Source organism: Crotalus tigris, unplaced genomic scaffold (assembly GCF_016545835.1).
Source record: "Crotalus tigris isolate CLP2741 ecotype Arizona unplaced genomic scaffold, ASM1654583v1 scf7180000018585.330925593:3314079, whole genome shotgun sequence".
Classification (NCBI taxonomy): domain Eukaryota; kingdom Metazoa; phylum Chordata; class Lepidosauria; order Squamata; family Viperidae; genus Crotalus; species Crotalus tigris.
The window spans coordinates 17,406-302,645 of NW_024097088.1; the positions used below are offsets into that span (position 1 = coordinate 17,406).

At 43.0% G+C, this 285,240-nt stretch overlaps 8 protein-coding genes across 17 annotated transcripts; 6 read left to right on the forward strand and 2 right to left on the reverse strand.

Moving 5' to 3' along the window:
- Nucleotides 1–11,035: 11,035 nt before the first annotated feature.
- Nucleotides 11,036–22,437, forward strand: IL1RAPL2 (interleukin 1 receptor accessory protein like 2). Its single transcript, XM_039354661.1, has 5 exons — nucleotides 11,036–11,408; nucleotides 12,591–12,736; nucleotides 15,924–16,067; nucleotides 17,198–17,368; nucleotides 21,467–22,437. The coding sequence occupies exons 1-5, from the start codon at nucleotides 11,143–11,145 to the stop codon at nucleotides 22,165–22,167; spliced, it is 1,428 nt and encodes a 475-aa protein (XP_039210595.1). The 5' UTR covers nucleotides 11,036–11,142; the 3' UTR covers nucleotides 22,168–22,437.
- Nucleotides 22,438–37,710: 15,273 nt separating this feature from the next.
- LOC120313125 (mitogen-activated protein kinase kinase kinase kinase 4-like) lies at nucleotides 37,711–110,122 on the forward strand. Of its 5 annotated transcripts, none has more exons than XM_039354666.1 (31): nucleotides 37,711–38,464; nucleotides 45,335–45,400; nucleotides 54,937–54,993; nucleotides 57,667–57,792; nucleotides 58,499–58,609; nucleotides 59,512–59,602; nucleotides 60,353–60,483; nucleotides 63,213–63,267; nucleotides 65,569–65,647; nucleotides 66,536–66,711; nucleotides 67,546–67,618; nucleotides 68,803–69,010; nucleotides 70,340–70,501; nucleotides 71,747–71,911; nucleotides 74,626–74,778; nucleotides 80,130–80,261; nucleotides 80,898–80,965; nucleotides 81,905–82,020; nucleotides 83,163–83,239; nucleotides 85,282–85,406; nucleotides 86,047–86,140; nucleotides 89,548–89,709; nucleotides 90,350–90,482; nucleotides 91,450–91,608; nucleotides 93,446–93,589; nucleotides 94,877–95,011; nucleotides 96,161–96,261; nucleotides 96,958–97,107; nucleotides 100,866–101,025; nucleotides 104,568–104,707; nucleotides 109,878–110,122. In XM_039354666.1, exons 1-31 carry the CDS (start codon nucleotides 38,408–38,410, stop codon nucleotides 109,902–109,904), a joined length of 3,633 nt encoding a protein of 1,210 aa, XP_039210600.1. In that variant the 5' UTR covers nucleotides 37,711–38,407; the 3' UTR covers nucleotides 109,905–110,122. The 5 variants fall into 5 exon arrangements, with proteins under 5 accessions (XP_039210600.1, XP_039210598.1, XP_039210599.1 ...); XM_039354664.1 differs by lacking the exon at nucleotides 109,878–110,122 and adding an exon at nucleotides 105,164–106,443; XM_039354665.1 differs by lacking the exon at nucleotides 109,878–110,122 and adding an exon at nucleotides 105,164–106,443 and having other exon boundaries at nucleotides 90,353–90,482.
- Nucleotides 110,123–114,786: 4,664 nt separating this feature from the next.
- On the forward strand, nucleotides 114,787–132,385 carry RADX (RPA1 related single stranded DNA binding protein, X-linked). 2 transcript variants are annotated; one of them, XM_039354669.1, is made up of 15 exons: nucleotides 114,787–115,680; nucleotides 116,658–116,800; nucleotides 117,920–118,112; nucleotides 119,956–120,064; nucleotides 120,950–121,041; nucleotides 121,118–121,240; nucleotides 122,825–122,932; nucleotides 124,385–124,552; nucleotides 125,514–125,674; nucleotides 126,130–126,269; nucleotides 126,442–126,510; nucleotides 127,417–127,496; nucleotides 128,706–129,005; nucleotides 129,799–129,963; nucleotides 130,962–132,385. In XM_039354669.1, exons 1-15 carry the CDS (start codon nucleotides 114,978–114,980, stop codon nucleotides 131,099–131,101), a joined length of 2,694 nt encoding a protein of 897 aa, XP_039210603.1. In that variant the 5' UTR covers nucleotides 114,787–114,977; the 3' UTR covers nucleotides 131,102–132,385. The 2 variants fall into 2 exon arrangements, with proteins under 2 accessions (XP_039210603.1, XP_039210604.1); XM_039354670.1 differs by having other exon boundaries at nucleotides 128,709–129,005.
- A 792-nt stretch (nucleotides 132,386–133,177) lies between these two features.
- Nucleotides 133,178–135,792, forward strand: LOC120313129 (E3 ubiquitin-protein ligase RNF149-like). Its single transcript, XM_039354673.1, has 2 exons — nucleotides 133,178–133,936; nucleotides 135,641–135,792. The coding sequence occupies exons 1-2, from the start codon at nucleotides 133,405–133,407 to the stop codon at nucleotides 135,694–135,696; spliced, it is 588 nt and encodes a 195-aa protein (XP_039210607.1). The 5' UTR covers nucleotides 133,178–133,404; the 3' UTR covers nucleotides 135,697–135,792.
- An 8,615-nt stretch (nucleotides 135,793–144,407) lies between these two features.
- On the forward strand, nucleotides 144,408–167,984 carry LOC120313128 (E3 ubiquitin-protein ligase RNF128-like). Its single transcript, XM_039354672.1, has 7 exons — nucleotides 144,408–144,906; nucleotides 159,092–159,339; nucleotides 161,111–161,182; nucleotides 162,153–162,235; nucleotides 163,016–163,112; nucleotides 163,477–163,648; nucleotides 166,428–167,984. Exons 1-7 carry the CDS (start codon nucleotides 144,459–144,461, stop codon nucleotides 166,541–166,543), a joined length of 1,236 nt encoding a protein of 411 aa, XP_039210606.1. The 5' UTR covers nucleotides 144,408–144,458; the 3' UTR covers nucleotides 166,544–167,984.
- A 2,654-nt stretch (nucleotides 167,985–170,638) lies between these two features.
- Nucleotides 170,639–199,113, forward strand: TBC1D8B (TBC1 domain family member 8B). 2 transcript variants are annotated; one of them, XM_039354674.1, is made up of 21 exons: nucleotides 170,639–170,842; nucleotides 177,329–177,439; nucleotides 178,179–178,297; nucleotides 179,703–179,928; nucleotides 180,469–180,709; nucleotides 181,582–181,789; nucleotides 182,782–182,949; nucleotides 183,165–183,314; nucleotides 184,254–184,404; nucleotides 184,961–185,175; nucleotides 186,038–186,155; nucleotides 187,610–187,895; nucleotides 188,555–188,684; nucleotides 189,218–189,316; nucleotides 189,647–189,715; nucleotides 190,148–190,388; nucleotides 191,729–191,794; nucleotides 192,752–192,835; nucleotides 193,766–193,816; nucleotides 194,534–194,631; nucleotides 195,891–199,113. In XM_039354674.1, the coding sequence occupies exons 1-21, from the start codon at nucleotides 170,701–170,703 to the stop codon at nucleotides 196,278–196,280; spliced, it is 3,363 nt and encodes a 1,120-aa protein (XP_039210608.1). In that variant the 5' UTR covers nucleotides 170,639–170,700; the 3' UTR covers nucleotides 196,281–199,113. The 2 variants fall into 2 exon arrangements, with proteins under 2 accessions (XP_039210608.1, XP_039210609.1); XM_039354675.1 differs by lacking the exon at nucleotides 170,639–170,842 and adding an exon at nucleotides 171,721–171,896.
- On the reverse strand, nucleotides 198,656–250,412 carry PASD1 (PAS domain containing repressor 1). 4 transcript variants are annotated; one of them, XM_039354679.1, is made up of 22 exons: nucleotides 249,848–250,412; nucleotides 228,851–228,933; nucleotides 226,873–226,929; nucleotides 225,446–225,600; nucleotides 224,993–225,084; nucleotides 221,505–221,594; nucleotides 221,293–221,413; nucleotides 220,591–220,704; nucleotides 218,545–218,615; nucleotides 217,678–217,760; nucleotides 214,255–214,361; nucleotides 213,126–213,273; nucleotides 211,937–212,018; nucleotides 209,492–209,618; nucleotides 209,092–209,201; nucleotides 208,797–208,874; nucleotides 207,631–207,789; nucleotides 206,145–206,360; nucleotides 205,124–205,329; nucleotides 204,372–204,458; nucleotides 202,655–202,862; nucleotides 198,656–201,484 (listed from the first exon to the last, which is right to left on the reverse strand). In XM_039354679.1, exons 3-22 carry the CDS (start codon nucleotides 226,902–226,904, stop codon nucleotides 201,317–201,319), a joined length of 2,454 nt encoding a protein of 817 aa, XP_039210613.1. In that variant the 5' UTR covers nucleotides 226,905–226,929; nucleotides 228,851–228,933; nucleotides 249,848–250,412; the 3' UTR covers nucleotides 198,656–201,316. The 4 variants fall into 4 exon arrangements, with proteins under 4 accessions (XP_039210613.1, XP_039210610.1, XP_039210611.1 ...); XM_039354676.1 differs by having other exon boundaries at nucleotides 218,497–218,615; nucleotides 249,848–250,411; XM_039354677.1 differs by having other exon boundaries at nucleotides 218,497–218,615; nucleotides 249,839–250,411.
- A 21,979-nt stretch (nucleotides 250,413–272,391) lies between these two features.
- On the reverse strand, nucleotides 272,392–275,355 carry VMA21 (vacuolar ATPase assembly factor VMA21). The gene is made up of 3 exons (XM_039354681.1): nucleotides 275,197–275,355; nucleotides 274,807–274,916; nucleotides 272,392–274,404 (listed from the first exon to the last, which is right to left on the reverse strand). The coding sequence occupies exons 1-3, from the start codon at nucleotides 275,247–275,249 to the stop codon at nucleotides 274,262–274,264; spliced, it is 306 nt and encodes a 101-aa protein (XP_039210615.1). The 5' UTR covers nucleotides 275,250–275,355; the 3' UTR covers nucleotides 272,392–274,261.
- Between the last annotated feature and the right edge of the window lie 9,885 nt (nucleotides 275,356–285,240).

The window sequence follows — 285,240 nt, forward strand, 5'->3', positions numbered from 1 at the left end:
ACATACAAAGAAGGCTGCAGGAATTGAATATGTCTAGGTTAATTAAAAGAAGGACATGATAGCAGTGGTCCAATATCAAAGAAGAGGGGTCAACCTATTCTCCAAAGCACCAGAAGGGAGGAGAAGAAGCAACGGATGGAAACTAATCAAGGAGAGAAGCAACCTAGAAATTTCCTGACAGTGAGAACAATCAATCAGTGGAACCGCTTGCCTCCAGAAGTTGTGAGTGCTCCAATACTGGAGGCTTTTTAAAAAAAGATTGGGCAACCATTTGTCTGAAATGGTATGGGGTTTTCTCTTGGAAGAGGGTTGGACTAGAAGACCTCCAAGGTCCCTTCCAACTCTGTTATCCTTTTATTATGATTCAGATAAGCAGTTCTACCCTCTCCTGTTGCCGTTTCTTCCAAAATGACTTTCCATATTGTTCCTACGGAGAACAGGGAAGCCCACCTGTCCTTCGTGAATCAACACAAGGCCCAGGCGTCTTCTTACAATGAGGAGAAATTGAATATCGCCCACACTGTCTGGGACAATTTCCAACAGGCTTTTGTTAAGCATGCAGATGTCTCTCCTCAGACAGTGACAGTTCCTGATTCAGAAACTAATAGAAATAAGCAGGGCGAGAGAAAAGCTCCCGCAATCTGGTGTTAACCTTAAGCCAGGGGAAGAATTGCAGAGGTTTGCTATCTCTACAGGCTTGATCATTAGGACAGTCATCTCTGAAATTACTTGGCATTTTCCATCCAGGAGCCACCAATAAGCGCCTGGGGAAAGCCGGATGATGGTTAGTTGGTAAGAGTTGCTCTTCGAGAGAGAGATTTAGTGGTAGGGAAACTAGCGTCAGCTCCGTCCTCTTTGGGGCAATTTCCCATCCAAACAAACCCTTTTGCAATTTTAATCATGCATGTCTCTGAGGTTACAAATATCCCCAGTCAAAATAGGATATTATAATCCTGGCCCTACGTGGTGCTTATGTTCATTTTCATTTATTTATTTGTAAAAAAAAAAAACACCTTTATTATTTTTGAGAAATAACTCAAGGCAGCGAACATATCCAACACATCTTCTTCCTCCTATTTTTCCCCACAACAACCTTATGAGGCGGACTGGGCTGAGAGAGACTGAATGGTCCAAAGTCACCCAACTGGCTTTTGTGCCTAAGGTAGAACTACAACTCCCTATCGCCTGGTGATTGGCCCAAAGTCACCCAGCTAGCTTTCATATTAAAGTGGGACTAGAACTCACCGTCTCCTGGTGATTGGCTCAAAGTCTCCACCCAGCTGGCTTTCATACTAAGGTGGGACTAGAACTCACCGTCTCCTGGTGATTGGCTCAAAGTCACCCAGCCGACTTTCATACTAAGGTGGGACTAGAACTCACCATCTCCTGGCGATTGGCCCAAAGTCTCCCAGCTGGTTTTCATGCCTAAGGTGGGACTAGAACTCATCGTCTCCTGATGATTGGCCCAAAGTCACCCAGCCAGCTTTCACAGTCTTTCTAGCCTGGTGCCTTAAGCACTAGACCAAATTGTATCTCTATCTTTTCTTGAGTAAGAAAGAAGATTTATTTGCTCATTTTAAAAAAAGCTTTCACTAACGGCAGCTTCTGGAGCAGCGTACGGTCAGTTGCCGAGTCCCAAATTCATATGAATAACTATGAAGACAAACACTGAGATAATATTGATAATATTGAATTAGAAAAGAAACATCCACGCAGAGTGTCTACAATGCAATTCATCACCCCGAGCCAAAGAAGTCTAATAAAGTTCAAAACAATCTTTTATATGAGGCCAATTGGGGTTTGGGTTTTTTTTGTTTCATGTAATATGTTAATTTAATTATTTCTGCCATGTCTCATATTTTCCTGAGCCATTCATCCATCGAGAAAATCAATGAACTTCATCACTGCCAGGCAATAATTAATTTTTGCTGTAAGAATTAAATTCATCAGTGGTATCATGTAGCAATAAGGACTCCAGAGTTAGAATACACGTGCTTAGTTATTACATTATCTGTAAGTACAGATAATCCTTCCAATTCGGTTCCTGGAATTTTGGTGAACTATTATTAGCCGGGTTAGGAAAAAATTGATTTAATAACAAAACTATAATCTCCTAACTGCTATTTGGAAGCCCTGAAGCCCTTCAAAATTTTTGAGAAATGGTTTGCCATTGCTTCCTTCCTAGGGCCGAGAGAAAGTAACTGGCCCAAGGTCACCCAGCTGGGTCTATGCCTAAGGCAAGACTTGAACTCAAAATTTTCTAGTGATTGGCCCAAATTCACCCAGCCAGCTTTCATACTAAGGTGGGACTAGAACTCACCATCTCCTTGTGATTGGCCCAAAGTCCCCCAGCCAGTTTCATGCTTAAGACCAGACTAGAACTCACTGTCTCCCAGTTTCTAGCCTGATGCCTTAACCACAATACCAAACTGGTTCTAGACCTAGGGGGATTGGTGGTTTAAAGAAACTGTGATAGTTAAACGGCAGATCTGTTGCTTGCATGCATAAATTCCCAAGTTCAAACCTGAACAATTCCAGATTGGTGTGAGAAAGCCCTGAGTAAAATTGTGGCAAGCTATTGCTTGAGAATTTGGTTAAATTTTGCAAGGTGCACACTCCTTTTATATCCCCAGAGCATTAAAGAGAGCCAGTTCATGTGCAAGAAGGCAATTCATTATAATCAGATTCCTGTACAGATGCAGCAGTTTTCAAGGAGAAAAAGACTAGTAACGTGGTATTAGGACTCAAATGTTTCTTATTTGAGCTTAAAAAAATGAACACTTTAAAAAAATCTTGCAGCTAGTGACAAAACAATTGAAAAGTAAGGTTATTCCTTATTCCTCAATTTAACCACACTCACAGTTGTCTAGTCTCAGTCTCTCTTTTGAAAAATGCAAGCTACTAGGACTAATAAAAACAGAGTTATAACAGGAGCAAAATTATATGTTGATATTTTTCTGCTTTATTTGGAGAGAATAAGACATCTCGCCCTTCTTCTTTCTCCTCCCCCTTCCTTCCTTCCTTCCCTCCCTCCCTCCCTCCCTCCCTCCCTCCCTCCTTCCTTCCTTCCTTCCTTCCTTCCTTCCTTCCTTCCTTCCTTCCTTCCTTCCTTCCTTCTCTTTCTCCTCCTCCTTTTCTTTCTCCTCCCTCCCTTCTTCCTGCTTCTCTTTCTCCTCCGTCCCTCCCTCTCTCCTCTTGTGGCTTCTAAAGCCATCAGTTTTGCAGAAAAGAGGTTATAAATGTGTATCTTAGCCTCTGAACATGGGAAAGGTGCAGGCAACTCAACTTGGAGCAGACAGTAGAAGAGAACGTAGGATGGTGTCTTGGTACATTTAAATAATTCTCAGACTGGGGGTGTAATGCTTCACAAAAGCAACTCAGAACGTATCCATGCAGTGCAAAAGCCCAACTCTGTCTATTTACCAATAAAATCAGGAGATGTCGCGACAGATTGAAGATGGTCAAAAGATGACAGATGAAGACGTACATCTTGCGGATCCATCTTTTTGATACTTCTCCAAAACAAGCTTTGTCTCTGAGCACTAAAAGAAGCAAGGCGTCGCCTTCAAAGCAGGAGAAGAAACTGGACTTAAAAGCAGTTGAAAATAACCCAATTTTCCATTTGAATCATATTGACCAATGGGGGGGGGGAGAGAGGACTCTACCTGTGATGTCATTACCTGCAGTTTTATGCATTTTTAAAATCTCTGGTTCCAAACTGGCTTCTAGATTGATTCTGACATGCATTAATCCTTTCCTGCAGTAAGCCCTTTCGATAGTCCTCATCTAAATATGGAGAAGGAAGATGAATGAACCTCTTTCTGCCACGCCATTCACATGTACGTTGGGCCCATCACTCTTGTTCATCAGGACCCAGCCTAAGTTCTCTGGATTATGGACAGAAAACATCCTACACATTTGATGACCTATAAAAAAGAGATGCAAGTATGAATAACAGAATTTGTCCAATTTGTCTGAAATTGGATAGGGTCTCCTGCTTGAGCAAGGGGTTAGACTAGAAGACCTCCAAGGTTCCTTCCAGCTCTATTCTAACTCTGGTTCAGAGGTGTAAAACTACAGTCCCTTTGTGACTTGTGGACTTCATCTGCCAGAATTTCTGAGCCAGTCCTTCTGGGAGTTGTTGTCCACAAGTCATAAAAGGGCCGTAGTTCTCCACCCCCTGCTTTAAGCAAAAAGGAACAAAAATGCACACAGTCCCTTTCAGCCCTATGTTGTTACCAAATGGTAGAGGTTAAAAGAGGACAGCCTCATCCTAGTTGTCCTGCATTTCCTTTCCTTTGCCGAATGCTTCTGCACACATCCTCTTCTTACCATTAAAAAAATTATATATAACGGCTTTGTGGGGAATGATAATCGTAGGCAAGCCAATGTACAGCTTTGCAAATTAATCCCCTTTATACCCTGACAGTTTCGCCTTTTGTCATTCAAGCAGCCAAAAGCTCGCTTTGCAGGTACGCCGGCTCATGAGATGTTTGAAATGCAAACTCATTTTTAGTGGCTTGCTTTGCAACAATAGTGTGTGCTTGAGCTTAAGGGAGAAATAAGAGCCGTTGAGTAGAAATATTCTGAAGTGCAGTTAAACTGATTCAATAAGGCCGGAAGGCAGAGGGATAAGTCCCTTTCATATTAAGCTGGCTTTATTAGCACATGGCAGTTGTGAATCTAGCCCCTTTGTTTTGTTCATTTGCATTTGGAAATACAATATTTTCAGTGGAATGTTCCAGGGCAGGGAATTTTTTTGGGAGCAGAGGAAAGTTAGACCATGGTGTCGGTTGATTGCACAGTCAGCCAGATGTTCAGGCTGGGTTTGGCATTTTTGTCCACCTCTCAGTCCTTCCCAACGAACTGGGGGGGGGGCAGATGTGGATGTTTTAGGCATCTTGAATAAATCAAGAAATGAAGGCAGCAACTCTCAGAGTCTGAAGCAAACACCTGGCGGGGGTGGTGGTGAAGAGAGCCCCATCCTTCCTTCCCCCCAAAAAAGAAGGGCTGCAATCCCTTTGCATTGCACAGGCAGGAGAAAAAAGGTTTCCCGGTTTTGTTAAAAAATAGGCCTTGCCTTTAAGAGCAAGCAGAATTCCTTTATCATGGTCTCCTTGCAAAAAGAAAAAGAAATTCCCACTTCTTGGAGACTTGCATTTTCAAAGGCCTGTTTGCCCTTGCTTCCAATTTTAGTGTTGTTAACTAAGTGTCATGGTTCCGACAGACGAAACGCTTCAAAATAACTTCGAGGCATTGTTTACCTTAAAGAATCTTTTATTTGAGTAGCATAATATCGGCACTACATAATCAAAGCCAAAAACTGAATTCCCCTCCCCTGGGCACCTAGTAACAAAGCACAGTTCCCTCCTCCAATTAACTGTCATAAATCACATTCCCCAATTAGCTTGAAGCAGTGGGCTTCCTCTCCAGTTCTCCAGCCGGGGAATTCCTTATCAGCTCTGGGCTCAATAACCTTGATTCTCACGCTAAGCTTAGTGTTGTTATGTCTAGCTAGACTCTCATCCACATTCCCCCTCCCAGCATCATCTAACTCTAAAAGCGAAAGGAGAAAAGATGGCTACAATTCCATCTGTTGTCAGTGCAAAACATCTGATGTTAGCAGCGCTGACACTAAGTGTGATAACAATACTAGCATGCTTGTTTTCTTTGTGCATGAAGGATACCCATAAAAAAGGATACCTTTAGTTGAGGCCTCTTTTGGCCACCCCATTCTGGATCTGCTATGCTACTGGGCCAGGTTTTTTTTTTTTGGCCTGGGCAGCATTGTGAAAACTTCAGATAGGAGCTTGGAAGGCTCAGAATCTCGCAGTGTTATTTTGTTCTGCCTTTTGCTTTCATAGAATCTCCTCTGGGTTATTTACGTCCAATTCTGCTGGCACTTCTCCAGAATTGGAGACTTTCCCCAGCCCTGCACATGAACAGAGACGTTTTATACCCCAGACATGTGTCTTATCCTAAAGACTGCAATAATCAGAGCTACAAAATTTGGCTGATGCTTCGGGTAGATTAATCAATGGGGAATAAATGTTTGCTTGATTAACAGGTGCTCTCCACTTAACAGATTTTTAATGCAGCTATTAAAAAACACGGGAAGCTGCTGGCACGATTGCATAGATACTTTGCTTGCAAGAATGGATATGTTGGGAAGCGTCCAGTCTGGCTTGGAGGAGGACTCAAGCATAGAGTTAGCCTGGAGCCACTATGCAACTGACAGAAAGACTGACCCTCCCTAGGAGCCTTGGAGTCTTATCTGTTTGTTCCCAAGGGAAGGCTGCTGATCTGGGAAGATTCCTGTATTATAGGCAGAATGAAATAAAGTAGTTAGCTTCAACTTTGCAGATGTGGGTCTAGATGTTTATGCCTAAGCTGGTATTACATAAACCCTCTGCAGTCATTCTTTCTGTGTGAATCTTATCAAGGGGAACCAGAAGCTGGTTGCAAGCTCAACTTCAACTGCTGTTCCATGGCAATGTTCTCATGATATGCCAACCCACGGGTGGTCTAATCTTGAATAAGCCGTCTTTGGTTTGATTGACTTGGCCCAGTGTCTCAAACAAGCAAGCCAGACAGTTTCCTTAAGGCATTATGTGAACCTGATCAACATGTAGATTGTGGTCACCCATCTAGATAGACAGATCCAGGATGTTCACCAAGGCCTTCTAACCCTTCCTGTCACCCACACCACGTAGTTACAATGGAGAAGAAAAGAGATTGTAGAAAGGCACTGAGTCGAGACGCAATCCATAGGAGCTCGGTGCTTTGCTTTCAGACTTTGGAGTCAAAAGGTTTTTTCTGAGATTGCAAGGGCACCCTCTGCTGTTAGGTATCTGCCCCTGCTTCGTACACAGAGAGGATTTGTTTAGCAGAAGGTGTAGAAGCATCAGCAACACACAATGAGAAGCCACTGCAAAACTAACAATGAGACTAGTTCTAGTTCTGGAAATTGGACAGGAAAGGGATGGGAGAAGAATAGAATAGAATAGAATAGAATAGAATAGAATAGAATAGAATAGAATAGAATAGAATAGAATAGAATAGAATAGAATAGAAAATATGGGATGGGACAGAACGGAACAGAACAGAACAGAATAACAGAGTTGGAAGGGACCTTGGAGGTCTTCTAGTCCAACCCCCTGCTCAGGCAGGAAACCCTACACCATTTCAAACAAATTGACTGAAGGATTCACTGAAGTCAACCCTATATTGATTGGATATAGGATGACTTTGCAGGATAGAGACAAACCTTTGGGACAACCATCACCTGGATGACTGAGAATCTCCCGTAGGCATGCAACTGGACTTTTTTTTTGGGGGGGGGGGATGGATTCCCCTCCTTTGAAAATGATTTGCTTCAGTTCTGTTGTTATTTGAACCTTAGCGATAACCGAGCTACAGATAATTTCAAACAGAGTCTTTGGCCTGTTGAAGGAAAAGTTTTCATCATGGTTCAGTCCAAGCTGGGAATAAACAACATGGTGACTGCTTTAGAAAGAAGGTTGCAGTTTATTGAAGAGGAGAGCCAGACAGTAAGATGTCTCTGGAAGAAAAGAGAGAGAGCACATGTAGGGAGTGGGTTTTTATACCCTCTGAAGCCTTTTGTTTGGAGTTGTTCCTGTGGCATGAACTTTGACCTGAGTCTGAGTGTGCCCTTTGGCATCTGTGGGTTAATCCTATTATGTCCTGTCTTAGAGTTTGGGTGGGGTATGTAGATTTTAGGAGTCTGTATTCCTAGACTTCTAGCTGGGGGCCTCCAACCTTCCTGAATGGATTATTTACATCTGCATTTCTGCAGAACTGCTTTCTGCTTGGGGGAGGGAGACTTGGGGCTATTAAGAAAACTGAGCATGCTTTTCTGCCTCTTTAAAGATCCTTTGAGGAAATATATTTTTCTGCCCTTTTAATATTTCCTTCTCTGGGGGGGGGGGGGGCTGACTTCCCACAAGCCTTTACAAAGACGCCAATGGAAACTAGGAGAGATATGCTCCATCTAGAATTTTGCTGTTAAATTGGGAGGGGAGGAATGGAGACCATCTGAATATTGCCTCCTTTTCACCACTTTTCCCACTTGTCTTGCAAGACATGTTGACCTGCACCATTGCAAAACTGGCTCCAAGTCACCTCTGAAGCCCACATAGTCGTTCCAGCTAGTTTGTGGGCGACTTGTGATTTTTATCAGTTGTGCAATAAATAGCTCTGATCAACAGAATGAAAGCAAAGGGTGCAGGTCTGTGCTAAAGAAGTCATCTGGAGTTTCAACCAGCAGAAAGATTAACTTTCATGTCCCAAGGTGACCCCTTTTTAAAGGGGATAATGCATAATATCCCAACGTTCAGTTCAGCCCTGCTTTGCTTCCAACTCCTGGGAATATCTTTTAAATGTTCATTCTTTCTGGTCCTTCTCAAAGGCTGTTGGGCTAACTTTGTAAGGGCCAAAGGCGAGGCTGATCTGCGATGGAGTTGCCGTCCACATCCCATAGGCCTTTGATGCTTAATTAAATCAGCCAGGAGAGGCTGAAGAGATTGAAAGCAAAGTAATTAAAAACGAGAGTTTTTACACAATGCAGTTAAACTGCATCGGAAGCCTTGGACAGTTTGACACTCCAGAAGCATGGATGGAGAACTTAAGGAGAGGTGGTATGTTCAGTTTTCAAATTATCCTAATGGGATGCAGTGGTGTGCTATGTATATGTTTGACTTCTTCATCATGGTGGGATTCTAAGTAAAACAATTCTTTTGGAGGTCCTCTTCTTTCCATGCGTGAATGGCCAACGCCATGTCTGGTCCATCTCATCTGAAGCCCAAGGCATTCTTCAACAGATGGGAAGGTGATTCCATGCCACCCATCTGAAGCAGTCAAATGGATGACAGGGATGACAAGGACATTCCCAGCTGTGGCAGAAAAAGACGGGACAGTTGTAGGCAGAAATTAACGTTGGGGTTTCCTGGTTCTCCCTTTTCACATAATTCTCTGTTGGATTGATCCCACCGGTGCGAGTTTCAGCAGGGGGCAACCTTGTCTGGATTCAAAAGCTCAACAGGATTGACTCTATTTGGGTAGTCCTCAGCTTACAATCTTTCTCTTAGCAACCATTCAAAGTTAAAACAGCACTGGAAAAAAAGTGATTTAAGACCGATCCTTGTACTTATGATTATTGCAATTTCCCCGCGGTCACGTGTTGTCTGTCTGAAATGCTCGCACCCACCATGGCTATCCTTCTGGGGATGGATAAATACTGTAGTTCCATGATGTTAGGCATTTCACCAGGATTTCAAAGTCCCAAAGATATGCCCTGGGCCAAGAAGTGAAGTGACTTTAGCTCCCATCAATCTTAGCTCCAAAATGATGTGTTACACAATGATCGAGAGAGAGAGAGAGAGAGAGAGAGAGAGGAAAGAAGGAGGGAGGGAGGGAGGAAAGAAGGAAGGAAGGAAGGAAGGAAGGAAGGAAGGAAGGAAGGAAGGAAGGAAGGAAGGAAGGAAGGAAGGAAGGGGAATTAAGACAGAAGGGAGGGAGGGAGGAAGGAAATAAATATGGATAAGATGAAACTATTTTCCCCTTAAATTCAGTTTCAAATTCAGTTTAAGGAAAGGAAGTTTGAGCTGCATGGTGCAAGTTTGCCTTCTTAATGTACAGACCGAAGTGTGCCTACTGTGCTTTGGCTTTTTGTTTTGCTTTTTTATATACATACATGCAACATCTCCGTCTCTCTCTCTCTCTGTGTGTGTTTATTATTCCTTCTAACCACATGAATCTCTTCGGGAAATTTGCTTAGCATTTATAGAAATTAGATGTCTCTCTGGAGTATTTTTCATTTCCTCTCGGTTATTTATTTATGTCGTTTCAAACAGAAATCTTGCTGGGTCATTGAATAGAAAACACAGCCCCAGCTGTTCAGCCAGGACCGGCAGCCCAGCAGGGCTGGCCACGGATAGGGCAGATGCTGTTTTGTTCTGATTGATTCAGACTCTTTAAACAAGTTTTAAAAACCCTTTCTCACACCTTGGTAAGTGCCGTCTCCTATTCAGGTCAAAAGAAGCGTCACACGCTTAGCCGCCCTTAGGCAATTCTTTCCGGAAATATGAAATGTAAGTCCCCGACTTACAACAGTTCAAAGCTACAACGGCACTAGAAGAAGTGACTTAGGACTCTTGCAGCATCCCCACGGTCAGGCGATCAAAATTCAGGTGCTCGGCAACTGACTTATGTTTGTGACAGTCGCACCGTCCCAGTTGCACGGGATTTCCCTTTTGCGACCTTCTGACAAGCGAAGCCAATGGGGAATCCAAGTTCAATTAACATCAGGGTTACTAATTTAACAGCTCCAGTGACTGACTTAGCAACTGTGGGTCGGTGCTGTCTCTGGTTGGCTGTGCGACTGATTGGGATCCGGAGGGGTTCGTAGGCTGATTGTAAGTCGATGTGTCTGTGGATGGAATTGCAGTTGATACTCTATTGCACCAAAGGAAGTGGGAAGTCCAGTGCCTCCCCCCCCCCTTTTTTGTCTCTTGCCTCACTTCTCTACTCCCTTTTCCCTTCCCCATCTTTTCCGTTATTTACTTTGTGTTTCGATTGCATCGTATATTATAAACTAATAACACTTTGAAGAAGAAAAAAAGGAATTGGTCGTGGAATGCCAGGCTTCGGTGAACTCACGAGTGTGGCAGGTGGGGGTGTGGCCGATGATTTTAGTGTTGCTCCAATTGATTAGTACCAGAAGGCAGGACAAGAAACAGTGGATAGAAAGTCATCAAGGAGAGAAGCCACCTGGAATTGAAGAGAAACTTCCTAACAGGGAAGACAATTAACCAGTGGAAAAACTTGTCTTCAGAAGTTTTTGGGTGCTCCATCACTATTCTATTCTATTCTATTCTATTCTATTCTATTCTATTCTATTCTATTCTATTCTATTCTATTCTATTCTATTCGATTTGTTTTTTGCACCGACAGAGTGCCCCAATCAGGGCTGGGAGAAACTGCTAGCCAAAACTTTGGAGATTTCTTATTTGTCAAAGCTGGCCTAGTTGACATGAAGAGATCAAGACCTTTTCAACTGTGGAGCATGTCCCACTATTTCCACATCACGAATTCACTTGCTACAGCTCACTCTGTTTATTCCCGATGAGACGGTCCTCCGGGGCTCTCTCTCTTAGTGAAAAATACATCCAGACTATAAATTTTAAGAAGCAGACTGACGACTGCTGTGCTCTCTTGCCACAAAGCATCACTGTCATTTTTGTCCTGTGTTGCTTTCCAGGTCAGCCCCTCAACGTTGTTTGCAAAGCTTTTTTCGGCTTCAGCGGTGAGTCAGGCCCGATGATCTACTGGACACGAGGGGAGAAATTTATCGAAGAGCTGGAAAATCACATTAAAGAAGGTGAAATCAGGTACAGAACTCCCCACCTCATAATTTAGAAAAGCAACTTTTCTTTCCAAAAGTTGGACTGAGCAAGCCTGTTCGTTCTGAATTGCAAATTATTTCCTTGTTTCGAAGCTGATTTGCTTCGAGCGTGCTTTGAACAGTTAATTCTGGTGGCTTTTGAAAGGGGGGGGAGCCACCTAGGCAGAAAGGCGGAACCTATTTGTGTTCCCAAATTATATTCATTTAACTAACAGAGGAAAATATTTACTTGCTCTCCAAAGAAGAAAGTCATAGCTGACTCAGGAATTCTGGGAGTTGAAGTCCATGAGTCATAAAAGAGCCGAGGTTGCCTACCCCTTGTCTAAACTATGTTATCTCTTGATCCTGCGGAATGCAGCCCCTCCCTCCAGGGAATCCAGACGACATTCCATCACACCCTAGACAACTGTCATGTTGGAGGCATCTCAACTCATAGAAGGAAAAGGGGGTATGGGAAGCATGTCAGGAGGGACCCTCCCTAGTTTTCAGGAAAGTCAAAGTAAAGGAGGTGGGAAGTGTTTTCAGACATGCACGTTCTGCTAACTATCATCTTACAATGAAGATCGCGGTTGGTGCTTCTTGTCTGGATTACCTCGAAGGACTGAAAACCATTTTGTAAGTCTCAAAGTGTCCCATAGGTGCTTTTTTCCAAAAGGCAACTGGATTTTCTTGGGGATATTTTTTGGGGGGTGGGGGGGATGTTTCGCTGCTCATCCAAGAAGCTTCTTCAATTCTAACTCAGTGAAACATTTTCAAAGAAAAACAAGGAAGTCCAATTGTCTTTTGGAAAAGCGTGACCTGGGTGATTGAAAATCTCCATAGACAAGTCTCAAAGTCCTTCTCTCGAAGTGCTTTCCTCACGGGAGTGGTTGATGGATATCTTTTGTTCAACGGGAATCCCTGTGATGAATCTTTACTGCTGTGTTCCGAGAGCTTTAGCACTCATCTAATTTGGGCAGTGGGAACGCAAGACGGTGGTAGAAGGCGGCCGTTTCCTTTGGGGTGCACCAACGTTCCACATCTATAGATACATAACTGGAGCCTGGAACATCACGTTGAGGAAGGTTGTTAGAACCAGATCCCTGGAGATGACTGCATCTTTGTGGAGGGATCCCATCTATCTTTGGCCTGCTGAAAAATCCACCAATGTTTTTCTGTTTTCTTTCAGACTCCTCAAAGAGCACCTTGGAGAAAAAATTGTGGAGTTAACCTTAATCTTTGACATTGTGAAAGAAGCAGACCTGGCCAATTACACATGCCATGTCGAAAACAGAAATGGGAAGAAACAGGCGAGCATCATTCTGAGAAAGCGAGGTATATTTTTTTTTTCCTTTTTCCCATTCTCATCTCTGTCAGCGCAGCTATGAGTTCTGAAGAAATGATGGGGGCTATTTTCCCGTCCTGAAAATATAGATGTATTATAGGCCTTCCAGAATGGAATGGGCTAAGAAAGGAAACCGCTCTTGTATATCGGTGAGATGTAGTGATTCTGTTAGTGTCCTATACCCAGTTTTCAAGAATTTGGAGCTACAGTTTCTGTTCTTGCTGATCATTTGCAATGGTAGTTGAGGGTGCCGTGAGAAATTTTTCAAGCAAGATATGAAAATGGTGCCGAAGGTTCCTCTGCAGGCCCATAAAGACACAGGGACAAAAAAAATGTGGGCCCTTGTTTGTTTCTATTGAAAGGACAAAGTGGGCACCCGAAGTCTTGCATGTGCCTAAGGCACTCCTTGGTTGATGTCGGACAAGAGGCAGACCCTGGAGACAGAGTCAAGAGAGGACTAAGCCTAGAATCATTACATCCTCACCTGAGGGTAGGACAAGAAGCAATGGATGGAAACTAATCAAAGAGAGAGGCAACCTAGAACTAAGGAGAAACTTCCTGACAGTGAATGGTTCATCCACTTACACATGCATTTTGAAAAGACTAAGAATTTTATTTTTTTTTTATTTTAATTGGATGATGTTGATTGATTAATGTTGACTAGCTGGACCAAATAGTTGCTTCTGAAGGCTTACTCGGGACAGGAGCTTCCTCATCCTTTTTTGCTACTTTAGTTGTCAAGTTCAGTCAATTTTGAATGAATTCACACAATATCCTAAGCCATAAAGTAGTTTGTTTTAGCATAATGGACGGGTTGCTGTTTGCCCACAATCAAGTATTGGAAGCTGGAGGTTGGTTATAAGATGGGTGGCTTTATAAATGTATCAATAAATAAAATAAATTAGAGAGTCTTTTACAACCTACTGTTAAACCATGGCTGAATGCAATATGCAAAGCGGATCACCAAAGAGAAATGGGGGGGGGGTTGTTCCCAATGTTTCCAAATTAATCCTTTCTGTTAAACTCAAGGGTTGGATATGTTACTTCCCACCACAGATTTTTTTTTTCTTAGTATCTTTTACAGGCTTTTGTTACTGTTTTTTTTTTTCCCTTCAACCAGCCTGGTCAATTTATAAAAATGATTTTTCTGCCTCTTCCATGCTGTCTGAACATGCTTTCTTTCTCGGGGAACACGCTGAGTGCCAAATCACAGTCTCCTTTTTAGGTTTTTAGGTTTTGTTCAATCCATACGAGGAAATTGGTTTGGCTGTTGGTAGACGGGAAAGTAAGAAGGAGTGCTTGGAATTAACGACACCTTAGCATGCAAACACATGTCCTGGATTGAGCCCAGGAATTGCACGAAAAGTAATTTATGAAGGGAAAATTTACACAGAGAAACTGTGGCAGGGTGCAAAGGGATATTTAACTCTTTCCCTCGTCAACTCTTCACCAAGCTAATTCTCTTCCATCCTCTGCACGTTCCAGACTTAGATGTATAGCAAACCTCTTAAGGACGCTTTGCCTCTAATGCAGAACAGAGGGGAGAGAAAGGCAGTGTGGTGAAAAGCAACAAAAGATTAATCAACAGAACCTCTTAGAAGAAGAATTATTGACATTCGTTTCAAGAATTTTCTGCTCCTGACCAACCAGACCTTGCAGCTTGAAAAGACCGATGACCTGAGGGATCCTTCAACACTTTTGGTGGAGAATTCAGGGTTTGTTTCATGAAAACAAATGGGTGGGAAAGGAGGCACCACCTTACAAATCCTAAACATTGGAGGCTCAACACAATGTCTGTTGTGCACTGTAAAATATCGGAAGTATTGGTGGCTTACAAATCTTGTTTGCCTACGCCTGCGGTAGATGCAGGGACTTCAGCCAATTCCTAGGCAGTGATTAGAGAGAACCACTGGGCTGGACAAAGAGACACACATTCTGAATCAGTGGTCAATTTGTCAGCAAAGATGGCTGATACACCTCCAAAGAGCAGGAGGTTAAAGTCATATCTGCTGGAAGCACATTCCATATCTTAACCATGGCTTGTCTGACATCATCCAGGGATTCCAAGGAGCTTTAGATCAGAAAAATAGGCACCAGGTTGAATCTCGTTCTAGCTGAATCTCTTTCTTCTAAACACCCCCTTGGTTGACCTGAAGGTGCACCTTATTCCATGACATTTGGAAGGAAATAAGCCAGTGAATTCCAGCCATAAGTTGTAGGACCCCAAAAGCTTTCAAGAAGAAAAGTTGACTGTGAACCTCAACAGCTGCCTGCCTGTGTAAAGTTCAAAGTGATGCTGATGATATATAAACCCATCATGCCATCCAAGTTTGAGAAGCGTTATATTTCCCTTTTTATTCTTGATAGTGCCTGAGTTTTATGCCTTTCACATTGCTTATTTATCATGGCAATAAATATCTGTGCTGGGATGGAGTATAAATTAAGGCATTTTTTCGATGTCTCGTAGTTTTCTTGTGATTTTTTTAATGGGGAGGGGGATGAATTGGGAAGCAAGGTTAAGAGCACCCTGGTTATGATACTGGCTCTCAAACAATATGTTAATGAGTGTGTCCCATTGGCATCGGTTATGGTTATCATGAATCATATTGGCAATTGGGTGCTGGAAGCAAGAAATCGGCTAAATTGGGAGAATGGGATTGAGAACATTTTCATAATCCCCTTTTCTGCTCCCCTGGGGAGTTTTGAAAAGCATTTCATGACACCATTCCCATTGGTTCCACTCTACTATTGGCAATTTTTCAAAGGAACTCAAAAGAGCGTGAAAATAATTTGGGTGGGGTGGCGAGAGAGACTCCAGAAGACCTGAAGAAGCTTCTTGGATAAGATGGGAAATATTCTGAAAGGGAAAAACCAAGAAAGTTCAGTTGCTCCATGGAAAAAAACGCACCTTTGGGACAACCATGATTTGGATGATTGAGAATCTCCGTAGATTTTCTTTTGAGTCAAGTTTGACTCTTGGTAACTTTGTGGATATATTCATGGACTTCGTGTTGGAACAGTTGGCTACTGTCTTCTTCTGAGGTTTTCTTTTCAGTTTCTCAAATTTGGAATTCCCTGGTACTCTGATCCAAATCTCAACCATGCCTAATCTTAACTTCTGAGTCCAGAAAAGATCAGTTAAGTCTATTTTCTAACTTATTTCTTGTTTTATTCTAGATCTGATCTCCAGAATTGAACTTGCTGGAGGTTTGGGAGCTATATTTCTCTTATTGGTTATACTTGTAACCATCTATAAGTGCTACAATATAGAGCTGATGCTATGCTACAGACAGATGTTTGGAGGCGATGAAACCATGGATGGTGAGTAGATTTCTAAATAGCTAATACAAATACATCAAATGTCCATAATATGGATCAGCTGCTGAAAGCATAATCTGAAATAAGAGAAACTGCTAGCCCAGTTCTCCCAAGGAGAAAAGAAACGTTGCACCTTTCCCAAATCTCATCATTCACAGCCAGATGTCCCTCACGCAAATTAAGGGAATTGCCATAATTCAAAGAGCGTGAAAGAACAAGCCAGATACCAATTGGCTCTTTAATCTTTCTGAAGTCTTTGGTGCTGTCTGAGCTTGGTGGTTTTCTTGCAGATATTTTGTTGCCCATCTAGGTAACATCTGTGCTACTGAATATGGACTTTGTTCCCTATTTAAGTTCAAGACATATCACCTCCAGCAGCCAATATCCAGGGAAGCAAGGATTAACACAAGACAAACTATCAAGCTGAGAACAATAGCCTAATCGAGTAACTACTAAGAAGGAAATCATACCACCAGTAATATTGGTATAGCCAGCTACTGTATATAAACAGGGAGCAAATCCCATACTCCATTCTACACTGCTGATGTTACCTAGTTGGATAATGAAATGTCTGGAAGGGGTATATTAGGTTAGACGTTTATAGCTTTAGTCTGGCAAGATTCTGTCCATTAGGCATAAGCAAATAAAGAACTGGACTTGAGTGGATTTCATTGTGTAGTTCTTTGGGCTTGGGCCTGACTTCTTGAGCCACCCAAGCAAAAGAAAAAAAGGGAGGGGGGATTTTAATGTTCTAGTGAACATTTTGCAGACAGAATTCTACTTCATCGTTCCTAAATTTTATTTATATCCACCCTTTTTTTAATGGTGCAGTTCAAGAATAATACATATTGGGATTCTTGAGTGGGTTGTCCGCCAATTACTAGTGTATACCAACCCCCCCCTTTTTTTTTAGCAAAGTGGCTGAATTATATACCTAGACTACTCAGGTGTATCCCTGGTTTTGCCTCCCAGATATTCTATAAATCAGTGTTTAAGAAACACGGCTTCTACCCAGAATTATCAATTACACTTGTTGGGCCATGAAGCCATTCGGGAATGCACACATGCATAAAGTGCTTTAATTGTGGAGAGATCCTCTCTTCTCTTCCCAAGAACTGTGGTTTTATTTGCAGACAACAAAGAATATGATGCCTATCTATCATATACAAAAGTTGATCCCGAGACATTAGATCGTGACAACCGGGAAGAAGAACAATTTGTCCTTGAAATCTTGCCAGATGTTCTGGAGAAGCAATATGGATATAAGCTCTTCATTCCAGACCGGGACCTGATCCCTACTGGGAGTAAGTACTGATCCACTTAAAGTTGGAGGAAACTTCCTGATGCTGCTAAGAAAATGCATCCTTCTTAAGTGTCTCCCATCCTTTCCTCCCCCTCCCCCATTTATACTTCACAAAACCAATAAGGAACTGAGAACACTAAACAGTCCGTTTAAACTCAGAGACCCAGAAGAGCCATTTTGTGAAGAAGGGCATTCAGGAAAAGACAGGGATTGGATTCACACAGCATCCTGAACTCTGTTTGTTTGGGGTTCAGGTGGAACTCTGTCACCGTAGGATGTCGATTGTAATTTGTGTCTCCTTTGGCTGTCAGGCCAGTCACCATCAGCAATGCAATGTAGGAATGACCTTGGGGAAAGGAGAGAAGAGATGCTGCTTAGGAAACCATTAGAGAAGAGAGGCAGGAACCCTCAATGGCTAAACAGGAAGAAACTTAGGAAGGACCAGCCTTAATTGATCAGATGGTTAAAAATGGTGATGGGAAGTTTGTACTTTAAGGATGGTTAAGATCACTGCCAACTCTCCCAAGTGAACCAGACAGGAAGGACAACCAGATGAGCTAGATCTACTTTACTGTAAGTCTACATTAACAGAATCTTGCAAGTTTTAAAGAACAAATCCCTGGTCAGTTAGGGTGGGTCCTTCCTAAGTTTCTGCAGGCGATGAGCAAGTTGAGCTGGAAGGCGGGGTTAAATGTGTCATCAGTTTGGAATCATTGTGCAGTCACAAGAGATCCAAGTCCAGATGCCCTGCCCCTTGAATTCTATTAACCCAGAGGTCCCCAGCCTTTTGGGCATCAGAGACCAGTTACATGGAGAGAGGTTTTTCTGCAGACCGAGGGGGCTTGGTTTTGTGTGCTGCCTGCATCCTGCAGATGGGGCTTTGCTTGTTTGTGCGGACCAGTTGCTGGCATGCCCTGGCCTAGTACTGGTCCATAGACCGGGGGTTGGGGACCCCTGTGTTAACCCTTATCTAGTGCCTATTTAGCTTTGACCATTTGTTGACCAGATTCTTGCCTATCGGAGCAATAATAAACCCTTTTCTGTTTTGAACTTAGTATGTGCTCCTGGTTATTTGCACCCGACAGTTTGTTCCTCTCACCATTTAGTCACTGGAGGCAACCGGCCTCTCTTCTCTGATTGTTTCCTAGGTAGCATCTTTTCCCTTCATTTCCCAAGGTCATTCCTACATTGCAATAAATACCCTGTCGCTCAGGCCAACCCACTTCATGGGATTGTTGTCATGGACAAAATAGGAGGCCCTGAGTAGCCCAAATGGGCAGAAGTCTCCTGCTCAAGGCTCCAAATAAGCAGACATAAGAAAGTCACTTTCTATTAAGTCTTGAAAAATATACATACAGTAGGATACAATTTTGGGTATATTTTTTGCCTTTTTAATTTTTTCAAAAATCATATTGTTGGTTCATCTATACTAGGACTCGTCTTCCTGCTTGCAAATACTCAGATGTTCCAACAAATTGATATAAAGAAATGTTGAGAATGTGGATAGTAAAATATCTCTGTTGCAAAAAAAAAAAAAATGAAGTTTCCTCTTAGCATCTTAAGGATGCAAGCACATGACTCTAACCATAGCATCACTAGGTTCATGGCTTGCTTAAGCCTGTTTTATTAATTGGCTAGATTCACACATTGAACCAACCCCTAGAGCACATTTACAACCCCTACTAGGGCAAAAGACTAAGCCAAACCCAGCAAGTCACATTCTGGATTTGCCCGACATGTGAAACACACACTGCTTGATTGCAAACACACAGGGCCAGATCCGTCTGTTAATATTTTCACTGGGAAGATTGTGCTGTAGTTCCACATGTAGTCATCATCAAATCAAAATGAAAGCAAATAATCAGGTACAACTACACACCACATACAGCTGTTAGGAGCTGTGTGGGGAGGGTGGTTTAATTTCGTGCACAGCTGCTGTTGCTCCGAGCTTGGTTTCAAAAGAAGGGAGCAGAATCAAAGTCTTTTAAAGTCCATACAGGAAGAGGGAAGAGAACAAATGGCTTTAGATGAATCAGCTTCCTCACAGGTGCTTCCAAAGTCAGGATTGTGTTTTCTTTCTCTGCCCATCTGCCACTCAGACATGCCAGCAAAAACCTTCATCATCGTAATTTCAGAGAGTCATTAAGATTATCAAAATAATGTGCAGTGCTACCTGGCACATTGGCTTTTATATATATATTTTTTCTGAGGTTTTCGTGGGTGTTTGTATGAAGGTCTTTGGTTATTCGAGTTTTCTCCTGCGTCCAATTTTACGCGGAAGAAAACTCGAATAACCAAAGACATACATACATACATACATACATACATACATACATACATACATACATATCGCAGCACAGCATAATGCTGTCTCCATTCTTCCTTCCTTCCTTTCTTTCCTGCCTTGCAAAACTGAAATGATTCAGATCTTTTGAACAGATTTGATGCTTTCATGCAGAAGATTAAGGAATGCTTAATCACCCACTAACGATGATGGTGCAGAATATAAATGGGAACTGGTTTCGTTCAAAGTCGGCTTGGGCTTTGCAACCCTCAGAAGCCTAAGGACCTGGCATGGACAACCAACCTGGAATGCTTCTGAGATGCTCACTCCATTGTTCCACATTAAAGGCATCTTTGATCGGCTGTAACCTGGAGCAATTAAACAAAATATTTTGCTATGCTTACTAGGCTGTTCTTAGCGGCCCCAGGAGATTGTTATTACCAGAGGAGAAGAGTGAAGAACTTAGGAACTGCCTAGACCTAGGATGAGAGTATTAGGCTAGTATTTTGCATGGTTTATTGGCAGGGTGATGTCTTGGGCTCACAAACTTAAGGCAAAAATTTCACATGGGTAGGCTGTAGAATTGGTTATTTTTTGAGATATTCTGGATGGCAGGTTTCTCGGCCGTTTTGGAACCAGGCGATGTGACTCTAGGGAACAAGATGTCTGTACTCCAGTTAGGAGTCTTCTCCATCTGTAACCTCCACAACAGAACTGTGTGTCTTCTCTGTGTGTCTGTGTGTGTCTATGTGTATGTGTGTTTATCGAAGTTTCAAGTTCTGGTCCATGATTTTCTTTTTTGGGCCAACCCACACAACCAAAATGTACATGGGATGAGTTCCATCTGGAACAACCCCTACAATATGCTCTTTCTTCTGCAGGCTCTTCTTCCAACTGGTGCCCCTATCTTCCAATGGAAGGAGAGTTGAAAGAAGTAAGTAGAGTAGGACTTTGGCTAGGTTATCCCACCTGGCGTTCCACAGCGCTCAGCTGTCGAGCAAAATCTGTGCCTCCAAATCATGTTGTTGTGTGTCTACAGTGATGTGTGTTCCTGGGAATCACAAGACCATTCAACCAAAACTCTGCAGTCAATAAAATAGCAGAAACCAAGACATGTCTGCCATTTGCATAATTTATGTGGGGAGAAACACTCATTTGGCAATATATAAACCCCTAAACTAGGCTTTCCCCAAATTGGTGGACCTCCAGATATGTTGGACTGCAAATTCCAGCAGCTTCCATCTGACCGTAACACGGTTCACACAACACGCTGAGCCAAACTTCACAATATGACTGTGAATGGCATGTGAGGTTAAGTCAACGTCTTCTACAGGGGAGGGGGAAGAATAAGTTAATTTTTGCAGGGGACCCATTTGGAAAGGGGAATATGATCAAGGGATGGTAGACCTGTTCATAGCTGATGTGGAAACATCTAGAGTCCTAACCAGGTCAAGATGATCCAATCTGCTGGCCATGCAGATGACTTTGTGATGATGGAAAGGCCACGATTAGACCCAGGGTTCCTCCAACTCTTAGGAGCTCCTGTCAAGAAAAAGCTGTTCCCAAGTTCTCCACTTATAGGCTTGATGGCTCCTGAAATTAGAATTAGCCATTAGAGCTCCTTCAAAGGAGTGATCAAGCACAGTATAAACAAGGGAGCTGGAGTTATCTTGACCATTCAAACTGTTGGCGGCACAGTTTAAGAAGGATTAATCCATTCCCTTCTCTGCCCCCATTTTGATTGCAAAGTTTTACCTTTCTTTTTTCTCTCCTGTGTGTACTTCTCTATTTTACTCTCCCTCTTATGATTTGCAGCCTATCTAGACGATCTCGCCCGATGTGTAGAACAAAGCCGCCGGCTCCTGATTGTCCTGACGCCGGATTATGTACTCAGACGAGGGTGGAGTATTTTTGAAATGGAAAACAGACTCCATAACATGCTCCTGAGCGGAGAAATCAAAGTCATCTTCATCGAATGCCCCCAGCTGAAAGGGAAAGTCAACTACCAAGAAGTGGAATCTTTAAAGCACAGCATCAAACTCTTCTCGGTCATCCCATGGAAAGGACCCCAGTGTAACAAACTGAATTCTAAATTCTGGAAACATTTGCTCTACGAGATGCCGGTAAAGAAGAAAGAAGTTCTCTCACGGCGCCAAGTCCTGGATTCTGCAGAACAGGGTCTCTTTGGGGATTTGCAAACAGTGCCTTCCATTGCAGTGACGGATACTTCTGCTACTTTAGTTTCCTCTCAGGCAGATTTGGGAGACTACCAGCTCACCAATACAGCACAGATGAGACATTACTGTAGAGGTTACGAATACAACATGCAGTCCGCCACCTTGCCACTCACTGCCCTAAGCAGCAACCACCACACTTACTGTAATCTACCGCTGACGCTTCTCAACGGGCAGTTACCACTGAACAGCAGCGTGAAGGATGTCCAAGATTTCCATAGAAACCCTTCTTTACTCCCCTTGTCAACGAGGGAACTCAGTTTCACCAGCGACATATGGTAGCAAAGATCTAGACTGCTTTAGGCCAGCTTTGCAATGAGCCAGAATTCCTTAAAAACAAAACAAAACAAAACAAAAAAACTTTAAAACCCACGTCATCAGGTGCCAAACACTTTTTGCCAAGTCACAAAGTAACTCGCTTTTTATACTTGAACCTCTCTTTGTTTACATTTACAAAATTATTAACAAGGGGGAAGCCTACTTTTTTAGCCAGCTTCTAAGTTTCCTGTCTTTTAATGTACAGAGTTATTTGTTCTTTATTAGAAAGAAAGAGAGAAAGAAAGAAAGAAAGAAAGAAAGAAAGAAAGAAAGAGAAAGAAGGAAAGAGAAAGAAAGAAAGAAAGAAAGAAAGAAAGAAAAAAAGAAAGAGAGAGAGAGAGAGAGAGAGAAAGAAAGAAAGAAAGAAAGAAAAAGAAGGAAAGAGAAAGAAAGAAAGAAAGAAAGAAAGAAAGAAAGAAAGAAAGAAAGAAAGAAAGAAAAAAGAAAGAGAGAGAGAGAGAGAGAAAGAAAGAAAGAAAGAAAGAAAGAAAGAAAGAAAGAAAGAAAGAAAGAAAGAAAGAAAGAAAGAAAGAAAGAAAGAAAGAGAATATGGGATTGAATAGTATTTTGAAGTAGGGTTTAAAGGTTGACGATGAGTTGACTTCCAATGCTATATACAATAGAGTAAGACTCCATATTTATATATATATATATACACATATATATTAGTACTTCAGAAGTTTAAATGGATTTTTTTAAAATAGAAAGAACTTAGGAAACATACCCATCATACATGTGAAACATAAGTAGTGACAACAATAAGTCTCGCATTTCTGTGCTAAAGGACCATCCCCATCAAGGATGCACTGTAGAAGATCTTTCCTACAAGATTAACCAACACCCTGTTGTTATGGAAAATGGACCGCACAAAGGCGAGATGGTAACCTGAGGTTTTCCTTCTGCAATTCCAGTGGCTGGAAAACATGTCATCCAAATCAACATGATTTGCTGTTTTGTTCTCAAACTTAATTCTTAACAGTGCGTGACGGTTGCCATTATGTTTTCTTCAGTTCGTAGAAAGTTGAGCGCCCTTTACTTTTCTGTAAATTTTTGGAAAACATGAATTAATTTTGGCTTTTCAGGTGTCTTAAGAACTTCTTCCCTGTTACATTTGACGTGCTGAGGATCGCGGTGTGGTGCACGGTTTGCAGATCTGAACACTTCCTAAACATCTCGACCTATGTACTAAAGAGTCATATAGAATCTGCACAAGGGTTGTTATTATTTGGTTAGTTTTTTTTCCCCTCCAGGTAAAAGGGTGTTACAGTTTACGAGATTGACATCTGATAGAAAAATGTCAGCCTAGAAAAGAGAAAAAAGAACAACAACAACAAAAAGCACAGCAATATTCACAAACAAAAGGGATAAATTGTTTTGGTTACCAGTCATGGTAACATTTGCACTGATAATCACCTAAAACAGCAGTGAGCATTTACACTAATAAAAAGGTTACTCCAGAGTGTATCCCAATGTGTTCTTTACAAGTGAACAACTTCAGTCAGTTCTTAACATTCCTGGGAAATCAAAACTGCTCTTCAATTATCATTCCAACCCATAATACTTTTATTATCTTAGAAACAGGTCCTTGAAAAACCACCCGGTTGCTCAACATCTGTATTACTTCTTTAATGTAAGATATTAGAACTTTAAGATGTGTGGACTTCAATTCCCAGAACTCCACAGCCAGCCTAGCTGGAAATTGAAGTCCACACATCTTAAAGTTGTCGAGCTTGAAAAACCCTGACTTAGACAAAAAATGGCCTCTGCAACACAACATTTTTCAGAATATATTTTTCTGGAGATATTTGTGAGTGGTGATATTTGCCTTTTGGGAGCCCCTCCCCTCACAGTGGGTCCCTGTTGCAAGATTTTCTTTGAACATGCCTCTTAAATGGTTGGGGCTGAAGGGTGCCAAACAACAGCTGGCCAGGAGACTTGTATTCCCAACTGCCAAAACATAGCAAAGGAGAGAAAAGCAAATTAAGAAATGATAATCTGATTTATGCGTGTAATATCACAGCCACAAGGGTCTCTTCCTCTCTTCTCCCACCCCCAATGACTGATTTTGGGGATCTGTAGTAACTCCAGATGTTGCTAAACACCCTTCTCCATTTCCATTCTGTCTGAAAACTTAAGTCTAGCAATGCTCAGATAATCACAGGTTCTCCTTCTCTATTATAAGGTATTTCCTTCTGCTTGTGGGACTCTGTAGGGAAGGTTAGGCCATCCGCTGATTGGGTTCTACCAGGGTCTATTCCATTTGTGAGGTTTGATGTTGTTGTTTTTTAAATTGACTTTAACCTTCTTCCTCTTAAATTTATTCCTGTTAATCAGCCACCTACTATATTTTAATTGCCTGGTGCCTCTAGGTATCAGAGAAACAGAGTGTGGGGGTCCAAGATAAACTATAAAGAAGAACTCTTAGAAAAATGGATTGTGTGTTGGGGCAGATGCAACCAGAAGAAAGAAATTCAAAAACTCCCAAACAGCCTCATTACATCGGTTCCTTTGCTAAACCATTATGTTCTCCTTAGCAATGTTATAGCTTCTACAGCAATTGAAAGAGGCCATGGCCAAGCCATATATGTTGTATTCTTGCTGTTGGAAAAAAAATAAATATTGAACGCGTAGGGCTTTTGAATCTTTTATAAAATGATAAAGAAAACATGATGAAAGGCAGTTGGGTAAAACATGAATGGGAAGACAGAGAAGCTGACTTTCAGTTGTTGCGTTCCCGCCAGTGAATGAAAAATGTTGATTTAATCCTCCCTCTCCTTTGAGTTGGTAGATAAGCTGACTATTAACCTAAAGCTAACATTTGAGGGTTTATGTGTATAGAGGTGTGTACGGGTAATTCTTGACTTACAACAGTTTGTTTAGGGACCATTTGAAGTTACAACGGCACAGAAAATAGTGGCTTATGGCCGTCGTTCACACTTACGACAGTTGCAGCACCTCCCCCCCAAGGTCACGTGATCAAAATTTAGATGCTTGGCAACTGGCATGTACTTAGGACGGTTTTAGTGTCCTCGGGCCTTGTTATCCCTTTTTGTGACCTTCTGACAAGCAAAATCAATGGGGGAAACCAGATTTGTTTAGCAACCGTGTTACTCAATAATTGCAGCAATTCACTTAACAACTGTGGCAAGAAAGATAAAGTGGGCAAAGCTCGCTTAACAAATGTCTCCCTCAACATCAGCAATTTTGGGCTCCCTTGCGGTCGTAAGCCAAGGACTATCTATTCAGAATGATTTCGATGAATGGAAAATTCAGTTTTCACCAAAGTCAAGGATTTGACCCGGAAAGAAAAAGTCAAAAATTCTTCCTGGTGAGCACGTCCGAATGGGGTCGAGAGGTTTTTGTTTTGTTTTGTTCAAGCCACGTGTCTAAAGATGGAGGAAACCTGGGCAGGTCTGGCCACAGGTGTCTACGGTCTACCTGGAAGGGGGAAAACAATCTACTTGCAAGGAAGGAAACTTCCCATTTTTGGATGGTGAAACTAGCTAGGAAGAAGCCAGGTGGGACTTGAAATGTGACTTAAAGTTCCTTCATCTCTTTGACTCCATTGTTGTCTTAACGGTTTGTTTGCTCCTTTCCTTAAATCCTCCTGTGTTCCAGGTAAGAAACTCTTCAGTGTAACACTAACTTCATGATTTTATTGGAGGTTCAAGATTTCGTGCTATGGGTGAGTCACAGAAAAGGACTGGCTAAGGGTGATCCAGCAGAAGAGAAGAGGGGGAATGTGTCATGGGCAACCTATAAGATGAGTTTGGGAAAGAGGGTTGTGTTGTAGCATTCTTAACCATTTTTTTTTTCTTCTCGCTCTTGGGAAGATGGAGAAAACTATATCCACTCTATGATTGACGGTGTTTTTCATGAGACAATGAGATGCTTAACAGAATAACAGAATTGGAAGGGACCTGGGAGGTCTTGTTGTTCCTGAGGTTGGAAAAACGGCTTTCATTGTTCTGGTGTACATTGAACATCTTCTTACAATGATCCAGAAGAATCTGCTGGAACAGATCTTTTTTATTTATTGTCTGTCTCTCTCTCTGTCTCTCTCTCTGTCTCTCTCTCTCTCTCTCTCTCTCTCTCTCTCTCTCTCTCTCTCTCTCTCTCTCTCTCTCTCTCACACACACACACACACACACACACACACACATTTTCCTGGAAGTTGCACAATGTCTGATGCCTGCTAGATGTCCTCCTGGGAACATTGCTGCAATTGGACAAGATTTTAAGATGAAGAGTTTAAAACCTCTTTGACCAGCTGAAACGATTACATGCAGTAGGGTACTTGGCTGGCTGCATTGATGTAACATGGGGCCTCCTGGGTCTTCAAGAGCCCCGGTGGCTGAGTGATTAAAGTGCAGCATTGAAAGCAAACTCTGCCCAGAGCCTGCAGTTCAATCCTGACAGGACTCAAGGTTGATGCAGCCTTCCGTTCTTCTAAGATGGATAAAATGAAGAGCCAAATCGTTGGGCCCAATCTGCAAAGAATGCTTCGGCCTTGTTAAACCACCCAGAGAATGCTATAAAGTGGTATACAAGCCTAAAGGTGGGGTGGTATATAAGCCTAGATTATAATGAATTAATTAATCCAAATAGAATAGAGCTGGAAGGGACTTTGGAGGTCTTCTAATCCAGCCCCCTGCTTGAGCAGGAGACCATTTCAGACAAGTGGATGTCCAGTCTCTTCTTTAAAATGTTAAATGTTACTGCTATGAAATTGCATCCTCTTCTATCCTTCGGTTTGGCTTGGCCATGCTTTCTGGGGCTACTTCTCTGATGCTCTTGAGTCCACCGTCTAACATTGTTAGGGAACAAGACTGGGAGTTGAACCTTTGCTTCACTGAGCTAGCCTGAGCAGCTGCGTTTCTCCCCAAGGCCGTGTCCTTGCCTGTCCTTCTGGCTTTCTGGTAGCTGTGCAGGCGTGGAAACCTTGCCCAGCTAGAAGAGTTGCCAGGCAAGAGCCTTCGAGCAATGCTCAAACTATGGAGATTCTCTGCCTTTGGAGCAGGGGGAATCCAGGTTGCTTGGCAAATAAACCCAGGGATTATCAAAAACATCGGCCCGAGTTCTCGCTCCAGGAACAAAGGAGCAGAGAGAGAACTCTTCGTTGTTCTCACGGTCAGGAGAAACTTCCTGACCATGAGAGCAATTACAGGCAGGAACTCCTTGACGTACGACCAAAATGGAGCCCAGTCTTGTTGCTAAGGCTGTTGTTGAACTTTGCCCCACTTTACAACTTTTCTCACCGCAGCTGTTAAGTGGATCACGGCAGTTGTGAAGTGGGACCACTTAGAGAGGACTGTAAAGCATTGTTAAGTGGTATATAAGTGCTATTCCTATTGTCCGTCCTTCCTTCCTTCCAACTCTGCCCACTGCCAGAAGTTTGATCCTGACAGGCTGAAGGCTGACTCCGTCTTCCATCCTTCCAAGGCCGATAAAATGAAGATCCAGATTGTTGGTGGGGGGGGGCAACATGCTGACTCTGTAAACCGCTTAGAGAAGGCTGTAAAGCACCGTGAAGCGGTTTACAAGTGCTACTGCTATTGCTTTGATATGCAGAAAAAAGGATGCTGTTTCTCCACCAGAGACACTCAAGAATGTTTATTTTGGGGCTTCCGTGCCACGTGCCCGGTTGGCTGTGAAATACTAGGCAGGCGGGCAACGTGGGAATAGAAACCAAGCTTGACAACAACAATTGCAACACTGTCTCTTGACGCACAGGCCTGGCCCAGGGTAGAGTCAGATGGTGCAACTGAGCATCTGGGAACATTGCTCAAATCTGCAAGGATCAGCCAGTTCAGCTGCCAAAAACCGGAGGGCAGCAAATGTGCGTTTTCTGTGGCCTCTTCCGTATCCTCCTACTGCTAAGTTTTAAAATCTCATCTCCTGTTTTTTATTATTATTATTATTTATTTTTTGTCCACCGTGGATGTATTTCGTTTGTTTGTTTGTTCGTTCGTTCGTTTCCTTGTAGGCCACTAAACCAATGCTTGTAAGTCGAGGACATTAGCCGTAAAGCAGCTTTGCACAGGTAGTTTTCGAGTTACGACCACAATTCTGGAGCCCCAAATGTATGTTGCTGAGTGAAACATTTGCTAAGTGAGTTTTGCCCCATTTTATGACTTTTCTTGCTACAGTTGTTCAGTGAATCACTGCAGTTGTGAAGTTAGTAACGGAAGGTTGCACATGGTTGACCCCGGGGACACAGCGACCATCCTAAATATGAGTCAGTTACCGAGTGTCTGAATTTTGATCACGGTCAGGTGAAAATGGTTGTAAGTCACTTTTTTTTTGGGTGCCGTGGTAACTTTCAACGGTCACTAAATGAACGGGTTGTAAGGGGAGAACTACTTGTACTTTTGCCTCCAATTGTAAGCAAAAGTTGAGTTTTGGGGATTTTTTTCGTTTTTTTTCCCCCACTTAATCAAATAGTCTGAAATAAGCTATTGATTCACAGCTGAATTTGAGTTTGTTTTTCAGTTGGGCTTCAAGTCTAAAGGAAGGGGAAGTGATTTTATAATGGAGTTTAATTTTTTAAATAAATAAATAAATAAACAAACAAACCACAAAGACTTCCCAGAAAGAGGCCAGGAGGATGAAACTAGACTGAGCTGTTGCAGAATTCTTCACAAACTGCCAGCTTCTTTTCCATTAAGCTGATCTAGTTGGAGAACGTGGTCTCAATTTACCCTTAAAAAAAACAAAAAACACACAGATCCAGCCTTTTTTTTTTCTTTTTTTTTTCGGGTTTCCAAATCAGAAATTTCCATTATCCTTGCTGAGTTGCACAGTGGGACAAGAGCCCAGAACAATTACGATATAATCATTTGGGGAGAAAAAAAGCGTGGATTCCAATTTGGGCGTTTAGAGCAAAACAGCCAGAATTGGCGTTCGAGAAAAGAGGAATTGGGTTTGGCCAGCGGCTCCTTTGGATGCATCTTAGAAGGCAATTGAAAAGATTTCTGATTTTCAGGGACATTTGAGGAGAATCGGAAGGCCCGTGGAGTCTTTCAGTGGGGATTGATCAGCCGGCCACGCAGAGTAACTGTGGAAGTCTCTACAAATCTTCAGGTTTAATCAGCAATCTTTAAAAGTTCTGACTTTGGTTACGTGGAAGGTAAGGCAATTCTTCCCCTGAACAAATCATTATTGTCCAAATGCCGTAAGCCAGGGATTCCCAAACCCTGGTCTGGGCTGTGGCGTGCCAGAAACCTGGTCATGCAAATAAGCAAAGCCCCATCCATGGGATGTCTGTGGAGATTCCCAGTCATCCAGGTCAAGGTTGTCCCAAAGGTGTTTTTTCAGGAGGCAACTGGACTTTGTTTTTCTTTGAAGACGTTTCCCTTCTCATCCCCAACAGCCTATGCCTGTCTTCAACAGTGAAGGGAGCCAGGGCAGAAAACATCCTGCAGCCAAGAAGGTCCACAAGCCCACTTGCACCACTCAGGTGACCCTGAGGACACAGGTAAACCTCCAAGGGGCCTCAACCACTCTCCAAAAGGATGCAAATGACCGGCTTGTCTGCAAGGAGTATAAATCCTCCCATTTCCCCACCATCCAGTCAAAGCTGAAGAAGCTTCTTGGATGAGAAGCGAAACGTCTTCAAAGGAAAACAAAGTCCAGTTGCCTCTTGAAAATGCACCTTTGGGGCATCCGTGGGATGCAAGCATCACGGGAAACCACGCCCCTTCGGTCCACGGAAAAACCTCTCTCCAGAGTACCGCTCCCTAGTGCCCAAAAGTTTTGGGGGGGCTGCTGTTGTAAGCAATAATTGCAGTAGATTTTTCTCAGGATCCTTTTTAAAAGTTCTGCTTGGGCTTTGCTGGTTCAGAATCGCCAGATTTACACAAGGATCAGTTCTGCATCAGAGGAATACCTTTAAAATGGTCTTCTAGTTCCATTCCCCCCCCCCCAAGCTACTGTATAAGAAGGCCTTGCCTTACAACCATTTGCTTACCAACAGAAGTTAACAACAGCGCCGAAAACAGTTACGTAAGACCAGTCCTCGCAATTTCTTGGTGAAATTGGGCACGGCTCGCTTAACAACTGCCTTGCTTAGCGACATAAATTCTGGTCCCAATTCGTGTCGGACGTCGAGTACCACCTGTATACGCTTATTTGTATGTCTTCTTTTAAAGAAAGGAATAACTAGTCCAGGAGGAATTAATGCAGCAAATTGTTAGAATAATATGTTTTTTTTTTACACATAAAAACAGTATTCTTTTGTTTTTGCTTGTCTGGCTAGTTAGGAACTGGTTTAAAAGGAAGTTCCTTTTTCAACATCTCCTTTTGGATATCCTGTGTACTCTTACAGCCAGGATCTGCCAGAGGAAATATACAAACACACACAAAGAGAGAGGATTTAAAAGAAGCTAGCTTGGATGGTTCGTAACTAAAACCTTTTGAGAGTGCGGAGAAGAGCAACAAAAATGACTGAGGGGGTGGAGGCTAAAGCATATGAAGAACAGTTGCAAGATTTAGGTTTGTCTAGTCTAATGAAAAGAAGAAATAGGGGTGACATGATAGCAGTCTTCCAATATCTGAGGGGCTGCCCCCAAAGAAGAGGGAGTCAAGCTATTCTCCAAAGCACCCAAAGCTAGGCCAAGAAGCAATGGATGGAATCAAGGAGAGAAGCAACCTGGAACTAAGAAAAGACTTCCTGACAGTTAGAACAATTAACCAGTGGAACAACCTGCCTCCAGAAGTTGTGGGTGCTCCATCACTGGAGCTTTTCAAGAAGAGACCGGACAGTCACTTGTCTGAAATGGTATAGGGTCTCCTGCTTGTGCAGGGGGCTGGACTAGAAGACCTCCAAGGTCCCTTCCCACTCTGTTTTTCTGTGATTCAGTTGGGATGATCTCTTTGGATGTTCATTCTTGATCTTTAGCTTTTCGTTCTGCTGGGATTCTTGAGCCGATAAGCTTGGAATCGCTATTTTCCCACAAGCGGTCCAAGCCTTGAATTCCATTGACTCTTATCTAATGCCAATTTAGTGCAGACCGTTCGTTGACTAGATTGTTGTCTATGGGCTTGAACAATAAATCATCTTAATTAAAACTTGATGCGGGGTCTTGATTCTTCACGCCTGACACCTTTACGAGTATAGACATATCCCAGCATCTGAATATCCTTTCCGCTTTTCTCCTAATCAGAGCATCTATCGTGAATGTTATCTTTAGAGCAGCTGTGGAAAGAGTTTTACCCCACTGCAGCCATATTTGTGCCAAGTGGTAGATTGGAGGCATATTCATATGCACACCCAGGTACTCACAGTTTTGTATACACCTAGATTTCCTTCACAAACAAGTCTTTTTCTCTCTAGATTGGTCACCAGAAGAATTCCAGAACCAGAATCATGTCGTACAGCTTGGGGGAGAAAAAAAATGGTGTCAGCATACCATCTCTTTTTGATTGGAATGGGCTATGGTACATTATATTTATTTAATGAATTTTATATATATAGGCAGCCTTTTTAGGCTTTGAGCACGCCTAAGGAACAGGCGCATAAAGTTAGTTGCAACCAATAATTAATGAGTCTTAAATTGGCTTGCCAGGTTATTTATCACACTGCTTTCTCTAGCATTTCTCATGAGTAAATATAGTCTTGAAGGCTAGCTCTTTTTCTTTTTTTAAAAGTAATTTTATAATATAGCATTTAAGAAAGCCGAGCTGGAGAACAATAAAGTCTCGTGCAATTTAAACAGATGGCAAGTTAAATTAAAATGGCTTTCCACACTTAATGCTACATCTCCCACAAAGGGGCGGGCGGGGGGTGGGGGGAGGGAAGCAACTCTGTTCTTTATTACCTTGAAAAGAAATACCACATTTTATTCCAAAATAAGGAACAGCTCCTTAAACCATGTCACCCCATCCCACGCTGGGATCTTTGTGCCTCAGTTTGCTAGTGAATAGTGTAGGAAGACGGGAAAGCTCCCCCTGGTCTCTTTTGTATGTCTCCCCAGTATTTCGCCTACTGGAGGTTTTTGGAAAGACTGTTTTTATGTTAAAGCTGTGCATATCTCATAAATAGTTCAGAAGAGATGCTTCAGACCTCCCCTGTCTGTACCACCTCCTTTCCCACCTTCCTTCCTTCTCTCACTTCTTCCTCCTTTCCTCTCCTCTCCTCTCCGCTCCTCTCTTCTCCTCTCCTCTCTCTCCTCTCCTCTCTCCTCCTCTCCTCTCCTCTCTCCTCTCCTCTCCTCTCTCCTCCTCTCCTCTCCTCTCCTCTCTTCTCCTCTCCTCTCTCCTCCTCTCCTCTCCTCTCCTCTCCTCTCTTCTCCTCTCCTTTCCTCTCCTCCTCTCCTCTCCTCTCTCCTCCTCTCCTCCTCTCCTCTCCTCTCTCCTCTCCTCTCCTCTCTCCTCCTCTCCTCTCTTCTCTTCTCCTCTCCTCTCCTTCCTCTCCTTCTCTTCTCTTCTCCTCTCCTCTCTCTCCTCTCCTCTCTCTCTCCCTCTCCTCTCTCCTCTCTCTCCTCTCTCCTCCTCTCCTCTCTCTCTCTCTCCTCTCCTCTCTCCTCCTCTCTCTCTCTCTCTCCTCTCCTCTCTCCTCTCCTCTCTCTCCTCTCCTCTCTTCTCTCTCTCTCCTCTCCTCTCTCTCCTCTCCCTCCTCCTCTCTCCTCTCTCTCTCCTCTCTCCTCCTCTCCTCTCCTCTCCTCCTCCTCTCTCTCTCCTCTCCTCTCCTCTCCTCCCTCTCCTCTCTCTCCTCTCTCTCTCCTCTCTCTCCTCTCCTTTCCTCTCCTCCTCTCTTCTCCTCTCTCCTCCTCTCCTCTCCCTCCTCTCCTCTCCTCTCCTCCTCTCCTCTCCTCTCTCTCTCCTCCTCTCCTCTCTCTCCTCTCTCTCCTCTCTTCCCTCCTCTCCTCTCCTCTCTCTCTCCTCTCTCTCCTCCTCTCCTCTCCTCTCTCTCTCTCCTCCTCTCTCCTCTCCTCTCTCCTCCTCTCCTCTCTTCTCTTCTCCTCTCCTCCTCCTCTCCTCTCCTCTTCTCTCCTCTCCTCTCTCCTCCTCTCCTCTCTCCTCCTCTCCTCTCCTCTTTCTTCCCCTTCCCTTCTCCTCTCTTCTCTTCTCCTCTCCTCTCCTGTCCTGTCCTCTCTTCTCTTCTCTTCTCCTCTCCTCTCCTCTCCTCTCCTCTCTCCTCCTCTCCTCTTTCTTCCCCTTCCCTTCTCTTCTCTTCTCTTCTCTTCTCCTCTCCTCTCTTCTCCTGTCCTGTCCTCTCTTCTCTTCTCTTCTCCTCTCCTCTCCTCTCCTCTCCGCTCCTCTCCTCTCTTCTCCTCTCTCCTCCTCTCCTCTCCTCTCCTCTCCTCTCTCCTTTCTCCCTTCTATTCATTCCTTTTCTATCCTCCTCCCTTCCCCTTCCTCCTTCCTCCCTCCCTTCCATCTGTCTTCCTCCTTCCCTTCCTCCTTCCATCTGTCTTTCTCCCGTCCTTCCATCTTCCTTCCTTCTTCCCTCCCTCTCATCTTCTTCCTCCCTCCCTCTCATGACTCTGAATAAAGAATGCTGCTGTGTTAAATTGAATGAGTTAGGTCTTTCGTGTGGCAACCCCTTTTGCCTAACTCTGAAAAAGAGGGGTTGCTTGAAGAGAAGAAGAAGTGCTGTGACTTCCCCTCCTGCTTTCTCAGCTAGCAGCGGTTCTATTGTAAACAGCCAACTCTCGAGAATCAATTACCAGGAGCCAACAAGCAAACAAACCAAGAAAATAAAAACATACTTTCTGCAGTCGTGTCAACAGCCAGCTCTGGGTCTCAGAGGCCTTTGGCTTCCAGACCCCCCTGGGAGGGTCCCTGCCACTTCCCTAACCAGATTGCAGTTATCCATTTCCTTGCACACTTCCTCTAAAAAAAAAATCCCTGTTTTCCTGACAAGGAAACGAACAGCTTCGTTTGAAATCGCACTCCCCCCCCCCTTGAGGTAGATTTTTAGGGCAAACTGGAGAATTTTCAGAAAAACAGGGGACATGGGTCACTTTGGATATTTGTTGCTGAACTGCTTATCGCTGCAATTGGTGGCAACAGGTCAGTTTAGCTCATGCCTTGAGGTTAAATCAAATCGGATGTGTTTTAGGTTAAGGGAGATCAAAGAGGCAGAATTCAAACCAAACCTCTTTTTTTTTTTTTTTTTTGCATTGCGGCCAAGGAATGTCCATGAACAAAGCTGTGGAGTCATCAAAAGTTCAGCTCCACCGAGAATCTTCGTCTTTCTAGAAAACGTCTCGTGGGGCTTAAGTTCTTGCCGGTTGGTGTGTGCTGACTCAAAACCACCAGGGTCCCCATTTTCTACGGTTGTGATCATGAGACGTCTGGTGAGATGGAAAACTGCAAAGCCACGAGATCTGGAAATGCCCGCTTTCCCCTGAACTAGATGGCGGGCCTGGTTCTTATAACTGTCCCCCAGAGACTGGGTTAAGGGGCAAGACTTTTAACCTGGAAAACACAGGCTAAGGTGGCCCACGGGCGGAAAGAATCAGCCCGAGAGGAACTTGTGACTTTGCAGAAGCGGCTGAACCTCGGTTCTAGGCGTCCCTCTTCATGGGCAGGGCTGGGTGGGGTCTCTGGGGAGAATGCTCGGGGGCTGGTAAGAACCACTGTCGTGGCAACCTCAGGGCCCAGGCGTTTGTGGCTGTGCAGAAGGTGAGAGAGAGACACCCTTTTTCAGAAGGTGTCGCTTTCATTTTAAGCCATTGTGGTTTCTCAGTTCTGGTTCTCTGATGTTCGGGCTTATCAAAATAAATTGGCTCCCTGCTCGGGGGACATAGCGGCATGAAAATAACAGGAGAGGTGGAGGGAACCTCCAGGCTTTGAGCAAAATAACATTCCCTGGGCTCCAGTCAAGGAAGTTCCTCTGCTCACTTCCCTTTCCTGAAGCCGACAGCCTGAAGTTTTTAACGCTGGCTGCTTTCTTTTTTTTTCTTTCTTGCTTTTCTTTCTTTCATTCCTTCTTTTTTCTTTCTCTTTCTTTTTTCTTTTCCTTCCTTTTCTTTCTCGCTTTTCTCTTCTTTCTTTCCTCTTTCTTTCTTTCCTTCCTTCCTTTTCTTTCTTTCCTCTTTCTTTCTTTTCTTTCCTTTTCTTTCTTTCATTCCTTTTTTCTTTCTTTTTCTTTTCTCTTTCTCTCCTTCCTTCCTTTTCTTTCTCTTTCTTTCTTTCCTTCCTTCCTTTTCTTTCTCTTTTCTTTCTTTCCTTTCTTCTTCCTTCCTTCCTTCCTTCCTTTCTTTTTTTCTTCTCTCTCTCTTTCTTTTACTTACTTACTTTAATTTGGTCTAGTGTACAGCCAGTTTAATGTAGTTAAGGTGCTGGCTTAGAAACTGGGAGATGGTGAGTTCTAGTCCCCCCTTAAGCATGAAAGCCAGCTGGGTGACTTTGGGCCAATCACCAGGAAACGGTGAGTTCTAACCCCGCCTTAGCCATGAACCTTGGTTGGGCGACCTTGGACCAATGACCAGGAGACCCTAGTTCTAATCCCGCCTTAGTCACGAAAGCCAGCTGGGTGACTTCGGCCCACTCCTTCTCTTTCCGCCCAACCCACCTCACAGGGCTGTTGTTGTGAGGAAAATAGGAGGAACGAAGAAGCATTAAGTATGTTCGTCGCCTTGAGTTATTTCTAAAATAATAAAGTGGATTAAAAATAAAGGAAAATGTAATGAATATAGGTGGGCAGGCTTTCTTTAGGCCAGACCATGCCTCTCTCTTCCAGACTTGCTCCCCTTTAGCAGGGCCCAGGCCGAAAATAAACACTCAGGAAGCCGCTGTATGACAAACAGCTTCATCCTCTAATTTTAGCTTCTCTTGGGTCTGGAGCCTGCTATTTGCTCCCGTTTAGTGTCATTATTTTTTAAGGTGTGTGTCTCCTTCTATATCTGCAGCTACATCCTCCTCTCTCTCTCTCTCTCTCTCTCTCTCTCTCTCTCTCTCTCTCTCTCTCTCTCTCTCTCTCTATATATATATATATATATATATATATATATATATATATCTGCCCTAGAGTTATAATTTGCACAATGAACTTGAGTCCTGCTCGCCCCTCTGAGTCACTTCTGGAAACTAGGTTAGCCCACGTGACACACCCTGATTGTGGGCAGGTGCTGGTTGTTTTTGTGGTTTGAGCCAGGATGCTCTTTGCTGCAGTGAAGGAAGGTGATGTAAAACACACGAATCCTCCCCTCCCCCCCCCAGCAATGTGGGGGGGTCACAACCTAGAAATGCTTTGAAAATCTTTGGGGGGGGGGAAGTTGGACTCCAGGAAAGGACAGGCTTCAGGCTTCACCTCTCACCTTTGCTAATTAGTTGGTCAATTATCTTTGCTGCGGTGTGGATTTATTTTCTGGATGCTTTTATTGATTTTAGTTGTTTTCACTGTTTTAGAAATTTAAGCCACCCAGAATCACTTGGCGGAGACGGGTGGCTACAGAAGTTCAATAAAAAAAAAAAATTAAATTAAATTAATTTTCACATTCTGTCTTTAAAGCCAGGCCCATATCGGGCGAAGAGTAAGAGACACCCAGTGATAGAAGCACAAATATTCGGGTTCTACAAGTTTTTCCCTGAAACGAATCTTGGCCTGGGGTGTCCAGCAGCTTTGTGTAATTTGGAGCCATCCAGCCACCCTGGGACTACAGCATTCAGAATCCCCAGCTCTCTTGGCTAGGGATTATGGTCCTAGTACTAGTCCTGCCTTAGGCAAGAAAGCCAAGGGGGTGAGTTGCCCCCCCCTCTCTCTCAGCCCAGTCTATCCCACAGGGCTGTTGTGGGTAAAGTAGGAGGATGGAAGAGTATTAGGGATATTCGCAAGAAAGAAAAGAAAAGAAAAGAAAAGAAAAGAAGAAAGAAAGAAAGAAAGAAAGAAAGAAAGAAAGAAAGAAAGAAAGAAAGAAAGAAAGGTGCCAGTGTTGAAGGAAGGAAGGAAGGAAGGAACGAAGGAACGAAGGAATGAAGGAAGGAAGGAAGGAAGGAAGGAAGGAAGGAAGGAAGGAAGGTGCCAGTGTTAAAGAAAAGGAAGGAAGGAAGGAAGGAAGGAAGGAAGGAAGGGAAAGAAAGAAAGAAAGAAAGAAAGAAAGAAAGAAAGAAAGAAAGAAAGAAAGAAAGGTGCCAGTGTTGAAGGAACGAAGGAAGGAAGGAAGGAAGGAAGGAAGGAAGGAAGGAAGGAAGGAAGGAAGGAAGGTGCCAGTGTTAAAGAAAAGGAAGGAAGGAAGGAAGGAAGAGAAAGAAAGAAAGAAAGAAAGAAAGAAAGAAAGAAAGAAAGAAAGGTGCCAGTGTTGAAGGAACGAAGGAAGGAAGGAAGGAAGGAAGGAAGGAAGGAAGGTGCCAGTGTTAAAGAAAAGGAAGGAAGGAAGGAAGGAAGAGAAAGAAAGAAAGAAAGAAAGAAAGAAAGAAAGAAAGAAAGAAAGGTGCCAGTGTTGAAGGAACGAAGGAAGGAAGGAAGGAAGGAAGGAAGGTGCCAGTGTTAAAGAAAAGGAAGGAAGGAAGGAAGGAAGGAAGGAAGAGAAAGAAAGAAAGAAAGAAAGAAAGAAAGAAAGAAAGAAAGAAAGAAAGAAAGAAAGAAAGAAAGAAAGAAAGAAAGAAAGAAAGCTTCTTGGGGTGGGTTAACTCTGCTTGAATCTGGATGGGGCTTTGCCCGTTGAACCCGAGAGCGCGCAATGCAACGCAACGCAACGCAACGCAATGCAAAGCAGGAAAAAGCGGTTGTGTGAACGAAGCTTAACGGGTCCCGGAGAAAGGACCCCCCGGGGCATCCCCGGAGCCGAGCCCCCTCCTGCAGCTGGCCCCTGCCGCCCACCCAGCCCAGCTGTTGCATCACCCCTCCCCCCCGTCCACGTCACTTCCTCGCAAAACTTTTCCCCGGGAATGTCTGCACGAAAGTTGTTGTCCTTGCGAGCCGCGGGACGGAGGAACGGCTGGGTCCTCGCCCTCTGACTGCGGGCGGGGCGGGGGGGGGAAGGAGAAGAAAAGATTCCTTCCTTCCTTCCTTCCTTCCTTCCTTCCTTCCTTCCTTCCTTCCTTCCTTCCTTCTCTTTTTCTTTTCTCCCCCGGCTTTTTCCGGGCTCTGCTTCCGCGGCCATGGACGACGGCTGAGCCCACGAGAGCCGCCGGGCAGCCGCAGGGACCAGAAGCCGCCGAAGAGCCAGCTAGCCGGGCCGGTCGCCGCTCGCCCCGCTCCTCTGCAGCCTCGCCCAGCCCGGAGGGCGCCCGCCTCCCCGCCGCCCGCTAAGCCATGGCCGGCGACTGCGCTGCCCGGAGCCTGGATAACACCGACCTGGGAGCGCTGCGGGTAAGTGGCTCCCGCCCGGGGGGAGGAGAGGAGACGGGGAGAGAAGCCGGGCTGCGTTCCCACGACGCGTGTAGCCCGCCGGGGCTGCGCCTTCTCCTCTGCGCGCCCAGCTTGAGTCGTGGGGCTTGCCAGCAAGGCTGAAACGGACCCGGTTGGGCATGGTCGTGGGAACGCGGCCGCCACAGCTGGGTCCTCAACTTGCCACCACAGCTGAGCCCAAACTTTCTGTGGCTGACAATTCTTAAGTGAGTTTTGCCCCCTTCTACGACCTTTCCTGCTGCAGTTGTTCAGTGAATCACTGCAATTGTCAACTTAGTAACACGGTTGTTAATCTGGCTTTCCCATTGACTTTGCTTGTCAGAAGGTCACAAACGGGGATTGCGTGACTCTGGGACACACTGCGACCATCGTAAATATGAGTCAGTTCCCAAGCTGACACAAGACTGTGGGGATGCTGCAAAGGTCGTCACTCTGGAAACTGGTCCAAAATTGCATTTTTCATTGCCGTCGTAACTTTGAAGAGTCACTAAAGAAATTGTTGTGAGCTAGGGGGGCTACTTTTAGTCACCAAACTCTTCAGAGTAGCATTTCCTCCCCCTCCCAAACATTCAACTGGAACTGGCTGCTGTGCCTCTGAAAATCATTGTGTTTAATCATAATAATAAAGTTGGAAGGGTCCTTGGAGGTCATCTAGTCCAACCCCCTGCTCAGGCAGGAAACCCTACACCATTTTGGACAAATGGCTGTCCAGTCTCTTCTTAAAAAACTTCCAGTGTTGGAGCATTCACCATTTCTGGAGGCAGGTTGTTCCACTGGTTAATTGTTCACACTATCAGGAACTTATTGTGTTATTGTGCTTGATTGTGTTATTGTGCTTTATAGTTTAGAGCAGGAATATGCATAACGGAGCAATATGTTTATTCTTTATATTGCATGGTATACATTCCTGCTATAAGCTGTCTACAGTCTCACAATAGGATGGAATATAAGTTTTGTCTCCAGTAAATAAATGCCTGCTGCTCGGGAATTAAAAGACAATGGATCACAGCTTCGTGGATGGGCCCACGAGGAATACAGGCATCCTTGAATTACGTTCATAACTGAGCCCAGAATTCCTGTTGTTCAGTGAGACCTTTGTTAAGAGAGTTTTGTCCCATTTTACGGCCTTTTCTTGCCACAGTTGTTAAATGAATCACAGAGTTGTGTGATTCATTAGTCACATGGTTGTTAAGTGAATCTGGCCTCCCCCATCGACTTTGCGTGTCGGATGGTTGCAAAATGGGATCACGTGACCCCAGGACACTGCAACTGTCTTAAGTACATTCCAGTTGCCAAGCATTTGAATTTTGATCATGTGATCGTGGGGATGCTGCAAAGGTCGTAACTGTGAAAACAGGTCCTAAATCGCATTTTCCAGTGCCGCCGTCACTTTGAATGGTCACTAAACGAACTATTGTAAGTTGGTTCTACCATTATTGTAATGTGATTTTTTTGGCAGATCTTCTATCCAGATTCCTTAGTCCCTTTTGGAATCCTGGATAGGTCCTTCTGAAGCATCCCAGATCTTTTAAATCTTTTCCAGGATAATAACTGCAGAGTCCTGAGGTGGAATTTGCTGAATAGAGAGGAATTGCTACTTCTTAAAACAAATGCATATTATTATTATTATTCAAAGAAAGCAGAAGCTAAAACGGCATTTGCCTTTCCTGAAGCCACATCAACGCTGGTGATTCATAAGAAGACTCATAAACGCAGATGACAACGTTGTTTGTGAGATATGTTGGGTGGGGTAGATTAGTCTATCTAGCTGAGGAAAGAAAGGAAGTGAGGCAGAAAGCGTGGATTTCCTTTGATCGGCCCAGTGTTTCATTTGTCTCTCATGGGATCTTGAAAAATGTTAAATCAGTCCAGATTTGGAGAAGAGTTTGGGAAATAGTGACCATCATTAACTCATTAAAATGTGCCCACGGAGAACTTCCTTGTTGCCTTATGCAAGGCGTAACGTTTGAATCCTAAAGATGCTTGTAGTTGTGGCGCGGTGGGTCCCACTCTCCGTATTTAGGGGCTAAACAAAGCTGGAACCTGAATCTAGAATTTGAGAGCACCTGATCTAGAACCGTTCGTTGGAGGTGGAGACCACCACGTTTTGGTGGTGGACAGTTAGATAGACTGAGGTGGTGGACCACCTTTCAGTCACTGGATGCAAAGTTGGAATGAGTTACAGTTACAGATGTGGTTATCTGTAGGATGTTTTTCCTGAGTCTCTACAGCAGTTTGACATACTGTGTGCATCTCTTCTTTGTTGAGGTTGACAATAATCTTCTAAGGTCCTCCATTGTTCAAATAGGGAGTTGAGGCTGAGAGATTCCATGATAGATGGAGACTTTCAATGAGTCTCTGAGTATGGGGGAGGGGGAGGAGGAGGAGGAAGGGAGGGAAGAGAAGGAGAAGAAGAAGGAGAAGATTACATTCAACCACTACGTATTGTGTCCATGCTCTTAAGATCTCATTGTATTCAGTTGTATCCGACTCTTGGTGATCCTATGGGCCAGGTCTCTCCATATCTTCTGATCTTGCACTACTTCTTTGAGTTTTTCTATGTTCTGGCTGGTGTCCGCTTGGATGGTATCCAGCTACCGTGTTCTTTGACCGGAGCTCCAATCCCAGCTTAAACCAACCGTTGAGATGAGTTGGGTCAGGAGGGCAGTCACACGGACTTGGGTCAACCATCTGGATAAGTTTGGCAACATCTGGACGTCTGGGAATCCAAAAGTTTTCCTTCTCTCTTTCAGATAGACAATACCCGGAATGGAAGGGTGGCTACAGCCCCCCCCCCCAAAAAAAAGTTTCTTCTGAAACTTGGAACTCCTAAAAGCTTTAGGAGATGAAGTCACCTCATTTAGAACTTTTCCATTTGCACGTCTGAAACTCATATTTTAAAGATGTCTCTTTTGCAGCTTCAGCTTCTTTGCAGATTCATAATCCTGAATGCGCGCTTTGTCAGAAATGTCATTCCATCCCACTGACCAATATTTTGGATAGCGGAAGAGTGCTTGTTCTCTCTCTCTCTCTCTCTCTCTCTCTCTCTCTCTCTCTCTCTCTGTGTGTGTGTGTGTGTGTGTGTGTCATTTAGTGCAAATCTCGTGTTTGCTTTAAGAAATGAATTTATTTGCTATGTTCCTTCCCAGCAGTTTCTGGATTAAGGCCATCCAAAGTTTTGTTCTTCCCTTTATTAGTTCAGCTGATCCCTGCCCCCAAAAAGTTGGGAAGGGTGGGGTTCAGGAAATCCTTGGATTTATGAGAGAGAGCTTCTGTGTGTCTTTGTCTCACCAGCAAATATGAGTTCTGCAAAGTTTTTAAAACCCGCTGAAATGAGGTTAAGGCACCCTTTGTGCATCGGTTGAGCTGTTGGTATGACTGGCACAGACGGGGTGGAATTGCTCTTCTAAGACCTTTCCAATAAATGTGCCTCCAGGGTCTGCCCCTTCCCCAACCCCGGCCTTCCTGTCCACAGACGGTCTTATCAATTCCCCTCTGAGATGTGGAGTCATCGCCACACATCCCTGCTGTGGACTTGTTTTTATATATATATATATATTGTTACATTAAAACGACAACAAAAAAGTTGCACATTCTGCAAATTCTGCAATTGGAATAAAGAGGACTGGTGTCCTGGGTACAAAAAAAAACCCCTCCACAACTTTGGTTAAACTTCAGTGGAGTTCTTTCATATATACAAGAAAAAGAAAAAAAGAACCCTTCAAGAACCACATCTGACGTCTTTAGCCATGCAATTTTTTTATTTTTTTTATTTTTGGGGGTTGTGGGAAAAGACGGTTGGAAGTGGCTGCAAAGGAGGACTCAGTCAACCAATTTTTTTTTTCTGTAGCTGTCCTTACAATTTGAGAGCAGGAATCTTGCAAGATTTTTAGGCCATGTTAACAGAAGTTACAGAATGACAAATTTGATCTTCTAGTCCAGAGTTTCCTAACCTTTCTGGCTTTGCGGATCATAAACGGGAGGGGGGGAGGAAGGGGGGGAACCTCTATATCTCCTTATATGTAGAATGTATCTTGCTTATTTACTTGAGATAGATAGATAGATAGATAGATAGATAGATAGATAGATAGATAGATAGATAGATAGATAGATAGATGCCTAACAAGTGAAATTAAACTGGCTGTTGTGTTGAAATTAGCAGCAATCTGCCTTTAGGCTCAGATATTCAACTTTGATTGACTCTTGTTCCACTTGGTGACCCAGCCATGATATATTACAGTCTTCCAGATTGGGCAAATTTTTAATTATTCCAAAACTGGACCCATTTTAGATACAGCTTTTCCTTGACCATCCCTTTGGGTCCCTGGACCATTTGATCTGCTGCTTCTGCCAAAATAGCTAACAGTTTTCCTTTGACAAATGTCAACAGTTTGACCCAACCATTTATCACTCGGATGTTAATTACTCTAATGGGCTCCACCATATGGTTTCTCCTCTAGTTTGGTCTTTATTCATTGGACGAGGAAGCCAGCCGGGTGAAAACGAAGCAGGCAGGCAGTGACTTGAAGGCCATCAAGTGTGTTTGCTGCCTTCACATACTTCTGGGGTTGCTGGCACAGGAAATAGGAGCATAATGGATTTCCTTGAAGTTTAAACCAGATGGAGGTTAAGACTTGGGGAAATGGACACGTTTGTTTTCTGCAGTGGTTCAACCTGTTTGCTTTGCAGTTCCTTGCTTATTTTCAGGTTGGCTAAGCCAAGCCTTTAGATCTCATGTCTGTGTTGATTATCAATCAATCAGAATAGACCTGGAAGGGACCTTGGAGGTCTTCTAGCCCAGCCTCCTGCTCATGCAGGAGACCCTATCCCATGTCAGACAAGTGGCTGTCCAGTCTTTTCTTAAAAGCCTCCAGTGATGAAGGAGGCTCCATCAACTTCTGAAGGCAAAGTGTTCCACCAGTTGATTGTCTTCACTGTTAGGAAGTTTCTCCTTAATTCCAGGTTGCTTCTCTCCTTGATTAGTCTCCATCTGTTGTTTCTTGTCTTGCCTTCTGGTGCTTTGGAAAAGAGGTTGTCCCCTTCTTCTTTGTGGCAGCCCCTCAAATCGTCACCCCTAGTCCTTCTTTTCTGTAGACTGGCCATAGTCAAATCCTGCAACCATTCTTCATATATTTTTGTCTCCGGGCCTCTGATCATCTTAGTTGCTCTTTGCACTTTTTCCAAAGTCTCAACATCTTTTTTGTAATGTGGTGACCAAAACTGGATGCTGTATTCCAATTGTGGCCTTATAAAGTTTTATGAAGCGCTACTAATACTTCAGCTGATTTTGATTCTATGCCTCTGTTTATGCAACCAAAGATTGTATAAACAGAGGCATAGAAGCATCTTTTTTGACTGCTGCCACACACTGTTGGCCTTATGACTAAATTGTGGTGGGCTCCATTAACACCTCTCTGAAGTGGAACACATTATGAGCAGACACTAATAAGAATGTAGTCCATATATAACATTAATTCTGGACTTCCTTTTGTTTCGCTTTTAAAATTGAACAAATTTTAGGTTTTACATGCAAGTACCTGAATATTGCAGACTTCTTATGGAAACACAAGCATTTACATATTCAAATCACTTTAGGATTATTATTTTTTTAAAGACAGCCTTGCATTAAGTGAAAGCCACAGGTGGAAATTAACTTATTTTAAACTTTATTTGCATCCTTAGCTGAAGCAGAAGTTAAGTTTTTGTGCCCCAGTCTGTAGAAGAGTTTTGAGTTTTGCTGTGGTAGTGTGACCTTAACTGCACTATGATTTTGGATGTGCCAATCTTTCATCTCTTTTCCAAGCTGTTTTTAGAAAATAGAATTGCCTGACCCTGGGTGAGGTTGACTCTAGTTTAATTTTGGGTTCTGTTGATGTTCTCCAAGAATAGATGTGGCTCCTTTGCATGCACTTTCCAATATTCCAGACGTTCTTCTCCACAAGAAACATGTAAACATACTTTTGTCTTAATTTGGTTCAGATAAGAAGTATTTGTTCGTTTGTTCATAGCAATAATACTTAGACCTATATACCACTTCATAGTGCTTTACACCCTTTTCTAACCCGTTTATAGAGTCAGCGTATTGCCCCCCCAACAATTTGGGTCCTCATTTTACCAACCTTGAAAGGATGGAAGGCCCGAGTCAATCTTGAGCCAGTTAGAATCGAACTGCTGGCAGTGGGCAGAATTAGCCTGCCTTACTGCATTCTGATCACTGCCCCACCACGGCTCTTAAATTCATATTGAATTTCTTTGCTGCTCATCTTGTAGCGAAAGAATCTGGGCAGTTTCCAACTTCAAAACATTAAAATCCTAAATGTTCTTTTCCTGTAGATGGGTTCTGTTGGGGGGGGGGCTGTTAAGTTGTTAAATCTATTGTTTTTAATGGACCAGGGGGATTTTACCCTCATCATTTCACAGACTGTATTTAAGACGTGGCTTTCATATCACCCAAAGATCACATTTGACCCGTGCTTCCTTCCTTGTAGATGGTTGAAGAGCTTAATGCACCAAATTGATACGGTCGCCCATTTCACAAGAAGTTATTCTGGGCGGCATACAATCATTAAATAAAATCACAAATCTATAAAACAATCGTTATTAAAGATTGAAATGTTGTTTTTTTAAAAATGAAAATACGCAACCCATAAGGCACAGGGAGAAGAGGGGCTATGGATAAGTTTGTAGAGTGTGCATAACCATCAGCTGCGGTTCATCAATGCCAAGATGCTTAGCCAAACAAACTAGATAAGGTTTGGATGCAGTCTGTAAAACTCAGCCAAGGAGCTAATCTTCCTAATATTAACTTCCTCTAATTTAATTCTTTTCTAGGATCCAGCTGGAATATTTGAACTAGTGCAAGTCGTTGGAAACGGGACATATGGACAAGTCTATAAGGTATGGGATATTTCTGAAGAATGGATGGCTAAAAAAATTAATATATTTAATGGCAATTGGGTATAATACATTTTGGAAACAAAGATATGCTTGAGCAAGATGTTGGTCTAGATTAGAAGACCTTCAAGGTCCTTTCCAACTCTGATATTCTGTTATAACCTTCTGTTGTGTGACTCCAGTCCATGGCATAAACATATGATTTGAATTTTCTTCAATTTACACTGTGGTGGTCTAGCAAAAAAGTTGTGAGATTAGCTATGATTCGAAATGGTTTTGTAAGCTACATTTTAGTCTGACTGTGGTCTGTAATAGGTGTGAATTCTTGAACCATGATGAAGGCAGTTGTTTATCATGAGAAGGAAAGTGAAGTCATCTGGATGTGTGCTAAGAGAAAAAAAATCAGAAATTTGAAATTGCGGTTCTTTTGTACATCCAGATGTTGCTATGAATTTCTAACTGTGTGTATGACAGCTAACTGATTCAACGGCCGTTGAGACAATGGCCTCTTACTTGCACAGCTTCCTGTGGCCTTCAAAGAAGTGTTGAAGGACACCAGGAAACCATGATTAACCATAATTTCTTGCTATATCCACCTGACAGATTATGGATAATGCTTTCCAAAACAAACCAGGAGAGCAGTTTTCAATTTTAAATCACGTAAAGCTTGACAATGAAGGTACATTATAATGTGATTTAATTTGGGTGAGTAGAAGATTTCCTCGTTTGCACAACTTACCTAACCAAGCTCTGCTTATCCAGAGTTTTCTAATAATTTATTTACTATTCACCAAATCATAAACTTCGGTTTATAATCTGCTGTGGTTAGATTCTTTAAAACTATGGCTGTTTGATTTGGGCTTAGTTAGTTCAGTAAATTTGGCCTCAATAAATTGACTGGATACGGCTTAATATTATGTGCAAAGCTGATGAAACCTGGATTAAAGTTGGATAAGGTATCCTGGTTTGCTTGGGCATCATTAGCCATGATTTTCATGTTAGACACAAGAGCAGTGAGGGCTTGGTGGCTGATTTCTCTGCTGGTGGAAAGGGAAAAGTGAGACAGAAATGATTCGGCAGTGATCCATATTAGTTTGTTAAGCCAAACCTCAACGCATCAAATGTGGCCAGTGATTAATGCAGTCAAGTCTTGAGGGGATGTGATGCTGTCGTGTAACTAATTCCATCTGATTATAAAGCTCCGAGCATCGTTGATTGATGGTTGAACATCCATTCCAACTGTTTTTGCTGACGTTCACTTCCTCACCGACATGTCTTGTGGTTACTGTGCAACTTTTGGACCGTTTGGATACAAAATGAGCCGTTGTGCATATCACAGCAGGAATCGGCTTTTATCCATGACAGATGTTTGAAAGTGATTTTTTTCTTACAAGAGATACAGCTTGGAGCTTTGATCTGTCACTCATCCATCAGGTGTGAAACTTGATGCTTTGGTTGAGTCTACCGGTTGTCCTAAAGCCACAAGGTGTATGGTAGGCTGTCTGCCTTAACACAACAGGAGAACCCAACTCTTGTTTATAAATCGCAGCTTATTTATTTACTGGTTTGCAGTATATCCCATCTTTTACCTTTTGACAAATAACTCAGGGCAGTGAACATATTCAACAGAACTTCCTACTCCTGTTTTCCCTTCAACGAACCCTGTGAGGTGGGTTGGGCTGAGAGAGAGGGACTGGCCTAAAGTCACCCAGCTGGCTTTCATAGCTAAGGCGGAACTAGAACTCACCATCTCCTGGTGATTACCCCAAACTCACCCAGCTGGCTTTCATGGCTAAGGTGAGACTACAACTCACGTTCTCCCAGTTATTGGCCCACAGTCACCCAGCTGGCTTTCATAGCTAAGGCAGGACTAGAACTCACCATCTCCTGGTGATTGGCTCAAAGTCACCCAACTAAGCCAGGACTTGAATTCACCATCTCCTGCTTTCTAGCCTGGTGCCTTAATTACCATACCAAACCAGCTCTCTTGCAGCTTATATTTTTTTTCTTACAGTTTAGGACAAGCTTCCATAAGATTGGCAGACTTTAAACCTAGTACTGGGGCACGTCGGCTGTAAGAGCGTACAATCTTGCAATCCCTTAAAACTGCTAAGAGAAGCTGGGCTGAAGATCTGTTTGGAGGTGGAGAAAATAGATGAATCATACAAAAATGAGTCCTTTCCAGAACTTTTTTTTTTTAAAAAAAGAACACTGTCCAGTGATAAGGCCTCTCTGTGCCAGACTTAAGAAAGGACTGCATTGTGGAGGCATGTGGTTTCCATAAGGCCTGCTGGACTCCATTTCATGCTCTGCTCAATTCTTTGAACACAAGGTTCCAAAGCAGGCGAAAGGATCTGGCATGGTGGGACTCTTTTGCGCCTGGAAGCTATTTGTGGTTGGGGGGGGGGGAAGTAACATCTTCCTGTTTCTGGGTTTCGCCTCAAAGCATCCAACCCAACCTCCAGGAGACAGCCTTTCTCCTGAGCAGAGGAATGAACAACACAAAAGAGTCGTCATCATCATCATCATCATCATAATAATAATAAAAAGTTGGAAGGGACTTTGGAGGTCATCTAGTCCAACCCCCTGCTTAGGCAGGAAATCCTATACCATTTTGGACAAATGGGTGCCCAGTCTCTTCTTTAAAAAATTCCAATGTTGGAGCATTCACCGCTTCTAGAGGCAGGTTGTTCCACTTGCTAATTGTTCTAACTGTCAGGAAGTTTCTCCTTAGTTCTAGGTTGCTTCTCTCCTTGATTAGTTTCCCTCCATTGCTTCTTGTCCTGCCTTCAGGGGCTTTGGAGAATAGCTTGACTCCCTCTTCTTTGGGGCAGTCCCTGAGATATTGGAACACTGCTATCATGTCCCCCCTCGTCCTTCTCTTCATTAAATTAGACATACCCAATTCCAGCAACTGTTCCTTATATGCTTTAGCCTCCAATCCCCTGATAATCTTTGTTGCTCTTCTCTGTACTTTTTCTAGAGTCTTGACATCTTTTTTACATCGTGGTGACCAAAACTGACTGCAGGATCCCAAGTGTGGCCTTACCAAGGCATTGTAAAGTGGTATTAATACTTCACGTGACCTTGATTCTATCCCTTTGTTAATGCAGCCCAGCACTGGGTTGGCCTTTTTGGCAGCTGCAGCACACGGCTGGCTCATGTTTGAGAAGAAGTTAGAAGCGAGAGCAGATGGCTTGGAATAGAATAATAACAGAATTGGAAGGGACCTTGGAGGTCTTCTAGTCCAACCCGCTCTTCAGGCAGGAGACCCTATACCATTTCAGATAAATGATTGTCCAGTCTCTTTTTGAAAGTCTCCAGTGATGGAGCATCTACAACCTCTGAAGGCATTGTTCCATTGGGCGATTTCTTTCATTTTTAGGACATTTCTCCTTAGTTCTAGGTTGCTTCTTTCCTTTCTTAGTTTCCATCTGTTGTTTCTCATCTTATTTTTTGGTCCTTTGGAAAATAGTTTGATGCTTTCGTCTCTGTAAGAACCCCTTGAATATTGGAAGACTCCTATTATGTCCCCCAGTCCTTCTTTTCATTAGACTAGACCAGGGGTAGGCAACCTTGGCTCTTTTATGACTCATGGACTTCAACTCCCAGAATTCTGGGAGTTGAAGTCCATGAGTCATAAAAGAGCCAAAGTTGCCTACCCCTGGACTAGACATACCCAATTCCTGCAATCATTCTTCCTATGTTTTAACCTCCACCCCACCCCTAATTATTTCTGGCTTTGTTAAATTCTGGCTTTGTTAAATTAGGAATGGTGGAAGCAGTCTATCCATCACCTAGAAGCTTGAACTGGAGAAGAGTAGCATGCTAAATTTAAGAACTATTTATCAGGAAGTGCTGAAGAGAAAAAGGCTGTTAACCAACACAGACTGAAAGAAAAAATAATAATAATTCTATTATAGTGCTGAGCTTCCAATCTGTTGACTGTTTCCTCTAGATAAGCATTGCCAACTGCTTACAGGTTCTTTTGATTTATTTTTTTATTTTTTTAAAAGAGCCTTCCTTTGTCTTTACTGACCTAGCTTTCGATGCAGCAATGCAGGGAAACCAAAGGCATGGGGGAAATTACTCCTTCCTGTAGTTCGCCTACAGCAACTGGCATCCTGAAAAGTTAGACTCAAGTCTCTTCCTCCACTTTGATTTACTATTTGCAGCATTGCTCACTTGTTCCCATGTCTGTCTGAGCTTCGCCAGATGTTTCGTGTCCATGCTGATCTCTGTCTCACCTAAATGGATTTGAACTGACTTATAAAATTGTGAATGGTCGCAAGGCAGCATCGTGAGGTTTACATCCCGGCTATGTGAATGTAGGAAAATGCTGACCCATTTCTGCTGTTGAGAAGTAGGCCAGGTGTTGCTTGAAGAGAGTCTTTAGCAGCCTGGTTGTGTTGGTGGTGCGCAGTTGCTAAATTTAAGCGTGGGGATTTGGCAACAAAAACGTATCAAACTTTAGCCCAGTGGTGGGATTCAGCCGGTTCACACCACGGGTAGCTAATTTTTTGTTGCCCAGGCCCAGAATGGACTTCCGGAAGTGGCATCCACGCAGAGAACCGGTTGTTCACATATTTGAATCCCACCCCTGCTTTAGCCACTTAATCATTTTGATCCCAATCTTTTCGGCTTCTTTTGATCTGTTCCTGTCCCTCTCTCGGATCCGGGATTTGTAACTTGGTGCTAAGTGTTCCATTACAGAGGTTGGATGGTGTGCAGGGAGCCTGCTAAATAAACAGGTAGCAATAGCACTTAGACTTATATACCGCTTCCCAGTGCTTTACAGCCTTTTCTAAGCGGTTTACAGAGTCAGTCTGTTGAACCCCCCAGCAATCTGGGTCCTCATTTTACCGACCTCGGAAGGATGGAAGGCTGAGTCAACCTTGAGCTGATTAGGATCGAACTCCTGGCAGTGGGCAGAGTTAGCAATAGCAATAGCATTTAGACTTATATATCACTTCACAGTGCTTTACAGCCCTCTCTTATAGGTTTACTGAGTCAGCATCTTGCCCCCAACAATCTGGGTCCTCATTTTACCAACCTCGGAAGGATGGAAGTCTGAGTCAACCTTGAGCTGGTCAGGATTGAACTGCTGGCAGTGGGCAGAATTAGCCTCCAATACTACATTCTAACCGCTGCGCCACCACAGCTCCCTAAATCTCTGTAAATTTGCAAGAGGCGATATTTGGTGTGAAAGAATTCAGATAGTCCAAGCCCTGCTGAATTATAGTAAAGGGATCTTCTCATCCAAGTCCCTGCTCAAGCTGGGGACCCTATACCGCTTGCTATCAGCACTGATGATGTTACCTAGTTGGGTCATGAAACATCTACAAGAAAACTACCAAGTTCCGAGAGCAGCAAGGACCCCACAGTTAACCCTCTGTTCAAACTCTCTTCTATTGCTATGAAGAACTATTTCCAACTTCTAAATCTGGCTTCAGGGAAGAAGTTCCACCTCTGAATCTTCTAAAAAAAAAAAAGTCCTTGTTAGATATCTTGCTTCTAGGTGACTTCAGCCAGATGTTCCTTCGAGGCCCTTAGGGACTTACGTCCTTTTCTCCCCAGCTGCTTATATATCAGTCATTTAGCTATTGGTGGGGGCTTATGGGAACGAGAGGCTTAAAGTCTCCCCAGGATTAATTTCTCTCCCAGTATATAAATTTATCTCAAAAGACAAAGTAGAAGCAGGACAATCAGAGATGTAATTCACTTTTGATATAATATCTGACATTGGGGCACACGTACACAATTCACTCGGGATCTCTGCCTTGGGAGACAGAGGATAAAACCTTTCCCCTCTCACAAGCAGAAAGCTAATTTTTTGAAGTTTTACTCTCCGGAACGATGAAACCCAAAGGGACACGTCTTTGTTAGAACGATTAAACCCCTCGGGGCCACTTTTCCATTCCTGATGGCAGAAGAACTCATTAAATGGAGGAAACGATGAATCTTCCCTGATTAACTGTCATCACCAGCGATGTAAAATTTTGTAAACCTTATGAGAAATTCAACCGCTTAATGAAATGTAATCCGCTTTTTTTAAAAATGTCTGTGTATATATTAAACTGTTGCATTTTTCTCTCTGGGTATTCTTAATTAACCAGAATTAGCCATAGACCTCTGCACTGCATTAAAGTAATTTCCCAGGAATTATTCCTATCAGTGTTAATGTAACTTCATTAGTAGCCAATGGATAAAGCTTTAATTCTCATGATTTTTCTTTTCTTTTTTTTTTTCAAACCAGTTTTATCGCGACTGCTGACCAGGACTTTCAATAAATTAACTTGGGCAAAGAATTCCCAGGGATCTGATCGTTCTTGATTTAATCGGCCAGGGAAATTAGAAGAATATTTCATTCCTGGCAATATCTGGGACTTAAACTAGGGTGCCAGTTTGTCTGGAAGGGCTCCACGCTGCCCTGGGAAGCTTTCAATGCCTGGAAACAGTTGAAAACAATGGTTTCCGATACAGGAACCCAAATCGTGACATCAGCTGGATATAAATTGAGGGCAAATCTTAGGCTGAGCTACAGTTGGTATGTTATAGTATTGATCTGGGCCTGTGAGTGAGAGATTCGGAGACAGATCTATGCAAATCCCAAATCACTTTAAGGAAGTTTGGAGAAGTTAGTTATCTTATCTCCCTGTCATGCTCTATAATTTTATTGATCGACTGATCATCGGATCAGTGCTTCAGGATCTCTGTTGAAAAAGTTGAACCAGGAGATATATGAGATTTTTCTCTGGCAGTCCTTGATGTTCTTGGTGGATTTCTTTTAACGTTTCATTACCAAAGTAGGTAACATCATCCGTGCAACATCAGATTTTTCTCTGTGCACAGCTCTAGAGAATCACTGCCATTCAGAGTACAAAGATGATTAGGAGACTGGAGGCTAAAACATATACGGAACGGTTGCAGGAATTGGGCATGTCTAGTTTAATGAAAAGAAGGACTAAGGGTGACATGATAGAAGTCTTCCAATATCTAAGGGGTTGCCACAAAGAAGAGGGGGGTCCACCTCTTCTCCAAAGCACCTGAAGGCAGGACAAGAAGCAACGGATGGAAACTAATCAAGGAGAGATTCAGTTTAGAACTAAGGGGAAATTTCCTGGTAGAACAATAAACCAGTGGAACAACTTACCTCCAGAAGTTGTGGATGTTCCATTACTGGAGGTTTTTAAGAAGAGATTGGACAACCATTTGCCTGAAATGGCATAGGGTCTCCTACTTGAGCAGGGAGTTGGGTTAGAAGACCTCCAAGATCTGTTAAAAAAGGCAATTCTAAACTTGATGGACAAAATAATCTGGAAGAGCTGAGTCTGATCCAGGTGGGAACCAAGAGTTTTGTGGCTTGAAGCAGCCATTATGTAAACAGATCGTAACCTTCCAACTTCAAGTCTTCAAGTGTTCCACCAAAGACCCATTAATTTAGAAGAAGGAAGCCAGGAGTCTAAATCTTTGGAAACATATGGCATCTTTGCTTTAGTGGGAAATCTACTGTGCCATATGGCTGGATCCTGACCTACAGTAAAGATTGTAATCTGGCCAAATCATCTGTGGGCCTCCTGCCACGGGAAAAGATGAAAAGTCAAGCTAAGCTGCCGAAGGAAGCATTGGAAATGCCATGATTTATTGCTCAATCAAGGAAAGCCAACATAATCTGATCACTTAAGAGGCAGTTATTTCCTTAGCTCCTAGAATTAAGAATTTAGTTTTTAGAATTAAGGAAGCCTGGCAGATGTTTGGATTTTTTGAATATGCAGACTTGGCTGGTTTGGGTTGGATCCAGCCAACGGCTTCGATTTTGACTTGAAGGTTAGCCAACAGGAAAAAAAAGGGAGGGGAAAAAAAAACTAGAGAGAATGGAGGAATGGCCAAAATTGAAATTTGGCAAGCCATCTAACCTGAAAAGGGAATTGAATGGAGCAAATGTTGCAGAGAAAATACTTTGAAAGTCCTTCGGAAAAAGATCTTATTTGATGGGGGGGGGCAGCAGTTTCGTAATCTACCATAGTTTTTCCAGATTGAACTAAAGGTTTTCTTTTGGGGGGAATTGATCACAAGCAGTCCCTGGCTTACGACCAATTTTTATGACCTTTTTGTCCAGGATTGTTAAGCGAATCACAGCAGTCGTTAAACAAATCTGGCTTTCCCCGTTGACTTTGCTTGGGGGGAAGCCAGCTAGTTGCAAAGGTTGATCACGTGATCCTGGGACGTTGCAACCGTCATAAGTATATGCCGGTTGCTAAGCGTCCTAATTCTGATCACGTGACTCTGGAGATGCTGCAACGTCTGTTAAGTGTGAGGACTAGTCGTAAGTCACTTTTTTCAGTGCTGTTGTAACAGAACAGTCACTAAAAGCATTAAAGCAGCAAGGCGCCTCTGGGTTGAAAGGATTAGCCAGTGATGTCACTGTTGCCCGGGGAACACCCAGTTGGGGGCTCTTTTCAGGTCCCCAGCAGGAGCTGGAGCAAAGGACGGGAACTCAACCCTGCCGCACAACAGAGCTTGGGTCTCAAACATGGGCTTGCTAACCTCCTGCCCAGCGTTCCAACCACTCAAGCCACTCCCAAAGACGCTTTTTCAGGAGGCAGCTGGACTTTCTTGTTTTCCTTTGAAGATATTTCACTTCTCCTCCAAGAAGCTTCTTCAGCTTTTGAGTGGATGGCGGGGAATGGAAGGATTTATCCTCCTTGCAGACAGAGCTGGTCATTTGCATTCTTTTAGGGAGTCATTGAGGCCACTTGGAGGGTCACCACAATGGAGTGGTGCAAAATGGGCGTGGAGCTTCTTGGAACTGCTGAAAGGACTGTGTTGTAGACTGGAGATTGTTGGTGTCCAGCTGTCTGCAAGGAGTATAAATCCTTCCATTCCCCACCATCCAGTCAGAGCTAAAGAAGCTTCTTGGATGAGAAGCGAGACATCTTCAAAGAAAAACAAGAAAGTCCAGCTGCCTTGAGAAAAAGCGTCTTTGGGACAACCAGAATCTCCACAGACACTCCAGCCACGGTGCTCCAGTTGCTAAACGAATGGTTGTAACTCAGTATTAAGTACTGAAGGGCTTCACTCTCAAACTAAGCACACACAGAGGCAGAACAAGCCTTGGCAGAGCAGTGGAATTGATTAGATTCATAAAACGTTTTGCTGATTGGAAATCCAGTGCTTCGCACAGAAAAGGCCCACTTTCTGGCACGTGGCCCTGCTGTCCCCGTGCTGCAGATTTTATTTAGTTCATTTCATTTCATTTATTAAATTTGTTTGCCACCCATTTCGCTGACGAAGTGACTCTGGGTAACTTCCAGTGTTAAATCACTAGGCTTGATTGCCCGAACCGTTGAATATTGACTTCCTGTTAGGTGCTGTGCAAATTGTTTACAATTGCTCGGGGTGCGGCTTTAAAAACAGCTGTTTATAGTGATGTATTTCAAAATGATGGATTTGACGCATTGGCTTACACAGGCCATTTACTCCGCTACCGTTAGGCAGTTGGGATGCTTTTATTGGCTTTGTTTTATTCTCTTTTCCAGGGTCGCCACGTGAAAACAGGGCAGCTTGCAGCAATCAAGGTTATGAATGTGACCGAAGTGAGTACAGACAAGAGTTGGTTTGGCTGGGAAAAAATAAAGAATGGGGTTCCCCAAAACACCAACCTGGAGATGAGGTGTCAGAGTGTGCACAGTCTTATTGTGCGAGATAACTCAGGAGTAAACAGTGGTCTATAATAAATGGTGGTTTATCTTACACTAGTTACAATATCATACACCAGGAACAATATACATACATGTGCTAATACAGCAGGATCCAACAAACCAGCAGAATAAAACTTGTCTTCCTGCTTATTTCTGGGTGATTATCTGTTTCCAGAGACAGGACATAGATTTCCTGTTGGCTTCCTCTACCTTTGCTGTGTTTTCTTAACATCTTGGTGCTCACCAACCTGGTTTTCTTTCCTCTTTAGAATCTAGGGCAGTGTTGCAATGCTGAGTCAAAGAGAAGCTGTAGGTTCCATTTCTGTTTTTTGTGGTCTCTGTTCCCCAATTTTATTTTATGTTTAGAAAGGAAATAGACTTTAACTACCGCTATCCCGCTTTGAAAGCATCCAGGAACTGGGGATCTAAACTGAGAAGCTTCAGATTTTTGCCTTTGCAAGCAAGCAGAGGTTCCTAAAATGTGTTTGCTGTGTTCTTCCAAGGAGGCTGGCACCATTTCTCTTCAGCTGCTGCTTTGGGTCCCTTTTCATCTTCATCTTTGATCTGCTGAGCTGCTTCATCGTGAGCTGCTCAGGCAGCAAAATGTGATGGTGGTCACTGCGGGATAATCAGCCCATCTGTCAGGCAGACCTCTGTCAGTAGAGCGCTTCTGGGAGGGGTGGAAAGAACTTTCCAGCTGCAGTGCCTGGATTCTTGAAATCTGAGGGAGCAAAGTGGGCAGGGCGCTTCTTGGCAAGGTGGAAACTTGGTGGCTTTCTTTGGATCCAGGGGAAATGGTTGATGATAGGAGCAGAGAAGGCTGGCGTGGTACCACAGCTTGATGCCAATCAAGCATGCGGGGTTGAGTAGAAATAACGCAAAGGAAGGCAAATATAACACATTCAGCTAGAGAGAATTTCTCTGAGGATGGGCTCCAGCAGGTGTCCAAAAGCTCGGAAGACTCTAAACCTCTTGTCTCACTGACTGACCCAGACTGGCTCCTGCAACTATAAATTTCATACAGTATGGAATATTGGACATTCCAGATGTTTATAAGCACCCTTTGCATCAAGACTACCTGCCACTTTCTGGCAGGGAGCTGAATTTGTAGGAAGGAAGGAAGGAAGGAAGGAAGGAAGGAAGGAAGGAAGGAAGGAAGGAAGGAAGGAAGGAAGGAAGGAAGGAAGGAAGGAAGGAAGGAAGGAGGGCAACTGTAGGGTCCTTGGTGCTCTCTGAGCTTGGTGGTTTTCTTGTAGATGTTTTATGACCCAACTAGGTAACATCATCAGTGCTAGAATGGAGTGCAGTGTGCAGGGAGGAGGAGGAGGAGGAGGAAGAGGAGGAGGAGGGGGGGCAACTGTAGGATCCTTGGTGCTCTCTGAGCTTGGTGGTTTTCTTGCAGTCATTTTATTACCAAACTAGGAAACATCCTCAGCACTAAAAGGGAGTGAGGTGTGTGAAGGAGGAGGAGGAGGAGGAGGAGAAGGAGGAGGAGGAGGAGGAGGAAGAAGACATTTAGTTCCCTTTTCATTGAGATTAAAATGAGATTAATTTAATATTGTTAATATCATTGTCTCCATGGCTCAGTAAGGTCTGCATTATGTCCCACTAAGAATATATTCATGACAGTTTATCAAAACCCTGGCAGATGCACCAGAGGCAGCCCTGTGGTTGAAGATTGGATGTTCCTGTTCTAGGCTACAGTACATTCTTATCTCCCAGGACCATCCTGGCCCCCCTCATTTTATTTCCAGATGCTTTGTCTCGCCTCAAAGAGATAACCTGCAACTTCAGATTATGCCTCTTAATTTTATCCCTTGACTGTGTCTTAGTATGGAGAACCTCACCACATGACATCTATTTTCACTCTCTCTTTGTTGAACCTGTGGACTGAATCTGAAATCAAGGCAGGGCGTGATCTGTCCTGGATTTGGAGGATCTATTGTTCAATGCAGCAGATCCCTCTTTAATCTCCAGCTGAGCTTGGAATAAGAGTATTCAGTAGAACTCAATACCCTGATTGTTTTGCCTGGTATCTTTCCATGCATCCTACCTAGTGAACAGTGTGGAATTTATTTTTATTTTTTTAAGTGCAATCTGTTGCCTATTCTGCAGCACCGAGGCTCAATTTGCACCGATTCAGTAATAAAACAATTCACACCAGATGATAAATGAGCTGTTTAGACTCAGTTTTGACATGCATATTATTTCTAGGGCTTGAAAAGAAAAAGAAGGCTAATCCAGCATTTGGCATTCTAGGGTGTCCTTTGCATATTCATGGGTAGTGAATTTCAGAATAATTTACACCTGTGGGCACCATCCATTGGATCTCAACAGTTAGGTACATCAAGCAGCCAAGATGTCTCCTTCATGTGTCAGAGGTCTTTATGTCACTTAATAAACCAGACTAATATCTGCCCAGCGTTTTGATTGCGCCAAAATAAGAGCAGGCAAAGATGAGCAGAAAGTGGCTTAAACTTCCTTTGATCTCAAGTCAAGAGAATTCGGGAAAAGGTCCCAAAATACTGGCCCCTGTATTTTCATATCCCGTATTTTTGTTCATTTTAGGATGAGGAGGAAGAAATCAAACTGGAAATTAATATGCTGAAAAAGTATTCTCACCATCGCAACATTGCAACCTATTATGGTGCTTTTGTCAAGAAGAGTCCAGCAGGTCTGGATGACCAGCTGTGGGTAGGTCTCTTCTTCTCTTTTTCTTCTCTTTATACACTTCTTCGGAAATTTAGATACTCTCAGTTCCTGTTTAGGAACTAATTGGTTCTTGGATTGGTTCCCCTCCCTCCCTCCCTCCCTCTCTCTCCCTCTCCCTCTCCCTCTCTCTCTCTCCCTCCCTCTCCCCCTCCCTCCCTCCCTCCCTCTCTCTCCCCCTCTCCCTCTCCCTCCCTCCCTCCCTCTCTCACTCTCCCTCCCTCTCTCCCCCTCTCTCTTTCCCTCTCCCCCTCCCTCCCTCCCTCTCTCCCTCTCTCTCCCCCTCTCCCTCCCTCCCTCCCTCTCTCACTCTCCCTCCTCTCTCCCCCCCTCTTCTTTCCCTCTCCCCCTCCCTCCCTCTCCTCTCTCCCTCCTCTCCCTCTCCCTCCCTTTCCCCTCTCTCTCTCTCCCCTCCCTCTCTCTCCCTCCCTCTCTCCCTCTCTATCTTTCCCTCTCCCTCTCCCTCTCTCTCTCCCTCTCCCTCCCTCTCTCTCTTCCTCTCTCTCTTCCTCTCCCTCCCTCCGTGTGTGTGTGTGTGTGTGTGTGTTATAGTTGATTTGTAGTCATGGCCAAAGGGGTCTCTGGGAAAAAAAATAAAATGCCAATAAAGGACAACATTTGTAAGTGTAAACTTCCTTTCTTTACCGGGCAATCATAATTTTGTTTTTATTTTTGTTTCTCAACTCCCCAGTTGGTCATGGAATATTGTGGAGCCGGGTCGGTCACCGATTTGGTGAAGAAGACGAAAGGGAATTGTCTCAAGGAAGACTGGATTGCGTACATCTGCAGGGAGGTCCTTAGAGTAAGTATCCTTGGCTTGAAATTGTGAATTAAGCCTCAAGCCTGAACTGGAGCTGACAAACATACAGGTAGCCCTCAACGTACGATGGCAGCTGAGCCCAAAATTTCTCTTGCTAAGCGAGACGGTTTTTTTAAGTGAGTTTTGCCCCATGTTACGATCTTTCTTGCCAAAGCTGTTAAGTGAATCACTGCAGTTGTTAAATTAGTAACGCAGTTGTTAAGTGAATCTGGCTTCCCCCATTGATTTTGCTTGTCGGAAGGTCACAAAAAGGGATCACACTGCGACCGTCATAAATATGAACCAGTTACCAAGCATCCAAATTTTGATCACGTGACCACGGGGATGCTGTGATGGTTTAAGTGTGAAAAATGCTCATAATGGTCACTTTTTTCGGTGATGTTGGAACAGTCACTAAATGAACAGCTGTCAGTCAAGGTAATAATAATAATAATAATAATAATAATAATAATAATAATAATAAAGTTGGAAGGGACCTTGGAGGTCATCGAATCCAACCCCCTGCTCAGGCAGGAACCCTACACCATTTCAGACAAATAAGGTCTATTTGTATCATACATACAAACCTTGGGGTCACACTTCACACATCTACAGTAGCTGTTGCCTACATTTTACGAGGTAATTGCCGAGAAGTCAGCCTGGCCTTTTTTCAAAGCTTGAGCCAGATCCACCATCTTTGCTCACCAGCTGGGTGCCGATTGTGCAGCTCCACGATTCCCGCCCAGCTGGTGAGCAGAGTTGCACCTGGATGCCTCTCGGAGGCGCCTGGTTGGAGAAAGCTCCTTATTCCAGGCGCTTGCAGTCAGAATTTATAGTTTCTACGGTTTGAAAAGACGCAGGAAAGGGCCAGGAAAGTTAAAGCTGGGTCATTTTTTTTCTTCTAGGGTCTGTCCCACTTGCACGCCCACCATGTCATCCACCGAGATATTAAAGGGCAGAACGTGCTGTTAACAGAAAATGCTGAAGTAAAATTGGGTACGTAGATGATCCTTCTGGATTTCCTCCGGACCCGTCCAGGCTACTGCATAACAAGCAGCCCAGATTGTCTTTTATAAGCCTGTTATTTAAAAAAGCTGAAGTACAGTACAGTCCTCGAAGGAATCAAACTGTGGGGAAATCCCGAAATTGGGCACGGTTTTCTAGCCACGAATACATAAATATATCTGTAACTGAGGTGAAATCCCAAAATCGGGCACGGTTTTCTGGCCACGAATACATAAATATATCTGTATCTATATATCTGGGAGTACTTTTAAGGATTTCAGCTGTGGTAAAATCCCGATATCAGGCACAGTTTTCTGGATGGCTACACACGTGTCATCTTCTGTCAGATTGAACATGGAGAGCAAAGCTGCCTGAATGAGCAATCAAGTGCAGCTTAATGGCTCCAGTTAGGATATTCCTTTTTCGAATCCATCGGCAACTCAAGTGGAATCTCAGCCCCATGTCAGCCTGGAAGCACTTCAGAAAGAGCGGGAAAGTGTAGCTGCTGCATGAACAGAGGATTTCCACCTCTTCTTTGAGACCCCCGAGGGAGAGACTGGACACTTTTGAATCTCTCGGTAGCCACACTTTGCTTCTCTGATGGTTTTTTTCATATCCGAAAGAACCAGCCTTGGATCGAATGAGTTTTGCATCCTGGCTTGTTCTCCATCTGTATATAATACGCAGTTGTCAAAAGTATTGCTTTGTGATGTTTTTTCCCTCCCTTTTTTCTTTTTGCAGTCGATTTTGGAGTCAGTGCTCAGCTGGACCGGACGATTGGCAGGAGGAACACTTTTATTGGGACACCTTATTGGATGGCTCCTGAAGTCATCGCTTGTGATGAAAACCCAGAATCAACCTATGATTACAGAGTAAATTTTCCCATTGAGTTCTATCTACTCCAAGTCAATGGAAAGGAAACATACATTTGCTCCTTATTAGGAGAAAAAAAATAATTCCTCCGACTGAACTTTTCAATGGTGTCCAATCTTGGCAACTTTAAGACTTGTGGATGTTAACTTCCAGAATCTATCTATCTATCTATCTATCTATCTATCTATCTATCTATCTATCCATCCATCCATGTCTGTCTGTCATCTGTCTACCCATCCATCATCTATCCATCCATCATCTATCCATCTGTATCTATCATCCATCCATCCATCCATCATCATCTGTCTATCTATCTATTATCTATCCATCCATCATCTATCCATGTATATCATCCATCCATGCATCCATCCATCCTCATCTGTCTGTCTATCATCTATCCATCTATCATCTATCCATCTATATCTATCATCCATCCATTCATCCTCGTCTGTCTGTCTTTCTGTCTATCATCCATCTATCCATCCATCCATGTATCTACAGGTAGCCTTCAACCTACAACACAATGTAGACCAAAATGTCTGTTGTTAAGCAAGACAGTTGTTAAGTGAGTTTGCCCCATTTTATGACCTTTCTGTCACAGTTGTTAAATGAACCCCTGCAGTTATTTGGTAGCACAGTTGTGGATTGAACCTGGCTTCCCCTTTAACTTTTGATGAGGTGGCAAAAAGTGATCAGATGACCCAGGATTCTGCAACCATCATAAATATGAACCAATTGCCAAGCGTCCAAATTTTGATCACATGGTCGTGGGGACGCTGCAGCGGTTGTAAGTGTGAAAAATGGTCACACGTCACTTTCTTCAGTGCTGTTGTAACTTTGAACAGTTGCTAAACGAATGATTGTATGTTGAGGACTTTCTGTATCGATCAGCAGGAAAGTGAAAAGAAGGTTGAACAGTTCTCACTTCTCAAAATTCTCTTTCAGACCCAGACAGGCACGCACAGCTGAGTATATTCTTTTTTTTCCCCTCTTTTTTTTTCTCAAAATGAGCTGCTTGGCTTAGCATTGCCTTCGGTCATAAACATTGCCTTTTATTCTCTTTGAAATGCAGCCCTCCTGGACTTTGGAGCCAGTATCATTTCTATCTCACCTTCTGTACTTCATGTTGATTTCTGTCTCTTTTTCTTTCCTTCCTCCTTGATCGATACCAGCTGCGCTTTGCTCTGGTTTGAAGCTACGTGTGGCTAAATTAGAGAGTAGAGCCAAGGATGCAATTTTCAACTCGGCAGGGCTTCCGCCTTTCTCCCCGACTCGTTAAAGGAGCCGTGTCCACTTTCAAGGGGAAAGATGGAGCTGCTTTAATGAGTAGCAGAAGTGTGAATCCAAGAAGCCTTTGGGATTTTCCGCAAAGCGAGCATCATCCTTTAAGTTAGGCACGGTGGTAATAAAAACTATTTTGCAGGAAAAAGAGGGAAGAAGGTTTTCCTTTATCAATGCTCCTTGATTTGATGCTCGCTGCTGCTTCCGATGACAGAGGAATGACTCCTGGCTAACTGAGATGTTCCTCCATACTGGCCACGTTGATTATGAGCTAACTAGGCAATGTTGTGGGTCTGTAAATTGTATCCCAACCTGTGGGAAATGCCAAGATTGAGCAAGTAGATCAAGCTAACGTCAAGCCTATGTCTTTTGGGGGTAGTTGTTGCCTCTAACCTATCGACAATGTTCCCGTGCTATGAATATCCATGATTAACTAAACCAAGATTTCTCAGCCTTGGCAACTCGAAGTTGTGTGGACTTCAACTCCCAAAATTCCCTAGCCACCTATGCTGGGAGTTGGTCCACACATCCTCAAGGTGCCTAGGTTGAGAAACACGGAACTAAACTTTGGCTTCCATAATCCGGTTCTCTGGCTTTGCATAATACACGAAATCCTAAACCAGTGTTTCTCAACCTTGACAATTTTAAGGCATGTGGACTTCAACTCCCAGAATTCCACAGCCAGCATTGCCTGGTAGCAGCATTGCTGGCTGTGGAATTCTGGGAGTTGAAGTCCACATGCCTTAAAATTGTCAAGGTTGAGAAACACTGCAACAAACCTATTTGACTCTTTTTTTTAAATAGGTGAACCGGTTGTTCACCTGTTTGAATCCCACCACTCCTTCCTTCCTTCCTTCCTTCCTTCCTTCCTTCCTTCCTTCCTTCCTTCCTTCCTTCCTTCCTTCCTTCCTTCCTTCCTTCCCTTCCCTTCCCTTCCCTTCCCTTCCCTTTCCCTTCCTTCCTTCCTTCCTTCCCTTCCTTCCTTTCCTTCCTTCCTTCCTTCCTTCCTTCCTTCCTTCCTTCCTTCCTTCCTTCCTTCCTTCCTTCCTTCCTTCCTTCCTGTGGTGGGATTCAGCAGTTTGCACCACTTCGGCAGAACCAGTAGCTAATTTTTTGTTGCCCAAGCCTAGAATGAACGTCTGGATTTTTTACTGATTTTTAACATACACTAATTTTTTTTTTACTGATTTTTAACATACACCTTAATATTTGGTAAACATCGTATCGTCTGGGTTAGTGTTTAAAAAACAATAACAATTAATTTCTATAATTCTATAGTCCAGATAATGGCTTTACTTGGTTTCCTCTTCTTCCAATAATATTCTCTTTTGCCAACCTTAAGTTAATATAGTTCTTATTTAAATAAATGACAATTAAGTATAAACATTTTTCTCATGTTTCCTGTTTGACACTTGTTTTTCATTCATCAAAGTCTTTTGTTTCCTAGAGTGACTTGTGGTCCTTAGGCATCACCGCAATAGAAATGGCGGAAGGAGCTCCCCGTAAGTTGACTGCACCTCACTCTTTGTTGTTTGTGGAAGGGTGTATCATCCAGCAGGCAGCTTTAATACCAGAGCACTTTAATACAGGTGTGGTTGCAGGTTCTGACTTTATTTGTGTGCATTCAGGACATTTTGATTCATAAAGTTGGAAGCTGAAGCCCTGATTTATACAGCTAGTCCAGTGGTGGGATTCAACCGTTTCGCACCACTTCAGCAGAGCTGCAGCTAATTTTTTGTTGCCCAGGCCCAGAATGGACTTCTGGAAGCGGCATCCACGCAGAGGACCAGTTGTTCACATATTTGAATCCCACCACTCCTTCCTTCCTTCCTTCCTTCCTTCCTTCCTTCCTTCCTTCCTTCCTTCCTTCCTTCCTTCTTTCCTGTGGTGGGATTCAGTCAGTTCGCACCACTTCAGCAGAACTGGTAGCTAATTTTTTGTTGCCCAAGACTAGAATGGACTTCCAGAAGCGGCATCCATACAGAGAACCAGTTGTTCACCACTGCTTTTGATCCCATGACTGACTTTTAAACAGTATCACAATTTCAATGTTTTTGTTTGTTTGTTTGTTTGTTTTGGTCACCACATTATAAGAAAGATGTAGAGACTATGGAAAGAGTGCAGAGAAGAGCAACTAAGATGATTAGAAGGCTGGAGGCTAAAACATAGGAAGAACGGTTGCAGGAACTGGGCATAGTTAGTCTAGAGCAGGGGTAGGCAACCTTGGCTCTTTTATGACTCGTGGACTTCAACTCACAGAATTCCTGAGCCAGTATGGTTGACATGATAGCAGCGTTCCAATATTTGAGGGGTTCCTACAAAGAATTGGTGGTCAACCTATTCTCCAAAGCACCTGAAGGCAGGCAGGACAAGAAGCAATGGATGGAAACTAATCAAGGAGAGAAGCAACCTAGAGAAATTTCCTGACAGTGAGAACAATTAACCAGTGAACAGCTTACCTCCAGAAGTTGTGGGGGCTCCATCACGGGAGGTTTTTAAGAAGAAACTAACAGCCATTTGTACAGAATGGTATAGAGTCTCCTGCTTGAGCACGGGATTGGACTAGATGTCCACCAAGGTCCCTTCTGACTCTATTATTCTGTTTTTTGCACCAAAGGATGTGCCATACGGCAGACTCCTTTCTTGTTAAAAGCAAAAAAAAAAAAAAAATGGATCTGCTACTCAGTATGTGTCCAATTCTTACCCCCTTTTGAAGTCATTGTGTGGCTTCTACGCCACAAAAATCTCCTCCTGCCCCCACGCTGGGTTGCAGCTGCAAGAATTGTGGTTTTCTGTGTCAGACGATACAGGCTAATATGGAAATAGCGAGGCGTTAGCAGCTGGAGGGAATTGTGAAAATTAGCAAGGCTTTTGTCTTAGGGCAAGAAGGGAAGAGAAAGATGCTTGACACATTCAGACGCATCTTTCCCGTTGCTATCAGAGCGAGGGAAGAGCGTTCAAATGTAGATCGGCTGCCGCTGGAATGATTAGTGTTGTGTCCTCCGACTGCAAAGGGAAGCTTTTCAGCTGAGTTTGATTTCCACACTTTCACACTCCTTACCAGCAAAGGCCAGTTGAGACTTGCAATTTTTGATGAGTAACCTGTGGTCTGGCCAGTCAAAGGGAAACTATCCCGGGGGAGAGGAACCTTCTGAAGTTGTTGCTTGGTGGAGGAACAACCTACCCGACATCTCTTTCCTGTCTCTGCCTCTTAAACCCCAGCGTCTTCCGTGGGGTTCCAATGGGGATGGATCAAAGCCGCTTTGGGTAAAGGAGCATAAGGGAAGGGAAAGAATCGGATTTATATCCTTTAGCCCTGTGATGGATTAAAGGTTGTTTTCTGGAAGCTAATGGATGGTCATAAAAGTGTGTAGATTATGGGATGAGGAGAAGACAAGGGCTGCATTGTCTAGTCAAGGGACAGCTTGCCTTAGCAGTCTACTGAGCCAGTGCTCACCTCCTGTGGGTGATTTCTATGCACACAAATAGACTATCACAAAACTGTTTGGAATAAGGGTATCCAACCTTGGCCATTTTAAGACTTGTGGACTCCAATTTCCAGAATTCCTAAGCCAACATTCCCTAGTCAGAATTCTGGGAGTTGAAATCCACAAGTCTTAAAGTGGCCAAGGTTGGACATCCCTGGTTTAGATGAAGCTTCCTGACAGCTTTTCAGTATCTCACCATGCAGGATTGGAGAACTTAAACAACAGTGACGGGCAGTGGGGACGTAAACCCAGCTCGAAGTGCTTTTTAAAAATCTTTTGTCTTTGTGTGGGTGTTTTTTTTTTTTTTAATTGTAGCTTTGTGTGACATGCATCCCATGCGAGCTCTCTTTCTGATTCCACGGAACCCTTCTCCGAAATTGAAATCCCGGAAATGGTAAGTGTTTGATTTCAGTTATAATGAATCCATAGTTGTGTATTGTTGGGATGGAAGGTCTGTTGGGCCCCTCAACAGTTGCCATCTCATCATGTCCTTCAGATTGAAGCTGAGGGGCTCTCTGAGCTTGGCGGTTTCCTGGCAGACGTTTCATTGCCCAACTAGGGAACGTCATCAGTGTTAGAAGGGAATGGGGGTTAGTGGAATGGGTGGTGGTGGTGGTGGTGGTGGTGGTGGTGGTGGTAGAGGAGGAGGAGGAGGAGGAGGAGGAGGATATGGGGTCCTTGATACTGTCTGAGCTTGGTTGTTTTCTTGCAGATTTCATTACCCAACTAGGGAACATTATCAATTTTAGAAGGGAATGGGGATTAGTGGAATGGGAGGAGGAGGAGGAGGAGGAGGATAACAACTATGGGGTCCTTGATGCTATCTGTGCTTAGTTATTTTCTTGCAGATGTTTCATTACCCAACGAGGGAGCATCATCAGTGTTGGAAGGGAGTAGGTTTTGCTCTCTGTTTACATACAAATGGCTTGCCTTGTCCCCATTGATGGAAGCTATGTTTCCCTTTTGGTAGCACTGATGATATTACCTAGTTGGGTAATGAAACATCTGTAAGAAAAGAATCAAGCTCGGAGAGCACCAAGGACCCCACAACTGAAAGATTAGAAATACCCCTCAAAAGAGGAAGAAAGTCAAGCAGGCCATGGTTAGTTTGCTGATCCATAAGACTGATTCTGGCTAGTTTAACAAGACACCATAAAAGCAAGATCTTGGCTTAGTCTGACATGGGAACCTAACTATTTTGCTTATGTCTTAGAAGAAGACACAACTAAGTTCTCCATGAAGTTAGGTTATTTATGTAATTTTTCCTGTTTTGTTTTTTTAGGTCAAAAAAATTTCTCAGCTTTGTGGACAGCTGCTTGGTTAAAAATTACATGCATCGCCCTGTGACTGAGACCTTGCTCAAACATTCCTTCATCAGGGACATGCAAAATGAACGCCAAGTACGCATCTTGCTAAAAGATCATCTAGACAGAACCAGGAAGAAAAAAGGAGAAAAAGGTAATGTCCATGTTCCGGTCACTATTGACCTTAAAGAGTGGCTTGCATGGAAGAGTAAAGCCTGAAAATCAGTTTGTCCATCAAGTAATGACGAAGGAAAGCATCTCATAGGTTGGGAGTAGAGGAAGGGTCAAAGAAATTGGACATAAAAAAAAAACATAAATTGGATATTAAAAAAGGGGTAAAATTTTGAACATAGAGCCTCAGTTAAAATAGCTTTTTCCATCTCTTCTTGGGGATCCCTTGGCCATCAATGGTTAATCTTTGGGTGGACTCAAATCCCTGGATGCCCAGCCAGCATGCTTCAAGATGAGTTGGCTTCAATTGCCAGAATTCCTCAACTGGCAACCTTTGAGATGAGTGAGATAGAAAGATTTGTCTGTCTGTCTGTGTGTGTGTGTGTGTGTGTGTGTGTGTGTGTGTGAGAGAGAGAGAGAGAGAGAGAGAGAGAGAGAGAGAGAGAGAGAGATGAAAGAGTTATGGAAGAGAGAGAGATGGAAGATCTGATATAGATAGATAGATAGATAGATAGATAGATAGATAGATAGATAGATAGATAGATAGATAGATAGATAGATAGGTGATAGAGATGGATAGATAGATAGATAGATAGATAGATAGATAGATAGATAGATAGATAGATAGATAGATAGATAGATAGCTCAGTTCGTTTCCTTCATGTGCACTTTCTTTTGCCCTCCCTCCCTCCCCCCCCTCTCTCTCTCTCACACACACACACACTCACATGGAACAGATTTTTTGTACCGTGCTTGGAACAATAATGCGTCTTTGTATGACTTTGCTTCCCATCCCTGTCTTTTTTTTTTTTTTTAGATGAAACAGAATATGAGTACAGTGGAAGTGAGGACGAAGGGGAAGAGCTGAACGAAGAGGAAGGCGAACCAAGGTCTCATTGGGCATTTGCAGATCAAATCGGAACAGTTCCACGATGGTCCCCTGAGGGACCAAAATTTCCCCAGCCTGTTGACGTCCACAGGTCTTAAAGTTGCCAAGGGTGGACACCCCTGCCACGTGGCAGGTGTCTTCTAAGTCAGCCTGTTACCTTCACCATTGTTAGAAGATGCTTTCTAGGTTGGCCATGTTGAAATCCATGTCAGTTTTTCTTAAGCAGGGTGACTGTTCTCTGTAGGGCTACTGGATCTGGTTTGCAAAAATCACAGATGCTTAAATGACAGGAAAAAGTCAGGGCAGATCAGGTGACCCTCGCCACCAGTGTATTCTTCAAGAAAAGATGGGGAAATAAATATTGTAGTGTAGCTCCAGTCTGTGTGTGTTGGGTGTGGAGGGAAGGAACGAGTTGGCTAATAAGGAGCCACGGATTCCAAGTGTCTCTAATCTTTTCTTTTTTTTAAGTGAAACAAAAACTATGCATGGCCCCTGCTCCAGCTGCTGAGGTTTTTAAGAAATTCAGCTTAACTAGGACTGCATTTTTCTAGGGCTTTTATGCCTTCTCCTCCACCTCCTCCCACCTACCCCCCCCCCCACCAACCACCCAGAACCTCAGCAGATGGGTTTCCATGCAAATTCAAAAATATAGCTGAATCCTTCTTTTGTTCCTCTTCCAGTGTTTGCTGTTGAATGCAAAGTGTGAACACATGCTAAAATTGGTTTGGGGAAGGCAGCGGTGAAGTGAGGTCTCTAGCGAACAGATAATCAGCTTTAGCTGGGATTCTGAAAAGTTGCTAAAACAGAGGCTGGTCTGGGAGCTGAACCAGGGAGTTTCTGCAGAGAGTTATTTTTTGGCAAGTTTTTTGGCATTTGCTGGGCTGTCTTAATACTAGAATTAATCAAACAGATTATCCTTCCTTCCTTTCTTTCTCTTTTCTTTCTTTCCTTCTTTCTTTCTTTCTTTCTTTCTTTCTTTCTTTCTTCCTTCCTTCCCTCCTTTTTTTCTTTCCATCTTTTTCTTTCTCTTTCTCCTCTGTTTTTCTCTTTTCTCTCTCTCTTTTTCTTTCTCTCTCCCTTTCTTTTTTTTCTCTTTTTTCTTTTCTCTCTCTTTCTCTTTCTCTCTCTTTTCTCTTCCTGTCTCTTTCTCTGTCTCATTTTGCATCCATATGTTTCCAAATTAAGCTCCATTGTGAATCTCCCGGGCGAATCCACCCTGCGCCGAGAGTTCCTCCGACTTCAGCAGGAGAACAAATCACGTTCGGATCTCCCCTGCCTGCAGCCGATGCAACAGCAGCAACAGAAACACCAGGAAAACTACAAAAGGCAGCTTTTGGAAGAGAGGCAGAAGCGCATCGTGGAGCAAAAACTGCAGAGGAAGAAGTTGGAAGATGTAGGAATTGAATTTGATTTTGGGGGGAGGATGTTGTGGTTGGCTTCCATTATATTCGGCTGGCCTTGTCCTGTCACCTTGCTTGTTTAGAATAGAATAGAATAGAATAGAATAGAATAGAATAGAATAGAATAGAATAGAATAGAATAGAATAGAACCTTAGAGCTATTAGGGAAAGAATTCCAGCAACACTTGAGTATTGGAATGCCAGTTCTATTTAAAATCAACAATATTCAAAATTCTTCCATCTTTTTTTATTTGCGCTCTTACACACACATCAGTGTTGGAAGGGATTCCCTCTTAGCAAGAGATTCAGCTTCCATCTGTTCCTCGTTCTAGTATCAGCCAGATCTAGTTGTTTACTTTCAACCACGTGAGCATTCACAGTTAGAGAGCAAGGGTGCAACTGGATGCAAAGTAACACAGCTGGACAAGACCTTGGAGGTCTTCTAATCCAACCCCCTGCTTATGTGAGAGTTGAATGTTTTCAGGCATTTGAAACATGGTGCTCATTTTTTCTCATTGCATTAGAAAAGGGATGCCAGCATTTTGGGAAGGAACAGAAATAGATAGCTAGAACGATTAAAGTGGTGGTGCAGTGCTACACATCCTCTACACGACCTGTTTTCCTTGTTACCTTCTGGGTAACAAGCAGAACATCCAGATTCAGTCACAGTTTTGTTCCATATAGTATCAATCTTGTGAACACTCAAGCTTCCTCTTTCCACTTTCTATTCAAAATGGACAGTGGTTAATATTTCTATGTATATATAGGTACAGGGTAGGTATATATGTATGTATGTAGCATGTGTGTATGTGTGTTATGTATGTGTATGGGTAGATATATACTTTCCTTTGAGAGCAGGCAACAGAATTTCATTTTTTATGTGGGCCAGTTGCTCATAGTAAAAAAATGACAATAAAGGTTATCTTTAATTATGTTAATATATTGCTGTTGTTCAGCTGGAAACCTCTAATTTGAGATCTATTTACCTTGGGGAAAAGAGATTTACAAAGAGCCAAATAAAGGCATTTAAAACGATGCTCGGTATGGAGAGAATGGACGAGGATATATCTTTTTCTTCATTTGAGTGCTTGCTCAGGACAATTTCGTATCAATTTATCTGTCGGTTGAATGATAGCCAAACGCAGTAAAAGGAAAAGAACATTTCTTGGGGAAACGTTGATGGTTTCCATCGAGCTTAGAAGCCGAGAGTGTCTGAACGATGCTGCCTGATGCGACCTGTGACACGAATAATTACTCCTTTTATGAGATGCCTCTGAATAAAGATGAAATGAAAGCAACGTAATTTCTTGGCCTGTGTTCAGCATCAGAAAAAGGAAGAGCTTCGGAAGCATCTGGACTTTGAAAAGAGGCACCCAGAGAGCAAAGTGGCCCCAGGCAACGTGCAGAAGGATAAACACAGCCGAGATAAGCTGGAGGAGGCGTGGTGCAAAGGGGATGCGGTCCAAAACACAGGAATGCAACAGGTGTGGTTGTACAGAGGAGACATCTTGGGGGCATTTTGCATCCAATCAGAGTAGAGCTGGAAGGGACCTTGGAGGTCTTCTAATCCAGCCCCCTGCACAAGCAGGAGACCCTATACATCCCAGATAAGTGGCTGCCCAATCTCTTCTTTAAAACTTCCAGTGTTGGAGCATCCACAACTTCTGGTGGCAAGTCGTTCCACTGGTTAATTGTTCTCACTGTCAGGAAATTGCTCCTTAGTTCCAGGTGGCTTCTTTCCTTGATTAGTTTCCATCGGTTGCTTTTTGTCCTGCCTTCTGATGCTTTGGAAAATAAGTTTACCCCATCCTCTTCTTTGTGGCAGCCCCTCAAATAGCCCCTCAAATATCCATAGACGATACAGGTCCTTGAGTTACTCCCTTAATGGAACCTGCCCATCACAGTCATTACGATCATAAAATGGGTCAGTCCTGTGACTGACCTGATTTTACGACAGCTTTTGCAGCAGTCATTAGGTGACTGGGGCAGTTGTGAGTGCGAATCCATTGTATGCTATGGGCTGAAAACCAGAAGTGGCACGACTGTCGTAAAGTACAGTTGCGTGGCCGCAAAGGGTCATGAATGCAGCCGTGTTGCTAAACACCGGAAGTGACATCACGTGACCCATGGGGAGAGTCCAACCATTGGAATTTCAGATCCAGATCATAAGTCCTCTTTTTCAGGGAGGAATTCTAGGAATTGAAGTCCACAGGTCTTAACAGTTGCCAAGGTGGGACATCCTTGACTTAGAGCAGGGGTGGGGAACCATGGCCCCCTTTAGGACTTGGGGACTTCAACTCCCAGAATTCCTGAGCCAGACTCAAGTCATAAAGGGTCCCACCGCTGACTTAGAGGATTCCATGCGCCAATCATTTGTTGCACAGCTCATGGAGCAACATCACTGAAAAAAAAAAAACAACCAACCCAAGTCTATCTATTCCTAAGGTCTTCTCCTACTTGCAAGAGTGTCTTCTGTGGATTTTAGATATCCAAGATGGGGTCTGCTCGGTGGTGGGATACAAATATGTGAACAACCAGTTCTGTGCGTGGATGCCGCTTCTGGAAGTCCATTCTGGGCCTGGGCAACAAAAAATTAGCTGGAACCGGCTGAATCCCACCACTAGTTCAGCTGTTGCTGATTCTCAAATGAAAGACACGGTTGACCTAAGCCAACTTCGCCGATCTTCTTTTGATTATAGGGCCGTTCTTGTATTTTTTTCCCGTTCTAGAGAAAAGCAGACGAAGGGGCTTACGGGAAGAAGTTTCATCGGACCCTTCCCAAAGATCAGACCCAGCTCCTTTGTCTCCAACACGAGCACCAGCAGAAGAATAAGGAGACTCCTAAGATCTTTAATCTTCCACAGGGCCTTTCGTCAAACTGCGTGAGCAAAGAGGTAAAGCCTAACTTGCTAACCATCAACCCTGGTCTATGTCAGATTTGGCCACTTGCCATATAAAAATGATTTTTAGTTTTTTAAAAAATAACAGGATTTAGAAGGAAAAAGAAGCAACGGGGTGTTTGGGGAGGGGGATTCTCTGATCTTGGTTGTTTGTTGTAAAAAAAAAAAAAATCTCACGTGGCTGGAAACCATCTCTTTCCATCTCCAGCTTGCAAATAAATAGATTGTTGTTTGGGGCTGAATAGAAACCTAATTGAGGGTTTTATTTATTTATTTTGTAAGAATGCTTTTAGAGAGGAAAAAAAAAAGAACGCTAAGAAAAGATTCATTCATGGATGAGTTAAAAACAGGCTGGAGGGATATTTTCCAAAATCACAAGACCTGCTCTAGAGCAGTGGTTCTCAACCTGTGGGTAGGGACCCCATTTGGGGTCAAACGACCATTTCACGGGGGTCGCCAAACAACGCAGTCCGCCATTTTTTCCCCCTTTTCCTTAGCTGTGCTACTCCCTTTTATTCTATTGGCTTTTGAAAGCCAATAGAATAGACTCTCTTGAATAGAGTCTAATTCTATTGGCTTTCAAAAGCCAATAGGAATTGTCCAGGCTGTCTCTGCCCTGCTGAGCCCGCCAAAAGTCCCATTCTGCAAACGGTGCTGCACCAGTTGAGTAGTCCTCGACTTACGGCCGGTTGAGTAGTCCTCGACTTACGACCGGTTGGGGGTCGCGGCATTAAAAAGGTTGAGAACCACTGCTCTAGAGGTAGCCAGGCAAATCAGAGAATAGCAGTTTTCCGAGGACGTTCAAGCAGAGTTTGAAGTGGGGAGGGTGGAATTACATCTTAGATTGAACTTCATTCTCAAAAAAAAGAGGAAAACTCACCTGCAGTTATGGAGTTTTCTCCTCCTTGAGTTCTCCTGCCTAGAAGACGGGCATCTCCAAACTTGGCAACTTTTAAGACTTGGGGACTTCAACTCCCAGAATTCCTCAGCCAACCAGGTTTGTGGGGGAATTCTGGGAGCTGAGGTCCACAAGTCCACAAAGCCGACGTCAACAGTTCAGGCAGCTGAAATCCATAAGTCTTAAATGTCCATGGAGATTCTCAGTCATCCAGGTTGTGGTTGTCCCATTGTGATCGTAAGTGGAGGACCACCTGTATAAAGGGTTTAAGGGAAAAAAAACGTGGTTGCAAAGTGTCATTGCTCTTCCTGGCTTTTAGAAAGTAGACTATTAAGTTCTCCTTTATCCCTTCCATATTCTCTCTCTCTCTTTTTTTTTTTCCAAAAGGAAGAGCAAGAACTCGGGGAGGGGGGGGGGCTAAAGGATAGAAACGCATTGCCAAAAGTCAGTTCCAATATCCGTTTGCGTCTTTGGCTTGCATTTCACAATTTACCTCCTTGCAGAGGGAATAAAATGCATGGTAAATTATGGCCTAGGCCATTCTTGTTAAATTTTAATCCAGATGTCCTTATTGTGTATTTCTGACATTAGCAGCTGTAGGCAGAGAGTCTCTGTAGGAAGCGTGCGACAGTCACAGGACCCAAACTGAATCTGACAGTTCCTCTGGACAGTGACACTTCTGCCTTGTGTTTTTCATCTGTCTTGTTTGTATATGTGTACATACACACACACACACACCACACACACACAAACACACACACACACACACCCACACACACACACAAACTGAACAGGTAGTCCTCGACTTACGACCACAACTGAGCCCAAAATGGCTGGAGCTAAGTGAGACATTTTTTAAGTGAGTTTCCCCCCTTTTTATGACCTTTCTTGTTGTTAAGTCAGAAGGTTGCAAAAGGGGATCGTGTGACCTTGGGACACACAGCGACGGTCGTAAGTATGAGTCACTTGCCAAGCGTCTGGATTTTGATCCCAAAGGTCGTCAGTGTGAGAAAACAGTCATGTCGCTTTTTCAGTGCCACTGTAACTTTGAACGGTCACTAAATGCCTTTATAGGGGCATATCCAGTAATTGGGATTCTGCATTTTTTGCGAAGGCTTACTTTATATATATATTTTTTCCATAGTGGTTTAATTTGAAAAATCTACCCAAACTGCTTGTCTAAAACCTGCACAAGCGTTTTATTTTCCGCTTAAGTCAAGCTGCAAGGGCTTGGACTGTGCTATCAATAAAAACTGTAAATAAATTTGTTTCGCCATAGGCTGGGAAAAAGCAACGCCGTGCTAGCTATTTAAGTTAAGTTAAAGCCCCAAAGAAGAGAGGACTTCCATGAACATCACGTATGGATTGGTTTGGATCATAAGTTAGGGCCAAAGTTAAAATCTGATCGGTGGGATTCTGAATATCAATACACAGACACACAAAAAGGCCAGGTATTAAAACAATCCGTCATATACACTGTGAAGGAAAATTGCATAGACTCTCCAATACAAAGCGACAATATATATATATATATATATATATATATATATATATATATATATATATATATATATATATATATATATAACCTTTTTAGTTATGTATCTCTTGCTGTTGAACGGGAGAGATTCGATTTTGTTGATTTAAGTTTTTCTTTTTAAAAAGAAAAAAGAGCAAAGGGCTAGCAAAAGAAACACGTGGAGATGCCTCTATCTGATCTTTGGAATGAAGAGAACAAGATAAATTGGGATGAAGCTTGCATCCTCTGCGGAATAACGATGCTCAGTTCTTGCTCTTGCTTTCTTTGCAGGCAGAAAAGAAGCTTACGAAAAGTAACGGTGTCCAGCCGGACCTCAGCTGGACAGCTGTCCTCGGCCAGGAGACCACCCCTCACGGGAGGCTGGGTTCCGGCAATAGTTCCAGCCCATGTACGCCAGCTTTGCAACGAGCCGTGGTGGCCCAGGTTGGGAAGTCTCACCATGTTTATCGGACAGGGGAGATAGCTTGGTCATTCCCACCATCCCTTGGATCAGAAAGGTCCACACCAGTGGCTCCCAATCTTTGGGGCACCAGGGACCGGTTCCGTGGAGAGAGGTTTTTCCGCGGACCGGAGGGAGCGTGGTTTCGCGTGCTGCCTGCATCCCATGGATGGGGCTTTGCTTATGTCCGTGGTTTCTGGCATGCCGTGGATCGGTGCTGGAGTCCACAGCCCGGGGTTTGGGGACCCATGGTCGACACAGTAGTTGAGAACCACTTGAGATGATATTACCGAGCACAAAATGATTTGGGAACAGGCGACTTGAAGGACCAGCTTTTCCCAAGAGTCTGTAGTTGTCCAGTCCGATCCAGGATAATTAGACAAGCTGCAAATCCCGTCAGCCAAAGAGTGTCGGCTGAAGAAGGGGCTTTTCTGCAGTCGCCTTGCCTTACGGAATATCTGCTCCTCGGAGATCAGGATGGCCCCAACCCTGCTAGCCTTTCAAGTAAGGCTCTGAAACCCTGGCTCTGTTCCCTGCCTGGGGTGCTGAATACGTCAAGGGTCCCATTTCCTGGCTTTATTGTGGACCGGCCAAGTATCTCGGCTGCTACGCATATTTATTTTGGAGGCTATTTTTATAGTATTTATTGTTTTAAAATGTTTTAATTGTTTTAATTTTAGTGTATATGTTTCTGAGTTGTAAGCTGCCCAGAGTCATTGATTGAGATGGGGAGGGGTAGGAGAGAGAGAGAAAGGGAAGGAAGGAAGGAAGGAAGGAAGGAAGGAAGGAAGGAAGGAAGGAAGGAAGGAAGGAAGGAAGGAAGATTGTAATGTAGCTGGAAGAAAAGATTTTTAGGAGGGAGGGATGGTGGCTAATTGACTGCAGGTAGATTGAATGGTGCATGCCCACATATGAGAATGGGATCACCATGTAGGCATCATAGAGCTGCGTCCAGGTCAAAGGGCTATATAGAAATCTAACTAATAACTAACCAAACCTGTTGGAATTGAGGATAGCACATTTTCTCCAACACTTACATATGCAAAGGGTTCCCCCCCCCCAAGCTCTCTTTTAGGAATCACTAGCATGATTCCCAATACTTTCCAAATCTGATCTGTTTTAATTCCTGTGCCAACTGATAGAGTATTATTATTCTTTGCTACAATTTGAGGAGGCAAACGTAAAGAATTTTATTTTCCGCCCTTCCTCAACACCTTAAGACAGCTCTATTCTAATAGGACAATCCATTTTTTTTCCTTAATCCAATCTTTTGGGGCTCCTAAGAAGCCACATCAGCCGTTTACTTCCTTTCCAACGTCAAGATTATGTCATTCTGTCCTTTCCACCTGCTTTGGCAATTGTCAGACCAATTAATCACTTGTCTTCTTCACATACGCACACACCCCTCCCAGCTTCACATCTCTCCTCTTTTTCCCACCCCCTCCCAACGGGCAAAGCTATCCAAGTCCAGCATCCACAGGCTGGCTTTGATTGAAAGGTTCCTCCCACACGGACAAATTAATGTTGCTTCTGAGCAGCATTAAAGTCTGCTCAGAACTGTTTTTTGCAGTGACATGAAAGGCCTGTTTTTAAGGATTGATTCGGAGACACTAGGCTTGCAGGGACCCCAAAAGCCCTTAGACAGACAGTTGTGTTTCCACTAAAAACCTTCAGCAGTGCATAATTCGTGCAACTTCAGGCATGCAAGCTCTGCTTCATGGAGCATGGAGGGAAGTGCTTGGTGACAGCTTTGGCCCTTGTTGAAGAGGATGTGGTGTAGATAGGGGTCCTCAACCATGGCAACTTTAAGACTTGTGGACTTCAACTCCCAGAATTCCTCAGCCAGAACTCTGCAAGTTGAAGTCCACAAGTCTTAAAAGCTGCCAAGGTTGGAGAGCCTGGTGTAGAATACACACAATGTCCCCTTGGCTCAAGCACAGAAAACTCTTGGTTGCTTCTTCAATCTGCGCGCTGCAATCCAAGCTCACAAGCCTTTATCCTCCAGATGAGCTTTTCTGCAGATGCCGTTGCCACTTCTGGTTGCCATGTTGAAATCTCCTGTCCCCCCTGGAAGATGCTTGATTTTAGCTTGAGGAGTATTTGCAGCTGAGTGCGAGTTGCTGTGTTGCAGCCCACTGTTTATGCTTCCTGGTCTCTCCTACTCCCCTCCACCCTTCTCCATTTTACAGCGACTGCCATTGGCGTGGAAATAGACAAATTGATGATATGATATCATGCAACCTCCTCGCTTTTTATTTTTTATTTTGTAAAAATAGAGGGAAGAAATTTGGAGCTTTATCCATGCTGTTCCCTAAAGGTTCTGCCTTCTGCCTTGATTCCCCCCCCCCCACTGCCCGCCTCTTCTGCTGGTGAGCCATGTGGAATGGACAATGTGGCCTCACATATATCACAACTGCTCTTTATTCTGCCTTGTTTTGAAATACAGATTTGTCTAATTTGTCCTTTACATTTTCTGACTGCTCTGCCACTTCCCCCTTTCCCTCCCTCAATTCCTCTTCCTTTCCTTATTATTTCAGGGATGGGTGTGGGGGGGGGGAGTAAATACAAAAATTAATGTTTGCTGTAGAAAGAAAAAAAAATATGAAGTGTCCTTTGGATTTGCACTTCATTGAAGTGTTCACCAAAAGGGGAAAACAAACTCAGAAAGATTTTATTTCAGATGGATGGATGAATGGATGGATGGATGGATAGATGGATGGATGGACGGATGAATGGACAAACGCGCATAGTAGACCAGTATGTACCAGCAGTGCTCCAAAGAGCCATGTGTGAAATAAAGAAATCTTATTCCTTTTATTTCATTTTTCATTCGAAAGAGCAGGCTTGCAGCCCTGGAGATAGAAGGATGTTGTGGCCCTTAATCAGCTGTGACTCAGAAGAGAGAAATGGCGGCTGGTGAATAAAGGATATCCCTCTGGAGAGTGCAGGATCCTTCTCGCCAGGCGAGACCTGACAGAGAGGCCAAATGAAAGACTCTTGCTGCAGGCTCTCCTCTCATAATTCTGCCAGGATCTATGATGTTGCAGAATCCCAGTGAATCAAATTCGCTGCAATTGTGGCAAGCAGGGTTGGGAGAAGACATCAATCTACAGTAGGGTGCCCGAGCGTGGGTTGCCTTCTTCTTGGGCGTAAGACAGATGGACAATGTTTTCCCCCTTCTCTTCTCTTAGTCCTGCCCTTTTGAGGGTGGTGATTTAACAGCAGCCACGGAACATCACGGAAACTATAGCCGTTGGTGTGTTATTGTCACCGATGAGTTTGCGGCTGAAAGTTTAGGGTGTGGAATGGGATGGATGGCTCTTTTCCCTCAAAATAAGTCCATTAGGCCTAGTTAGTAGGAGCTTTCTTTCAATGTAGACAAAGACGGCAGGTGGCTGGAAAATAAGGATGTGGTTGCTGGATTGTGGTTGTGTTTTGGGCTCTAGAGTGTGAAGCCAGGGGTTCTTCTCCAGGGTGCTGATTCCTGGCCTAAGAGTCTGGTTGGCCTTCCTCAATATACGACCTCAACTGAGCCCCAAATTTTTGTCGCTAAGTGAAAGAGTTGTTAAGTCAGTTTTGCCCCATTTTACAACCTGTCTTGCCACCCTTGTTAAGTGAACCACTGCAGTTGTTAAGTTAGTGACATGGTTGTTAAATGAATCTGGCTTTTCCATTGACTTTGTTTCTCAGAAGGTTGCAAAATGGGATCATGTGACCTCCCCCGGGACACTGCAACTGTCATAAATGTGAGTCAGTTGCCAAGCTTGGGAAAGGAATGGAGGCGAAAGTAGAGGTAAAATTAAATCAAGAGACTGCGAGTGAATTACTCGATAGCTTATCTCAGTGTTTCCCAATCTTGATCACTTGAAGATGTGTGGACTTCAACTCCCACAAATTCCCCAGCTATGCTGGCTGGCTGGGGAATTCTGGGAATTGAAGTCCACACATCTTCACATGGCCAAGATTGGGAAACACTGGCTTATCTCATTAACAGAGCTTAACCCTGGTGGCAAAGACGCTGAGGAGAAAGAACTTGAATAATTCACAGAAATTGAATGAGCTCAGAAGAAATAGACTGGGAAATTCCTCGTTGCTTCCAAGCCTCTGTATATTTTCCATAGATTAGCTTTCATGCTCTCTGTATTGTTTTCTATCTTGATCAGTTGGACGGGGCTTAAGAGTTAACTAAGATGGTCCTTAGTTACATATGTTGTATATAGAGATGTTTATATGTGGGTTATGTATGTGTACCCTTTTGAGAATAAGCAACAGAATTTCATTTTTAATGTGTGCCAGAGTGCCCACAATAAAAAATGACAGTCTTGCCTTGCCTTGCCTTAGCTCTTAGCTCTTGTCCCTTATCCCTTATCTTACCTTAAACCTTAAATCTTAAATCTTAAACCTTAAACCTTAAACCTCAAACTTCATATCTTGTCTTGTCTTGTCTTGTCCCTTAGCCCAGGGGTAGGCAACCTTGGCTCTTTTATGACTCGTGGACTTCAACTCCCAGAATTCCTGAGCCAGCCATGCTGAGTGGAAAGGGAGAGTTTCCAAGCTGAGCCATGCTGGCTCAGGAATTCTGGGAGTTGAAGTCCACGAGTCGTAAAAGAGCCAAGGTTGCCTACCCCTGCCTTAGCCCTTATCTTACCTTAAACCTCATACCTCAAACCTTATATCTTATCTTATCTTGTTAGGGACGAAAAAAACGGACCATACTTTAAGTTCCAGTTAAGAAGATTTATTGCTCATGAGATAGGCAAGAATCTAGCCAACTAACGGTCAGCATTAAATTGTCCTTAGAGAAGAGTTAGCAGAATTCAAGAGAGGATGGACTTAGACCGCTTGTGGGAACGTAACAACTCCAGGCTGATTCCTGCCCCCAGGTTCTGCCTGTCCTCCTCCTACAGTCCTTGGCCTGATCCATGGGGCAATTCTTGTGTGGATGAGCATATAGCTTAAAGCTCTGGATTCCTAGTCTCAAATAAACACTCAGAGCGAAATTAATGGTGCAGATTAGTTGTGATGCCATGGAGGAGATTGGGTTTGCTTCCTCTAGGTGGTATCATCTGATAAACCTAAGAACTGGGCCATGAGTAATATTTCCAGCAGGTTCCCTGCTACTACGTGAGTCTTTTGGCCACACCAACAGCTGTGTTTCTGCCTGCTGCCAGTTTGATTTACCAAAGTAGCCTCCATGATGGCATAGTTTGTGTCTAGGGGCTTTTCGTATATAACCTCTAGTGTGCCACCAGTAGAGTTTGTAAAAAAAAAAAAAAAAATAGAATAACAGTCATCATCACCAGAAACTTTTTCTCTGCCTGCTTTCCTTATAAAGAATGAAAACCTCCGAACGAATCGGGATGTGTATCACAGCAGCTTGTTGTCTGATGTTGCTGTCACACCCCTGAGTCCCAGCCAGGATGAGGTGTTTTGGAGTCTGCCTCAGACTGAAGAACAACCACCAAAGGTAACGAAATTTTGAAAGAATTTTTGGATGAAAGAGAGGATATAAAGTAAGGATATATCACGACATTTCTGGGACCATCACCTTTTTCAAAGTGTGGTCCTGTGGCAAGGTTCTGCCCCATAATAATTCTGGATACCCCTGACAGTTAGAATCAATAAATCAGCTTTAAACAATTCCAGGCTGTTCTAGACTCTCTGTTTTGCTTTGGTTTTTTTCTTTTCATTATTTCCCCCCCCTCTTGGAAGTCTTTCCTGGGCAAGCTTAGTGTGGTGCCCATATTACCACATGGTGGGGGAATTCTGGGAGTTGAAGTCCACACATCTTAAACTAGCTGAGGTTGAGAAATGCTGATCTGGAAATCCCAAAGGTGCTTTTTCAAAAGGCAACTGGATTTTCTTTGTTTTTCCTTGAAGACGTTTCGCTTCTCATCCAAGAAGCTTCTTCGATTCTGATTCTTCTCATCCAAGAAGCTTCTTGGATGAGAAGCGAAATGTCTTCAAGGAAAAAAGAAAAGCACCTTTGGTGCAACCATGACCTGGAATGGGTGAGAATCTCCATAGATACTGATGTAGAAGATGCTACAGAAAAATTGCAGATGTGATCAGTTCTGATTTTCCTGGGCTTTCCATCTTGAAGGTTCCTCAAAGGACAACATCAACCTTTTACACCAGAGAGCAGTGTGGGCACCAGAGTTTCTCTTCGAGGTGGGTGAAATTCCTTCTCATACTGGGATACCTGCAGTTGAGCCATTTGCAGCCTTCAGACAAGTGTAGCTTCAGTCCAGCTTCAAAAATCCTTCCCAAGCCAATAATTCAGAATTTCAGTCGGACCCAATTGTCTTCTATGTAAGCCTATAGCATGAAGGTGATAAGAGAGGGGTGGAGGAAGCTGAGAGGAAGAAGTGGGGAAAAGATGGAAGGGGACAGGTGAAAGCAGACCACTCTGGAACCCAAGAAAACAGCTTTTTGTTGCCGTTCCCAAGAGCTGAGCTCAATTCATAGACATCTTCACTTTTTAGCCGGAAACAGGGAAGGAGATAACTCTGTTCTGGCTCAAATTCATGTTCCAAGTCAGGGAAGAATTTGGGGGTTGTAATGTTTACCTGGCATTTGAGTTGAGCTCTATAAGCCTCTAGGAGTAGTATTTCCAAAACTCAGTGGTGTCTCCAGGACTTTTCAGTGTTTTTAATGGAAATCTTGTTACTCTGGTTTTAGGCACGTTATTCTGGAATTGATTAGCTCTTTGAAGTATATTGTAATCTTGAATGAGTTTTTACAATGGGGTCCTAAGAGCATGGACACAATGTGTAGTGGCTGAACGTAATCTTTTTCTCCTCCTGCTCCTTGTTCTCTTTCTCCTCTACCACTTCCTCCTCCTCCTCCTCCTGTTCTTCTTCTTCTCCTACTCTTCCTCCTCCTCCTCCTCCTTCTTCTTCTCCTTCTTCTCCTCCTCCTCCTCCTTCTGTTCTCCTCCTCCTCCCCTTCTTCTTCTTCTTCTTCTTCTTCTTCTTCTTCTTCTTCTTCTTCTTCTTCTTCTTCTTCTTCTTCTTCTTCTTCTTCTTCTTCTTCTTCTTCTTCCTTCTGTTTGCTTTCATTCTCTTTCTCTTCTTCTTCTCCTCCTCCTCTTGTCTTTACCCTTTACAGCACACAACAGCCACCCCTGGGGGATCCCAAAGGAAAATCCAGTAACAGCTACAAAGATTTCAACGGCAACAGACAAAAGGACCTCAAGTCCCTTCAGAACAGCCAATCAGCCTCAGGTAATCTTTGGGTCCCACTGTAGACTTTCTGAGCGATCCAACGAGTATTTAAGGTGTCCATTCCCAAGGAAAGAGAATGTGGGAAAGCCAGTTCTAGAAGAGAAAAGGGGTTCTGTTAAGTACATTTGTTTGCTAGCTGCTTTGCTCATGCTCGCCCCATCTTCATGTGGCTTTGTATGTGTGGGGGTGAACATCTGCATTCTAGATGTTTCCATTAACTGCAGGGCAAGCTGAAACCCATAGAGGTTTCAGAATTAACTGGTTGTGATATTTCTTTTTCTTCGTCAGCCTTGGCTTTTTATTTTATCAAGCAAGATATGTAAATGTCTCCATCAGAAGAGCTGGAGGGTTGCCTTAAAACAGGAAGGAGAATATTTCCATGTGTTTTACAGCGGTTCGTGTAGCAGAGGTTCTCTGAGCTTGGATGGAAATGAGTCAATGGATGGAGGAGACAGATGAGATGGTGGGATCTAGAGGTGTCCTGGGCTCTGAAGTCAATTGGATGTCCTCAGATAATCCTACCTCTCAACCTAGCCCAGGGCAATCCTGTTTATATTTTTGTGTCTCAAATTCCTTTGAGAATCAAAGTAATATCCTTTTTAGGGTGTAAAAATTTTAGAATGTAAGACTTATTTTAGTTGACAAAATGTTTGGAGTGTAGAGGCCATAAAATTACTCTGTTGCTTAGCAAAAAAATTAAGTTAGAGGTTAGTGAACTTCTTAAATTGTTGATGAAGCCCACTGTTTTAACTTATCTTAGCTAAGTTAAATTTGCTCAGATTATTCTCTTTTAAAACTTTCCAGCGTTTCCACTCTAAAATGTCCTTGAAGCAACACAGAGGTGTTATAAAATAGCAAAAAAAAATATATTAAAAATCTCAAATCCATTTTATAAAACGCAATCACTCCGGATGAAAGAATCCACTGAAGTTTCTGTGTGTTCCTTACCAGTTCAAGTACAACAAATCTGTGAGACGCAAAATGCATCTGTTTGGAAGTTAAGAACAGTTGAATTGTTTTGCTTTGGACAAATGCTGGCAACCACTTCCCCGGGGCAATTATAGATATCTTAAGATCCAGTGCTCATTTAAATGATTAAATCATATGCATGCATCAGCAAATATTTCTCTTTAAACATCCAGAGTCCTCCAGAATAGACAGCAGACATCTCCAGTCCTGTAAGAAACTTGAAAATACATCTCATTCAGGCCAAATTTCAGTAAGTTTTTTCCACCTTTTCCCTTCTAATTCTTCTACAGTTCTACATTATCATTCTGTTCTAGTCTCAAGGTTTATCTTGGTCCTCCTCTTCTTTTAGTTTCATCAATGTTCTTTTTTTTTCTTCCTTTTTATTGTTTTTACTCTAACCCAGGGGTGTCAAACTCAATTTCATTGAGGGCCGCATCAGCATTGAGGTTGCCCTCAGGGGGCCGGTTGGGTGTGGCCAGGGTGGGCATGGCCTATTGGGTGGGCATGGATGGAGTGGATGCGGCCAGTTCTACATCATTCGCGTCAAGGATGCCTGTGGGGGCCTGGGCAGGAGTGGGACAGATCTGAGGATCTCTGGCAGAAGAGGGTGGAACCAGGGCAAGCACCAAGGCATGGTCCACTGGAGGAGCCTCACTCTTCCTCTCAGGCCATGCGGGGGGGGGGCTTATGGAGCTAAGACTGAATACGTTTCAGCATAGATGGCCACCACAAAATTGTACATTGGCTCACAGCTGGCCTGGGCCAGGGCCAAGGCAGCGGTGGCCGTTCCCTAATTGGCCATTCCCTTCGTGGGCCACATGAAACCACTTCACAGGCTGCATCCGGCCCCCGGGCCTTGTGTTTGACATGTCTGCTCTAACCCCTAATGGATGTCTTTAAAAATATATATATCTTTAACATATTTGAAAGGGCATCTAAGAGGTGTTACCAAACCACCTCCCTACTGCTAATGAAGATGTCCATCAAGTCAACTGAAGTCAACCATGGCGTTGAGGGACTCTTTATCCTTTGTCCCCACCTGTTAATTAATCAAATTAAGGTCCCTATCTGTTTACCTCTGCTTTATCAAGACCCAAAGGAGCTCTGTTTTCATTGGGTTTAGGGTTTGGGATGATGTGTGGACTGGTGAAAAGTTTTGACTGTTCAGAGATTCAGAAGATGGGATTTCGATGTTGTGCCACATAGAGCAAGTTAGACTTATCTTCTTTCTGCTTGTATTCGGGAGAAGAATGATGGAGAAGCCATCCCATTTGGAACATTCCACTGGATTAAAATAAGTATCTTGACTGGGGATTATACTGTAGTGGCACTCTTAGGTAGATGTTCATCTCTGACCATAAGCATTTGCTTTGAAGTCGTAATGTTGGACCGTCAGATTGATGATGAGCTGCTCTTCCAAGATTCAGAAGCCTCTTCTGGACTTCTTTGAGAAATTCCAGCTCTGGAAATAAACCATCTTCTGATTGTACCACACATGCACTATTCGGTTTAGGAGCTGTGGTTTTCCTTCACAAGAGTCCTAAAGGATATGAAGGAGAGTTTCATTTAAATACAAAGCCTTATCATTGGCATATCCTAAATCGGTCCATGGATTGATCTAGATATCAGCAAGGAGCAAAAGACTGAACTCAATCAGAATGATTGATGTGTTGACTTTGCTTAGTGATCGTTTGGAGTTACAATGGACCGTAAAAACAGGGGAACAAGGGCTTCACTTAATGATGGTGGTGTTTGCTTTACGATTGCTGTGAAAACTGATAAAATCAGCCCCAACCACACTTTATGGTTGTCTGGACTTACAGCTCATATTGTGGGCTCAATTAGAGTCGAAGGCCGAGAACGACCTGCTTGCTTGAGAACGACCTGCTTGCTTAAAAACGGGCCTTCCCAAGTAAGGTCTGTGTTTGTTGTCAAATATTTATTGTATTTTTATTTATGGCGGGCTTGTATTCCAATCTATTTGAGAAGGATCTTTTATCCTGAAGGCCAAGTTAGAAATACTTGTAATAAATCAGGATTAAAGCAGAGGCTAGGAGAGACAGAAGGACGGTAAAAGTAAAGACTTTGTTGAGATGAGCTCCACTCCTAATCACTTCACGGTCAGGCCAAACAACTTGTTCCTGGCAACGTTGTCATATTTTACCTTTTTTCTACAATATATAAATATTCATAATAAAGATATGTATTTAAAGGGGGCTTAGATCAGGGGCTATTTTGTGTCAAGGCCTTGTACGTGCTGAAGCTACAAACCAGATTTTTTTTCATTCTTAGAGTCCAGCTTTGTGGAACAAGGAGAAGGTCGGCAGCCATCTGCTTCGGAAGTCTCTAGAATATTCCTCCTCCAGTGACGAAATGGGAAGCAGTGACGAGGATGATGAGGGTGACGGACACATAAGGTTGGCTCTCCCAGTGTTCGGCCTCCAAGTCCCTTTTATCAGGGCCCTCGTTGCTTTGAACAGTCACTAAGCGAACAGTCATAAGTTGAGGACTGTCAGCATCTTTTGCTCCCCTCTAGTGGCCATTTGGAATTTCAAAGCCTGAATCTGAATTTGAAAGTTTTTGGAAAGTGTCAGTGTCGGTCTACAGCAGAGGTCTTCAAACTTGGCCCTTTGATGACTTGTGGGCTTCAACTCCCAGAACGCTGGCTGAGGAATTCTGGGAGTTGCAGTCCACAAGTCATCAAAGGGCCAAGTTTGAAGACCCATGAACGATCTTTGATTTGTCCAGCTTCTGATGGTTTGGACTACAGTTCCTGTCCTTCCTGAAAGAGTTGGGGTGTTGTAGTTGATCAGCCTCGGAAGGTTTCTTGGGGAAGATTGGATGGGTTTGCCCGCTTCTGGATGCAGATGGGAGATGACATTAAAGGGTTTGGTCTTGGAGGCTGCTGTTTCTTTGTGTTTTTATTTTTAATGCACGCGTGTGTGCGTGTGTTTATGCGTGTGTTAGTTTTCCTTTTGCGTCTTTCTTGGAGGGTCTTAAAAAATGCATTTATTTTCCTCTCCTCCTCCTCCTCCTCTAATTGGGATTTGTTACTAGGCAACCGCTCGGCAACGGAGTGACCGGCTTCCCAAGGGCAGGAATTGCTGACAGGATCGAACTGAGCTCTCCCTGCCTTGTAGCGGATCCCAAGGTAATTTTCTTTTGCGAAAGAAATCTAGTCTAGTGGATGGGTAAAAAAAAGAGAGAGAGAGAATAGAGAAGTCACATTTTCTTTTGCCCTATTTCAGTGTTTCCCAAACTTGACAATTTTAAGGCATGTGGACTTCAACTCTCAGAATTCCACAGCCAGCATTGCTGGCTGTGGAATTCTGCCAGTTGAAGTCCACATGCCTTAAAATTGTCAAGTTTGGGAAACACTGCCCTATTTGTAACTTAGCTTCACCCCCTTTTTTCCCCAAGTATCTGCTCACATTTTGGTCGTGGAAATTACCCCGTGTTGTGTGAAATTCCCTTTTCTTTGAGAGAGAAAGAAGAAACCTGTAGTAGCTCGGGATAATTTAATTTATGATATCCCTCCTCCCAATGCAACCCTCTCTCAACACAAGTAGTCCTTGACTTATGACCACAGTTGACCCCCACATTTTGTTGCTAAGCGAGACAACAACAACAACAACAACAACAACAATAATAAAGTTGGGAGGGATCTTGGAGGTCATCTAGTCCCACCCCCCTGCTCAGGCAGGAAACCCTATACCATTTCAGACAAATGGCTGTCCAGTCGCTTCTTAAAAACTTCCAGTGTTGGAACAGTCACAAGTTCTGGAGGCCGGTTGTTAAGTGAATCTGGTTTCCCCGTTGACTTTGCTTGTCAGAAGATCGCAAAAGGGGATCACGTGACCCCGGGACGCTGTGCAACCGTCGTAAATACGAGTCAGTTACCAAATGTCTGAATTTTGATCCTGTGACTACGGGGGATGTCGCAGTGTTTGTAAGAATGAACAATGATCCTAGGTCACTTTTTTCAGCATCGTTGTAACGGTCACTAAACTAAACTAAGGGTTCTAAAGTCTTTTGAAAGAAATGGGAAGATACAGGAAGGAAAAAAAAAGGTCTTTAGAAAGGACAAGCACATCTATCTGTGTTTTCCAGATTCGGTTCCCTCGGGACTCCTGCTTTGAACAAGCACGCGAAATCTCCCCGTTAGCCAGATCTTATCCTTTGGCTTATGGGAATTAGAATAATCACATTAAAAACAAAAGGATTAGGAAAGGTTATGTAGTCAGATTAAACGCTTGGGAGATCAGGGCTTCATTTAAACTTCTTTAGCCTGTTTAAACCTCCCCCTCCATATTTGAAGAAAAAAACTTCAGTGAACTTTGTTGCTGTACCGACTTAAAAAACCACAAGTTAAAACCACAATTTCCACCGCTAAGCAAGGCCGTTTATTAAGTGAGTTGCGCCTGGCTTTATGTAAAATGGGGCCAAACTCACAGAAATTTGGGGCTCAATCGTCATAAGTCGAGGACTGTTTTGACTTCCTGGTTTCCTCCGTGTCCCAATATTTCCCCAGGGAATGATTTGACTTTTTCAAAATCTGGTTTCGCCTCTGGATCTCACGGGGCGCCTGCTGGCATCTGCCGAGGCTTCATCCCAGCCAGCCAAGTCCATGGCAGACCGTTTCTATCTTCTGTGCCAGCAATAAACCATCTTTCTCAAATTATGGCTTCCACGCAACTTGGAGAGGAAGAGGCAGCATCCCGTTATCTGCAGTTGCATCCATCCTGGCTCGGCGACCTTTCCAGAATTGCCAGGCTTTTAAATCCAGAAGTCTCATGGGATTATAAAGCTGAAAGGATTCAAAGATTTTTCCACACCACAGCCGGGCCTGGAGCCAGATTGTTTTGTGGCTTAAGTCTGCAAGCCTAGTTCAATCTGAAACAGCCCGAGTCTAATAAAAGGCAATCCGGCGTGTTTGTAGACAGATGTATTCTTTAAAAATTCCACTAGAAATAAAAGCTATCCCAATTCCGCTTCTCTCCCTGCCATTCAAGGCAGCCCATGAATACAATCTGAAGAAGGTTCATTTCTACTGCAAGGGAAGTCCACGATGGACTTCCTTGACAAAGATTTTGTAAAGAATAAGTGGACCGTAGCTCTTGATGCTTTCTCAAAATTTGGCAAGGAAGACTTTAGAATCCTAGAATCCTAGGGCTGGAAGGGACCTTAAAGGTCTACTAGTCCAACTCCTTGCCAAAGGCAGGAGACTGCATATCATTCCGGACAAATGGTTGTCTAATCTTTTCTTGAAGACCTCCAAGGATGGAGCACTGATAACTCCAGGAACCAAGTGGTTCCATTGATTAATTGTTCTCACTGTTAGGAAATTTCTTCTTAGTTCCAAAAAAAGAAGAAGAAAAAGGGAAGATCTTTTCTTACAGCCCACTCCAGACGTTAAGGCGGGGTTTCTCAAACCTAGTAAATTACCCTCAAATTGGGTAAAAAAAATATTTTTTTTTTCCCTTTGAGTAAGGACACATGAGCTCGTTGCCTAGTTGTAAGTGGAAATTTAAATAAGGACTTTCTGATAAACGATAAAAAGAACTTTCTTCTAAGTAGTTTTCCGACTTGGTTGGTTATTGGGAAGGTAAACCGGGGCAGAACCTAGGGCAGTGGTTCTCACCCTGTGGGTCGGGACCCCATTTGGGGTCGAACGACCATTTCACGGGGGTCGCCAAACAACGCAGTCCGCCATTTTTCCCCCTTTTCCTTAGCTGTGCTACTCCCTTTTATTCTATTGTCTTTTGAAAGCCAATAGAATAGACTCTCTTGAATAGAGTCTAATTCTATTGGCTTTTCAAAGCCAATAGGAATTGCCCAGGCTGTCTCTGCTGAGCCCGCCAAAAGTCCCATTCTGCAAATGGTGCTGCACCAGTTGAATAGTCCTCGACTTACGACCGGTTGAGTAGTCCTCGACTTACGACCGGTTGGGGGTCGCGGCATTAAAAAGGTTGAGAACCACTGACCTAGGGTCAGATTTGGCTATGAGGATAATGGAGGAAAAGCTTTGGGAAGCACCTCCTTAAGGTCATTCTGGAAAAATCCTGCTCCACTCAGCCCCCATCCTAACATCTGGAAGAAAGGAACGAAGGATTTTCAGTTCAGAGAGTGATGCTATTGGTGAGACACAGAGATCTTCCCGCTGTAATGCTGTTTTCCTGACCTACTAGGGTTTCTTTGTCTTTTGATCTCAGGCAGCTGAGAAGATAGATAGGCTGGTGGACAACTTGGAAGATGGACATCTCAGGAACCCCACAGACCACGCCCAGGGTCCTTTGAAGCCGTGTTGTCCACCAGCATCCCATTTTCATCCCCATATTACTGTTTTCCATTCCCTGACCCACAGAGTGTTGACTTTCCTTCCATAATCTGATCTCCGTTAGCTTTGAGGTAGGACAGAGATTTGGACAAGTTGCCCAAATTTGTTTCCCCAAGTGCTGCTACAAACAGGAAGAAAGAAAGGTGGAGAGTGGAGAGGGGCACAGAACGCTTCCTTAATCCTGCTTGCAGCTTAGGTGTTCAATGTGTTCTTTGGTGCAGGACAATGCTGCAGGAACAGGTGGCGGTGGCGCTTGTGAAGATCTCTGGAGCATGAACAACCAAAATTATCTGCTGCCTGACCTCCTCCAACAGAGTCAGATCTCAGCAAACCAAGTGATAACTTCTGCTCAGGAACTTCAGGACAATCCTCCTGCTCACCAGGTCAAAGCTCCTTAAACCAGTCACAAATGTTTAACTTAAAAGTCTGGATTTTTAAAACGGGGGAACGGTGAATGTCTGCTGACTACCGCATCCTCTGTGTGCATGATGGGGAAGAGGTCAAGGGGAAATGAGGGGCAAATGGTTTAATAGTTGCATGGCTCTGCAAAAGTGCCAAGTCAAGATGGGCCCTAAGATGTGATGCATCTAAGTTACCATTGATGAGACATTCTATCCATGGGAAGCTGAAGGATCTGTTTTGCTTTGGATATTTCCTGTAGGTGGATCAGATTTACTTCCCCGAGCCTAAGTCCATTATCCATATCCACCTTTTGTATTTAAAGATAGAAAGTGATGGGGTGTAAATCTATCATGCTCCTAAGTAGACTATCACTCATGATCTTGGCTTATGGCCGTGTCTCTTTCTTACATCGCCCTGTTGGGTTTTGAGGGACCTTGGCTGGATTGACTCCAGTTGCTGAGCTCTCTCTCCTGCAGTAAAAACAGCAGTTCTATTTCAGGGCTGCACCCCAAGGAATCAAACACAAAGTATGTGAGACTATTCGCTTCATCATATCCAGCCCACCAGTTGCAAGCAGTTGAAGGTAGGTCCTTAATTTATTTCGGATTCTTATTTTTACAGCAGGCACTGAACACTGATAGTACCCCTTCCAAAAACAGTTCCTCCTCTACATCATCTTTTACCTCCTTCATCGATCCTAGACTTCTCCAAATCTCACCTCCTGCCAGTCCAGCTGGACCAAACTGTGGTTCCCGTAAGTATAGACAAGGTCATCCTTGCCTCTTTTACTAAGTGGTTGGGAATTATGATTTCTGGCAACCAGGATGAGGTTGACGCTAGAGTGGTACAATGTATGGCTTCTGTGCAAAGAATTTCAAGAATCTTCAGAGCTGGTTGAACAGACCATCAGTGTCAAGCTCCAGGTAGGGTGGGCAAGACCAAGAAGCAAGAACTGCCCTAATATCAGTAGGGCCAGCGCTATTCTTTAGTAAATGCAGAACATGGAAACTATAAGAATTATGGGATCCTTGGTGCTTTCTGAGTTTGGCTGTTTTCTTGCAGACGTTTCATGACCAAATTAGGTAACATCATAAGTGCTAGAAGGAAGTGGGGTTTGCTTTCCTATGGTGTTCTTCCCAATCCAGCTGTTTTTCTCCTTGGTAGTTCCTAAATTAGGATACTGTTTTCTGCTTGATTATTTGTCTGGGGTTAATCCCTGCTTATCTGGGTATTAGCTGCTGGAGAGAATGTATTCTGGTTTAAACAGGGAGAAAACTCCACTCCTTTCTAGCACTGATGATGTTACTTAGTTAGGTCATGAAACATCTGCAAGAAAACAAACTCAGAAAGCACCAAAGACCACACAGTTCATCCCTGAGCTACGAATATTCTTTTTCTATTGGCAAGAAGAATCCCCCAGACTGATTTATAGGGAAATATTTAATCAGAGTCTCTATAAATTATTTGAAATGCTTCTGCTTGGATTTCTTGTGACTTGAACTCAAGTGTCATATATGAGGTAGCTGCCAACAGAGTCATCTTCTATCTCTTGATTGTTGACGTCTATCTCTCTTCCATTCCTCTCCCTGCTTCTCCACCATGTCTTATAACCATCATCATAACCAATCCCACTATTATTAGAAAGTAGAATATAGATGTCATGGAGTTGATGCTCAGGCCCAACAGCTACGTTCACAACTCTCCTCTGCTTTTCCTCCCAGCATCCAATGTGACAATGGATCCCGCCAGGCGGCAAAATACAAGAAAAGGTTCTGTGGTCAACGTGAACCCTACCAACATCCGGCCGCAGAGCGATAGCCCTGAAATCCGCAAATATAAAAAGAAGTTCAATTCCGAGATCTTGTGTTCTGCCCTGTGGGGTGAGTAACCTGGTTTGAAGCAGAGAGAGATGCTGGCAAACAGGGCCAGTTCTTCGCCCTTTCAGCTGATGTAGGACACACTGTTTGGAATGTAAAGCTCACATGTGCCACAGTTGCCTCATGTCTGGTCAGCCTGCTTTGGTTTTGCCTTAGTATGTTGAGTTATCTGTGGTTTGATTGTGGATGGATCCAGGCATTGTGCTGTACTCAGCAAACTGTGATCAAGCTGTGGCTTAGTATAATATCTGGACACAGCCATTGAATACTAAGGTGATAGAAGAGATGGCTGTTCAGTCCAGGAACCATTCTTGAGCACTAAGATCATGAGAGAAGTCATTGCACTAGGTAAATGATGCAGTTACTTCACCTCAACAAGATTTTGCTCTACAGAATCCTTGCTTCTTTTTCTCATGTAAAACTAAGACGTGAAAGGTCTTGTGCTTCCATTGTAAGCAAGAACTTGGACCTCTCTTCAGCTGGTGGAGAAACTGGGAATGATGAAGGAGGTCTAGAACTATGTCTTCTTCCTGGCATCTTCTCTCAAGATGTGCATCTAGATACATCTCCTTCCCTCAGTTTGGGAATGTCCTGAGGGCATCAGCTGATGGTCACCACAGGTTCCTACTTCAAAGTTTAATATATTAAATGCAGGACTCCAGTCTTAGTTGTTTCAGCATACATTTTTGTGGTTCTCCACCAGCTTTCATTTTCCGTCTTTCTGACATCAAGCGACAGGCTTCACAAAGCCGGCACAATATTTTTTGCCCATGCCCTTCTGCTTTGACTTAAGTCTTAAATGAGAAGCAAAATAAATGAATGAAAGTGCCAGGAAGAAATTATCCCAGGAAATGTAAATTTACAGTTTACAGCTCTCTGGGTTTCATTTGATGTATGTTTGGAAGAGGCCAAGTTTTTAAATTAAGAACAGAACAGCATAGCAAAGCTGGTGATGATTTGTGTGCTGAGGTGGAGAACACTATCTTCTTATCAGCCTCTTGCTTGGAGCTTCCTTTGCCTTCACACCCTGCCCCACAATACTCAATTCTTCCATTTTTTTCATTCTTTCCATCACAACTTTCCTTATCAACTGTATCAACATGGCCCAGCCTAAGGGAAACCTCACTCCTTCAGCTATCTGTTCGGATCAGTGGAACAGCTGGCCTCCAGAAGTTGTGGGTGCTCCAATACTGGAGATTTTTAAGAAGAGATTGGACAGCCATTTGTCTGAAATGGTATAGAGCAGTGGTTCTCAACCTTTTTAATGCCGCGACCCCCAACTGGTCGTAAGTCAAGGACTACTCAACCAGTCGTAAGTCAAGGACTACTCAACTGGTGCAGCACCGTTTGCAGAATGAGACTTTTGGCGGGCTCAGCCTGGACAATGCCTATTGGCTTTTGAAAGCCAATAGAATTAGACTCTATTCAAGAGAGTCTATTCTATTGGCTTTCAAAAGCCAATAGAATCAAAGGGAGTAGCACAGCTAAGGAAAGGGGGGAAAAAATGGCGGACTGCGTTGTTTGGCGACCCCCGTGAAATGGTCGTTCGACCCCAAATGGGGTCCCGACCCACAGGTTGAGAACCACTGGTATAGAGTCTCCTGCCTGAACAGGAGGTTGGACTAGAAGACCTTCAAGGACACTTCCAACTCTGTGATTCTGTTGATCTTCAGTCCATCATTTCTTTGGTCGCAAAAGTTGCTGGCAACTTGGATTTTCCAGGTTGTTTTCTTTAACTAAACCATGGTTGAAACACAATGGAGATTTCCTACAGTGAGCTGACCCAGCCATTCCAGAGATCTGCTTGTAAGTCCATACTATGTTCTTTGCATGTCAACAGGGGTGAATTTACTGGTTGGGTCCGAAAATGGATTATGGCTTCTGGACCGGAGTGGGCAAGGTCGAGTTTACTCCTTGATTAGCAGGAGACGTTTTCAACAGATGGACGTGTTGGAAGGACTGAATGTGCTCATTACCATCTCAGGTTTGTTTGCTGTCGAAAAACGTCTGACCTAACATTCAATACCAGGCAATGAGAGAGGGGGAGGACTAGACCATGCACTGAATTATAAAATGTGGTCAGCTCTTGCCAAGCCTTACAAAGATGAGCAGTTAAGGGGACTAGTTATGACTAGTCTAACGAAGAGAAGGCTTGGGGAGTTCTGATAGCACTCTTCCAATCTTTGAAGGGCTGTCACAGGGAAAGGGGTGAAAACTTCTTCTCCAAAGCAGAGGCCCTCAACCTTTGGGGCACTAGGGACCGGTTCCGTGAGGGGAGTTTTTCCACGGACCGGAGGGTGCATGGTTATGTGTGCTGCCTGTATCCCACGGATGGGGCTTTGCTTGTTTGTGTGGACCGGTTGCTGGCATGCCATGGCTCGGAACCAGTCCACGGACCAGGGATTGGGGACCCTTGCTCCAAAGCACCTGAAGGCAGGGCGAGAAGCAATGGGTGGAAGCTCATCAGAGGGAGATACAAGCTGGAAGTAAGGAGGAATTTCCTGACAGTGAGGACACTTAATCAGTGGAACAACTTGCCTCCTGGAGTTGTGGATGCTCCACCGTTGGAGGCTTTCAAGAAAAGATCGGATAGACATTTTGTCTGGGATGGTACAGTTAGCCCTTGACCCACGACCGCAAGGGAGCCCAAAGTTTCTGTTGCTAAGTGAGACATTTGTTAAGTGGGTTTTGCGCCATTTTACCACCCATCTTGCCTCAGTTGTTAAGTGAATCACTGCAGTTGATAAGTTAGTAACCCGGTTGTTAAACAAATCTGGCTTCCCCCACTGACTTTGCTTGGTAGAAAGTCGCCAAAGGGGATCACGTGACCTTGGGGCACAGCAGTGGTCATCCATACGAACCTATCTGAATGTTGATCACACGATCCTGGGGACGCTACAAAGGCCGTAACTGTGAAAAACGGTCAAAAGTCCCTTTTCCCAGCGCCGTTGTTAACTTTGAACGGTCACTAAATGAACGGTTGAAAGTCAAGGACTTCCTATATGAGGATTCCTGCCTTGAGCAGGGGGTAGGTCTAGAAGACCTCCAAGGTCCCTTTCAGCCTTATAATTCTATGATCCAGCTTAGCCTAACCGTGATAATGATCTAATTGTCTTCGGAAGACTGGACAGCCATTTGTCTGAAATGCTATAGGGTTTCCTGCCTGAGCAGGGGGTTGGACTAGATGACCTCTAAGGCGCCTTCCAATTGTTGTTGTTATTAAATTTTAACATGCTGCTTTTTTTTTTTGCTTCTGTTCCAATCCACGCAGGCAAAAAGAATAAGCTACGGGTATATTATTTGTCTTGGCTACGAAACAAGATCCTGCGGAATGACCCCGAGGTGGAGAAACGACAAGGCTGGGTGTCGGTGGGCGACTTAGAAGGCTGTGTGCACTACAAAGTTGGTGAGGGTCTTCCTTTTCCTCCAAGGGCACCGAACGCTGTTGAAATAAGGGTCTGGCAAAATGAGGGTCATCCTTCCTTTTTAAAAAAATTATTATTTTATTCAAGACAAGGTTAAAATACAAAATGCAACCCCTTCTCCCCCCCCCCCAACAAAAAGAATCTAAAGAAGACAGAAAAGGGGGGGGGAAAGGACAAAACACAGAAAACATTTTAAAAAGGTGCATCAAAAAAAAAAAAAAACCACCACTTTAACCGAGGGATAAAATCGAAATCCCCTGAAGTGTTAATTCTCCTTTATAAGACCTTGTTAAAGCCACACTTGGAATAATGCATCCAGTTTTGGTCACCAGATTATATTAAAAAAAAAAAAATGCTGAGACTCTGGAAAGTTTTAAACCGGCTTCCATCATCTTCAGACAGCACATCTGGAGGTGATGGAGACTCAAATCCAGCACATCTGGTGGGCATCCAGTTGGAAGAGCCTTGAGGAACAGATTCACGAAGCTCGTGTTGAACATTGCTGACCAGCCTGTCTCTTAGATGCATTAAATTATTATGGGCACGTGAAGTGCGTAAAAGTACACAGAAGCAATTTCACGACAGAAATATATGACAGAAACCAATCTGTTTATTTATTGGCACAATCTAGATTTGGAGGTTAATACAACCCTTGTTTCTACAATGTAGGATCCCAGGATATATCTTACATCTATATACAGGGTGCTCAGGCAGAATATTTGCATACAATCTGTAGAATGAGATGCAGGCTATGGAGATAATTTTCCCCCAAGATTTATATTATCATTGATGTTCTGTTTTTAACATAAGTCATTACATAATGATTCTGCTGGGGCTTGATTACTGTCAGCTCATTCCAGCTTTGAATTATTCCTGAGTAAATATGTAAATCAGGAACTGTGGTCGATCTAGGAGCTAGGAATTCTAGGATAAGCAGTCATGTAAACCGACCAAGGTCTTTGCATGACCCTCAAGTGTGTACGGCACTGTAGATCAAATCCCATTGTGTTGATGCTAGATCAAAATCCTGTTACATTTGACTGCACGCTCTGGCTGTTTAAACAGTGATTTAGAATGCTCTCTCAATCTTTATGCCTAGCCAATTAAAGAAAGAAATGATTGCTTTCTAGTGAAATATGAGAGGATCAAGTTTCTGGTGATTGCTGTGAAGAATTCAGTTGAAGTCTACGCTTGGGCTCCCAAGCCATATCATAAATTTATGGCTTTTAAGGTAAATGGTAGAACTTCAATCAATTCAATTAGTGCCTTCTTGAGGGTCCTGGGAACATTTGGCTAAGGAAATGAAGCGAAAGGATTTTCAACCCATTGCACTTCTTCAGATTTGTGGGTGGGTGGGTGGGGGGCAGTTGTGATAGGAAAGTAGTGCAAATTGTGTTGTAAATCTATGCTGCAGGTTTATCCAAAACTCTTAACTGATTTGCTTTTCATGTACAAAAACGGCAGGCAAAGCTGGGCGGGGGTGGTGTTAAATGTGTCATTAGCTTAGAATCCTTACTTTGCCATAAATGTGTGTAGGCTTGAATACATCTTTTGTGCTGCAATGGTCCTGATCCTTTGTGCCTGACTTTTCAGCCTGTACCTGCCTTTCTACCTATATCAATCCTGATTCTAATTTTATTGTGTCTACTTCATAAGAAAGTTGGAACATGCATTGGCAGATAGTTTGAATCACTTCTAGAGGTGTCAAGATCAGCAAGATGGCAGGTGCGGGGGTCACCATCCGTCCCCCACCCTTTTTGCATGGGCATCAATGCCACACGCACAACGGCACGTCCACCATCTCGCTCATTTGAGTCCCCCAGTTGAATATTCATGATCATGTGATCTGCTCAGATCCAAGTTCATAACTGCGTGTAACCGGTATCCCAATAATAAAGCCAAATGTGTCGATCTCTCTTTTGTGCAGTCCTTCACCTCCCTTCCTCAAAAACCACTCTTGGTGGACTTGACTGTGGAGAACGGGCAACGGCTGAAAGTTATCTATGGATCAGCAGTGGGATTTCATGCCATTGACGTGGACTCTGGCTCGGTGTATGACCTCTATTTGCCGACACATGTGAGTATCTAGATGGTGGTGTCGTGCTTCAGCTGTAACTAGCCATCTTGACTGATGATGATGATGTCGTCATTGCATAGGACAATTTTCCCTCTCTAAGGCATCCTCCCCAATGTGTGGACTTCAGCTTCCAGAATTCTTTATCTTAGCCTTTGCTGGGACGTCAACACATTTGAAGGACGTCAGACGGAGATTGGCTGATTTTGAATGTTTCTCCTGACATTTTTGAATCCTTTTTATTTTATCAAGTTATTTACACTAACAACCTTCTCATTGGTTCACAAAAAGGATGGGATGATTAGCTTAATGGAGCACTGAAGATGCCTCTGCTCTTTTTTCCCTCCGTTGCATCTCCGGAAAGGAGGAACATGAAGTCAAGAGATCACCCCTGGACTGTGGCGGTGCAGAGGTTAGAATGCAGCATAGCAGGCTAATTCTGCCCACTGCTTGCAGTTCGATCCTGACCAGCTCAAGGTTGACTCAGCCTTCCATCTTTCCAAGGTCGCTAAAATGAGGACCCATATTGTTGGGGGGCAATAGGCTGACTCTGTAAACTACTTAGAAAAGGCTGTAAAGCAGTATATAAGTCTTAGGTCCTATTGCTATAGCCAATGCAACCCTCTGTAGGAGATACTTTATTTATATTTTATTTTATTTATTTTATTTTAGAAAATTTATATAGCCGACTGTTTGCTTACGGAGACTCTCGGTGGCTTACAGACACAAACACAGTGTAGGAGAAATAATAATAATAATAAAAATATATAAAATAATAACCCAACCCCCCCATTCCCTTTAAGCACACACAAAATAAGCTGGTTTTAGGAGAGGATATGAACATAGAAGAAAGAGGCCATCGGATGGCCTGAATAAAAAGTAAACCAGCCAATGAAAAGGATCATGTTTTTAAAGAAAAGATTGGCTTTGACGGCAGACCCCCCAATTTAATTATTTGCGCAAGGAACAATCTCTCCCAATCAGTTGCCCTCAATAGGGGGTCTCCCCTAGGAGACGTGCGATTCCTATTTCAGCTCGCTTGTCACCGTTAAGAGGGAATACACTAAAAATACACCTTCCCTCAAGAATATAGGAATGGAAGTACGGTTCCTGCCCTCCTTCTGAGCTGCAGCCGTCAGGATTGGAGACGTGAATAATTGTCTTCTGAAATTCTCAATTTGGAGCCAGCGTCTTTGAAAGCCAACGGACGGAACTCGTCTCTCTCTCTCTTTTTAACCTTCTTGCTTCTGGATCCCCAGCTTTGATTGCTCATGCAACTCAATCCAAGGCAGCATATTAAAATAGCTTTCCGGCTCTGGGTCCCTATTCTGGTGTTGCGGATCGTTGCAGCCGTGATCCCAGACCGCACGGGTGGGCAAGTACGTCCAGCAAGTAAAATGTGCTTTTCCTTTATTTGCAAGATTTGCTTGGCAATAGAGTTGCATGAAGGTCTTTAATGGGCCTTGGGTTTGTTCCTTGCGTTTAAAAAAAAAAAAAACCCACTAATAGCAGCCATCCATCCCAACTTAATTAGATTTTGAGGAGCTCAGGTCTCTTGCATTGTAGAGGGGTTATTGTCGGCAGAATTAATTTTACTTTCTGGTTTTTTGTAATGGCAAAGCATTCATTTTAGGGATGCTGCTGCAAATCCTTTCTCTCTCTCTCTCTCTCTCTCTCTCTCTCTCTCTCTCTCTCTCTCTCTCTCTCTCTCTCTTGAGAAGCACGTGAGGATTTGAGAAGTTATATATTCTAAATTGCTTAAAGCTCTTTGAACATTTTATAGCCTGGACTGGGAGGCTTCTCTGCATCTGGATGGAATGTGTGCCAAGGAGAGTTTAGTTTGGGCGTTTTTGAACACAACTTGTTTCCTCCTGTGGGTGTTTTTATCTCTGTCTTAAAGATAAGCCTCTAGATGACCTTCAAGCAATGTCTGTATTTATTTAGAGGAAGAGAAGTAAAGCTGGAACGTAGCTGGAACTCAACCAGAGAACCACTAGGACTTAGACGGTATTAAATAGGGATTTTTCTCTGCATCAATCCAGACTCGAGGGTGACGTGATGTTAGGATGAAAAGAATCGACATTACCTTGATTTGAAGTCCAGCTCTCCTGAAAGGGGCTATTTGCTGTCGGTGAAAGGAGAAGGCCAGAACATGTAGGGGATGATGTCCCCACAAGGGATCTCCTCCTGGTGAGGTTTTCTTTAAAGAAACCTGTGGGGAGCAGGTTTAACCCCAATCTAGAATGCCTTCTTCTTCCCAGGTGTTGATTTTAAAGATGGAAAGACGGGAAATCCATCCTTGACTTCCCTTAGAATCTGGCTTGGTTATCTCACATAATGCAGTAAAAAAAAAAAAAATCTCCTTTTTTCTTTTTCATCCATGTCCCTTCTCTTTGGTGAAAGCAGGTTGAGGTGTGCCCTCTGTTTCAATGCAGAAGACCACTCTGGTGGACATTTCATGGGTGATGTTCTTCTGTCCTTCTAGTGATGAGGCAGCCCAGGAGAAAGTGTCAATGCCCTCTCTTTGGATAATAATGTTTCCCTCAGTCATTCTCCCTTGGTTCTCCTAAGTCTATCAAATATCTAAGAAACTCCAGATTGAGAGACAAGTTTAGTGTTTCGTCAAACTTTATGCCATGCAGTCTGGAATGTTATCATCAGCGTCAGCTGAGGCAACAGGCAGAAAAACAGGCAATTCCAGTCGCACACATCGAAGAGGTAAAACGTAAGGTTGAAATAAAAAGATGCTTATAGTAAGATGAAGTGGCCTCTCTTTTTCCTGTCAAGATTGAGCTTAGGCTTATAAAAACGATGACAGCGGAACTAATAAAACAAAGAAATAATTGCTTTCCTGTTATTGTTGCACTGTTTGCAGATCTGTCGAACTAGAAGTCACGTAGTATATATATATATATATTTTAAAAAACCCCACACAATGTATTAATTTCTTGCTTACATTGCTCCCCTCATATATTGGGAAATAAAATGCGTGCAAAATTCTTCGATATTGCAATTTAGTTGCGTCACCTTTCTAACTACCTCGTACAGCAGTTTTGTGATTCTGTATCCCACCCACCCACCCCCATTTTCAGATAGAACTGAAGTTTCAGCAGTTTCTGGTGAATTAATGCAAAGTTATAGAACCAAATACCCTCCCCATCTGAACCAATAATTTATGTATGCCATGCTAGGAAATGATTGAGAACAGAACTGAGAAATAAAACCCTTATCATTAGAATAATCTCAGTCAGCCTGTGTGCTTTTATGTAATCTATTGCTATATTGTCGTTTATTTTTAGACTGTTTTCTATAATTCTGTAATGCTCAGAAGAATTTTTAACAGGATAATTTCTATGCTAAGGTGCCCTTTACAATCATTTTTACAATGCTATTGCAAGTCCTCCTGCATCCAAATTACTCTGGGTTTTATTTATTTTCACAACATGAAACTGCCCAAATTCAAAGGCGAGTCCTGAATAGGCAATCTTTGATATTTAAAGGGGGATAAAAGAAACACCCCTTCTCAGGTAGCAGCTAAAACTTGGTATTAAAAAAGAAAGAAGTGTCTTTTCCTTTGTTATCGGCTCTGAACACAGGAGAAAGTACATTGACATTTTCAAAGAGATAAATCTTTTTCGCTTCTCCGATCTCCAAGCTAGTTGGTTTTTAAATGCTCTGTCATGACACCTAAATTGATGGACTGTAGTTACTTAAGTTGTAACTTGTTCCGTGATGTAAATCTTCCTAAAATATTATTCCAGATCCAGGGAAATATTCATCCGCATGCTATTATCATTCTCCGGAACACCAGTGGGATGGAACTTCTACTGGCTTATGAAGATGAAGGAGTCTACCTTGATATTTATGGGCACTTCTCCAAAGAAAACATTTTGCAATGGGGGGAAATGCCCACATCAGTAGGTATGTAAAATGGACTGGAAGTAGAAGACATACTAAAACCACATCTACCTGCATGTCTGACAGTGCCACTGATTGCAAAAAGTGCTGAGGTTTGTAGTTCCGCATCTAAATTTGTTTTGGGCACCTACCAAACATGGGAGTGGACAAATCACATTTACTCTTGTTCCTTCAAAGTCCTTGGTTCACGGTGGTGTTCTTGCAGATGTTTCATCACCCAGCTAGGGAGCATCATCAGTACTAGAAAGGAGTGTAGTTTGCAAAGAAGAGGAGGAGGAGAGAGGGAGGAAGATGGTCAGGTCCTTGTTGCTCTCTGAATATGGTGGTTTTCTTGCAGTTGACAACTTCAGTGGTTGAAGGAAATAGGGTTTGCAAAGAGGAAGAGAAGGGCAGGAGGAAGAGGACTGTGGGGTCCTTGGTGCTCTCTGAGCGTGGTTGTTTTCTTGTAGACATTTCATTCCCCAACGAGGTAACAACTTCAGTGGTAGTAGGAGTGGGATTTGCTCTTTGTTTAAGACCAGAACACATCCTCTCCAGCAGCCAACACCCAGATAAACAGGGATTAAGACCAGACAAACAGTCAAGTGGAAAACAATTCCCTAATCCCAGAACTACGACGGAGAAAACCACACACCCCGCTAACACTGGCAGGACAACCTAATGTATATAAATAGGGAGCACACATCACACTCACTAGCACTGATGATGTTATCTAGTTGGGTAATTGAAACGTCTGCAGGAAAGCAACCAAGCTCAGAGAGCACCAAGGACTCCACAGTTCAGCCCTAGCAAACAAATATTCCCTTCTCTTATTACTTCGTAGAGCAGGGAAAGTTACTTCCTTTTTGGTGTTGCCATTATCACAATACCTTACCTTCCCAATGATTTTTTTTAATTATTAAGAATCAGAACGGCATGGTATAATTAACACATGTCAAGACAATTGTTTTCCCTGGTACATTAATGTTTAACACTGTCTGTATAATGTCAGGTTCTCTCACCTGACAGTCTAGCATTAGCTGCATGATGTGAAGTTCTCAAGAGATAAAAGAGCTATCAGCAGGTGAGAATTAGAAGGGGAAAAATCCTAGTTTTTGATACTGAATCTGTCTGGAAATTTTAAAAATATATCCTGGAGGAAGCAGGCTAGGTTACAGCTCACTATAATAATACTGGAAGGAACCTGGAATGCTGTAGATTATTTTTTCTCCCTATCTTGGTCCTATGTGCAGCTGAAAAGGCAGAATATTTGATTTTTTTTTCTATTAAAGTAGAGAAACGTCTCCATTTCTCAGAACCAGGTCTGAGGGTTGAAAGGAAGAGCTAGGATGGAAGCAACACAGATGGATTTGTGCAGGCAAAGCCTCGGATCGATTAATTGTAGTCAATGTTGAGCGAAAATATAAAAAAATCATTTTTTGGCGGGGGGGAAGGCAAGGACGAAAGAACAGCTTTTTTTTTTCCCTAAAAGGGTCATCTTTGTTTTTCTCTAGACATTGGTTACAGTTCAAGGGGGACTCTATTATTTTGTTTTTTGAGGAAACATTTTCCCAAGTAGGTATCTAGTCAAAAGTAAAAGCCACACTGTTTTCAGGAAGCTAATTCTTCACTTATTTCAACCAGCTTCTGCGTCATGAACGTTAGCAATAAAATAAAGCAATTTGCAAAAATTTAAACCGGTAAAGACAGAAGGGAGGAATGAAATGATCAATAGAGGTCAAGACATGAAACATAGGGAGCTCTTTAAGAATTTAAGGCACTAGACTGGTGGAGTCGTTCTAGTAATTGGAACAAGGAAACTTAACTCCGGAGGGAAATTAAAGTGGTGAAGCTACCGTACTTAAGCGGTTGATTCTTCAAAAGATGCAGAGCTGAAATTTCAGGGCTTCTCTGGACAAGAGGCCGATACTCTGAAAACAAGACGGCAGAAATATTAGAAATAGATCTTTTTTTCTTTTGCTTCAGTCAGTTTGGATAAGGGGACACCAGGAGTTTTAGAACACTTGTGTGCCTTCTTTGAAATTTAGGGATGAGGGGATATATTTTTCTGGTTCCTCAAAAGTCTTAAATTACCCATGGAATTAGGAGCATGGCTGCACCAATTTTCCAATGGAAGATAATCTCTGTCACTCAGGTTTGAACTGTGGAGCCCCTTGTGATCTCTAAGCAAGGTTGTGTCAACCTTGCTTGCAGACATTTCATTACCTGACTAGGTAACATCATCAGCGCTAGAGAGGATGGGATTTGCTCCCTGTTTAAGGCCAGAACACACCTATTCCAGCAGCCCAAACCCAGAAAAGCAGGGATTAACACCAGACAAATAATCAAGCGGAAAACAATACCCTGATCTAGATTTGGATTACCCATAGAATTAGGAGCATGGCTGCAACAATTGTTCTAATGGAAGATAATTTATGTCACTCAGGGTTGAACTGTGGAGGACTTGGTGGTCTCTGAACTTGGTTATTGGCTTGCAGACATTTCATTACCTGACTAGGTAACCTCTTCAGGGCTAGTGAGGGTGGGGCTTGTTCCCTGTTTAAAGCCAGAATGCACCTACTCCAGCAACTAATACCCAGATAAGCAGGGACTGACACCAGACAAACAATCAAGCGGAAAACAATACCCTGATCTAAGAAGAAAAGGGGGAAAAAATCTGCTGGATAGAGAAGCAACACCGTAGGCTTCATTTTCCCCCCCAGCCAACTACATCACGGAGATCAGAAGGCCCAAGCAACAGACGCCATAATCTATTTATAGGAAGGTGCAGCTCTGGGACTGCAGCCTGGTGATCGAACAATAGATGGGGCAAGCTCTGACTTGCCTCGATGGGAACAAACAGTCCGTATTTTTGGATGCCCGTCAACATCTGGAAATGTCATCTTTTATTTATGAAAGTGTTTCTCTCCTTATGTCAGCTGGAAAGCTTTCCCTGTGCAGTCTACCGATTAAGATAAAGCCTGCTGTCCCTGGCCTTGACCTTCAAATTGAAAAGGTTGTGATAATAAAGGGAAAAAAGAAAGGAGGCAGGTGCAAAGAAGGAAAACAAGAAGAATCTCACTCTAGTATGGATCTTGGCCTCTCCCCCCACACACACATCCTGCTGGAGGTGTAACTTTCTCTTAGGAGATGGGATTGTCAATAAAGGAAATCACATTTAACTTTGGCCTCAACGAATTAAGAACACTGGCCTTCAACTTAGTAGAGCATATATCTAAGTTACATTGCCCCCCCCCCCCAAAGGCTTGGAAGCAGCATTTGAAAAAGTCCCACAATGTGGCTCCAGGAGCTTGTAAGATAATCCTGTCCAAGCTAAAGCCCAAATCCCACAGATTGTAATTCTTCTTCTTATCAGATGGAGCCTTCGCTACAAATACTAGAAGTGTGAGGAGGGGGTTACTATTGCCAACAGCTTCCCGTGAACAGGACCATTTATTCAGCCCTTTCTCTGTCACTTGTCTTTGTTTTTGTGGGTTTTCTTTTACTTTTTTTTTTTAAGAAAAAGCTCTGTTAACTGTTTTTTTTTTCTTTTTTCTTCCCAAAAGCATATCTTCAGTCCAATCAGGTGATGGGCTGGGGCGAGAAAGCAATTGAACTGCGCGCTGTGGAAACGGGATGTCTGGAAGGCGTGTTTATGCACAAGAAAGCTCAAAAGCTGAAGTTTCTGTGCGAAAGGAACGATAAGGTAGGTGTGCAGAGGTTGGAAGGGATGGGAGGGAATCCATCCGTCCCTCATACCAGAAGAAGAATCTGGCGTTGTGCTTAGTTGTGCTTCCAGAAGAGACAAGAGATGTTCTTCTGGTTGAAGAACCTGGTTAGAAAGTTAGATTTCCCCCGACGTGGCAGTTTATGCCTGTGTTGGGAGGGGTGGTATGGAATTCGCACCCAAAGATGAGTCAGGTGTTTTTAGTTGTGCTTCCAGAAGAGACACAAAACGTTCTTCTGATTGAAGAACCTGGTTAGAACCTGGTTAGAAGGCTAGATTTCCCCCAACGTGGCAGTTTATGCCAATGTTGGGAGGGTTAGATTAAAGCAGTCTTCGTGTTTATGTCTGCCGAAGTATGTGCACTATTATCAAATTGTGCTCAATATTTTTTTTAAAAAAAGTTGGAGTGACACTTTCCTTATCTCTCTCCTCAAGGTATTTTTCGCCTCTGTTCAGTCCGGAGGCAGCAGTCAAATTTACTTTATGACCCTGGGCCAAAACGTACTGTTCAACTGGTAAATCACTTTGGAATGAAGGAACGTTTGACTTTCCCAGTTTCTATGAGCCATATAAAGCTTAAGTTCATTTCAGAAGTTGGCCCCTCATCCCTGCAACGAAAAGGAAAAGAAAACACCCACGACCCTCACACTTTCCTGCAGTTGCGGAGGGTACAACTCTTGCAAATGTATTGTCCGCTGTTTGAAATTTGCTCTTCGGTATCCCGGAGAGCCCGTTTTTTTTTTGTTGTTTTTTAAAGGCAGTTGTGCCAAGCACAATTGCACCGTTGAAGGCAAGCTTCCCATCTTACAAAATATGCACAGAGCTGGGGGAAGGGAGGGTTTTGCACAAAGATTGTAATGTTGTTTTGTTCGGTGTTCAGGGGGAGGAGGGTGTTTTGGTGAAACGGTGTGCCCAGCTAGGCGTGTTCCATGCAAGCACACCTAGCGATGAGGTGGAGACAAACCTTTGGATTGCTCAATTAGTTTGGTGGGCTTTGGCTTTCCCAGGTGTGGATCTACCTTCTTCTCTGAACTCATCGGTAACATCTCTGTTGGCCGGGAAATTTCACAGCCTTGTGAAACATTCATTCATTTCAGCAAGGAGTATCCACAGGGAGAAATTCCCAGGGGAAGTCTATGTTCTCAGCAATTTGAGGCTAGAAGTGTCCTCGGGGACACCAACAGCCCGGTTTCTTACCCGATTTTGCAATTGTTTATTGCAAAGCACGGTCTCTTCTCGTGCGTGCTGTTCCATCAGATTTCTAAGGATATTCTAAACCATGAAAAAAAATATCCTCAAGCAAGATACTGCTTTTCTTTACTTGCTCAAGCGGTCGCTAATATTTGAACGAGATGGACTCCCATCCCACTTGGGATTCAAGCTCTTCCAATTTTTTTTTATTCTTGCATCTCAACGGAGAACTTCCATTTAAGTGCTTCGTTTCTAATGTAATGGTAGGATCAACCGCCCCTCCCAGAACGAGGTCTAAAAGCCACTCTAACTGGAATGACCACAATGTCCATTATCCTCACAGGTCTGGGACAATTCACCACGGGCAACTCGCTGCGGAACAAGGGTTACACTAATGTCAAAGAAATGGTGGAACAGAGTCATTAAAGAAAGGATGCAAAAGGAGGGACAGAATTGAATGTGAATGACAAAAATTTAATTATTTTAAATAATTAAATTGAATTGTTGAATTGTCCTGTAGCAAGTTAGCCATGATGAGTTTTTAAGAAGAGACTGGACAGCCATTTGTCTGAAATGGTATAGAGTTTCCTGCCTGAGCAGGGGGTTGGACTGGATGACCTCCAAGGTCCCTTCCAACTTTATTATTATTATTATAGTTGGTCACAGTGACTTGGCCGTGGTAAGTTGACTGTAGCAAGTTGTCTCATTCCAAACCTCACTCCTGAAGCTTAGATTAAAAAGAAAGAAAGCAGGAATTTTATATCAGTAACATCTCACTGAGGGACACATCTCTGGAACGACACACTGTGTGGTTCCACCATAATATTATATTCTCAGGGTTTACAATTTGGGTTGTACTCTTTCTCAGGTTTTGCAAGACTCCACTAAAGTTTGTACAACCCTTTGGGAAAATGCAAGGCACTATTTTATTTTATTTTTTAAGGCGATGAACACTTTCGACAAAATTATTTTTCTCCAAGAGAGAAGGGTATACACCTAAAGATTACGAGAAAGGTGGGATGTGTGAAGGATTTAAACAGGCAGTGAATTAAATTCCAGCATGAAATTGCCATCAAGTGTTTTTTTTTTTTTCCTGAGTATTGCGTTTTCTTGCATGTTGCACTTGCAAGAGGTATGTGGGATTCAATGCCTCATATTTCCAGTCAAACGCATATCTGAGACCTGGGCTGGGAATCCCATCTTCTCGTCAAGTCCCTGGAGAAGCAATCACTGTTCAATGGAATAAGGGCTGTTAGAGAAGGAACCGATTGTTACCCTCCTATAAAGACATAGTATTTTGGAAAAGAATTGGGAAAGGAACACTGCTACAATCAGGCTATGTTCTCAATTTCTAGGCATCTGGGGAGTTTATCCAAAAGCCAAAGACTGGAGTAGGGAGTGGAGGGGCTTTTGTCATGAAAACAATTTTTTGAAAGACTTCTCTTAAGTTTCTTTAGCTTTCTTAGGGCAGCCAGGAACTCCTGGCCATCTTTTTAAGGGGTGAAAATAACTTGTTTTTAGGGAGTGTTCCTCTTAAAGGGATAGCCTTTTGTTAATTCCAAGACACACAGTCCATTCGGCAGGCTGGCATTGTGCTTTTTTTTTTTTCTTTGTTCGTCGTCACAACGCTGAACAAAGAAAAAAAATGCACAACGCCAGCCTGCCGAATGGACCGTGTGTCCTGGAATTAACAAAAGTGTCCTGATCACTCCCGTCTTGGTTCAAGTACTTTTAATAGTCTTTATCAAAATATAAAATGCAGAAACACAAAGAACAGTGAAGGTAATGGGGGAATAGAGGAGGGAAAAGGCGTATAAAACTCACTTAAACGTCTTACCTAGCAACAGAATTTTGAGGCCCGGTTTTTGTTGTAAGTTGGGAACTACCAGCATTTTGAAATTGGTGGAAGATTGTGACACTCGCACTGTGAACTAATGAAGTAATTGGTGTGCTCCATAGAAAGAACACTGGGTTGCCATAGGACACGATTCACCAATTTCTTTTGTGTCACCCAGTTGCGATAGTTAGGAAGTGGATGTGTTATAAGCAGGGCTAAAATAGATCCTATGATTCTGGACACAAAAATGGTCCAGCTGGAAAGGATACCCTTGGTTCTTGGAGCTGATTGTTCTCACAACTAATGTTGCATTTCTGTTTAAAAATTAAAAGCAGACCTGAATAATAATACTTTATTAAAAAGTGAAAAGACTGGGGAAAAAGAGAGGAGAAAACTAGGAATTTTTGAACTGTGTTCTATGCATTTTCCAAGCTCGAAAGCACATTCCTAAGTCAGAGATAATAAGATTGAAACTGAATGGGTGGAAACAGCTGCAATCTATCCCTTCAAAATTATTTGGTGTCCATGTCTCCAGACTTAACATTCTCCTAGCATTTTTACTTGATAAAAAACTTTTAAGAGTTGCTTGTTTTCCCAAAGCTCATATATTGGGAGGGCATGGAAACTGAAAAGCTGCAAGTCTTCCTCAGGAGACTTTGTCAAAGTAATTGGGTGGAAAAAAATCTTTCAGTCCCTGTTTATAACTTTGGAGGTAATATTAGAACGTAGTATTTCTCCTATTGATAGCTATCTATCTATCTATCTATCTATCTATCTATCTTTAATTAATTGCCTTAGGCATCTGGACAAAAACCAAGAGTGAACCTTGACAGGAAGGGGACCAAATGAAGACAGTCTCTAACTTAAAAAAATATAGAAGAATATATATTTAACTGAACTGTTGCAATAGCAGCTGGGCTGCTGTTATCCCTGGGGAGAGAGCATAGAAATTAATATACTCTGGTTGGGGAATTCTGGGAGTTGAAGTCCAGATACCTAAAGGGCTGCTTGAGGAATTCTGGAAGTCCACCCATCTTAAAGTTATCAAGGTTGACAAACACTGTCATAGACCAATGAGAAATAGTTCAATGCACAGCCCAGCTAACAACAACAACAACAAAAATGATCCTCAGAGATGCAATTTCTTATTTTCAAATTGGCTTATTTATAAGTTGGCAGAATTGTCGCTCCATTTAGCACAACTCACGTATTTCCTGGTCTGCTCATGCTTGGTTGCACTCTTCTGCAAACTGATGCTTTCCAGATGTGGTAGGGCAGTGGTTCCCTGCTATTTACCAGGACCGGCTGAAATAGATGAATCTTTTTGCAAAAGCAAAATAAGTCCAGGGAAACTTCTATGTCCAGAAACCCAGCGAGCTGTCCTCCATGCAAGTCACAATAAACCTATTTTGTATGTTTACGATGACATGAGACTAACTGGGAACTACATCTCTGAGACTTAAAACCCATCCCAAATGGATTTTTCTTTTCCTGACAGCTACTTTGCTGAATCACTCCTCAAAACTCATTTTCGGGAAGCCATTAGCTATAACAAAGTGAAGCTCTTTCTTATTCCTAGTACATAATTAGTATGACAGTTAAGATGGGACTCTTGATACATGGCAGGTAAAAAGGAAGGGAAGACGTGTTGACTTTCTGGTTTCATTTAAAAACAGAGTGAGAAGGAAGTTGTGTGTGTACCTGCAGGGGACCCAGATGGTTGTCAACAGCTGTTGTCGATGTTCTGGCTGCCTGCCTAAATATCCTTAACTTGGAACAAGCAGGAGGACCAGTTTCTGAGCAAGTACACACACATAGGGGTGCAATGTGCAACTGTTTTTTCCCCCCACAATTTGAAAATAAATTCAGCAGGTGGAATTTAATCTGGTATATCTTCCCAAAAAGAGTTCCTTCAAATAATTTAATCTTTAAAAGCAAAAGAATCATCCTAGACTTTCTGATACTATAGGAATAAAGAGAGATGAGTATTTTTTTTAAAAAAATGTTTTGATGGGAAAAGAAGAAATAATTTTAAATGCAAAGTCATCCTTCTCTCCCTCCCTCCCTCCCTCTCCTTCCTTCCCTCCTTCTCTCTCTCTCTTTTTCTCTTTTTCTCTCTAGGATAAAAACGGTGTATTTTGCTTCTAAGCTTGTCAAATCCAAGTCTTAAATTAATAGGAAGTTTTGTTTTGGTTCAGTCTAATTACAAAATGCAGCACTGTGAAAAAACAATCAAGATCGATAGTAGATAGTAGCAAAAACAAAAACAAGTGTTCCAAGAAATAATCAAGCGGATGAAATGCCACTGAAGAGGAGAGAGTATAAAAGGAGGTTAGTAGATAAAAGAAAAAGAATGTTAGTAGAAAGCAAAATGAAAGAAAAGAGGAATATTGCAATTCTAGATAGGCGTGGAAAGTACGTGAGATATATATATATATATATATATTGAGAAGGCTGATATTTAAGAATTCATATCAGTGTTTTAGACTATATTAATTATCGTGCGGGCATTGCCTGGAGAGTGAAAAGATTTCCGAGGGATTGGTAATGCTTAAATAAACATTTAGCCTTTTTCCGTTGTATTTGTTCCTAGTATTTTGTTTATTCTTTTAAGGGCGGTCTCTTGCACTAAGCAATGAAGTTATTTTGTATGAGGTTTTTGAGAGAGCAAAATATCAGTAATATACTGTGACACCAATGATTCCCAACAACTCCTGAAAGATCTTTAGTGTGTCAAAGTACAGATAGTTCTCGACTTAACAAAAGTTCATTTAGCGACTGTTCAGAATTACAATCACACTGAAAAAAAAAGTGACCTAGGACCACTTCTCTATATTTACAACGGTTGCAGCATCCCCGTGGTGTCACAGGATCAAAATCCAGATGCTTGGCAAATGCCTCATATTTATGATGGTCGCAGTGTCCCCGGGGGAATCACATGATCCCCTTTTGTGATCTTCTGATAAGCAAAGTCAATGGGGAAGCCAGATTCACTTAACAACCGGCTTACTAACTTGACAATCGCAGCGATTCACTTAACAACTGCAGCAAGAAAGGTCGTAAAATGGGGCAAAAGTCACTTAACAAAGGTCTCGCTTAGCAACAGACTTTTGGGCTCCTAAGTCGAGAACTTATCTGTAATAAGGCATTAAAGTGTGCCTTAAAATTTAGTCCGCGAGTTGCTTTAGCCCGAATCTGTGAATTTAAAGCATTGGAATGTTATTAGGCTATGCATTATGTATAATGAGATTTTTTTTTTGTACTATAACTTCGTAATGTCAAAATTGTATATTTGAAAATAGAAAAAAAATAAAGCAATATTCTGGGAAAAAATGGAAGCGTATCTTTTCAAAGACGGTTATGATTGCTTTTTTATATATATGTAAACTGCAGAAAAAAAATGTGCTGCGCCCTTTTTTCGCTTCCTTTTTCTCTGTTGTAGCAATTTCTCAGCATTTCTGAAGCAACAAACAGTAAGGAGCATTTGAACATGGAATGTAAATAGAATAATATATTGAGTTTGTCCTTGAAAGTTAACTCAGTGTATATCCACAAAAGTCTTGTGGCGTTGTGGAAAAAATGTGCCTTGCTTTCAGTGCTTACAGTGAAATTACCTGCCCTCCCATATGCACAAACACACACACACACACACACACACACACACACAATACATACAAATACAGGGTGTCCTCCACTTACAACAGGGTGTCCTTCACTTAGTGAAGTCACTAAGTCACAACAAGCAACAAGTGATTTATGACCATTTTTCACACTTACAACCGTTGCAGCCATCCCACAGTCACATGATCAAAATTCAGACACTTGACAACTGGCATGTACTTAGGGCGGTTTCAGCCTCACGTGATCACGTGATCCCCTTTTGCGACCTGACAAGCAAAGTCCACGGGGGAGCCAGATTCACTTAATAACGAGGTTACTAACTTGTCCACTGCAGTGATTCACTTAACAACTGAGGCCAGGTCATAAAATGGGGCAAAACCCACTTAATAAATATCTCACTTAACAGCAGCAATTTTGGGCTCAATTATAGTTCGTAAGTTGAGGACATCCTGTATAGAATTTGGAAGCAAAAAACATATTAAAACCAGGTACAATTACAGCTTACCTTTCTTTAAAAAAAACAACACCAAATTATACCCCAGCCATGTTAAATAAGAACAGCTTATGTGTATTCTGTAAGCTGCATGTTTTCACAAAGGCACCAAGTACAGTGTTTAGAAGTATTACTTATCTTCTGTGGCTATAAGATGAAGCTTGGCATTTTAATTTGTTGGGATGATACTGGATCTGCTTTCAATGAGAAAAATTGCTCGGCAATAAAATTGCTTCTCCGAGAAATATCGCACAATGTAGTTTACAAGCTCAGGTGCTTTCCTACAAAACTGTATTTAAGTGAAATGAAACATGAGCAAGCCTACAATCTATATAAAAAAGGCTGTTCTCTGTGGATTCTTTGAACCAACCCATAAATCAACGTTCATCCTGAACCAGGCGGATATATATTCTGGGTATCTTATCTTGTTAAAACGCTAACTATATTCAGTACTACTTATCAAAACCACTAAGGTGTGCTTTCTCAGTGAATACCACGAAATGATATTTTAAACAGTATTTAGAGTTTCTTGTTATTTTTGAAACCATGTTTTTAAAAAGCCACGACAGGAAAAAGACTTTGGTTATCTAGCAAATGTATTATGATTGAAAATGAAAGCTGCTTTTCTATCTTAGCCAAATGTTATTCTGCTTTATATAGTGGCGTGCTTACATTGGATGTTCAAATATAAACAGAATATTTATAATGTAAAAATCTTTTTATTCTACACATGAATACTCAATATGGTGAAAATGAATAAGATTGGAGCGGAGGAAGAGAATGGATTCTCATAGTTTGTTTCACAGTGCTTGGAACTGATCTGAGATGGGGGCTTTTTGTTATTAAAGAGAACAGAAAGGGAAAAAACAATAGAAAAGGGAAAGAATAACAAAAAATAGTGATATTCCTTCGAGGATTGAAAGTTTAGTGCATTTTTAATGAATATGAGGCACTTTTCATTATAGAGGCATTTTGGTCTAGGGCAGGGATAGGCAACCTTGGCTCTTTTATGACTCGTGGACTTCAACTCCCAGAATTCCTGAGCCAGCTGGCTCAGGAATTCTGGGAGTTGAAGTCCACGAGTCATAAAAGAGCCAAGGTTGCCTATCCCTGTTCTAGGGGTTAAGACATCAGGCTAGAAACTGAGAGGTGGTGAGTTCTAGTCCTGCTTTAGGCCTGAAAGCCAGCTAGGTGACTTGGGACCAATCAGCAGGAGATGGTGAATTCTAGTCCTGCCTTAGGAATGAAAGCCAGCTGCGTGACTTTGGGCCAATCACCCGGAGAGAGAGAGTTCTAGTCCCGCTATAGCCATGAAAGCTAGCTGGATGACTTGGGCCAATCACCAGGAAACGGCGAGTTCTAATCCTGTTTTAGGCATGAAAGCTGTCTGGATGATTTTGGGCCAGTCCCCTTCTCTCTGTGTTCCCAGCCCACTTCACAGGATTGTTGTTGAGAAAATAAGAAGAGGAAGGAGTATTATGTATGCTCACCGCCTTGAGTTATTTATAAATCAGGATAAAAATAAACATCAATCCATAACTGAATGCAACTCATTTGTAAATTGCAAATGAAAATCCACTGAGCAATATGGGCCCATCAGTTACGACCCAATGGAAATAATTTCTTAGTAATAAGGGCACGGTGGATCCATTTCCATCCATGCTTATGCAATAGGTATATAATTCAAAAGAATTTGACGTCTGAAGACATTAAACTTGATCTCAGAGTCAATATCTGTAATAATGGCTTTTTCCCAGAACAATTTTGGAATGGATGTTTTAATAAATGTCTGAAATTATTCTCTCAAAATGAGAGGCTTTAATTGTGAACACAGAGGGGGCTTAGAGATTTCTTCCACTGTTTGAAAGCGGGTCTGGGTTGTGAAGCTGGACAGGGTCTCCTGCTCTAGCAGCCGGTTGAAGACCTCCAAGGTCAATTCTGAACAGAGTTGAATTGAATATTTCAGACTGATTATATTGTTAATTAATAAATAAATCATTTGGTTAAAGATAAGAAAAACACAAACCATGGGCAGGTGACCTTTTTCTTTAAAAGTGTCAGTTTCCCATCCAGGCTACTAAACAATTTGCATACTCAACAACAGAAGTTAATCCATGAATTTGGATGGATTTGGCTTTTCTGGATTAAAGAAACACTGGGAAAGTAATACCTTGTATAGGGAACTTGCCTTTTTTAAATTATTTCATTTTATACTGGCTTTGAACAGAATTGTAGGGATTTCATAAACAGCAGAAAATCAGAATCTGAAATCTTTTCCAACTCATTCCTTTTATGAACATGGACCTTCCCCCCCCCATCCGAGCTGCAGAAAATGGTTAGTTTGGACAAGGTCCCAATCGATTCCCGCTGCTTTTGGGCCACTGCAAAGCAACTCATAAAACCGAGATAATGCATCCTAATAACGGCATCTTTTAAAGCCCATTCCAAAGCTGGCACTTGAGCAGAAAAGCTTCTCCCTTTTTCAGAAAGAAAATACAAAGTGCTCATATCTTGATAATTCTTCAAAGCACTTTACCACCCCCCCTATACTTTTATTTGAATTTGGGTCTCCTTCAAAGGGATTTATCATCCAGCACCATGCAGAACCTAACAGCCCTTTTAAACCGACAGTTTTGGGGATTTCTCCTAACAATAAACGAGGGCAAATTTTTCAACATTAAGAAACTTTTTCCTCCTTTGTCCCCGCCTCCTTCGTGCTCATTGGCTTCTTTCTCGGAGCGCTCCCGCCCCTTTTCCTTCCAAGCCCGCCCCGCTCCTTTCGGCCCGATAGTCCCGCCTCCCGCACGTGGATTGGCCGTCCCGTCCAGCCCCTTTGGGAAACCCTGCCCATCTTCTTACGCTCCTATTGGCCAGTTCGAAAGCGAACGTTCGTTGCGGCCTTCCTTCTCCCCGCCCCTTTAGCAATGGCGGCGGCGACCGGGTACTGAGCGCGGTCTGCTCTGAGAGAAAGCCGAGGCTTCTTTGTTTTTCCTCCTCTCGGCCCGGGGAAGCGCCCAGGGCGGGCGAAGAGTGGCAGAAAGGGCGGGGAGGCAGGCCTTGGGCTCGCCGCAGCGAACCGGGAGCAGAAGGGCCGGGCCTGGAAGGGAATGGAGAAGGGCGCTGCCAGCCTGAAGAAAGGCCTGAGGGGGGAAGAGGCCACTGCGGGCCCCTCTAGAGGCCCGGGGGACCCTCAGGAAGGCCCCAGCAGGCAGTTGGCCGAAGAGGGCGCCGTGTCAGGGGCCAAGAGCCCCGGGGTGGCCCCAAACCCTCCAAGTGGTGCCCCTGGCCCCCATGCAGACTCCTGGCTCCAGAGGATGCAGGGCCTGGTCCTCAAGGCCTCAAACCTGAGGGTCTCCCTGCCAGAGGCACCCCCGCTGACAGTGCTGCTCCTGCAGAGATATATGGCCGATGGGCTGCCGCCCCTGCCCAACACCCCCTTCCCGGTCTATTACTATGACGTGACTGTCACAGATGGCACCTGCCAGGAGAAGTGCCTCCTGGCCCCACAGCTGAACGGCCTGGTCCACAAAAACGGGCTCAGGGCTGGCCGGCTGGTGAAGATCACCCAGTGTTCCTACATGTACAACGAGCGGAGCCTCAGTCTGGGCTTTGTGTGCATCGAAGGGCTGGAAATCCTAGCAGAGGCCGCGGCCTTCACGGGGGCTGCCTCCCAGCTCGGAATGTGCCATGCGAAGACCGCCCTGCCCCTGAAGGGGGGCAGGAAGCATTACCTTCCTCTGTGGAACAATGACGATCCCTTTGGGGACGTGTGGGTGGCGAGGAAGCCCCTGAGGGAGGACAGTCTGGAGAGTAAGTGGAGGAGGGCCAGGCCAGAGAAAGACTACGGGCAAAATGCAGGGAGTGACATGACGACACAGAAGCCTAGGGGGGTCCTTGAATGATCCTTAACTGTTCTTGGAGCCAGAAAATTGGGTTGTGTCGTTAACGGGGTGCCAAGCCATAGTTTGGCCTCTAGGAAGAAGGAGCAGTCAAAGTGTGGTTAAGAAATTCGGAGTAGCAGAACAGCTACTGCCCAGAATTGGAGGAAGGAATTGCATATGGGCATATAGGTCTTTTAAATCGGCCTTGACTCAGGGCAAGTGCCTGGCCAGCTCCCTAAGACCTTCGAGGGACCTTGAAGTCAAGATTAGTAAAGATTTTCAGAAGTGTTTTGCCCTTGCTGTCTTCTTCCTGGAGCTGAGAGAGAGGGATTGATCAACACCCAGCTGGCTTTGTGCCTATGGCAGGATTAAAATTCAAGGTCTTCCAGCCTGGTGCTTTTTAAACATTACATCAACCTGGCTGTCACTTAAGGAATCATAGTCTCTATTTATCAGAATTACATCTTGCCTAACTTTAGCTTTCCCTCCAGTTCCTTCCCACAACAGAGACCCTGTTGGTTTGAGAAATGCTCAGTTTTTATGGCTTAGGCTTCTTGCTTTCCTGTGTCCTAAGTACATAAATCTGAAGTAGCTTACTGCTTTTTTGTGCAACACTAAGCTATGGTTTGGTGTCCCATTTGAGTTGCCGCACTTTCAGTGTTTGCCTATTAGATTTTCTTTAATAATGCTCTAAAATGCGTTTCGATTTGGGACTTTGAATCTGAATTGAACAGTTATATTTGCATGCTTTTGAGTCAGTATCAAAGCAGTTATGTTGTACCACTAGCTAATTTATCTACATGGGGCTTTGAAGTTAGTATTTGTAGTAATATATAAAAGCAGTGAAATCATTGCAGCATTGCCAGTTCTGAGCTCATATTTACTCTTGTTCTTTTTTCCCCATAGAATTAAAACCAACATCTATCTCTATTCTGGACATGACCTGGCAGGGCAGATTCAGCTTCCCACCGTTGCTTGTCAGAATCATCCATAAGTTTCGGTTACGCTATTTTGGAAAACCAAAATCAAAGCTAGATGTGCCGTATCAGGTAGGAATACAGAGGTATTTTTTTTAAGTAGTATCTAAAATGTATTGCTGTGTTAATAATAATAATACAATGTGAATCCCAGATAGACCAACTTCAGTTATCCATAAAATCATTTTTACGCGGACTTATTATTTTAGTAAATATAGTCAAGAGCTAGTACAATACAACTAAAAGTATGTTTATGTATATATTTACATGCTGAAACCCAAACACTCTCAGTACCTCAGCAGTGGCTGTTGCAAAATAGAGTGACGCCAAAATGATGGGATATTTGTCGGCCCTGTCATCATCCAAATGCCCTCTTTATGCACCCGATTGTTCGACACAAGTACATAAATCATGGCATTTGTGCAATGATGCGATCACCACATGCCTCTGTAGTACAATAATATGTAATTAAATAATTACCTATTTGATTTGTTTTGAAGTGTTTATTTTGCTTAGCCAATGCTGAGGAAGGGGAAGCAAGTATGATTCTGCATCCACTCTGATAAATTATATTAAATAACATGCCTTCTGTAGACCGGTTTAACGTTCTGAAAATTTCCCTTAAATATGTTGTTACTTTTGGTGCTATTTGTTTTTAGATACGATGTTCCATTTTTGACACTTCTCCTAAAGGAGCTTCAGCGTGTACAGGCCCATTCCCATGACATCCCATATTCCTATGTCTACAAAGAAGAATCTCATCCCTTCCGTTTGCTCTCCATTCATTAATCTCACCACAATATGTACTAAACCATAAACTAAACTCTTTGAGGGATCCTTGGTGCTCTCTGAGCTTGCTTGTTTTCTTGCAAACTCGGTAACGGCATCAGTGCTAGTCAAGGAAGTTCAGAGAGCCCAGGGACTCCTCATTTCAACCCTGACCTACAAATATTATCCTTTATTGGTACTAAGCCCTTTGTTTCTACCTTTTTCGATCCCTCTCGTTCCTTCCCAGTTTCAACTCCTGTGGAATTTTTGCTCTTAAGATTATACGTTGCATATAATTTTTAATGATAAATTTAGAAGCAAAGGGCATAGACTGAAAAGCGTGCTTCAACCTCAGGCATTTAAAATAACACTTCAATAATGTAGCCTTTAACTTTTTAAGAGTAAATGTTCTTATATTTGCAGGCTTGTTTTGATGTGGCCGATCAATCTGGCATGGTGTTAATGGTGCTATGGGGCCCTTTATGCCCTGAATGGTATCACAGTATGAACATTGGCACAGTGCTGCTGCTTGAAAAATATGCTGTGAAAAAAAGTATATCTTCTACAATACAGCCAAGTCCTGAAGATTTGCACCTGAAGAGATTCAGTTCAATAGGTTAAGTATCCCAAACATTATTATTTTTTGGGGGGGAGGGGTAATAGCTTTTAGAGAAAATTCATTGGTTTGTAGTCGGTCAGCAAAGGTCTATCTGACTGTTCATTTGGCCTGTATACAATGATTATCTGAGACAAAGAATGTATGTTATTTTGTTACTTCAGGCAGCAAAAAAAACGATTGTCATAACCAATCACTACTGCAGTAATCATTCCCAAATAGCAGGAAGCCATTTTCCTACTTGGCTACACAACATGGGATCTGTATCTAATTCATCTCTTCTCAGGAGGGCTCCGACTGCCACAATTAGTTTCCAATTATTTTGATTTGCTTGCATCCTGATGTCTGATACATAAGTTCTAATTTTCCCTTGGATCCAGGAATTGGCTGGGTGACTTTGGGCTGGTCAGTTATTCTCAGCCCTATCTAAACCAGGAAGTCCAAAAGCATCAATCTAACCAAAATGCACCGAAGCAGCATGGCAGATTTCAGCCCATAACCTTCCCTGAAGAAGCCTTCACCCTGCAGTGGATTGGTTTAGGCAGATGATAATTACATAAGCGTATATAAGAAAATACATAGTCAGGAAAGTGAACTGTTCGTTGGTCGGAAGGAGCAATAAAGGGAAACCGATGATGCATGTAAACAGTTTGACAGTGATTCTAATTGTCTTGTGAAGTATTAGATTCAAGTTCATCGGTCTGAGACTTTTCAAATCTATTTCTCAACAGGTCAGTGGAAGCAGATTTTTTTTGTTGTTTTTTTGTTTTCTGGAAGTGCTGATAGGATTCGGTTGATAATGGAGAATTAAAAATAATGTTGGCGGGAGGAAGGTCCAAGTGAAGGACAGGTGTAAATTAAACTGAGAATATTAAAATGAAAAGCAAGGCCTCCTGTAGCCTAAATAGGATGCTTAAGTAGTCTCTAAATATCTAATTATCTGTCATATATTTAGCAGACCCTTTTTGGTTGCTTGAATAAATGATTTAAAGTACACGGTAAAAGAATAGCGTGACCAATTCTATTTACTTCAATTGCTCTAATTAGCTCATTTTTATAACACTATGAATGATTTTTTTTAATGTCTTGATGCATTAATTTAAGAATGTGGAAGGGAGAGTTTATACAAATATAAATGCTAGTTTTCCAAGACACCCATCATAGTTCCTTTGAGATGGTTATAATCAAATTCTCCTGTTGCTTATGAATATTGATAGCCATTGTTCAGTGTAGAACAGTTGCTTAGTTGTGCTTTCTTTTCCCAGCTGGTAGAAAAAAAGAAAGAAAACATGTTGAGAGCTGTAGTTTTCTTGAAACGAGTTCCCATCTAACAGTTGTATGTGTTTCTTCTACTGGTATATACCTAAGTGCTCAGGCTGATTTCTACTGCTCCAATATCAACGTGCTTTCCTGTAGCAGATCTCCTGTAATTTATCCGTGATTTAAATGGCCTTGGAGAGCCAGTTTTGTAACAGGCGATATGAACAGCACGCAAGTCTAATAAATAAAAAAGGCAGTTATGTACGGAAGAAAAGAATGAGAGTAGGGAGGTAGTAGAGCTGGGTTTTTTTAGATTTAATTCCTAAGAAGCACAAATGAAATATCTGTCTGCAACAGTTGAAAACAGCTGCTGCTTTGGGGGGAATTTTTTTGTCCTTTGACGCCCTGTTTCAAGTTTCTCTGTCATGTCTAGGCAACTTGCCATATGCCTTCCCCAAAGTGTTTAAAATTAGATAAAACAAACTTTTATAAAAATGTATATGTTTAAATGACTAGAACAAAACTAATGTAGCTGGTAATTTTGTCAAACATAATTGTCATCATCTGGTTAATTCTTTTTTAGAAATTGCTTTGAACGTCCGAGACCCCCCAGCTAAAATTAACATCATTCCAGAACATAAAATTAAACCAGAGTGGAAGTTGCCAGAAGTTGAATTTCAGTTTGTAACCAGGTTATTATTAATATTATCATTATATCTGTTTTTCATGACTTATTTTTCCAGACTGGAATATTAGTGTTAAAAAATTGAGAGGGAGACTAAAAAAAGAAATGAAATTCTTTATGAAATGCTATATGGTGATAGATATTAATTCTTTATATACTATCAACAGTGTTAAAATGGTACAACAAAGCCAGATTATTATTAGCTGCATTTGTGAATGTTACTATCACAAGCCTGCTGCCCGTGTGTGACATGATAGCTTTTTCGGTTTATAAGAAGCCAGTGTAAAATTCTGTAAAAAAGCAATAGATTGTCTGTGCATTTATTCCAAATGAATAGAGCTATTGCATGATAAATACCTGTTTTTTTAAATCTTATTTGTATGCCATCTATTTCCCAAAAACACTGAGCAATTAAATATCAGAAAAATCACCCAGCAAAATGCCTCTCAAAAATAGTAAACCCACTCATAAAATAAACCAGAGTGTCAAAATTATAACCCTTGTTGCCTTGACCAATTCATTTTGCATCAACTGTAGCCTCTGAAGGCTTTCTAAGCATCAGTAGTAGTAATCCAAATAGAAGTGACGGAGTCACAAGTGACTAAGGAAGACTTCCCAATCCTGAAAAGGAGGCAATTAGTGTAGATGTAACTTGGTACAAAAACTTGCCTGGCTACAGCTGCCATTTTTGACCATAAAGTTTTCAAATGTCTTAAAAACCTTTGTGGTTAGGTAGTTTGGGAGAAACAAATTCTCAGGGAAGTCATAGCCCACCTTGATGTATTGTTTGAACATCTCCATTTAGTGACTGTCTTGGATAAATAAATTTCTGGAATTCTAGTGAGTGTTTATCTGTTTTATATCCTAAGATCTCTTGTGCTTTGAATCCCAGATCTGAATTGGACCAATTAGCACAAAATCAGTTTTGTGACATCATAGGACTTGTACAATATGTTGGACGGGTCGAGCGCAAGAGGAAAAAAGGTATTTTCAAAGATTACATGTTTGGCTGGTAGAGATATGTTTAGAACATTAATTAACATTTATTTTGTCTGTATAGGTTGTGTGGAAGACTTTTGGACATATCGCTGGGTACATGTTGTTGATGGGACCTCAGAACAGCCTTTTATGATAGAATTGTTTTCCACATCTCAGCCAGATATATTTGAGCAAATTTACCCAAGTATGTATTCTATAAATTTCTGTTTAGTGTAATTGCTTTCTGTCAAATTTGTTTGGAATTTCAGGAATCAGAGTACTGGGTAACACTGTCATGGTGTCTTCGGATTTTTCGGTTGTCACAGTAGAAAGGATGAACTGTGAAGAATTCTTGGATTTCATTGATTCTAAACTGCATATATTTAGCCAATGGAGGAGAATAGTTGTAGGCTGGGGTTGAACTGAGGGGTCCTTGGTGCTCTCCAAGCTTGGTGGTGATTCTTGCAGACGTTTCATTACCAAACTAAGTAACATCATTAGAACACTGCAAGAACTGGTTTAGTGACAGCAAAATAAACTGACACCCTGTTGACAGCATATACCTCCCGTTCCCTTTTTCCTTCCATATTCCATCTGATTGAGAATAAGATAATGTGAAGTGGCTATCAGTGCTTATATGTTTTCATTGTAGTCTGTAGCTTTATCTCACTCACAAGAGAAGGTAAGACTGCATTGCAGTTTAGTGACAACCCCCACGACTTCAGAACATTGTTCTTGATTACAAATTAAAAAGAGGATGTGTAAATATGAACCTAAAAAGTAAGAACCACTATATCACACCAAAAATCTTATTGAGTCCAGCATCTAATAATCTGCTGCATGGTTTTGATAACTTTACATTTTGGGCAGGAATGGCAGTAATCAATACACGTGTGTCCCCATCTCTTCCTCACTGTTTCTCTCTATTTGGTGACAAACAAGCTGTTTCTCATGAGCTGATGCAATATTGAAGTTTCGGATTGCAGTTGATACTAGACAAAACGTTCTCCAGAGAACGCTTTGTCTAGTATCTGGACCAGGGGTAGGCAACCTTGGCTCTTTTATGACTCATGGACTTCAACTCCCAGAATTCCTGAGCCAGCATGGTTCAGGTTGCCTACCCCTGATGAGGTCAATCAGTTGTCTCTACATTTCCTCCGGCAACATTTAATTTTCTTATACATACAGGATGTTTTTCAGTGTAACATGGCGTCTCTGCACACAAGATTGTATCTGTAGTTTACAGTGATAGAGATCAGGCACTGCTCTAACTCTGAAGCTGTACTGTATGAACGAACACCAGGCCAAAGGCAGAAAGTGTTCTGAAAAAATAATTTGAATGCTGCAGAAAAAAACTTAGAAAATGAGACTAGTTTACAAATTATAATAATTAGTTTGCTTTTGACAGTTTTTCTTTCAAAACTTAACATTTAAAAACATAAATGTATCAGAATCAATGCCTCGGGTTTCAGTCATGGACTGGCATCAATGATCTTTTTGTAAAAATTGATTTGGGTTGTGGTTATTCTATATAATGTTAGGTTTAGTTTTGTTTAATTGAGATTTACAAACATGGTTTTGAGGTTTGATTTTAATTTTTGATGTTTTAATTTAGATATAATTGTATGCCATCCAGAGTTACCCTATGGTAAGATGGGTGGCCAAGTAATGATATAAATAAATTAATAAAAACGGGGAATTGTATGCTGTTTTGAATCTGCTTTGATTGGAGTAACTTGAAAGCCAAATAAATAAATAAAGAGATAATACGATGCTTCTCCGTCTCTAGTGGCCTACTTGGTCTGTACCCAGATGAGAGTGGAACGAATTATTTCCGAGAATGGTTCCAGTATGGTCTATTTAACAACTTCTGTGAAAAGTCAAATGTTTATTTCAGGTAAAAAAAAAAAAAATCTTTTATAAAAATACGTAACTTCATCTCCAGTCCTAATCTAGCAAATCATGTCAGCTGTCTTTCTCTCCGTGTATCCATTTTGCCAGTTTCTGTAGCTCACGTTACACTTTTGCGGTACTATAATTGTGAGGACCGAAAGTGCTGCCCCCTTTTTATTCTTCACACAAGACTCTCGCCAGATGAGACAGCCCCAAGTGGCTTGATTACTTCCCCTAATTTGGCACTCCGCTGATTATTTCTCAAGAGTGACAGCCTTGTGCGTTCTTATTTGATGCTATTTTAATATCAACAATATGTTTTTGGTGCTGTGTTGAAACAAACAAAGCATTGGCATTTTTGTATCCCAAAATATGTTGACACTCTGAATAATTGAATGTATTCACTGAGTGAGGATAGACTGAAAAGTCGTCACAAGAGCTGGTTTTCTAGTACCTTCATTGATAGCGGCATTACGGTAAGTACATTTGACTATATTCGAGACTTTCTTACCTTCCCTATCTGTAGCAATCCAGCCTAACAACACAGCTCTGTATTGTAGAAATTATGTCAGGAGCTTCATAAAGGTTATTAATTCTCCGGAGTAAGAATCGAATTTTATTCATTGGTCGTGTGGTACGTGCAGGTAATCCTATGACCCCAGTTTTGAGTCCATAATTTTCGAGGTTGAACCAGGCAGTTTTTAAGTGAAGTGCCCCATTTTACAACCTTTTTGTCGCAGTTGTTAACCGAATCACCGCAGTTGTTAAGTTAAATCATGCAGTCATTAAGCGAACCTGACCCCTTCCCCCCTTGACTTTGCCCGACGGAAGTCGGGAAGGGTACAAATGGGGATCAGAAGACGCCCCAGCACATTGCGACGGTCATAAATACGTGGCAATTGCTAAGCGTCCAAATTTTGATGGCAGTGCTGCCGTGGTCATAAGTATGAAAAACGGCCATAAGTCATGGTTGTAACTAAGAACAAAGGGTTGTAAGTCTTGGCCCTACCTCTGGTGACTTTCTTCAGTGGTTTAGAAATACACGGTCTGCCTCTTTCCTGCCTGCCTGGTTGAACCACAACAATTACACCCCCATTTGCCATTACAAATTCCGTGACATTCTTGACCAGAGATAAGCAACCTTGGCTCTTTTAGGACTCGTGGACTTCAATTCCCAGAATTCCTGAGCCAGCCATGCTGAGGGGAAAGGGAGAGTTTCGAAGCTGAGCCATGCTGGCTCAGGAAATCTGGGAGTTGAAGTCCACAAGTCCTAAAAGAGCCAAGGTTGCCTACCCCTGTTCTAGACAAACCCACTTTGATGTTGAGAGCCTACGAAATACCTTTGCCTTACAGCACCATGCTGGAAACCAATGTGGCACAGTCACTTTCAAAAGCTGCTGTTTCAATCTTTTAATTACAGCTGCCGTGCCTTTTTGTCTTGTTTTCTTTAACGTAGGATGGCACAAGGGCCAGCCCTATATAAAAGATCCGAAAGTGAAAAACTTTATCCAGTGGATGGCAAGCCAAGAGGAAGCTTCCTACGCAGACAAGATCGTCCTTGGGGGATACTACGCCTTCCCGCCACTCCCACCTACGTTTGCAGAATATTGTAAAAATATAAATAGTACGCCATTTCCTTCTGTAGTTTCAAACGTGCCGGCCAAGTTTGAGTAGCCTTTTATTATTTGCAGAGAAAATATTTCTGGGCAGCTGTGCCCAGGGGAAATATTTATAGATGCTGAGAATTTGTCATTAGGTGAGGTTGTAGCAAAGGGTAACAATTCTTCACTCGTTATCCCCTTTTAAACTTTCTAAGATCAGTTGTTTAACTGAAGTCTTATTTTAGTTCCATGTCAAAAAAAAAAAAAAATAGCTGGAGACAGTGTTTGAATTTTAAGTGATGCTATTGGGCAGTGTTTCTCAACCTTGACAATTTTAAGGCATGTGGAATTCTGGGAGTTGAAGTCTACATCCCTTAAAATTGTCAAGGTTGAGAAACACTGCTATAGGGCAGTGATGGCGAACCTTTTAGAGACCAAGTGCCCAAACTGCAACCCAAAACCCACTTATGTATCGTCAGGTGCCGGGTGGGCGTGGCCCATTGGGTGGGCATGGCTGCGGTGGTAATGGCAGACTGGATGGGACTAAAAAGTTCAATCAAACAATTACAACTTTGCAAGATCTTTTTGAAGTTGAAATTGACTGATTGAACCTTTTTTTTTTTTTTTTTTTTTTGCACACGGCAGCAGAGGCCTAAAGCGAAAAGGTTTTATAAAGCCCAGCTGAAGGCCTAGGACTGGGGCAATGGTGTATGTGCCCACAGAGAGGGCTCTGCATGCCACTTGTGGCACGCGTGCCATAGGTTTGCCACCACAGCTATATGGTGTCATCTAATTGAAGTTCACTGTTATACTTGAAACAGACTATAAGCCGGATTTTCTCAATTGTTTGCAAAGTGAACTTATTCAGATTGATGCTGTGCCAGTTTAACAACAATAACCACGTTATATTCTTTGCCATCTGAATTTTACATATCCCGTTCCTGTACTTACTTGGTGCTATCTTTCTTAAAAATTGTATTTCAGAAGAATTAGTTTTGATATACATTGGTGATATTGGCAAGGAGATTGACAGTTTGCACTACAGGGAACAGAAGCACATTGCTTTTCGAGGGATAATTAGTGCTATAAGACGTGTCAGCTGTAGCAGTATCTCCCAGGATGCCTCAGGAAAATCACCAATTCAGGTATGGTACTTCAGCATTAATAGCTGAGCACTTAAGATAGTATGAGCATGATTAAAACTGAAATATTCTGTATTTGAATTTAAAGAACCTGTAGCGATGATGACTTCTTAACTATTTTTCTCTTATTTTGAACATGTGTAAAATTAGAAAGTTATAGTTTAAGCTTCTGTGATACCGTGACCTTTTAAGAAAGATCTTGACATATGTCACAGTTTCTGCATTGTTTGATTAAAGCAGTGAGAATAAATTGGAAAGGTGTTTGAGACAGAACTTTATATCTTAGTTAAGATCGTGTGTGTGTGTGTGTGTGTGTGTGTGTGTGTGTGTGTGTGTGTGTGTTTTCTGCTAAATTGATCCTGCTGTTTCTGGTGATGAAACTGAATCTAGCTTTAAAAAATATGGAAAATACTAACTGGTAGACAGTGTGTAAATTTAATTTAAAATTATTTCTGTAGATTGAGAAAAGGCCTTCAGTATGTACTTTGTCAGAGCACCAGCAAGTGAGAGAATCAACTTCTAAGCAGAAGTCACCATCTCTGGAGCAACAAAGCATAGTAACCAGGAGTTGTGCAAAGAGACAGATTGCAGCTGTTGAGTAAGGAAGTGTTTGCTTTAAGTGGAATAGTTTCTGGTTTCTTTGGCAATTGTGTATTTTATGTTATTCTTTGGAGCATAATTATGTGATCTGAGCTCACAGTAAAGAAGTTGTTTTATTGTAAAATAATTGCCTCCAAATAAATTTGAAGCTTGTTAAATCTATTTTTAAGGACCACGGATCATTCTCCAGGGTCTTCTCAGCCTTCATATGTGACAAGGTCAAGAAGCAAAAAAAGAGTGTAAGTGGCCAATTCTTCATAATTTTTTTTTTAAAGTGGTGACTTACTTCATTTTGCTGTCGAGCAATTTTGATTTTTTTTAGTTCCAGTTTTTTGCAAAGGATCTGCTGTGTATATTGTATAGCTCATAATGTGGGAAAGGAACTACCATAAATGCCGGCGTACAAGGCGACCCGGTGTATAAGACGACCCGCGTCTTTATAGCCGGGCCGCATTCCTAGAACGTCGTCTTATACGCTGGAAACTACCAGTATTTCCGGCGTATAAGACGACTCGGCGTATAAGACGACCCCCGTCTTTGGCGCCGATTTCAGCGCTCGCGGAAGTCGCCTTATACGCCGGCATTTACGGTAAGTCCGTGGTTCCATTGCTAGACTGTAGTGGGGAGAGGAATATAGTCTTCCCATTGCGTAAATAATGCTGGAATGTGAGAGTCTTCCTTTAAAATGAGGATGTCTTTAAACTGTAAGGAGTGAGAGTGTTTTCATTCTAGATATTTTGCTCATCTGTCTTCAAAGGGAGCAAGTCTATTGTGGCATAAATGCTGTAAATTAACACTAACTTGGGTCAGAAGTCAGGATGCACATATGAAAGAGTGGGATTTCTGTGACAATGTCATCATATGTTTCTCATTATTTTTATCCTATTCTAATTGGCAGTAGATGCTGGTGCTTCATTCTGCTTTCCTCACTAGCTATTAGGGACTCACCTGGGATCTGGTTTTCCCCAGCCAGACTAATAGTAGCTTTGGAGCAGGGGGAAGGGCAGGAAAATTATATGGAAAGGATGGGGAATCCCCTTTCCTGAGTGCTTTTCGGATACACATACCAGCTGTGTCATATTTTCTTTGATAATACGATCTGATATTTTGCTGCTCTCAGTGACAGTCTGCTTGAAATTTTGAAGGTTGTATAGTTTCTTGGAAGATAGCTCTGATGAAGAGAACGACAATTCAGAACTGATGGAAACAGCACAAACACATGAAAGTATGTACTTTGTTTCTGAAGGTTATATTAGTAACGGCTTTTTACATTCCAGTAAGCTGGGGTAGAAAGCAAATAGTAGTAATGTGCTTTCTCCATCTTTGATGTTATTGTTAATATGTTAATATATATATATATATATATATATATATATATATATATATATATATATATTCTTATGAGGTGCGAAGGTTGTACTTCTTGATGAATGTGATTAGCAATGTGATTTAGGATGCATCTTATAGATCCCTACTGGTTACTTTGCCATATGTTAATCTGGTATGCCGATCTAGTATACAAAACAGCTAAATTAAGCTGTAGAGTTGTTGTTGTTTTAAAAGCCAAATGGTTCCTTGGGATCTGGAGGAGAACTCCGATGCCATGACAACTTGGTATTACCCAACAACTGAAGTTTGCTGCATTGCTGTTAGTGTTTATCTTGAATGGATGTCTGCCTCCAAATTGCACTGCAAGTGACACATAATCCAATTGTTTAGACTTTCATTGATATCATTAATGCAGCTTTTTGCATTATTCACTTGCATTCATTTCATTAATGCAGCTTTTTGGATCACATAATCTCATGCCCTTTGCCGTTTGGAATTAATTCTATTATACAAATTAAAGATGAATGAGAGGCTGTATAAAAATAATCTAAAGCAGAATAGACAATGCATTAATCATTCAATTAACTATCAAATAATTTGTTTTCATAGTCATAAAAAATAATCTATTAATACAACTGTAGTATGTACTTTAGTCTTTAATAAGGATCTGTCATATTAATGGCTAGATTTATGTCAGGAGCTATTAAGCAACTTGTTTATGAAGGACTATATAATAAAATAAAGGTTAATTTGAACTGCATTTATCTATTGCGTTAGTACTTCTTGTGGTTTTATTTATTAGCATTAGTATTTGTGCTTATCTCTTTTTGGTCTTTGGATTAACACCATTTGCTCTATATGTCAGTGGCCATAGAATATAAATATAGTGAATTTATCACAAAACTAGAAAGACTACACCCTTGTCTCAGCTATAGAATATACATCAACTTCAGAAGTCTTCAGGAACTCCCCTTAGATTAGCTGAAGAAGCTCATCTGACTTGCTGTTTTGAATGCCTTTCCTGGTCAAATAGCCCTTTTGGAGCTGAGGTGCTCAAAAGATATTTTAAAATTTTCTGGATTACAGATTACTGTCTTTATATTAGCAGGCCACAAAGAAATAGCTGATGCATCTGAAGAAGTTCACCCACAAAGGATGTGCTACAATTCCTGGGAAAGTGTTCTCTGGACCGCTGTAAAAGGCAACCTAGCCCAGCACTTGAACTTCAGCAAGCTATCCCCAGAAAGCTTCCCTTGTAAATTTAATTATACTCACAAAGAAGCCTTATTGAAACAATACAATCTTCAAGCAGCCAAATTCCAGCCAGAAGAATGTCTAACAAGTGGAGAAATGAGTCACTTTGAAAATGCCTGTCCTCTCGAATACTATGAAGTGGCTATTCTTGGTAAGTAACTACTAACTTCGACACCCTTAGGAATTTGAACGTGTGTGGGGTTGTGTCTTAACAAAAAAAAGACAATGCCACACAGTGCTACAAGGCATGTGATTCATGTTTGCTGGTGTGTGGGAATGAGGTTTTTTTTAGAGCAACTGGAAAGAAGGCAGACTAGCTCAAAGAACCTTTTTCCGTATAGCCAAAGGGGCTGTAAAACACAGTATTCTTGAAAGTAGGGAATTTCAAGCATAAACCCAAACTTGCCTGGTGCCAAAAGCAAAACGAAAACATGCCTGCGTTTGTGACACCATATTGGATCTGTCCCAAGCTGTAAGTGGAGACCAGGGATATATTACCATTTTAACACTGGTTGAGTTACTGTATGTTGCTCAGTTTAGAAGTACGATGATAGAAACAGTTTAAAACGTACTGTAATCTGAAAGGAAGGCAGATAATGAAAAAAACCATGGGTGAATTGTTTAATAGAGTTACGCTCATATTTTGAGACATAACTCAGGACAGGTTACCTGCTTAAACTGAGACACATTGTCATTGATTTCCTTTTGAATTAAAACATTGGAAAAACGAACGGAACAACAAACCATTTAGGAATGCAGATGTTTCCCTAAATTCTTTCAAGGAAAGTTTGGATAGGCAGTTGTCTGCAGCTTTGGACAGTGAAGCATGAGACTTAAAGCTTTGGACTTAAAGCTTTGTTTGATGACCAGATTCTTGAAGACAATCATATAACTCGTTAACCCAGCTTTTTGGTATTAACAAAAGTACCCTATCTCTTGAACAGGCATAAATCACGATGTAGCCATAGAGGTTGCCTTCCTGAGTGACTCTTACTTATTTCAAGTCAAAGATACATCACAAAATGCAGGACCTTCTCACATAAATGATACTTCACCTTGCCAGGAGACCGTTAACCAAGAAGGACTTTCTGAGTTATTTTCACTTCCAGGTAGGATCTTCCCGATAACAATTATTTGTATGCGGCTGTTGTCACTTGTCTAAAAATAAGCAATTGCAAATTAAGGTTTACAATCTGATAGCTCAATTCATAATATCTCCACTGTAGAGCTGTCTTCTAACCAGTTTTACTTAGAGCCAGCTTGAGGGTTTTGCTGACTAGTGCTCTTCTCACCTTAAAAATAATTTAAATCTAGATGGACCAATCTGTTTCCTTTTGAAGAGGGAGCCAGCACTATTATCCAGCAATGATACTTTTGAAACTCCCCCCTTTTTTCCGTTTTTAAAAATACTTATCTTGGCAGCTGTAGAGAATTTAAAGAAGGTAACCGCATGTTTAAACAAATACATGTTCATTGCAGGTGTTTGCCTTCAGTGGCTTTGAATTTATAACTCAGAGTGTGGGTTGCTTTCAAATTATCCTCTTCAAATTATCAATGCCAGCTTTCTCTGTGCTATATTAAGAACTTCTAAATTCCCCAGATGATGGAAGATCCAAAGAAGAGATCTTTATGGTGCCAGTCACTTTGTTTCTATAGATTTTTTATATTGGGAAACAGGCAGCTATAAGAAATCAATTACTCCTTCAAATTCTAGAAAAGGGAAGAAGTTGTAATGCTCTTTTAAAACAAAAACGGTGGGTTTTAGCGGTAGAGTGGGTCATTTTGTGATTGTTTAACTTTAGGAATTGTAAATTAGGGCATTACCCTCTTTTTAATTCTTCTCATCTACGGATTTTGTTTTAAAATCAAACGGCTGATGCTTTTGCTCTCATGTGGTTTGAAAAGTAGCCCGTATCTGTGATTGCTTTGCATGTTAGGTAAGGTTTTTTCCTATGTTGTAATTGCTTGCCACATTATTGGGGTTGGAATTATTTTCCTTTCCTGTTCTTGTTCCCAATCGTTCTGGGATTAATCTTAAGGTAAACTGGTGAATGGGTAATTGCTTTTCCTGAATGTGTAACATGTCCGCTATCTGTTTGCATACTAGACGATATGAAAACAGCTGCCCAGGAGAAGCAACATGTCATCTGCATTCTGGATGCGTATACTTTGGGCTGTGACAAAACTGAAGTCTTTCTTAGGAAAATATATAAGATAACAGAAGTTGATGTAATGAACCAAACATAGTTCATGGTTGACGTAAATGTATTGGAAACGGAGAAGAGGATTAAACTTACAAGAGAATGTTTTTCTCCTGCTATTCTATCCGCAGTTTGGATATTTAGCAGCGGTTAAGGAATGTTTCTGGTTCTTTCATACTTGAATTTTATAGAAGTGTTTTGACAGATACTTGCCTCTCAAATCAGGGTTTTTTTGACAACAAGTATTGCACACACATTGCTTTCTTAACCTTTGTTTTAAGTTTAAAGTAGTAAAAGATAAACATCCGATAGTCGGATCCTGTCCTGTGATACTGAAAAACGTACATCGGAAGACTGGCTCTTTTGCTGCTTATCTCTGCTTTCTAGTTGGACTATGAAAAGTTTGTTGTGGGAAGGGAACATCTTTAATTAGCATAGGGCAGTCAAGCAGAGTTGCCTCCTTCAAAAGTTGCCTCATTAATCGCCTTTCATCGACAGTCTGCAGAAGGCTTGGATGAAGGATAAAGGAAAGCAAACCAGGACAGAGCTCGTATTTTGAACTTGTTTGTGGAGCCTGCACAAACACTGCAGTGGAAGAGCGTCGTGGCTGTAATCAAGCCCTTAGATTTGCTGTGTCACCTGTGGATCATGATTACACTGCCAGCTGATCATTATACAGTTGCGGCCTCTTCTGCAGAAGATGAACTGGTGGGGGGGGGAGAGACACTCCCATCAGAAGTCGTAATTTGGAGTTTTGTTACAGAATGGAAATGAAGTAGAACTGCATTGGAGGCCGAAGGACCCAATGCAGACGTGTGGAATCTGATCACGTGGTCCGAGAGCGGGCATAGTACAGCTGCAGTCCAGTCACCCAGAAAAGGGAAATGGACTTATGTATGTATATCTGTATTCAGATTTGGAAGAAGTGAGTCGGCCTTTGAGTGTAACTGGGAAGAAACGAGTAGTCCTTTTTTTGTATAATGTATTGCACTATTGCTTTGATATTGCAGTTGTTTATTGCCAGGACCCCAGAGAAGCTGCTGGGTTTGCCATGAAAACCGTCTTCCCCTGCTGCTGCTTTTCTTTCCCTATATTAAAATAACAACCATGCCAGTGATTCCAGACACCCCTTTCTCTCAAGAAATGTGAGGTTTGACAAATGCCTACTTGGTCCCGTTGGTGCCGAAATCTCCTTTTTCTAGGATTTGAAATTTTTTTATAACAATTTGTAACGTCCACTTTGCTTCTGCTTAAATAGATTGATTTTAAGATGTTACTGTCTTTTTTAAAAAAAAGTACACCGAAACAAAGAATAAAAATTTATCAAGTATGCAATTGTGTGTAGTGCCAGAAGAGAGATTATGTGTTAATGTGCTGCATTCAGTTGGAATAAGCGCATTCGTATAAACGTCTTGACTCAAATAATTCCTCTGATTCCTGCTGCTATTTCATTGTATTGATGGGTAGTGGGCGAAGATGCTGAGCACTATTGGAAAATTAAGATGCAAAAGATTGATAGAGCTGACATATGGTTGCAGTGTTCAAACGCTGGTGCAAAAAAGGACGATGGGCCTTAGACCCACTCCAAATCAGTGGGATATATTAAAACTGTATGTATAACATTCATTTGAAGCGATGTTTCGCTTAAAAAGTCCTTTAAAATAACACTGATGTCCTATATTAACAGAGTTTTGATTTTTTTTTTAAAGGCTTACTTAACATAGATACATCTGTTGGCTTCTTAATTTAAAGTGTCTCCAATATATTTGCAAAACTATAACATTGGAGCCAGTCAGGCTAGAAACTGTGAATTCTAGTGTTGCTTTAGGCACAAAGCCCGCTGGGTGACCGTGGGCCAAGTCACTCCTTCTCAGCTCTAAGAAGGGGTCAGTGGCAAAGCACTTCCGAAATCTTGCCAACAAAACTTGCAAGGACCAGTCTGGGCTGTCACCCCAAGTCAACAATGACTTGAAGATAAATAAACTTAGATAAATTCTACCGGAATTATTATTATTATTATTATTGGCTATTTCCCCCCCCCCCCAAATTCCCTTATGTTTATTTAGATGGGAACAGGTGACCTGGCCATTTGCCAGCCTTTTTCCCTAAAGGCTGCCCGTCTCAGCTGTATCTGCCTTTGTCGGGAAGGGCGCTCAAAACCTCCGCGGAGCCTTTAGCCTTTAGCATGCCTGTTGAAAAAAGCAGTTGTGTGGAAACAGAAGAGTTACGAGGGATGGGGTTGAAAATTAGCCGCGTGAGTTCCTGCCCTGTGGCTCCAGCATCAGGTCGCTTCTATTCCTTTGAGATAAGCAAAGTGAGAACTGAGCTGACGCAACAACGCAAGATCTAATGACCGGGGAGGAGCGGTGCTGCTTACCTGCCAAGGATTGTAATTTCAGATTACGCAGAGGAACAGGAGACGCTTGGCAATCGAATGTTTTTCTAGGCTTTGGATATTATTTGGGAAGCCACCGAGCGATGAAGGGTGGGCGGAAACCCAGCCCTGCACGGTTCCTGATTCTCGCCGGCCTCTTCAGCGCTGTCCAAGCTCACCCCGTCAAAGCCAACGTGAGTTTAGTCTACTTCAACGCTTTCAACCAGAGCTCGACAAACAACAGGTGTGAGTGTGGCATGTTCGGAGTCCATTCTCCCGTGGCGGAGGCCCGAGGGCTGGTTGTGTTTTCCAATTCTTCGAAACTCCAGGCTTGTATGTGGGACACTCATTTCGCCCCTGCTGTGTCGCCCTGGATTGCCCTCATCGCAAGAGGCAACTGCACCTTCACGGAGAAGATACAGCGGGCGGCTAAACTGGGTGCGGTGGCTGTTGTCGTCTATAACTATGCAAAACACGGCAACAATACAGTCCACATGTCACATCCCGGTAAGTGTTACCGTTGGACCTGGGCGCTTTTTAATAGTCCCTAGGTAGGAAAGCGCGTGAGGATTCTTGTCTTTTGCGAATGGATTTTGACCTTTGAATCTTGACTTTAGGCAGAATTTCTGCCAGAAGCTTCTGGATGGAACAGTTGGGGAGGGGGGAGGAGAGAGGCTGTGTAATCTTATTCTTTTCAGCGTTGGGGATAATTTCTAGTATTATCAGACTAGAATAGAATTGCAGGTGTCCTGTGTTTATTCATCATTTGGGTATCGGTTTTATTATGCCATCCTTGAACTCTAGTGCAGGGGTAGACAACCTTGGCTCTTTAGGACTCATGGACTTCAACTCCCAGAATTCCTGAGCCAGCATAGCTGGCTCAGGAATTCTGGGAGTTGAAATCCATGAGCCCTAAAAGAGCCAAGGTTGCCTACCCCTGCTCTAATGCATGTTCATTGGGGAAATTTTTTTACACTTGCTAGGACTTGCATCAAAAAAACAACAGCAGGTAATTAAAAAAAAAACCCACAGAAGATTTATCTGTAAGAGTCACTTAGGTGAGATGGGCCGTTCGAAATTTAATAAAAGATAAAAGGAAGGGCTTGGCCCTGACTTGAAAAATCAGCGTTAAAGCCCTTTGATGGGCTTATTTACTAGCACAAGTTGCAGTATTCTAAAATAATGGGGAACCCCAAGTAAAGGTGCCCATTTTCCCTTGCTACCTTTTCAAAAGTCTGGCTGAAGGTGATGCACAAGGAGGAGCGTGCAAAGATGAGTTAAAAGACCTCAGATACGGCACGTAAGCGTGCACTCGCAGACAGAACTAGCAAGGCCCGAATAAGCAGTTTGCCATCTGGTTTCTCCAGCTTTCCCTGTATTGCAAAAGAAGTAGCGTGCTTGAATTTTCTTTATAAACCCCAACAGTGCAAAGCTATGTGCTTTCTTTCTCCAGTGTGTAGAGCAGTGGTTCTCACCCTGTGGGTCAGGATCCCATTTGGGGTCGAACGACCATTTCACGGGGGTCGCCAAACAAGGCTGTCCGCCATTTTTCCCCCTTTTCTTTAGCCACGCCCCTGGCACCCAGTGATGTATAAGTGGTTGGGGGTCACCACAACATGGGGAACTGTATTATGGGGTCGCGGCATTAGAAAGGTTGAGAACCACTGGTGTAGAGGATTGCATCCAGTGCTGACAACAGCCATCTTTGTTTTCTGGTGACTTGGCTCCCCTAAGTACGTCATAAGTTTCCCCTGCCCTCCCTTCCCCTCTTTATTCTTCATAAGCTAAGCAAAAGGGAAATTGCGCCACTGATGTATCTCTGGCTGATGTGCATTGCGTCGATGGAGGTGTTTGACTTGCGGCTGCTTCACAGAAGCATGAGTTAAAAGTTTCCCCTGCTGAAGCAAAGTCAAAGTTGGAAAGAGGATGGAATGAGGAAGGGGCTTTGAGATGAATAGATGAAGACCCTTGTTCCAGCTGTGAAAAATGCCTGGTCCACAGATCTGCAGTGCAAAGAACTGGCTCAACTAATAGATGTTCTGGAATAGGGTATCTGCCCTGAAAAGTTATCCACAAATTAAAGTCGCCAATTCTCTCCAAGAGAAGCCAGCACCGCTGGAACTTTGGTATTCTGGTGAATTTCCTTCTTTGTCTTTCCGGAGGGGTGTAAAAATAATGCGCTCAAATGCAGTTATTTTGTCCTTGTTTCAGCTCCTGATCTCAAGCCTGTATCCATTGATTGCTCTGCCCACATTAGTTCCATGTAGAATTCAGAGAGCCATTGCTGACCGATTATGATATGAATCTCATTGGAGGATGATGGCAGCAATATAGCCATCGAAAGCTAGGTTATTTATTTATTAAACATTTAATTGTTTTACCTCCTGGTGCTCGTTTTTATCTTTTGAATGTGTGTGTGTGTGTGTGTGTGTGTGTATATATATATATATATATATATATATATATATATATATATATATATATATATATATATATAAACCTCTAGTCTTCTGAGGTCTTGTGATGGCGCTGTCAGTAAATGTGGGGGCTAACTGTGGGGGCTAACTCATCCCCTGGGATGGGTACAAGGCTAGTTCCCACATTATCTTCCTTCATCTGTGGTTACTTGTGAAAATCTATTTCGGGTTAGGATTCTGTATGCAAATACAGCCCTGCTCCCAGGGCCTAAGAAAGTGCAGCATCCGTGTCCAAGCGTGGTTTGCAGCTTATTAATAATGCCTTTTGAGTGGCTTGAGCTGTAAGATGTAGATAACAGCCAACACTGTTCTGTTGTTCTGTTTTTTAATAGGTTCTCCCTAGGAATCAATTTGCTTCTATTGATTTGTCTATTGATCTTGTTGGGTGTGTAGTTCAGTCTCCTGAATGCCTGGATTAATTCCATCAGTTGAGCATCTCTTGTCAAATGGGTCAGAGCAAATGCATAGAGTAAAAACCTATGGAAAATTGATTTGGTGATGTATTCTGGGTAGAATCTGGAAGCATGTGTGTGTCTCCATGGTGATCTGTAGGTTTTCTGTAAAACACGTTGTTTGTGTGTCCATTATAGTTTTCACTCTGACACCAAGGAAGTGGATTTTATCTGTAAATAGGGGGACACATGACTTCACGGCTGACCTAAACAATGGAGACTAAAGAATTCCTCAATTCTTAAATCCTGAAATCCTTCCGTTAATCCAGATTCATTGGTGATACTCTCATCAATGAGATCCATGGGAAAAGAATCATCAAATTCCATCAAGACCTCAATAGCTTCCACCCACCGTCAACCTTAGCCTTCCTATCCATAGCACGAGTCAATTTCCTCAGTGTCATGATAACACTACACAATGGACACATAAACACCACATTATTCAGGAAGCCTACAAAGAATAAACGGGAGTTTAATTTTTAAGCTTGGCATCAGTCTCAAAACAATCAGGACAGAGAAATATCAGAGCACACTAATCTTCCCAAGGTCCTCCCATTACTGATTTTAAAGAAGCTGTTTTGGTAGCGACAAAATAATCTGGTTTATAAATCCCAATTTGAATCCTATATGAATTCAGTCAGGTCAAGCATCTGATGAAGCAAGCTTGAATTCATAAAAGCTGAGTTGGAAAAGGTGCTACTAAACTCCTCTTGATTTTCCTCTGCTAATGTGTCTGGGCTTATGCTGGCCTCTGATGGTAATAAAGATGTGATTTGATATATATCCAGGTTAGCACAGGCAATCATCACATAGCACATTGGTGAATACTGTCTTACTGCTCGTGACCAGAATGCTCTGGAAAATCAGACATTTCAAGCCTAAAGAAAACTAGTTTTTGATCAGGAGGGATTCTGTAACCAATTCATTCTGAGAATCTGTCCCTTGTCATCTGAAATGATAGAGACATGAAAAGGAGAACAGAAGCCTGATAAATTGACTGGGTTTACGGTAGAAACAAACTTAATGGAACTGTAGAAATCCAAGGGAGAGTTGTTTATCTATCCTGGAACAATAGTGCCCCCAGCTGGCCACTTTTGAATTGTGCACACCAAGCCAAATGCCCACATTCTAGAAATCCCCTGCACATAATCACACAAATTAGCTCCCTACAGAAATTGCATTGTTCATTTTCAATCTCATACGTTGTTCAGCAGATGACAGATCGAAACGAGGAAGCCGTCTGCTTCCCCAGTTTTGCTTCCCTTCTTTCCATTTTCAGTTCCCTCAAGTGTTTTCCTGATTCTCTTTTTCATTTCCTAGTCATTCTGTTAAGGCTCTTACCCATCTGCCTACAATCTCTGGCTTGTTATTATACCCGAACAGGAATATTTCTTAGGGGCAAGCCATCGTGAAAGTGTAATGCTCATAGAAATCCCACACCAGAGCAACAACAAAGGCAGACTGTTTATTTTAGCCGATTGGAGGAAGTGGATGTGGGAGTAATAAAATTGCTGAGTGATACCAGACATCACCGACTGGTACGAAAGGACTCATGAACCATCTTTCCATCCCAAGTTGCCAGGTGCAAAAGGCTTGAGTGTCATTGCTGGAATACAAAGAGCAAGTTGTGGGTGCGGTGTTTAGGTTTTTTTTAATGCGCCTGTTAGAGCACATTCGCAACAGAATCGTATGCAGAATGTGGAATGCCCTAGAGCAGGGGTCTTCAAACTTGGCCCTTTTATGATTTGTGGACTTCAACTCCCAGAATTCCTCAGCCAGGCACGCGTGCCTGGCTGAGGAATTCTGGGAGTTGAAGTCCACAAGTCATAAAAGAGCCAAGTTTGAAGACCCCTGGGCTAGGCCTTTGCTAGATCAGAGTCACACAGTCACTTCTGTGTATAAAACACTCCTGGGTCTCTTCTCAGCACAGGCAAAGAACAGTTCTAGGGGCTGACTAGAATCTAGACCTGGAAAATCTGATTACAGATAGTCCTCGATTTAGAACAGTTCCTTTAATGACTGTTCAAAGTTACAACAGCACTGAAAAAGTGACTTATGAAATTTCTCACACTTACGACCATTGCAGCCTCCTCGTGGTCACGTGATCAAAACTCAGACACTTGGCAACTGACTCACATTTATGAGGGTCGCAGCGTCCTGGCGGGGTCACGTGATCCCCTTTTGCGACCTGACAAGCCAAGTTAGTGGGGGAAGCTGGATTCACTTAACAGCATAAATTCTGGGCTCCATTGTGGCTGTAAGCCGAGGATTACCTGCACTTGTTCTGTTAATCATGTCCTAGGTATTCAAATAGAAATTAATGTTTTCTATTTCCTGAATAATCCATTCTGGCCTGGTGCTTCTGGACAATCGTCATGGATCACCTGAGAGTAATGTCCTGGGTTCCAAAGTACATCCCGGTCCCATGCAAACACAAGATTTTCAGCCAAGTCAATCGGAATCACATCAAGTTCCTTTCAGTCATGCAACATCTTTGAATGCATCGGAAAATACACCATAGAAGTAGCTATCTTAAAGCTAATCTTAAATCTTAAAGCAGATTGAGACCTGGTTAGTATTTAGTTGAGAAGCCATCCGAAACTTCTGGAACTGAACACCAAATTGGGAAGTTACAGATACGTATCAGAAGATGGCAATGAAACACCACTTTTGTATTGCCAAGAAAACTTAAGACATGGGTAATCTTCCTGTATGCAGTCACTAGGAGCTCAGCTCTGCTCTTTACCTTCCGGCCTTTGGTATATGTAAAGCCTTAGCTATAAGTAAGTCAACCCATAAGCCCTTGGAGTTAAAGCCATCATGAAGAATTTCATACTATCTAAAGCAGAGATCCCCAACCTTTGGGACACCAGGGACCAGTTCCATGGAAAGAAGTTTTTCTGCGGACCGGAGAGTGCGTGGTTTTGTGTGCTGCCTGCATCCCACGGATGGGGCTTTGTTTGTTTGTGCGGACTGGTTGTTAGTATGCTGCGGCCCAGTACCGGTCCACAGACTGAGGGTTGGGGACCCCTGATCTAATGAACCAACTTGCAATTCGCCCATTTTGGATTGCAACCTCCTCAGAGGCAGTGCTCCAAGGTAAATACTCTTTGAGTATTGCCTCCCTGGCAAATTGTGAGAACTAGGCACTTTTCACCAAATCTACCTTTCTTTCTTTTATAAAATGGAGAGTTTGAAGAAACAGTTGCACGTGGATAAGAGCAGTCCTCTTCTTTGGGTTCCCGTAATCCCTTGCTCATTGCTTTATTTTAATTCCATAGCCTCTATGTTTATTTATTTACCCATCACAGGATTTATATGGCTGCCTTTCTCGTTCAGTGGCTCTAGGTGTCTCGCAACAATGCATAGAAATGTCTTCTCAGACACCAAACCAAGCATTTCTTTCAAACACTTCTCCCATCTATTCTAGTCTTGTAAACTTGTTCTCCATCGTTTGGCCGTTAATGGAATGTTTAAAAACAGGAAGGAAAGGTGGACCTAGATTGCAAGCTCCATGTGAAGTCTTAAAACTTTAGAGATTCTTTTATAACATTTACCCCTGGTTTTCTTTTTACTTTTCAACACGAATTGCCTTTGTGCCATCTATATTCGTTGTTTGCATAGCCCAGCTTTGACCTGTCTAGACAGATTATCAGTAGCTTGATGCTTCTGAGCTGTGTTGTGTGTCACACTCCCTGATCATATGAAAAACCCTAGATCTCCAATCTTGTGTAATCAGCTCCCTTAAAGAAGGAAGGGAAATGCGTTTTTCTGATTCATTCCCAGCAAATAAAAAATCAGTCAAACTCCAGGAAAAACCCCAAATTAATGAGTATAACAGTATTTCTGCCTGGACATGTCTGGGCACTTTCCTTTCCATTGAAATTCATACACGTTTGTTTTCTTTTGGTCTATGAAGAATTCGATGATAATGGTTGCATCTTTGTCTGCAGGGCTACTGCACTTTGACTTGCACCCTGGGTAGAGTTGATTGATTCTTTGTTCCTCCCACAAGGGACTGACAGTGTAAAGTTTGGGAAAGGAACAGAAGAAACAAAAAGACCAGGATAAAACAAAAGTGAGGTGAGGTAAGGAGCAACATTCATCTCACAGGAATAGCTTCCCGTATTACACTAAGCTGTGTGTTGTTTAATCAAGTCTGTGAAGCGTGTAGGAGACCTACAGTTGACATAAGATCAAACCAAGCCAAACAGATCAAATGGGTCCTTTTGACATGATGCTTGAACCCTTAAGTGTGAACTCCCAGGTCCTCAGTTCAAGCCTGGATAGATTGAGGTAGTATGTTTTGAAATTATCCAGTTTGTTTGGGGGTGGGGAGAAAGAGGTTTCAATCTGGGACTTTCGCCATGAAATAATATTTAGTCTATTGCTCCATACCGATTGCTCTCAGTTGACATGAGTGAGTAAATGACAAAGTTATTTTTTGCTTCTGAGGCTGAAATCCAGCTTGGAAACCCCCTCCTCCCCTCGCAAAACCAAAACCCTCGTCTGAAACAGATGAAAGCTTTTGTCATCTTACCCTGTTTCTCCTTAGCTTTCTGTGCAGCTCAAGGAATGCCGTCTTCCACGCAGAGGGAAAAAGACTGGACCCATTAACATTCACCTAATGCTAATTTTTCCTCCAAGCTAATTCAATTTACTTGAAAAGCACCTTTTTATTACCTAGCTAATAGGGTCCGACATTGTTCCTCTCTATCCTGCCTAAGGAAAATTACACAAATCAAAATCTTTATTTAACTTCTTGAAAAGTCAAACAAATCTAGAGCAAACTCTCCCAGGCAACTCTTTTTGAGATGTGAAATCCCAGGGAGTTGTTTTTAGGACACCAAGACCTTCTATTTATTGTGTGTGTGTGTGGGGGGGAACTCTTGCTTCTCATTATGTCTATAATTTATTTGATGTGGTTTTCATTCATTCTTGTGGGGAATTTATGGCATTTTTTTTTTCCAGAGGTGGCATTTTAGTTTTCAGCATTTCGGAACCTGGAAAACTAAGCCTTTGTATTTTTTTTCTTTCTGTCACATTATTGCTAGTACATTTTTATGGTATTTGGGATTGTTACCAAATTTACAGATTACTAACTTGCGTTGTAGAAGGCAAAGCCTCTGCTGTGTGATGCAGAATTTCTTGTATCACATAATTTAATGAATGGAAACTAGCAATAAAGGGCTTCTTTGTTACCATTTCCTAGAAAAGGAACGAATTTGTTAAAAGAATAAATCAATGCTTCTGAGAAAGGTAACCTCAACACATCTGGGGCAGCCCAGCTTGAGAGATGCTGCTCTCAACCAGTGTTTCTCAACCTTGGTAACTTTTAAGATGTGTAAACTTCAACTCCCAGAATCCATACCGGCCTAGTCACCTATAGCTATGTACAAATAGCACAAAGTGTGAGAAAGGTAGCAATGCAGTGTATTTCATTGAACGAGGCAATTGTTTTAGCAGATGCCTTGCAGCAAGTTGTCTTCCACCTGGTTGTTGTCTCATTTCAGCAAGGTGGGGATTGTTTTCTTAAGTTCTTATCTTCTTCAGCCATAATTGGGAACATTTGGTGACAGAATGTCGACATCCTGGCCCAATTATTCATAATTTGGAGGGCAGAACAAAGCCCCAATCTGCTCGCTTAACCAAACAGCGCCATCTCTATGACCTATTTAATGACCCTCCTGTTTTCTTTGAAAGCTTGAAGCACAAGCCATGCCTCCAGGACACAGGCCAACATAGCCCATGTCCTTACCAGCAAGCTTTCCCAGGGGGAGGAGGAGGAGGATGGTTTCTGTGAATTATTCTTTATTGGGGAGCTTTAATGGCCCGTAATGTCAAATACTTTGGCCACCTAATGAGAAGGAAGGACTCACTGGAAAAGGGCCTAATGCTGGGAAAGATTGAGGGCAATAGAAGAAAGGGACGACAGAGAATGAGATGGCTGGATGGAGTCACTGAAGCAGTAGGTGTGAACTTAAATGGACTCCAGAAGATGGTAGAGGACAGGAAGACCTGGAGGAACGTTGTCCATGGGGTCGCGATGGGTCGGACACGACTTCGCAATTAACAACAACAACGTTAAGGAGGAAAGCCCATTCCAGATTGCAGGCCGGGGTCACTGCTAAATTAGGTCAGAGCTTATAATGGCCTAGATTAGTTCTCCGCAAATATAATTCAAAGCTGAATTGAATGTTATCAGATGGAATTTCCCTGCCCCATTTTTCCAACAACCTGAATGAAGCCCCTCTTTGCCTTCTTTCCAAATAGAGTGAAGGTTCCACCCTTGTCCTCTTACCTCTTTTGGAGAGAGTTAAACTCTCTTCCAGATGTGTTAAGAATGGCATTGCATGACTCACAATTCCCAGTTTCTGCGTCTTGGGACATGTTATTTTTTTTAGTCATTTTCCAGAATCCCGAGGTTTTGTACTCCGATAAAAGCCCTGTGCAGGTAATCCTTGACTTAGAGCATTTGTTCACAAACATTTGAAGTTATGACCACGTTGGGGAAAAAGTGATTTATGACTGGTTCTCACGCTTATATCTATCCCGGCATCTCCATGGTCACATGATCAGAATTCGGGAGCTTGGCAACCTGCACACATTTATGATGCTTGTAGCATCCTGGGGTCAGGTGATTCATAACCAAAAAAGATCATACAATAACTGCATCACTTAGTGACTGAAGTTTCAATCCCCATTGCAGCTGTAAATTGAGGACGACTGTCATTTTGGGATTGATAAGGTTGATTTTATTTTATTTTTTTAAGTATGCATTTTAATGGTTTCTTGCTCCTCCCACAATTCCCAGCATGAGAGCCTTTTCCAGAGAGATTGGTCTTGGCCATTATGTGTCCAAATCTTACAGAAATGCATTTCAGTAGAGAGTATCTATAGCTCAGGTTTGGACTGTAGAGTCCTTGGCACTTTCTAAACTTGGTTGTTTGCTGGCAGACTTTTCATCATCATCAATGCAAGTGAGTGGTTTGCTCCGTTTATATACAGTAGATGGCCATGCTAGAGTTGGTGTGGTTTTCTCCTTGGAACTGTAGTTCCTTAATTAGGGCATGGTTTTCTGCTTTATTTGTCTGGTGTCAAACCCTGCTTATCTGGCTGTTGGTTGCCGGAGATTATGTGTTACCAATAAAGGAGAATATTTGTAGCTGAGGGTTGAAATAAGGGGTCCTTGGTTCTCTCTATGCTGGGTTGTTTTCTTGCAGATGTTTCATGACCTAACTGGGTATCATCATCAATTATAGAAGAAAATGAGGTGTGTGGAGAGGAGGAGGACTATGGAGTCCTTGGTGCTCTCTAAACTGGGTGGTTTTCTTGCAGACATTTCATGACCCAACTAGGTAACATCTTCAGTGATAGAAGAAAGTGGGGTGTGGGGGGGGGAGGAGGTGGTAGAGGATGTGGACGAGGAGGAAGACAACAACTGTGGGGTCCTTGGTGCTCTCTGAGCTGGGTGGTTTTCTTGCAGACCTTTCACGACCCAAACTAGGCAACGTCATCAGTGATAGAAGAAAGTGGGGGGACGAGAGAAGAAGAGGACGAGGACGACTGTGGGGTCCTTGATCCTCTCTGAGCTGGGTGGTTTTCTTGCAGATGTTTCATGACCCAAACTAGGCAACGTCATCCGTGATAGAAGAAAGTGGTGGGGGGAGAAGAGGAGGAAGACAACGACTGTGGGGTCCTTGGTGCTCTCTGAGCCGGGTGATTTTCTTGCAGACCTTTCACGACCCAAACTAGGCAACGTCATCCGTGAGATGTCCACGCCGCCGTCTCCAACAAGGAGCCAAGCCCGCCCTCCCCAGCCCTGACGAGGTTACCGGGGCAAGTAATGAACCCTCAGCGAGCAAACGCAGAAGGGAAGAGCGCGCGCTCTTCCCCGCCGCCGCAGGAACTACGACTCCCAGAATGCCTAGCGCAGGCCAGGCGGCCAGGTGAGGCGCACCTCTGCGGCCGGCCGGCGGGCGGCCGAGGGGCGGGCGGGGGCGTGTCCTGTGGCGCCGCCCCCTCCTGCTGCCCGCGCGCGGCGGCGGCGGCGGCAGAGGCTGCCTGAGGCGACGGGCGCCGGTCTCGCTCGGTGGGGCGATGCGGCGTTCGCGGGGGGCGTTGGCGGCGGCGGCGGCGGCGTTGCTGGCCCCGCTGCTGGCGCTGGGCCCCGGGCTGGGCGCGGGCGCGGCGTCGGCTCAGTCGGTGTGGACGGCGTGGCTGAACGTGTCGTGGCGGCTGCCCGGCAGCAACCAGTCGGCGTGGAGCGCGGGCGAGAGCGGCCTCTTCGGGCAGGACTCGCCGGTGCGGCCGGCCGCCGGGCTGGTGGTGCGGCCGGACGAGCGCGAGGGGCTGAACGCCTGCAGCCCGCGGAGCAACTTCTCGGGCGCGCCCCCGCACGCGCCCTGGGTGGCCCTGGTGCAGCGCGGCGGCGGCTGCATGTTCAGCGTGAAGATCAACGCCGCCGCCCGGCTGCGCGCCCAGGCCGTGGCCGTCTTCAACTACGAGGGCGCCGCCGGGCCGGAGGTGCAGACCATGACCCACCCCGGTGAGTACGGGTGGCGCTGGGGAGGGTGGAGCGGTGGGGTGTCTCTGGGGGGGAGGGGGCTTCCTTCTCCCCGAAGCCCCTCGTCGCTCCCGCCTTGGCCCCGCTGGGGAGGATGGGGCTTGGGGTGGTAGGGTGTCTCCCGGCCGTGAGGGTCCCTCATCCGGCCCACCTTTGCCCTGCTCGTCCTTATCTGTCCTTTCCCGCTGGGGAGGATGGGGCTTGGGGATGCGGGGTGTCTCCCCTCCCTCCCTCCCGGCCCTGAGGGGGCTTTCCTCTCCCCGAAGCCCCTCAGTCCCACCTTGGCCCTGCTGGGGATGATGGGGCTTTGGGGAACAGCCGGCGGGCGTGCCTTTCCTCTCCTCGAAGCTCCTCAGTTCCCACCTTGGCTCCGCTGGGGATGATGGGGCTTTGGGACACAGCTGGCGGGGGTGCCTTTCCTCTCCCCGAAGCCCCTCAGTCCCACCTTGGCCCCGCTGGGGATGATGGGGCTTCGGGGCACAGCCGGCGGGGGTGCCTTTCCTCTCCCCGAAGCCCCTCAGTCCCACCTTGGCCCCGCTGGGGGGATGATGGGGCTTCGGGGCACAGCCGGTGGGGGTGCCTTTCCTCTCCCCGAAGCTCCTCAGTTCCACCTTGACCCCGCTGGGGATGATGGGGATTAGAGGATAGGGTCTCCCTCCCTCCCAGCCCTGAGGGGACTTTCCCCGAAGCCCCTCAGCTTCACCCTTGCCTTGCTTGTCCTTGCCTGTGGGGCTTTCCTGCTGGGGATGATGGGACTTTGGGGGTGGGATATCTCTCTCCCCGAATCCCTTCAGTCCCATCTTCCTCCTGCTCATCCCTGCCTGTGGGCCCTTTCGGCTGGGGAGGATGGGGCGTGGGGCTCCAGGGCCAACGAGGGAGCCGGTGGGGTGCCTTCCTCTCACTGAAGGCCCTCAGCTACACTTTTGTCCTCTAGTCCCTGACTGCGACTCTTTCTTGCTGGGGATGATGGGGTTTGGGACTCCAGGGAGAGCAAAGGCTCTAGAAAGGATCCAGGAGGAGCCGGTGGGGTTTTTAGAGCAAGGTGGACCCCCCTCCCCTCCAGCCCTTCGGATGGTTTCCCTCTTCCCAAAGACTCTCAGCTCATCTTTGCTTGTGACTCTTTCTTGCTGGGGATGATGGGGTTTGGGACTCGAGGACCACCATGGGGCTTTTGGGGCATGGGGGGGGGCTTTAGAGGGTCAGGGCAGAAGCCTTGGATACATCAGGCAGGCAGGCATAGTGTGATTTTTGAGTTTTTTCTCTTCTTTTTTAAAATGTACATTAAGGGGTCATTTTTATTTCATGATAAAAGACCAAAGGGGGGGGGGGATGGCAAGAAATGAAGAAGAAACTGAAAGACTGTTTAAATGACATCCGACTTTCTTCCCAGCAGACAATCTTATTTTCCTTCCTTCCTTCTTAGATTTTATACAAGTAATACAGTCTACCTCTCATCCGTTTCTATCTTAATCTTCAGATCTATAAATCATCATATTCTTTCTTTCCTCAAAAAGTCCACAATGTTTCCAATTTTTCAACAACAACAACAAAAGGTTTTTGTTTTTGATCTCTGACCAAACAGATCAGTTTTGCCATTTCTGCAAATTCTTTCATTTTCACTATCCATTCCCCCCACTATGAGGATTTCTCCTTCCCTTTCCTGCCCTCTCCTTCACCTTCCTTAACGTCTTTCTTCTTCCTTTCTTCCCTAACTTCTTCCTACATCTTCCCTTTCTCCAACATCTTTATTTTTTCTTCTAACGAAATGACCTTTCCTCTTAAACAGAAGGGAAACTTTAAAAAGGTGCTATAAACCCAGACGGAAAAGAATCCATGGTCCTGATTTATCTGAGAATTTATTACTGTCATCAGCAAGATAGGATTATAAAATATCCCAGAATCTCTGCTATTGTGGCTTTGTATTTCCACCCAAGTTCTTAGGATTGGCTCCTGTACCCCTTCACCTTCCCCCCCCCCCAGATTTTCAAGGCTTGCAAAAAAGGAGGAAATAATAGCTGGGAGAGGAAAGAGTGGGGCTTGAAGCCTTTCTGTTCTGGATCTCCCCATTTGATGACATCATAGTTCACATTCCAGGTGTTCTCTTCTAGAGCAGGGATGGGGCAAGATATGGATGGAGAGGCATTGGGACTGAGAGGAATCCAGCATATCTAGAAAATACCAGGTCCTGCCAAAGCAGAAGCTACTATAGACAGCTCCGAGGCCTGCCTGATGCTTGATCCTAGCTTTTGATCTTGATTATAAGCTTTCAAAATATCACCTCCTCTCTTCAAAATACCAACATTACACATTCTGAGCAATAATACAGTGTCCTCTAAACTCTCTTGTTTATCCCCGTGACTCTGTCCTGGCCATTTAGACAAATGGCCCTACCATAATATTTAGACGGAAAAGTCCCAGGTCATTAACAGGAAGACTGTAAAGAACCTTCAACCTGGGGTTACTAAAATGTCCTTTCAGGCAGCTTATGAAAGAGGCTAGTATGGGTTGTAAGAACGGGATTGCTTTCCCTAACCCCTCTGAACATTTGATTAATTAACTTGACAGATAGTCTAGTTTAAAAAAAAAAAGTTGCCGCTTTATGTTCTGAGCAGATTAATGACCTTGGAAGCCAGCGCAGTAACTACCTGGCTGTACAGAAAGTTTATTTTTCTGATTTCCTGAATCTTTGAAACTTAGACTGTTAAGACTTGAGAATCTGGAGAATTTTAAAAGCCTACTTGAATTGAAATAATAATACAAAAGGCTGTTGTGCTGTTGAAATTAGGGCAGGCCTAGCCTTAACTAGATTGGGGAATAGCCAAAAATCTGCAGGACCCTTACTGTAGATAATTTTCTAGAATGCACTTTATTACTAAACGGGAGGGGCTTTTTATGATGCTGATGGCATAACCAAGAATTTTCTGGCCACATAGTTTGTGGGTCTCTTTTTTAAGGACAGGATCAAAAAGCTCACTCCGATGTTGTCTCAGATTTTTTAAATCGCTGTTTTAACTGCTGCAATTTGCTTCGATATTGTGGGTCTGAATAAAAGCAGTGCACGAATCATTTCCAAGCTGAGAATTCTTAAGAACATTAGGAGTAATTAAGTAATGCTTGTCCTTGTGTGATACGTCTTTCCCATTGGGAGAAAGAATGCTTTTCCTCTGTGCTGGTCTCTGATGGCTCTGAGTAAAACCACTCTCATTGCGTAGATGCTTTCATCCTTTGGGAATTTGCAAAAGCACAACATTTTGTTTGTTTTGCAAGTTAATGCCATAGTTTGAGGATCTGTTAAGGTGAAGGTTAAATGCACAGGACTCATATAAGTTGATGGATGTGGCATGTGTCATATAAAACATGATACAGCTTGCAATAAAATACTTTAAATAATACATTATTGCATATACAGTAATATAATATGTGATTAAAATATTTTATACTGCTCTTCTGCACAAAGAGTGCAGGAACATTTTTTGTAGCAAGGACAACCCATTAGAAATGCATGTTACGAGAGGCTAATAATTAACATTTTCCTCCATTGGAGCGCAGTGAATTCTTCAATAACAAAGAAGTTGCTGGTGAGGAAATCAGGTTGCTTTTGGCAATGCAGAAAGCACACCCGAAAGTACAAGGAAAGTTAATGTTATGCTTTAGAAACCCTTGACAGTTCAGGGAAATGTAACTGACAGGAAGTAAATTATGTCTGAAAGTCACCTTAACCCTGCACAGGTGTGTGCAGGTCTGAAGGACTGAATGCAGTTGGGGATATATTTGTGGGAAACATGTACAGAATTGATCAATAATTGTTTAAGTAACTTTTAGACCAGTGGTTCTCAACCTGTGGGTCGGGACCCCATTTGGGGTCGAACAACCATTTCACGGGGGTCGCCAAACAACGCAGTCTGCCATTTTTTCCCCCTTTTCCTTAGCTGTGCTACTCCCTTTTATTCTATTGGCTTTTGAAAGCCAATAGAATAGACTCTCTTGAATAGAGTCTAATTCTATTGGCTTTCAAAAGCCAATAGGAATTGTCCAGGCTGTCTCTGCCCTGCTGAGCCCGCCAAAAGTCCCATTCTGCAAACGGTGCTGCACCAGTTGAGTAGTCCTCGACTTACGACCGGTTGAGTAGTCCTCGACTTATGACCGGTTGGGGGTCGCGGCATTAAAAAGGTTGAGAACCACTGTTTTAGACTTTAATTGGAAGCACAGCCAATAATGACAGGGAAGTTGGAGGGGCCCTTGGCGCTCTCTGAAATTGTTTTTCTCTAGCAGATTTTTCATTATGGGGCCCTTGGCATTCTCTGAAAGTGGTTGTTTTCTTGCAGACATTTCATTACCCAAACTAGCTAACATCATCAGTGCTAGTAATGAGTGGGATTTGACAGGGCAAGCCACTAGAATATAAACTCAGAGTAAATCCAGCTCCTTAATAGCCCTGATGATGATACCTAGTTTGGGTAATGAAATGTCTGCAAACTCGGGACCCCTCATTTCAACCTTGAGCTATAAATATTCTCCTTTATGGGCTGGGAAGCTTCTTCACACAGACCGACTTGCCAGCTGCAGTGTGTTGGGCGTACCCTGTGTGCATCCCCGATTAATGCAGGGCAACGATGAGAGCAAACAGGCCTAGTTAGTCTAGCCTTGTGGGAGTCAGTGATGTAACCTTGCATTTCTACTTTGTTCCCGGCCTGCTAAATACCCTGGGATCCAGTCAAAAGTTGGGTGACTTGAAATGATAGAAAAAAAAAAATGCCGGTGTGTGAGCAGAGAGGACTTGACTGATTACATGCTTAGTCAATCCCTGATGCTGACTAGTTTGCTCTTGTTTCCAAGAGTGTATAGTTCTAACAACTTTGCTTAGTTTCTTGCACTTCTTGCTCTTTGTCCTGAGATCTGTGGCAGGCACACCCTAGATTTCTTTTGTCGGCGTCTATGCTGTGTGTTGTCATTTTTTTATGGTGCTTACATAGAATTTTTAGTGGCACATAATAAAAAACGAGCCTGAAAATAGTTTATAAGAGTCCATGAGCGATATGTTGAGAAAAGGAGAGGATGGAAGAGCTGGTTATGAGAACTGGGAATTGCAGGAATAACGATTTTATACTGACCCTGCTCTAACTGTATTTCCTAAAATGAAGGGGTCATTAGAAAAGGGACTGAAAATAAAACTGCCGGTATTCGTAACCCTCTTATACGTATCATTGGTGTGTTTGCATTTGGACTTTTGTGTGTGCTTCTGGTGTCTCTTGCATTTGAAAAAGGTGATCATGTAGTGATCATGGTTAAACTTAGTGGTACAATTGGGTCATAACTTCATCAGCTTCACTGATTCCAGTGGGAACTAATGTACTAACTGAATTTGAATTGCTTACCCAGCCTAAAATAGTTAAGATGCATTTGCATTAATATTGCTTTCCTGTGTCAAGCAGAAAAAATGGTTATATAGAGCATTTAAAAATGTGACTTTGGCAAAATTACTGCCCAAATAAACCAGATTGTGACTGTATGGCCCAGAATGGGACATGTAAGAAGGATCAGCTGCTTAAATGGCAGCTCTGGAGAAGCGGCCAAGTTTATTTATCCATAAATGTGGACTCGGCTGTTTTTTTCCTGAATGTTATTTAATTGTTGCTATCCTTGGGAATAAAAATAGGTTTTACCTGGTGACCATATCTGTTACTTCTGAATTGTTTTAATTGCTTTAGTGCTTTATGTTTTTATGATGTACGCCACCCAGTCACTGATTGAAGATAGGCAACAATAGAAATTAATTAAACAAAGTAAATACAATCCTTCCCTTTATCTATTAAGAATGGTTGTTGCAGGACCTTGTAATAAGTTAAACAGCAGGCAAGACACTTGAATACTACCCCTCTCTACAATTTATCCTTTAGATAAAGGGGAAAAAAGCATAAATGTCATATAAAGCTTCAAATATAAATGTTATTCTTTGTGAACACCTTTTGCCATTTTTTACTCGGGCCTGGGCAAATACAAATCAAATGCCTAATGACTATGAAAAATCACAGTGCTCCCATAAATATCAGGATGGGGATGAGATCCTTGCTGGATTTCACCTACAGAGGGATACTTATTGGTTAAGCTGGAGCTGCGAGGACAAACGATCATAAAACTCGCCTATGCATAGCCTCGGGATGTTCTCAGGAAGGTTGAAACTTGTTTCTCGGCTAAATGAAGTTATTCTGTTGGGTCAACAGAAACCTGACAGTCAAGTTCAAATAAAGTGACAACTGTCATTATACAACTTCATAGTCTCGCTTCTCTTTCAATTATATTGCAAAATCAGACTCTTCAACTGCCTGACATGATTCTGGCTGCTGTAGCCAAATACGAACGAAGCTAATATTCCAATAAATTGTGAATAAGTACTGTTTTAGAAACACCAAGCCCAGATTAATTTGCGGTGTTAGAAAGTCAGTACTTAACTAAGAGAAATAAATGGAAGTGTTAACAAGACAATGCTGGTGTCTATATCCTTGGAGGTTCCTACTGAATGTTTCTACTTTGTTTGGTGAGAAACTAGATTTTCTTATGTAAAGACTGATGACAACAATTGAGCCCCTGTTGCTAAGCGAGACATTTGTTGAGTGGATTTTGTCCCGTTTTACAACTTTTCTTTGCCACATTTGTTAAGTGAATCACTGCAGGTGCCAAGTGTCTGAATTTTGATCCTGTGACCAAGGGGAATGCTGCAATGGCCGTAAGTGTGAAAAACAATCACAAGTCACTATTTTCAGTGCCGTTGGAACTTTGATAAATCACTAAACAAATTGGTTCCGACAGATGAAACTCTTTAAAAGAACTTCGAGGCATTGTTTACCTTAAAGAATCTTTTATTCGAGAAACAGAGCATCGGCACTACATAGTTAAAGCCAAAAACTGAATTCCCCCCCCCCAAAGTATCAGAGCACAATTCCCTCCTCCAATTAACAGTCATAAATCACATCTCCCAATTAGCTTGAAACGCAGGCTTTCTCCCCAGCTCTCCAGCCCACCAAATCTTTATCAGCTTTGGGCTCAATAACCTTGATTCCCATGGCTGAGTATTGATGTTATGTCTAACTGGACTCTCATCCACCTCCCCCCTCCCAGCATTGTCTAACTCTAAAAGCGAAAGAGAAAAGATGGCTACATTTCCATCTGTTGTCAAAGCAAGAACATCCAATGTTAGCAGCCTAACAGCGTTGACATGAGGACTTCCTGTATGGGGAACCCTAAGAAATGGATTTGGGATTCTGTAGCAAGAAAAAAGGGATGCCTGATTGAAACCAGAGAACTAATATTCTTTCAGATAATACAGTCTCCATTTTAGAACAGTCTTATAGCTTTTTGTGAATAATGAAGCAAAGGTGTCTAGAAGTAGCATAGTTAAAATATTCTGTTCAGTTTGGGGCTTGAAATCTTTACGAGACAAGAGAATATGATTCAATGCATTACGACCATCACACCTTTTTTTAATGGGTAGAATAGATTTACAAATTCAAATGCAGAATAAATATTTATCTTGTGAACTTGCAAGTTCGGGATCTTATCAACTTGGTACTTTGAGAATATGGTGCCTTCCTAGGGCAGGTTTCAAAGTTCAGAGCGGTGGCATTACCCAATCTATACTGACCTTCAGAAACAAGCATTTTGTTGGAAGAAATTAAAGTAGAATCAAATTCACACACAGACTTGGCTTCGCTTTGTCAGCCATAATTGAGGAGTTTTCCTATTAAGTTTTCCTATACAGGTAGTCCTCGACTTACAACAGTTCATTTAGTGACCGAAATTACCACGCAGCTATGGTAACTTTGCAACCTGTGGACTTCAACTCCCAGAATTCCCGAGCCGGTAGAAGTCCGCAGGCCGTAAATTTGCCACCCCTGTTCTAGAGATTGTATTACATTCATCTCATGTCCAGGTATGGCTGCCATCGGGTCCACAATTGTGATCGTAAGTTGAGGATTCCACACGAGCAGAAGTAATTTTTCTGCCTTTTTGTGGCAGTCACTAAGCTGAAACTGGCAAAAAATTGCCAGAAAACAGCAAAAAACATGGCAATGCAGTGTCACCGAAGGTTGCAACTATATATTTAGCTGACCTGCCGGTGTGCAGCCCTTTGACCATTGGACAGCACAACCATTTACAACAGCCAGGAATGCTTCATGGGGTGTAAAGTCCCCATTCTGTGGCCATCGTAACCTTGAAAGATCATAAAATGAGCAGTGGTTAAGCAAGGAACACCTGTATCATAAGATACAGTCATAACTATATGCCAAGTGCTTTTTTGTTGGCTGTATTTAAGTGGATAAAAATTCCTTTGAATTACAGTCTCACCCCTTTTGCTGCCTCCTCTAAGTAATATATTTTAATTCGGAGGACTGTCGTTTTCCCCAATTTTTGTGTGGAAGAAAGAAATCGTCCCACTTGCCTTCTGAATTACAATGCTTGTCCTCTTAAAGCTTCAGAGGGAAATTTCCCCATTTCCTATATGTGACTAAGCAAATGCGGAGGTTTGATTTCCGTTTGATTTTCTGAAAGAGTTCACAAGTGAGGCTGAACAAAGCATTTTTTGTAGTTGCAGGGAAATTGTATGATTAGGTGTTAGATTGTTACCCTGTGGTAAGTTGGGTGGCCAATAAATTGTAGATAGATAGATAGATAGATAGATAGATAGATAGATAGATAGATAGATAGATAGATAGATAGATAGATAGATAGATAGATAGATAGATAGATTTACAAATTCAGCAGACGATTGATGGGTGGGTGGGTGGGTGGATAGATGATAGATAGATAGATAGATAGATAGATAGATAGATAGATAGATAGATAGATAGATAGATAGATAGATAGATTATACAGACAGAGAGACAGGTAATAGATAGACGGACAGACAGATAGACGTTATAATATAGACAGATAGATAGACAGATAGATAGATAGGTAATAGACAGACAGATGTTACTGATGACGTTTAAGCTTACTGACCCAACCGTTGTATGTCCTCACATTTCTCAACTTTCTTAACAATGGAGAAATAGGCAGCAATACCCATGTTATATATGAAGTATATATAAGTATATATTTACATATGAAGTAACTTTCTGAATGTGTCCAGCATATGAATTAAGGGCAACCCACTGAGTAATCTGGACAGCGCTCTGACAGTGCAAGTTTTGCAATCCTCAGTTGTAGCAAATTGTTATTTCCAGCTTCCTCTTAGTCAACAGCTGCAACAGAAAGCTTTTACATCTCTGACCTAAATTTTAAATATGTCAAAGAAGTGCCGTGACGCTCCCATTTTATATAAAACCTACTCTGTATATCAGAGGTGTAAATAAAACATTTCTTGGCAATGAGAGAGTTACTTCTTCTTAAAGCTTGGGCTAGTGGTTAAGGCACTGAGACTAGAACTCAGGAGCCTGGGAGTTGTAGTTCGGCTTTAGGCATGGATGCCGGATGGGTGACTTTGAGTCAGTCACTCTCTCTCTCCGCCCACAGAATTGTTGTGGGGAAAATAAGAAAGGGGTATTCGGTATGTTCATGGCCTTGAGTTATTTATAAAAATAACAAAAATGGGATTCAATCTAAAGCTCCAAAAAGGCAGGACAAGAAGCAATGGATGTAAACCAGTGTTTCTCAACCTTGACAATTTTAAGGCATGTGGACTTCAACTCCCAGAATTCCACAGCCAGCCTGAGCAGGGGGTTGGACTAGATGACCTCCAAGGTCCCGTCCAATTTATTATTATTGTTGTTATTATGAATCATTGCACAGTCGTTGTTGTTGTTATTATTATTATTATTATTATTATTATTATTATTATTAGCCTCCAGGAGCTGTGGGTGCTCCATCACTGGAGATTTTCAAGAAGAGTTGGACAACCATTTGTCTGAAATGGTATTGGGTCTACTAAAAGACCTCCATGGTGCCTTCCAACTCTGTTACAGTAAATGTAGTAAAATATTAAAGAAATACACATGTAACACACATCATGTAGTAGTAGTAATAATAATAGTAAAGTTGGAAGAGACCTTGGAGGTCATCTAGTCCAACCCCCTGCTCAGGCAGGAAACCCTACACCATTTCGGACAAATGGCTGTCCAGTCTCTTCTTAAAAACTTCCAGTGTTGGAGCATGCACCGCTTCTGGAGGCAGGTTGTTCCACTGGTTAATTGTTCACACTGTCAGGAAGTTTCTCCTTAGTTCCAGGTTGCTTCTCTCCTTGATTAGTTTCCACCCGTTGCTTCTTGTCCTGCCTTCAGGCGCTTTGGAAAATATAATCATACTAAAGAAAATATAATCATACTGAAGGGAAACTGGCTTCAATATGGCCGTGAAGACTCTTATGAACCATTCAGGCCTCTACTTCTATGATGGAAGAAGAAAGCTTTAAAACTACCACTAATTTAAAAAGTCATTTTTAACACTCTTGCTTGAGCTCATAATAGAAACAATGACCAGCTTAAACACCATACGGTCTTCAATGTCATGATCAAGTGCTTTTTTTTTTGGTACTTCCACACTTCCTAGGGTGTGGCACCACGTACTGCCTGGACTTCAGATCTATTGCACTGCAGTTGTACAAGTGATAAGGCAGAAAGAGCAAAGGTGCAAGAGGGATAATTCTGAATCGCGTGATTGTGATGTCTCCGATCTGGCCAAAGAGGGACATAATCTTGAGTCTCAAAGAAGCTTTTTAATGAAGATTGTTCAATAAATTAAATAAGGAGGGTTTCACTGTACAGATGTGATTGAACCATAGCAGGTGAATTGGCTGTTTATTAAGCAGGCTTGAGATGTCTTCTAGGCCAGGGGTCTGCAGACTTGACAACTTTAAGACTTGTGGACTTCAGCTGAGGAATTCTGGGAGCTGAAGTCCACAAATCTTAAAGTTATCAAGGTTGGAGACCCTGTTCTAGGCTACTTCTGACTGATCAAGTGAAAAACAAAAGTATTTCTATTTTTCCCTGAACTTTTCCAGTTTCTACCTGTAAATTTGGGAGCAACTTGTCACTACTTGAAGAAGTTTTCCTTTCAAATATTGGCAAATAGGAAAATCTGTGTGTTAAATCTGACACATTTTGGGGTCAGTAGGATGAAACTGTCCTTTTTTTTTCTTTTCTTTTTTTATGATGAGGGTGCTTATAATTACCAGGATAAGTTTTTATAATTACCTACTAAGTTTTCTCATTGGAAAAAAAAAACTTGCAATAAAAATGGGTGATTAGACGGAAGCTTTGTTCTTTCTCTCCGCATCTGAGGGCTGTTTTGGCGGTATTCTGTCATTTTAATTCATCACGAAGACAGTGCGTATAATGGGAATAATGAGCACAATCCTTTCTTTGAACCAACCAGCCACTGAGTTACCACCATGGCAATACAATGCTTTGGTTTCATTTTGGAAGAGCCGCATCGTTTTCCAGGATCACATGCTGTTGTGAGGATGCTTCTGCTACCGTTGTATGATTTTGGAAAACAGTGCAGTTCCTTTAATGAGATATAGATAGCTGCTGTCTGTCCCAAAGATTTATACGTTTATAATAATAGTAGTAAAATTGGAAGGGACCTTGGAGGTCATCTAGTCCAACCCCCTGCTCGGGCAGGAAACCCTACACCATTTCGGACAAAAGGCTGTCCAGTCTCTTCTTAAAAACTTCCAGTGTTGGAGCATTTAATGCTTCTGGAGGCAGGCTGTTCCACTGATTAATTGTTCTCACTGTCAGGAAGTTTCTCCTTAGTTCTAGGTTGCTTCTCTCCTTGATTAGTTTCCACCCGTTGCTTCTTGTCCTGCCTTCAGGTGCTTTGGAAAATAGCTTAATTCCCTCTTCTTTATGGCAGCCCCTGAGATATTGGAATACTGCTATCATGTCCCCCCTTGTCCTTCTCTTCGTTAAACTAGACATACCCAATTCTAGCAACCGTTCCTTATATGTTTTAGCCTCCAGTCCCCTAATCATCTTTATATTAATTGTGCACATGTTTTTAGAATACTGTCAAAAGAATCAGTTCCCATTTAAATAGATTAGAGCTTCCTATTTATATTTTTGATGAGTAGTTGAAGGGTGACAAATAATAGAGCTGATGATGGTACCTAGGTTGGTAATGAAATGTCTGCAAGAAAATAGCCACGCTCAGAGAGCACCAAGGACCCTTCACATTTGTCGAATGTCTCTCTGGAGTCGTTGGTTTTTGATCTGATGTGGAACACAAAGGAGAAGCCCGAATCAGCTGAATAATTCCTGCCCATTTGTGAGGAAACACTTTCAGATAGTGCAAATTAATTTGCCTATGCCATATTTTACATAAGATGCCTGGAAAATAGTTGAAGCTGGACACCAGTGGTGGCAATCTGTTCCACAGCACAACTGGCACGCTTGTGATTAAATGTTCCAGGAAGATAATTGCATTAATCTAGGTGTAGTTAGTTTGCACAGTTGGCAGCGGGCATACAGTCATATTCTAGAAAAACCTTACAGATCAAACAGTCCATTCCCTGTTCCTACTATTTGGATTATTCTACTCCGGTATAAGTGAGGCCAAATTCCTTACAGGTATAAAATAGAAGCCAGCAATTACAGGCAGTCCTCAACTTATGACCACAATCCAGCTCAAACTTTCTGCTGCTAAGTGAGACGGTTATTAGTGAGTTTTGCCCCATTCTACGACCTTTCTTCCCACCGCTGTTAAGTGAATCACTGCAGTTGTTAGGCTAGTAACCCGGTTGTTAAGTGAATCTGGCTCCCCCCCCATTGACTTTGGTCACAAAAGGGGATCACATAACCCCAGGACTCCGCAACAGTCAAAAATATGAGTCAGTCGCCAAGCATCTGAATTTTGATCAAGGGGATCGTAAGTCCTAAGGATAACAAAGGGCGGCCAATGACTCTTTTTTCAGTGCTGTTGCAACTTCAAACGTACTGTTTGAAGTCAAGGACTAACCGTACCCTGATGGTACGTGAAACTCTTAACCAACAAGATTGCCATGGAAAATCCAGGTCTCCCTGGAATATAGAAGCACCGTAATTAATTGAAACTGCTGAATATTTTTATGCTATGGGTCCATAATCCAACCCGCAGATTTCCCGATGTTGTAAGCGCCAATTAGAAATTCTAATTCTGGCAAACGTGTAGAACGTCTTGTGGACTCCACCTTCCCGTCAACAGACTGGGAACAAAACAGAGAGAGTGCAAGTTGCATCATGCGCTGCAGTGCGGCCCTGGCAAGATGGGCTGACGAGGAGGAGTTGGGATCGCACGCCCTGTTGTTTCTCTTAAAAGTGTCCTTGTTGGCCAGCAGGTACAAAGGACACGTACAGAGTTTGTAGGCAAGCAAATTATGATGATAACCACCACAGAGAAAAAGAACCAAACCGGAATAACAAAACCAGAATAATTGCTCGACTTTGAAGTGCCGGTGTAAGCAGTGTGATGAAAGCACTCCTAAGTTCCCTCTTGACTCTCCCATCCTGGAAGAGTTTGCATTGGCCAGCATGAATGTTCACATTGGAGCGTTGTGCCAGGGATATTGAAGCCACACCTAGAAGGTAGACTTCCTTCCTCCTCTTGGTGGTGACAGCTAAACAAAAATCCAAAACTTCGCTTTTGGACCATCCCTTGGGTTCTTCTTGCGAGCAGGCTTCATAAATGGCTGTAAATGGGGTTTATTGAGTGGGTAAAGTCATTTTTGAGAGATAAACAGCGATATCAACCCAATAAATAAATAACATGTTGCCCATAGAAGAGAATTTTTGTAGCTCAAGGTTGAACGGAGGGCTCCCTGGTGCTCTTGAAGTTGGTGGTGTTCTTGAGACATTTTGTTACCCAACTAGGTAATATCATCAGTGCTAGAAGGGCGTGGGGTTTTGTGGAGTGCAGGAGAAAGGAGGAAGAAGAGGAGGAGGAGGGGGGCCTGGTGCACTCTGAGCTTGGCAGTTTTCTTGCAGACGTTTCATCACCCCACTTAGTAACCTCATCAGGGCTAGAAAAGACGGGGGTTCTAGCACAGAGGATGTTATCTAGCTGGGTCATGAAACATCTGCAAGAAAACCACCAAGCTCAGAGAGCACCAGGGACCCCACAAGCAGCATGTCGACTACTCAAAGGTCAGCAGTCCCATTTGCAACGACAATAACCCTCCCGTCTTTCTCTTCTACAGGTACAGGAAACACGGTGGCCATCATGATTAGCTACGCCAAAGGCAGAGAAATCCTTCAGAAGATTGAAAAGGGCTACCAGGTGACCATGGCTATCGAAGTAGGGAAAAAGCACGGATCGTGGATGAATAATTATTCCATTTTCTTCGTTTCGGTGTCCTTCTTCATAGTCACAGCCGCCACGGTGGGATACTTCATATTTTATTCCGCTAGAAGGCTTAGAGTTGCAAGGGCCCAGAACAGGAGACAGGTGAGTTTCCCCCCCCCCTTTGTTCTATACCACCTGTTGACAAAATGGCTTCGTTTTTTTCAGCAAATGGTTCCTTCTCTTATAAGTCATTCTTCTTTCTCTGGGATTTAGCAATAGCACCTAAACCAGGGGAGGCAACCTTGGCTCTTTTATGACTCGTGGACTTCCAACTCCCAGAATTCCTGAGCCAGCTATGACCCAGACTTATATAACTGCCCTATAGTGCTTTACAGCACTCTCTGAGCTGTTTATAATGTAAGCATATTGCCCCCCCCCCATCAATCTGGATCCTCATTTTACTGACCTCGGAAAGATGGCAGGCTGAGTCAACCTTGAACCCCGTCAGGATCGAACTCCAGGCTGTGGGCAGATTTTTGAACAGTTAGATTTTATAAATGCCTGTCAAAATTATCAGTACTTAAGCACCCCTCTGACAAATGCATCCATGCAAAGTAGAAACCACCAAGGTATTAGTGTACATCTGGGGACATAACTTAATCATATAATGCATTTCTTGATTTTGGAGGAATTTGTGGAATTCGTACTGGGTCTGATTTTTTTTTTATTTTTATTTTAAAAACGGGCCAGTTTGATTCTAGCTGAGTCTCGTCGCAGCCAGTCAATAACTCAAAAGGTATACTTTTTCTAGATCATTTCAGCTTTTAGTGAACAGCTGTTTTCCAAGGTGAGTAAATAAATTTTTGGAATACTTTTATGGATTTTTTTTCTAAGTCAGAGATAGCTCCAGCAATATCCTTTAAGAGTTTGCCAAGACGTATCGCCTCCAAAAGGTTTGAAGCAAAACCTGGTGTGTGAACCTCCTTCTAGCTTTTCCCATGCATAGCTGGCTTAGCATCTTAGAGGCAGTTATAGGCAGTTCAGGTTCTTCCAGTATATAATTACAACCTTTGGCTTGCTTCTTCCATCCAAACTAAAATTAATTTGGCGAAGCGTAATGAGTTGTATCAGCGCAAAATGAATGCGTGCTAACTCATCTGTATTTATAGCCTCATAAAAGGATGTGAATCTTTCAAGATCATTAAACATCTATGACGGTCTAATCTAATGCATGCCGCTGGATGACTGCTAAATGAAAAACTTTTGATACCACTGTTAAAACCATCAAAGGGGAGATTTTTTTTTTTAATCAGTAAGATTAAAAACAAAGAATATAGCTTTACTACCACATCGGTCACGCCTGCAAAAAAAATGAACTACTTCTAGCCAGATTAGATTAAGCATATGTGCATTCTCTTCAAAGATGGGAAGAGGGAAAGAAATTGGCCAAGGCCAGTTCAAAGTGGTGTATGATTTGACTGAAAGGTAGCAGAAATTTGCAGAACACCATCTGAAACGAGCTGCTTTCATTTTTGCATCCATCTTCTGGGCAGTTAATGTAAAGGAACTTTGGAGGGCGTGAAGGAAATTCACGTGTGCGATTTTTCATTGGAGAACCTCCTTTTAACCTTAATCAGTCATCTAAAAACAATTCAGCTGGCATTTGGGAATTTCCACTGGAATGTTTCCTGTTTGGCTTAAAAACCCCTCTGAATAAACTATGTAATATTTTTGTGCATGCCAAGTAAACACTTCAAAACCACATACCTGTGACCCTTGACTTATAATTAGGTCCTGGCTTATACTCCTAGGCAGGTTTGCTCCATCTGTCTAAAGAAACACCCTCACCCATTGTTAATTGTGTAGCAGTTAGTATCTCAAGCTTGTTTGGGAGAACCAGTTCATGCCTTGACACTGTGCTTGTCTGTTACAGAGACGGCTGAAAGCAGATGCCAGGAAGGCAATTGGACAGCTACAGTTGCGTACATTAAAACAGGGAGACGAGGTACGACCAAATTCATCCTTTTTGCCTGAAGGTTGCACCGTCCTGAAAAAAAAGCATCCTGCCAGCCTGTTCTTGTTACCGATCCAGAAAATAACTATATCCCTAGTTGGTTTGTTTGTTGGTTTGTTTGTTTGTAAATGCCCTATAATGTTGCAAAATTGCCTGTTACGCCGGGCCAGTTTGAACTTTCCACCTTAGCTCCTTACAGCAAGGAGGTGTTTTCATAACAAGTCGGTGTAAAAAGAGAGAACTTAATTCGGGGTGTTGATTTTAACAACCGTTTAGTAGAAGTTTGTCCAGAAGATGTGGCTCCATTCAACCAATTACACCCGGTTAATTTGGGGTTGGGGCGGGTTGGGGGAAGGTTACATTTTGGCTCCAGATTTATTCTTTTATTTTTATTGTTTGAAAATGGAGAGAAATTCCGGAGGCATAGCAAAATAAAAACATAAGATTTGTTTATTTATTGGACTTGTATGCGACCCATCTCCCCTAGATTACTGCTGTAGAAAGGAGGGCTCGCGTGTTCAGTTGTTGCTTGTACATTTCTGAAGATCCCATTACTCTTACCACCTTGCCTCCAGATCAGTGGTTCTCAACCTGTGGGTCGGGACCCCATTTGGGGTCGAACGACCATTTCACGGGGGTCGCCAAACAAGGCTGTCCGCCATTTTTCCCCCCTTTTCTTTGGCCACGCCCCTGGCACCCGGTGATGTATAAGTGGTTGGGGGTCACCACAACATGGGGAACTGTATTATGGGGTCGCGGCATTAGAAAGGTTGAGAACCACTGCTCCAGATGATTCTCTGGAATCCATCCTTGTTAGCTTAGTGTGGTAAAACAGCAATTTGGGCTTCTGGACCGTCCAGTTCGAGGGGGAGTCAGCTGAATCCCAATCCCTGGAATTGTTGGATGTTCTCCTGTTAACTGAACACAAGAAGACATGTTTTCTTTCTCCCCTTTTTTAAAGGAAACCGGCCCTGATGCAGATAATTGTGCTGTGTGCATTGAAGCGTACAAAGCAAATGATATTGTCCGAATTTTAACTTGCAAGTAGGTTGATTCTTTTTTTTTTTTCCCTCCTCAACTCGTCCTCTCTTCCTTTGTGCTCCTGGGAAGCTGTTTTCACTGGTTCCGCTTTGTTTCTCGTGATCCATAGTTGGTTGGCTGAAACAACACTTATCATATGAGTTCAAGTGTAATTGAATAGTCTAGACCAGGCGTATCCAACCTTGGCAACTTTAAGATTGGTGGACTTCAACTCCCAGAATTCCCCTGCCAGTATGGAGAATTCTGGGATTTTGAAGTTCACATGTCTTAAATTTGACAAAGTTGGACAACTCTGGTCTGCAATGTAATAATTGCATTTAGCTTTGGATTACCCTTTAAACCTGATTTTTTTAAAAAATAAATCTGTATGACTATGTTCTAAGTAACTCCAGACTTAAATTCAAGATCTTAACATTTTGTTAGGTTCCTAAAAATATCAAAAATAATTGCATAACAATATTCCTACAAGCAGAGTGCATACCGAGACTAACTGTTGAATGGCGATAAAAGCTCTGTGCCTTTTTAAACCGTAGTTGAATTTAAAAGACGACAAGGCAAAACCAAAGTACACCAGTATTCTGGTTTGGTATATTCCTATATGATAGGTGAGCAGATCTACTGGTGATTTTCAGCAGACCTCAAGTAAGCAAAACATAACATAATGTGATATATAAGCAAAATATAATACAATGTGACAACCAAATCAATTATATATTTAAAAAATAGCAACTGTTGCTCTGACCTGTTGAGTCATATTATAAATTCTTCTTTTTTTTTTTCCAGTCATCTGTTTCACAAGAGCTGTATCGATCCCTGGCTGCTAGAGCATAGGACTTGTCCCATGTGTAAATGCGACATACTCAAGGCTTTGGGAATTGAGGTAAACTATGAGCTGCTGCAGTTAAGTTTCTCATGATCTGCTTTTTGCTGTTAACTGGATTTGCTCTAGAAAATAATTGCAATGCCACAATCCGCTTGAAAAGGCATTTTTAACCCCTTTACAAGGACGAAGCCTGTAACAGTTTCTGTGAATATCCTCCCTACGTGTTTCCAAGCTGAATTGCCGTGCAAAATAAGCTTGCCCCCTTAAGAAGTTGTCTTAATTAATCGTCTTTGAAAGGCAATCAAAATCTCTTGGAAGAAGCCTACAGTAAACGTAGGTGGCAAGGAGGTAGCTTGTAGCTTTGCGGAAATAACTTTATTTTGCTCATCCGTTTCTTCCCGTGAAATTCTACGTGATGCAGGTGGATGTGGAAGACCAAGGAGAGCCTGCTCAAACGCCCTCTGCCCCCAGCGAAGCCTCTAATATTCCTTCAGTTAATGAAGAAGATAATCACAGCGAGACCGCCTCATCGGGGTACGCTTCTGTACAGGGAGCTGAGGAACCGGCTCCAGAGGAGCGTGTTACTCCAGAGAGTAAGTTTCCTGCGGGACTCGCAAATTACAATAAATAATTCTTTCTCTGGAGCGAGTATCACTTTGGTTCCCTTTAGCACAAGTTTTTGTAAAAATTGGACGGTGTCGGCTGCCACCTGCTGGGGGTTCAGTGGCACGCCACGAGGAGAGGGAGTTGACCTCAATCCTTTTTGCACAAAAGTAGTGATGTCTTTAATGAATTGTGCTGATTTGGGGGGAGGCTGGGGGGCCTTGCTTTCCTGTGGCTGAGCTACGACAAATAAATCTGAGCAGAAGCACTGGAGCGATGGAAAATATCCTCTCCCCCCCCCCAAAAAAAAACCACAAAGGAGCCTCTAGTTGAAGTTATTTTTTATTTATATATTTGTATCCTGCCATTGTTATTTTTACAAATAACTCAAGGCAGCGAATATATCCGACACAGATTCCTCCTCCCATTGTCCCTACAACAGCCTTGTGAAGCGGGTTCGTCTGAGAGAGAGGGAACTGGCCCAGCTTTTATGCCTAAAGTTGGACTAGAACTCACCGCCTCCTAGTGGTTGGCCCAAAGTCACCCAGCCAGCTTTCATGCCTAAAGTGGGACTAGAATTCACCGTCTCTTGCAAATTGGCCCAAGTCAACTGGCTTGCACACATAAGTCGGACTAGAACTCATTGTCTCCTGGTAATTGGCCCAAAGTCACCCAATTGGCTTTCATGCCTAAGGCAGGACTAGAACTCACCATCTCCTGGTGATTGGCCCAAAGTCATTCAACTGGCTTCCATGCCTAAGGTGGGACTAGAACTCACCATCTCCTGGTGATTGGCCCAAAGTCATTCAACTGGCTTCCATGCCTAAGGTGGGACTAGAACTCACTGCCTCCCACTTAACTAACCACTTACTGTTCTTATTAAGCGCTGTGTTTTGAGGAGTTGAGGTGGAAGCGAGACAGAGAACTGTTAGGATACTTTCTCTGAAGTTCTTCTGCTGAACTTTTTTGAAGTTCCTGGGCTGTATTTCTCAGAAGCCTTTCAGCTTTACAGTTCTAGAAAACTGTCTCTGCATCAGGAACGCAGGAGAGCTTTCTAAAGCTCCCGGATATTGTTTTCATGTGCAGCCTTAAAATAACACATTAACAGGAACTTTATTAATCCAGCAATCAAATAAATGCAGGTGATTGGCTGCCCCAAAAATCACTGAGGGTTATTGTTGCTGTCAGAAATACAGCAACAAGAACCTGAGTTTTATATGCCTTTTAAGCTTCTAGATGAGTGTAGCATTTTGTTTTTTGACATACCAAGACGCGGTCGGCAAGAATTCCCACTGGGTTTGGCCATGGGGATATTGCATTTCTATTTATCCTGCCAAGACAGAGAAGCCCATTGTAGCTCCTGATTTAATTAATGAGCTCTTTAAAAAAAACACCAGCCTTTTACAAGGAGCAGCTCCACATAATATTAGTTGAACAAAATAATAGAAGTTGAATGAAAAGCCGCTTTTGCATGATCCATTCTGGGATTTGATGGCCATGATCTTATTCATAACAACCAAATGCTAGGATGGATCAATTCAAAGGCGGCTTTGAATGAAAATCCTCCTTAATAGAATTAGGAACTATAGAAAACTAGTAAGGATTATTGGCCTAGTTGGCAAAAACATTCCAGCAGATAATCTCATCCTTTTCCGACTTTTAACATTTCACTTTCCGTTTTTGAACCTGTTCAAACTGATCTACAAACTTATAAGCCTATTAACTCCTCTCCTTTCTTTTAAAACGCCAATTAATGGTAATCCTTCAGATTGCTTGGTATTTTAAGGTCAGTGGCTTGCCTGAAGCCCACCCGTTGTTAGTCACGCTTTTCTCATTCACAAAAGTGTTTCTTCTCTTCTCCCAACATCCTGCTGACGAAGCTCTGAATTGAAAAAAAAAAAAAAAACTTGCACGGGTAGTCCTCAAGATTCAACCAGGCACTTAAGATGCTGCAGCACTGGGCAGGCTGCATTACAGAGCAATTTGTCTGGGGGGGGGTGTGTGGCAGCCTCATGAAAGCAACTGCCATCTTGGCACGCCTGCAAGGAATTCTGGGAGGCAGCTACGTGGCCTAGGGAAGCGTGGCCTGCCCTCCTTCCCCAAGGTGAGGTCTGGAGAGCTCCGAAGGCTGTTGGGCCTGGTGGGGTGGAAATCAGGCCTAAAGCCCACGGGGAACTCCTGGGGGAAGGAAATGCCTGCAGGGGCCCAAGGAGTGGGAAGCAGAGCACAAGGGTCTTGGGGGGAGGGCTTTAGGAGACCTGGGGCAGGTGGGCCTGGGCCTGCGCTAGACCTGCACCTCTGAGGCCCTCCGTGCTCTGCTTCAACAATCCACACGTCCACATCGAGGAGGGCAGAAGGTGAAAGGTCATTAGGGCCTAGAACTAAGGAGAAACTTCCTGACAGTTAGAACAATTAACCAGTGGAACAACCTGCCTCCAGAATGCTCCAACACTGTTTTTAAGAAGAGACTGGACATTCAGACATTTGTCTGAAATTGTATAGGGTTTCCTGCCTGAGCAAGGGGGTTGGACTAGATGACCTCCAAGGTCCCTTCCAACTTTATTATTATTATTATCATTATTATTATAAGGCCATCTTTCAAAACGGCCATTACCACTTGCAGCCGTAACGGGCAGGCTCCATTTACCATCCTATCTCCAGGACTAGCTGTAGCTCACACAAGAAATTTGACAGGCTTCTGAGAAGATAGCCAACCATCTCCTCCTCCTCTTCCTCCTCCTCCTCCTTTTCCTCCTCCTTTCTCCAAAGGTGACCATCTCCGTCTCGTGAACGCTTCGCAGACCCCCGAGGTCGACACGCTGCCCCAGCTTGACAATCCCGGCTTCGAAGGAGACGAAGCCCACGAGCAGCAAGTGAAATCTTAGGTGTTAGCAAGACTGCAGTTCGCTTGAGACACCAGCATCCCAACCATGAGGAAAACCGCTAAGACTGACGTAGCAGCCACGCTCCCTTGATCCCGAGATAAAATACACAGTTTTAAGATGGCAATTCTACGGAGTGGCCTGCCCTCTCACTTTATTTCTTTACTGAATTAGTTTTTACATCTTTTCAGCCTAGCTCTTTTCTTCTGGCACACCACCAAGACCCCCAAGCATCCCACCAAGACATCTCTGAGCATTATCATTTTTTCCTGCATAGAACTTCGGCTGTTCGTCCTCCAGAAGCATTAACCCACTGGGGTGTGTGGGGGGGAAAATGTCTACCGATCTTCAAATTAACTTTAAACTAATCGAGTTAGCTTTTTAAATTTTTATTTGTTAAGCTTTCGGGTAATGAAACCACTGGGTGTATGTATGCTGCTTTTGCAGCACTGGTTTGCATTAGCTTGGCCTTTATGTAATTTATTGAGAGGCTTTCATTTTCTTGATCTTAGAGCAGGGATTCTCAACCTTGGCAACTTTAAGACTTGTGGACTTCAACTCCCAGAATTCCTCAGCCAGCTTTGCTGGCTGAGGAATTCTGAGAGTTGAAGTCCACAAGTCTTAAAAGTTGCCAAGGTTGAGAACCCCTGTCTTAGAGGATAGCCTCTTGCTGCGTTAAGTTGCCAAGCAATTCAGTTTTTAATCCTGACTGTAAAAGACACTGGGAATATTTACTTCCACCCCTTTCACTGATTGTAGAGCAAATTAACACTATGGAGCCAAATGGACATTGCAAAAATGTTCGAAGAGAATAGAATACAACTATTTTGTACTGAAGGGGGAGGGAAGAACTACATAAAATTTGCCCTGTGTTTTTTTTTTTAATTGCAATCTTAACAAGCTGCCACACGGCCCAATTAATGGTCCGGTTTTTAGTTAGTGCTGCTCTTAACTTTGTCAGAGGCTACCTCAGCCTCGCTCAAAGGGATTTTTGTTGTTGTTGTTGCTGCTAGTCCAAAGAAACAGCTAAGTAAAGATACCCAAAGAGTACTGTAAATATTCAGAATAGGCAATGCATGGACATGGCTAAACTGGAAATTAATGAATGGGTGAACTTTTAAAATTATTTTTCTAACGTGTGAGAAGGGAGTAAAGGGAACACAGGGTTCATAGGGAGCCCCAAAACCTCATCCACCAAAGTGAATTACTATATTTAATAATGCACTTTATTTCACCTCTGTGTTTCCGTTTCTGATCACAAGTCTAGCATAAGTGTACTGGAGAACAGTGATAATTGGTTTTGCAACTTTTCCACGTTGATTCTGATAGGAAAAAATCAGTACGTCTTTCTCCCTTTCTGCATAGTGTTCAATATTTGTAAATATTTGATTTCTATTGAATTCCTTTGAATACAAAACTGTAAATAAAGCTATACTACGGCCTGTTTAGAATGTTCTCTTTTAAAATAATAATAATAATAATAATAACAGTTGAATATAAGCTGGGGCGTTTTTGGCAGTCTAGCTCCTATTCAGTAACATTGCAGAAATCTAGAAAGTTAAGATAGCTCAGCAGTACGCATCTCAACTTAAAAATTGAGAGCTAGCTTAAGTATATAAGACATGAGAAAGTAATCACTGAGATATGAAGAGAAGCCATCTGGGAACCAAAATAGTTGGTAATTCCTCCTTAGGTTGTGGAACAGTTGTCAAATAGCTGCAGATTTGGGTGCATATGACACTTCTTGTTTAAGGCAGAATTGTGGTTGATCAGAAATGTTTAATTTCCTGATTGATCACGGAAACCGCTTCCCCATTAGCATCCTAGTATAATGTAAAAGAAGAGTGAAAAAGAAAATCATTATAAATATCTTCAAGAAGAGGTTCTTTTATCGCAGTGGTTCTCAACCTGTGGGTCGGGACCCCATTTGGGGTCGAATGACCATTTCACGGGGGTCGCCAAACAACGCAGTCCACCATTTCCCCCCCCCTTTTCCTTAGCTGTGCTACTCCCTTTTATTCTATTGGCTTTCAAAAGCCAATAGAATAGACTCTCTTGAATAGAGTCTAATTCTATTGGCTTTCAAAAGCCAATAGGAATTGTCCGGGCTGTCTCTGCCCTGCTGAGCCCGCCAAAAGTCCCATTCTGCAAACGGTGCTGCACCAATTGAGTAGTCCTCGACTTACGACCGGTTGAGTAGTCCTCGACTTACGACCGGTTGAGTAGTCCTCGACTTACGACCAGTTGGGGGTCGCGGCATTTAAAAGGTTGAGAACCACTGTTTTATCGGATCTCAAATAGTCTGAGGCACTATGAAGTTCTGCCTTATATATTAAACAAAAGTCAGCAAAAGCTGAAAGATTTAATAGTTTGGCTGGGTGGTGACTTTGCCTGCATTCAAAAGGAGGAGAGGAAAAGTTGTAAACGTGGCTGCCTGATGGTTAAGTCCTTCGCTCCTATTGCCCTGAGCTGATTTCATAAATCTGTCCTGCCTCAAGGCACCCAGAAGTAAAATGATAGGATTTAAAAGATCCACGAGTTTGCTTGGAGAAAGAATGGATTTCTTCTCCTGGCCACCTGTGCAAAGAAGTCATGTGACTTAACTGAGCACCTTTGTATTTTTAATATTTTTAAACGAGGATATGTCTTCGGCCCCAAAATATATATTTTTTTTACAAGAAACAATGGTGCAATTCCTAAGCTTTCTCAATCCTAATTAAGGTGGTGAACCAGCCCACTTCCTTAATAGTGTATAGCCGAAAGGAAAGACATGCAAGGATGCTGAACAAGCAATTCTGAAGATTGGTCCCCAAAATCCTGGATGTTGCCTGCACCCACAGATATGTGAACACGGTTTCCGCGGTAGCAGGAGGTTGCAAATTGCTCCCATTCCTATCTCTGACTCCCGTCTCTTCCCGCTTAATGAACTGCACAGTCCTAGGATTATGACGGCAACCAGGACTCCTGGGATTGCTGTTGCTAAGCGATGCGGTCACAATGTTGTATGGTTGTTACGTCTTACACTTGTTTGCTGCCCAGTGTTAGAAAAAAATACAAGGTTAAAAAAATATATACAACCACATCTAAAACAAGAGTAAAACACTCTTAAAATACAAATGTAACGTAGCGTTTTTCAGCCGCATTGCTTAGCCACGGAATTTCTGGTCCCAAAGGGCCGTCGTAACTTGAGGACAAGCTTTAGAGCAAATGAGATGGTCGGCATGAAAGAAATTGCTGAAAAAAGAAGAGAGCTGGATTACAGCCAAAACAGGTGACAACACCCCCAGATCCCTATGATCCTCAGAAATAAAGGGCTGGGGGGGTCACTTTGAAGATGGGTGGACTTCAACTCCCAGAATTCCCCAGCATGCGTATATGCATGCATGCATGCTGGCTGGGGCATTCTGGGAGTTGAAGTCCACCCATCTTCAAGAGGAATCCAGGCTAGAAAATACTGGGACTTAAAGCCTCCCATCCTTCACATGATATACCGGCATGGATGCTGGCTGGGGAATTCTGGGAGTGAAGATATACACATACAAATACACCCCTACCTTTAAAGGCGCATGCATGCTGGGGAATTCTGGGAGTGAAGACACACACACACACACACATACATCTACCTATCTTTAAAAGAGCATGCATGCTGGGGAATTCTGGGAGTGAAGACACACACACATACATACATCTACCTATCTTTAAAAGAGCATGCATGCTGGGGAATTCTGGGAGTGAACACACACACACACACACACATCTACCTATCTTTAAAAGAGCATGCATGCTGGGGAATTCTGGGAGTGAAGCCTCTCTCTCTCTCTCTCTCTCTCTCTCTCTCTCTCTCTCTCTCTCTCTCTCTCTCTCTCTCTGTTCCCCAGCTCAGCCTCGCCCCAGCCTTCCTACCTGTCCACCTTCTCCCTAACCCCGCCCTCCAGCCGCCCAGGGGGCGGATCCCACGCAGCCGCCACCCCCCACCCGCGCGCGCGCGGGGCTCGCCGGGGCTTGTAGTGCGTCCCTCCTCCGCCTGGGAAGGCGCCCAGCGGAAGCGCCGCCTGCACTACATTTCCCGGCGAGCGCCGCGGGTGGGCAGGGGGGGTCCGGCCCCGCCCCCTCCAGCTGAGCCCGGGCTGGGCAGCGGCGGCGGCGGCGGCGGCGGCGGGATGTGGCTGAACCCCGAGGAGGTGCTGCTGAAGAGCGCGCTGCGGCTCTGGGTGCAGGAGCGATGCAACCGCTTCTTCGTGCTGCAGCGGCGCCGCGGCTCCGGCCAGGAGGGCAGCGGCGGCGCCGGAGGAGGGCTGACCGGTAAGGCGCCCCGGCGCTCGCGCGTGGGTCGAGGGTCCCCCTCCTTCCCTCCCCTCCCCTCTCCCTCCGCTTGGGGCATCCTACGGCCGGCCCTGCCAGGTGGGCCAGGCGGACGGGGGTCCGGCTTTGCATTGGGGCTGGGGGGAACCTCCCCCCCTCCGTCTCCCGCGCCACGACGACCCTGCCAAGCAGGCCGCGGAGGGGCTGAGCTTGTGCGGCGGGGGGGGGGAACTGGCATCTCAAGCCCCCCTCAACCCTTTGCAGGAGGGGCCTCTTCCTGGAGCCCCTAAAAAAAAGTCAGCCTGAAAAGGGGGGCTGCCTATCAAGGACGGGTGTGTGTGTGGGGGGGGAGATAGACTGGGGGGGGCGGCCCAGGCTGGAAAGCTGGCTTGGAGGAAACCCCCCCCCCAGGAGGGCAAAAAGTTGGGGAAACTCTCCCCCTCCCCCTTCAAGATATGCCGGGCAGAGCGTCGAAGCGGCGGTGAATCTGCTGGGATTTTGGAATGGAATAGAATGGCGCTGGAAGGGACCTTGGAGGTCATCTAGTCCAGCCCCCTGCTCAAGCAGGAGGACCTGTAGTACCGTCCAGCCTCTTCTTAAAAATCTCCAGCGCTCAGGCCAAGGTTGCCCCGAAAACTCGCTTCTCCCCCCCCCCCGCCCCCAAAGAGCCTTCATTTACAAGCCCTTCGAGAAGCTGGCAGCGCCCCCGCACCTCCGCCTCCCCTCCTGCGGGCAGCCAGTGGAGCGCTGGTCCCTCTGGCTGGCCACGACCGCCGACGTGACAATGGGAGGGAAGCTTGGCGAGCCACCCCCCCCTCCCCTGGCTTCTCTTGCGGCTGATAGACTCCCCCTGGACAGGGAGGCTCGGTTTAACTGTCCCGGGCCACTTGGGGTAGCAAGGAGAGGAGCTCGGTCGGGTAGTCCGAGCCTTTGGGAGATCATTCTTCTGGGGAAGAGGAGAGGGGGCAGCCAATGTGCGAAAAGGGGATTGAATTTTGGGGAGAACGCATCTAATTTCCCAGCTGGAGACTCTGAAGATGGCTGCAACTTAAGGGTGAAAGCGATGGATCTTATTCCAGGAAGGAAGGAAGGAAAGAAGGAAGGAGGGAGGGAGGGAGGGAGGGAAGGAAGGAAGGAAGGAAGGGAATAAAAGGGAGGGGGAAGGAAGGAGGGAGAGAATGGAGGAAGAAAGAGAGAAGGAAAAGAAGGAAGGAAGGAGGAAAGAAGCACTTGAGAGAGAGAGAGAGACAGAAGAAAGAGGGGAAAGATAGGGAAAGGAAGGAAGGGAATCTTGAGAGAGTTTTTCTAGTTCAGCTTCTTATTTCTAAACTGCCCATTCAAAACAAAGAGCCTCCAGTTTGGTTTTCCTTGTAACCCTTTATGTGTACATGCAGGTAGATAAATATAATTTAGAGACTCTATGAGGCTATATAGAGGTTTTAAAATAGTGGCCTGTGCCTCGTAGCCAGTGCCATGAAAATCCTTTTGTGGGAAAAGTACCCATTGCTGTTGATTTTATTTCTAGGTTTTAACTAGGAGTAAAATTTGCCCATGTAACCAAATAGCTGCCTTTTCTCTTTCTCCTGTATCCACCTCCCTTCCTGGTGCCAGTCAATTAACAGCTGATCAGACCTCTCTCTAAATGTGCCTTTTAAGACACACACACACACCCCCTAGCCTTTTAAGCTTTTATTTTGTAATAAAATCCAGTTTATTACTTTCGGTGTCCGGTTTTGAAGGGATGTTCAGAGTTCCAATATCTTCAACAAGCTTTTGTAGAAGAAAATCTTCTGGATCCAGCTGTTCACCCAGCTGTTTCCAAACCCTTTTGTTTTTCCAATGCACCCCTGGATAGATTACAGCCTCATTAAAAGCACACCTGTTACTGTTAACCATCAGGCTTTTTTAGGGCACAAGCTGATAGGCACCATCCTGCGGCAAGGAATTGCGTTGTGCTATTAGGGACTGTGTGACCTCCTCATGTTCCTTTTGTGGATCACCTTGGCTCCCAGCCCGAGGTCTGTCAGCTTTCATCTTGAGCCAGCTGCAGCATCTTGCCGTGCAAAGAGAAAGGAGATTTTTACAGATGTTGGGACTGAAAATGCAGTCTTTTGCTATAAATGTGTCACTTAGGAGGTCCGGATCTCCAAACCGACAAGACCAAGACTTCATTGTGATAGTGATGGTCCAGGTGGTTGTTTTCTTGGCAACAGGGCAAAAGATTTTGGTTCTTTTGTTAACATGAAAAATGTTAGTATTTTAACTGGCTGGCTTGGGTTGGCCTTTGTTCAAGGTTAGGTGTCTTCCTAACCTTGAGCAGGTCCACAATTGAGTTCCTAACCTTGAACAGGTCCACAATTGAGTTCCTAGCCTTGAACAGGTCCACAATTGAGTTCCTAGCCTTGAACAGGTCCACAATTGAGTTCCTAACCTTGAACAAGTCCACAATTGAGTTCCTAACCTTGAATAGGTCCACAACTGAGTTCCTAGCCTTGAACAGGTCCACAATTGAGTTCCTAACCTTGAACAGGTCTGTGGCTAAGTTGAACTAAGCCCCATGAAGCTTGTTCGCTAGGCCTTCACATCTGGGTGAATGGAGCCATCAGAGGTTTAATGGTTGTCGCTATCTGCAACCCTGTTCAATTGAAGCTGGTTAAACCATGGTTGAGTTTAAAAACCAGAGTCTCAGCTTGAGTCGTTTTCTCTGTGCAAGCTCTTCCTGAGTGTCAAAACCAGTTTCGTCAATGCGTCTTGACCTGCCACAGAAGGAGAAATATTTGCAGGATTTGTCCTTGGGGTGATCTCTGTCCCTTGCTGTGCTAGTGCAAATCAGGTATTGCAGTGTTCAGAGTTCAAAGTGTGCTGTTTATTTTGTGACCGGCTGGAATGCAAAAGCCACATTTGCTGGACATGGTTGATATCAGCTTCACAGGGAGTTGGAAGGGGGTCACACATTGCCTCAAATGACTGAGGCAGCCAGTCCTTGATGTGAACAATCCAATTCCTTTTGTCTATTTTAGCACAGATTGCTGACTGAAGCACAAAATGATGACCCAAATGATTTTGTTGGTGGTTACAACTATTTCCCTTCCACTTATTGTGTGGCAGGTGACGTAGAACGGTGAACTAGATTGCATGCAAGCAGAGTAGACCATATCAAGAAGAGGTACGCAGCCTTCCAAGCTTGCTGGTATTTTGTGTGTGTGTGTGTGTGTTTTTAAAAAATAAAGACTTCCACACATTCAGTTCAGCTCCTGTTAATTTCATGGTTTGCAGTTTTCAAGGTTGCCATACATAAATAGTTTCGCCTTAGCATCTTCCAGGATGTTCCCAGTTGAACTTCTAGTCTGTGGCTATATTTCCCATTCATAAAATCCAGTCCAAGGTTGTCAGATGTTGCCCACTGGCTGCAGGACTCCAAAATTGCTGCCGTTTTTAACCGGACAGAAAGAGAAATCTGCATCTAGAGACTCGTTCGGTTAAGAACATGTTAAGTTTGCTTAAATGTCAATGATATCCCATCCCCATTTTCCCTCTTCTTGTTCTGCAGTATTTGGGAAACCACCATTCCCAGATTTAGCTATTGTACGAAAAGATGCTCTCTGGTTGATGCCAAGTGTCATGTGTCAACATCAGAAGCGGGAAAAGCAAGGAGGGTCCCATCTGATGGGCAGGACCTTCCCCACCAGGTGCCACCACCTGTCTGATCTCAAAAGGTTAAGCAGGCTTGGTTGCTTCTTGAATAGAAGATCACCAGAAAAAAAAATCAGGGAAGCAAGTTAAGCGGACAAAGTCCTGGAGGAAGAAAACCATGGAGGACCTCTTAAATTAGCTGGTCAGGAAAGCTACTTGGGTGGGACACCATGAAGCAGGTGGAGATCCAGGGATCTTCTTTCATCATTAAAACATTGGCCATCTCTCTGCAGGCCACTAAGCAAAGATATATTTTCTGCAAGCCTGAGAAGGAGGCAGAATTGACCCATTAATTCTCATAAGTCATATAAAGACGACAGATAAGGCATTGGCCCGATGGAACTGACATTTTCTAAGGTCTTACATACATTCTGTTTTGTTTTTTCCCTGCCCCTCTTTCGGAGGTGAGAAGGTTTGCAGCCAGCCTCTTCTCCAGCTGTTGAAATATTAATGGCCTTGGGTTTTCAAAAGCCAGGCTCTTCTAAATGTTTGCTGCTAGCCTTGTTCCAGGAGAGACATCGCGAATGGAAAACAAGAATTTAGCTAAGGGTGCTGGTTTTGAGTCACAGGTTTCCTTTATGACTAATACTGCGGATTTACAAACCTCCCTTCAGCCAGTGAAAGTCAGTGGTGATCATATTTCCCTGCAGATCTCCTCCTTCCATAATTCATGTCCTGCAAGGAGAGGCAAGGTAGTCATTTTGCCTTTTTAAAAATAACACAGATTTCACCTCCTCCTTCGTATGCTCCATTTTCCTAGGAAGCACTTTGGAGAGGAGACAGGAAAACGGTTCCCATCCTGAGCCCAAATAGGAATCTTTAGACTCGGTTTCCCAGTTTTACTTCTGGATCTCTCTCCGAAGACCTCTCGGGATGGTTGCTGAAGTGTCAGTTTTAATATTGACGGAGACAGCGATAAAACCTATGTCTAAGCCCGTATTTACAGTTGAAACCTGACGTTAGATATTGATTCTCTGAGGGCCTTCCTATCCTTTCCTGCCCGGATCATAATTTATTTATCTTTGGATATCTCGCCGGCTTTTATTTGTACGCGTCCAGGCGACGGATAGGAGGCTTGTGTTTATTTCCTGCTCAACAGCCACCTTGTGAATTAAGCCTCACATACTTGCAGAAGGAGACAGCAATTAAACCCACCTTAGAGTGAATTAAATACATATAGTTCTTGACTTAGGAATTAGGAATTTCTGCTCCTCAGCGAGGCAGGCGTTGAGTGGCTTTTATCCCCATGTTACCACCTTTCTTGTCACGTGAATCACTGCTGGGGTTAATTTAGTAACACGGTGGTTGTTAAGTGAATCCGTGTCCCCCATTGACTTTGCTTGTCATAAAGCCGCAAAAGGCGATCACATAACCCGGGATGCTGCGACCGTCATAAATATGAGTCAGTTGCCAAGTAGCTGAGTGTTGATCACGTGACCACGGGGATGCTGCGATGGTTGTTAAGTGTGGAAAATGGTCATAAATCACTTTTTCAGTGCTGTTGTAGCTTTGAACAGTCACTAAACAAATTGTTGTAAGTCAAGGACTCCCTTTATAGTTCTACCTGCTCATTGCGGCACCTGTCAGCCAGAGAATTGATATCCAGGTTTATGATTTAGCATGACGTGCGTCATTTCTTTGAACTGGGCCAGTACCTGCCACGCTCCCAAACTTTTGGAGGCTTTTTTTTTACTGCTATTTGCTTTTCTTTTAACTGCTAATTCTCTCCCTTGCGCTGGGTGTGTGTTTGCAAAGGTTTTACAAGACCGGTTCTGTTCATCTTCCAGCGAATTGCAAATGCCGGTGAACCATGAAGCTTAAATCAACAATCTATTTATAATGTAGAAATAAATGGGGGGGGGGAGAGAGATGGAGCATGAACGTGAATAATTAGAAATTCACCAAGTTTATCTTCTTTGCATTTCTGGTTAAAAAAAAAACACCTGCTTCTTTGCAATCCCTCGCTTCAGATCGGATTCTAATTTATTCAGACCAATTGTATAACTATTTTTTCCGCAACCGTGCATGGAAACGCCATCATTTTTAACAATTTGATTCGTTCCATACTGGCCACACGGTCGAACAAAAAATATACACATCCTTGACAAGGAGCAAAGATTTGTGAACGCCGTTTCTCCGCCTCTGTTGTTTTTGCTGGCTTCCTCGTTCAATAAATATTTATTTTTAAAGAACTCAAGTGTTATCCTGTTGTTACGACCTGCTTTGGGATGATGTAAATGGGGAGGAGCATTTAAATGTTATTGGTACGTCAAATTAAAAAAAAACATGTACTGTATTTCTCTTGGCCAATTGCTAAGGGAAAGTTTTGCTTATCTAGGTAGTCCTCAACTCAGCCCAGAATTTCTGTGCTAAGGGAAACCTTCGTTCAGTGAACATTGCCCCATTTTATGACTTTTCTTGCCACACAGTTGTTAAATGAATCACTCCAGTGATTAAGTTAGTAACGCGGTTGTTAAGTGAATCTGGCTTTCCCATTGGCTTTGCTCGTCAAAGAGTCACAAAAGCTGACGGTCGTTAAGGGGAAAAGAGAGGAAATATCTAATGTGGTAGTTTGAGACTTGTCCTAAAGATACTTGTATGTCATTGAGTTATCGATGAACTCAGCCGCCACCTTGCTTTTTAAATAGTTAAATGTAAAATTAGAAAATCAATAAAACATTAAAAAAAGAATCCCTCGTTTCTCTTCGTGTGTGTGTGTGTGTGTGTGTGTGTGTGTGTGTGTTTTCTTGTGTCCTTGTGGAGAGGCCCTGAACTTTGACCTTGATCTTGCAGGTCTCCTTGTTGGGACGTTGGATGCTGTTCTGGATTCCACATCCAAAGTGGCTCCTTTCCGTATCTTGCACCAGACCCCGGATTCTCAGGTGTACTGGTCTATTGCGTGCGGTAAGTACAATAAATTCTTATGTGGAATAGAAGAACAGAGTTGGAAGGAACCTTGGAGGTCATCTAGTCCAACCCCCTGCTCAGGCAGGAAATCTATACCATTTCAGACCAATGGCTGTCCATTCTCTTCTTAAAAACCTCCAGTGATGGAGCATCCACCACTTCTGGAGGAAAGTCATTCCACTGGTTGATTGTTCTCACTATCAGGAAATTTCTTCTTAGTTCTAGGTTGCTCCATTTATTGTATTGTGTATTTACATGAAGTCCTCGGCTTACTACAGTTTGTTTAGTGACTGAAGTTACAATGGAACTGAAAAAAGTGACCATTTTTCACACTTACGGCCATTGCAGCATCCACATGGACATGGGATCAAAATTCAGACACTTGGCAACTGACTCACATTTATGACAGTTGCAGTTTCCCAGGAAACTGACTTTCTGACAAAGTCAATGGGGAAGCCAGGTTCACAACGAGCTTGTTACTGCAGTGGTTCTCTTAGCAAATGTCTTAAACAAAAGTCTCACTTAACAAATTGCTCACTTAGCAACATGAATTTGGGGCTGACTTGTGCCTGTAAGCTGAGGACTGCCTATATTTATATCCCTACCTTTATTATTTTTACATCCAAATCAAAGTGGCAAACATATCCAACATACCTTTTTCCTCCTATTTCCCCCACACACAACGACGTAAGCAAGCATCAAATATATTTAACTCCAACCCAATTTTGTCGCTCAGGAGCCAGCAGAGAAGAGATAACAGAACACTGGGAATGGCTAGAGCGCAACGTCATGGACACTCTCTCCGTGTTTGACTCCAACGAGGACATCGTAAGCTTCGTGCACGGGAAAATTCGAGTACGTAGAGCACATCGTGAGTAACTTCCGGTTGGGGTTTCCTTTCGCCCTGGGAAGCGTCGGGAAAGAGTAAGAAAGGGGTCAACAAGCAGCTGAATCCCTGATGATGTTTGCCGGCCCGGTTTGGCACACCAGATCTAGCACCCGTCTAAATCCCAGAGGGACTTTTTTCTGAAAGTCAACTGGACTTTCTTTGTTTTTTTTTTCTTTTTCCTTGAAAATGTTTCGCTTCTCATCCAAGAAGCTTCTTTGGTTTGTGTTCAATTCTTCAGAACTGAAGAAGCTTCTTGGATGAGAAGCGAAACATTTTCAAGGGGGAAAAAAACCCAAAAAAGTCCAGTTGCCTTTTGGGGGGAAAAAAAGCATCTTTGGGACAAAGGATGAACTGAAGGATTGAGACTCTCCGTAGACATCTGTCTAAATCTGCTAAAGCCGCATTGCCTTATGCAATTTCTCTGGCACAGAGACACGAGTTGCATTTTATTTGATCCTAGCGCCTACTTAGAAGTAAAGTTCATTGTTCTTGGTGAGGTTTACCTTCTCCTTGGTGACCATAAGACAGCAGAGCTTTTTATTAATTTATTACTTAATTGCCTGGCAAATGTAATCCCATACATATCAACCTAGAAAGTCGTCCCTTTTACAGTGAGTTCATTCTGCTTTCTCCCAGGTAGATTACACCTGGGATAGCAGGCTGAGATTTCTTTTTCTCATCCAAGGGACCAGCTCGGATCTGGTGCAAGATGGTTCTTATTGTTTCAGTGGAATTATCTATTTTATTATTGTTGTTTCTCTACTTTCCAATTATCCAACCCATCTTCAGATCCTGCGGATAGTCCTCAACTTACGATCATAGTTGAGCCTCAAACCTTTGTTGCTAAGCAAGGCAGTGAAGGGAATTAAAAATCTATGGAGATTGAGTATTCAGTTGTTCCTCATTTTACAACCTTTTTTTGCCAAAGTTGTAAAGCGAATCACTGCAGTTGTTAAATGAATCTGGCTTCCCCCACTGACTCTGCATGTCAGAAAGTCACAAAAGGGGATCACGTGACCCCCAGAACTCTGCGACCATCATAAATATGAGGCAGTTAAGTTGCCAAGGGTCTGAATTTTGATCACGTGACCTTGGGGAGGCCACAACAGTCGTGTGAAAAGCGGACATAAGTCGCTTTTTTCAGGGCTGTTGTGACTTCAAATGGTCACTAAGCAAATCATTGTAAGTTAAGGACTATCTGTACTTCCCAGCTCCCTCACCCATCTTCAATTCCTGCTTCCATGTTTCTTCATATTGGAGGCCATGATGGCGGTTGAATTTTGGCAAAGAGACTTTAATCTCACTTCAGTGAGATTACTTTTGGAAGCTCTGGGCTGATGTTTATTAGTCTCTTGACTCCCTTTTTTTCAGGGCTTAATTGCTGAGGAGAGTAAAGGGTCTTTGGTCAAGGAAGAAGATCCAGAGAAGTTCCGGGAAGCCCATCTGAAGTTTGAGAAGTGTTTTGGGTTGGCCGAACAAGAGAAGCTCGTGACTTACTACTCGTGTAGCTACTGGAAGGGGCGGGTGCCTTGCCAAGGCTGGCTGTATCTGAGCACCAACTTCCTCAGCTTTTACTCGTTCCTGCTGGGAGCTGAGAGTAAGTAAAGTCATTCATTTATTTTATTCCAAATGATATGGCCCTCCGTCTCGCTATGACGACTTAGGGTGGTGAGCAACACGCAACCGAGAGAAAATAAAAAACTTCCTCGGAAGAAAATTAAAGTATAGATCAGGGAGGACCAACCTTGCAACTTTAAGCCTTGGCTTAAAGTCTTAATGACTTTATCTGTGTCCTCATCATCTATCTCCAGTCTACAACACAGCAGTTCGATGAAGGCTCCCCACCCATTTGCACCACTCAGGTGATCCTGAGGACACAGGTAAATCTCCAGGTGGCCTCAACGACTCTCTAAAAGAAGGCCAATGACCAGCTGTCTGCAAGGAGTATAAATCCTTCCATTCTCCACCATCCAGTCGGAGCTGAAGAAGCTTCTCGGATGAGAAGCAAAATGTCTTCAAAGAAAAAGGAAGTCCAGTTGCCTCCTGGAAAAGCACCTGTGGGACAACCACGACCTGGATGATTGAGAATCTCCATAGACCTTCCAACTCCAATATTCTGTTGTTCTCCCCTCTGCAGCCAAACTCATAATTGCTTGGGATGAAATCTCCAAACTTGAAAAGACCTCCACGGTTATCCTGACCGAAAGCATCCATGTTCGTGCCCACGGAGAGGACCATTACTTCTCCATGTTCTTGCACCTTGGTGAGACCTTCCTCCTGATGGAACAGCTGGCCCTCTACGCCGTCCGGAGACTCTTCGACAAGGAGGGGTTTGAAGCTGACCCCACCCTCTGCGACCCCTTGCAAATCACTAAGAGGTGAGTAGTTTGTAGATGAAGGACAGAAGACCCACAAGGGGACAGAGGAGAGAGAGAGGCCTGTGTGGGCTTCAAAAAAGTTATTTGGATAAAGAAAGTGGGCAGGGCTCAATCGTAGAAGACCTGCTTGTACCAGGGGCCAGGTTGGATCCATGCTTTTGGGTGTGGTTTGCCTCGTATTAATCATTCTCTGTTTTGGATTAAGGTCCACAATTATCCCAGGTAGGAATTTAGAGCTCACGTATAGGTAGTCCTCGACTTACGTCAGCGTTTCTCAACCTTGACAGTTTTAAGGCATGTGGACTTCAACTCCCAGAATTCCACAGCCAGCATTGCTGGCTGTGGAATTCTGGGAGTTGAAGTCCACATGCCTTAAAATTGTCAAGGTTGAGAAACACTGACTTACGTTCATGTAGCGACTGTTCAAAGTCACTGAAAAAAGGGACTTAGGACCAATTTTCACACTTACGACCACAGCAGTCTCCTTATGGTCATGTGATCAAGATTCGGATGCTTGGCAACGGGTTCACACTTATGACGGTTGCCGTGCCGGGGGTCACGTGATCCCCCTTTTGCAACGTTCCGACAAGCAAAGTCAACGGGGAAGCCAGATTCGCTTAACAACTGGGCTACTAACTTAACTGCAGTGATTCACAACAGCTGTGGCAAGAAACGTTGTAAAGTGGGGCAAAACCCACTTAAGAAATGTCTCGCTTAACAACAGAAATTTTGAGCTCAAATGTCATAAATCGAGGACTGCCGGTGCTTAATTTCCCAAATTGGAATGAAAGAACTGTGAACGCCGGGGTGTTTAAATCGGCAGCAAAGGGAGACTTGGCTTTGTTCAGAATCTCCTTCTCTTTTTGCCGCAGAGGACTGGAGAATCGGGCCCACAGCCAGCAGTTCAACGCCTTCTTCAGGCTGCCCAGTGAGGAGGCGCTGAGGGAGGTGCACGAGTGCTTCCTGTGGGTGCCCTTCAGCCACTACAACACTCTGGGGAAGATGTGCCTTTCGGAGAACTACCTCTGTTTTGCCAGCCAAGATGGCTGCTTGTGCTGTGTCATCATCCCCCTGAGGGAGGTAAGGCGAGCAGACGTTCAGGTGAAATCTTGGATGGCAAGGGCCTGGTCCTTCTTTGGCAAGCAATGGAAGGAAGGAAGGAAGGAAGGAAGGAAGGAAGGAAGGAAGGAAGGAAGGAAGGAAGGAAGGAAGGAAGGAAGGAGAGAGATGGGAAAAGGAAGGAAAGGGAAGGAGATAGGAAGGAAGGAGATATGGAAAGAAGAGGGGAGGAGGAAGGAGATGGGAGAAGGAAGGAAGGAAGGAAGGAAGGAAGGAAGGAAGGAAGGAAGGAAGGAAGGAGAAGATGGGAAAAGGAAGGAAAGGGAAGGAGATGGGAAGGAAGGAGATATGGAAGGAAGAGGGGAGGAGGAAGGAGATGGGAGAAGGAAGGAAGGAAGGAATGAGGGAAGATGGAAGGAAAGGAGAGGAAGAGAGTGTGAGAGAAGAGACCAAAATGTAATTGCAGAAAAGAGAAAAAACTTGACCCAATATCCTTCTTACAGAACACTCTTTAATAGAATCCTTGCTCTCTTCAAGAGAAATATTTCCTGAAAGAATATTTGATAGCATAATCCTATATCCCTCCATGGACGCTGGGGAGCCTTACGGTTAGGATCTCCAGGTTGGCCCCTGAGTCCTGGCACAGAGATGGGGAAGCTTGGTCAGCTACCCACACATTGCTGTGTTGACATGAAAGTCCTCTTGGCTTCCCAACTTTTCTCTTCACTAAGCAAGCTGAAGATTGTCTTGAGTGGCAGGAGACGCTAGTACCAAACTGGACCAAACACGGTCAAGGAAACAGATTGAATGTTTGGATGGATATCTGGAGATACCCAACAAGCCCTACTTTCACAGTTTAAACATGGCTACCCTGACAGCAGAGCCTGATCCTGCTTTTCAGAGGGTCGGGGCATTTGAGACGCCTCCATTTGACCTCGTGGGAGCTTGCAGGATCTCGGTCTGATGACCAGCTGAGAGGGTGACTGGAGTCTCTTCCTCCCCAATGCTCGCAGGTCACCGCAGTTGAGGTCGCTGACCACGCCAGCAAGGCCCTCAGCATCGCTACCAAAGGAGCCCGGGTCTTCCGGTTCTCGGAAGTGAGAGATTTTGAAGCTCTGGTGCTGAAGCTGAAGACCAGGTACAATGCAGCACCAGGCCCCCAACACAGCACGAGTGGAGAGGTAAGGGCAAAATGTGCCTATTCCTGGTTTGCAGTGCCTGGGAAAGGCACTCCGTGGAGTAGAGCTCTCTTTTCTTTGCCTGGATGCCCATGGAACTCTCTGCCACCAGATGCAAGGGCAGCCACCCGCAAAGAAGGTTTCTCAAAGGCCGGTTCAGGAAGGAAAAAGCTCTAACCAAGTGTCTACCCCTTGGTTTCTTCTGATGCCTCTTGCAGGTCGGGGTTAGCCCAGAGACCACCCCGGTCTGGGAGGACTACGAGGGGCAGCTGATGGCCAGCCACAAAGGCAGCAGCACCACGGTTAGCACGGAAGCCCTGATGATCGTTTTTCACCCTCAGGATGCAGAGAACCTCGATTCCAAGATGGTAAGAAGAGGTCCCGGTTCTCATCAACATCAGGAGACCGGTTGCAATGTCTCCCTTTCGCCATGTTTTGCTGAGTTTTTCCTTTTCATATGGAGCTTCTGCCATCTTGGTGGTCTAAAGTCTTGGATCTTGGAAAAGATCCTTCCTTGACCTTCTCTACTTCCAGAAACGTCCAATTGGGTCTCCTACCAAGGTCATTTAGATGTTCGACTTTCTCCTACTATGAATCTGTCCCTCTGTTTAAATATGTCCTGGGTTAATTTAGCTCTGGGTTCAACACAGTTTGTCTTCTTTTAGGAAAGCCCATTACAACCCTGAAGACAAATACTATACAGGGAGTCCTTGACTTACAACAGTTCATTTACTGACCGTTAGAAGTTACAACAGCACTGAAGAAAGGGACTTGTGAGTGTTTTTCAGATGGCTGTGGCAGCCTCTCCATGGTCACGTGATCAAAATTCAGACACTTGGCAAATGGTTCATAGTTATGACGTTTTGCAGTGTCCCGGGGTCACGTGATCCCTTTGTGCGACCTCCTGACAAAGTCAACAGGGAAGGCCGATTCACTTACTAATTACTAATTTAATAACTGCATGCTTCTGTTAAGAAGTGTGGCAAGAAAGGTAAAATGGGGCAAAACTCACAACTGTCTCACTTAGCAACATAAATTTCATGCTCAATTATGGTCGTAAGGCAAGGACCACCTGTATTTAATCTTGCCAAGAGCATTTAATGCGTAGTCATTTTTTTTTTAATTCTGGGATGGAGCCTCTGCATTATCCTGTCTGTCTGTCTGTCTGTCTGTCTGTCTCTCTCTCTCTCTCTCTCTCAAATACATTCCCATTGAACTTTGAACCCTAACATAACCCCCGTTGAGGGTATCCCTGGCATTTTGTGATTGTGCTCAAGTGGCGTTTTGATCCCCCCTTGTTCCGTTAGTTAAAAGAAAAAATGAAAGAGCAGTCCTGGAACATCCTTTTCATAGAGTGCGGACGGGGCGTGAGTATGTTTCGGACGACGAAAACCCGGGACCTGATTGTCAGAGGCATCCCTGAAGTCTTACGAGGAGAACTTTGGCTTCTGTTCTCAGGTATGGTCCATATTTGGAATAATGGAAGTGATGAGATAGATTGCTCCATTTATAGACTGCCTTCCTTGGAAGCAATTGTACCCAAGTAGACTTGAGGGAACATCTCTAGATGATCGTCCAGAGGTGCTTTTTTCAGGAGGCAAGTGGACTTTCTTGTTTTTCTTTGAAGGCGTCTCGCTTCTCGTCCAAGAAGCTTCTTCAGCTCTTCAGCTTCTTGGATGAGATGCGAAAGGTCTTCAAAGAAAAACAAGAAAGTCCAGTTGCCCCCTGAAAAAAGCACCATTGGGACAACCTTGATCTGGATGACCGAGAATCTCCATAGACATCTCTAGATGACCCTTTCCAGCAGGTTGCATCCAGAAACGTTGAGTAGCGGAAAAGTCCATTCTCCTTCAGGTCCATCTCAACTCATTGCTGGCTGAGGAATTCTGGGAGTTGAAGTCCACAAGTCTTAAAGTTGCCAAATTTGGAGAGCCCCTGATCTATGCAAAGCTCTGGCATTCAAGGTACAATTGTAACTTTCCTTTTCCTCTGTGCAACTTACACCCCTGAGCAGGTGCTGTCAATGACATGGCAAGCCATCCTGGCTATTACTCGGATCTGGTGGAGAGATCTTTCGGGACGTGCACTCTAGAGACAGACGAAATCGAGCGGGATCTGCGCCGCTCGCTGCCCGAGCATCCCGCCTTCCAGAGCGACACGGGCATTTCAGCTCTCCGGAGAGTCCTCACTGCCTATGCCTACAGGAACCCCAAGATTGGCTATTGTCAGGTAGGCTGTACCTCTGGGCTCCCAATTTGGCTTACGTGGTCCAAACCAAAGTTTGATGCCTGTATTTGTGTAGGGCTGTGGATGTGTTTCATTAGAGCCGTGGTGACACAGTGGTTAGAATGCAGTATTGCAGGCTGACTCTGCCCACTGCCAGCAGTTTGATGCTGATTGGCTCAAGGTTGAATCAGCTTTCCATCCTTCTGAGGTTGGTAAAACAAGGACCCAGTTTGTTGGGGGGCAAGAGGCTGACTCTGTAAACCGCTTGAAGAGGGCTGTAAAGCACTATTGCTAATTCTGCCCACTGCCAGCAGTTCGATCTTGACCGGCTCAAGGTTGACTCAGCCTTCCATCCTTCCGAGGTCGGTAAAATGACTCATTGTTGGAGGACAAGAGGCTGACTGTGTAAGCCGGATAAAGAGATCTGTAAAGTCTAAACGCTATCGCTATTATACAGGTAGTCCTTGACTTACAACGAGTCACTTAGTGACTGTTTGAAGTTGCAGAGGACCCTTCTATACAGATAGTTCTCCACTTACAACAATTCATTTAGTGACCATTTGAAGTTATGTCACCGGAAAAAGTGACTTATAACCATTTTCCATACTTACAAGCGTTGCATAACCACGATTTACATTTTTGCTGAAATGTAAGTAAATGTTTTTACTTTCCTCTAAAGCAAAAATATTGCTCAGTGTAGTCATTGGTGACTGGTTAAATGTGCTCCTACGCAAGTCTCTTCACGAGCCCTGCAGCCGCCCTGCGGTGGCCGTGGCCTCTGATGCAGAAATATCATGTCAGCGAGGTGACGCTGAGAGGACAGAAGGCCAGACTAACCGTAATAATAATTGTGTTTGTTTTAAAGGCCATGAATATATTAACGTCGGTGTTGCTCCTTTACGCCAAAGAAGAGGAAGCATTTTGGCTGCTGGTGGCCGTCTGTGAACGGATGCTGCCTGATTATTTTAATCGCCGTATCATCGGTACCGTTTTGTTTTCGTTGGGTTTACTGTGATGATTGCTTTCATGAGTGGTGGGAGCAGAGATTGGAGAGTTGAAAGGGACCTTGGAGGCCGTCTAGTCCAGCCCCCTGCTCAGGCAGGAAACTCTATTCCATTTCAGACAAATGGCTGTCCAGTCTCTTCTTTAAAACTTCTAGTGTTGGAGCATTCACCACTTCTGGAGGCAGGTGGTTCCACTGGTTAATTGTTCTCACTGTCAGGAATTTTCTCCTTAGTTCTAGGTTGCTTCTCCCCTTGATTGGTTTCCATCCGTCGCTTCTTGTCCTGCCTTCAGGCGCTTTGGAAAATAAGTGGACCCCCCCCCTCTTCTTTGTGCTGCCCCTCAAATACTGGAATCCTGCTGTCATGTCTCCTCCCCCCATAGTCTTTCTTTTCTGATTAGTTTCCAACTGTTGTTTCTCGTTCTGCCTTCTGGTGCTTTGGGAAATAATTTGAACCCCTCTTCTTCAGAAATCGTGGGCGTTCCATCCCTTTAGATTTTTAAGAAGAGGCTAGACAGTCACTTGTCTGAAATGGGATAAGGTCTCTTGCTTGAACAAGAAGACCCCCAAGGTCCCTTCCAGCTCTATTCTAGTCTTTGTGGCAGCCTCTCAAATACTGGAATACTGCTATCATGTCCCCCCTAGTCCTTCTTTTCTTTAGGCAAGCCATACCCAACCCGTTCTTCATAAGGCCTTTAATCGTTTTGGCACTTCTTCCAAGGTCTCTGCATCCTTTTTGTAATGTAGTTTACCAAAACTGGAGGCAGGATTCCAGGAGTGGCCTTGTTGTTGTTAATTGCAAAGTCGTGTCCGACCCATCGCGACCCCATGGACAACGTTCCTCCAGGTCTTCCTGTCCTCTACCATCTTCTGGAGTCCATTTAAGTTCACACCTCCTGCTTCAGTGACTCCATCCAGCCATCTCATTCTCTGTCGTCCCCTTCTTCTATTGCCCTCAATCTTTCCCAGCATTAGGCCCTTCTCCAGTGAGTCCTTCCTTCTCATTAGGTGGCCAAAGTATTTGAGTTTCAACTTCAGGATCTGGCCTTCTAAAGAGCAGTCAGGGTTCATCTCTTCTAGGACTGACCGGTTCGAACGCCTTGCAGTCCAAGAGACTCGCAGGAGTCTTCTCCAGCACCAGAGTTCAAAGGCCTCAATTCTTTGGCGCTCAGCCTTTCTTATGGTCCAAGGAGTGGCCTTACTAGGGCTTTATAAAGCGGTACTAAGACCTCACGTGATCTTGATTCTATGCCTCTGTTTGTACAACCCAGGACTGTATTGGCTTTTTTGGCTGCTGCCGCACACGGCTGGCTCAGGTTTAGAGGATCCTCCACGAGGACTCCAAGGTCCCTCTCACAGTTCCTGTTTTTGAGTTTGTAAAATGTGGGTTTCTGAGTTTGCGTCCGCTGCTGGGTAACCAGACGTCTCTTTCAGGTGCCTTGGTAGATCAGGCCGTGTTCGAGGACCTGATCCGTGACTACTTGCCGCAGCTGACGGAGCACATGACCGACATGACGTTCTTCTCCTCCGTCTCGCTCTCCTGGTTCCTCACCCTCTTCGTCAGCGTCCTGCCCATTGAGAGCGCTGTCAACGTGGTGGATTGCTTCTTCTACGACGGCATCAAGGCCATTCTGCAGCTGGGCCTGGCCGTGCTTGACTACAACGTGGACAAGCTGGTGGCCTGCAAGGACGACGCAGAAGCCGTAACAGTCCTCAACAGGTGCTGGTGTGGCGGCTGTTTGTGGGTTGATGGTAGCTGTGTTTGCATTTAGGGCTGGGCTACAGGTTGTGCAATGGTGTGGGCGTATCTATTTGTTTTCCACCTTTATTATTTTTTACAAGTAAGGCAGTGGACGGATCCAACAGACCTTCCTCCTCATATTTTCCCCACAACAACAGTCCTGTGAGGTGGGCTGGGTTGAGAGAGAGAGGGACTGGACCTAAGTCACCCAGCTGGCTTTCATGGAGAAAGCAGGACTAGAATTCACAGTCTCCTGGTGATTAGCCCACAGTCACCCAGCCAGGTTTTATACCTAAGGCGGGATTAGAATTCTCTGTCTCCTGGTGATTGGCTCACTCAGTGGGTTTTTCATGTCTAAGCCAGAACTAGAACTCCCAGTCTCCTGGTGATTGGCCCAAAGTCACCCAGTTGGCTTTCATGCCTGAGGCGGGACTAGAAGTCCCAGTCTCCTGGTGATTGGTTGAAAGTCACCCAGTTGGCTTTCATGTCTAAGGTGAGACTAGAACTCACCATCTCCCGTTTTTTTTTAGTCTAGCACCTTAACCGCTAGACCAAGCCGGCTCATAATATGGGTGTGCACAGAGCGGTTAATGTGTGCAAGGGAACACAATTCACACAATCCTTTTCCTTGAATCAAGGTTTTTTGAGAGTGTGACCAACAAGGACAGCCCACTACCTCCAGCAGTTCAGCAGGCCTCTGGGATGAGCGAAAGCAAAACCCCTCACCCCAGAGTGGACATCACAGACCTCATTCGAGAATCCAACGAGGTTTGTTTGACACTTTCTTCTCCGCTTTCGCCTCAGAAGAAGAATCGGTAATTTGCTGTATCGTGGCCTGCAGAATGAAGCCGCCTTAAGGGTCCACTTCTGGGTGAAGGCCTTTCTTCCAAAAAATGGAATATAAAGCAATATAAGCCCGAAATTAGATGGGGCTAGGGGGAGACCTCTCAGAATGTTGATTGTGCTTAAAAGGATGATTGAAGTCGGGAGCCACAGATGTAGCCACTTGGTCAGTCTCAGAAGTTGACAGTTATGTTTGTATAGATGTGTTTCTTTGTTTTTCAAATGTGGACCTCACCTCTGGGTGTTGTGGTATGAAATCTTAGAAGGAGTGGTCTTCTGTGCTCTGACTGGAGCTTCAAATAAGAAGATTCATAAGATTTGGAGTGGTGAAGATGATGGAGGAGGAGGATAGGAAGAATAATTTTGGAAACCAACTCTGAAGGAGTTGGCTGTTTGTGCTGTAGGTATTGTGCATTCAACCCTGATAAGCAGTAAAATAGCATCTTGGTCTCCTTCAGAAATACGGTGAAATCCGATTTGAGGAAGTGGAAAGCATGCGACGTCGCAACAGACTATATGTCATCCAAACCTTGGAAAACACAACTAAGCAGAATGTGGTGAGTAGGTACTATATTTTGTCTATATCAGGACTCTGGTCATTGGTTTTGTCCTGGTATTGAACATAATTTATCATTATGTTTCATAATGTTTCATCATTAAGTATCAATTGTTCTCTGTTAGATAGATAGAGAGATAGATATGATAGATTAGATAGATAGATAGATAGATAGAAATACAGGCATAGTCTCACACCCAATTACCTAAAAGACTTTAGTTAACTAGAAAACTTATTAATTACTTTGATTCATCGGTTGAAATATACAGCTAGGACAATCCCTCAAACATCCAATCTTAACCTGACTTGCTTTCGTGTCGTCTGTTCTCAGCTCCGGGTTGTCTCCCAAGATGTGACTATCAGCCATAGCAACCTGGAAGAACTGTATGAATTATTCAAGGTAACATCTTGGTTGTCCTCTGCAAAAGACTTTTCATGTCTGTCTGACGGTCATGACCTCTAACAGACCTAATCAGCCATGGGCATTCAATGAATGAGTTGGTCAATCCTTCCATTCCATTCATTTGTTAGCTGCTATGATGAAGATGAAAGAAAAAGAGGTTTTCAAATTGATGACCTTGAGCTCCTGAATGCTTAATTTCAATAAGTAAACATCTGGTGATCTTTCCCAAAGGGGCCACCGCTGGAGTTTCAGAGATAGCATAATTGTCTAGGTAGAGGTTAAGGCTATGAGCTTTAATAGCCAACGGTGTTCAACTTTAGCACTGGATAATTCTGCGGAAAAACAACTTGATGTTCCTCAAATTGTCCCCATGTGATCTGATGACATTTTGCTCTCATTTATTTGGGTCCTTCTCTTGTTTTTGGTCAGAAAGAACATTTTCTCTCCTGTTACTGGAAACCAAACAGTCCAGCCCTAAAGCACCACGATGCCAGCCTGCCCTATCTGGACCAGTATCGGATCGACTGTCAGCAATTCCGAATCTTGCACCATCTCCTGAGCCCGTGGGCACATTGTGCCAACCGAGATTCCTTGGCTCTGTGGACCTTCCGGCTCCTGGATGAGAACGTGGACGGCCTGATCAACTTCAAAGAATTTGTATCCATTTGGGGTAGGGTCACAAATACGTCCCAAGCTAAGAGATCTGTAGAGTGAGCATTCGGATAAAGTCCCCTCCCTAGGTGAGATCTGGCTAGTGTAGATCAATTCAGTGACTATGGAACCAGTTTTCAATTATTCCCCAATAATGGAATCCCCATGGTATAAAAAAGATGCTGAGACTCTAGAAAGAGTGCAGAGAAGAGCAACAGAGATGATTAGGGGACTGGAGGTTAAAACGTACAAAGAACGGTTGCAGGAATTGAGTATTTAGTAACCAGCAGGGCTCCAATATTTGAGGGGCTGCCACAAAGAAGAGGGGGTCAAGCTATTCTCCAAAGCATCCAAAGGCCGGATAAAAAGCAACGGGTGGAAACCAATCAAGCAGAGAACCAACCTAGAACTAAAGAAAAACTTTCTAACAGAACAATTAACCAGGAGAACAACTTCAGAAGTTGTGGGTGCTTCATCACTGGGGTTTTAAAGAAGAGATTGGACAGCCACTTGTTATAGAGTTTCCTGCTTGAGCAGGGGGTTGGACTAGAAGACCTCCAAGGTCCCTTCCAACTCTGTTATTGTGTTCTATTCTGGACATTTAATAATAATAATAATAATAATAATAATAAAGTTGGAAGGGACCTTGGAGATCATCAAGTCCAAACCCCTGATCAGGCAGGAAACCCTATACCATTTTGGACAAATGGCTGTCCAGTTTCTTCTTAAAAACTTCCAGTGTTGGAGCATTCACCACTTCTGGAGGCAGGTGGTTCCACTGGGTAATTGTTGTAACTGTCAGGAAGTTTCTCCTTAATTCCAGGTTGCTTCTCTCCTTGATTAGTTTCCATCCACTGCTTCTTGTCCTTCCATCAGGCGCCTTGGAGAATAGCTTGGCTCCCTCTTCTTTGGGGCAGCCCCTGAGATATTGGAAGACGGCTATCATATCCCCCCTGGTCCTTCTCTTCGTTGAACTGGACAGACCCAATTCCAGCAGTCTTTCCTTATATGTTTTAGCCTCCGGTCCCCTAATCATCTTTGTTGCTCTTCTCTGTACTCTTTCTAGAGTCTCAACATCTTTTTTACATCGTGGTGACCAAAACTGGATGCAGTATTCCAAGTGTGGCCTTACCAAGGCATTGTAAAGTGGTATTAACACTTCACGTAATCTTGATTCTATCCCTCTATTAATGCAGCCTAGAACTGTGTTGGCTTTTTTGGCAGCTGCAGCACACGGCTGGCTCCTATTTAAATGATTGTCCACTAGGACTTTGAAATCTGATCATCTCCATTGCATATGAACCTCCTTGAATGGCCTCTTTGCTTTTATTTATTTTTCCTTTCCTCCCTTTTTATTAGACGTCCTGTATCATGGAAGCTTCACCCATAAGCTGACCCTGCTTTTCAAATTGCACATTCCACCAGGTGAGTCATGTGGAGGTATTGTGTTTAAGTCCTTGCTTTTCATGTTGAAAACCATCCAAGTCAATTTGAATCATGACGGACCCAAGGTAACTCCTTCCCCAGCCAGGAAACCCATTAACCAAGGACATCATCCTTCATCCCTAAAATGCTATTTATTTCTTTTTAAAGTAGGGCAAATAAACAGAGGCTGAGACAGGAACTCATGACACATACACTCTGTCTCCTGCTGTTGTGAAGTTTAAAGCCATCTTTGAATCCTTGTGACTTCCTTTTTTTAAAAAAATTATATTGTTGTAGGTTTTAATAAATAATATGGTTTTAGTACAGTGGCATTTATGCAGTACTGATTGAAGAATATTGACATTCTGCTGTTTAAATTATTTAAACTCAATATAAATTACTTAGATTTCAATAGTGCATTGAGGGCAAAGAAAAGAGAAAGAGGTATTATATCAATATTATTTACAATTTACAATATTTATAATATTAGTATACGGTCAGTGTTATTGACCATGAGATTATTTAGCTTTTTCTTCCAGAAATGAATATAACGTTAGAAAAAGAAATTCTGCTGCACAGATTGTACAGCATTGTATTGTTATACAATAAAAGTTTCAGTCGAGCTCAGTACTCAAGGTTAAAGTCTAGACCGTACTGTTATTTAATTTGTTTGTAATGTAGCAAAGGAAAAAAATGCTTAAGGATAGCAAATTTAACAGTCATCAAAATAGTAGAGAACAAAGAAAAAAAGAGAAAGAAAAAACATTCGGTTTTTAACTTCCCCTCTTCTATGCAAACTGCTAATTTATAATATCAGATTTAGCTAAAGTTTAAAAAGTTAATTTATACGTTTTTGGAACCCTTTAGAAGTCATACGGTTGCTATATCTTCCAGGCTGTGTGATGCATTGTATATAATCCTTTTGATTTTTAACTTGTTCTTTTTTTCTTTTGACAGCTTTTACCGAAGTGGAATCGCTGAGCCCTTTTAAAGGAGCTCAACTCTCTAAAGAAGAATTGATCCATTTCAGTCAACTGAGTGGTAAGTGTCAACGTGTCTAACTTCTGCTTGTGAAAGCCAAGGAGGTCTTCTGGAAATTAGGGTGGAGCTGATCCTTTGCCACAAGCTCAGAATCCATTCTCTTGAGTAAAAGTATGATCCATGGTGACTCCGTGGTTAGAGTGCAGTACTACTGGCTAATTCTGCTGACAGCCGGCAGTTTGGCAGTTCAATTCTCACCAGCTCAAGGTTGACTCAGCCTTCCATCCTTCCGAGGTTGGTAAAATAAGGACCCAGATTCTTGGGGGCAATAAGCTGACTCTAAACCGCTTAGAGCGGGCTATAAAGCACTGTAAATTGGTATATAAGTCCAAGTGCTATTGCTATTGCTAATTGCAAGCACTTGAATAAGTCTTGGTCAACCTTATTGGCAGTGTTAGTGTCATCTTGTGGACCAGGTCATAACTCAGTGGTGGAGAGTCTCAAGTTTAATTCTTGGGATCTCTAACAGAAGGATCTCCGAGGAGCAAAGATCACTTTCTTGCTGTATATCAGGGTCTCTCAACCTTGTCAACTTTAAGAGAGGCATTGACTTCAACTCTCAGAAAGCTTGAAGTTCACACAGCTTAAAGTTGACAAGGTTGAGAAGCACTGCAGTAGACAAAGTACATCTAGTCTTTGACTAGCTAGTTCGTTTAGTGACCGGTCAAAGTTACAACGGGCCTAGAAAAAGTGACTTCACGACCATTCCAGCTTCACCATAGTCACATGATCAAAATCCAGACTCTTGGCAACTGACATGTACTTATGACAGTTGCAGTGTCCCAGGGTCACATGATCACCTCTTGTGTCCTCAATTGTGGTCATTAAGTTGAGGACTGCCTGTAAATACTCCTCCTCTACATGGATGGATAATGCATTTAATATCTTGGATGGATCAGAAGTATCTTTTTTCCCTCTTCTTCATCTTAGTTTCCTCTCCTGAAGATAAAGCAGATGCTTTAAAGACAAGTCCTGAAAAAGGTAGGTGGCCTGGACTTAGCCAGAGATTGGAGGTGTACCGTTGAAGGCTGCCCATCGTAAAAGTGTGAAATTTGAGTCCACCTTGGCCTCTGTATCCATCTTGCCTTTCGCCTTCATGACCGTCGACAGGCACAGTTTTTAAGAATCTTAACTTTGGGGATCAGAGTTGAGGTTGACCACAGCTTAATTTGCATCCGTTAATGTTCCCTTCTGATGTGCTATTGTTGGCAGTCTTTTTGAAGCCATGCTGAAGGAAGGAAGAAGGAGGCCAAGCTTGTAGGGATTAGCAAGAAATCCTGGTTTGATTTGCAGGCTGGCATTAAGAGTGTAAAGTATAAAAGAAAGAGAAAATGTACTGGCGGGTGTAATATTGGAAGCTTATATGTACCACAGAATTACTAAGGGACTCAGTCATCACTCGGTTGTCTATGGAGCACTTGTTTGTGAAAATAAAAAAAACATTTATTAAAAAAAAAGAGTGTGAAGTACAAGACTTGCAGGGTAGCAGGGCAGAAATAGGAAAGCCTTTAGTGATCTTGCAAATTCCATCCCTTCACATCAGGAAGCCCGGCTGAAAGTCTTTCGATTGAGATGGGATGAAGTTTCAGCTGGAAACTGTAAATGCTCCAACGTTACCCAAAACAGATCTGATTCCTTAGCAGAAACTCTTTGGGAGAACAGCACAATTGACCCATCTGATTCTTTCTTACCAAACAGGGAAAGGGAAAGTGGACATCCAGGCTTACTTGAAGCAGTGGCAAGACGAGATCCTTAAAAAGGAAGCAAGCATTAAGGATTTGCCCCGGATGAACCAGGTGAGAACTTTTCTGGAAGCAAGTATTTTAGTGGAGTATTTTTTTGTTCTCCATTAATACAGGTAGGGTGGAGGTGTAGCAAATATTGATAGAAGAGACTATTTGTAGCTCAGGGTTTTGCTGTGAGGACCTTAGGGCTCTCTTAGCATGGTGGTTTTCTTTTTTTTAATTTTTAAAAGTTTTTTATTTATAATACAGTTAAAAACAAAGATGGACATAACGTGACATTCCAAAATAAATTTATATATGATCTCTTCTTCTGTTGGAATTCCTTTATTCCTCCAGTTTTGAGCATACAAGCTTGGTGGTTTTCTTGCAGACGTTTTCTTGCAGACGTTTCATTACCAGATTAGGTAACATCATCAGGGTTAGGGTTATGATGATAATGACGATGATGCTACTTAGTTTGATAATGAAACATCTGCAAGAAAACAACCAAACTCAGAGAGCACCAAGGTTCCCATATAACAAATTCTGCTAAAGTCTAGAACATCAAAATATAGTCTTCTCTCACCTGGAGACCTTTAGATCTTGGCCTACAAACTCATAAACTCCTGCCAGATGAACCAGGAAGCTTGGAAATTATGCAGAGCGTTATTCAATGCATCTTCAGGACACTTGATGGAGAAATCTAGGCAAGATACCCATTTTTATGAGCCCTGGTGGCGCAATGGCTAGAATGCAGTACTGCAGGCTAATTCTGCCAACTGCAAGCAGTTCGATCCTCACCAGCTCAAGGTTGACTCAGCCTTCCATCCTTCTGAGGGCAGTAAAATGAGGACCCAGATTGTCAGGGACAATATGCTGACTCTGTAAACTACTTAGAAAGGACTGTAAAGCATTGTGAAGCGGTATATAAGCCTAAGTGCTATTGTCAAGCAAGAACATCCGATGTTAGCATTGTTATTGCCTTTCCTTCCTTCCTTCCTTCCTTCCTTCCTTCCTATTCTTATTGTCCTCCCTCCCTCCCTCCCTCCCTCCCTTCCTTCCGTAACACTGCCCATTGCCAGCAGTTCGATCCTGACTGGCTCAAGGTTGACTCAGCCTTCCGTCCTTCCGAGATCAGTAAAATGAGGACCCAGCTAGCTGGGGGCAAGAGGCTGACTCTGTAAACAGCTCAGAGAGGGCTGTAAAAGCACCGTGAAGCGGTATACAAGCCTTAAGTGCTATTTATGAAAAGCTGCTGCAAGCATGGCGTGTTCTGTTGACACACATGTACAGGCTTGATCTGAAAAGGTCTCTTCTTTTTCCCTTCCCAGTCCCAATTCATCCAATTCTCCAAGACCTTGTATAACTTGTTCCACGGTGATCCAGAAGAAGAGCTTCTGTTCCGGGCCATCGCTACTGTCACCGGCCTCCTGTTGAGGATGGAGGAGGTGGGACGAAAGCTCCAGAGCTCCACTTCCCCAGCCCAGAGAGGAACATCTCCCGAGGCTGGTCCTACAGCACCCCCGACCTCCCAGACGGATGAGCCGGGAGCCCCGCTCTCCAGCTCCGTCCACGAAGGCTGGTCGTTCGCTTTTGAGCAGATCCTGGCCTCTTTGCTAAACGAACCCGCCTTGGTGAGGTTTTTTGAGAAACCGGTCAACGTCAGAGCCAAGTTAGCCAACGCTAAAGCCACTCAGTTAAAATCAAGGGCTGGCCTGTAAGAACCCCTGGACTCGCTTCTCTTTCCTCCGCATAAAACAATCCGAAACGGGCGATAACGTTGAGCTTCAAGTTCACCCTGAGGATTTAGTCCCATTCCCTTAATAGCCGGGCGGCGTCCGTGGCTTTATTTCTATTTTTGTGGGGTCAAGTTGCTTGAAGCACAATTGCACCTAATCTTTGCATTTCAATACACCAGATTTTATAAGGCACAGCCACCAACACGGGGCCACTTGGAAGGGGGGGAAAAATAACCCCTAAATTGTCTCCTCGACAGTACAAGATTTCCAAGTTCTCACTTTTCAAGCCCCTGTTTTGCTGTGTTGTCTTAACGGGTAAAGGCAGCCATTTTTGCAAAGAGTTTCTTAAAACGTGGAATGTAGGGCTGCTTAACGGATTGAGGGCAGAATCTGTAACCAGTTTAGAACACCTATTTAGGAAAGTTGTTCATTTCAATGGGGGCCAAGAATTTTTTTAAAATATACATTTCTTCAAAACTTGGTTCTTCAAAGGCATTACTTGCCTCACACTGAAGCCTTCTCGGCTGATAGCGTTAAATATTTGCGACTGTGCCTACGTCTTCTGGACAGGTCTATGACAATCTGCACGGACAACTCGCCATGGCCAACTTGCCACAGTCAACTTCCTGTGGCCAAGTTGCCATGGGACAATTCTCTGTGAGACAAGAGTTAAAACTAGTATCAAAGAAATGGTGGTATAGAATCATTAAAGAAAGGAGGCAAAAGGAGAGACATTAATTAAATTGGTTTGCTAAATTGTCCTGCAGCGAGTTGTACTACAGTAAGTTGGCCATGATGAATTGGCCATGGAGAGTTGGCCGTGAGTTGGCTAAGGCAAGTTGGCCATGATCAGTTGGCCATGAGTTGGCCATGGCAAGTTGGCCATGATCAGTTGGCTGTAGAAAGTTATCCCATTCCACTTCTGGACAGTTCTTTTACTTAGTATCCAAAACAATGGTGATTTGGCCCAATTTTACAAGCCGGGAAGTGGCGTCGTAGTGTTATTTTCCTCAAAGTGTGAGATAAGTAGAATTCTGAGGTTCCCTTTGAAAAACCATCCAGTCCAATCAATGAAAAACTAGGAATCTAGAAATTCCAGAATCAGCTGCTTAATTCTATATACACACACCACTGAAATGATTTGGGGGAAACAGCTATTTGACGTTGCAGTAATTCCTTTATTTCACACACACACACATCTTTTTGGGTGGAAGCCATTGTTTTATGGGGTCCAAAATCACAAAGGTGTTTAGTAAAAAGGAATGGGTAGTAGTAAGAAAGTTGGATGCGATTACAAAAAACTCTTCTTAGTGTTGCCCAGATGGGTCCTCTGCAAAGGTTGAGGGTTAATGCTAAGCCAAGTTCTAGTACTTAAATCCTAGAGAGCGAGTTATGTTTCAGACTTCAGGCTGAAATCCTTCCAGTTCCAGGTAAAACATGGATTGTGAGCCTGAAGCTAACTCAGCCCTATTAGAAAATAGAACAGTGAGGCTTTATTCAGTTGGAACAAAAATAATTAGAATTCATTCTTCAAAGTCTTTCCAAGAATCTATTCCTCAAAGACTTTTCAAGTCTTTCAAGAATGAGTTTTTTTTTTAAAAAAAAAAAAAACCTCTATTGCCTTTAAAATTCTTCTCAATTTACCTTAATAATCCAAGCAGTGCTTTAGTAAAAGTCACTAATCTTTGCAATCTTTAAGTTAAAAAGTGCTGCTATTTTTTAATTCCAGCAAAATTGAGGATGGTGGCATGAGGCCTTTTGCCAACTACAGACAGGTATATATTTTTCAAAATCCAGTTGTTTTCTGATATGTCACAACCCCCCCCCCGTTTTCTCCAATTTAATGTGCTCCTAATTCTAACATAACTGAGAAATATGAACACCAGGGATATAAAATCCCAGTTTCTAGACCTGAGCAGTTTAATACAAGAATTCTTCAGTTTGAAAGTATTTTTTACAACATCTGGAGTTAGCACCACCATCAGAAATTCAGAAAAGTTTGATTTATGCCAACTTCCTTTTTCTTTCTTTGCTGCTCATGGTTACTAAATGACCGAGCTGAAAGATAAAAAGCGTTTACAAAGGGGGGAAAAAAATCTAGATATAGACATAGTGTCTTTTTCAACAAAAGTACTGTATGAAATGCAATTGTGGATGGCCATATGAATAGCATTTTTTTATAGTATGTTTTCCAAGAGACCAGTACAAATACTTGAGATAAACAAGTACACACACACACACACACACACACACACACACACACACACACACACATTAAAGCTTAGGATTGAATTGTCTTATAAACAAATAGACATGTATATATTATTATCCTTAAGAAAAAAAAAAGTCATAAATAATATGGTACGGAACTAGTTTATTTTCTTGTCTCCAATATGACAGATGTTTACAAGGGAGTAAAGAATGCCCTCAATTCAGCCACTCAAAGCTATTTTTAAGAATGAGCACTTTGATTTTTGCTTTGGAGTGAAATAGGATCCACAAAGCACCTCTTCCCTTTCCATGAACATAGTCCATCAGCCATTGCGTGATGCTTCTTCAAAGTAGAGCTTTATTTTTCTTCCAAAATAATATGTACAAATCTGCTGAAGGAGCTAGGACGTGGTTTTACAAGGATTGAGAGGGATTCCAGTCCAACTTGGTTTCTACACCCCACCCCGAAAAAAAATCCCTCAGTAAGACACTTTCTTGCTTCTTCTGCTTTTCCCCATTTTACAAAATACTTTATGACTAGGAACATTTTTTTTAAAAAATGATCTATATTTGACACCGTACAAAATAAATTCAATATTCAATTTTAAAACTTTGCTTTTTTCTTTTTCCCCTTTTGTGCTTTCTTTCTTTCTCTTTCTTTCTTTCTTTCTTTCTTTCTTTCTCTCTCTCTCTCTCTCTCTTTCTTTCTTTCTTTCTTTCTTCCCTTTGTACACAGCTAATATATAAAGTTAGACTTTGCATCTGTAAACCCAACAGCCTTTTTGTTTGTAAATATGTACAGAAAGTGCCACACTGGGGGGAGAGAGGGGGGAGAGAAAGGTGCTTGTGTTTCCACAATGAACTAAAGATTTGTCTCACCTTGAATCCTGCTAAGACTTCTAATTTCTATAACACACGTACAGGTAGTCCTCGACTTACAACAGTCCACTTAGTGACCGCTTGAAGTTACAACGGCACTGAAAAAAGGGAGTTGACTGTTTTCCTTGGTTACGACCGTTGCAGCATTCTCCCAGGGTCACGTGATCAAAATTCAGACCCTTGGCAACTGGTTCCTATTTATGACGGTCGCGGTGTTTCCCGGGGTCACGTGATCCTCTTTTGCGACCTTCTGACAAGCAAAGCCAATGGGGTCATTTACCCAGGTTTGCAAAACACTGCATCAGATGCCAGATTAGATGTTAGATCCAAGTGGCCAACGTTGAGGAAAACCGCTCTATTAATACTGGATTTAAGAAAAATCCATTGTTCCGGTCAGGGAAACTGACCGGTACGCACCTGTCCATGCAAAGCATGTTCTGCAGTTAAATAACTGCAATCCTAGGAAAATACAGATTCTTATAAAACAGTGATTTATCTGCCTGAGAGTTTTATACACACAGGTATACCTGAATAAATACAATTTGTTTGTTTTTTTTCTCAAATGTATGACCCTGAACTGTTATTAAACAAATGCCTTCCAACACTGAGCTTGGGAACTGGATATATCTAGTGTGAAACAACTTTGCACTAATAGCAGCAGGTAACCGTTTCACATCCCCAAAAGAAGTACAGCTGGAAAGACTAAAGAACAAATGTGCAAGCTGAACAAAGTTACCGGTAATCTTTTTTTTTTTTTTTTAAAAAAATGCCCCTTGCAATTACAAGTCATTCCTTTTGCAAAAAGAGACAATAAGGGATGCTTTGGTGTATTCTTACCATTGAGGAATTTAAAAAAAACTTCTTTTAAAAAAGTTCATAAATATATAAACAGAATTTTTTTTAAAAAAAAATGACCATTTACAAAAATACATTTTATTGCTAACCCTACTGACTTGTGACACTTCTTAGATCCAAGATTCCACTTCGCCAAACCCCTAACCCTTAACAGCAAAACCACAAAGTTTGCTTTTATCTTTGGGTGACAAGATTATTCTCCAAAACAAAAGTTTAATTAGACTGGAGGAGAAACATTAAGGATTCTGTACCCTATTTGGCTAATTAGGGAGTCGAGCTAGATACAAGGTGTTTTTTTTTTCAAAGTCTCCATTTCATAATAAAACCAAATGGACTCTTTTATAGACAACTCGAAAAATCAAAGCAGCTGGTGCACGACGACAGAATTATTCAGGCAAAAGTGGTTTTTCATAAATGATAGCAGCATCATTCGATTATTCTCCCCAAAAAATAAGTCCTTAAGGGAGAAAAAAAAATTGAGTTGCGAGGAAATTGCAAACTAAATACATCAATTGCACACTGAACAGGTGAAAAACAAGTCAGTCAGGCCCAGGACTGGCTATATTTCACAGCAAAGTGGGTTTTTGTTTTTTTCAAAAACTGCTTCTTAGGGTCTAAATTTATCAGCGTGTAAAATTTGATCCTGTATCAAAACAAGCTTAAATCCACCCACCGTGTGGTACGACAGCGTGCCAACTACTTGCAGCTCATGGCTGTGATTTCCTGCAAGTTCTTGAGTTCGGATTGCACTCTTCACTGGAAAGTCAAGCTGTTTTTTTTTTCTCGTCCAAGTGAGCTCCCAGTTCTGGACTGGGCGTCAAACTCATGTTGACCGACAGCTCCTTAAGCAAACGTACTCCCTCGATCTTCCTTTCCTGCGCCTGCTGAGCGGCAGGTTGAGCATCCATAGCTATCTGCCTTTTGCACTGCTGTAGCTCTCCGCTCCTTCCCCGTCCTTGGATGGTTGTTCCCATGGTTGGCCTACGTCTTGAGAAGGAACCAATTCTCCTTCTCGGTGCTCAGCCGTTGCTGCTCCCAAGGTAAGCAAGATGATCCATCTCTCTTTCGAGACCTCAAGGCAGCTGCATTTCGGGCAAGTCTTGTAAATTGCACGGCTGCCCTTGCAGATGATGGCTCGGGGGCTGGGGGTGGTGGAAGTAACCCAGGGTGGTGGTCTGTTGAGGTAAGGGACGTTGCTGGAATAAGTGCTGGTTCTGCCCCTGTTCGGCTGCACTCTGCATCTGTGGAGGAAGAGAAGATTGAAGCAGCTTCAAAGAACATGGACAACCTCAAGGCATCCTGGTGTCGGAAGGGAGCACTGAATGCAGGCAACACAGAAAGGGGATTCTGGGAATTGAAGACCACCTGTCTTGAAGTTGCCATGGTTGAGAAACACTGTTTGAGATTAATTGCCCCTTGTCCCATCTCATGAATAGAATGGAGCTGGAGGGGACCTTGGAGGTCTTCTAGTCCAGCCCCCTGATCAAGCAGGAAAACTTATACCATTTCAGACAAGTGACTGTCCAGTCTCTTGTTAAAAGCCTCCAGTGATGGAGCCCCCACAACCTCTGGAGGCCAGCTGTTCCACTGGCTAACTCCTCACTGTTAGGAAGTTTCTGTTTTAACTCCAGGTTGCTTCTCTCGATTAGTTTCCATCCATTGTTTCTTGATTTGCTTTCTGGCACTTTGGGGAATAATTTGACTCCCTCTTCTTTGTGGCAGCCCCTCAAATTCTGGAAGAGTACAGTTTTAGGTATTGCCATCAACAGCAAATAGCGCCAAATGGAAGTGAATAATTACCTACAGGCGTGTTTCTCGCCTTTGGCAACTTTAAGATGAGGGGGGGCTTCTCCTTCCAGAATTCTGAAATTTTTATTTCCTTCTATAGCTCAATATTGTATCTCCTTCTATAGCTCAATATTATTTCCAAAGCGATCGCAACGCTCCAGGTTTTGGGTTTGGTCCAGCTTTATCTAACCTAAGACTTTTTGTTTCATCTCTTCCTCCCATCATTAGCCTTTACAAGGAGTCTCCGACTTACGACTAGAATTCAGCTCATTTCCGTTGCTAAGTGAGACAGTGGCTAAGGGAGCTTTGCACCATTCTACGACATTTCTTGCCACAGTTTGTTAAGCGAATCACTGCGATTGTCAAGTTACTAACACGGCTGTTATGTGACTCTGGCTTCCCCCACTGAGTTTGATTGTCGTAAAGTTGCCAAAGGGGATCGTGTGACACCCCCCCCCCCCGGATACGAGCCAGTGGCCAAGCAATTGAATTTTGATCATGTGACCCTGGAACTGCCTGACAAACGTCACTTTTTTCCGGGGCCATTGTAACTTCGGTCCCTAAACAAAAGTTTAAGTCACGCACTATGCATATCGACGGTCGCACCTTGCAGAAACAATTACCTGGAGGTAAAGGTGATGCTGTTGCACTGGCTGTGGTGGCCACTGGTGGAGGGTGCTGGCCGGGTGGCTCTGTGGGACGGTCACGCTTGGGTGGGGAATCATCACCGAGGGGGCAAAGCCAGGGGATGGGACAGGGGGCCGGATGGCCGTGCAGGTGACGGGCTGCAGCTGTACGTCAGAAGGCAGACTCTGTGCCTCTTGAGTAAACCTTCCAAGGGGAAAAGTGCAAAACTTTGTGAAGAGACGGAAGTTGAAGCTTTCCTCCCACATCCATATGAGATAGCTGGACCTCGTGGAGAGGCTCAGACAATGAATAGAATAGAATAGAATAGAATAGAATAGAACAGAATAGAATAGAATAGAATAGAATAGAATAGAATAGAATAGAAACAAGAATAGAATAGAATAGAGTAGAATAGAAACAAATAAGAATAGAATAGAATAGAATAGAAACAAATAAGAATAGAATAAGAATAGAATAGAAACATAAGAATAGAATAGAATAGAATAGAAACAAATAAGAATAGAATAGAATAGAAACAAGAATAGAATAGAATAGAGTAGAATAGAAACAAATAAGAATAGAATAGAATAGAATAGAAACAAGAATAGAATAGAATAGAGTAGAATAGAAACAAATAAGAATAGAATAGAATAGAATAGAAACAAATAAGAATAGAATAAGAATAGAATAGAAACATAAGAATAGAATAGAATAGAATAGAAACAAATAAGAATAGAATAGAATAGAAACAAGAATAGAATAGAATAGAGTAGAATAGAAACAAATAAGAATAGAATAGAATAGAATAGAAACAAATAAGAATAGAATAAGAATAGAATAGAAACAAATAATAAGAATAGAATAGAAACATAAGAATAGAATAGAATAGAATAGAATAGAATAGAATAGAATAGAATAGAAAATATGGAATGAAATGGAAATAGAATTAGAGTTGGAAGGGATCTAGTCCAAACCCCACCTCCCATCCCCGCCCAAGCAAGAGACTCTACACCATTTGTGACAGAGGGCAGTCCAGTCTCTTGAAAGCTTCCAGCGATGAAGCTCCCACAACTTCTGAAGATAATACGTTCCATTGGTTGATTGTTCTCAGTGTCAGAAAATGTTTCCTTATAGTAATAGTAGTAAAGTTGGAAGGAACCTTGGAGGTCATCTTTCTAAGTTGAATCTCTCCTTGATCAGTTTCCATACGTTATTCCTGGTCTGGCCTTCAGGTGCTTTGGAAAATAGGTTGATCTCCTTCTCACTGTGACAGCCTTTCAAATATTGGAACGCTGCTATCGTGTCTTTAGATGGGCCTTTAAATAGAACAGGGGTCTCCAACTTTGGCAATTTTAAGCCTTGTGGACCAACTCCCAGAATTCTCCAGCTAACTTCTGGGAGTTGAAGTCCACAAGTCTTAAAGTTGCCAAGCTTGGAGACCCCTGTTCTAATCCTAACCCTATCTTTAGGTCTGGAGAACCCTACAGGTCTGGCATCACAACGCACAAGTCTTTTCTTACGTTCTAGAAAATTCTACAGAATTTACATTTACTCAGTAGAGCAAGATTTCCCACTCTGGGCCATTCCCAGGTATATGGACTTCAACTCCCAGAATCCCAGAGCCAGCATAGCTATGGCTTAGAATTCTGGGAGTTGGTCCACTTCACCTTCAGTTTGTCAAGGTAGAGGTATCCTGAGAGGAGGATGGCTTACTTGGTCTGCGGTCTACTACTTTGGGAGGTGTGATTGTTCCCACTCGCGCTGGGCATCAACGGCTGCACAGGTTGATCTAACAACATCCTGGGAAGAAGAAAAACAGCACACCCAACACAACTGTGAGAAAATTAAGAGAGCTGGTGCCTGAACGATTTCATGCAAGTTGCATCCCATTTGGGACCACAGTGCTTGATGGAGGTCCAGCTGATCAAAGAAGGCACCATTTGGAACATTATATTCTTCATTTCCGGCAGGTTAAACTGAGGGGCACTTTGCCACCCAAACTAGAATTCTTCCTATCTGTGGAGATTCTCAGTCATCCAGGTCACGGTTATCCCAAAGATGCTTTTTCCCGAGGCAACTGGACTTCCTTGTTTTTCTTTGAAGACGTTTCACTTCTCATCCAAGAAGCTTCTTCAGCTCTGACTGGTTGGTGGAGGGTGGAAGGATTTATACTCCTTGCAGACTGCTGGTCATTTGCCTTCTTTTTAGGGAGTCGTTGTGGCCACTTGGAGGTTTATCTATGTCCAGGTGGCCTCAACGACTCCCTAAAAGAAGGCAAATGACCAGCTATCTGCAAGGAGTATAAATCTTCCCATTCCCCACCATCCAGGCAGAGCTGAAGAAGTTTCTTGGATGAGAAGCGAAATGTCTTCAAAGAAAAAAAAAGGAAGTCCTGTTGCCTCCTGAAAAAAGCGTCTTTGGGATAGAGTTCCTCCTCAGTTCTCAGGGTCTCTCTTCATCCGTACCTTAAGTTTCCATCTGGGTTGTAATCAGATGGTTGTGGATGTTCACCCAGTTCTGGTGGCATTGGAGAGGGCACAGTGAGAGGGCCTGTTTGAGTAAAAACCATGGGGTTGTTGTAGACAGGCATGGAAATGCTCATCTGGACGGGCCTGCACACCGGCCTGGCCTGGCTTCCTCTCCCCACATGTTTTCGCTGTTGTGGCTGCCCCTGAAATAAAAACACAAATGCTTCAGCAGGAGTTTTGCAGGCTGCAGGGACGAGGGAATGGATTCAGAACCCACAAGATACTGATAGTCCTCCACTTCTGACCAGAATCTCTGTTGCTAAGAAAGGAGGTTGATAAGTGAATTCTCAATGAATTTCCCTTTCCTCGTCTAATTCGTATTTTGCAGTTTCCCTCCTAGCAAGTTATTTCTCATCGATGGAAAATGATCAGAACTGTATCTTGTCTGGTTTTGAGTCCTTTCTGACCTTGGTTTGTAATCACCATTTGATGGGACTATCCAGGAGAAAGTAATCCTATAATTATAGGTTGCCTGACTAGCGTTGGGTGGGGAAATCATATAGGACCTCACTAATCGATAGGAGAAAATATTTGTAGCTCAGGGTCAAAATCAGGAGTCCTTGGTGCTCTCTTGAGTCGGATTGTTTTCTTGCAGACATTTCATGACTCAACTGGGTAATATCATCAGTGCTAGAAGAAAGTGGGGTGTGTGGAGAGGAGGAGGAGGAGGAAGACTATGGGGTCCTTGGTGCTCTCTGAGCTGGGTTGTTTTCTTGCAGACGTTTCATGACCCAACTAGGTAACATCATCAGTGCTAGAAGGGAGAAGGGTTTGCTCTCTGCTTATACCCCCACCAAGCCACTAGTATATAAAATGAGAGCAAACACCACTCCTAGCACTGATGATGTTGCCTAGTTGGGTAATGAGACGTCTGCAAAGAAACCACCAAGCTCAAAGACCACCAAGGGCCCCCACTACACCAATCGTAATAATTTTTAAAAATGGGGGGGGGAATTACCTGAGTTGTTGTGACACAAGGTTCCCTGAGGAAGGATGGCTGGGAGGCCAAGGGAGCGCCACCAAACTGCTTTGATCCCATGATGCTTTGCTGCTGTTGGGACTTCTTGGGAGCAGCTGACCTGTTCCCTAAGATCGCTCCCGTTGACTGCCGCCTTGGACTCTGTTGGGACTGCACAGTGTTGAAGACCAAAGGCATGGACTGCTGCATGAATATCTGTTGGACAAGCGAGGACGGTCAAAGGGTCACTAGGAAGCCTCAAGAGCAGAATTTTATGTGAACCTCACGAGGCAAACTAGAGCCCAGTTAATAGTCATAGTCAACATTCGTATTTTCCGACCTTCTGCAAAAGGTGAACGAGGGGGGGGGGGAAGTGAAGGCAACAGAAAACCGACTTGTTGAGAATGTCTTTGCCAAGAAAGGCATGGCAGAAGACACAAATTGGGAGAAAAGGGCACAATGAATAGCAGCTTTGGTGTTAGTAGATTTTTGTGTGGACTGGTGTGAAAGAGAGAGAGAGAGATTGTTCCAGTTGGGACACCAAGACAAAGGACATTTTTGTAGTCTTGGAAACACCTCAAAACATTGCTTTGAGGGAAAAGAGAGGAATTTAAAGAAGGACACAAACCCAAAAGGTTTCTGTGACTTTGGGGCAAGGAAATTCCCCTACAGTTTAAGAATTGAAAAAACAAGCAATTCAGAATTACTACATGGAACTATGGAGAGAATATCCACTAGAGGTCAGCCAGCCTTTGCCAATTATCAATATCAATGCTCCAAAATTAAAACCGAACCTTTACAGAATAGGTGTTAACGTGATTTGCTAGAAAACCTATACGCTGTTATTTTTTTAAAAAAAAAATGGCCAGAAATTATACGTAGAGAACAGCCTCCTAGTTTTAAGAATTGTTTTTGCTAAGCCAGGTATATGAATAATCTGAAGTTATGAAGCATAGACCTGAGACGTTGGCTGAGATTTATGTCAGAAGCTGCCACAATGGGTGATGCATCTCAGGGATTTCTTATAGAGAATTTACTCAGAGCTCTCTGAAGATGCTGAACACTCAATCTTGAACCTTCTGGGCGAGAAGATAATTACCACTCAGTTGAAGTCAAACTATCTAACAAATGTTCTCTCTCAACAGCAATCCAAAATTTCAGGCACCCGGAGAAGCTGGTGTGTTAGAGGGGGGAGGGGGAGGAGGAAGAGGGGGAAGAGGAGGAGGAGGAAAGGAGAAGAAATGGTAGTGGTGGTGGAGGAGGAGGAGGAGAAGTGGTCGAGAAGGGCGAAGGAATGGTAGAGAAGGAGGAGGAGGAGAGAAGGAATGGTGGTGGTGGTGGAGGAGGAGGAGAAGTGGTCGAGAAAAGAAGGAGAAGGAGAAGGAGTGGTGGAGAAGGAGGAGTAGTGGGAGCTTGAGCTTCGGAGGTTAATCAAGGTCAACCAGGGAGAGAAGAGTCTCCTGCTAAAGCAGCCTGACCAAGATACCTGCAAATTGGAGTCATGCACGAGTTGCAACTGCTCCTTGATTACATGCAGTTCCTCTTGTTGAGTCTTGATGTCGGCTTGCAATATACGCGTCCGCTCTTCCAACTGTTCCTTTAGCTGGTGCATCATCCCCATTTGCGTTGGGAAATGGTAGCCTGGCTGCGAACACAAGACTGACTCGAACCACATTTCGCAAAAATAACTGCTCTCACCACCCTCTACGTACAGCACCTGCGCTAACTACTCCCCTGAGCAAATATTAAGGTCTCCTCACTACTGCAGCGAAGCATCGTCACTGCTTCTCATTTCCTTACCTCCCTTTTCCTTCCTTCCCAACAACGGCTGAGCTTAATGCTCTTTTCCCCCCACAGCTGATGAAATGGACTGATATCTAACCAAAATCGATGGATCATCTTTACAATGTCCCGAGATGTAGAATCACAGGGCTGGAAGGGACTCAGATGTCTTCTGCTCCAACCCCAAGGCAGGAGTCTCTACATCACCCAGGTCAAATAGCTGTCCAATCTTTTCTTGAAAAACTCCAGCAATGGAGCGCTCACAACCCCAGGAGGCAAGCTGTTCCACTGATTAATTACTCTCCTGGTCAGGAGACTCCTTCTTATTTCCAGGTTGGATCTTCCTCTGAGGAACTCCCATCCTTTGCTTCTTGTCCTGCCCTTAGGATCGTTGGAGAATAAATCGATCCCTTTTCCCTGTGACAGCCCTTCAAGTATTGGAAGATACTATCAAGGTCTCCCTGAAGCCTTCTCTTCATCAGGCTACACATACCTAGTTCCCCTAGCTATTCATCATACGGTTTAGCCTCCAGACCCCTGATCATCTTTGATGCTCCTCTCTGCACCCTTTCTAGGACCTCAGCATCTTTTTTTGTGTGTTCTTTTCTGGGCTGGAAAAGCCCACCGAAAACCACGACATTATGACTTTCTTCGCTCACTTCCAATCCAAGATCAAGTTTCCTACCACAGAGGGTGTCACATCTCCCATGCTTCAGATGTTGACACTTTTTAAAGACCCAAAGCAGCAGCAAGAAAGCCTGGCTCCAAGCTGACCTATGTCGTATCGAGTTATTCAGATTACAAGGAAGGAAGGATCTCTCCTTGGCTACAAAGCATATCTGACATTGCTTTGCATTGGGGACAACATACCATCACCGTTTGTTGTGCAGGTACAGCGGGCTGTGTCATGTGATGCTGTACAAGATGGTCGGAGGGAGTTATGATGCCCTATTAAGAAGAAAACAAGGGAAAAAAAGACATCACAATCCATCCACTGCAGGAATGAATGATTGCGGCCTTCTGCAGTGTTCAGTTTAATTCATGTTTCACACATAGCTTCATTGTTCAAGACCATCTCAAAGCTGGGACAATATTTGGGACTTTGTTACCCAAGATAATTTTTTTTAAAATGAGCAATTTCTCATTAATGGATGCTGTGCCTTACCTGGGTGTTGCCGCTGGAGGCGAGCCGTAAGGAGACCTTGTCCGGTGGCCCCAATGATAAGGCTTGCCGCGTCGGAGTGCTGGCATCAGTGTGCCGCATGGATGAGGTGGCTGCAGAAAACAAACCAATTTGGGAAGAGGTGAAAACCACACATGATTTTATGATTATGGGTTTTGGCCATGCTAGGAATGAGGAGTGTGATAATTTAGAAAGCCAATGAGTTCCTTGTTCTACTAGACTAGGGCCTTTGCAGCATAACAAGGTGGAATGGCTCCTCATAAGATTATCAAGGAACAGACACTAGAAAGACAGACAGCCAAAGGTCCCTCTGATGCTATTCTTGAGCATTAAACTTCCCCTTGGTTTCACAAGGGGAAAGTGTGTCAGATGTGACCCCTACATGCAGAGTCAGAGAGCGCTGTATGTGAAGATCGGCGGGAACTGTGAGAAGACACGGATACACCTTCCCGGCTGACTTCTTGGTTAGTGGGCACACAGTGTTGGGTGTTGATATAATCCTCTTGACTCTGGAAATGCAAGAAAGCTGACGGTCATCATCTTAGGAAAAGAAAACCAACTTGAACCTTAAAAAAAAATAAATACACAGCAACTGTACAAGTATTTTTTCTTCCAGAAAGTGACTTCCAAGATTCTGAGAATCCTAAACAAAGATTGTCCATTTTAAATCATTTTGTCGACTTTCTGTTCATCAAATTTGACTGTTCTGCTGGTGATGAGTTATTTTCAGAAGAGAACATCCTGTGCAGCACATGTGGAGAAGATTTTAGCTAAAGGAGGAGCCAAAACCTGCTTTTTTTTTCCAAAAAGCAATTGGACTTTCTTTGTTTTTCCTTGAAAACATTCCGCTTTTCATCCAAGAAGCTTCTTCAGAACTGGAGAAGCTTCTTGGATGAGAAGCAAAACATTTTCAAGGAAAAACAAAGTCCAGTTGACTTTTGAAAAAGCACCTTTGGGACAACCAGGATGTGGATGACTAAGAATCTCCATAGACAACTAGAAGAAGACCATTCTTCTAGCTCTCTTCTATGTGGTTCTTTATGATGTTGGCCAACTGGAGTGAAGCTTGCGGTAGAATTCAGACAGTGTCTCTTTACTGAACTGTTGACCAAGTCAAGAAGCCATGATTACTACTGCAAACCTTCTCACACTTCCAGTCTACGTTTGTTCAATTCTGGCACTGAAAATATGAATCAACTTCACTCACCAAAGCAACTATTGGCAGTGTTTTAGAACTAACATCAATATCCAGAATTGTAACAGACTTGGGCTGAATGCTCTCCAAGCTTCATGAATAAATAAATTAACTTAAACAAACAAACTTTCTGGACTCTGGCAGGCAGGCATAATTGAACCAGCAAACTGAATTGCCAAATCTTCAAGGCGTTGCAAAATAAAAATAAAAAATGTCCGCTCCAGAAAACTCTTCTCTTATGTGATGGCTATCTTTAAACTTTCTTCATAAGGGTGGGGAAAATAGGCCACTTGGATTTCATGTCCAAGGTTTAGAGATCAATTAAAGAAAGCTCCCTCTGAGTGACGTTTGGCCTCTCATTATCGAAACACTGGCATTGACTAATTTGACCCAATAAATTGAGCAGACACAACGAGGCCTTATTGATTCTTATAAAAGGCAACGGAAAAGGCGATTAGGGAGACAATCTGCCAAGCTCAGGAGCCTCAGTTTTTCAGGAAAAAAACAAGCTAACAGATCAATAATGTATTCCTTTATTTTCCATCCTTATATTGTGGCAATGGGTGAATCAGCACAAAGGTTATGGACAGATAATATTAGAGGCAAGGCATAACTCAGCAATAGCAAAATTGCTTAATAGTTATAAGAGTTCAACAGCTCAGCACATCTGGAAAGTGACAAGCTGTAGAAAGCTGAAGGTCTTGGCTCAACTCCTAGAAGTTCAGTAAAGGAGAATATTTGTAGCTCAGGGTTGAACTGAGGGGTCCTTGATGCTCTCTGAGCTTGGTTGCTTTCTTGCAGATGTTTCATGACCCAACTAGGCAACATCATCAGTGCTAGAAGGGAGTGGGGTGTGCAAGGAGGAGGCGGACTGTGGGGTCCTTGGTGCTCTCTGAGCTTGGTTGTTTCCTTGCAGACGCTTGATTAAACTAGGTAACTGATGGTGTAGCACTGATGACATTACCTAGTTTGGGTAATGAAACGTCTTCAAGGCAACAACCAGGTTCTGGAAGCACCAAGGACGCCTCCTAGAACTTTGCATTCAAAAGATGCTAAAAAAAAAAAAGAAGAAGACTTAATTTCCTGGATCCTGGTCATCAAACATCTGGAGCAGCATTTCTCAGCCTTTGCAACTTTTAAGATAGCTGGACTTCAACTCCCAGAATTCCTAGCTATCTTGGCTGAAGAACGCTAGAACTCTACCATCCTTGTCTTAAAGTTGCCAAAGTTGGGAAATGCTAATCTGCAGGCCTGTTATAAATGTGGAGCAGACCTTTGCTCATCCAAGGTAAGGCAGGTTTTTCCAGCGGGTCGATTGCAATTCCCATGGATCATGCTGGCTGGGGATGAGTGGTGCTGTAATAATTGAAGGGTGAGGAAACTAGATCTGGCAGGATAAATCCAGAGCATCTGCCTGTTTGACTTCATCAGAAAAGACGTTGACAGAAGAAAGCTTTATAGGGGGGAAAAAAAAATCTCTTGTGCATTTCAGATTCACTTGGAAACCAATATAAAGAAACCAGAAGAAAAAAAATCTCCAATCCCTTCTTCCAAAACATCAGTTTCCCGTTGCCGCGAAACCTTTGAACAGCCAAAAACCTCTTACTGGATCTTTCTCGGAATGTATAATACCTTTAAGGATGAAGAGGCCAATTCAATAGAAGATTCCTCGAGGCAAATGTCCCTTCTCCTCTCAGCTCGAACCTCAGCATAGCTTTAAAAAAAAGGGTAAGGGTGAAACCCATGCAGAATAATGCATCAATCAACCTATAAATCAAATGTTTATTACAGTTATAGACCAGCATAAGGAGGGTGGGGTACAGTCAATAAAAGCCTCCAGGACACGTCAGCATAGAAATAAAAATCTAGGAAAATTATGAAAAGCCAGAAGATATAAGATTTAGATCTATATCTCCCTTTCTTTGTCTCTCTTTCTCTCTCCCTCTTTCCCTTTCTATTTCTCTCTCTTCCTCATTTTCTTTTCTTTCCTTCCCTTTCTCTCTCCTTCTCCTTTTCTCTTTCTCTCTCTTTCCTTCTCTCTGCTTTTCTTTCTTTCTTTCTCTCTCTCTCTTTCTTTCTTTCTTTCTTTTTCTTTCCTTTATTTTTCTTTCTTTTCTCCTCCTCTCTATCTCTCTTCCTAATCACCTCAAATCTTACTGAGAGGACCACAAAGAATAAAAAGAATGGGCCTACTATTTCCTGGGGGAAAAAGACTATTTTTCCAGTTTATATAGGCATCCATCTCAAATACATGATCCTGGGCAACCAACAGGCAACTGATGCCACATTCTTAAGCACAATTTAAGAACTAGGCTTTTTGGGGGGGGAGAAGAGACAGAGGAATGTGGGCAACAGCATATTTAAAGATTATCTCCATCCTCTGTTCTTTTTTCATAGCCCATATTTATTGTTGCCTCTGGACCTTAAATCACGGTTAACTCTAGTTAGTAGAAATAAATTTGATCGCCTCTGGTCTCCTTGATTTGATGTACCATGTTTTAGATCAGTGTTTCTCAACCTTGGCTATTAGGTTGTGGGGGTCTCAACTCCCAGGATTCCCCAGCCAGCATGTTTTACTTAACCACCACACCCCATTAACGTGGATTTTTCCTTTCTCTATTGTGGTTATAAGTCGAGGACCAACAGAATATTGCTTTCAGCTTTCTGCCGCCTCCAACAGAAAAATATCCTGTTGTTTTTCCCTTCTCCGCAGCTCAGTTTTAATCATAATCGTTTTATATAACTGCGCACACTCCAGCATACTATTACAACACATTTCAGCCCAGGCTCTGTAGGGCAGACAAATAGTTTGTGTGCTTACCTAACAACCGTGTGGCTGCACACAATGAACTCAGGCTTGGAGTTCCACTGATGGTAGGTGATGTAATAATGGGTCTGTAACCATATCCACTGCTGGCCTTTGGTCAAGAATCTGTAGTAGCAAGACTTGCCTTTGCCAAACTGCATCACTGCGCATTAACGACAACAAAAGACAAGCTCTGTTAAACCCGGCTTGGCACACTGGTTCGTGTCCTCCTTCCTGGCATTGACCTGTTCTGTGGATGTCCATCCAAGGGTTATTAGAGACCCAGGAGAAATGCCACTGAGAACTGCAACCCCACGAATAGATAATGAAAAGGGCGGCCAGATCATGGTGCAGTTGGAGAGAAAGATGAGATAAAGAGAATTAAGAGAGAATTTTTGTAAACAAAATATATATTGGCAGAGATATATGGTTAGTGGGAACATCTGGCATGCTCTGTGGTAACAGAATAACAGACTAACAGAATTGGAAGGGACCTTGGAGGTCTTCTAGTCCAACCCCCTACTCAAGCAGGAGAACCTGTGTTGTCCAATCTCTTTTTAAAAACTTCCAGTGATGGAGCACCCGTAACTTCTGGAGACATTGATTAATTGTTTGTCAGTATCAAGAAATTTATCCTTAGTTCTAGGTTGCTTCTCTCCTTGATTGGTTTCCATCTGTTATTTCTTGTCCTGCCTTCAGGTGCTTTGGAGAATAGGTGGACCCCCTCTTCTTTGTGGCAATCCCTTGAATATTAGAAGACTGCTATCATGTCAGTCATGTTGATTATACAAATCAGCTTAGTTCACAGCAAAGAGCTGTAATCTTTCCTTCATATACCTTAGTGGAGAAGTCTTCTACAGGAATATGACCATGTAGATTGATGATTACATCTCCGTTTTGACTTCATGAGAAGCTAAATCCAAGTCAGAAAGAATCATGGCTTACTCTTGCCTACTTTTTCCTTCCCACTTGTTCGAGGATGGATAATGGCAATTTAGAAAACAAATTGGGCACTGGTTACACACATTACTACCTCCTGATCTGTGAGACGACTCTAATTTTGTGCAACAAAATCATGGTCAAGCTAAACCCTCCCTGGCTGGTATGCATGCCCCAGATGACTCTTGTGAACAAGGGCACTTACGTTGTTCATGGCACCTAGCGAGAAGTTCTAAGTCATCAGCATGGTAGTAATCATAGCCAGATGTCCCAAGAACCTCAAAGGGCAAATAGCCAATTATAGGTGGAGCTCTAGAAGAAAGAAAGGGAAGGAAAAAAGCTATGATTATTAAAGGTTGGGGCTAACCATCTTCTCCAGGGGATTGTCTATATGTTATAGACCAGGGGTAGGCAACTTTGGCTCTTTTATGACTCGAGTCATAAAAGAGCCAAGGTTGCCTACCCCTACCATAGATGATGCCATGCCCAGTTGCCTTTTGGAAAAAAACATGATCTGAAATGATTGAGAATCTCCATAGAATTTATGGAGATTCTCAATTATTTCAGATCATGTCTCAAAGATATTTTTCCAAAAGGCAACTGGACTTTTTTTTGGGGGGGGTTCCTTTGGAAATGTTTCTCTTCTCCTTCAAGAACTGAAGAAGAAGAAGGAGAAGAACTGAAGAAGCTTCAGTGTATCCTTTAACAGGTAAGCAAAAATAACTCCCAAGGAATGTGTTATTACAAATTTTCATGAGGACAGTTGGAAGAAGTTGGGTTTCTTGGTCTGAAGCAGTTAATAATGGGAAGACATATCAGACTTCAGATATATAAAAAGGTGCCCTGGAGATCCGAAAGATGCTTTTCCAAATGCAACTGGACTTTCTAGGTTTTTTTCCTTGAAAATATTTCGTTTTTCATCCAAGAAGCTTCTTCAGTTCTCCTTCTCCTTCTCCTTCTTCTTCTGTTCTTGAATGAGAAGAGAAATGTTTCCAAGGGGGAAAAAAAATCCCAAAAAAGTCCAGTTGCCTTTTGGAAAAATATCTTTGAGACAAGCATGACTTGAAATGATTGAGAATGTCCATAGACAAACCCCTGGAGAAGATAGTTAGGAACCAAAGAACCAACAAACTCATCACCCCAACTTCAAAAGGATTACTCCAAGGCTGAGTCTTCAATTATTGTGGTAAAATGGCACCATTTGTTTTTGGCTGATCAGCTAGAGAGCCTGTGTAGAAAGCTAAGGAGGATGACTGACTGCATAAGAGAATTGTTGTTGTTGTTATTATTATTAAATAATTCCACCTGAAGGCACAAGAGCCAATCAGAGTATACAACACTGATGCACCAAAGCACTGACTTCATCTAAGGAAGTGATGAACAGTTTATTCTGTCTCTGCACTGAGGGAATAACAATTAGGGAAATGAGTCACCTGGCGCCCAAGCTTGAGGGTTTTAGAGCTGGACAGGCATGTTGAATGTCCACATATGTAATAAGGTGACGGCCGTGCAATTACAGGTTGCCCTTGACTTACGATCAGAATTGAGTTTCAGAGTTCTGTTGTTAAGCAACGCAGTTATTAAGTGAGTCACGCCATATTTTAACAATTTTTTTTTTTTTTGCCACGGTGGTTAAGCATTTGACTTTGCTTGTCAGAAGCCAGATGGGGAGGTTATAAATGGTGATCACAAGACCTCCGGGGACCTTGCAACTGTCTTAAATACACGCCAGTTCGCCGAGCTCCTGAATTTTGATCACGTGGCCGTGGAGATGCTGCAACCATCCGGAAAAGTCACCTTTTTTCAGTAACTTTGAACCACAGTTCCCTTTGAACGATCACTAAGCAAATCGTCGCAAATCGAGGACTAGCTACAGTCAGGGGCTTGCTTAAAACACCATTCTTTTGCTATTCCATCCTTAAGAGTTCTACATGATGCTGTTTTTATTGTGGGTCAGCCTCCCTGACATTGAAGCAAGCAGCATATAAATGTAATAAATAAGATCAGACACGGTTGGTTCTCCTCTGCTCCCACACAAGCTAACCCCCTCAAAAGGTGCCATGTACACCTTGTGTGAACCCTGGGATGATTATCAAGGGAAGGTTTCCATTTATGAGAAATTACCTTCTGACAGCGACAAACACTGGGGACAAACAACTCCAATAAACATGGCTTAATTGCCCTCATTACCCTTAAGAACAGGCCAGCGTATCTGCATAGTGAAGAGAAAGACATCTGTTTCCTGGTAATATATACATATATCATATTTAATTCTGCCTCCGGGGCCTGCCTTAATTTCTTGACTCCAGAGCCAACCCTGTTTTGCTCCAAGAGGTTTTCTCTATTAAGTCAGCAGAGGGAGACAGTCCTTAAGATAAGATAAGATAACCTTTATTGTCATTTTTTTTACTATGAACATATTGGCCCATATTAAAAAAAAAGAAAGAAAAAAGGCAGGATTAAGGCAGCATCTCCATGGTCACATGATCAAACTTCGGAGGCTCGGCAACTGGCCTGTACTTAAGACAGTTGCAGTGTCCCGGAGTCACCTGACCCCCCCCTTTTGCAACTTTCTGACTAGCAAAGTCAACGGGGAAGCCAGATCCACTTAACAGCTGTGTTGCTGACTGAATAGCAGCAGTGACTCCCTTAACAAATGGAGCAAGAAAAATGGAGGAAACATTTTTTGTAAGGTTTTTGCAAAATACGGGCTAGAGAATGATGCAGGGATGGCTTCAGAATTGGGTGTGCTGTTTCAAAGGGGGAAAAAAGCTTTAAGCAGCAAGAAGAAAGAGGGAAAAAATGTTCTGTTTGAATAATGAGAAGGCAGGAGGGCTGTGCAACCTGAAAAGTATTTATCCATCCATCCCTTTCATCTTATTCATAGCTCAGGATAGTTGTAACTTCCTGTCCTTCTTGGAATACCAAATTCTTGGTTGGGCTTCCAAGTAGGAAAGCAATGACTCAGCTCTGTTTGAACTACATCCATTAAAGTGAAGGAATAATTAGAATGGAATTGAGATTGTTTTCTTTTGTATTCCTGGGGGAAAAAGCAGAGAGACCCAAAGAAGAAAATATATACACAGAGACATACTAGCTGACCTAACTGCAAAGGACCAGAATTCATGGCTAGAATCAGAAATCTTGGCTTGGCAGAGAAGCAACAAAGCCAGGGCCTCATTCAAGTGTAAACAAAATGTGTGAATTGTGCTTAATTAGGCACCAGTGGCTCAGAAGGACCATAGCCCTGTAAGGTGGCATCTACGAGGCAATTGGAGACATCAGATTGAATTGGACAGAGAGAGACAGTTGGACAGTTGGAGAGGCGCCTGGACAGACAGGAAGACAGATGGACAGACAGACTAATAGACGGACAGATGGCAGACAAAATGCACAGGCGAACAGAGAGATGGCCAGAAAGATAGACAAAGGGACTGATAGACAGACCGGTAGACAGACGGGTCCCCAGACAGACAAAATGATGGGCAGACAGAGGGACAGAGGGAGGGACAGACGGGAGGGGAGGGAGGGACAAACGGACTCTTGACGTCCCTTTTACGTTCCATATTTCTCTTGCCCCCAAGCAATTTTCTACCCCTTCGAGAAACTATAAACTGAACAATCTCACCTGTGGTCTAAAAACAAAAACTTCCATTCCAGGCTATGCCGTGAGCTGAATTCTTCACAGGATTCTTCCACGTTACAAAGTTCCTGCCCAAATGCAGGGCAGAAGACACGGTTAGGCAATTGGTCTTCGTTTTCTCTTTCCGTCTCTCTCCCCCCCCCTCTCTCTCCCCCTCCTCTGTCATACACACACAGAGAGACGAAACACCCCCCACCCCAGAAACATATAATCCACCACAAACCCAAATCCAGCAAGCAAGACCATTGATCAGGCTGCCTAATTTACTTTTTCTAACCACTCTCCTAGACCATAAACTTAATTCCCCATTCTGGTGCTGCTCTAATTTGTAATTAGAGTTTGCTTTGTTTGCTACGGACGAAGAACGCTTTATTGTGAATAGGGCAGAATTATCAATTTCATCCTTCTTACATAAAACTCTAAACCTGCAGTGCAATCCTATTTATATCAAAAAAAGGTCGCACGTGGGTCTCTCCTTGAGAGGGTGCAGCCTTATCAGCACGTTTCAGAAAGCTGCTCCGTATTATGACAAACAAAAATAGCGTTGGATTAGAAAAATTTCAAGAGAGCCTTGCTTGGAACGTGCTCATATTGCCTCCCCCCCCAAAGAAAGTCTTTATCATTTTAATCTTTTAGAAATGTCTTGACTCCAAAACAAAAAATAAAATGGTATCCCTAATGAAGTTATCCCGGGATGATTCCAAATGGAAGAGCTCATGGAGAGCTTTGGCCTGGTTCCACTGGCTCCTGTCCACGGCCCCTGGATTGTATCTGGTTATAGTTATGACTCTCAGCTTAGCGCACCTTCAAGAACTGTGGCGTAATGAGACGAACCGTTGCGACTAGACAGACCTGGGTGTCACTGACTGACCGGAACGTGCGTGCAACGGGAGACTCGAAGCCATTGAAGGACGACGCAGGCACTAGAAACAAAAAGAGAAACACCAAAAACAACTTCAATCAATCAGAATAGAGCTGGAAGGAACCTTGGAGGTCTTCCAGCTTGACCCCCTGCTCAGATAGCAGACCCTATACCATTTCAGACAAGTGGCTGTCCAGTCTCTTCTTAAAAGCCTCCAGTTGATGAACCAGCCACAACTTCTGGAGGCAGGTTGTTCTACCTGTTAATTGTTCTCATTGTTAGGAAGCTTCTCCTTAGTTCCAGGTTGCTTCTCTCCTTGATTAGTTTCCATCCATTTTTTCTTGTCCTGCCTTCAGGTTTGGAAAATAAATTGACCCCTCTTCTTTGTGGCAGCCCCTCAAATACTGGAAAACTGTTATCATGTCCCACCCACCCTCCGTCCTTTTTTCTAGAGTAGTCATACCCAGTTCTTGCAACCGTTCTTCATATGTTTTAGTCTCCAGGCCTTCAATCATCTTAGTTGCTCTTCTTTGCATTTTTCCCAAAGTCTCAATCTCTTTTTTGTAATGGGGTAATCGAAACTGGACGCAGTTATAGTCTTATTAAGGTTTTATAAAGCGGTATTAATATTTCATGTGATCTTGATTCTATGCCTCTGTTTATATAATCAAGCATTATATTAGCTTTTTTGGCTGCTGCTGCACACGGCTGGCTCATATTTATGTGATCATGCACTAGCACTCCAGGTTCCCTCTCACGGTTACTGTTTTTGAGCCAGGTTTTGCCTAATCTGTACTTGTACCTTTGGGGGTTTTTTTCCCTGCCTAAATGTAAAACTTTGCTTTTCTCCACATTAAATTTCAGTTTGCTCCCTAAAAATGAAACCTCATGGTTACACTTTCTCCATCTGGATTCGAACCCTCTTTTTACAACTGAGAGTAACCAAGTGAGTTATTCTATTTGCTTTCTTTATAGAGATGATATCAGAATGGCTGTAAAAAGAGCATAAAATATCGGTGCTGGGTGGGAAGGAAGAAATGAAACAATGAGAAAAAAAAAGTCTCAGATGTTTGCATTGGCTCTTTGGGAAAAGCTGAAAATTTGGTTTTCCTCGAGCGCTTGGGAGGGGGGAGGCTGACTCTGTATATTTGGGGGGGGGACATTTGAATGCATTGTAAGCATTTGTGTTTGATTGTTTACTGTGTCCTGTTTATGGGTGGCAGCCATCAAGAGACTACTATGACTGTGGAGGCCTGTCATTTCGATTCATTAGTAATAAATAAATGGGATTTGCAATGGAAAACAAAAGGACTGCCATTCTGATTCAATCTCAGGATATTTAAAAACTGAGATTGGAAGAATCAGGAGAAGTTTCAAAAGTGCTTCTTTTTCCAAAGGGAACTGGACTTTTTATCTTTTTTTCCTCTGAAGACATTTTGCTTCTCATCCAAGAAGCTTCTTCAGAACAGCATTATTATAAATTTTCACGGTTGAAGGAAGTTGGGACGTTTGGTCTGAAGAAGACCAGGATAGAAAGGCATAACAGCCTTCAGATCCATTAAAAAAAAAAGTGTCCTGGACATCCTAAGGATGCTTTTCCAAAAGGCATTTTGGGTTTTCCCTTGAAGATGTTTCACTTCTCTGCCAAGAAGCTTCTTTAGTTCTTCAGGTCTTCTTTTTGTTCTTCGGTTCTTGAATGAGAAGAGAAACACTTTCAAGGGAAAAAAACAAAACAAGAACGTCCAGTTGCCTTTCAAAAAGCAAAGCACCTTTGGGAAAAATCCTGTTCTGGATGACTGAGAATCCCTGTAGAAACCAAGAGAGGTCATTTTTTCCCCCTCTTGGTTCTTCTTCAGACTTTTTGGTCACTTAAGTTATCTTCCTCCATTTTTTAAAATGACCTCTGCCCAAAAGATCAGAAAACCCTCGTTTCAGAATCAGCTGAATGGCAAGCAAAGATAAAATTATCCACGTGTAAAATTATCAGCATGTAAAAAAAAAAAAGAGGGGGGGGGTGGAGGAATGCATCAGCTTACCATGAGTAAATGGTTTGAAATCCACCACAAATTTGACATATTCGTAGGTAATGGGCTCAGTCGGATCCAGGCTTCTTCGGGCTAAGTGGCAGCAAAACTCAATTTGTTTTTCAGCTGAAAGAGACCGATGAAAAAGAGGCTTTACGGAACAATACAAAGCAGTGAAATCGTCGAGCCGGTGGGTACCTTTGAGGTCATCTAGTCCAACCCTCTGTTTGGAATTCAAATATACTGTATGTTGATCTAGAGTTGGACTACTAGACTAAAGGTGGAATATGGGTAATCCTCAACCACCCTTGAGGCCAAAATTTCTGTTGTTAACTGAGACGTTTCTTAAGTGAGTTTCGCTCCATTTTACCACTTTTCTTGCCAAAGTTATTAAGTGAATCACTGCAGTTATTAAGTTAGGAACCTGGTTATTAAGCAAATTTGTCTTCCCCCGTTGACTTTGCTTGTCAGAAAGGGATCAGATGACTCTGAGGGACACAGCAACAGTCATAAATAGGAGCCAGTTGCCAAACATCTGAATTTTGATCGCACTGACCCTGGGGATGCTGCAGAGGTCATAAGTGTGAAAAACGGTCACAAGTCGCTTTTTTCAGTGCTGGTGTAACTTCTAACGGTCACTAAATGGACTGTCGTAAGTCGAGGGTTACCTAAATGACACTGTCTTTGCTGGAAATAGCAAAATGCATCACTTACTGTTTAGAAAATCGGAGGTTACTGGGTTGGTCACGAGCAGGTGGGGTGAGATTATCTTGTAGACATTGTTCTGTTCACACTCAGGCAGGAAATTTAATATATTTTGGTCCACCAAATCTGACTGAGACAAAAGAATGTCGTTATGTTCAACAAGAGAGTTACAGTGAAGAGGCAAAGTGAGGAAGTTCTGATATTGTACGGGTGGAACTCACCGGCAAATGTCCGAGGAGCGAAGAGACGCCATCGGATACGTAAATAATAATCCCATCAGTGGTTAGTGCAATGAGAAACCCGTCCAATGCCTGCACGGAGGGGAAAGAAAAGGCATCACATAGGAACAAGCAGCACATATCCCAACCTCTTGACTCTTGACTTCAAAGTTAAATTTTCAGTGGAATTTATGAAACTTTGCTCAAGTTGCACAACGACATGCGAGCTCGGCATTAAGTATTAAAATCAATCAGTATTAAGCAGCAGAAAGAGCAGATCTGAGTGATCCAGAAAGGGTAGCAAAGTTATTTGTGGGTATTATATTTTTAGCAACAGAGCACGAGAGAAGGGAGTGAATTATTGGTGTTATTTTTCTGGGCCACGAGACAAAAGACTTGGCTGACTTGATTTGAGAAAGGTACAGCAGCAACACTATTTGCATTGTGTCTCAAGCTGGCAGAGAGAGAGGGAAGGAGGGAGGGAGAGAAAGAGAGAGAGAGAGAGAGAATCAGACACAGTGAGAGAGATGAGATAGATGAGAGAGGATAGATAGAGATAGATAGATAGATAGATAGATAGATAGATAGATAGATAGATAGATAGATAGATGATAGACAGACAGATAGGCAGACAGATGATAGATAAAGAGAGGATAGAGATAGATAGATAGATAGATAGATAGATAGATAGATAGATAGATAGACGGACAGACAGACAGACAGATGATAGATAAAGAGAGAATAGATAGACAGACAGACAAACAGACAGATGATAGATAAAGAGAGAGGGTAGGTAGGTAGGTAGGTAGGTAGGTAGGTAGGTAGGTAGGTAGGTAGATAGATAGATAGATAGATAGATAGATAGATAGATAGATAGACACAAAAATAGATAGATAGATAGATAGATAGATAGATAGATAGATAGATAGATAGATAGATAGATAGATAGATAGATAGATAGATAGATAGACAGACAGACAGACAGACAGACAGACAGACAGACAGACAGACAGACACAGGGAGGGAGGGAGGGAGGGAGAGAGAGAGAGAGAGAGAGAGAGGGAGAGAGAGAGAGAGAGAAAGAGCAGATTTCCTTGAGAGTATTTGCACCCAACATATATTGTTGATCACTCCCTCTGAAAATATTTTGGAAAAACATGGATAACAAGATGTTACAATTCATGCCCTGTCACGTTTGTCTGTTCCATTGGCTGAAGGCCTCTTCCTTTACTTGTAAATAAAGCTCCCTTTCACACAGCAGGGCCAATCTCATCCCTATGGATCCCCACCAAGCTCAGCACAGCTCAGTAGATTTAGGGCAACAGGCAGCCTCCAACAATTCTCCTGGGTCAAGTGCCTCTCTGAAACCCAAGCCAGAAGTTGTACAGTTGCAGGGGGGAAAATCGGTCCTTCTCAATGACTGAGGCTTCCTTCGGGAAACGGATGACTTTCCCTTCGGAAATTTCTGCCTCTTTATGGGGGAAAAAATAAGTCTTTGCTTAACCACTTAGAACCACAAAGAAGGTTTGGGGAATTGATGTTATCCGAGGTTTAGGCTTCCTTACTCTGAGTTAATGCTTATTTTGTTTTCTTAATCCACATCTGGATCACAGCCCACTGCGAAGGCAATGAGACCTGAGAATAAAATTTACATCTCTCAGGCAGCAGGACGCCAAGATGCCTTCCCTTTCTCATTTCCCTTTCTTTCTGCTTCCTTGTCTACTTCGCCTCTAAATCAGAGAATCCAACTGTTGACTGCTGAAAGGACAAGAAAAATAAATTGCCAGGAAAATGGCAATGCCAAGACATTTTTTAAATAACCACCTGCACGTGAAACCTATAAAGAGTTTTTTTTTCCCCTTCCCTTCATAAGCAGAAGCTTGCTTGGATTAAATTGCAAGCCCATGAAGAGGCATTTGCAAATGGAAGTAAACAGACTTTTCGAAAGAAGGTGAGTCACTGGATGAGAAGGAAATAGTCAAACTGCAGTAATTCTAGGCCAGGCCACACCCTGAAGTACTGTGATGAGAAAGACACGGAAAATAGTCCACAAAAGATGAAAGAACCTGATTTAAAATGCAGGTGAGATTCCTTCCTGACAGGGAGGCAAACAAGATATACAAAATATTCTCCTGTCTACCTGTGTGGGATATTTATTTCACTAAGGAATGGTATCAAAGGAAAACCAGCTACCTGGCAGATTCTACTAAAACTCATGTCAGCAAATTCCTAAATATTTCTAATTTAGGGGCCAGAAGTGCAAAATTTATCCGCTGTTTTCGGTCCACACAGACAGCAAAAGCTGGGCATTTGTAGTTGCGCAGACGGCAAAGGCATGGATTAGAGATGGAGTCTTCAGAAACAGAAAAAACTTTTTGCCTTCTGAGCCATCCTCTTCAAGGTCTTCCGGCACTGCCCACCATAATACTGGTCCATTTACATCAGAATAACTGAACAATGCAAGTGGAACTAGCTACCACAAATACAATACAACGCTGTTGGCATGATATACAGTATTTGGCCTTGGGCAAGATCTGGCAATGATCAGTGAACATTTCATAAATCAGAAGCCAGCAATCTGTTGATTAGCTCTTGAATCATAGGACTGGAAGGGACCTTGGAGGTCTTCTAGCCCAACCCCCTGCTGAAGCAGGAGACCTTATGCTATCCTGGTCAAATGGTAGTCCAGTCTTTGAAAACTTCCAATGATGAAGCGCCTACCACTCCAGGAAACAAGCAGTTCCATGGAATAATTGTTGTCATGGTCAAGACATTTCTCCTTAGTTCCAGGTTTGATCTCTCTTTAATGAGCTTCCACCCTTTGCTTTTACTTTCAGGAGCTTTGGAGAATAAGTCAACCCCCTCTTCTCTCTGATAGCGCCTCAAGTAATGGAAGACAGTTGTAGTGTCACCACTAATTTTCTTCATTAAGCCAGACATGCCTACTTCCCTTAATCTTTCCTCTTCTTTTTTCTTCCATAGTTCAAGGAGAACTATACAGATCTCACTTGGTTTCATCCCTACAGTAAGAACCATCTGGGCACGATTAGGTCAAAGAAGAGCAACTGGTCCAAATAATCAAGGAGAGAAGCAACCTGGAAAAGGAGAAACTTCCTAACAGTGAGGACAATCAACCAGTGGAACAGAAGTTGCCTCCAGAAATTGTGGGTGCTCCATCACTGGAGGCTTTTAAGAAGAGCCTGGACAGCCGTTTGTCTGAAATGGTACAGGATCTCCTGCCTGAGCAGGGGGTTGGACTAGATGACCTCCAAGGTCCCTTCCAGCTCGATTCTGATTCTGATCCATGGAGCTTCTCTGGTTGAGAATAAATCTCACCCCATCTTAACGAACCATCACTCTGGTTCTCAAGAGGTATCTGAATCCAGTTTTCTTTTTAACCAAAGGCAATATTTCCCAGCAAAGTCTAGCAACTTTCTCCTGCTACCAACGGCTTCCTTCCGTCTCCTTGCATTGGTGTAATGGCGTCTTACCTCTAACATCAACTGAGTGAACTCTTCATTGCTAAGGAATGAGGGTTTCCAGTCTTGTCTAATCTCACAGGCTTCCGTCTGTGCGGAGATTTCTGAAAGTGAAAAGAAGAAAAGAAATTGGATTAAGAAAGAGCGCCGCAGCATTAAAGATGGTGTACGAAAACAGTGGTGTTATGTTTTCCCCTCAGGAAACGGATTTTCTCTAGGAAACCACCCTGACTTTATCTTACTACTGTAACTGAGAAAACGGCGGGGGGGGGGGGGAACGCAAATACTATTAGGTTTAGTCAGAAGAGGCATCAACAGATTTATAAAGTTATGAGTAGAGTGAAAAAAAAATAGAGAATTCCCCCCACCACCACTCATAGGAAAGTCATCCTTTGAAGCTGAATGCCATTAGATCAAAGAGAATCACACAGCAGAGGCCAAGGTGTTTCATTGTGGCTCACATACCTTTCTGTTTCTGTAAAAAGTCAATGGTCCTTTGTAAGATGGTGGACTTGTCCATCTTGAGAGGATGGCCGTGCCCCTGAAGCATGGTGCACAGTTCCTTAATGAGGACATTGAACTGATCCCTTCTCTTCTTCTCTGATTTGTTGCGTGATGCCCTGGTCAATGGAAACACAAAGTTGCCTTGAAAACTTAATTCCACTTCCATGGGCAAATCTACAAGGGCACTGAGGTCCTACACAAGGTATTGTCAAAAATGCTGAGATGGTGCATGACAAATGCAATCAAAGCTCCGCTTGGTTTTATGTACACCACAGATTAAAAGAAGGTGGAGCTTTGATATCAGTATCGTAGCTACCATCTTGATGTTTTTGATCCCATGGATGTGTCTCAATGTTCTTCTTCTCATCCAGCAAGCTCTTTGACTTAAAGGTCTAAAGCCTTTAACTGAGTTTACATATTTAAGATCTGGTTGGTTTAACTACAGTTTATGGTGTCGATGTCATGGTTCCGAAAGAAGAAGCTTTTCAAAGAACTTTGAGGCTGTGGTTGGATGTGTAATGCACCCAGCCCTAAATCAAGTTTGCACAGAGTTCATACACTATGCAAACCCAAAGAATCCGCGTGATGGATTGCATGCTGTAAATCTCAGCCTTTTCACTCTTCACTTTCTCCTACATGGGGAATTCCTGTTCTTTTCAGCTTCCTGAATGGAGACAATGAGAATTGTAATCCCAAAAAGAAAAAAATCATAGATCACCAGTGTGGAAAAGGTTGCTCCTAAATAAATAACATCTCAAGTTGTGTCCTAACTCTTGCAATAACAAATTTTAGACCAAGTTACTGCTGGGTTTTTGACGTTGGATTCCCTAGTCCTCAAGGAACAGAAGGATCATACAACAATTTTGGACTAAATCTTTAATAGTGTTATCCTTGAGTCACCTTTGTTAGGCATAGCAAAAATGAACAGGTTATCTTCAATCTGTTTTGTTGTACCATCAAAAATGAGAAAATATGCAATCTGTTTTTTCCAGGGATTAATTGATTTTGTTCTGCAGGATTCAATCTGGGTTGGTCACTTCGTTCTTTGTTCTTCCAAGCTTTTGGACTCGTGCTGGTGCCCATCTTCAGGGAACTTCCCAATCTCCAGGATGTGACAGAAATTAGAAATCTCCAAACTCACATCCTGTAGATTGAGATGTTCCCTAAGAATGGGCTCCAGCATGAATCTGAAAGACTTGGAAGGCTAAACAGCTCATCCCAATGATTGACCCAGATTGGATCCTGCAACATTATCCTGGCACATGTATATTTGCCTTCATTCATGATATTGTTCTGTTGCTGTTATCATGAGCAACACAATCACTGCAAGATATTTAGAGGGAGACAGCTTTCCTTGGGATACAAACGGTTTCCCCCAGCCCTTGTACCTCTTTGCCCTGTCCTTCTCATCTTCGGCCATCAGCTCGTTTACACAATACAGAGTCCTGCAATAAAAATACGCAACAGTCACTTTTTTCGTTGGCATAACAAACACCACCTGATGCTATCAAAATGGCAACATTCATCCCTTTTGTGAGGTATGCCACTATATATATATATATATATATATATATATATATATATATATATTTGATACACAGATAAATAAATAAGCCTCATTAAAAAAAATGGTTAATACCGAAGTTCTGTTTCTTCCCTGGTTCACTGAGCTGTGTAGTTTGTGATACCCAGAGTTACAGCCAACAATTATATTATTTACAAATCCATAAAGTTGCATCGGCTATCCAATTCTTTGCACACCGACGTGGCTGTTTCCTCTTTTAAAACATGGTAAGGAGTAAAAGTCACAGACATCAATCAAAGTTGGAGCGGGGCAACCAGTCAATTTAAATCAATACATAAATAAATAACACAGTCACAATAACAGAGAGCAAGATGATAACGCCAGATAATTATTGTTAAAACCCCCAATTTTTATCTTTTTAAGAAAGACCACAGGAGAAAGCACAAAGAGTGACATAGATCTCTGCTTATTTATTTATTTATTCGTTTCTGACTTTGGTAACCTGTAGGCAGGTGTACTTTAACTGCCAGTCCTTTGACTCTATGTTCTATTATAGCCAATCTCAATTAAAAAAAAATAGTTTTAGTCTTCTTGTAGAGTTGATTTCTTGGTCTGGTTTACTTGGTGGAAACGGAGAGGGATGAAGCATAAAGTCTGAGTTTCGAGAGGGACGGAACTAACTAGGATCAATAAGCAGATCTAAACAAGAAATAATTTCACAAGTATTTGATTGGCATGAGATTTACCAATCCGGATTAAAGACAAGGCAACACACTACAGGTCTGGACCATCGGGCCACAACAGACAATTCAAGCCAAATGCTCTTAGGAAGAAAGTTGAGTAGGATTCCTACGTTGACCAGGAAGACACAGGGGTGGGAAAGACGCCATCAAAACCATGCACAAAATATCTCATGGAATCTTGTCCTCCATCAATCAGAAACCAGGCGCTCGATCGCATTTTCACCGATCAATCCAGGACCACGCCCGGTGCCCCAGAGGCATTTTTCACATGGGTGCAGCCAAATATTTTTTCCTGCATGGCAACTACTACCTCTAATATGTAAGAGAAGTCTCATGCGTGGCGTGTTACACCCATATAGTCCTCTTTAATCACCCTCAAGTAGAACCAACAAGTCAGACATCTTCCTGGCAATGGACTGGCATAGCACAAGTTAACATTTCGAATTAGAAGAAACCAGTGAAATTGCAGCCAAGTCTGGCGAGACTCCTAGACCAGCCAACGGTTTCAAGAGCATTTCCTGCTATTCCATTTTTCCCCCTCCTAAATTTGCTTTTTTTTTTTCAGCCAACAATCAGCACCCACTGAACAGACTCCGTTCTTACTGGCTACAGCCGCAGCGCACGTTAAAATGGATCGGTCAATACTTTTGAATGGCTTAAGTCCTCAGCTTATTTATGTTCCTAAGCGAGACAGTTTTCAAGCAAACTTTGTACGGATTTTATGACTTTTCTTGCCTTCTCCGTTGACTTTGCTCATCAGAAAGTCGCCAAAGGGGGGAATCACGTGATCCAGGGACACTGTGACCGTGGTAAATATGAGTTGGTTGTCAAGCTTCTGAATTTTGATCACATGATCAGGGAGAGGCTGCAACGGTCGTAAGTATAAAAAAAACCTATCGTGTCAGTTTTTTCAGCGCTGTTGTAACTTCAAACGGTCCCTAAACAAAATCCAAGGGTGATCTGTATTTTAAACGGCTGAAAGAGTCCGTGTGCTTGCAGTACATTGCTACAGATTGATTGACTGATTAATTCATTCATTATCTACTATCAAGTCAGTGTCAACTGTTAGTCACACAAAACTCAGATTATGGAAATTACCTGTTTTATCCTGCAGATGCATTAGTCCAGGCTGGCAGGGGATGATAAGGATATTTTATTACCACCATGAAGGAGGAAATGAACTAAAAAAGAAAAAGTTTCAGAAAACTGTCAAACGTTTTAGTCTTTTTTTTTTTTTTACATATTACAATCACCACTAGCTGTGTCTCTCAAACTTGGTGACTTTAAAATCAGTGGGCTTCAACTCCCAGAATTCCATGCTGGCTGGGGAATTCTGGGAATTGAAGTCCACTGACCTTGAAGTTGCCAAGGTTGGGAAACGCACTGCTCCTCAAGAATGGAAGGAGCGTGTTAAATAAAAATGTCTAAATATATTTGATGAACGGGTGACCAACCTGCTTACCATTATTATAACTGCAAGTTATATTCGTGGTCATTGCAAATGCAATAGCGCTTGCTGGGGAATTCTGGGATATGGCACGCACCCGTTTTAAAGGTGCTAAGGTTGAACACAACTGGTTTCCATTTTGTTTACTTTTGTTTATTTAACCCCGCTTTTATTATTTTTACAAATAATAAGAATGGCACACATCTCCCATCCCAGGAGACGATGAGTCCTAATTCCGCCTTAGGCGTGAACTATCATTTGTAATTTTTACAAATAACTCCAGGCAGCGAACATATCCAACACACCTTCCTACTGCTATTTTCCTCAGAAAAAAACACCTTGTGAGGTGGCTCGGGCTGAGAGAGAGGAACCGGCCTAAAATCACCCAGCTGGCTTTCATGGCAAAAGCAGGGCTAAAACTCCCAGTCTCCTGGTGATTGGCCCAATGTCACCCAGCCTAGCTTTTATGCCTAAGGTGGAACTAGAACTCACCATCTCCTGGTGATTGGCTCGAAGTCCCTCAGTGGGTTTTCATAACTAAGGTGGGACTAGAATTCACCATCTCCTGGCGATTGGTCCAAAGTTTCCCAGTTGGCTTTCATAACTAAGGTGGGACTAGAATTCACCATCTCCCGGCGATTGGCCCAAAATCTCCCAGCTGGCTTTCATGGCTAAGATGGGACTAGAACTCACCATCTCCTGGTGATTGGCCCAATATAACCCAATCGGCTTTCATGCCTATGGCAGGACTAGAATTCACAGTCTCCCACTTTCTAGCCTGGTGTTTCTTATAGAACAGGGATGTCAAACTGCCGGTTGCATCATACAGATGCTGCACTCACCCCAGCTCTGGCAATGCAAAAAAAGTCACGATATGTCGTGACACATCACGTGACGCGGCGACTTTGACACCCGTGTTATAGAATGTTAGAAAGAAAAACAAGGTTTAATGTTATTAACGTGAGGTGGAATTGTATTCAAAACTTGGAATGTATCCTTCTCTGAAGGCCTTGGGATTGGTTCAGATTGGAGCGCATCCCAAAAATTGTTTGGTAGCTCTATTCAGCCTACTCATTAAAATCCTGGACCGAAGATATTTTCTTGATTCTGTGTCTTTGAATTGGCTGTTCATCAACATAATGAAAGGCTGCAAAGTATTATTCTACACGAACAAAGGCAAATTACATTATTCTACGCGGTTACCATCTAATCTGTTGTTGAAAAACCCAGAGGCAATTCTGCACTCCTGTTAAAACACAACAATAATGGGAGTGTAATTCATCTGAGTGGAAAGTCATTGGCCAAGTATTGGGAGGAACAAGGCCACCTGTATGTCGCACCTTCAAGACAATCACTCAAGCCACTTGTGGGTTTAACACAGGAAGAAGGGGGGGGGGAAGTCCTCTGTGTTAAGAAGAACTTGTTGGGCAGCCACACCTCAGCTCCAACTACTATTTTTCTTATTTTTCCAATATTTTAGATTAATAGGTAGAGATTAACAATTCTCCTGGTGATTGGCATAAAGTCACCCAGCCAGCTTTCACGCCTAAGGTACAACTAGAACTCACTATCACCTGGTGATTGGCCCAAAGCCGCCCAGCCACCTTTTATGCTGAAGGTGGGACGAGAACTCACATCCCCTGGTGATTGGCCCCAGCCAGATTTCCTAATGTGGGACTAGAATTCCCAGTCTCCTGGTTTCTAGCCTGGTGCCTTAACCAAATAGATCAAACTGGTCTTCATAACTTCAATTCCCATTCCAAATTCCCTTTTTAAGGCGAGCCCTTGTTACTACAAGGATATTAACAATCCCTCTACACACCTTTGAAATGGAGCACTCATTTCTACGCACAACGGAAAGAAACAGTTTGCCTCTCCTCTCCGAACATATAATAGCCAGGGTCCCCCCCCGCCTTCATTTACCGCAAAATAATATGGAGGCAACTGTATCACATTTTTACAGATGACATTTAAGAAAGCAAGCAGGTCTCCCGTATTCCTTAGAAGGAGTTTAGCGCCTCATCTCAAAGCAATAATTAAAAAAATCCACCTGTACGTGCAGCCTTAAAATCTGCCTCTTGCTATTCACAGAATGCTGCAAACTCAAAGTGACATTTAACAAACGGTAAAAACTCTGAGAAAAAAACTCTCAGAAAAATTGGCCCCAGCTGACGCTTTTCCTTGTCCAAGAACAGTAACATGCTTGCGATAGATGTATGATATGCATGTATACACACAGACACACACGTATACATACACACATAAAGCACCTGTGTTTATAAGTACATACACACACACACAAAAAAAGATACACACATTGCGTATTCAAAGTATAGCGTACCAAAGGCCAGGTCCTATAGATCAGGGATCCCCAACCTCTGGACTGTAGATCGGTACCGGTCTGTGGCCTGTTAGGAACCGGTCCATACAAATGATGGACAAGCGAGTGAAATTCCCCCTCCTCATGCGCGGGATCTGGTCCCCGGTGCCAGGAAAGTTGGAGACCACTGCCATAAATTATTATTATATAAATTAAAGTGTGTCTGTCTGTCTGTCTCTCTCTGTGTATGTGTGTGTATAAGGGAGAAAGATGGGGAAAGCAAGAGATGGAGGGAGGGAGGAAGGGAGGGAGGGAGGAAGGGAAATAAATAAAATTAAAATAAAATAATAAAATAAAATAATAAAATGAAATGAAATCTTTGTATATACACACCCACAGACACACACGAACACACACGCTACAGGGCGTCCGAAAAGTCTTAGGCAGTTTTAAGCTTTTGTATGTGGTATGTAGGAACGCGTATATGATTGCTTCATTCCTTCTCTTTAGTATTTACAATTACGATTTTGGCATTCGGGTTGGGACAGCCCTCCACGGCTGCAATGGTGGCCGAGAGTCGAGGCCAACCGGAGTGCGCATCATCAGTCAATCCATCCATCAATAACAGTTCTGTACAAAGTGGCCTCCATTCAGGCAATGCCCTGGCAAGCCCATCTCCATTTGGGAAAAATAATGCCAGACTAATTGAGCAAGGCGGGTATCAAAATACTGGTTGCTCTGCCTGGGTGTGGCCAAAGATTTATTTATTTATCCAGCCTGGCCGTTGCTGAAAGAAAACAAGGCAGAGTCGGGAGAAATAGCCAGTTCGAGTGATCTATGGCAAGGGATGACAGTAATAATAACTTCCAGAACAGCCTGATAAATGGGGAAAAGGGCAAAACTCCGAACCAAATTAATCCTGGAGATTTAAATTTGAAATTACAGGGAGGTGATTGTCCCAGCATGTCCTTTGTGCTAACTAAACACAGAATGTAACTTAACAACTTAGCAAGGCAGGAGAAGAAGCAACGGATGGGAACTAATCAAGGAGAGAAGCAACCTAGAACAGAACAATTAACCAGTGGAACCACCTGCCTCCAGAAGCGGTGAATGCTCCAACACTGGAAGTTTTTAAGAAGAGACTGGACAGCCATTTGTCCGAAATGGTAGAGGTTTCCTGCCTGAGCAAGGGATTGGAATAGATGACCTCCAAGGTCCCTTCCAACTTTATTATTATTATTATTATTATTATTATTATTATTATTAACCACACTTTGGCCCAACCGGCCACTTCCAGAAGTCCATTCTGGGCCTGGGCAACAAAACATTAGCTACCGGTTCTGCCAAAATGGTGCAAACTGGCTGAATCCCACCAAAGGAAGGAAGGAAGGAAGGAAGGAAGGAAGGAAGGAAGGAAGGAAGGAAGGAAGGAAGGAAGGAAGGAAGGAGGGAGGGAGGGAGGGAGGGAGGGAAGCAAGCAAGCAAGCAAGCAGTGGTGGGATTCAAATACGTGAACAACCGTTTCTCTGCGTGGATGCCACTTCCGGAAGTCCATTCTGGGCCTGGGCAACAAAAAATTAGCTGCCAAAGTGGTGTGAATTGGCTGAATCCCACCACTGGACTAGCTGTATGAATCAGGGCTTCAGCTTCCAACATTATGAATCAAAATGTCCTGAATGCACACCAATAAAAGTCAGAACCTGCAACCACACCTGTATTAAAGTGCTCTGGTATTAAAGCTGGCTTCCAGAACGGCTCTTTGCCAGCCAGCAAGCTTTTTTCCCAGATTAGAGTCACGTGACCTGAGCTGGCCTCGATTGACCTGTCGAAGCTCAGCAGGGTTGGACCAGGTCATCAACTGGGTAGTAAAGCAGAAGTAAACCTTGGGGCTCTGAGTTAGACTGGAAAGTCAAGAAAAGATAGAGAGGTTGGCCACGGCAAACACCTTGCTGCGTTCTTGCCTGGATAATGACACAGTCTGTTAGCACCCGGGGCCAACTTTACTCACTGTCAGTATCACAACTACATCTCTGGGGGCTCGGGGGCCAGGAGAAAAATTGGACAGGGAAGAAAAAAAGGGTCTTCTCTCTCTTAAAGCCAAGTTCCCAATCGGATTTGGCTCCACCTTTTTCCCTAAAGTCCTAACAATCGCCCAGGAATTTTTTTAGTTCTGAACGCGTAGTTGGCTCGGAGGATACAGCTTTGAAAATATTTATACGTGGGCGGTCCTCAACTTACAACTATAATTCATCCCAACCCATGCCACCATTGTTAAGTGAATCCATGCAGTTGTTAAGTTAGTAACCTGGTTGTTAAAGGAATCTTGCATCCCCGCAAAAAGGGGATCGCATGGGACACAGTGACCGTCACAAATACGAGTCAGTTGCCCAGCGTCTGAATTTTGATCGCCTGATCGCGGGGAGGCTGAAGCGGTCATAAGTGTGAATGTTAAATTTAAAGATTAATGGGAAACTAAAAATTGGGAAAAACTAATTAGGACATTGGTTGTTCATAAAGACTGAATGTTAAAATAACCAGGATATGTATAAGCTAAAAATTATTGATAAATGTAAGAATGTTATTTTTATTTAATTGACATAATAAGAATTGTTATTAGTTTAAACAGGAGACAGTAAATACTAAGGGGAAAAGAGAGGAAATATCTAATGTGGTAGTTTGAGACTTGTCCTAAAGATACTTGTATGTCATTGAGTTATCGATGAGCTCAGTCGCCACCTTGCTTTTTAAATAGTTAAATGTAAAATTAGAAAATCAATAAAACATTAAAAGAAAAGAAAAGAAAAGTGGCCGTGAGTCCCTTTTTTTCAGTGCCATTGTAACTCTGAACGATCACTCAAGTGAATGATTGTAAGTTGAGGACTACCTGTTATTATCTCAGTAACTTTTTTAGAACCATGTTTGTACCCTAGTCTCAATTGTGGCTGTAATTTGAGGATTTAAATCTTTAAATTTTCGCTCTAAATGCTGGCCAGCTTCTCCTATCTCCTCTTAAAAATGAATCTTGGCAAGGAAACATAGGAGTTAATTTCGCCACACTTTTAAAACTCTTCACGTGCTATTTCGAGCCAAAGTTAAAGGCGCCACCAAGGAGGGCAGAAATCTGGAAGGCTGTTAAGAGCCACAGTCACAGTTCTTCTTTCACCCCGCGTGGCTGACAAATCCCCAAATCCTCCAGTTCAGAGCTGAACTCCGCTTCGTGGCCCAGTGACCTTCTTAACGCCCCAGATATAATCTCAAATCAGATGAGGGGAGTGGCAGGTGAGGGAGGGAGGGGGAGAGGAGGAGGAGGAGGAAATGGGTAACTGAATCACCTCTTGGTGTCTCGTCGTTCCGGAGGTCTCTCCTGGTGGAATTCTAGCCCTTTTTCCCCCTTGTTTGATTTGCTGAGAGAAAATCAGCTGTCAATATATCTTGCAAAGAAAATGTTGAACCAGGAGATGGTTAAAATGGGTGTGGACCATCCCATCCCTCATGACAGACAGAGCAAGCCTCTAGTATTTAAAATGAGAGCAAGCCTCCATTCCCTAGTAGCACTGATCATGTTATCTTGTTGGGTCATGAAACGTCTGCAAGAAAATCACCAAGCTCAGAGAGCACCAAGGATCCCACAGTCCTCCTCCTCCTCTTCCTCCTTTCCCCTTCTCTTTCTTTTCCTCCTCTCCACAAACCCTACTCCCTTCTAGCATTGATGCTGTTACATAGTTAGATAAGGAAATGTCTGCAAGAAAACTACCATGCTCAGAGAACATCAAGCAACAAAACCACCAAGCTTAGAAAGCACCACGTAAACCTCAGGCCTCCTCCTCCTCCTTTCCCCTTCTCCTTCTCCTTCTCTTCCCCACAAACCCCACTCCCTCCTAGCACTGATGGTGTTACCTACTTGGGTCATGAAATGTCTGCAAGAAAACAACCAAGCTCAGAGAGCACCAAGGACCCCACAGTTCAGCCCTGGGCTACAAATATTCTCTTCTATCAATGAACAAGCCAACTGGAAATACATCTATGGGATATTAAAGAGGGCTAATGGCTGGCCTCTCCCTGCTTCCTTTCTAGAGAGCAGGTATAAAAGGTGAGCAAGGAGGCAGACTTGAATTCCAGGAAAGGACAAGATTGAAGCTCCATTCAGCAACAGATGGGCTTTCGGAAGCGATGACAATTTTAGAAGAAAACATTTGTTGTTTTGTTGAACTTGGTCTCCTTGGTGCTCTCTGAGCTTGGTGGCTTTCTTGCAGACGTTTCATTGCCCAACTAGGTAACATCATCAATGCTAGAGTGGGGTTGGCTCACTTTTTATATACTAGTGGCCAGGGCAAGCATCACCATCCAAAATCCAAACTTAGGCTCTGTCCCTTCTTCCAATTTGGAACACAATGACACATTTCGTTCATTCTGCCTACTGCTATTTTTATTCCGCCTTGACTAATCTGATCAAGTCTGTTCATGGCTTATGATTCAAATCTCAATAAGTGTTTTTTTTTGTCTTCCCTAACCCAGATATTTCCAGCCACTTGTTTTGAGGTATAACTGACAAGCGCCAATGATTTGTATTGTTATGATACAGCTTATCAGCCGGAATTGTTTCATTCAAAATCTATACCCCTCTGAGTGGTCCATCAATATTCCACTCAGGAAAAAAAAAAAGGAAAGAAAAAAAATTATGGAGGATTTCCAACGAGTTAAATGTAGCAGACGTACACACAGGGATGACCACATCAAAGATGTATGAAGCAAATATCCATGCATCTTATATATGCATGCTTTGTATCAAAATATCTGCAGCATCAATCGATTTTTTTGGAATGCGACAGAGAAGAGTCTTCCATCACTCTGGAAGGGATGAATGTCATTGAATTCCTTGGTAATTGTAACTTCCTCCGTGGAAAGTGGTCGAACTAAAACCATAAACCTCTCACTTTCTCAGAAATTAACATTCATCGGGAAAAAGATAGTTTGTAATAGGATACATAAACAAAGTAGATAGAGAACTAAAGAACTGATGTATGCCTATGTAAATAGATAATGTGTAGAAGATGGTACACTTTATAGGGGGAAAAATCTAACTAAAACTATGTGGTAAAAGACAATTCTTATCTTAACGTACTTCAAAGGAAAAAGGGAGGGAGCTTTAAAAAGAAGGAAGGAAGGAAGGAAGGAAGGAAGGAAGGAAGGAAGGAAGGAAGGAAGGAAGGAAGGAAGGAAGCTAAATCAGACTTTAACGAACACAAAAACAGGATTAAATTGTATCTAGTGCTTAATTTAAAAGAAAAAAATACAATGAAAGAGGGGAAAAAATCAGCTATTGAAATGATATAAATTCTTTCAATGCCATCCTAATGAATCGATTTTTTTTTTCAACAGCGAATTCAAGTGAGATGCTGGAATATCATCTTGTCCAGAACACATTATTCTACCTGGATGCCTTTCCAAAATAAATCCAGGTTAAGAAACCGTGTCAGAAGTGCAGAAGATGAAACAATTATCCACTTTCTTGCTGATTCACATGTTGACTGCAGGATGCTCTTTCCTTGTCAACAAGGAAGGAGGCACGTGGGAAATACAGCAAGTGAAAATAACTCAGGCAAAATAAATTTCATCTACACTGTGTGGGTTATGTAACACAAATGTCTTTAAAAAGCCATCAGAATCACTCCGAGCCCAGGGCTAAAACCTCCCTTTGCATCTTCCTTCAGTAGGATATGAAACAAAGGCAGGAAAACACAATCTGGGATTTCATCAAAAGCAAGAATCAGCCAGTCTTTCTTGTTCTTTAACCAGCAACATTTCTGCATCGTTTTGTTCTTTTCTTCCTTTTGGGGGGGGGGGAGGAGGTCGAAATTTTTAGCCATCTTTTAGAAGTAAAATAATAGAAGTAAAAAAAAGTTGCATCAACAGAGCGATAGAATCAAGATCACGTGAGGTATTGCTACCGCTTTATAAGGCCTTGGTAAGATGACACTTAGAATCCCGTATCCAGTTTTGATCGCCACAATATAAAAAAGATGTTGAGACTCTGGAAAGAGTGCAGAGAAGAGCAACAAAGATGATCAGGGGACTGGAGGTTAAAACATATAAGGAACGGTTGCTGGAATTGGGTACAGTATGTCTAGTTTAATGAAGAGAAGGACGAGGGGGGACATGATAGCAGTGTTCCAATATCTCAAGGGCTGCCCCAAAGAAGAGGGAGTCAAGCTATTCGCCAAAGCGCCTGAAGGCAGGACAAGAAGCAACGGATGGAAACTAATCAAGGAGAGAAGCAACCTAGAACTAAAAAGAAATTTCTTAACAGTGAGAACAATTAATCAGTGGAACAACTTGCCTCCAGAAGCTGCGAATGCTCTAACACTGAAGGTTTTTAAGAAGAAACTGGACAACCATTTGTCTGAAGCAAATGGATGGAAACAAATCAAGGAGAGAAGCAACCTGGAACTAACTAGCCTATTTATACTTAAAACTTCTGCTAAATTGACCTGAATTAACCTTTTAGTACTTAAGGATGCTCCTGACCACACATTATATGGCTTGTGATTGTTGTAAATGCTTCATAACAAATAGCTTCGGCTTCAATGTGTTTAATTTAAAGTATATATACCTTAATTGCTACAGCTCCTTTTCTTGACTGGACAATAAGATAAGTCAACTAAGAAAATAATATGACTCAGCACAGACAGAACTTAACAGGATCTACTCCTTGTCTGTTGATTTGTTTCTTTAATCCCATGTGCCAATTTGCAGTGTACAAATTAGAACTCTGGGCAAGAGAGAATAACGTGTGTTTTTTCCCCCTTTTTTGTATAAAGTTTTATTAGTTTATAGTATACAATACAATGAAATACAAACGTAAACAGTGGAAAAAATGGGGAAGGGAAAAAGGAATAGAGAAGTGAGATAGAGAAGACAAAAAAAAAGAAAACAAAGCATCTGACTTCCTTTGGTGCAGCTTCAAACCTCAACTTTTTACTTTTACAGAATAATATCAGCTAGCCATTTCGATAACATCAAGTCTATCGAATTGGTAAAACCCAAAATCAAAATTTGAGGATAACTTGTGCTCTAAGGAGAGGCTAGAAACTGCGCAGGTCCACTAAAACTTAATCAGATCTCCCCATTATCAATCTGGACACGTTCAACTGTGCCAAGTATTTTAAATTGGAACTTTTCTCAAATTCAGGGATGCAGGAATTCATTCCAAGTTATTCCATCTTGACTGTAGCAAATCCCTCTCTTCAAGTATACTCAGAAAGAGTTGATTTATTCAGCCGTATATCGCACCGTCAAAACAAATGAGTTAGTGGACAACGAAGGCACCCCAAAATGCCAGAAGCAGTAGTTAAAAATGTTCGTGACCTTTCTCTAAAGAATCCCAGATTATGTAATATCTTACATAGCTAGAGAAGGAAACCTAAGCTAGCACCTTTTCAATACTTCAATGAAGACTCAATTCATCCAGGCCAAAAATACTTTAAAAGGTTAAATCCTGGACCCTGGACCAAAGTTTCTGAGACGTTTCGTTACTCATCCAAGTAATTTCATCAGTCAAAATAAAGTAAAAAAATTAGACAGAAAGTCAGAGAGCCATTAGAATGTACTAACTCTTGTCACACTAACTGAAGGGTTTCTCCCCAAAATGGTCCAGTTGCCATGATTTAACCTTGTTAAATAGCAATAGCACTTAGACTTATATACCGCTTCACAGTGCTTTACAGCCCTCTCTAAACGGTTTACAGAGTCAGCTTCTTGCCCCCAACAATCCGGGTCCTCATTTTACTGACCTCGGAAGGATGGAAGGTTGAGTCAACCTTGAACCGGTCAGGATCGAACTGCTGGCAGTGAACAGTGAATTGACCTACAGTACTGCATCCTAACCATTGGGCCACCTGCTCCTTTACCTTTTGCACTTTGATTGCTCATTATCAGTTCTATAGGTTGGTCAATGAAGGAACCAACCCACCAACATGAAATCCAGAGCAGCATTTCATTATGGAGGTACTGTTTTCTGTTATAATCATGTACCTATGAACCTCAACTTAGCTGGCGGGGAAAAAGAACAATGGAAGACAGAGAGAATGTGTGGGTTTTTCCAGGCAGGCCAACAGAGAAGACACCCTTCCTGAATCCTATCAGATGACATTGTTCTGTTCAGGAGATCTAGAGGATCCCACCCTTATTGGATCTGGAAGGATTATACAGGAGACAGGTGGTCCCAGATGTTGTCCAACATCTGATGATGCTTTCGGGTCAAGAAAAGCAGCCCAGACTTGCCTTAGCACAATATGTAAACACAATTATTGTCTTGATGGAAAGAGGTAACAACTTCCTGAATGTGTAGGAGGACCATTATCAACACTGACCAAGCTACTCTCCTCCCACCCGTTCCACAGATGGGCATTGTGTAGAACATTTTGCCATTTTTTTCATGTTAATCACGGGTTGTCATGTTACCTAAACTGACAAAGTCCTATTGATGTGGTTGGTTTGTAACATTGATGTGGCTTCTTTAAATTGCTCAGCTGAAATTATGGCCAGTAGGGAAAGTTGGGAAGCTTTTTTTTTTTTTTTTACTAAAACTTATAATCAAATCTTTCAAGAGGTGCAAAGCATCCGTACACCAAGTTGAATTCTTTGATAGACAACGTAGCTGACTTCAAAGCATGAAGATATTTCACCCTGGACATCAAAGGGAACAGCAATTATCTATCCTAGCCTTGTTTCTTCCTTGTCGAGTCATAAATAAAAATTCAACTATTCTCTTTTGTGGTGGAATATCACTCCCGGCATTTTAACAGGTTGAAAACAGGCAAGTTATTTACATATGAACTTCTTCCCTGTGTGATAATATCAGCATTTGGCATTAAAATTTAAATACCGTAACAGGATAGCTTCATCTAAATGTCGTATGTGTGTTCTAAATGCAGGTTATAAATACACGTAACAGCTTCACTAATGAAGATGGAATTAACTATATTTGGAGGTAGGCAGCCAGAGGCACTCCAGGTGCTTTGGACTACAACTCCCATTGTTCCTTGTCCTTGCTCACACTGACTGGGATCTGAACTCCCAAATATTATTAGAAAAAACACCGCGTTCTCTTCATCTGAGCTAAATTATAGTCACTGAGTCAACACAAGGAGGAACTTCTCATTTGCCTCTGCTTCTCAGCAGCTACTTCAAAAACTCTTCTCAAATAAATAAGTTTAGATATCAACTGTCTCTATTAGGCTTCCCCAATTGGGGAGGGGCACACCCTCAAGATGGACAGATGTCATTCTCACTACTTGGTGGAAACTAATGAAGGAGAGAAGCAACCTAGAACTAAGAAGAAATTTCCTGACAGCTAGAACAATTAATCAGTGGAACCACCTGCCTCCAGAAGCGGTGAATGCTCCAACACTGGAAGTTTTTAAGAAGAGACTGGACAGCCATTTGTCTGAAATGGTGTAGGGCTTCCTGCCTGAGCAGTGGGTTGGACTAGATGACCTCCAAAGTCCCTTCCAATTGTGTTATTCTATTCTGTTCTGTTCTGTTGCTTTCCTACACAAACATCTTCCAAATGGCACCAAATACAAAAAACAAAACACAACCCAGTGATGGAAACAAGACTGCCAATCAATGTATCATTGCAATAAACAGTTCCTTCTTCCATTCCAGGTTGGCACTGGTAGAACAAGTAGCACCTGTGTTACCTGTTCAGATTTAGTCATTCAGAGTTTGGTAACGCGTGGAACAATTCAAAAGGTAGCATTTAAAAGCTAGTCCTTATGGACTAGCATCTAGGAGTGGACCTTTTTTCTAATGGATCACAGCTACCTAAAACCCCATCTCAACAGCTAGAGAACCAGCGTTGTGCCACAGTGTCAATAGAATCAGAACAGAGTTGGAAGGGACCTTGGTGGTCATCTAGTCCAACCCCCTACTCAAGCAGGAGACCCTATGCCATTTGAGACAAGTGGCTGTCCAGTCTCTTCTTAAAAACCTCCAGTGATGGAGCATCTGCAACCTCATGAAGGCAAGCTGTTCTACTGGTTAATTGTTCTCACTGTCTGGAAGTTTCTCCTTAATTCTAGGTTGCTTCTCTCCTTGATCAGTTTCCATCCATTGTTTCTTGTCTTGCCTTCTGGTGCTTTAGAAAATAAGTTGACCCCCTCCTCTCCATGGTAGCCCCTCAAATACTGGACTACAGCTATCATGTCCCCCTCCCCATTTGTGGTCATAAGCCGAGGACTACATGCAGATGCAAAGATCATATTGAGCCAACAGACTAAACATTTGGAGATAAATCTAATCGTGAGCAGCGCTTTCTGATTAGACATCATACAGGCAAAGCACCTCTGGACTGTCTCAAATCAGCAGAGAGCTAAGACGTGAAGCTGTTTTAGGTTGTGCCAATATCAAGGTGCAACATCTGCTGCTTCCCTCACTCAAGAAGTTGATGGCTTACTTGGTTGACAAAACGGCAGAGAAGAATTTGGATTTAACAGTGGTCTGTGCATGAACTTGTCACCGTCTGATTCAAGATTACTCAGATCGGTTTCCCAGGAATGATTGAAGGAAAAAAAATAGTTGTGACATGGAATCAAAAGGGAAATGAATGAGTCCAGCATTTCACAATTTGCTCTTTAGAAAAGGGTGGGGGGATTAAGCATCTGCAAATGCTGGCTTTGGTTAGTCCCTGGAGCATGCAAAGGTTAGCGATGACTGCATCTCCTTAGATCAGGGGTAGGCAACCTTGGCTCTTTTTTTGACTCGTGGACTTTAACTCCCAGAATTCTGGGAGTTGAAGTCCACGAGTCATAAAAGAGCCAAGGTTGCCTACCCCTGCCTTAGATCCTTCTTGAAAAAGAATCAAGGGAGGCAACTGACAAGCAGCAGCAAAATAAATCATATAACAGAATGATTTCTGGAATTGGGGATGTCTAGTTTAATGAAAAGAAGGACTGGGGGGTGACATGATAGCGGTGTTCCAATATCTGAGGGGCTGCCCCAAAGAAGAGGGAGTCAAGCTCTTCTCCAAAGCGCCTCAAGAAGGCAGGACAAGAAGCAACGGATGGAAACTAACCAAAGAGAGAAGCAACCTAGAACTAAGGAGAAATTTCTTAACAGTGAGAACAATTAATCAGTGGAACAACCTGCCTCCAGAAGCTGTGAATGCTCCAGCACTGAAGGTTTTTAAGAAGAGAGATTGGACAGACAAGGTATAGGGTTTCCTGTCTGAGCAGGGGGTTGGACTAGAAGACCTCCAAGGTCCCTTCCAACTCTGTTACTCTTGTTAAATCGAGTTCACCCAATAACTTTCTGGAGGAGAGAAAATTAGATTTCTTTTAGAACGTTCTCTTTCAGCGAAGCTCTTTCGAAGTATTCCAAATTCTCCGCAAAGGCCTGCTTATCACACGCCAAATCTGGGCTGCAGGCTACCCATTTCAGCTTGTTTTCGTTTTCTAGCAAAAAGAGGAGGCGTTGGATATTCTATGCATACGGTTCCTAAATATTCCTCATTCGAGAACTCATGACTTCAGACTTGGGTGCCTTTGCTAGCTGGCTGACTCTTTGTTCTTGTTTTCCAGGAAATTATCTGCGCTAGAGGTGGAATGAGTAACACTTTTTCACCTCTCAATCTGGTAACAAGTTGCCCACAAGAGGCATAATAAAACCAGAAAGGAAAAAAACAACAACAATAAAAAGGCAACTTTCTCAAATAGGCAACTTTCTGTAAATATTAAGGCAGGGAATCTGTAGCTCTCCGGAGAGTTGATTTATAGGTAGTCCTGGACTGGAGTTCAAAATTTCAGTTGCTCAGTGAGACATTTGTTAAGTGACTTTCGCCCCGTTTTATGATCTTTCCCGCCACAATGGGAATCGCTGCAATGGTTAAGTTAGTAACTTGGTTGCTAAATCAAATTGGCTTCCCCATCGGCTGGGCTTGTCAAAGGGACGACGTGATCTGGGACACTGCAACCGTCCTAAGTACATGCCAGTTGCCAAGCGTCTGAATTTTGGTCACGTGTGAAAAATGGTCGTCAGTCATTTTTTTCCCCGTGCTGTTATAACTTTGGACAGTCACTAAATGAACTGTTGTAAACTGAGGACTAGCTGTAATCCACAACTCCTGGCTATTCGTTTAGTGATCGTTTGAAGTTACAACCGCACTGAAGAGTTTACTTTGGACTGGTCCTTATTTTTATGACTGTCTCAGCATCCAAACTGCCAGGCGATCAAAATTCAGGTGCTTTGCAAGGGGTGTGTATTTACGAAGGTTGCAATATCTTTGGGTCCTGTGATCGCCATTTGTGAGCTTCCCAGCTGGCTTCCAACAATCAGAGTCAATGGCGGAAACTGGATTTGCTTAATGACCCCATTTTACTTAACAACTGCAGAGATTTGCTTAAGAACTGTCAAGCCCCAGGGAAACCAGGAGAATCAAGCAGTTCAAATGAGTATCAAGATTTCTCACAAGCTTAAGCTCTCTGCAAGAACCTGATCAACCAACAGTCAAGGGAAATGATTGGGAGATAAGAAAGGCATTCAAGGTGGGCTGGACTTCGATCTTTTGCAGGCGTGCAGGGATGCGTGACTCATGATGCATTTGACCCCTCCCTCCAGCTCAGCTTGGTCATCTCCTACATCAACCCTAGCAAACAGGGTCATAAAGTCAGGCAGGCTCACTTAACAACTGCCTTGTTCAGCAATGGCAATTCTGATCAAGGAGAAAAGCAATCTGGAATTAAGGAAAAACTTCCTAACAGAATAATTAACCAGTGGAACGGCTTGCCACCAGATGTTGTGGGTGCTTCATCACTGGAGGTTTTTAAGAAGAGACTGGTCAGACACTTGTCTGAAATGATATAGTATCTCCTGCTTGAGCACTGGGCTGGACTAGAAGACCTCCAAGGTCCCTTCTAGCTCTGTTCTGATCTCAGCTGTGGTCCTAAGAGAAGGATTACCTGTTGCTATTTATCAATTGCTAGAGAAACATCTCCAGGAGTTTATCTAGCAACTTATCGACAGCCACAGATTCCCAGGCTCTGATCTGCTGGATTTAACTAGTGGAAGAACAATGCCCTAGTTCTCACTGAGGCAGGAAACGGTGCATATCTTTTCTGCCACAAGGAAAAGGCAAGTCTAGGCACACTTCATTCCTTAAAGCCTAATAGGATTAAACAGAGTGGAGTCATCCCTGCACAGAACTACATGCAAAAGAGATTCACACATCACCCTAAGCCAAGTTGCATATTTTTCTTTTGTTTTTTTTTAAATGCAGCTGGCTAGGTGCACACTATACAAAAGAGAACCAGTGGGGTGCAGTGCTACGTATTTCCCACGCCGGCTGGGAAATTCTTGAAGTTGAAGTCTACGCATCTTCAAATGGTTACAGTGGGGAAACACCGATCTAGGTTGAGTTTTTGTCATTTCAGAAGAATTTGAGAAAATAGGACAGGGAGAAGAATTAACACCAAAAATTGTTAGCTTTTTGGGTCTTCAATCAGAGTGACTTGAACGCCATGTTGCTATCTGCTAGAAATACAACAGTCCCTATTTCAGACTGAATCTAATCTTGTTTTAATTGGGCAGAGAACAGATCTCCAAATTTTCAACCCCCATAAAAAAGAGGACACTGAGCTTGTAACACCGTGCTATAAAACTTTGTTGACAATCATGTCTCTAATGAGAAGCTGACTTTTACAACTGTTACTCCTCATTGCTTCATCACACATCCGGTAAGGCACATTAAATAATTATAAGCTTAAAAGAGGGAAAAAATCTAACACTAAACTAAACCACCTTCAGTATAGAGTTGGAGGCGCCTCCAAAGAAAATCTGGAAAATGATTAGGAAACGTCAACAGATCCTCATGTAGTCCTGAAAATCCCTCACCCATCCTAAATAGTAAACTTCAAACATGTCTAGAACTTCTCAGTTCATTTTATTTTGGACGCAAAGGATCACTTAGCCAAATAGATGGTATAACAGATTGACTTCTTAGTCAGTGATGAGCGAATGAAGCTAGCATTAGAACCGTTATTAAAAAGGGCACAACCAAGAATGTTCTTCTTACATCAACTCAGAAAGCTCAGATTGCCCAAGGAGCTGCTAATACAGTTCGACAGAGGAATTACAAAGTCTGTCATTTGTACCTCAATAACTGTCTGGTTTGGCACATCAACCAAACAGGATAGGTACAGATTTCAAAGGAGAGTTAGGACTGTAGAAAAAAAAAAAAACAATTGCAATCAGCCTGCCTTCCATTGAGGATCTGTATATTGCATAAGACTCCTGCGAGTCCCCTGGTCTGCAAGGCAATCAAATCGGTCAGTCCTAGAGGAGATCAACCCTGACTGCTCTTTAGAAGGCCAGTATTTGAAACTCAAATACTTTGGCCACCTAATGAGAAGGAAGGGATCACTGGAGAAGATCCTAACGCTGGGAAAGATTGACGGCAATAGAAGAAGGGGATGACAGAGAATGAGGCGGCTGGATGGAGTCACTGAAGCAGTAGGCGTGAGCTTGAATGGACTCCAGAAGATGATAGAGGACAGGAAGGCCTAGAGGAACGTTGTCCATGGGGTCGCGATGGGTCGGACATGACTTCGCAACTAACAACAAATATTGCATGAACTGACAAACTACAGACCCCCTCACATCTGTTTCAATTTAAGATGATGATGCAACAGAACATCACATACCAAAACAACTAGACTCAAAGACAGCCCCCCCCCCGTGCCATTACTCTGCTGAACACCATTCCCACAGCACTGTCTTAGGCCTAAGAAATTTACCCATATAAATTTGTTGTAGGCTGCATTGCTATTTCTCATCTTTCTATCTTTCCTACTCTCTTCTCCTATTGGCAACTTATGAGTTATCACTTGTTGTTTGTGTCTTATGATTGATTGTAACTAAGATTTATGAGCTATCACTTTGTTGTTGGTATGTACACTGAGATCGTGTGCACTGAAGACAAATTCCCTGTGTCAGCTCTGCCTATTATCTTCTCTGTAGTCTGTTGGTCTATACCAGGGTAGGCAACCTCGGCTCTTTTGTGACTCATGGACTTCAATTCCCAGAATTCCTGAGTCAGCGCTGACTCAGGAATTCTGGGAGTTGAAGTCCATGAGTCATAAAAGAGCCGAGGTTGCCTACCCCTGGTCTATATTGTACGTTGATGGTGCAATTATGACTTATCAATAAAGAATAAGTATTAATTATAACACTACGGATTTTCAAAACTCAATCTGTCTGTGTAGATCACTGAAATGGTTTCAACACCTTTCAGTGGGGAAAAAAAGGGAAAAGCTTGTTCCTTGTATAATGCATTTAAAAACAAAAAATCAATGCAGTTTTTTCCTTCCCTGTAGCTTTGTCTGAAACCTGTTTACACTGATTTTATTATTAGAGCTTAGATACCAAATACTCTAAAGCTGAAATTTAAATCAGTTTTTCCACCACAGGTATGTTATACCTGCTTAGATTAAATCCAACTGAGTACAGTGTAGTTCACTCTGAAAAGACTCTACTGTGCTTCTTACCTCCGAGTAAACATGTATAAGATTATACATAGTTGATTAACTGGTAGGTTTAATAAAAAAAATATTAGCTAGGCAACAGGGAGAAGAGAATCATGATTTTGAACTAAAATGCTAGGAACAATGTATGTAAGAAAGCATCCTAATAAACAAGGTTTATTTTGTATTATAATTTTGTATTTCTTCCCGTTTCAAGAGGCCCTGGCATTTTATTTTATGTTGCATGCAGTGTAGAATGCCTCTCCTAAAAGAATATCTGCTATGTAACATTTATGCATCATCTAAAAACAAGTTTGTGTGTGTGTGTGTGTGTGTGTGTGTGTGTATCTGTGTGTGTTGCGGGAGAGAAATTGCAGCTGGCAACAGAACTGATTTTTCCATATGCAAATTCATCCAGACTTAGCTGGTTTAAATGCATCAAAGCAATTAACCTTCCGAAGAAAATTAGGGTAAACCCTACAATAAACCCCAAGACTGGGTGAAAAATAACCTCATCAGTTAGGGCCAGCTACTTCAGGTATACAAGGACTCTCCATTTCTTAGGTTTAAAAAAAACAAACATACACACACAAGCAAACAGGTGGACTTCTGACATTTTGAAGTCTGAGCAAATAGAACGTCTTGTCTCATTAATTAGACCAAAACTGCCCTCCCTTTGCAAAGCAAAATAAATCCCTTGTAATTAATAACCCTCCCTTCTTAGCAGAGGCACCATTCCCAGGACAGTTTAAAGCCCCTGTCACTTATTCAGAGGACATTTATTTATTTATTAAATTTATATGCCATACAGCTTGAGGTTCGAGCCAACACTAAGGTTCTACAGAGTAACATTTGCAAAAAAAACCCCTCCAAAATACCATTTTTCTTATAAAAGGGAAGGTGACCCCTGGCTGACTGACCACAATTCTCAGCCAGCCTCCCTCACCAGCTTCACTGAAGCAAAAGTCATGGCAGATAATCCTCGACATACAACAGTCGTTTAGTGCCTGTTCGAAATTACAATGTCACTGAAAAAAAAACGACATGACCATTTTTTGTACTTATGACCGTTGCAGCATCCCCATGGTCACGAGACCAGAACTGAGAGGCTTGGCAACTGACTCAGAGCTATGACGGTCATGGTATCCCGGGGTCATGTGATCCCCTTTGGCGACCTTCAATGGCAACCAGATTCACTTAACAACCATGTTACTTAAGAATTGCAGTGGTTTGCTTAACAGGAATGGTCTTAAAATGGGGCAAAATTCACTTATCAACCGCCTGGCTTAGCAACATAAATTTGTGGTCAATTGTGGTCATACTTTTGGTGGCCCACCAAACCATCCTCTCCTTTCCAATTCCCTCCAGCCCTTCCTCCCCACTTATGGTGCCTTCAGATGTACAACACTGGAAGTTTTTAAGAAGAGACTGGACAGCCATGTGTCTGAAATGGTGTAGGATTTCCTGCCTGAGCAGGGGATTGGGCTAGATGACCTCCAAGGTCCCTTTCAACTATTACTACTACTACTACTACTACTACTATTATTATTCTCTGACAGACAGCTCTTCATCTGACATTCTGAACAGTGGAATGCCATAGAAAGGATGGGTGCCCGGGAAAGATGGTGGTTAGGATGACACCCCATTGAGTCACCTGGTCACAGCTTCATTGCATGCTCTGAACACCACCCAGGCGGAAGAGGGAAAAAAATCAATTAACAATTTTGGCCAGCCAATAATCAGCGAGGCATCGGGTTCAATCCCTGCGCACCGTGTGCTCCCAACAAGTTCCTCTGCCAGCTGGAAGGAGGACACCTATTTAAAGCTTCCAGCGGTTTGGTTGTTTACAAACTGGGTATGACAGGAGGCTGGGAGCACTCATTTTTTATCCTAGCATCTACCTGTAGAGGGACAGGTAGCTCCAAGTGTCACATCAGAACATCCTGATGAATTTCTTTCCGTAAATCTCAGCCTAAAGCCAATCAGGAGAGCAGAGTAGAAAGTCCAACGCATTCTTTTAAGATCTTTCGTAGTCTCCAACATCTCCTAAAACTCAGAATTACTTTCCTCATTTGCTCCTACAAAACTCTCAAGAAGCACCGGGCAGGGCATCCGTTCTTCACGATGCTTCGCTTCTAGGTTCCAGAAGGAGAATCTACCTGGGAAAGCATCTCCAGCCCCCTTTCCCCCCACCCCACCCCCATTATCCCTCTCAATCTACCTAAGAATATCTCATGCTGTTCTTGACTTCTGATTTGGCCAGTCGGATGAATTCAGAGTTGATTTATTTCTGGATTCCTTACGCAACGCATCCCTAGAAATCCCTGAGGTTTCTTTAGGTAGGAAATAGCTGAAGGCTTCACAGTAGAACCACCAAATTACTCATGTTTGCATCCTGGACAGTAAGTTATTCCGGAGGAGTTCTCCAAGAGGAAAACAGCCACTCTGGAAGCATTGAGGGTGCCGGAAATCACCTTACAGTGATGACTGTCTACAGAATTGTTTGTGGAGATTCTCAAGCATCCAGGTAAAGGTTGTCCTAAAGATGCCTTCCCCCCCCCAAGAGGGAACTGGACTTTCTTGGGGGTTTTTTTTCTTCTTTGAAAACGTTTCACTTCTCATCCAAGGAAGTTCTGAAGTTAGAACTGAAGAAGCTTCTGGGTTGAGAAGCGAAAGGTTTTCCAAGGAAAAAAAAGAAACCAAGACAGTCCAGTTGTCTTTTTGGGGGGGGGGGGAGAAAGCGCTTTGGGGACATTTCATTAGGTTGGTTTTTGCTTTCCCAAAGGAAGCCACGAAGGACCCACCTGCCTTACCTGGCATCTCCAGACTCGCTCCCAGCGCCGGCCGAGCGGTGCAAAGAGGCTCCCGGCCACGATGATTCCGGGGATGCCTTCGGTGCCAGGAGGAGGAGAAGAGGCTGAAAATCCGCTTCGCCAAAAAAAAAAAAGAAAAAAGAAAAGAGAAAAAAGGCGTCCCAAAGCTTCCAGCCGGACCTTAGTGGGCTTCTGCCCTAGGGAGAGACGGGCCATCCAGAGCGGGAGCCTCCGATGCCGAGCCCAGCTCCGGGAAAAGCCAACGGACCATCTTTACTTCCCTCCGGCTTCCCCAGTAGACAAGCCAAAGCCCAAAGCGAAGACAACTCCGAAGGACCAAACAAAACAAAACAAAAAGAGAAAAAACGGATGCAAAAAAAAGCCAACCAAATTCAACAGGAGCGCAAGACTTTGCAAAAGAAGGTCCGGGAAGGGGCAGAAGCGCGCAGATGCCCGCGCAGCGCCAGCCCGGCAGCGCAAAGAGCCGCCACCGGCTTGAGAAGCTCGCAGCGGCCGCGCGCGATCAGCCCCGACGGGTTGTGTAACTCCGCGAAGCGCGGCTGGAGTTAGCCCTCCTCCTCCTCCTCCTCCTCCTCCTCCTCCTCCCTCCCTCCCTCCCTCCCTCCCGAGGCATCCCCGCCCGGGCAGGCGGAGGCGCGGACACGCGGGCGGGAGCGCGCACCGGCGGACTCAGTGGGAACCTCATCCTGCGAGGCTCCGGGGCGCGCGGAGAGAAGGGGCGGCTGGAGAGCCTGGCGCGCACTCGGCAGCCCCCGCGAAAAGAAGCCGGGCAGGGGCTGGGGGGGGGAGACGGGGGAGGGAGGGAGGGAGGGAAGAGAGGGGGACGCTGCTGCTGCTGGGGAAGGGGAAGGATTGGGGAAAGGGAGGGCCGGGCGCGTCCTTCGGGCTTGCCAAGGCGCCCGCGCGCGTTCCCGTGCGCGCTGGAGCGCCTGGCACGAAAAGTAGGTCAGCTCCGAGCCAACCGAGCCGGCCGAGCGAGCGGCAGGGAGGGAGGCGCGCAGGGGAGGCTGCATCTTGCCGGGGGGGGGGGCTTCCATCGGGAGGGCTTCCATCGGGGACCCCCGCGCTGGAGGAAAGGGGAAAAGGACAGGTGGGCTCGCTCAAGCAGCCGCCTGCCAGCCAGTCCAGGATCCGGAGTGATGCCAACGCGCCTCCCTCCTCCGGGCCCCCTCCAGCCCTCCAAAACACGTGAGTGTGTGTGTGTGTGTGTGTGTGTGTGTGTGTGTGTGTGTGTGTGTCACTGCCTCCGAGTCGGTCCCTGCAGGTTCTGTTTTTTGGTTTTTTTTGGCTAGAGTCTTCTGAAGTACTTTGCCTTGCATCCTTTTGGGGGTTAAGGAAGAGTGGCTGGCCTAAGGTGACCCGGCTGGCTTTGTGCCCAAGAAGCCACCGTGCCATGACTTTCTTCTTCCCCCACCACCCCGTGCAAAGGAGCTCAATCTGGGCGAAGCTGGTCCCTTCCAGGCGCGCCTGGCACCCGGTTTTGCTTGGTTTTCCAATTGGCTTTGGTTGGATGTTTCTAAGGGTTGTTGGGTCTGTTTGGATAGTTTCTTTCAGGCCCTCTTTTTTCAAACAAACCAACAAACAAGGAAGCCTGACCTGAAAAAGTCCCATTGCCTCGGGTCCGCTTTACTTGACTTAGATAAGACCAACTGCCAATCTGGGGTTAAAGTCGGAGCTACAACTTGAAACAAAAGGAATTTCAATCAGAATAGAGCTGGAAGGGAGCTTGGAGGTCATCTAGTGATTCTAGTCCAACCCCCTGCTCCAGCCCCTCAAATACTGGAACACTGCTATCATTTCCCCCCCCCCCCCAGTCCTTCTTTTCTCTAGACTGGCCATACCCAATTCTTGCAACTGTTTTCATGTGTTTTTGTCTCCAGGCCTTTGATCATCTTAGTTGCTCTTCTTTGCGCTTCTTCCAAAGTCTCAACATCTTTTTTTGTAATGTAACATCTTTTGGGTAACATCTCCAGTTTTTTTTGTAGCACAGTGCATGCTTTTGATGGTGCCTATCGCTCAGGTTTAGTTGTGGGAGGAAAGCTTTCAAAGCAAACTCAACCTGCTTCCATCTCCTTAAAAGCCAACGAATTTTTGGTTTTGATTTGATTTTTCTATCCAGGTTAATGTGCCCCCTTTATATTCTCTTCAGCTAGAGTTTCTGTTTACAGGGAAGCATATTTAGGACATGTGAATTAAAAGCTGGGTCCCGACTACCTGTTTTAAAAATGGGAGTCCCCAAAACAGACTAAATCGATGTATTTTTAAACTTGGGAACGTGAAGATGTGTGGAATTCAACTCCCAGAATTTTGGGAATTATATTCCACTCATCTTCAGAGTTTGAAAAACACTGGACATCGTCTAAAAACTATGTTCATTTCCTATGGGGTATTTTGTCCAGGAGGCACAAAGAAAATAATTCGTTATTTATTTTCGAACGTCTGGAATAGCAAAAGCCATTTTGTGTATTGTGATCCGTAAAAGATCAATCCACCTGCTTCATTTTGAAATAGAGTAACATCTGCAGGAGGAAAACAACTAGTTTTTGTGACATTAATGATGGTGCAGAAGAGACAATTTCACAGGTCTACCTTGCATCTAGAAACCTTTTGGGCATCTTTAAAATATATCAGCTGAAGAAAAATATCTCTACCGAGGCTCCGTCAGCCTTTTTGGTAAACTGCAGTAAAAAATATATATTTATATATATATTAATGCAAATTCAAGTAAACAAAATGTCTTTTTTATCCTGCCCTTACCTCACCCCACTGCTAGGCCTTCATTTTGAAAACAAGCTGTCCTGATTTTACACTTTCAACACAAACATCCATTTCAAAGCCAGCTCTGAAATAATGCTGGCTTTAGTTGGCTGTTTCTCTCTGCTTGCACCTTTTCCTGGACTGTTTATTTTCAATGTGCTGTGTTGATATTTTCATTTTTATTTTTAGAACAGAAACGGTGCCTTCAAGAGAAGGGCCCGTGGGTGCAGCTCAAACTGGACCCGTTTGTCAGTTCACACAACCTCTCTCACCAGAGTCATCCTGAAGAGACCCCACCCTCAAAACGAGCTCTTTCTGCTAATTACTCATCCCCTTATGAATCACTACAACTTAATGCTTTCTCTTTCCTTCTTCAAACAATCTCTTTTGTTGTTCTCCATTCTTAGCAGATTCTGCTAAGGTTCATTCCTTCTGCCATCTAGTATAACTTTGTGGTCTCGAAAAGTCCTTCCTGTTTCTTCTCTACCTCCCTCCAAAACCCAGGTGGGACAGGTAGTCCCCCACTTACAACAGTTCATTTAGTGACCGTTCAAAGTTACAATGGCTTGAAAAAAAAGAGGGACTTATGGCCATTTTTTTCACACTTACGACTGTCACAACATCCCCACGGATCAAAATTCAGACGCTTGGCTACTGACTTGTATGTATGACGGCTGCAGCCTCCCGGGGGAACTTTCCATGACTATGAAGGAGAATCCATCCAAAGATGATCCGTTGGTCCATATGATTTAAAGAAAGCAACACTGCATTAAAAATAACACCAATCTTTATTCACATTTGATGGACTTCAGTTTTCATCATCTTTAGCCCTGTGGCTTTTGATTAGGAACACCATCAACTTATATCCTGTGAAGGAAGGAGACAATTTGGAAATCTAGTCATTAAACTAAAAGTTTAATAGACTAATCATTGAGGGCTGGTTCATTTGAGACTAAGGGTCAAATTACATCCTTCCTTAGTTACTCTTAGACAATAGACAAGCAAATATGAGCCAACAGTGTACGGCTGCAGCCAAAAAAGCCAATGCAATCCTAGGGATAGAATCAAGATGACGTGAAGCATTAGTACCACTTTATAAAGCCTTAGTAAGATCATACTTAGAATAATGCATCTGGTTTTGGTCACCATATTATAAAAATAGATGTAGAAACTCTGGAAAGAGTACAGAAAAGAGCAACAAAGAGGATCAGGGCACTGGAGGCTAAAACAAAGAACAGTTGCTGGAATTGGGTCTGTCTATTTTAATGAAGAGAAGGACGAGGGGGGACATGAGAGCAGTGTTCCAATATCTCAGGGGTTGCCCCAAAGAAGAGGGAGTCAAGCTGTTCTCCAGAGCACCTGAAGGCAGGACAAGAAGCAACAGATGGAAACTAATCAAGGAGAGAAGCAACCTAGAACTAAGGAGAAACTTCCTAACAGTGAGGTCAATTAACCAGTGGAACAACCTGCCTCCAGAAGTTGCGAATGCTTTAACACCGGAGGTTTTTAAGAAGAGACTGGACAGCCATTTGTCTGGAATGGTAGAGGGTCTCCTTCCTGAGCAGGGGGTTGGACTAGATGACCTCCAAGGTCCCTTCTAACTCTGTGATTCTGTTATTCTCTGGGAAATGCATATTGCTTTCCCATTCATGAGATCACTCTCTGCCTCTGTTCCATGCATTTAGTTGCAAAAGGCTGTGCAGCAAATTGCTGGCTTCTTGCCATGAATCAAGCTTCAGTTCAAAGCGCCCCTTCGATTCGTGGCATGCTTTGCAACAAAGTTTTATACCTAATGATGGATCCATCTGGTGATATGTCCAATTGCAGGCAATTTCTCTCCCCAATGGCCCTCTTTTAAGGAAGCGCCGTTCCCCAGGGATGCTGTCAAACCGTTTATGGAGATCATCTCACTTTTGGAGAGAGAAATATAAATTGTGTGTCAAAGCCACATTTACAGAAGGTGCAACATAACAGACAAGAGAGACGTAAAGACGTAAAGGGTGGCTAATGGATTGCATTTTTATTGTGCGGGCTACATGTTGTGATGCCTGATAGAAATTTACAGTCTTTATGGCCGCAGAAAACTGGGGGCAGAGTTAGAATTTCATAGATACGATACACCCAAAAGAATACATTAGAAAATAGAACAGATTTTTAGAAACTCGGCTTCTAATCAGAGAGATTGATCCTTGTATCTTCCTATTAGTAATTTTGGCAGATCATAGAGTTTGGAGAGAACGTCATGGATAGCAAAGAAAATAAACTGATGCATTACTGAACATATATGTTAACATATGTGCAGATCTATAAGTGTGAATTTGTCATCAATAGTCTTTCCTCCCAATATCTTATTATCCATAGTTTTTCATATATAAAATGAAAAAGAACAATTATATGAACAATTTATGAGACAGTCAAGAAAGAGTGCAGAGAAGAGCAACAAAGATGATTAGGGGACTGGAGGCTAAAACATAAGGAAAAGTTGCTGGAATTGGATGTGTATATATAAGGGTGACATGAGAGCAGTCTTCCAATATCTCAGGGGCTGCCACAAAGAAGAGAGGGGTCAACCTATGTTTTTGTCTGAAATGGTATAGGTAACGTGACCAACTTTTTTACAATGAAGAGGACACAAATAAATTGAAGAAAAAATATCGTAAATAAAAGAAACATTTTATTCATTGCAACAATAATACAGACAACTTGCATATGCAAAGTTTGCTAGCCGGGTGTTTTGGCACGCTCAGCAGCAATTCCTATTGGCTTTCGAAAGCCAATAGCCGGAGTAGCACAACTCATGCAAAAGTTGAAAAAAAAAAACATCAAAAAAGGTGCCAGAATGCCGTTCTGAGTGTTCTATGAGGGGAAAAAAAGCCCTGCAGATTAGTTTTCAAATATCGAAAAGGAGGACATGTAGGACACTTTTCGAGGGAGGACAGAACTTAAAAAAGGAGGACTGTCCTCCCTAAAGGAGGACGGTTGATCACCTTAGTATAGGGCTTCCTGCCTGAGCATCTCTGTTATTGTGTTATGTTATATTCCACTTCCTTGGTTCAGTGAAAAAGCTCATGGTGTTTCTAAAACTACTCTGTCAATGCATTTATTCTACAATAAAAGGAATAGCTAGACAAAAGATGGTTGCTGGAGTTGGGTATGTCTAGTTTAATGAAGAGAAGGACTGGGGGGGGGGGTGACATGATAGCAGCGCTCCAGTATTTGAGGGGCTGCCACAAGGGTCCAACCTATGTTTTAAAGCACCTGAAGGAAGGACAAGAAGCAACGGATGGAAACTAAACAAGGAGAGAAGCGATCTAGAACTAAGGAGAAGTTTCCTGACAGTTAGAACAATTAACCAGTGGAACAGCTTGCCTCCAGAAGTTGTGGGTGCTCAAAAACTGGAAGTTTTTAGGAAGAGATTGGACAGCCATTTGTCTGAAATGGTGTAGGGTTTTCTTGCCATAGCAGGAGGTTGGACTAGAAGATCTCCAAGGTCCCTTCCAACTCTTGTTATTCTGCATTTATTTTCTGTTTAGAAAAAAAGAAAGGTTGCAATTGGAATCCAATTGCAAATAAAAGCTGCCCTTTTTTACTTAAATATTGAACTGGGGGGGAGAAACCACATTATGGGGCTGCTTAAAGAGCATGCTGTTCCCAAGTGATGGAATCTGAAGGTCACTGATGAAGAAAGCCAAGTTCTCTTCCTCATCAAGCAGTGTTTCCCTACGAACGACAACAAAGCTCCTGTTTTCATAGCAGATTCACGTCAACTCCCGCCCCCCCCCCCCCACACACACACGCACACTCAATTAGCATCTTTTTCTGTGGTGCCAAAGTCCCGGTATTTTTTTTATAAATCTTCTTTTGTTCTCTGAGAAAGTTTTATAGCCATCTCTCCACCTAAACAGGAATTTCAAGATCAACTTTATTGTTCAGGGCTAGTTTAAGGCAGGGAGGGCCCAGCTTGGAATAAAATCAAATTTAATTTTCACAGTTATAATTATGGGTTGCTATGACTTCTTTTGTTACTCATAAACCCCTCCTCGTTTGTAAATAGGGGGTTCACCTTTTTCCACTCGGGGGGAAAAAATACAGGGGGGGGTTCCTCAGCTTAATGACCACAACTGACCCCCAAATTTATGTTGCTCAGTGAGACATTTGTGAAGTGAGTTTTGATCCCCCCTTTTTTTACCTTTTTTGACCCCATCGTTAAGCAAAATCATTGCAGTTGTTAAATTAGTAATACAGTTGAGTGTATTTGTCTTCCCTATTGACTTTGGTCATAAAAGGGGATCACATGACCAGAGATACGGCAACCATCATAAATGTGAGTCTGTTGCCAAGAATTTGAATTTTGACCATGTGATGGGGATGCTGCTGCAAGGGTTGTGTGAAAAGCAGTCATAAATTCCTTTTCTCAGTGATGTCATAACCTTGAAGGGTTGCTCAACGAACTGTTGTAAGTCAAGGACTACCTGTGTGCATGTTTTATCGCAAACGGTTTACGGTTAATATCCCGTGCATTGTGGTACCTTGCTTATCGCTTTCGATGCTTCTGCACTCGCTGTTTTATTTTATGCAATGGGTACCCTCATTGACAAGATCCTTTCCATTTTGCCTTTGGCCACCAGCAGATCCAAAAAAACAAGCAGGAGCTTTTCTGCCAACTCAGATCCACTGGGGAAAAAAATTCCTTGATTTACAACTCTTCCTGTTTACCGACCGTTCGAACTTATACTTGAGAAAAAGGACTTGTTCCCACTCCTTGCACCTGCATCATTTCTAGGGGTTTGGGGATTTTGTTATTGTTGTTTTGGATTTCTTTCCTGTAAGCCTGTAACCTTTTTTTATTCCAACTTTTCCATTTCTCAAGAAGAAACTTCCGGTGGCTGTTTGCAAGCTTTGTTAGCTCTTTCACTAACTCCAGATCAAAGCTTGTTTCAAGGGGCTGCAGTGTCTTTTTCAAACTGCTGCCTGAGCATTTTCAACACTGCTGTAAGTTATCTGCTTCGAGTCCTTTTTAAGGAGAAATTGGGAATAAATAAATTAGCCTCTTCTTTGTTGAACAGAAGCAAACTGGGAAAATATGTCAAGTGGAAGGTAAGATTTTTTTTTTAAAGGATTTTGCCCCCTGTTTATACTGTAGAATTGACACCTATTATAAGGGACTCATCTTACAGTAGATAATCGGAACAAGGCAACCTTCGTGGTCATTTATTAAAAAAACATATTGTTTATTTTAAAAAGTTATTCATCTATCCATATGCTTTACAAAAGCTACGCAAAATGGGTACTGGAGGGAGAGAAAAAAAGATATTTAAAAGCATTCCCGCAATTAGAAAAGGAACAGCCAGCATTAGAAAAATATTTCATCCAATCAGCAAGGCCCAAATCCTGCAGGAACAGACTGTCCTCAGGGAGGGTTGCCAAATACATCTCCCATGGCAGGGAGTTCCACCGACCAGGTGGGGCTGCAGGTACGAAGAATTCATATCAGAGCTCTATATTCTGGGATGTGTAGCCAGCCCACCTGTGATGGGGTAAAAATATGACTGATGCTCTCTTGAGACCCATATGTGGCCATCGTCAAAAGACCTCAATCTGCTGCTCCAGAGTCAAAGACCTTTGATCTTCTCCAACCACAGAGGCTTGGTGGGGTGTTAAAATCCTTGGCAGAAGAAGAAGAAAAAACCTTGCCAAACTCGTTTGATCAGAAACCCCAGCAAGTCTGAAGAAGAAAAGAGAAATGACAGCTACACTTTCTTCAAGGTGGCGCCCTGGACATGAGCTAAGTTGTAGATCCATCATCATGGTACATTTGGACAGCCTTGGCAAGCACCCTAACCTACATTTTGAGCTGAGCGAGTAGGTGGAACTGTCTCTGCCCATTCTTCCTTCGGATGGTGCTTGCATCACGGCATGCATTGAAGCTCTTCCAACATATTAAAAAAAGAAAACAAACATGGTGTTGCCAGAACGATGAGAAAAAAGATGTTGAGACTCTAGAAAGAATACAGAGAAGAGCAATAACAATGATGAGGGAGCTGGAGGCTAGAGGATTTGAAGATTGCAGGAATTAAGTAGGATTGATTTAATGAGGACTAGAGGTGACATGATAGCTGTGTTCCAGTATGTAAGGGGCTGCCACAAAGAAGAGGGAGTCCACCTAGTCTGCAAAGTACCTGAAGGCAGGACAAGAAGCAATGGATGGAAAGCAATCAAGGAAAGAAGCAATCTAGAACTCAAGAGAAATTTCCTGATTGAGAGAACAATTAATTAGGGGAACGACTTATCTTCAGGAGTTGTGGATGCTCCAACACTGGAAGTTTTTAAGAAGAGATTGGACAACCGTTTGTCTGAAATGGTATATGGTCTCCTGCTTGAACAGGGAGTTGGACTAGAAGACCTTCCAGCTCTCTTATTCTAGTACACATATGTTGGCCAAGAGACCTTAGTAAGAAGAGCCGACTTGCAGCAGGAAGCATTTGCCCTTTATTCCAACTGCCAATCATCTTCTACAAATCTATTTTTTCCCTTAAACTGTAACCAGCTAACAGAGAGGGGGATAACTAACCATACTTCCTTCATGAATCTCTTCAACATGAATATTTGTATTTTTTTTTCTTGTTTTTGCAGCTGTTTCTGATGGTTCCAACTTTCATTGTCTGCCATGTCCACTGACTGTGATGGAATATGGAAGCAGAGATATTTTTTTTTTTAATCCATGATTTGGGGATCAGATATATGCCAGAATTACATCTGATTTTGGCCCTAAATCAAAAGAGGAAGATGCTCATTTTCTTGGTCCTTGTCCAAATGAAAACCAAATGTTTGGGGCAATCCTCCTCAACTGTGGGCCCAGTACAAATCCATTTTCATCTATTGTCTTGGATAAGAGTCTAATGGACAAAAAGTTCAGCTCTCATCTCAACAGCATTCCACATAAAACTGCCTGTTCTTTGAATTCAGAATGAAAAGGACAGCCCTTCATCTTGACACTTGATATTAAAGATATACCGATGTTCAGGTTCTTTGCAAAATCTCTCCATGAAAACCACCACTGTGTCCATCAACTAGAATAATTTTCATCCTTGTAAGATTAAAATTTTTCGAGTTGATGAACTTGTAATGAGGATCACAAAACTCTTCTTTCCACACATAGTAAATCACACGGCTTTCTCCGTTATGTCTAGCTAGAGGTGAACCACACTACCAATAACTAATTGTGTTTTGTTTGGCCTCAAATCTGCGCTCCTCATTTAGCAAGTAATAACTACACAATGTGCACATTTGCGTTCTCAGTAACTAAATACAAATCCTCCAGGCACCAATTATACATCTCCTTCTATTAGTGTTCTACCTTGCATTACGTTAGTGCAGCCACCAGATTCAGTCTTTAGTGTATTCTTCTCTTTTCTATTTTTATTTATCTATATTCTTTCTCTGTTGTTTCACAAATACACTGAATGCTTTGGCACTGGAGACAAATTCCTTGTGTGTCTAACCACACTTGGCTAAATAAAATCCTATTCTATTCTATTCTATTCTATTCTATTCTATTCTATTCTACTCTATTATTATTATTTTCTATTCTATTCTATTCTATTTCTATTATTATTTTCTATTCTATTCTGTTCTGTTCTGTTCTATTCTGTTCTATTCTATTCTATTCTATTCTATTTTCTAATTCTAATTCCATTCCTGCATTCTGTTCAATTGTTTTGTTCTGTTCCATTCCGCTCCACTTCGCTCTGCTCTCTACACTTTTTATTTTTTTTAATTCCGTGAAGTTGTATTGGTTTTCCTTTGTTCAAAGGTAATCCCTAATAAAATTATATGCATGGTAATTAGCCAAACTGCCAAAGTGGATATTTTCCTCTCTCAAACAAGCCGACACAAAAGTGAGTAGGAGGAGGCAACTTCTACAAGGAAAGCAGAGGAGACCCCCACCCACCCTGCCCTCCGTTACCTAACCATAATCCTGTAATGAAGCCGCAGCCATGCTTTTCTTTAATGGGGTCTTTGCTGCTGTTTACTCAGATCAACTACAAGCCAGGGGCTTCCAGGAATATCCCTTCCACCGAGTCATAAAAGCAGAAGAGCGATCCAGCCACAGATGCCATTTGCACTTGGGTGGAGACTTGCACTTCTGGAATTTCAAGACAGAAAGTGAAATGAAGAAATTGCTTTGTCCCTCACCACGGCATGGCTAATTGGCCGCTGGCACATTCTCCTACATGCAGGTACACATCTCCAAGGGTTTCGGCTAACCCTAGAGGCAAGGAGGGGTGTTTGTCTGCCTAAGCGAGCCAAGAAGAGTCATCTAAGAAGCTAAGATTGCCATAAACCAGAGTTACTTGGGCAGAGAACGGTTTTCTCTGTAACATTCTAGGGAAGAGGAGGAGGAGGAAGTAGTCAGAAGAGTCTTTGAACTTTGGAGAAGATTCCTGAGACAGCCAAAAAAATAAACAAAGGGGTCATCAAATTAACCTAGAGTTCTCACTCAAGCCACTATAGGTGGTCCTTGACTAACAACCGTTCATTTAGGGACCGTTAGAAGTTACAATGGCCCTGAAAAAAAGGGGACTTAGGACCATTTTTCACACCGTTGCAACATCCCCGCTGTCGGTCACGTGAGCGCTGCCGTCAAGATTGGGCAGCCATTTGTTTGAAATGGTAGAGCGTCACCTGCTTGAGCAGGAGGTTGGACTAGAAGACCTCCAAGGTCCCTTCCAACTCTTTCTAGTCTGTTATTCTGTAAGGCAGCCAACTCCCAAACTAGCCCAAACCGCACTCCATCCATCCATCCATCCATCCATCCACCAGGGCTAAATTATCACAATGGGGTAGAAACCGATGAGAAAAAGAAACTTAAACCTTTTCACCCTACCTCCCAATTAGAAAAGCTCCTCCTGGCCTGGCTAACCGGTTTAAGCAAACTTGTTGAAAATAAAGGGAATAAAGCAGCTGCTTGGATGCTTCTCAGCCTGAGGCTTTCAAACAATTGCTTCCTTTTAAAATAATAATAATAGCAACAACAATCAATGAAACAGAAAATCCTTTCTCCGTTTTCTCCAGCCCTGATTGAAAGCCAATGCTGGTTCAATCGGATGGCACTTCCTCTGGCACAGTGGCAATCCCTTTCTCTTCTGCCTTTTACCCACAGAAGGAGGGAGGGAAGGAAAGAGACCCATTTCACCCACCCACCCACACACACACACACACACGCCCCACCCCACCCCGTATAAACACGGGTTGGGGTGGGAGGCAGTTGCAAACCGTCAGAACTTGTTGTTCCTGACCCAGTGACCTACTTTTTGCAGCTCCGCCTAAAGTGCACTAGCTCTTCCAACTTCACCCCATGTAACTTCTGCGTGCAGGGCTGGCCGCTGTGACCACAAGACAGACAGGCTGGCAGGCAGACAGGGCTAAACAGGAACCCGGGGAAGAATTTTTGGGCCCTGAAGTCACTCCTCAGCCATCTGGTTTGCAGGAAAGCGAACGCTCGGTTTTTTGCAAAGGATAGTAAATCCCCCCCCCTTCCTCACAGAGGTTTCTGTGCATCGTCTAAACTCCCACAGGGGGTCCCCGAGTTGTGTTGCAGAGAGAGGAAGGAGGATCAAAGAGATGGTTTGGACGGTGATGGAAACAACGATACGAAAAAGAAAAGAGTCGTTTGTTTTTTCCTGCTTATTCAAAGTAAATGCAACTGAACTCTACCTTGAACCGGGTCAGGTTTTAAAATGACTCATTCAAGAAAGTGTGGCTTTTTTTTTTTTTCTTTCCACACAGGCCTGCCTACATGAGCCATATTTTTTAAATGTATAGCAAGGTGGACCAAACCAAGGCACTGTATTAAAAAAGCAGCAGCTGCACTTTTAGCCACTTTAAAAGGGGTCGATTTCAACTCCCAGAACTGTGCAGCAGGTTCTGGGAGTTGAAGTCCATCCATCTTAAGAGTTACCAAGGTTAAAGAATATTGCAAAGCCCTGGACCCTCGTCAAGTTTGGAGGAAAAAAACAACAACCCATCTCTTGCTTTCTTACTTGGGCATTTCCATTATTGCTATTTTTTACACCACTTAAAACCCAGTTCCAATCAAGTCCTCCGTTTCAGCTCCTTAAATTGCTAACCGAGGCCATCGCCCGTGGAATAACCGTGATCTAACACCGTTTTGAGGTCTGCTGCAGTGCCCACTTGCCTTTCCGCTCACAGGCGCGCCCAGTTGTGATGGAAACAGCCCCAAAACAATTCAAGGGGAAAAAAATCAATCCAAATATTTTACAAACTGGGATCTCAAAAAAGAAAAAGAGGACGGGCATACTTGGTGTCCAACTCAGAGTCCCGGAAATAAAACCACCCTCTTTTGGTCAACACTGGGTGAAGATTATTCATCTCCTCTTGCTTCAGTGAGGTCCCTTCTGAACATACGATACGGGTACTCCTCGACTTACATCCATTTACCGACCGAAGTTACAGAAGCACTGGAAAAAAGTGACTTAGGACCGTTTTTCACACTTACGACCGTTGCAGCATCCCCTTTGGGTCAGTTGATCAAAATCCGGACACTTGCCAACCGGCTCGTATTTATGATGGTTGGGGTATCCTGGGGTCATGTGATCCCCTTTTGTGACTTTCCGAGATGCACAGTCAATGGGGAAATCCAGATTTGCTTAACGGCTGCAGTGATTCACTTAAGAACCGTGCCCAGAAGGGTCGTTAAATGGGGCAAAGCTCATTTAACAACGGTCTTGCTGAGCTGTGGAATTTGGGGGGGGGCTCAACTGTACAGGTACAGGACTACCTGTATTGGTTTCAAGCTGGGGAAGATCCCCTTCAGGAGACCCCAAGCAGGGGTGTGAACCTCCATCCCTCCTCCTAGCAAGCTGTGGAGTTCCTACACCGAGCAACTGGCCCACGTCCAAGTTGGGCTCAACTCTCTTGAGAAGCAACTGATCCTCCTAAAGCTTTTTTAAAAATCCAGATAAGAAATTCAGCCACAAATCCGGAAATCCTCTTTGAATCCAGCTCCTGCCGTTCACATATTACCAACCCAGCTAGCTGAGTCTCATTCCAGCCAGACCAGCCACTGCTGCCACCCCAGACGGATGACAAATGTTGTAACCAAACCACAAAAAGAGCAAAGAGTCAATCAGAGAATCCCATCTGGGTCTCAGCTCACCAAACCGACCCGGCCCAACCCTCCATTTTAAAGAAAGACGTTGAAGCACAATCGCGGCGGGTCTGAGCAACGACACACACCCGCCCCCCCTCTGCTGCGAGGGACTGGTACCCATGTTGCTCAGCCAAAGGGTTCCGTCGATGCTTCAGAGGTCTTGCAGATAGATTTAGTAGTTTAAAGTGTTTTGGAGGGCTCGTTTTGCAAGGGGATGGGAACTCGTGTTGTAGTAACATATTAATCAATGTTCAACTAGAGGGGATAATATGTGTATAATGTCTTTTTCTTTTTGATGCACCTTTTTAATGCTTTGATTGGTTTGTTGGATTTTTTTTTCCTTTTCCCCTTTTGGTGGGTTTTTTTTTCCCTTTGAGTTCTGTATTTTGTGTTTTTAACTTTGTTTTGAATAAAATAAAAACAGGTTTTTTTAAAAAAGGGGGGTGGGGGCTTGCATCTCCTCTTCGCTCACAATCCTTCTCGCATTCTTCCTTCACCACGGCCAACATCCTTGCTTCTCTCTCTCTCTCTCTCTCTCTCTCTCTCTCTCTCTCTCTCTTCCTCTCTCTCTCCTTCCCTCTGTCTTTTCTTCCCTCCCTTCCTCCCTCCCTCCCTCCCTCCCTCTCAAACCTTTTCCAGCCTCTTGAGTGAAGGGCTCCAAATCCACCTGAATTTTAACCTGCAACGAGAGGATTGGGAGATAGAGAAGAACCAACCAGGCCCCAGAACAGCGCAACTAAGAGCTTGGTTTCGTCTGGCTAAACACATCAATTTGCAAAAGGCCAGGACAAGCTAACATCACATTTAGGCAGATGGTTTCTACAGCAGAGTTTACTCCGTGAGTCAGTGGACTGGTTCAGTTGCCATTGAAAAAAATTTGAGAAAAGTTCAGCCTCACAAGAGATGGGGCAAAGAGACAACTGGCTGGGCCAGATTACAGATCTGAGTGAGCCTTCGGTAGAGAAAGACCTTTGCAAGATTAACTAGGTTGAAGTCCGTTTTAGGTTGGGCCCCATGTTTATGTCCTCATTATGTCCTCAGCTAAGCTTCTTCCCAACTGAAAATTTAGGAACGCATGCTCAGAAAGATGAACAGTCTTTTGTGTAGCTTAGTGGTGTCCAATCTTGGCAACTAGAAGACCTGTGGGTTTCAACTCCCAGAATTCCCCAGACCCGTGGACTTCAACTCCCAGAATTCCCTAGACCTGTGGACTTCAAATCCCAGAATTCTCCAGGCCTGTGGACATCAACTCCCAGTATTCCCTGGCTAGCCATGCTGGCGGAGGAATTCTGGGAGTTGAAGTCCACAAGTGTTCAAATTGCCAAGATTGGACACCCCTGATTTAGAACTTTGGGCTACAACTTTTCCACTGAAGCCATCAGAATCTGGTCTGAGTTGACTTGAGGCCAAGTTTCAAGGGGAAAAAATTTGCTTTGGGATGCAATCTCTTGCAACAGTTTTTAGCCAGCTGCTTCTGTTTGGCTGGGGTCACAGATCTGACCTCATGGATTGGACAGCTTGAAGGCAGCCCTGCCAAGAACACTAATCAAAAGGGTAGTGTTAGTTGTAAAAGGTAGAAAAGCACACTGTCTGTTCAGGAAACGTAGCACAGATAATAGACATTAGTTTGCAGGATAGAATAGATGGCGGCGGGGGGGGGGGGAAATGTCAGATTATTTCAATTGAAATACAAAGAAAAAAGAAGGAAGGAGCTTACTGGTTGCTGAATGGTCATTCCCCCCCCCCTTACATATGGTTCTCGTTTAAGCAGTTTCCCGTGTTGTTTTAATGCGCATTAGTTTCTTCCTTGTAAATGACTCACTGCAATTCAGCTCAATTACTGTCAACTGTAAAAATTACAAGGGATTCTCTGGTTTTAGCAGTTTTCTTAAAAGCAGGCCATAAATCACAGATTTCTACATCTATCTTTAGATGGCCTTGTATTTCATACTCCTTGGGATGTCAGAAGTGTGGCTTTGGAAAAATCAAAAGTAAAAGATGCTGGATACTTATGTACCTGGAAGGAAATACCCCATAGATCTCTACTGACATCAGATTAACAATAGATTTTTCTGTAGCTGCTTACCTATTTTTTAAAAATTCCTAACTGAGCTACAGAAGGAAAATAAAGATAATACTTTGGCAGTAAGATGATAACTCCTTGTGTATGTTCCTTTTCTGTGTTATCTATTTATCCATGTGTACATTCTTTATATCTATCTATCTATCTATCTTAGTCTATCTTCTTTTCTACCTTGTCTTTTTATTTTCTATCTTCTATCTTGTCCATCTGTCTTGTCTATCTATGTCTGGCCTTACGGCTGTAATAAACAGATCTATCTGTCTGTCTATTTATCTATCTATCTATCTATCTATCTATCTATCTATCTATCTATCTATCCATCCATCCATCCATGTCTCTTATTTTCTACCTTGTCTGTCTTTCTATTTTCTATCTTCTATTTTATTCATCTGTCTTGTCTATTTTCTGTCACTGATCTACCTATCTACTGTATCTATCTATCTACTGTATCTATCTATCTACTGTATCTATCTACTGTATCTATCTATCTATCTATCTATCTATCTATCTATCTATCTATCCTAATCTAATCTAATCTAATTTAATCTATATCTATCTGTCTCTGTCTATCTGTTAGCTACCTATCCACAAAGGCTCTTTAAAAAAAGTCAGGTGGTACGGAGAAGCTAAAAGCCAAGGTGCTGAAGGGGTTAAGATGTTGGACTACCTTGCAGGGGTAGTTGTTATGGGGAGAAAATGAAAAGGGATACCCAGATAAGCCATTCTGAGCTGCTGGAGAACAGGTGGTATCTAAATGCTAGACTGGTAATTACCTAAAATAGGGCAGCTACTCGAGGCAAACGTTTGCCAAAAGAAACACCGGCTTGAATTGCTTTTCATAAACAAATGTTTCTTCTGGCTCACACTGAATTAACCCAGGCAATTTCGTCTTCTCTCGTCTTTTGCTTTGTCTCAAAATAGCAGGATGCTTTTATTCCAAAATGCTAGGTGAAGAGGAAATAAGTAGATCAGAACAGGCAAGTTCTTTTTTTCCTTTTTCTTTTTTAATTTTCAACCTCCGAGTTGCAGGAAGATGTGGAAAGTCTGTGGTTCTACTACTAAGACTATGAATAATTTAAATTTATGCTGCCCAACTCCCAGTGACTCTGGTTTTTCTCCTCCTCCTCGTTTAACATTGAAGTGTCGGCATCCATGGGTAGAAAAGAGATGGATCTTTTAAAACATGTTCTGGGTCTTGAACATTTCCCAAAGGCAAAAAACTCACCAGCCCAAATTTAGAAGCCAACAGATGGCAGGTCGACAGCTTGCAGCCAGAGGCCAAAACAGGAGAGCTCTTCCCAAAACGTTGGGCCTTTACCCAGATGTAGAACTGAGTGAAGAGCTCCCCACCCAACTCTGAGTCACCATGAAATAATATGGGTGCAAAATTTGCTGGTCCCACAGAGGATTCCTCCCGTCTTGCTTTTCGGTCCTTATGCAGCCTATTTTATTTGCCAGACACAAAGAAACCTAGCAAATTTCCATGTTGTTTTTTTTCTTTCCCTGAAGCTCACCTTGCTGGAATTAAGGGATTATTAAACACAGGTAGCCCTCAACTTGCAACCACAATTGAGCCTGAAGTGTCTGTTGCTAAGGGAGACATTTGTTAAGTGAGTTGTGCCCCATTCTACAAGCTTTCTTGGCCACAGAGTTGTTAAGGGAATCACTGCACTTGTTAAGTCAGTAACCCGCTTATAGGAAATCTGGCTTCCCGTTGACTTTGGGCTTGGCAAAAGGTGATCACATGATTTCCCCCAGGACACCGCGACCGTCATAAGTACGAGTCGATTGCCAAGCGTCTGAATTTTGATCACACGACTATGGGAGCATGCCGCAACGGTCTGAGATGGTGTAGGTTCTCCTGCTTAAGCGGTGGGCTGGACTAGAAGACCTCCAAGGTCCCTTCCAGCTCTATTCAACAGAGTTAACAAGCCTTCCCTTCTCTGGCTTTGCAGCTCCTCCTGCAGTTATACAACTGCCCCAATTTCTCTGGCCAGCAAACCCCAATCACTTGTGGCTGCCCCCCCCAGCCCCTATCCAGGGTGATGCTCCTGAGCCCATCCTGGACCACCAGGCTGCAGAGGCTGTAAGGCTGGGGGGGGGGGAGAGGCAGTCTGCCTAAACACAACAGGACACAGTGGGAAAGAAGCTGCAAGGCTGACACAATAGCAATTCTTTTCAGAAAAAGGGTGCTGCGCCATCCAAGGAGATGCCCCGCACCCGCCGCCTGTTTTCATTGCCCGTCTCCGGTGTTGCTTTATGTTCTTTCCTTCTACAAAAAAGCAACCTGGCCTAGATTTTCACTTGGCACTGTTCAGGAAGCGGGCAGTCGGGCCAAGGAGAGGAGGAAAGTGGCTTGCTTTTAATTATTGAAATTGCCTCTTTATGTGTGACCTTTATTATCCTCCCAATTTCAATCAGGAGAAGGAGGAGGATCACACACCCAGGGATATGTGTGAGATGTGTTGTTGCACTTTGCCAACTCCAAAGAGGAAAACAACAGGTGGAAGAAGAATTTCTATCTGAGCCGTGCTGTTTCCTGTTTATGTGCACGGCGGGCTTATTTCTTTTTCCTTCGGGGACCGCAGTTCTTTCACAAAATGAGTGGCAAAACCCTTGTCGACTTCAGTGGGAGGCAAGGCAGCGCTTTCCCTGCTGACATGGGGGGGGGGCTGGTAGAAAGCCAAAGTCACTGCAGTCAATGGGGTCAGAGTCAAATGTCTGTTTACCAAGACATGCTTCAAAGGCAGACAAATGCATCCCAAAGGTCTGGCACGGAACCGTTAATCAAATCTGTCTCATCAGCCCTACGGTTCAGAGATTTTTACGGCCCACACACAAGTTTGGGCAAACTCCACCCTGGGATAACCCTCCACTCGTCTTGCCTCTTTAAAATGCACCCCCCCCCCAACAAAGCTACCCTTGGATTCACTTTGGGGTTTTCACCTATTGGGCTTCCACTCCTTGTAATAATATAATAATCTTATTATAAATGTACAGCACGGGGTCACAGTGGAATCAGGCACCCTAACTCGGCTCAGATTAAGAAAAAAAGTTGATCTGGGTTCCTCTCCGTTAAATTATTTCCTTTCCAAATGAAACTCTCAATGGAGCTTTTCTTTCTTTTTCTCTATTTTTCCGAGATTTCTGCTGTTGGTTCTCCTCCTCATTTAAGAAACTATAAACCTTGCTAGAGGTTGTCATTTTGCTTTTATCCCATGTTGCCATTCAGAGCCTGAATTGCTTTTGATTCAAGCCAACTCTCTGTGTTGCATTTACAGAGGAAAAAAACGATCAATTTAGACCTTTTAAGCACACTTGAAAAACAGGACAAGTTCCCTTTTTTGATCACCATGATGGGGAATCGCTGGCAGATGTCCTCTCCCATCCTCGGAGCACACTGTCCTTGAGAATGATAAGAAAATTGGGGGGGGGGGTGTTAGTAGTTATTTTTTTCTATGGGGTAGGGTGACCTTGCCTTCTTCCAAATGGCCCTGCGACTCTTGAAGGGGCAGAAGCTGAAGCTGACAAAGAACATCAATTTCTCATCCTATTTATTCCGTATTGATGTAAAAGGAAAGCATCCGAGCCTCAATCTGCTTGGAATTTGGGAGTATTCATGCGGAGAAAAACTGAACAATTCAACAATGCATCAAGATCTTTTGTGCGAGGGTAGATTTTTGAACCCGCCACTCTCCCAAGCTCTAGCCATGGCTTCCCTTTGCTTTTGTTCATCCCCCTAAATAAAACGTGGATCACAAATAAAATGAGGTGGACAAATAGAGGAAACCAAATAGACTGTCCATTTTAATGAAGTACCACTTTGCCTAATCAAGCACTCTCTGCATACCTGTACAATAAAGTCCTTGTATGGCCTAAAATGGAAAATAAATGCTGGCAGACAAGATGGAGGCCTGTTAAGGCCACAAAGCTTTTCTAAGCTTTTATCCGGGCTGCGTTCCCTTAAAAAAAAATTGTCGAGTCATGGCAAGTTCTTCCAGAGATGGTGGGTTCCTTTTTTTTTTTTTAACGGCCCATGTGATCAAAATTATGCCGCTTTCAATCATTTATCCTTTCACTAGCTCTTTAGGAACACAAAAGCACCTTCTCTTTACCGTTTTAGCTTGTTTGTCTTTTCATTTACAAGCAAACAGGCACAAACGCGGTAATTATTATATTGCAGCGACTCCATTCCCAGCAGCCTCCCAACGTGTTTACAAAAATTATTGTTTTATACAATACTGTGCTGGGAAATGACTGCTCTTTTTCTGCCGCTTCTCTCCCCCCCCCCCCTCCCTTAGCATCTTTGACTGACAAGCATACAATTACTGGATCCCTCCAAGCACTATTGAGACACGACTGATGTGGCATCACCAGGCAGAAGTTCCTTCTGCTGAAAACATGAAATCCCAACTGTTTCCACTCTGGTCCCCGCTGACTGCTACTAGTAATGTTAGATTCTGTTTTCTTTTTAAAAGAAAAGTAAATAGCATTTTAAGAGGAGGGACAGATAAGAGGAGGAAGGGGCAGGATTGGACGATAATGCTGAAATGAAATTTTAAAAAGTCTTCTTTGAGTTAAACTCAACTCCTAAAAGCTTTACCGAGACACATTCATGTAAAGCTGGGGTTTGCTGGCTTTGGCAGCATAAAGCGAAGGCTAGGGCTGTTAAATGAACACTGCGGTCATTAAGCAAATTCATTGTATCCAGTTGGTGGTGGTGGTGTTGCTAGAAACTACAAATATTCCCCAATTTATGGCAAAACATGTCATAAATCGCAGTCGTGTGACCATAAGACACTGCAAATAGCTGTAAATACAGACTGGTTGTCAAACACCCAGCATGAGATCAAGTGACTTTGAGGCTGGGAGGGGCAGCTGTCGGAATTTCCAAAATCAGGTCATAACTAGCTGTGGGGAGGTCTACCATAATAACTTGGAATTGTCATAAGCCGAGGACCCCCTCTACACTGTTTTGTTTGCGTTTTCCGTTTCTGGTCAACCAGAATTCCCTCTTAATTTTCCCTTCCACAAATTAACTAGTTAAGACACCGTTTGGCTTTGAAGCTCAGACAGGGGCAAGAATGAGAAGGAATCACTAGAAAAAAAATATTAAGCTGCTTAGGCCCATTGCAGCAACCGGGCAGTCCGGTAAAGTGTCGACTTGTTTTTAAATTGCAAGGATTTGTTCTTAAAAGAAAAGCACACTTACTCACATTAACTCTTTTTTCAGGAGGCAACTGGACTTTCTTGTTTTTCTGTGCAGACGTTTGAAGAAAGTCCACTTGTCTCCTTTGGGACAGCCATGACCTGGAGGACTGAAAATCTCCATAGGCCAGGGGTCTGCAACCTTGACAACTTTAAGACTTGTGGACTTCAGCTCCCAGAATTCCTCAGCCAGCATAGCTGAAGTCCACAAGTCTTAAAGTTGTCAAGGTGCAGAGCCCTGCCATAGGCATTAAATATCCCACTGTGCTGAAACTCAACAGTGACCCCTTGTGGGCAGAAAAAGCATTTTATTGAGAGGTCCTTGTCGCTCTCTTGAGCTCTGTTTGCTTCCGTACCGTCGTTTCATGACTCAAACTAGGTTAACATTATCAGTGATAACATCATCAGTTACCTAGTTTGGGTCATGAAGCATTGCAAGAAAACAACCCAGCTCAGAGAGCACCAAGGACTCCAAAATCCTCCTCCTCCTCCTTGCACTGATGATGTTGCCTAGTTGGGTCATGAAATATCTGCAAGAAAACAACCCAGCTCAGAGAGCACCAAGGACTCCATAATCCTCCTCCTCCTTTTGCACTGATGATGTTGCCTAGTTGGGTCATGAAATATCTGAAGGAAGCACCAAGGACCTTTCATTTCAAGTATTCTCCTTTATTGGAACCATTTTATGATCATCGTATTTCAACCGAAGCCCAGCCATCTTCATAATTGGGTATGTGACAATTTATTGACAGAATAGCCTTCCTTCCAATCCAACCAATTACAAATGCTTGTTATTCATCACTCTGTCCTTTCAGCACATTATCCTTAACAGAGCTCCTTAATGTATTAGACTGTGGTCAGAATATGATTTATTCTCAACTGCTTCTGAAGAACCAGCTGTGGGGCTCCATCACTGGAAGTTTTGAATCAAAGGTTCATCAATCAATTCTTTCTGGTGGTTTGAGAATTCATAGCCTGGGCAGAGAGTTGAATCAAAAGACTTCAAGCCTCATGATTCTGTGAATCAGATACTCTTGTCTGCAGGAAGTAACTCACATGCCAGGAACAAGAAACAGGAACTAAAAAAAGAGTCAAAGCGGAAAGCATGTTTCTGCTGGAAACCTTTCAAGGATTCCTGGTGTGTTAGGACTGCAATTCCCTCCAGTTCCCAGCTACAATGCCCATAGTTCCTATCACCATCTAGAGCTTGTTTGAAGACAGTTGAAGACAGTTATATCTTTCACAGTGCTGCTGGAGTTAGTTCTCCCATCTGAAGTAAATACAGACCAGGATCACATGACACATGATTTACGCAATTTATTGTATAAATCAGATAACTGGGTTTGCACAAAATCTGACATTAGAAATCACAGTTTCCGTACCCCAATGACTGAATCTCACACGACGTCTGTGCAACGTGGGAAACCCAATCATATCCTCAGTTGGAGTTCAGTGCAAGCAGATAACACAGATACATCCCATAATATACCCCCAGACCAGCCAATGTACAAGGAAGCGATCAACGTTGGAGAAATGTTGATGGTACAATATTTACAACTTGCTGGCTATCAAGGGATAATCCAGAAACTACTACACAGCCATTTCAATTCTTTGGGCTCCGCAGTGAATCTATATGACTGCATTTGATTGTAAATGCAACATCGGTAATACAACATAAACTTAATCAGAGAAAATAAGATCAGCAGCGTCACAGAAAAATATGGAATTTAAAAAGGGCCATGAGATCATTGTAGTGCAACACAAGCACCAGCTACATAACTTGGAAGCTCTGACAAAATGCAAATCTTGTTTGCAGCATCCTTGACTTGAAAAGCATTGTTGCATTCAGACCTAAAATAGTTTTAATGTTTGATCTGAACAGAAAAGAGGGGTGTCTCTTTCTGGGAAATGCTCATTGAGCATTTTGAGTCCCCAAAACCATTTTTAAGAACAACAGGAGGAAATCTAGAACTCCAATATAATCAAGATTTAGGGGAAATAATTCAATTTGGAAGAAAGCCCGGCTCCTGATCAACATTTGTGAAAAGCTCATTCTGCCAATTTGTGGGAACCACACGTTACTTGTGAAGAAAGTTCTATGCAAAAATTTCCAGTCATGTCAGAGGCACCTTTGCAGCAGCACCAGTTGGATATCCAACCATCTCACCAATGAAAGGGGGAGGGAAAGAGAATGTTCGTTATTTCACAACAAATAATGTATAACGTATTATAAGAGAATTCCCCCCACACACACAGACACACACCAAAACTGGCAACCGGAAGTTCAGGCTGAATTCCAATTTCAAAGTCGTTCAAACACATGATGTGCATGGTTTTCAGCAGCCATAAAAGAGGAATGATGTCACTGCAATGGGATCTTTCCTTTGCAAGACATCAAGGTAGTAAGTTAACAGGCTGCCAATAGAAAGACACTGAAAATAGCAACTGATCAATCCAAAGAACATGTGATAAAACAAACTGTAAATTTCAACATGGAGACATTTTTGGATGGCAAATAATGTTCTTAAGACTCTGAAATTGGTCATAAATGTATTACATCTTCATCCATTAAACATAACTTAAGTCTCATTCTTAAAGGAAATCATTCCTTAATAGTGAATAACAGAACTGCATTCAAAATCATGGCATTTGATAAAAGTGGGTATCTAATTTTAGGGGGGGGGATTTTACATGAAAAGCTACTACAGACAGTAATGGTTGAACTTGGCATCATTGTTCTGCCATCAAATAAAATAAACATCCAAAAACACCTGCGTTTCTTAGCCTTTAAGACCAACGGTTCCAATGTCAGATCGAATCCAAAAATTGATCTCCTTCCAGAGGATGCAGGAATCCAATCCGTTCACTGATACTGGAAGCTCACAAATTACCTTGATATTACCAAGTCTACTGAAAGCATTATCTAGAGGTGGATTTCAAAGTCATTACTATTTATGGAGCAAAGAGCCAGTGTGCTCAATGGCTCCTCTTGCTGTTTTTCCCAGCTCTGCTAAATTTTGCGACCCCTGAAATCACAGATTCATACGAACAAAAATTTTTCCATCCCACCCATCCTGTCCAATTCAAACAGGGATTTCTGAAAGGTTCTGTCTTTGAGGCTGTACCACACCCACAAATCTTCCTTTCTCTGTCAGGCAGCAATTCACACCTCTTAGTCCTGCTTGCCCTCCCGCCACTGCCGGGAGCCTTCATTCCATGCTACATACACAAAAAGAGCAAGGACAACGTGAACAGCAACCACGGCAACAATTGCAGCATAAAAGTAGCTGTCTCTGTTGGACATTCCAAAGGTACCTGGAAAAAAAACAACAAAAAGACAAAAACATTGAAAACTTACATAATGTGTACAAACAGATTAATAAAGAATGCTCTTCCATGTTTTGATAATTGAAGATTGTGACCTAACCAATTGTAAACTATGTCTAATACTCCCCGAAATTATTTCAAACCTGCATCATTCAAAAATAAAAAGAACAGCTTCTTAACACCATGTAATAAGGTATATACATTCTTTATGTTTTAGTTAAGAGCCCACATTGCAATGTTGCTCAGACGTGGCACTTTAAAGATGCATGGATTTCAACTCCCAGCAGTCCACACATCTTCAAGTTGCCAAGAAAGACAAACACTGCTGTCATGTAGGGACCTAGAGAGATGCAATGAAATCTAATGGTATTATAAAACAAAGACAATTACCTTCAAATAAATACGCCTTTGTTGAGAAATACAATCCAATCGGTAACATAATCATTAAAGCTGTGAAGAACAGCAGTGTCCTTAGCGTTGAGGCTAATGAAACTTCATTTCTACAAAAAAAGCAAAAAAGAATTATGTATCAAATGGAGCAGAGCAATTGCTTTAGCACGGAATATTTTAATTTTTTTAAAGTATTGCCAAGAACATTGGGTTAAATCATGCCCTGGTTATCATCTACCACAGATTAAAACGTTTTCAGGCAATTGTTTTTTGCAGAGCAAACTAATTTGCTCCATTTTGAAACAGCGCCTCCAATTAATTCCTCCTTCCTTCCCCGCAGGGCTGAGCTGGAGGCTCCCCCCGCCCCAAGCGCGGCTCCCCCGTCCTCACCGGGCCTCGGGGGGCGAAAGCGCGTTCAGCGACGCCTTCTCGTAACGCTCCATGGCCGAACGCCGCCACCGCCGCCACTTCCTTCTTCGCCAGCCAAGGGAGGACGCGAAGGAGACTCCTTCCGGTCAGCTGACTGCGCCTCTTCCGGCCTCGCGTCTCGTCGCTCGTCACATGACCAGAAGATGGCGAATGGGGGAGCGGGGAAAAAAAAGGAAAGCGTCTCACCGGCATGGAAATTCCTAGAGAGGCTTCCAGGGGAAAATATCTGCAGCATAGAGGGAGTACCAGAGCGTCCCTAATGCTTCTTCCCTCCACGTGCCATTTGTAAAGGGTGCGATTCCAGCTTCCAGAGTTCCCAGCCAGGCTGGAAATGATGGGGGTTGGAGTCCGAAGGTGTGATGGGAAGCGAGAAGCTTCTGTTTTGCTGAATAGGAACATGATAATAATTTCAGCATTATAATAAATTAAATCTAAGTCTAAATAAAGGAAGAAACGGGCGACATGATAGCACTGTTCCAGTATCTGAGAGGCTGCCACAAAGAAAGAGAGAAGCAATCTGGAATTAAGGAGAAACTTCCTGACAGTGAGAAGAATTAACCAGTGGAACAGCTTGCCACCAGAAATGGCGGGCACTTCATCACTGGAGATTTTTAAGAAGAAGCTAGACAGTCACTTGTCTGAGATGGTATAAGTTCTCCTGCTTGAGCAGGGGGTTGGACTAGAAGACCTACAAAGTCCCTTCGAACTCCATTTTATTCTAAATGTCTTATGCCACCCAATTCCCAGAGACTGGTGCATGGGGATACCATATAAATGGCAATTTGCCATCCTGGCAGGTGAATGCAGAATTGAATCTGAAGTCTTGCATTGCATTTCTTAGGATGGGCTCCTCTGTGCAGTTGGGATGACCTTTTAAGCATCCCAAATAGGATTCAAGTTGGCAGAATTTACTGAGTCGTGCCCAATTTTAGGACCTTTTTGACAGAGCTAAGGGAATCACTGCAATTGTTAAATGTCTCATGCCATCCTTAAGTGAATCCAGCTTGTCTCATTGACTTTGCTTGTCAACGAGCCAACTTGGAAGGTCACAAATGGTGAGCACGTGATCCCAGGAGGCTGCATTGTAAATACTTGCCAGTTTCCAGGTGCCCAAACTTTGATCAGGTGACCATGGGGATCCTATGACAGTTTTAAGTGTGAGAGCCGGTTGTAAGGCACTATTTTTTAGTGCTGTTGCAACTTTGAATGATGAAGCAAATGGTTGTAAATCGACTATTATCTGTGTTTATTTTGAAAGGAAAGGGAAAGGAAGCAGCAAAAGGGCAGACTGACTATGATGTCCCCAAGAGTTGGGAGCATATAACTTACATTTTAATAAATGTGGATCTCTATAGCAATAGAAAGAAGGGTCAATCAGGGGGTACTCCCTCCTGAGATTGATCTATTGCAAGACTCCATCTATCAATATGTCTTTCTTTAGATCTGTCCATGGTGCTGATCTCTATTTACCAACAAACATGGAATTGTAGCCAGAAAGCTCACTTGGAATTAGAAATACATTAGGTATTCCAAAGCCAGCGTGTGACTTGAGGTTCCATCCGGACCTAAGATTCCTGCTTAAGGAACAGGTGGCAGCCTTCATGTAAATCCATGTTGTGTGCTAGTTGAGCTTATTTTTCCATTAGGGCAGGCATGTCAAACTGCCAGCCCGTGGGCCAGATGCGTCACGCCGAAACCGCACCCACCCCATTGCCGGCAATGGGGGGAAAGCCGCAATACAACATGCGACATCATGTGATGTTGCGAGTTTGACATGCCTGCATTAGGAGGTCCTGTTTATGACCATTCACTGCTTAGTCATCTCCCTTAGTTGGACTTCTGTAATGTACTCTACTGAGTCCTTCCCTTGAAGACCCAACTGGAAGCTGCAAGTGGCCCAGAATGCAGCAACATGGATAGTAAAAGGCACATCTCAGTAACTGTATAGAATGCCACCATGTCATGGGATGCACTAGCTGATATGTTTCTGAATGCAACTCATAAGGCTGGTTATCATTGCTTAGCACAAAGCTAACGTATTCGTGGTATATCTCACTAATTTCCACAGGGTGGGTATGGCTCCAGATCCCCTGTTTAAAGCCACATCAAGTCTTTTAAAGGACCCAAGGCAATGTGAGAGCTTCATAATCTACATTTTATAGGCTATTCATAATCTTTTAAGGAAAACCAGGCTGGGATTGTGTCCAGCTTTGCAAATGACATTCTTTAAAGCTTGTATCATCTAATGTAGCATTTGCCAACTTTGGTGACTTTAAGATGTGTGGACTCAACTCCCAGAATTCCCCAGCCAAGTTATAAATGGTAAGCCTGTTAAATGGGGGTTAATTTCCACCATCCACCCGTTCTGCTTTTTAACTGAGGGTGCTTAAACCGCAGTGGCCACATTACTGGCTGAGAATCAGAATAGAAATTATTCTGGTAATTGTTTTAGGGAAAATGAATGTATGGAAAACCCAGGCATCAGTTGCAAAGCTGGACACAATCCCAGCACTGATTGTCCTTGAAAGATTATGAATAGCCTATAAAATGTACATTATGAAGCTCTCGCATCACCTTGGGTCCTTTAAAAGACTTGATGTGGTTTTGTTTTTTAATATGGCAAAAATCATTAAATGTATCCAAAGTACTTACTGTTAACTTCATTTAAGTAATTTAATTTTAATTCATCTTAACATATACATTTTATGATATCTAATTCACTTTTATCTTCAGATGGCCCGCTGAGAACAAAAAAAAAAAAAAAAAAAAATCCAGACATTTCTTACATGGGGGAATAAAATACAGAATGTGTGATGCAATATTCTATAAGTGTACAAGACGGTGATTTTGTGTTTCAGAAGATACATGAGAATTTAGAGCACCAAAAGAAAGCCGCAACCCCAGTGTGATTTACAACACAAATCTCTTACCCATAGAAATAAGATGCATTAAATCATGAACAATCTTACAGCATGGAATTCAAGTCTTAATTTATTGCTCTTCAGCCATATGCCTTAATGAGATCTTAAAAAAATATCAAATGCAAGACCTTTTAGCACAGAGCGCAGCCCATCTTCCAATCTTCAACACCACTAATTAAATATATTTGCTATTGAGACAAAATGTGTTTGGAGAACTTGGAACAACCATGTTTTATAGCAGGGAATTTTAATAAAACACCATGTTTTCACCTGCTGCTCCAATTTTTTAAATTTCCCATGGGACAAAGAAATGCACAATTTAACTCATCAGATGGGTAATAAATTAGTCAGGAGGTGGGGAATAAAATTATTCACGAGCCAACTCAAGATTTTACTGCAACTGGGAAATTAGGAATGATCCAATGGCATTTATTAATGGGAGAAAAAAAATAGATTCTGCTACAGGTGGGCAATTCTTTTGTTTTTGTTTTAGAAAGAAAAATAAAACTCTTTTCATGCATCCAATTATTGTTCATTATTTTGTTCTGATTTTCAGTTCTGGGTACCAAATGGCTTTGATTGTCTGCTCAAGCTATAAAGCCATCCAGTTCATATAGTGATCCTGGAGGGTGTGCAACAGAAAAAAGCAACAATAAAACAGAAAAAAAAATCCAAGTAACATAAAACACAAACATTATATAAACTGAAATAGAAAATGATGGCCGCTATAATAAAAAAAATTAAAAGGGGACTCAAAGCGACAAGTCATAAGTCAAGGACTTCCTGTACGCAGGTATAAATTGGCAGCTCTTGAAGGCTGCAAATTAGGGAAACTGCCTATTCAACACATCTGACAAAGCTGACTTGTAGAAGACTATGTGTGAATTGTCTCTGGTGCTTACATTTGGTGCTGAATTTATGCATTTCCTCCCTCTCCTGTCACACCTTGGCTGTTCTCTCAAGGGCAGTTTTGCGACAGAAAACTCTGCAGCCCTGGCCATTAACAATCTGATTCTTCCTGCCCAAAACAATCACTTAGACCTTTCTAAACAAGATATTTCTGACTCTGCCTGGCAAAGGTTAGTTAGGAAAAGCACAATCCAGCTAAGGCATATGTTCCTGATCACTTTCGCCCATTTTGTTTTTGAAACGTGAAAACAAGACTGGGCAAAGGCTTCTATGCTCATTTCTGCAAACATACATGTTTCTGAGGGTGGAGATTCATTCTCTGAGCTTGTGGGTTGGTTTCTGAACATTTTGTTACCAGGATAAATAACACCTTCAGTGGAGTTTAGGGGGTGTCAGTGTTCTTCTGCTTATAAGGGCTTCAGGTGTGATTGTGTCGAATGAGGGTCTGGGTCAGGTGTGGCCCATCACAAGATCTATCATGGACCCACACTTGATGGTCATATGTCACTTTTTTCGGTGCCGTTATAATTTTGAACGGTCACTAAATGACTGAACCGTTGTAAGTCAAGGACCTCCTATATTTTTGGTCTCCAAGGTTTGTGAAGCCGAGGTCCAACTCTGATTTAAAAACCTGGATAACACTGACTTTAACCCCCATTAGAGCAACTCAGCTCTTCCGTCCCCCAAAGGCTTCCGAGTCTCCGATCTCAGAAGGAAACATTTGCCAGAATTTGACAGACACTTTTCGGCTGCCAAGCCCGAGACAATCCAGTTAAGGGAATGCTTTATTTCGCAGATCGAGCGCTCTCTTGGGCTGCCTCAACTAGCGCATGAAACAGAAGGTCCATCACACACCATCCCATAAGGACGAAGAGAAGTGGTGCCAGTTCGCACCACTTTGGCAGAACCAGTAGCTAATTTTTTATTGCCCTGGCCCAGAATGGACTTCCGGAAGTGGCATCCACGCAGAGACCCAGTTGTTCACATATTTGAATCCCACCACTGAACCCTTCTTCCATCAGGGTGTGGGGGCCCCCAAACCCTCCCTTTTTTAAACTTGCAGGTCTCTCCCCCCCCCCCACCCTCCAGAAATGGCTTTCCAAGTACAACAGCAAGGGCTGAAAAATATGCAACAGGAGGTCTACAGCTTTTCATCGCAGAAACGAAAGAGAATTCCTAGAAAACCTGGTGCCACCAATTTCTGGGACAGTCAGCTACCCTTGACTCATTGATTGTGGCCCTCAGGCCTCCAAATTTATTTATTTTTAAATGAAGCTCCTGGAACTTTAAATGCTGCAAGGCACCCAGTGTCATGCGTATATGTGGGTTGAATGGCCATAGCAATTTGTTTCATGAATAAACGAAATAAAACTGACTTATTGATTGAATGCCTTATGTGCACAGGGGTCTGTCCTGGCTTAACCGTCCTGCCAAAAAAAAGACGATTCAAGGAAGAGAGAAATTCAACACACATGCACACAAACACATACACACCCCTGCCTTCATTGGAGACCAAACTGTATAATATTAGAAATAATATGCTTGTAATGCCTCAGCCTTGCCCAAACTGATCACCAACCAAATCTTTTGATGAAGACCAATAGGTGGTAGACATAAAAGGGAGACATGGTTCTCTCATATGTTTTCTAGTGACTAAAACCAGATTTTTTTCTGAAAAGCCTTGATTTCTGACACCACCAGAAAGTTCCCTCCGCAGCCACATCTGCAAACTCAGCGTGCAAAATAATAATTTCATTGGAAAAGCAAACCAGCTCTGTCTGCCAGTTCCACTAAGGAGATAATAAATCTCGTTTGATCCTTACTTTGTTTAATCTGCCGTCAAATTAGCCATAAAGACTCTGAGGTCGATCCCAAAGAAAGCTACAGCTTTTCTTCACTGGAAGCAGAGCTGGCATGGATTCAGAGAACTTCAAAAACCGATAGAGGCTACAAAGGTTTATGAGACTTGGGAAAATAAGCTCAAAAGATAGGATTGGCTCGAATTCCTGGCTTGCTCAATTCTGGAGTTTTCTTGTATTAAGTCTAAGCAGCAGCAACAACCTCGCGAAAATTTCCACAATCAGTCTGCTACCTTGGCTACCTTCATTATTTTTTTCCTTATTAAAACGCAACGAGAGCCATCAAAACTTTGCTTGCATTCCAACAGCAAGCCCCTCTGTCAAATATGATGATATTACAATCAAATTCTGACATCTTTTTCCCTTGTTAGCCTTCTTTCGTCAAATTCCCAAGGCGTTCCCTCTTGGGTCACGGTGTTTCTATCTAGATCACAGGTCAGCATCTCAGAGAGAAAGGCACACCACATTCAGGGTGTCCTCCCCGGTTCCCCGATTTACACTGATTAAACTGGATAGATCTAAAGCAGCTCGAACACGTTACTTGCGAATGCAGCAGTTATGTCAGGCAAATTCAGACAAAGGCCTTCATGCGGGAGAAAATTATTTCTCAGACTTCCTCGTTTGTTTGGACAGCAGCCAGGTATGGCAAAGCTCTGCGCTCAAGGGTAAAGAGCAAGCTCTGGGTTCAAGTAAGTTGAATTCCTATCTTTTCTCAATACTGTGAAATCCCAAGGGTGCTTTTTCCACAAGGCAACTGGACTTTCTTGTTTTTCTTAGAAGACGTTTCACTTCTCATCCAAGAAGCTTCTTCGGCTCTGACTATCACCACCATCCAGTCAGATACAAGGCCTTGGTAAGGCCACACTTGGAATACTGCATCCAGGTTTGGTCACCACGATGTAAAAAAGATGTTGAGACTCTAGAAAGAGTATAGAGAAGAGGAACAAAGATGATTAGAGGACTGGAGGCCAAAACATACAAGGAACGGTTACTGGAATTGGGTATGTCTAGTTTAATGAAGAGAAGCACAAGGGGGGACATGATAGCAGCCTTCCAGTACCTCAGGGGCTGCCCCAAAGAAGAGGGAGTCAAGCTATTCTCCAAAGCGCCTGAAGGCAGGACAAGAAGCAATGGATGGAAACTAACCAAAGAGAGAAGCAGTCTAGAACTAAGGAGAAACTTCCTGACAATAAGAATAATTAACCAGTGGAACCACCTGCCTCCAGAAGCTGTGACTGTTCCAACACTGGAAGTGTTTAAGAACAGACTGGACAGCCATTTGTCCAATATGGTATAGGGTTTCCTGCCTGAGCAGGGGGTTGGACTAGATGACCTCCAAGGTCCCTTCCTCCTCCTCCTCCTCCTCCTTCTTCTTCTTCTTATTCTTCTTCTTATTATTATTATTATTATTAGTAGTAGTAGTAGTAGTAGTACTAGTATTATTAAAACAAGAAAGTCCAGTTGCCTCGTGAAAAAAGCATCTTTGGGATAACCCTGACCTGGACGACTGAGAATCTCCACAGACAGAATACAGTGAAATGTTTTTGAAGACCGATAAAACGGGAGAAGCAAACTGTTTTGATGGCCGAGGGTCTTGCTTCATTTGAGGAGGGGGGAGTGATGACAGAGAGCAGGCAGAATGAGAATAAAGACATGGGTGCAGAGAGATTCAATGCCACCATTCACCAAAGTGCTGGAAATCTAGGCCACCAAGCACTGGTAACAATCCCCTTTTCACATGTCTTGAAAATTAGCCTAGCAGCTGCTATTCAAACCCACTCCTTCGGATTGTTTCCTCCCCACGCCACTCAAAACAGACTCTGCAAAACAACTTTTAATCGGAATTCTTTTTTTTCCCCTTTCTCACTCGGTGGCCTACATTAAGAGGATTTACTAGGGCAGCAAAGACATTTCTCAGGGAAGGTAAAGAAAAGCAGAGGATTCTTGGGGGGGGGGGTGTTATGCGATAATAGCATGTGGGTTTAAAAATAACCCGAGGAAGCACACAGAAATTCTGCCTTCCCTGCTTGTCTTCCCGGTTTTTAATCACCGTTGCCCTTTGGTCAGGGAAATTGAAATGTGTGTGTGTGCAGGGAGGGGAGAGGGGGTGAGAGAGAGACGTAAAGTGCCCTTTGCTGTCACTTCTCTGCACAGCCAGTGCAAAGCTTGAGTCAGCAGATTTGAGGCAATGCATTTTCTTGGCAGCCAAACCGTGGAGTGGACTGAAAAAGGTGAATCGGAGGGCTCCAAGGCCTCTCTTCTCTGATGGTTTCCTAGGCGCCATCTCTCACCCTCCTTGTCCCAAGGAACTCCACACACCCCACTCCACAAAACCGCTGGGACCTGCAAAAGTCACAATGCAACCCTTCTTCAGCCTGATTGGTTTTTGGATGAGAGACCACCAGGAAAAGCCAGATCTAGGAGAAAGACCAGGAAGTTGGAAAAATGGATCAGAAAAAAAAAAAAAGACCAAGGCCAACTACTTCCCTGTGGAAAGAAACCAGCCAGAAACTTCCCAAGTCCACGACTATCCCTAAGAGTCCAGTTCAAAGGAAAACGGACTTTTTCGTTTTAGAAAAACCACACCTTCCTCCAAGATGAAGCATGGATAAATTGAGCAAAAAGTACAAGCTTCAAATGCTTGGGAAAAAAAGAGCAACGGGCTAAAAGAGGCATCGACTCCAAACCAGTCTTCCCAAGAGGCGGTCCTTCCACTCGCCCAGCCCCTAGCCGGCTGCAATAGCTTTTCTGTTGTGCAGTTGGTCAACGTGTTGCGAGCCTTCACACGTCCCATTCTGGGCCCTGCCTAAGAGGGTATAAACTGACCTCTAAATCTGGTAGGGGACCTCCTTTTCCGCAAACTTTTCCCCTTCCTCGCACTTTGCAGGAGGAAAACGACCGTTCAGACGACAGAGGCCAGGTGACACGTGTCTTGGCCCCAGCTCGTGGGTATTGCCTCCGGGCAAGAGAGCGCCGCGACTTTGCCTTCCCTTCCCACCCCGGGAATTCAGCCCCGCCGCCGGACCCCACTCACCGGCCTGGCGGTCGCTCAGCACCGAGAGGTCACCATCGCGTCCACTCAGGATGTCGCCCACGCCGGCGAACTTCGGGAGGGGAAGCCAAGGAGTGGCGCGGCGGTCAACCGCTCGCGTTGCAGCCCAGCCTTCCTCCGAGGGCGCAGGGCGGCGGGGAAGGGGAAGGGGAGTGCTCGGCAGGAATGCAGCGCTGGGCGAGCGGAGCTTCCCCTTCGTTCAGGATTCCAGGCCGGGTGACCCTTCCAAAGCGAGCCGGACTCCAGATAGCCCGGATTTCACGCGCGTCTGATTGCCACGAGCCGAAGGGCGCGCGGATCAGCCGTGCGTAAAAACGCGTCTCCAAGGGCGCGCGACTGCCAGAGGCTCCCCCCTCGGCGGAATCCCCCTCCCAGCCCCAATCATTTAAAATTTTTAACTTACGTAGACTTGAAACTCCTAATTCCAGCCGCTTAAGCAAAACAAGACCACTGTTTGGTGACCAGGGGGTCAGAATTGCGCAGGGAAGTCAGACTACGTTCTCCCATCATCCCAGCCTGGTTTTCTACTGCGTTTCACCTTTACATCGCCCATCAACTTGCATAGTCTACCCTTCTGAGACACCTGCCCGAGTGATTTTGCTTTAATTCATGCTGCTTGTTCAATTAAAAGGCATCTCTTTGCAGCACAAGTTTTTTTTTTCTCAATTACTGCCAGCGAGCAAAGGTTTAGCACTTACCCGGCTTTCTGCCGTTGCAATTTCTGCCTCTCCCTCCATTCCCAGATGCTCATTTGCATTCATGAATTGTCATCTAAAAATACCAGTTGTGATTATTTTCCTTCTTCAAAGCGCAGATCGCATCTCCCAAGACGTGCTAAAAGAGGTGCTGCTTAAAGTAATCTGCAAAGTGCATTGAAAAAAAACCCCCAAGTGATTCCCTTCACTGCTTCTGCGGCCTTGGCCAAAAGACCGTTCGGTGAAGAGGGAGATATTTATGAATGGGATGAGGAGAAAGGTGGCTGGAAAATATTAACCAAGGGGGGGCAGACCACGTTTCAAATTTGTACGTGTCACATCTAGCGAGCAGAGATCTTCAGAGTCCTTAGCCAAGGATGGAGAAAGCTGTTTGATGGTGCCACCACGTGGACTGAAAAATTTGAGGTTGGCATCAAGCTTAATGGCATTTAAAAAAAAAAAGTGAGTGGTGAGGAGCCTTCAGCCTTGCAAGGCAAAGATATTCTGGAGGAAATTACTAGGGGTTGAGAAGGAGTAGCAAATATTACAGGTAAAGTGATAGGATGGAT

Bases quoted from the DNA above. Each gene is read 5' to 3' on its own strand.
- IL1RAPL2 (XM_039354661.1), top strand. From the start codon at position 11,143: ATGAGACGGTCCTCCGGGGCTCTCTCTCTTAGTGAAAAATACATCCAG. The intron at 12,737-15,923 runs GTATATTTTTTT...GTTTTATTCTAG, and splicing joins CATCATTCTGAGAAAGCGAG to ATCTGATCTCCAGAATTGAA. The intron at 16,068-17,197 runs GTGAGTAGATTT...TTTTATTTGCAG, and splicing joins AGGCGATGAAACCATGGATG to ACAACAAAGAATATGATGCC.
- LOC120313125 (XM_039354664.1), top strand. From the start codon at position 38,408: ATGGCCGGCGACTGCGCTGCCCGGAGCCTGGATAACACCGACCTGGGA. The intron at 85,407-86,046 runs GTTGGCTCTCCC...ATTTGTTACTAG, and splicing joins GAGGGTGACGGACACATAAG to GCAACCGCTCGGCAACGGAG. The intron at 91,609-93,445 runs GTGAGTAACCTG...GCATGTCAACAG, and splicing joins CTTGTGTTCTGCCCTGTGGG to GGGTGAATTTACTGGTTGGG.
- RADX (XM_039354669.1), top strand. From the start codon at position 114,978: ATGGAGAAGGGCGCTGCCAGCCTGAAGAAAGGCCTGAGGGGGGAAGAG. The intron at 116,801-117,919 runs GTAGGAATACAG...TTATATTTGCAG, and splicing joins AGCTAGATGTGCCGTATCAG to GCTTGTTTTGATGTGGCCGA. The intron at 127,497-128,705 runs GTATGTACTTTG...TCTTTATATTAG, and splicing joins AACAGCACAAACACATGAAA to CAGGCCACAAAGAAATAGCT.
- LOC120313129 (XM_039354673.1), top strand. From the start codon at position 133,405: ATGACCGGGGAGGAGCGGTGCTGCTTACCTGCCAAGGATTGTAATTTC. The intron at 133,937-135,640 runs GTAAGTGTTACC...TCCTTGTTTCAG, and splicing joins AGTCCACATGTCACATCCCG to CTCCTGATCTCAAGCCTGTA.
- LOC120313128 (XM_039354672.1), top strand. From the start codon at position 144,459: ATGCGGCGTTCGCGGGGGGCGTTGGCGGCGGCGGCGGCGGCGTTGCTG. The intron at 144,907-159,091 runs GTGAGTACGGGT...TCTCTTCTACAG, and splicing joins GCAGACCATGACCCACCCCG to GTACAGGAAACACGGTGGCC. The intron at 161,183-162,152 runs GTACGACCAAAT...CCTTTTTTAAAG, and splicing joins CATTAAAACAGGGAGACGAG to GAAACCGGCCCTGATGCAGA.
- TBC1D8B (XM_039354674.1), top strand. From the start codon at position 170,701: ATGTGGCTGAACCCCGAGGAGGTGCTGCTGAAGAGCGCGCTGCGGCTC. The intron at 189,317-189,646 runs GTGAGTAGGTAC...GTCTGTTCTCAG, and splicing joins ACACAACTAAGCAGAATGTG to CTCCGGGTTGTCTCCCAAGA. The intron at 193,817-194,533 runs GTAGGTGGCCTG...CTTACCAAACAG, and splicing joins AAAGACAAGTCCTGAAAAAG to GGAAAGGGAAAGTGGACATC.
- PASD1 (XM_039354678.1), bottom strand. From the start codon at position 226,904: ATGGCCGAAGATGAGAAGGACAGGGCAAAGAG. The intron at 213,274-214,254 runs GTAAGTGCCCTT...GTTAATGCGCAG, and splicing joins CGCTAGGTGCCATGAACAAC to TGATGCAGTTTGGCAAAGGC. The intron at 205,330-206,144 runs GTAATTCCCCCC...TTTTTATTTCAG, and splicing joins CTTGTGTCACAACAACTCAG to GGGCAGCCACAACAGCGAAA.
- VMA21 (XM_039354681.1), bottom strand. From the start codon at position 275,249: ATGGAGCGTTACGAGAAGGCGTCGCTGAACGCGCTTTCGCCCCCCGAG. The intron at 274,917-275,196 runs GTGAGGACGGGG...CTTTTTTTGTAG, and splicing joins CTTTCGCCCCCCGAGGCCCG to AAATGAAGTTTCATTAGCCT. The intron at 274,405-274,806 runs GTAATTGTCTTT...TTTTTTTTCCAG, and splicing joins AAAGGCGTATTTATTTGAAG to GTACCTTTGGAATGTCCAAC.